Below are 288358 nucleotides of genomic sequence, written 5' to 3'. Positions count from 1 at the left end.
AATGGCCCCATCCAGTGTGAGCATTGATGAAAGACTATGGGACCCCATAGGGCAGAGACGCTGATTCCAGCGATGTGTCACTTAACTGGGCTGTGTGTTACTGTTTCAATAAAATCAGTGTTTTATCAGCAGGAGATTATCACTACAGGACTAGGTGTCTCCTAGTCCATCCCCGCCCCCACATCTGATTGGCAGCTTGCTCACAGTGTACACAGAAGTCACCAATCAGTGATGTGGGCGGGGTTATACACAGCTCAGCATTTGAGCTCTGCTAGATCTGCAACAGAGAAAATGGGGATTGTATCAAAATGACAGCAAGTAGCCCAGTAAGTTATACATCGTTGGAATCAGGGTCTCAGCACCTACAATATACTGCTCTCAGATTATATAGCATTTGTGGAACCTATAAATACAACCTAAGTGGAAGTGATTTTTTATTTATTTATTTTTTTAACTGTGGCAGCTGCTTTGTTTGTTTTTTAGAAGGATTTCATTTTATTCCTGTCGGTTTGATTTATTTTCTCGGTGTTTTGCACAGCATGATACTTATTGTTTCCTGTATAGTAAATCAATATTTTAAGCCCGAGCTTTCCATTTCATGCAGTGTACGTACTTTCAGCAGCTGTTCCTATGGAAACCCGGCATTTTTTTTTAACCATTAGAGAATGATGTCATTTGCTTTCCTTTTTTTCCTTCAATCTTATGGAGTGTGGAGAGAATACATCATGAGCGCCTCAGCAGTTTAAGTAGATTTAATGTAAAAACCAGGTATGGACCGAGTGTTGTAGATCCAGGTGAATGCATCCACGTGTGCTCCTGGAGGCCTACAGCAGATATCAACCCAGGTGAGATTATCCCTTTTTTTTCTGAATTCTTCTCATTTGAAAAAAAATATATCATGAATCTATATATATATATATATAACATTACATTGCAACTGAAATTAATAGCTACGAAAAAGAGAAAAAAGTCACTACGCAGGGGGACTAGGACTGACTGGTGTGTATACAGGATGTGGGGGTGTACTTTCTTTTGGCAAAATGCTTCACAGCTGCAAGATATAATTTTCCCTTCCTGGAATATAACATATTTAAAGTGTAACCGTCGTTCTAATTTTTATTTCAGAAATCAATAGTACTCGTGAAGATAAGCAACTTTGTAATATATCTTATCGGAGAAATCTGCTTCCTTCTCCTTCTGGACTGATCTTCCATTCTCAAAATTCTCAATTGACAGGTAAAATGTATATTCAGTGAAGACATTACATTACTGAGCTAGGAGATGGCAGTTGGTGCTCATAAGGCTCTATGTAGGAGGGAGGAGCTCTTCCTCTAGCTCCTCCCCTCTACATAGAGCCTTATGAGCACCAATTGTCATCTCCCCACTTTAGGTTGGCGTTTACATAAACTCCTCTCCCTTTCTGCTAAGGAGTCTTGGGAAATCAAGGACCACTGTCTATTGCTGCTGCTGCTGCTACTTTTTTCTGAATGCTTCTACGCTGACTTATAAGCACAACGTTTGGCTCAACTTTCATATCTCTCATGAACCTGTTCCGGGGAGCTCAGAAGAAGGAAATTAACTCTTCTCACAAGGAGCGCACTGACAAATTCTCACTTAACTCATTCAGCAACGGACAATGCAACATAAAAGAATGCGAACTGCGCAAAATTGTTAATAAATCCAAATTGCAAACAAATATTTTTAGCCAAAAAATACAGAAATTTAAAGGTCTATTCCCATCTCCAGGATACTATCCCAATATGTACTAATAATATTAGCAAATACCTCCAATTAGCAATGTAGTGTAGTCCTTCTGATAAGCTATGTTACTTACCCCATGTGCAGCACATTGCAGTAGCTTAGATCTCCATGGTTACTACCACTAACAACTAATAATTACTTTATGCGTAACCATGGATACCTAAGCTACTGCAATTCCCTGTACATGACGTCAGTGACATGGTGAATTAGAAGAACTACACTAATCTTTATTTTTTTTATATAGCGCTAACATATTCCGCAGCGCTTTACAGTATGCACACATTATCATCGCTGTCCCCATTGGGGCTCACAATATAAATTCCCTATCAGTATGTCTTTGGAATGTGGGAGGAAACCGGAGAACCCGGAGGAAACCCACGCAAACATGGAGAGAACATACAAACTCTTTGCAGATGTTGTCCTGGGTGGGATTAGAACCCAGGACTCCAGCGCTGCAAGGCTGCAGTGCTAATCACTGCTCCACCATGCTGCCCAACACTACATTTCTAATTGGAGGCATTTGCTAATATTATAAATGTAGTGTAGTTCTTCTAATTCACTATGTCACTTACCTCATGTCCAGGGCATTGCAGTAGCTTAGGTATCCATGGTTATGACCATTCATATAGTAACAGTTGTTAGTTGTTGTAACCATGGAGATCTAAGCTACTGCAACGCCGTGCACATGGGGTGAGTGACATAGCTTATTAGGAGGACTACCATACATTTCGAATTGGAGGTATTTGCTAATATTATTATAAATGTAGTGTAGTTCTTCTAATTCGCTATGTCACTTAACTCATGTCCAGGGCATTGCAGTAGCTTAGGTATTTATGGTTACGACCACTCATAGTGACCGTTGTTAGTGGTCGTAACCATGGAGATCTAAGCTACTGCAATGCCCTGCATGTGGAGTAAGTGACGTGGCTTATCAGAAGGACTACACTTCGAGATGGGAATACTCCTTTTAAATATAAAAAAAAAAAAAAAAAAACCATCCTGAAGGTTCCGTATCCCTATCGCTGTCACCATTAGAGCCCCTGTCCCCGATGAGACTCACACTCTGACCCTAACCCTTATCTCAGAGACACACAAGGGACAATTTCATAGGAAGCAAATTTATCAATGTTTTGGGAGTGTACGAGGAAACGCAGAGCCCCGGAGAGAGCAGATAGGATGTCATTCTCAGGGCTAATTCTTCTTACCACCATGCCTTGGATCATATAACCCTATGGTTTGCTGCATTTGTCCCGGCCTCGTATTGGACACTTAGAGTTTTCTTTCTGCTTTTTTTTTTGCATATAATTATTACGTTTTGCAGATGATAGTGCTAGTAAAAATGTATAAATTGTCTCTTTAGAGAGGAAGAGGACTAGAACTCTAGTATCATTGATGGTAAGCAGCGATCCTAAAAGTCAATATCGACTCTCTAACGAGCCTTGTCACATGACTTGGGATAAAAGCCAAAATCTCAAATTTCAGACACATGTTTTGGCGTATTGCCACTCATCAGTGCAAAGTGTGAGATCTGCTTTGGCTAGGTGAAAGGCGTCTGAATGGGATCCCAGGGGCAAAGTTTCTCCTTGTGACATACCGAGGTGAGGAGACTTTTAAACCGCAATGCTCCTCTGGGAAATATGCAAATTGTCTCTTCAGAGAGGAACAGGACTAGAACTCTAGCACCACCTATTGGAAGCAGAGATCCTACAAGTCAATATTGACTCTCCAATGAGTCCTTGGATCCCGATCAGACGCTTCTCAATCAGCCAAACCAGATCTCACGCCTTGCACTGACGAGGGGCAGTACCCCGAAACAGTGTCTGCAAATTGAGATTCTGGTTTTGTCTTTTATCCCAAGTCATGTGAGAAGGCTCGTTGGAGAGTTGATATGGACTTCTAAGATTGTTACTTCCTATAGGTGGCGCTAGAGTTCTAGCCCTCTTCCTCTCTGAAGAGACAATTTGTATATTTCCCAGAGGAGCATTGCGGCTTAAAAGTCTCCTCACCTTGGGATGTCAGGCTTGACATGTCACTCTCCGCAAGGAGAAACATTAACCCTTAAAAAAAAAGTGTGAACTGTAGTATATCGCTATAATCAGCGCTGGGACATTTTTCTCTTTTGTGTGACGGATCTAAAAATGAACAAAGAAAGAGGTTTCTGAAAGCTGTTCTGAGACTCCACGTGACTCGGCGGACAGCTTGTTACACATCATTGTGTATGCATTGCCCATGTAGCCTTAGGTGATGTCTGATGGGTGTGGTGTGTTTGCTTCATTTGTACGGGTGGATGTAACCATTTTTCTAAATATATGTCTGTATTCTAAATACACGTTTTCATCGCTATGATATAGTAATGACTTATACAGTAAGATTTACATGTCACTTAACTCTGGGGTGCTCCAGTGCTTTCCCCTTAAAGGGGCATTTCTGTTCATTGGATAGGGAATAACTTCCCAAATACAGGGGCTCCGACCACTGGGATCAACTGTGATCCCATGAACTGAGGCTCTGAAAGTGGAAAGACCGCACCGTCTGTGGGTTACTTTGAAGGAAACATTAGCCTGAAGACCCCTGAGAGGTTTAGCTTTACCTTCTAAAGACTATTTAAAGGAGTTGTCCAGAATTTAATTTTTAGTTACTGTACATAGCTAAAACAAAAAAACAGGCAATTTAGCTGTTCCACGTCAACAGAGCAGCTCTTCTTCTTCCAGGCTGCTCTGTTGATGGGATGTGATGCTGTTTGACCATTGGCTCCCTGCAATTAGGTAGTGGGGAGCCAACTGTCAGTCAGCCTGATTTCAGCAGTCACGCTCCATCAACTGAGAAGAGTGAAAGAGAAGCTGCTGCTCTGTTGATACGATGTCAGCCGAAGCCCCTGAGCAACTACCTTCGTGTTATTGTAAAAATAAAACATAGCCCCGAATTATGCCTTTAGGGTGTCCTGAAATGCGCACGCAAGTACACCGCCTTCATTGGACTGCAACCGGCAAGTTCTGTGCTTCATGTGAGAATTGTAGCCATCAGAGGTTTATTATGCCACTGCAATTTCAGCAAATAAAAAGTACCGTAAATGTGTGAATGAAGCGGCGGCCGATCATGCGCACTGCCCTCCTTTCCTTCTTAAGGGAGTGCTGAAGAGCAGTGCTCTGTTGTCTCCAGCGGTCCCTTTAAGAATGAATGGAGCAGAGGTGCGCATATAATCAAATCCTGCTCCATTATATCCGGATCAGTGGGAATCCCAGCAGTCGGACCCCCAGTGATTGGAAAGTTAGCCTCTAACCAGTGGATAGGGGATAACTTCCAAGTTTGAGAATTCCCCTTTAACTTAAAGAGGTATTCTCTAAAATTGGAAGTTATTCTCTGGAGCACCCCACAGTGAAGTGACATGTAAAACTTATTACTATACTAGATAAAATTGACTTAATTAAATTGCAGCGACGACAACAAAACCTTGATGGTTCCAATTCTCATATGAGGCATAGAACTTGGCTGTTGCAGTTCTCTGTAGGCCGCGTAAATGTCATATAAATGATACCTTATCTGTAGAGATCAGATGTGGCAGTCATGAGAAATCTAGAATAGAAGCCATATGCAAATTTAATGAGTGCACTGGGGGGGTGTCATGTTTCTCTGACTGTTTCTTCCAAGTGCATTGACACGCCCCCAGTGCACTTAGCGTATAATTTTCTTATGGATTCTACACCAAATTTCTCATGACTGGTACATCGGATCTTTACAAAAAAGGTCTCATTTGTATTGGTGGTCAAGACCCTATCCAGCCATACCATTCCTTCGATATGTAAAAACCTTCCCTTTAATAGACAATGTTTGTGCATATTAATGGAAACATTCTGATAGGCATGTTATATTAATAAATCCACCTAGCACTATCTGTAAATCCTCACGGACCATGCACAGTTGCACCATATCGGTGGCTATAGTAGAAGTAGGGGGTCTTGTTTGGTTTGGAGTTAATGACCTATATTGCCACTTTAAACTTTCTTCGCTTCTCCGATGACATCACCTTTTTCCAGCTGTTTGGACCCCACCTTTTCTTAAAGTGGCCCGCCCGACAAGTTTGTAATGCTTCTTTCAAGTTCAGACAGGAAAACCTGTGGTTTGCCGGAGATGATAACCGAAGCTCAGAATGTCCCCACCCAGAGGGCCTGCGTGTCAGTGACATCTCTTAGAATTCCACCTGGAAAAAAAAGTTGTCTAACTTTCTAAAAAGTTTTGAAAGTTAATGTAATTTGTACCTCTGGAAAATGGAACCTTTTAGGAAAAGTATCAAATATTATCATATTTTTATCATGGTATTTGGCGTGAAACCTCGAACACAGGGGCGGAGATACCATTGTTGCAACCGGGCCCTAAGTGGCAAGGGGCCCATTTTCACTTCTAAAACAGGTAGAATTACGTCTTATGATGAGAGCTCATATTTTGTTCTCGTCCATGTCCACCACTGCTCGAACATAATACATTAAGCCCTTTAAGGGGTTGTCCAGGCTTGGGGGTCAAGTCTGCAGTTGCTCTATGTGCAGTGTGTATGCTGCCAAGATTCTCCAGTGCCGTCGCTGTGCGTATGCGATTTGCATATATGCGGTCACCTGCAGACTAGACGTGCTCGGCTTGACTCAATGCATGTGGATTGAGCAAGGCTGGACATGTCTAGTCGGAATGTGGCCGGAAGTATGCAAATTAAGGTCACATGACTGCACTGAAGAATCCTGACAGCGCACTGAGATGATTTACCTCTTTGTGGTGCAGATCGATTGTATCGGTGTGATATCTCATCCATAGGACAATCAGTGGAAGTGTCTACAAAAAGTTTAGCAGGAAAGAACCATGGTGTGAATTTGAAGAGTGCGGGGAGGTCAGTTACAGAGGTAACTCGTCTTATGCCAGCTGCTTAGACCTCAATTACCCATTATCTCATGCTGCAGAATAATTATATTAATATTTGTACCATATTGCTGACACTGTGAGCTGCGCGAGTGCGGTGTAGAGCTGGGGCGGCGGCGGTGAGTGACGGTGACAGAATTAGTGTCACCTCTAGGAATATCTTGCAGCTGTCATTGCCTGTCACTTCTCCTTTCCTACATCATGACAATGACGGTGTGACAGCTGAGAGGAGATGGCACGGGGTGGGGAATATAAGAGCGTTTAACCCCTTGTGCTCTGTAAACCACGCCGAACACGTGTCCACTCCTAATAATCATCTGGACAAATGAGATTAAAACAGTACAAGCTATATTGAAAAGTTTTTTTCTTTTATTATTGTTTCAGGGTCAGATTTTATGTTTGATATTCTATTCCTGAGATTTAGCATCGCCCCTATGTATTTTTATTGACCATGCGTTGCATTCCCACACAAGTCCTTACACGGCGAGAGAATTGGAATTGGTCGAAAATTCATCCAAACTTTGTGCCCCAATTATTTGATGCCAAATTACATTGTTTTACTGCCTAACCTGAGAGCAGAGACCCTGATTCCAGCGATTTGTCACTTACTGGGCTGCTTGCTGTAGGTTTGATACTATCACTGTTTTCTCAGCAGGAGATTATCACAAGAGGACTACTAAACCTGCTGCCATGTAGTCCAACCACGCCCCCTAGCACTGATTGGCAGCTTTCTGTGCCCTTTGTGCCAATCAGTGGTGTGGGCGGGGTTATACAGAGCTCAGCACTGCTAGATCTACAGCAGATAAAACAGAATTTATCAAAACTACAGGACACAGCCCAGTAAGTGATACATCGTTGGAATCAGGGTCTCTGCCCCTACAAAATGCTGCTGTCATATTGGGTAGCAAAAAGATTGTGGCCAATTCCCTTTACATTTGTATACGCCTGGGAAAACTCCTGACATATGCTAGCACAGTGACCATTAGGGGAATACATCATATCTAAGACATATTTAAAAAACAAAACAAAAAACAAAAAAAAAAAAAACATTTCTCAGGTCTCTGTTCCACAATACATTTCAGGTAAATGTGCATCCAGGTGAAATAGTCACTGGCATCAGTGGGTTCTCCTCCTGCTGTGACCGTGATTCTTATTCCCCTGCACCTCTATATTTTTACTTAATTTTGGACCAAACTTGCTCAAAAATAGCCGCTAAAATCTGAATGTGGAATTTCGGCCTTAGGAAAGTAATAGCTGACCTCCGCCTCATTATCCTAATAAGCCTAATCCCACTAGGGCCACCTCGGAGTAGTAGCCACCCTCTAAGTCAGTGTTCCCCAACTCCGGTTCTCAAGAGCCACCAACAGGTCACGTTTTCAGGATTTCCTTAGTATTCCACAGGTGATACTTGCATCAGCTGGACGACCAAGAATCCTACACCTGTGTAATACTAAGGAAATCCTGAAAACATGACCTGTTGGTGGCTCTTGAGGACCGGAGTTGGGGAACACTGCTCTAAGTCAATGTCCAACTCTTTAACGAGCCATGCAACATGACCAGGGATCAATGCCAAGTCATTTGCAGACGACCAGTTTCTGGGTGATTGCTCCTCATCAGTGCCATGTCTGGCAGATTGCAATGTTTGTGAGGCACATAAGGGAAGTACTGGTTCTCCTTAAGGGACACCAGCTGAGTATGGAATCTTAAAGGTAATGCTCCATGAGATAAAAGTACGCAAAGTATTTATCTCATAAGTACCATCTAAGGGAGGTGATTACCCTTTAAATGTCTGACTCCTTAAAGGGAACCTATCACCCCGTTTTTTAAAGATTAGATAAAAATAGTGTGAAATAGGGGCAGAGCTGGGCTTTACATTACTGCCTTTTTGGTGCCTTTACACCCCCGTTAGGCTGCCGAAATACCTTTGTGAAGTGGCCGTTTTGTCCTGTCACTCAAGTTGGTCAGGTCGGATGGGCGTGGTCACAGCGCTGTTTCTCCCCCAGATCAGGCTCATCATTACGTTGGTGGCGTAGTGGTGTGCGCATGTCCAAAGAGAAGATCCACTGCCCAGGAGATTCAAAACAGCGCGGTCTTCGCTATTCGCCGTTTACCGGTGGGCGCGGCCATCTTTCCTGTGGCCGCGCGTGCGCAGATGAAGCGCTCTGCTGCCCGGGGCTTCAGGAAAATGGCCGCCGCGATCTCCATCTGCGCACGCGCGGAATCCCGCGGCCATTTTCCTGAAGCCCCGGGCAGCAGAGCGCTCCATCTGCGCACGCGCGGCCACAGGAAAGATGGCCGCGCCCACCGGTAAACGGCGAATAGCGAAGACCGCGCTGTTTTGAATCTCCTGGGCAGTGGATCTTCTCTTTGGACATGCGCACACCACTACGCCACCAACGTAATGATGAGCCTGATCTGGGGGAGAAACAGCGCTGTGACCACGCCCATCCGACCTGACCAACTTGAGTGACAGGACAAAACGGCCACTTCACAAAGGTATTTCGGCAGCCTAACGGGGGTGTAAAGGCACCAAAAAGGCAGTAATGTAAAGCCCAGCTCTGCCCCTATTTCACACTATTTTTATCTAATCTTTAAAAAACGGGGTGATAGGTTCCCTTTAATGAACCTCATAGCATGACCAGAGATAAATGCCCTGTGTTGCAAACATTTGTCGTTCATCCGGAATTACATATTTTTCAATGTAACCTGAAACCTTTTGGAAATGGCAACCCAAAATTGCACCGAAAAATCTTCTAAAACAAAAATCAAGTATGCATCATTCATGGTGGGGCTCAAAATCGGTCACGGGATATGTTGGGTTTTGGAGAGGTTTCCATGTATTGAAACCAAAGTGTGGCGCAAAAAACATTGTCAAAACCTGCAACATAAGGCCGGTTTCATCAGTGTACTGGATCCATTTTTGGTCCGTTTTCCAGTTTTTACAATCCTTGTTGCATCTGTTTGTCAAGTCTGAAAAAAAAAATCTGCCATGTATTAAGCAGAAAAATATGGACAGCATATTCTTTATCACGGGGCCATTGACTTGCATTGGCGATATAATATGTGTGTGTGTGTATGTGTATATATATATATATATATATATATATATATATATATATATATATATATATATATATATATATATATATATATATATATATATATATATATATATACACTCACCGGCCACTTTATTAGGTACACCTGTCCAACTTCTTGTTAACACTTAATTTCTAATCAGCCAATCACATGGCGGCAACTCAGTGCATTTAGGCATGTAGACATGGTCAAGACAATCTCCTGCAGTTCAAACCGAGCATTAGTATGGGGAAGAAACGTGATTTGAGTGCCTTTGAACGTGGCATGGTTGTTGGTGCCAGAAGGGCTGGTCTGAGTATTTCAGAAACTGCTGATCTACTGGGATTTTCACGCACAACCATCTCTAGGGTTTACAGAGAATGGTCCGAAAAAGAAAAAAAATCCAGTGAGCGGCAGTTCTGTGGGCGGAAATGCCTTGTTGATGCCAGAGGTCAGAGGAGAATGGGCAGACTGGTTCGAGCTGATAGAAAGGCAACAGTGACTCAAATCGCCACCCGTTACAACCAAGGTAGGCCTAAGAGCATCTCTGAACGCACAGTGCGTCGAACTTTGAGGCAGATGGGCTACAGCAGCAGAAGACCACACCGGGTACCACTCCTTTCAGCTAAGAACAGGAAACTGAGGCTACAATTTGTACAAGCTCATCGAAATTGGACAGTAGAAGATTGGAAAAACGTTGCTTGGTCTGATGAGTCTCGATTTCTGCTGCGACATTCGGATGGTAGGGTCAGAATTTGGCGTAAACAACATGAAAGCATGGATCCATCCTGCCTTGTATGGAGCATCTTTGGGATGTGCAGCCGACAAATCTGCGGCAACTGTGTGATGCCATCATGTCAATATGGACCAAAATCTCTGAGGAATGCTTCCAGCACCTTGTTGAATCTATGCCACGAAGAATTGAGGCAGTTCTGAAGGCAAAAGGGGGTCCAACCCGTTACTAGCATGGTGTACCTAATAAAGTGGCCGGTGAGTGTATATATCTACTGTATATATATAATTGTCTAAGGGTTTTTCTGTCTGTCCTGGAAATCCCGCGTCTCTGATTGGTCGAGGCCGCCAGATGTCATAAAGGTTGCCTCGACCAATCAGCGACGGGCACAGTCTGCCGCGAATTCTGGAATCATCATTGTCCATATACTACGGGGACATGCATATTCTAGAATACCCGATGCGTTAGAATCGGGCCACAATCTAGTATATATATATATATATATATATATATATATATATATATATATATATATATATATATATATATATATATATATATATATATACACATATATACACAGACGTTATATTATATAGAGATATATAGAGATTTTTCGAACAGTGCCAATACTTTTGTCCACCCCCTTTTTTATGTTTGGTGTGGAATTATATCCAATTTGGCTTTAGAACAATTCTTTTTGTGTTTTTTCATTTAAGACAAATTAAATGAAGATAATAATACCAAAGAATTTGTGATTGCAATCATTTTCAGGAAGAAACTGAGTATTGTCTGACAGAATTGCAGGGGTGTGAATACTTTTGGCCATGACTGTGTATATATATATATATATATATATATATATATATATATATATATATATATATATATATATATATATATATATACGTGTATATATACTGGGGGGCATGTCTGCACCTATCAGATTAAGTGTATTTTGGTTTTTTTGCATGCTTTTTTATCACGTTTTTGACGCTGCTATTTTTGTCTCTTGTTGGTGTGTCATGTTTTAAATAAAGCTGCTTTGTTTTTGTTACTTCCTGGTATTTGGCTTTGACAAAACTTTATTGATAAAGTGATGTGCTGTTTCTTTTGGCTGTGTATTTTCTGCAGTTAATAAGGAAATTTTGCACATTTTGATGTGTTTCCGCTTCGGAAATGCCCTAAAACCACATGTGCATTTTTTTACCTGTGGATTTTCCGCATGTAATGCAAGTCTATGGGGAAAATCGCAGAGTTCCAGTGAAGTGGATGGGATTTATAGAAATCTCATCCCCACTGTGATTTTTTTTTTTTTTTACTCAGCATAAACCGAGCTGAGGTGAGAGTTTCACACCCGCAACATGTCAATTTTTCTTGAGCTTTCTGTGCAGATTTTCCCTATAGACTTACATTAGATGCGGAATATCCACAGGTAAAAAAAATACACATGCGGTTTTAGGGCATTTTCGCAGCGGAAACACATCAAAAACGCCCCTAAATATATCAATAAAGCTTTGTTAAAGCCCAATACCAGGAGGTATCAAAAACAAAGCAGCTTTATTTAAAATACGACATACCAAAAAAAAGACAAAAAACGCAAAAAAAAAATACTCATAAACGCAAGTAATTTAATTTAAATAATACATGAAGAAATTCTGCAGCATCAAAAGCTCATCGTGGGAACGTAGCCCTAGATGCCGCGTTTTTTTTTGTCAAAAACGCACCGACATTGAGTGTAATGGCTCTGTGATCTATTTGGAAAAAATAAAGTCTTGCGCACGTACTAAAAACTGATGCCTAATGTTTGAAATTGGACTTTGGTTTCCTGGGAATTTTTTTTTTTTTTTTTAGAGGAGTTAATCCTGATGTTTTCCTGACGTAAAGCGACTTCTAAATGTGTCTGAACTTCATCTAATGATTTTCCATCCGGAGAAGTGAATTAAACAAAGAGTAGGAAATGATATAGTGATTTATTCAAGGCCTGTGGGGGACACATACCCAGACGGCCTTGTATATACACATACATATATACAGTCACAGGCACACCCTCTGCCCTCACTCCTCCTTCAAGTTTTACTTCTGCTTAGCTGAGGGGAACAGGCTGTCTCTTACTCACAGGGAATGAGGCAGCATTAAAAAAAAGCCACATAAAGACATAGAGAGCCAAGGAGACGGAGAAGAACCTGGACCAGAGAGCCAAGGAGACTGAGAAGAACCTAGACCACAGAGACCCAGGGGGTCAACGTGAAAGAGACCGTCCAGGACGGGGAAACTGTCATTTGCAAACAGGAAAGACAGAGGTAGACTGAAAGACACTTTTCGACAGTGAGCTGTCACTGACAGGCGAGGGTAAGAAGCACAGAGACTGTCCTTGTCCCTGACCAGGCAGAATCACAACTCCAAAATAAAAAGTAAGGAAAAGTTTCAATAGGATCTGCTCCTCCACGTAGGAAAGCGAAGACGAGAAAAGGATCAGCCATACAAATGTGGGATTTTTAAGAAAAATGACAACGAGCTCATAAACGACGAGACAGACTGAGAAAGCACACAGGAAGGGAGAGGCAACGAAGAGAGTCAACTGAGTCACCACCAGAAAGAAGAAGACCTAGAGGCGAGCCTTTCACCCATCACCATGCTGGAGACTGTCCGAGACCGTCACTGACAGGAGAGACAACCATGACTTCGGTATGGAAGAGACTGCAGCGGACTGGCAAGAGAGCATCCCGCTTCCAGTTCGTGGCTTCTTACCAGGAACTTATATTAGAGTGTACCCAGAAATGGTGAGACGTCACATTCTCCGAGATATATATCTATATATATATATATATATATATATATGGGAATATGATACATGTTACTGTTTGGAGTGAATGCATGCTCTGCTCCACTTACGGCGTAGGGTAGATGTCATTTTGGACATCATTTCCCCAGTATATACCGCGCTCTACGTAGCTTCTGCCATATTTACAGTATATGCCGGATCCTATAGATTTGTGACAGTAACGCGTGTCTTCATTCCCGGCGTACGAGCACAGGGACCTTATAGTGTCAGGGTGTCGTGATAAAACATTACTAAATGGCTCATAGATTAATGTTATATCAGGTTTATATCCATACTGCTCTTTTTACAGAGGGTCGCGGCTCCGAGTGACCTTTGTTGATGGTGCAACTTGCACAACACCGTTGGTGTCATATGTCTTTATGGGACGTGATTCCGGTGACTCAATGCGTTTGATTTTGATTTTTGTTTAGAAGGGATATTTTTCAGAAACTTAAGCTGAAAGTAAATTACTGGCACAATGTCTGGTATTAGAGCAGGTTGCAATATTTTATTCTTGCCAAAAAAAGGCCCAACATGGTGGTTAGGTCACCGCTTGTATGTACTTAAGTGTAAAAAGGGGCCATCTTTCGTCACGTGCATTCAGGTAAAATGCTGTGAAATAGTAATATAAGGGACCTATAGTCTTGAGAATATGTGATAGCTCAAGTCATCCAGTGATTATACCACCACTGGGGGCGCTGTTCCATTTGCTCTTGTTGTGCAGCCACATGGTATATATTTTATATATTGCATCGTAACACTTCCTTGGACATGACCGTCCATAGTAAGAGTACTGTATACACAACAAACACAAATAATAAGTGTCTATGAACTGATAGATGTCATGCTGTTAATACTGGAAATACAAAGGCAGCCATTCATGTTATATAGCTGTTGGCCGAACTATAGTTTGGCTAATCGCTCGGCTGCCAGCTATATCGGCCGTCTCTTCCATACACACTAGCGCTCGTTCGGTTGACAACCAACTCTCCCATGCTCGGTAGCGCTTGTTCATTTGACAGCTAACTCTCCCATACACAGGAGTGCTCGTTTGGTTGACAGCCAACTCTCACATACACAGGAGCGCTCATTTGGTTAGCAGCCAACTTTCCCATACACAGGAGCACTTCTTTGGCTTGCAGCTAACTCTCCCATACACAGGAGCACTTGTTTGGTTTGCAGCCAACTCTCCCATACACAGGAGCGCTCGTTTGGTTTGCAGCCAACTCTCCCATACACCGGAGCGCTCGTTTGGTGTGCAGCCATCTCTCCCATACACCGGAGCACTCGTTAGGTTTGCAGCCAACTCTCCCATACACAGGAGCGCTCGTTTGGTTGGCAGCTAACTCTCCTATACACAGGAGCGCTTGTTTGTTGACAGCCAACTCTCCCATACACAGGAGCGCTTGTTTGTTGACAGCCAACTCTCCCATACACAGGAGCGCTTGTTTGTTGACCGCCAACTCTCCCATACACCGGATCACTCGTTTGGTTAGCAGCCAACTTTCCCATACACAGGAGCGCTCTTTTGGTTGACAGGTAACTCTCCCATGCACAGGAGCGTTCGTTTGGTTGGCAGCTAACTCTCCCATACACCGGAGCGCTCGTTTGGTTAGCAGCCAACTCTCCCATACACCGGACCGCTCGTTTGGTTGGCAGCCAGCTCTCCCATACACAGGAGCACTCGTTTGATTGACAGCCAATTATTGACCTGTCTGCCAGTGGCATATCTCCAGGAGAACAAAGCAATCAGCAGTCTAAAATCAGATATGTCCAATCGGTAACTCTCCCAACAATAAGTTGTCCAGTGCCCCTATACACATTAGACTGTCGGCCAAGTAGTCGTTATCGGTGGATTCGGCCAAAACTAGTCTAATGTGTATTGAGGCCTTAAATATTATCATGTTACAGGAGAACTTTTATCGGCTGACTTTCTTATCTTCTGAGTCTTATTATATTGATTCCCAAGTGCTAGAAAAGAACAGGTTTTGGCGACCTTTGTGTCTTCCTTGTGGACACTTTCTGGCTGGGCCTTGGTGAGTAATCGCTGATGAAGCTGGAGATAAACAAGCTCTGGCTTGGTCTTTGCTGTAGTCACACTGTCTTCAGGAATGCAGTCCTTTTTTGGGGATTTTGAACTGTGAAAGTATTTAAGAATTTATTTTTTACTTTCCAGATTTGCAAAAATTACTAGATGTTTCTCCGAGCCTCTTAGCTCATAAATGACCATAAAATGGTCTCTTTGGAGTTTCATTAAACTATGTACCTGATCTTTCCACTAGCTAACCAACGGCACTAAACGACCACCAATCAGTTACTTGTTGCTGATCGGCAGTCGAATACTAGCCTGTTTACATAGGCTCACGCATCTTGTGATGCTCACTGAATGATCTCTACTAGATCGCTCAGTGCACATAGGCTGCCATTGTGCTGCCGAGAATGACGATAGTTTTGTGCAGACCAAAATACCAGCCAGAAAGTGTCCACAAGGAAGACACAAAGGTCGTCAAAACCTGTTCTCTTTTAGCACTTGGGAGTCAATATAGGACTTAGAAGATAAGAAAGTCAGCCGATAAAAGTTCTGCTGTAACATGATGATCCACTATTACTGTGAAATGAGGAGGACATGTTCACGCCAATCATCAGTGTAAAGGTCCCTCTAGTCTATAAGGGAACTGCTAAAAAAGCTTTGGGAGTTACTCCCAGTGGTAATATACTATCACAGTATTTAGTGGTGCCCTTACGCTGGCCATACACATGAGATATCTGGTGGCCAATCGTTCATTTGGCAGACAGCGATCTCTCTCTACTGCCCCCATACACATGAGCGGTCCCCTCGGCCAAGCTTTGATGCATCTCCCAACGAGATGAGAGGAGAAAGCTGCTGCCAGACACTTCTGGCCGCTGCTTATTTTCCGAGGACACAAAAGCATCGAGCATTGAAATTCCATCTTTACCCCAATAGATGACTAATCAAGAGGACCCCATACACATCAGATGGTCGTCCGATCCTGTGCAATTGTCAGGTTTGTCTAACTTTTATCTACTATGTATGGGGGTCTTTAGACTTGGTCACATAATAAAAGCTATCATTAAAGAGAAGGAAACTTTGCTTCCTCTACGTCAGGTTTCAGTCTTGAGATTTCTTAAGATCGGTGGTTCCTTATTTTTTCGGTTCTGCAGAAACATCTGAAAACTTTATTCTAACTTCTTCTCTTCGAGGCCTAGTTGCGCGCCAAGGCCTGGGAGGGGCTGAAGTCCTTGCACCCATTTTAGCCTCTCCACCACTCCGACATGTGGCTTAAATGACATTTGCAGATATTTTTGATAAGGCGAAGGGTGGTGCAGATCATCGTAACGAATGGCATGACTCCTTTCACTTTCTAAACTGCTGTAGTAAAATGATATCTCTGGTCTGATTCTGAACTTGCGTGCATGCATTGGCTGGCCTGCGTATTGGCGCTTATATGTGTGTGAACCCTGTCTTTTTTTGCGTAAGGCTGATTTTACATCACGTTTTACCCCAACACTCGAGACTCCGTCAGGGACTTCTGGCTGAGGCCCCAAAAATTAGGAAATGGACGGAACCCCCAACAGAGCCATTTACTATAATGATTCACTTTACTGGATATCACGGCGCAGCGAATGAAGAATCCTCGATGGTATAGAATTAAGGTTTTTATTCACACCATCTCGTTTTGGTGCCTTTTTCAAGGTAAAAAAAACAAACTCTTATTTCTCTTGATAAACCGAAAGATGGGGCAATTACTGTATGAGCTCAGCCATACGAAAACCACAGAAAACCCAAAAGAAGAATGGACACCAGAGCTAATAAAATGTAAAAAATATACATTTTATTGAGATACTCTAAAATAATTAATAGTTACAAGACAATAATAATAACTAGATATTAATGACGCAAAAAGAAAGAGAGGGACGACGACCTAGTACCACATGCAGGAAACAAGAAGGTAACAGGATTGCAACTTGCTAAATACACCTTATAATCTCATGTATAGATATAGTCACAAAACAGTACTAATCAAGGGTGTATAAGTACATGGTAGAAAATGCATATAATTAGATGATAAAATATAGCCAACCGGATCCTTCAATATCCACTGATGCAAATAAATATAACAAAAGTATATAAAGTGCCAATAGTGCAATGGGTAAAATGAATACCATATTCAAGTGCCAGTAGTGCACTAAATAAACCTAAGTAGGTACCGCATTAGCAACTGTAATAAACATATGCACAAGGTATAATTACCAAATATATAGAGAGAGAGAGAGAGAGAGAGAGAGAGAGAGAGAGAGAGAGAGAGAGAAAGTCCTACTGCTGTGGTAATCCTCTTTGAAATATATATGCGCTGCCGAATGGCAAAGTGCAGAGTATATAATAAAGAATTTGTGATGGTGATATCACATACAAGGTAATGAACTTAGAGGAGACCACAGCAGACAGTATTTAGACCCACTATACGAGGAAAGAAACTAAATGGTAGAAGGGAACCGTTATGATAAGCTAGACCAACCTGCTCCTAGATGTGGGATGAAAGACCCCAACGCGCGTTTCGCACCTTTGGCTTCTTCGGGGGGCGTGGGTACTCTACACTTCTATAGACAGAGGGTCTTAAAAGGGTTGTCTACTGCTTGGACAACCACTTCTTGAACTAAATTTTTCACCCTGATAAAATAAAAAATCTATACTCCCCTCCCGTGTTGGCACCATTACCGTGGTTTCGGTACTCACTCTCCCCGGGGCTCTCGTGTGGTTGTGACAAGTGACACCGGGGCCCAATAAGTGCCGTCGTCACTGTCTCCACCTACATACGTATTGAACAGGAAGAGGAAGTCCGGGCTGCACCTGATCTCTGACATCTTCTTCATAGGAGGGGACAATGACCCCAGCGCTGATTGATTGGGCTGCGGGGCCACATGTCACAACAACAGCACCAGAGAGAGCGAGGGCTGATACCGCAGAGATGAGTATAAGCTTTTTTATTTTATCGGGGCCAAAGATTTAGTTCAAGAACTGGTTGTCCTAATATTAGTGGACAACCCATTTAACAGAGTCTTAATGTGAACTTGTAATGTGAACACAGCCTAAGGGCTCGGGCAGGCAGCTGTAATAATCGGATGAGTGCTATCCATTGTTTTGCTGGATCCAACTTGACCCAATGTTAGTCTGTGGTGCCAATTTTTTTCCTTGGACAGAGTCGGTCCAAGGAAAACAAAATCGCTGCATGTCAGAGTTTGATCCGATATTCTGATCGTGCTTGGCCATGTAAGGCAATGAGTGCGTGTAAACCATTGGACTGCACTCGGATGACATACGAGCGCAGTCTGATTTTCACAGACTGACTGGGGAACATGGAGACATTTTTTATCTTCTCGTCATCTGAGAGAATCAGATCACACACTGATCAATCTGATCAGTGTGTGATTAGCGTAATTGATCCGATTTTCCCAGATTAAAAATATGCTGGTCTGCACCTTGCCTAACGCTGCAATGATTTTAGTAATACTAAGTAACTGAAATAATGGTGCAGAAGGTAGGACCCTGAGGCTACGTCCCAGGATGACTATTCGATGTTGCATATTTTCTGTGTTATTTCTGCACCTATTAAGTAAATTAGGTTACACACATTTTTTTCATTGCGTTTTTATATATTCCCCGGGGGATAATCTGTCCTAGGCCAAACTATACCCCTCCAGGCTACAATATACCCCTTCCCCGGGGGATAAACTGTCCTAGGCCAAATTATACCCCTCCAGGCTACAATATACCCCTCCCCCGGGGGATAAACTGTCCGTGGCCAAACTATACCCCTCCAGGCTACAATATACCCCTCCCCCGGGGGATAACCTGTCCTAGGCCAAACTATACCCCTCCAGGCTACAATATACCCCTCCCCTGGGGATAAACTGTCCTAGGCCAAACTATACACCTCCAGGCTACAATATACCCCTTCCCCGGGGGATAAACTGTCCTAGGCCAAACTATACCCCTCCCCCGGGGGATAACCTGTCCTAGGCCAAACTATACCCCTCCAGGCTACAATATACCCCTCCCCGGGGGATAAACTGTCTGTGGCCAAACTATACCCCTCCAGGCTACAATATACCCCTCCCCCGGGGGATAACCTGTCCTAGGCCAAACTATACCCCTCCAGGCTACAATATACCCCTCCCCCGGGGGATAAACTGTCCTAGGCCAAACTATACCCGGGGTGTAAAATAGTCTAGGCCTAACTATACCCCTCCTCTATATTATGAGCCATTGTAAATAAGATGATAGGTTTTGGATGCCATTTTTTAGTAACATAAAACTGACTTACCCGTAGCGGGAAGGTATTTGTGTTGTTAATCACATGATGAAGATTGATCTTACGGTACAATGTGACTGGGAAGTCTAACATCAGAGATATATCATGTTTCTTGTAATGACTCAGAAGTTAGAATTCCACCAAGATAAAAGATGACTTGCACAAACTTGATCCACCTCTAAGATGTTGAAAAATTAAGTAATTCTTGTGGTTATCACTTAACGCTGCTGATTTCAAAGGGGATGTATAATCTGGCATGATGGGGTATGAAACGGCCTATACCCGGGGTGTAATCAAGCCTAGGCCACTTTGACCCTGGGTATAGTCTGGCCTCGGGGTATACTATGGCCCGTTACACCGGCTCCAGAGGTGAAGACCGTCCTGGTCTGGCTGTCACAGAACTGGATGTTGCACCGGGGTAGTGCAAATCTTTTTTGCTCAGTTTTAGTCCTTATTGTTAAAGGAAATGTCCAAGTGATTTTACTCACCTGAATCTTGTGGTGCTTTAGCTTTAATGGTCTGTGGTCAGTGCCGATCTCCCCGAAGTGATGATGTGTGATGTCTGCTGTCAATCACTGGCATCATCAGTGATGCTAGAATGAACAGTATGGGTGCACTGAGGCAAGTGATTGGCTGCAGCAGTCACGTGGATGTACAGCTTGTCATCACACCAGGACAAAAAACATGGGAACCACTGACGCATTGGCACTGGATTGGGGAGAAGATTTGACAGGTGAATAATGAATATTTACTAACATAAGGGTTGAAAAAAACCACAAAGATTGAGCTTAACTTGAGTTGGTACACATGCAGAGGTTAAACGCATGTTCACATTGGCCACAAAACATTAAAACCTACAAGAGAAAAAAGTAAGTAAAAACCCTGATGTAACTAAGTAAAAAAGCAAAAGTGCATTTAAATAACAGAGTTTTTAGTAATACCGTTTTTTGATCAAAAATAGCACAAAAGCCATCCCACCTCGTCAAGGTAACTCTGATAGGGACAGTCCTACACTGTCTAATATTAAAACCTTACCATGTGTCAATGTTGACCTCAGTGTGAATAAGGGCAGACAAAAGGACTCGGCCCAACCAGTGAAACACTAGACTGGGGAAGCCTTATATATAGTCTCTAGCTCAGAAACAGGGAGGCCACACCACGGCTTGCACAGAATTCAACAATACAGCTAAAAATAAGATCGACCAAACAAGGCAAATCTTCATTGTTCAACCACCACAACCCCTTTGTATACCAGACCAATGCCCAAACCCCATAACCTCCCTCTCCAAGATCACTGAAGGGGGGCTTAATTGTCTCCTCTCCAAATCGTACCTCACCACCTGTTCGCTCGACCCCATCACATCCCACCTCCTCCCCAACCTCACCACCACACTTATCCCATCCCTAACCCACTTCTTCAACCTGTCACTAACTTCTGACACCTTCCCTTCTGCTTTGAAACATGCCACAATCACGCCTATCCTTAAAAAAAAGCCAACCCTCGATCCAACTGCTATGTCCAGCTATCGCCCAATATCGCTGCTCCCATTCGCTTCCAAACTCCTGGAGCAGCAGGTCCACTGTGAACTTTCCTCCCACCTCTCATCTAACTTGCTTTTTAACAATCTACAATCTGGTTTCCGCCCCCATCAATCAACTGAGACAGCCCTGACCAAAATCACTAACGACCTACTTACCGCCAAAGCTAATGGACAATACTCTGTACTCCTCCTTCTAGACCTGTCCTCTGCTTTTGACATAGTTGACCACTGCCTCCTACTACAGATCCTCTCCTCCTTTGGCATCAAAGACCTCATCCTATCCTGGATCTCCTCATACCTTTCCAACCGCACATTCAGCATCTTCCACTCCCACACTACCTCCTTATCCCACCCTCTCTCTCTGTTGGTGTCCACCAAGGCTCTGTTCTAGGACCCCTACTCTTCTCAATCTACACACTTGTCCTGGGACAACTCATAAAGTCCCATGGTTCCAGTACCACTTTTATGCTGATGACACTCAGATCTACCTTTCTGGCCCAGACGTCGCCTCTCTACTGTCCAGAATCCCGGAGTGTCCATCAGCCATATCCTGATCGCTGCCTCCTCACCACTACCGAAGCTACCGCCTCACCAACACCGGAGCTGCTGCAACCCTCAACCTATTGTCTCCTTCCCCATAATCCTATAGAATGTAAGCCCGCAAGGGCAGGGTCCTCGCCCCTCTGTATCGGTCTATAATTGTTAGTTTGCTTACTGTAAGTGATATTTGTATTTTGATGTAACCCCCTTCTCATGTACAGCACCATGGAATCAATGGTGCTATATAAATAAATAATAATAATTTATTTATTATTTTTTTTTTAAAAAACACTTACTTTTTAAAAAGTTTTCTTTAAGTCTCAGTTAAACCCTTTTAAGGACTTGTCAGCTTTGGGCAATTCCTACTTGTTAGAATAGGCGCTCTCTTTCTAAACCTCTCCCCCGGGGGCTAATATATGAGGGTTTAGACTAGGAGACCTCAATGTTCCTTACTAGGGGATATGAAGATTAGTTTTGTAGACCACCCTTTAATGTGGGCACCGCCCTTTGGCTTCCATTGTGCAGTGGGAATATAGGGTGCAGATGAGAAGTTGCCTGGCCCTGGGACTAAATATGATATGCCTCCTTGTGAAGGAAGATTACCAGGAGCCTTCACCTTTGCTCTCTGTTATCTCCCTGGGTGACTCCTTCTTGTCTCATTACATGCAGTGAATGTGTTTGTTCTTAGGATCCAGGATCTAGGTCATTGTTACAGATGAAAGGGTGAAATGAAGCAATGTGTACCATGACTTAAAGGAAGACAGGAGTCCTTCTGGGACCCTTTGTTTAACCCATCAGATTTCCCCCATATGTAACAAAGGCTCTGTTGTTGTGTGCAGGTCATATGTATGGCTTGTAGTAATATTATACATACGTACAGCCGTGCAGCTAGTCACCAGAAAATTACTGGAGAAGCGGAGTTGTCCTCCTGATCACTATGATTAACTTTAGCCCATAAAGACCCTCATACAGTTTTCTGCCGAGAGCTCCTGTGCTCTCCACTAGAAAGCCGCTGCCAGACTCCTCTGGCGGTGACCTAATGCATATGGAGCTGTAAGTAGGGGGCACCATACACAATAAATAGCTGGCCGACGAATGATGGATTGACTGATCGTTTGGTTGACATCTCTCTCTCCTGGCTCCTCCATATACAGGAAGGCTGTCTCTACCGAGAGCTCCTGTGCTCTCTACAAGAAAGCTGCTGCCAAACTCCTCTGTCGGTGACCTAATGCATATGGAGCTGTAAGTAGGGGGCGCCATACACAATAGCTGTCGGACGAGTGATGGATTGGCTGATCGTTTGGTTGACATCTATCCCTCCCGGCTCCTCCATATACAGGATAGCTCACTCTGCCAAGAGCTCCTCCTTTTTCTACAAGAAAGCTCTTGCCAAACTCCACTGGCGGTGACCTAATGTGTTTGGATCCATAATTAGAAGGCACTATACAGAACAGCTGTCGGCTGAACGATTGATTGGTTGACAGCTATCTCTTCTGGCTCCTCCATACACAAGAAAGCTCGCTCTACCGAGAGCTCATGTGCGCTCTACAAGAAAGCCACTACCAGACTCCTCTGATGGCGTCCTAAAGTGTATGGGGCCTTAAATAGCGGGCACCATACACAATAGATAACTGTTGGACAAATGATGGATTGGCTGATTGTTTGGTTGACAGCTATCTCTCCTTACTCCTCCATATACAGGAAAGCTCGCTTTGTTGAGCGCTCTTGAGCTTTCTACAAGAAAGCTGCTGCCAAACTCTTCTGGCGGTAACCTAATACTGTATGTATGGAGCCGTAAGCAGCGGGCACCATACACCATAGATAGCTGTCGGCCGAACAATAGTTTGGCTGATCATTTGGTCATCTCTCCTGGCTCCTCGATATACAGGAGCAACTCGCTCATCCAAAAGTTTCTGTGATATCTAAAAGAAAGCTGCTGTCAGAGAAGTCTGCCAGCGACCTATCTCTCTGAGAATAAAAGAATCTGGGAACCCACAGAGGGCATCGTGGAGCATACAACTGGTCCTAAGGTGGTTTCCACTCTTTATGTGTTGGTGACAGAGAGTGCTCATAGATTTATGATCAAAGGAACTGTCATCAAAAAAGACCAATTGTTAAAATCAGATTTATGTTTAAATGTTATTTTTACTTATCAAAATATTTTTTTTTAATAATTTTACACATTACTAACTTTATTTAAAAAAATCTGAAGTCTTGCAGTTTTCAAACTGGCCACTAGGCCTTATACTACACTAATATTTACTGTTCTGCACAAAATGCATTACAGCAGTCTCATTATCATCACAGACAGGATTACAATAACACCACTATATACACTAGATAACACAGGATCCACCATTCATAATAGGGGATGTCACAGCTCACCTCCTCCTCCTATACAATGACTGATAACGCCTCTATATACAGTAGATAACACTGGATCCACCATTCACAATAGGTGATGTCACAGCTCTCCTCCTCCTCCTGTACAATGACTGATAACACCTCTATATACAGCAGATAACACAGGATCCACTATTTACAACAGGTGATGTCACAGCTCACCTCCTCCTCCTGTACAATGAATGAGAACACCTCTATATACAGCAGATAACACAGGATCCATCATTTAAAATAGGTGATATCACAGCTCACCACCTCCTCCTCCTGTACAATGACTGATAACATCTCTATATACAGTAGATAACACTGGATCCACCATTCACAATAGGTGATGTCACAGCTCAACTCCTCCTCCTGTACAATGACTGATAACACCTCTATATACAGTAGATAACACAGGATCCACCATTCACAATAGGTGATGTCACAGCTCTCCTCCTCCTCCTGTACAATGACTGATAACACCTCTATATACAGCAGATAACACAGGATCCACCATTCACAATAGGTGATGTCACAGCTCACCTCCTCCTGTACAATGACTGATAACACCTATATATACAGTAGATAACACAGGATCCACCATTCACAATAGGTGATGTCACAGCTCACCTCCACCTCCTGTACAATGACTGATAACACCTCTATATACAGCAGATAACACAGGATCCACCATTTACAATAGGTGATGTCACAGCTCACCTCCTCCTGTACAATGACTGATAACACCTCTATATACAGTAGATAACACTGGATCCACCATTCACAATAGGTGATGTCACAGCTCACCTCCTCCTCCTGTACAATGACTGATAACACCTCTATATACAGCAGATAACACAGGATCCACCATTTACAATAGGTGATGTCACAGCTCACCTCCTCCTGTACAATGACTGATAACACCTCTATATACAGTAGATAACACTGGATCCACCATTCACAATAGGTGATGTCACAGCTCACCTCCTCCTCTTGTACAATGACTGATAACACCTCTATATACAGAAGGTAACACAGGATCCACCATTCACAATAGGTGATGTCACAGCTCACATCCTCCTCCTGTACAATGACTGATAACACCTCTATATACAGTAGATAACACAGGATCCACCATTCACAATAGGTGATGGTCACAGCTCACCTCCTCCTCCTCTGTTCACAATTGCAGATAATGATTCTATATAAGGGCCCCTTCACACTGTGCAATCAAAGTCTGAACGAGCGTTCGATTTGTGACGTTTATCCGTCCTCGTTCCGAGGTTGCAAAGTGTGACATGGCGTTACGATTTGCGACGCAGCCCAGCATCGTACGATGTGAAAGAAAGAGCAGAACTTTCTTTCGTCGTAAATGTCTCGCTGTGGCGGTCGAAATCGTAGTATGTGACGGCGGTCATACGAGCTCGTAATGCGACTACGTGGGTTGGGCTTCCGCATACCTGTCTCCTGATTGGGCGTGACGTTTTAGCACGCCCATGCTGGTAATACGTCACGCTCGGAGTCGTAGGACTATGGCGGTGTGAAGGGTAGCGTACGATTGCGACGCGTGACGTTCACATCGCAACTACGTCAGAAAAAGCGTTAACATCGTAGAGTGTGACCGCTGGCTACGAGCTCGTACTGCGATGTCGAATATGACGCAAATGCGTCGTAATCGTAGCAGAATCGACCAGTGTGAAGGTACCCTTAAACAAATAGGATCTGTATCAGTCCGTTGCTGCTAAAGTCCATGTGAACAACAGAATGTTGGATAACCTAGTCTAGCGGCCAGTGTAAAAACGGAAGAATTTTTTTTCTACAGTGATGTAAAAAATATAAAAACATAAAAAATACATTAAAAAAAAAAGGCATTTACTGTAAAAAAACAAACACCAAATTCCCTTTCTTTCATTCTCACTTTATACAGGAACTATTAGTAGGAGCAGAGTTCTTTTTCACAAGTATCAGATCCACTTTACCGCTTGTGGTGGGTTCTTTTATTTTTATTTTTTAGATGCCGAGGTCAGTCAGGCTGAATGCTATTTGGAGCCGCGTTCCATTCGTTGGCATTTCTGGACTAGGAGAAGACGGTAACTCTGGCATCTGTTGTCTTCTGAGACCTTTTATCAGAGAATCACATCTATGTGAAGAGACGGATGAATTTTTTTTGGCCAAAAATAAGACAGACGATGATTTTATTTATTGTGTTTGAGAATAATCTGCTTAGACAATGTAACAAATCCAGTAAGTGCAATGTATTAGAAAAGCAAAAAGTTGGCAAAAACTTTAAAGCCGAGAGACCCCACTCACTCCTACAGCTACAATTACCAGCTGTTTACTGATCCCAAGATCCATCACCGTTTTATTGCCGCTCTCATTTACCGCTTGTGTCCTTTACGGTTGGTTGATGCGGTTAAAGAAGCGCTCCTCCTCCACTATTATTATTTGGGGGCACTAAGAAGATCACTATTACTGTGTGTGAGTCGGTACTACTATGTGGGATACAAAACAAATATGTCTTCACTTAGGTCTTTGTGCAGTAAGAGGGAATAGGTGAGATGTGACATCACCTATTGTGAATGGTGGATCCTGTGTTATCTACTGTATATAGAGGTGATATCAGTCATTGTACAGGAGGAGGAGGTGAGCTGTGACATCATCTATTGTGAATAGTGGATCCTGTGTTATCTACTGTATATAGAGGTGATATCAGTCATTGTACAGGAGGAGGAGGTGAGCTGTGACATCATCTATTGTGAATAGTGGATCCTGTGTTATCTACTGTATATAGAGGTGTTGTCAGTCATTATACAGGAGGAGGTGAGCTGTGACATCATCTATTGTGAATGGTGGATCCTGTGTTATCTACTGTATATAGAGGTGTTATCAGTGATTATACAGGATGAGGAGGAGGTGAGCTGTTACATCACCTATTGTGAATGGTGGATCCTGTGTTATCTACTGTATATAGAGGTGTTATCAGTCATTGTACAGGAGGAGGTGAGCTGTGACATCATCTATTGTGAATGGTGGATCCTGTGTTATCTACTGTATATAGAGGTGTTATCAGTCATTGTACAGGAGGAGAAGGAGGTGAGCTGTGACATCACCTATTGTGAATGGTGGATCCAGTGTTATCTACTTTATATTGAAGTAGTTATCAGTCATTATACAGGAGGAGGAGGTGAGCTGTGACATCTACTGTATATAGAGGTGATATCAGTCATTGTACAGGAGGAGGAGGTGAGCTGTGACATCACCTATTGTGAATGGTGGTTCCTGTGTTATCTACTGTATATAGAGGTGTTATCAGTCATTGTACAGGAGGGGGGAGGGGGTGAGCTGTGACGTCATCTATTGTGAATGGTGGATCCTGTATTACCTACTGTTACATGTGTACTGTAGATGTGAGCTGTTCTTATAACCTTGCTTGTAACGATAATGAGCTTGCTGAAAAGTGAAGTCTTAGGCTATGTGCACACGTAGCAGATTTTTCGCTTTTTTTTCACGTTTTTTCGCTATAAAAACGCTATAAAACCGGGAAAAAAAAGGCTCACATTAAGCATCCTATTTAATAGAATGCAATCCGCATTTTTTGTGCACATGCTGCATTTTTTTCCTGAGCGGAATCGCATTCCGGAAAAATATGCAGCATGTTCATTAAATTTGCGGAATCGCGGGGATTCCGCACACCTAGGAATGCATTGATCTGCTTACTTCCCGCAGGGGGCTATGCCCACCATGCGGGAAGTAAGCAGATCATGTGCGGTTGGTACTCAGGGTGGAGGAGAGGAGACTTTCCTCCACGGACTGGGCACCATATAATTGTTAAAAAAAAAAAAATAATTAAAATAAAAAATCATGATATACTCACCTTCGATGGCCCCCGGAGTCCTCCCGCCTCTCAGCGGTGCACGCGGCCGCTTCCGTTCCTATAGATGGTGTGTGTGAAGGACCTGCGATGACGTCGCGGCCACATGACTGCGATGACGTCGCGATCACGTGACCGCGACGTCATCGAAGGTCCTGCACACACCATCTATAGGAATGGAAGCCGCTGAGGATATCGGCTGTTTGCGGAAGGTGAGGATAACCATTTTTTTTTATTTTTTTTAATTATTTTTAGCATTCTATCTTTTACTATTGATGCGACATAGGCTGCATCTATAGTAAAAAGTTGGTCACACTTGTCAAACACTATGTTTGACAAGTGTGACCAACCTGTCAATCAGTTTTCCAAGCGATGCTACAGATCGCTTGGAAAACGCTAGCATTCTGCAAGCTAATTATGCTTGCAAAACGCTAGTTTTCTGCTGGAATATGCATGCCAATTCCGCATGCGATATACCCGCGGCAGGAGCTGCAGAATTGCCGCGGAAATTTCCGCGGCAATTCTGAAACTTGTGCGCTTAGCCTTAAAAGCAAGACGTGTCACAGAGCGGTTTATTAACATAAATAGGGATATGGAAAATGAAAAGAAAAATCAACAAAAATTCTGAAGTAATATGTTTGTCATAGAAACGTAATTGAGACAATAAATCCCTCCCCGCCCGCCTCCTGAGCTATCTGTATGTGCTGTAGGTCTAATGCTTCAGCCTTTGTCTGTAACCAGCCCTGGAGTGATAGATCCTCAGATAACGCTTCATTGTGCCTCCTGTGTGTTCTTGCTCGCCTTTTACATGGTTCAAAGCAAATGTAACCTGATATTTGACATTGAGCGGCTTTATGTGCATTAATAAGACATAAGATTTGACAATTTGGACTAATTTCTGTGGTCTTAAAATTGTAAAGACTCACGGACGACTAGTTTTTAACGCTTAATGTTCAATTATACATGTGATTGCTGTGTAAATGCAATCGTTTGGTGGTCTTGCAAATAAAAAGGATGTTGCCATGCAAAACCATTTAGAACGATGCACCGTGACGACTGTTTAGGCCTAAAATGGGGTGACAAATTCCCTTTAAATACAATCAGTGTTTTATCAGCAGGATATTATCACTGCAGGACTAGGTGTCATTTGGAGACCAGTCAGGCTAATCTGCATAGCTCCAACTCCACCACTGATTGGAAGTTTGCCAACAGTGTACAGAGAAAGCTGCTAACCAAAACTGCGGCAAGCAGCCCAGTAAGTGATGCCTCTTACCCTATATTATGTTTATATATATATATATATATATATATATATATATATATATATATATATATATATATATATATATATATATATATATATATATATATATATATATATATATATATATATAACTGAGTTTAGTCTCTGGTAATGTTGCTTGGCTGCCAGAAGCCACCAATGATGGGTCAATATAATTTTTGATGTCTTATAGAGGAGTATGTTAGGTAATTCCTTATTTATTGTCTAATGAAGACTCAGATCCGGCCCTTGTGACTTCCTCACAATATTCCCTGTTGTCATGAAAACTTCCAGTATGGTGCTGGTCTTGAGGTCACAGCCTGACTTTATAGTGCACCCTTAGATTGTAGTGATGGTCCACTCTGTTCCCCGCATTATGTCTTCCTTGGTGCTTGGTGGCCGGATCTCCGCACCACCTCTCTGCTACTTCATCTCTGCACAGCACGAACTTGTGTATCTGCTAGTTACTCTTCCTTTTCTGACAGTATTCTTTTGAATAATGGTTCTGCCCCCTTGGGACTGCACACTGGTTGTTCCTCAACTTCACACTAAAGGCCCCGTCTCACATAGCGAGATCGCTAGCGAGATCGCTGCTGAGTCACTAGTTTTGTGACGCAGCAGCGACCTCAGTAGCGATCTCGCTATGTGTGACACGTACCGGCGATCAGGCCCCTGCTGCGAGATCGCTGGTCGTGTCGGAATGGCCTGGACCTTTTTTTGGTCGTTGAGGTCCCGCTGACATCGCTGAATCGGTGTGTGTGACACCGATCCAGCGATGTCTTCACTGGTAACCAGGGTAAACATCGGGTTACTAAGCGCAGGGCCGCGCTTAGTAACCCGATGTTTACCCTGGTTACCATCGTAAATGTAAAAAAAAAAAAAACACTACATACTCACATTCCGGTGTCCGTCAGGTCCCTTGCCGTCTGCTTCCCGCACTGACTGACTGCCAGTGCAGGAAGCGGACGCTGGGGGACAGACAGCGGAATGTAAGTATGTAGTGTTTGTTATTTTACATTTTACACTGGTAACCAGGGTAAACATCGGGTTACTAAGCGCGGCCCTGCACTTAGCAACCCGATGGTTACCCGGGGACTTCGGCATCGTTGGTCGCTGGAGAGCGGTCTGTGTGACAGCTCTCCAGCGACCACACAGCGACTAAACAGCGACGCTGCAGCGATCGGCATCATTGTCTGTATCGCTGCAGCATCGCTATGTGTGACGGGGCCTTAACTCTATTCAGGAAGTAATCTACCCCCTCCCGCTTTGGGTTATTCAAAAACATTAACTGTATGCTACGTGCACGCCGCTAGGTTCAGATAGGGGCAGGACAGGTCTGCTGAATTCTTTGGAACTCTGGGGGAACCGTTACTCAGAGTGACCATGCACTGCAGCTTCCTCAGGCACAAGATGGATCCACTTGCTCACACAGATACAATTGATAGAGTTGATAGAGTCTTCATGAGCAGATGAACAGTGTAGTTCAATATCACAGCACATTCAGTACAATTCAAGTCTCTTAAGCACAGGCATCATAAACAGTACAGCTGCTTCTTAAAGGCACATTAACTAACAGTCTCTTTTGATAGCACAGTTCAAGACTCTTTACAAAGGCACAGTAGTACACAGCATACCTTCTAGCACAGTGAGATAGAGGAGGGGAGGTTGCTGAGGGAGATGATCCCTGTGACACTATCCATTCCAGTCCTTATCTTCCTGCTCCTGATAGGCTTTCTCAACTAGCAGTACAGGGGTTAGCCCAGCTTCACTCTTTAATGGAATCCTGTGTCCCTATGGTTCACTTGTCTGAACTTTTGTGAGAGACAGATCACAGACCACTCATCCCTTCAGCTGCTGCCACAAGGAATAGTAAACAAGTTCCCCATAATCCTCTGAAGCTCTGCTAACCACTACCTGTCTCCTTCAACTGTGTTAACTCCTCTAGTTGCTGGATGCTTTTGAAGCAACCGCACTCAGCACTACTTCTGCATGTCACATGTATCACAACTCTCCCTGTCTCTGACAGCTACCTGTGGCTGGGCAGACTACAGCTTCATACTACTAACAACGTAAAACATCTCTATACACTAAGGCTATTAATTTATAATGCTTATCCTATACTATCACATTGTCACGCCAGGACAGTCTTCTGTAAGGAAGGGGGGCTTCAAACTTTCCCTGGAGCTGGGATTCTAACTATCTCTGTCCCGGGAGTACTCTTGAAGGTAGAAAGGCCTGAGTCTCCGACTTTGCTGTGCTCCCATTATACCCTAATCTGTTCCCTCACCCACTCCATGAGGCATGGGACAGAAATGTAAGTTAAACAAGACACAAAGACAAAACAGGGATAACCGAAAACCTCTGCCATACAAAAGCACAAACCAACAATAGGGAGGAGGATAGGGACAGGGAGGAATAAGCTAACTGGGACCAGGGACCAGGAGATAAACGCACACATACTACAGCAAACCATAGAACAACACTACAACAACTCCACTCCAACCACTTAGCTATAGCACAGGAAGACAAATCTTTCACCTGCAGGGATTAAACGCCTAGAGCCAGAATATATAGCTGGAGTGCGATTCATTACCCAATGTGACCGTCTAACTCCAGATCTCCCAGGGGATGTGACACCCTTTTGACACACATCCTGTACATTGCTTACATTACTACATACATTACATAGGCAAACATGCTACAATTTACATGACGCAATATCTACGCAAGACACAGGACATTAGTCAGATTACACATCACATTATACACAGCACTGATGTCATCAATGGGGAGCAGGACAATATGTCCATCTCCTTACATCCCTGCCACTCAGGTCCTGACCTGGCAGCTACTCCATGGACACAACCAAGGGGCCCCTGCCATGAATGTGAGATCCTTGAATAGTGGTGGAAGTGCAAAAACCAGAGAAACCCTGGAACTTACTAGGCAGAGTGGCTGGTTATGGAAGCTCTAATAAGAGTTGGTGGACTATTTAGCAGTATGTGGCAGGATATCTCTGCACCGCAGATAGAAAAAAAATTGTAGTGTGTGCCTACAGGATTCAAAAGATTTTCATGAAGAATAAAGAGGCATACCATAGTAATTAAGGGCTATATGAGTGATTTTAATACTTTTTTTTTTAATGTGTGGCAAAAAAGTGTACACCTCCATCCAGTCTCTGCTCTGCAGCAATTCCCCTGATTCTCCTGATTCTTTTTCGTTACCATATACTGTAACATAATAATTTCCATGATTCATCATCCGCCTTCCGCTCTTTTAACAATTGTGATTCTTTTAACCCTTTTGAAAGCGTGAAGGACCTCTCCTTACAGCTTCCTCCTGACGAGAATAACACATGGAAAATTCCATACTTTGCTAAACTTTTAGATGTGAATGGAAAGAAGGGGAAGGAAAGTCAGTAGGGATATTAGTAAAGATATGTCGCTCACAACTTTGCCCAAAAATTACCATACTTTCACCTTCCAAAAAACAGAGACAATTTACTAAAAGGAGGGGTTGAAAAATACACTGCTCAAAAAATAAAGGGAACACTAAAATCCCACATCCTAGATATCACTGAATGAAATGTTCCAGTTGTAAATCTTTATTCATTACATAGTGGAATGTGTTGAGAACAATGAAACCTAAAAATGATCAACGTAAATCATAACTAATATCCCACGGAGGTCTGAAGTTGGAATGATCCTCAAAATCAAAGTGGAAAAAGAAGTTACAGGCTAATCCAACTTCAGTGGAAGTGCCTCAAGACAAGGAAATGATGCTCAGTAGTGTGTGTGGCCTCCACGTGCCTGTATGATCACCCTACAGTGCCTGGGCATGCTCCTGATGAGGCGGCGGATGGTCTCCTGAGGTATCTCCTCCCAGACCTGGACTAAAGCATCCACCAACTCCTGGACAGTTTGTGGTGCAACGTGACGTTGGTGGATGGTGCGAGACATGATGTCCCAGATGTGCTCAATCGGATTCAGGTCTGGGGAACGGGCGGGCCAGTCCATAGCTTCAATGCCTTTGTCTTGCAGGAACTGCTAAAACACTCCACCACATGAGGCCTGGCATTGTCCTGCATTAGGAGAAACCCAGGGCCAACCGCACCAGCATATGGTCTCACAAGGGGTCTGAGGATCTCATCTCGGTACCTAATGGCAGTCAGGCCACCTCTGGCGAGCACATGGAGGGCTGTGCTGCCCTCCAGAGAAATGCCACCCCACACCATTACTGACCCACTGCTAAACCGGTCATGCTGAAGGATGTTGTAGGCAGCAGATCGCTCTCCACGGCGTCTCCAGACTCTGTCACGTCTGTCACATGTGCTCAGTGTGAGCCTGCTTTCATCTGTGAAGGGCACAGGGCGCCATTTGCAAATTTGCCAATCCTGGTGTTCTGTGGCAAATGCCAAGCGTCCTGCATGGTGTTGGGTTGTGAGCGCAACCCCCATCTGTGGAAGTCGGGCACTCAGACCATCCTTATGGAGTCGGTTTCTAACCGTTTGTGCAGACACATGCACATTTGTGGCCTGCTGGAGGTCATTTTGCAGGGCTCTGGCAGTGCTCCTCCTGTTCCTCCTTGCACAATGGCTGCGGTAGCGGTCCTGCTGCTGGGTTGTTGCCCTCCTACGGCCCCCTCTATGTCTCCTCGTGTTCTGACCTGTCTCTTGGTAGCGCCTCCAGCCTCTGGACACTACGCTGACAGACACAGCAAACCTTCTTGCCACAGCTCGCATTGATGTGCCATCCTGGTAGCACAACAACATTCAAAAGTGACCAAAACATTAGCCAGAAAGCATTGGTGCTGAGATGTGGTCTGTGGTCCCCACCTGCAGAACCACTCCTTTATTGAGGGTGTCTTGATAATTGTGCAGCGCCCCAGAGTCCTGGTCGTTGCAGTACTGATGCTCCGCCGCTAAGGGGGGCTATGGTACATCTGATGGCACTGAAGGACTTCACCTGACCAGGTATCACAGACACCAATGCACTTCACAGTCTGGCCTCCAGGGGGAGCTAAGGGCGCTATGTATTAGGCCACTCCTCACAGTCTGGTAAAACTGGGGGTTAGACAGGAAGTTAGAGAGAAGCTGACTGGGAATCGAACAGGCAACATCCTGTGGCAGAGGGTGTTGCGGGGAGAGACTCAGGGGGGTCCTTGTCAGGAGTGGGATCCTGGCAGAGACCTAGCGAACCAGAGAGAACGTAAAGGGACCGCGCCTGCACTTCCTTGCGGCGGTACCCCAAGAAAGGACAAGAAGCGAGGTTTATTGTGCTGAGTGAGAAACGAGATCAACGCAACAAGGAGAAACACCAGTAGGAGTCGTGCTGTAAGACGAGGCAACATCCTACTGAGGCGCGTAGCCGGTGGCCGGAACGCCGAGGAAGTATTGAGCTCCAGGCCTTACTTCAAACCTACGGCAGGACAGTCAGTTATAGGCGGGCTGTGTTATGACCCCAATGGCGAGGGTCTCAGAGGAACGTGGAAGTCTGCAGAATACAAAAATCCAGCTCATAGGGCAGTGGTAACTGGGTTGACCATATATCTACTCCTAACGCCAACACTAGAAGTAGCCGGGGATCATTCCTACGTTGATTCTAGATGACACGCGTCAGCCGGAGAATCTAGCTACCCCTAGTAGAGGAAAACAAAGACCTTTCTTGCCTCCAGAGAAGGGGACCCCAAAGCTGGATAGAAGCCCCCCACAAATAATGACGGTGAGGTAAGAGGAAATGACAAACACAGAAATGAACCAGGTTTAGCACAGAGAGGCCCGCTTACTGATAGCAGAATAAAGAAAGGTAACTTATATGGTCAACAAAAACCCTATCAAAATCCACACTGGAAATTCAAGAACCCCCGAACCGTCTAACGGTCCGGGGGGAGAACACCAGCCCCCTAGAGCTTACAGCAAAGGTCAGGATACAGATTTGGAACAAGCTGGACAAAAATACCAAACCAAAACAAATAGCAAAAAGCAAAAGGCAGACTTAGCTGATATAACTGGAACCAGGATCAGTAGACAAGAGCACAGCAGACTAGCTCTGATAACTACGTTGCCAGGCATTGAACTGAAGGTCCAGGGAGCTTATATAGCAACACCCCTAACTAACGACCCAGGTGCGGATAAAAGGAATGACAGAAAAACCAGAGTCAAAAAAACTAGTAACCACTAGAGGGAGCAAAAAGCAAATTCACAACAGTACCCCCCCCTTAGTGAGGGGTCACCGAACCCTCACCACGACCACCAGGGCGATCAGGATGAGCGGCATGAAAGGCACGAACTAAATCGGCCGCATGAACATCAGAGGCGACCACCCAGGAATTATCCTCCTGACCATAGCCCTTCCACTTGACCAGGTACTGAAGCCTCCGCCTGGAGAGGCGAGAATCCAAGATCTTCTCCACCACGTACTCCAACTCGCCCTCAACCAACACCGGAGCAGGAGGCTCAGCAGAAGGAACTACAGGCACAATGTACCGCCGCAACAAGGACCTATGAAATACATTGTGAATAGCAAACGACACAGGAAGATCCAGACGAAAAGATACAGGATTAAGGATTTCCAATATCTTGTAAGGCCCAATAAAACGAGGTTTAAATTTGGGAGAGGAGACCTTCATAGGAACAAAGCGGGAAGAAAGCCATACCAAATCCCCAACGCGTAGTCGGGGACCCACACCGCGGCGGCGGTTGGCAAAGCGCTGAGCCTTCTCCTGTGACAACTTCAAGTTGTCCACCACATGATTCCAGATCTGCTGCAACCTATCCACCACAGAATCCACCGCAGGACAGTCAGAAGGCTCCACATGACCCGAAGAAAAGCGAGGATGGAAACCAGAGTTGCAGAAAAAAGGCGAAACCAAGGTGGCGGAACTAGCCCGATTATTAAGGGCAAACTCAGCCAACGGCAAGAATGTCACCCAATCGTCCTGATCAGCAGAGACAAAACACCTCAAATAAGCCTCCAAAGTCTGATTGGTTCGCTCCGTCTGTCCATTAGTCTGAGGATGGAAAGCAGACGAAAACGACAAATCAATGCCCATCCTACTACAAAAGGATCGCCAGAACCTAGAAACGAACTGGGATCCTCTGTCTGACACAATATTCTCAGGGATGCCGTGCAAACGAACCACGTTCTGGAAAAACACAGGAACCAGATCGGAAGAGGAAGGCAGCTTAGGCAAAGGAACCAAATGGACCATCTTGGAGAAGCGATCACATATCACCCAGATAACGGACATGCCCTGAGATAGCGGAAGATCAGAAATGAAATCCATGGAGATATGTGTCCAAGGTCTCTTCGGGACAGGCAAGGGCAAGAGCAAACCGCTGGCACGAGAACAGCAAGGCTTAGCTCGAGCACAAGTCCCACAGGACTGCACAAATGACCGCACATCCCTTGACAAGGAAGGCCACCAAAAGGACCTGGCCACCAGATCTCTGGTGCCAAAAATTCCCGGGTGACCTGCCAACACCGAGGAATGAACCTCGGAAATGACTCTGCTGGTCCACTTATCCGGGACAAACAGTCTGTCAGGTGGACAAGACTCAGGCCTATCAGCCTGAAATCTCTGCAACACACGTCGCAGATCCGGAGAAATAGCTGACAAGATAACTCCATCTTTAAGAATACCAACAGGATCAGCGACTCCAGGAGCATCAGGCACAAAGCTCCTAGAAAGAGCATCGGCCTTCACATTCTTTGAACCTGGTAAATACGAGACAACAAAATCAAAGCGGGAGAAAAACAATGACCAGCGGGCCTGTCTCGGATTAAGGCATTTAGCAGACTCGAGATACATCAGATTTTTGTGATCAGTCAAGACCACCACACGATGCTTAGCACCCTCGAGCCAATGACGCCACTCCTCAAATGCCCATTTCATGGCCAACAACTCCCGATTGCCCACATCATAATTTCGCTCGGCAGGCGAAAACTTCCTAGAGAAAAAGGCACAAGGTTTCATAACAGAGCAACCAGGGCCTCTCTGCGACAAAACGGCCCCTGCCCCAATCTCCGAAGCATCCACCTCAACCTGAAAGGGAAGTGAGACGTCAGGCTGGCACAAAACAGGCGCCGAAGTAAACCGGCGTTTCAACTCCTGGAAAGCCTCCACGGCAGCAGGAGCCCAGTTAGCTACATCGGAGCCCTTCTTGGTCATATCCGTCAAAGGTTTCACAATGCTAGAAAAATTAGCGATAAAACGACGGTAGAAGTTAGCGAAGCCCAAGAACTTCTGAAGACTCTTAACTGACGAGGGCTGAGTCCAATCAAGAATAGCTCGGACCTTGACTGGGTCCATCTCCACAGCAGAAGGGGAAAAAATGAACCCCAAAAAGGGAACCTTCTGTACACCAAAGAGACACTTTGAGCCCTTGACAAACAAAGAATTTTCACGCAAAATTTTAAAGACCAACCTGACCTGCTCCACATGCGAATCCCAATTATCAGAAAAAACCAAAATATCATCCAGATAAACAATCAAAAATTTATCCAGATACTTCCGGAAAATGTCATGCATAAAGGACTGAAAAACTGAAGGCGCATTGGAGAGCCCAAAAGGCATCACCAAGTACTCAAAATGACCTTCGGGCGTATTGAATGCAGTTTTCCATTCATCACCTTGCTTAATGCGCACAAGGTTGTACGCACCACGAAGGTCTATCTTGGTGAACCACTTGGCACCCTTAATCCGGGCAAACAAGTCAGACAACAGCGGTAAAGGATACTGAAATTTGACAGTGATCTTATTTAAAAGCCGATAATCAATACAAGGTCTCAAAGATCCGTCCTTTTTTGCCACAAAAAAGAATCCCGCACCAAGAGGGGAAGAAGATGGACGAATATGTCCTTTCTCCAGAGACTCCTTGATATATGAACGCATAGCGGTATGTTCAGGTACCGACAGATTAAACAGTCTTCCCTTAGGAAATTTACTGCCTGGGATCAAATCTATAGCACAGTCACAGTCCCTATGAGGAGGCAGTGCACTGGACTCAGACTCACTGAAGACATCCTGATAATCAGACAAATACTCCGGAACTTCCGAAGGCGTAGAAGAAGCAATAGACACAGGCAGGGAATCCCCATGAATACCACGACAGCCCCAACTTGAGACTGACATAGCCTTCCAGTCCAGGACTGGATTATGGGTCTGTAACCATGGCAGCCCTAAAACAACCAAATCATGCATTTTATGTAAAACCAGGAAACGTATCACCTCGCGGTGTTCAGGAGTCATGCACATGGTAACCTGTGTCCAATACTGCGGTTTATTTGCTGCCAATGGTGTAGCATCAATACCCCTAAGAGGAATAGGATTTTCCAATGGTTCAAGAGTAAAACCACAGTGCTTAGCAAATGAGAGATCCATGAGACTCAGGGCAGCACCTGAATCTACAAACGCCATGACAGGATAAGATGACAGTGAGCAAATCAAAGTTACAGACAGAATAAATTTAGGTTGCAAATTACCAACGGTGACAGGACTAACAACCTTAGCTATACGTTTAGAGCATGCTGAGATAACATGTGTAGAATCACCACAGTAGTAGCACAAGCCATTCCGGCGTCTATGAATTTTCCGCTCATTTCTAGTCAGGATTCTATCACATTGCATTAAATCAGGTGTCTGTTCAGACAACACCATGAGGGAATTTGCGGTTTTTCTATCACATTGCACCGAATTAGGTGTCTGTTCAGACAACACCATGAGGGAATTTGCGGTTTTGCGCTCCCGCAACCGCCGGTCAATTTGAATAGCCAGTGCCATAGTATCATTCAGACCTGTGGGAATGGGAAAACCCACCATAACATTCTTAATGGCTTCAGAAAGGCCGTTTCTAAAATTAGCGGCCAGTGCACACTCGTTCCAATGTGTCAGCACGGACCATTTCCGAAATTTTTGGCAATACACTTCAGCCTCGTCCTGCCCCTGAGACATAGCCAGCAAGGCCTTTTCTGCCTGAATCTCAAGATTGGGTTCCTCATAAAGTAAACCGAGCGCCAGAAAAAACGCATCAAGATCAGCCAATGCCGGATCTCCTGACGCCAGCGAAAAAGCCCAATCCTGAGGGTCGCCCCGTAAGAACGAAATAACAATTTTTACTTGCTGAGCAGAATCTCCAGATGAACAGGGTCTCAGGGACAAAAACAATTTACAATTATTCACGAAATTCCTAAACTTAAACCTGTCTCCGGAAAACAGTTCAGGAATCGGTATTTTAGGTTCTGACCTAGGATTTCTGATAACATAGTCTTGTATGCCCTGCACACGAGTAGCCAGCTGGTCCACACTTGTAATCAAGGTCTGGACATTCATGTCTGCAGCAAGCATAGCCACTCTGAGGTAAAGGGGAAGAAGAAAAAAAAAACTCAGAATCTTCTTTCTTATAATCCCTCTTCTGCAATGCATTAAACATTTAATATTGGCCTGGCAAACTGTTATGACCCCAATGGCGAGGGTCTCAGAGGAACGTGGAAGTCTGCAGAATACAAAAATCCAGCTCATAGGGCAGTGGTAACTGGGTTGACCATATATCTACTCCTAACGCCAACACTAGAAGTAGCCGGGGATCATTCCTACGTTGATTCTAGATGACACGCGCCAGCCGGAGAATCTAGCTACCCCTAGTAGAGGAAAACAAAGACCTTTCTTGCCTCCAGAGAAGGGGACCCCAAAGCTGGATAGAAGCCCCCCACAAATAATGACGGTGAGGTAAGAGGAAATGACAAACACAGAAATGAACCAGGTTTAGCACAGAGAGGCCCGCTTACTGATAGCAGAATAAAGAAAGGTAACTTATATGGTCAACAAAAACCCTATCAAAATCCACACTGGAAATTCAAGAACCCCCGAACCGTCTAACGGTCCGGGGGGAGAACACCAGCCCCCTAGAGCTTACAGCAAAGGTCAGGATACAGATTTGGAACAAGCTGGACAAAAATACAAAACCAAAACAAATAGCAAAAAGCAAAAGGCAGACTTAGCTGATATAACTGGAACCAGGATCAGTAGACAAGAGCACAGCAGACTAGCTCTGATAACTACGTTGCCAGGCATTGAACTGAAGGTCCAGGGAGCTTATATAGCAACACCCCTAACTAACGACCCAGGTGCGGATAAAAGGAATGACAGAAAAACCAGAGTCAAAAAAACTAGTAACCACTAGAGGGAGCAAAAAGCAAATTCACAACAGGGCTGTCTCACTCAAATCACCTAAGAAGACATAGGGGGCAACAACTGGAGAGGGGCGACACTAGGGTCCCAGAAGAGCTCCGAGCCTACCCGTCATACGGGTGCGTCCTAGCCATATGATCTGGGGGACGAAGCAGAACATCATAATCGAGTTGTGAGGGAACTTCAGAAACAGACACAACAGTTGTGGGGACTATCCCGTAAACACAGCAGGGGAGGACCACAACACACAAGCGCTAGAAGGTAGGCACAGATTTCCACCTGCAAAGGGAACTCTGGAGGTGCCATCGGACCGGCCGGACTCCCACAGCCCGGTTAACCGTATTCCAGACTGAGAATCCTGAGCCTTCAGTAAAGAGGTAAAGAGACTGCAACCTGGTGTCCTCGTTAATTACTGCGACCGGCACTGCACCACATCATCACCCACACATCGAACTGTTATTCCTTTATTGGATCCCCCTTAACAGGGTCACAGGCCGGGGTCTAGCCACCGTGACATCGCCAGAGCCAGAAGGGAGACCCGGTACTTGGGACTCGGTGGCCCTGTGACAGGGGGCGCTCCAACTTGGCGTCACGAACAGGATCTACTTAAGCCTGAAGAATCAGGTCATGTGTGCCTTGGAACTGTGATTTATTGGACTTGAACTGTGACTTATTGCAAAGACTGTGCATTGCCACTTGCCGCCAAAAGTTCCCACCAAAACCGCCGCCATTACAGCGCTAAGGAGAGCGCATGAGAAGAAGAGGGGCGTGAAGTGGGCGTAAACAAGCTGAAGAGCGGGAAAGACAATGTCCGCCCAGTCTAAGTATTTCTGTCCCTTGAGGACGTGTCCGTCAGCAGCCGAGATCCGCCTCCTAATCCTTAATGGAGGGCGGAGGCAAAGGAAGCGAAACCGCCCACGAAGGAGAGAGCGGGAAAAAGACCAGGAAGAAGGAGTCAGCGACATGGAGGACGCCATGGCGAGCCACCCGGAGTCGGAGCGTGGGGTAGGAGCAGAGGACTCCCCCAGCTACCTGGAGGGGCACCGCAACCAGGCCTCCACCGCTGATGTTGACTTCCTGCAGGCCGGAGTGGATGAGCTCGGCGACCAACTCCGGCAGACGCAGCTGAGCACTGAGGCCGGGTGGAAGAAGACCTTCATCGGGAGCCTCATCAGACGTCTGTTGGCAGCCTCATCTGGTCCGGAGCAAGAAAGAAGTTCCAGCGCTTCGAAGCCAGAAAGCAAGGCCCTGCCGGAAAGCGAGGTGCTGCAAACGGGGATGACAACTCGGCAACGCGAGGCCCTGCAACTAGCGTTCCAGACCCCAGCGGAGACGGAGCAGATCGGCACCGGAGGGACCGCATCCGAAGCAGGTATGACGAACGACCCTGCCTCGCCAGCAGAGGAGTTGCTGGTAGGCCCCGTCGCGGTACCCCCTCTCCCTGGGACCTATAGACTCCGGCGCCTTACACCCTGGGATCGGGCCACGGGTATGGAGCACTTCTTAAAGGCCCCGATCTCGCCGATCACCTTGCCGAGCGAGGTCTATGCGGAGCTACGGCCGCCAGAGCGAGAGTAAACCTCGATGCCATGGATATGTAAATAGTTAACTGTTTGTTTCCCTGCTTTTTGCTGCTTTAAACCCGACTAGGGTTAACTCTTAAAGGGATCCCTTTGTTTACCCGGGATCCCTATTTTTGCCTTTTTGTTTTTGTTTCTCGTTCATCATTGTTGAAAAGAACTGGTGGATCATGAACACTGCATGATTACAAACTCACTATAAATAGTTTGCACCTTCTTAAAGGTGCCCTCTACTGGTTTTACAAAAGAAAGGACTCTTTGCGAAGAAACTGTTCCTGGAAACAGCACCAGAGTCCTTACTGCATACGGACTTGCAGCTTGAGAAGTTGCACTACCTCATAGAGACTTGGTCCCTTCTTAAAGGGGACGTTCATCGATAGCACTTAGAGAATGATGATACTTTAACAGAAGAAGTAATAATGCTGACATGTAGCAGTTATCTGTAGTTAGCTAGTTAATTGTAAGGAATGCTTAATAATGTGTTAGAGAATGAGGACAGGAAGTGAACCCATACGGGGTTAGTCGGTGAGTCCTCCTAGGAGCCATACAGAGATGGCTCGGTGATCCTGAACTGAGAGATGGATGATACGTTCTATACTGTGTATAGTAGCAGAAAGGCAGTAGGCCCGGGCGGAAAGGGGCGGTCCTGCAACAGAGCAAGAGGCAGCAGGCCTGGGGCAGATAGACAGGCGGTCCTGCAGATGTAAGGATGGAAAATGAAGGAAAAGTTGATTAGCCTTATAATGTTTTATAAGAAGGTCTTTAGTGGATTCAGTGTGTACGTCCTTAAAGGCAATGTTAAATTATTGTTCAAAAATTTGCACTTAGTAGAATACCCGGTTGGGTAAGAGAAGTTATTTATAGTCTGTTATTTAAAATATTTAACCATGTTTGTAACGTTCAAGTGTCCTCACCTCCCATAAAGGGAAGCCCTGTTCAAACTTGCTTATTGTTATTGCATTTCAAAATTGTATGTCTTTTTGCTGACCTGTATTGTTGTTTTCTTCCCAGTCCAGGAGTACTGGATTTAACCGGGGGGGGGAGTGCAGCGCCCCAGAGTCCTGGTCGTTGCAGTACTGATGCTCCGCCGCTAAGGGGGGCTATGGTACGTCTGATGGCACTGAAGGAGTTCACCTGACCAGGTATCACAGACACCAATGCACTTCACAGTCTGGCCTCCAGGGGGAGCTAAGGGCGCTATGTATTAGGCCACTCCTCACAGTCTGGTAAAACTGGGGGTTAGACAGGAAGTTAGAGAGAAGCTGACTGGGAATCGAACAGGCAACATCCTGTGGCAGAGGGTGTTGCGGGGAGAGACTCAGGGGGGTCCTTGTCAGGAGTGGGATCCTGGCAGAGACCTAGCGAACCAGAGAGAACGTAAAGGGACCGCGCCTGCACTTCCTTGCGGCGGTACCCCAAGAAAGGACAAGAAGCGAGGTTTATTGTGCTGAGTGAGAAACGAGATCAACGCAACAAGGAGAAACACCAGTAGAAGTCGTGCTGTAAGACGAGGCAACATCCTACTGATGCGCGTAGCCGGTGGCCGGAACGCCGAGGAAGTATTGAGCTCCAGGCCTTACTTCAAACCTACGGCAGGACAGTCAGTTATAGGCGGGCTGTCTCACTCAAATCACCTAAGAAGACATAGGGGGCAACAACTGGAGAGGGGCGACACTAGGGTTCCGGAAGAGCTCCGAGCCTACCCGTCATACGGGTGCGTCCTAGCCATATGATCTGGGGGACGAAGCAGAACATCATAATCGAGTTGTGAGGGAACTTCAGAAACAGACACAACAGTTGTGGGGACTATCCCGTAAGCACAGCAGGGGAGGACCACAACACACAAGCGCTAGAAGGTAGGCACAGATTTCCACCTGCAAAGGGAACTCTGGAGGTGCCATCGGACCGGCCGGACTCCCACAGCCCGGTTAACCGTATTCCAGACTGAGAATCCTGAGCCTTCAGTAAAGAGACTGCAACCTGGTGTCCTCGTTAATTACTGCGACCGGCACTGCACCACATCATCACCACCACCCACACATCGAACTGTTATTCCTTTATTGGATACCCCTTAACAGGGTCACAGGCCGGGGTCTAGCCACCGTGACATCGCCAGAGCCAGAAGGGAGACCCGGTACTTGGGACTCGGTGGCCCTGTGACAGGGGGCGCTCCAATTGCCAATAATTTCCATCTGTTGTCTATTCCATTTGCTCAACAGCATGTGAAATTGATTGTCAAACAGTGTTGCTTCCTAAAGGTACCGTCACACTAAGCGACGCTGCAGCGATACAGACAACGATGCCGATCGCTGCAGCGTCGCTGTTTGGTCACTGGAGAGCTGTCACACAGACCGCTCTCCAGCGACCAACGATGCCGAGGTCCATGGGAAACCAGGGTAAACATCGGGTTGCTAAGCGCAGGGCCGCGCTTAGTAACCCGATGTTTACCCTAGTTACCAGTGTAAAATGTTAAAAAACAAACAGTACATACTCACCTTCGCGTCCCCCGGCGTCCGCTTCCTGCACTGACTGAGTGCCGGCCCTAACAGCAGAGCGGTGACGTCACCGCTGTGCTGTGCTTTCACTTTACGGCCAGCGCTCAGTCAGTGCAGGAAGCGGACGGCGAGGGACGTGTGACAGACATCAGAGGGTGAGTATGTAGTGTTTGTTTTTTTTACATTTTACACTGGTAACCAGGGTAAACATCGGGTTACTAAGCGCGGCCCTGCGCTTAGTAACCCGATATTTACCCTGGTTACCATTGTAAAACATCGCTGGTATCGTTGCTTTTGCTGTCAAACACAACGAAACACGGCGATCTGACGACCAAATAAAGTTCTGAACTTTAATCAACGACCAGCGACATCACAGCAGGATCCAGATCGCTGCTGCGTGTCAAACACAACGATATCGCTATCCAGGACGCTGCAACGTCACGGATTGCTAGCGATATCGTTTAGTGTGACGGTACCTTAAGTGGACAGTTTGATTTCACATTAGTTTGATTTACTTGGAGTTATATTCTGTTGTTTGTGTTCCCTTTATTTTTTGAGCAGTGTATGTTTTAATCTTTTGTGCCTGTGAGATGTCATATACGCTGAGAACGTTGGCGTTGGTAGGAATGCTATTTCCCGCCCGGTTATTTCCCAGAATAAATGCTCATAATGCCTAAAAATTATCATTTTTGGCAGCACATGCCCTCATGTAAATGGGAGAGAGAGAGACTTTTTCCCGGCTTGAAAATCCTTCCAGACATGCTCAGAGGGAAAAAACGGGATGCGTCGCTGGATTCCTGTGTGTGATGGTCAGCGACGAATCCTGCGCCCATAAGCTTCCGTTATAGCCGACGACGGACAGCACAGGACCCGTCGCTGACCGATTTTCCGATGTGCAGAAAAAACATTCCTCTGAACGTTTTCTTTCCACTGACGGATCCAGTGCACGACAGATGAAACGGATGGCCATCTGTCACAATCCGTCGCTAATAAAAGTCTATGGAAAAAAACAGGATCCTGCAGAAAAATGTGCAGGATCTTGTTTTTTCAAAACTCGACGGATTTCGACGTGAGACAAAAGACAGAAGTGTGAAAGAGGCCTAAGATAGGAAAACTAGATTGTGACTATACAGGGCTGCAGAATATGTTGGCGCTATATAGGCAATATGAAGAGAAATAACTAATTAATAGTATAAATTTCTGGAGTTTACGACTAAGAAATGTTCACAGAAAGGGACAAATTTGAGTGGGTTTGTGATAGGAATGAGTGATCCTGTTGTGTGTCCCCTATGTCACCCCTTATAACACCCTTTTCTTACTATCCCATCAGTCATCCTTTTCTTTTCTTTCTTTTTCTATCCTTTTGTCTATCCCTTTTAAGGGCCTTTTAACCTTGGTGTTTACATACATGGAATTTCCTGTGTTAACATTGAGGACTGTGATGTTATCCAAGTGTGGTATGGCCTGGCTTTATGGCTTTCTTAACCTACACTACGTCTATGGTTACGTTAATGATGTAGTCATGCATCTTGTGAGCATTCGTAATTGTCATCTGGGAAGATGTAGCAGAGCTGTATTGGTTATTTAACTCTCTCTGGAGCAACATCATTTGTATATTGTGATAACTCTAGATTTAAAGGGACTTGTCATGTGCCATAAATATTTATTTGGTGTAAATGGCGCTGTTCTCCTGAATCCGGCGTCATTTTTCTTTTGTTCCTGCGCCTCTCCATTCCTGAGATATGACCCCTTCTTTCCAGTATATAAATCTAGTCTCTGTAGCCAAATGGGCGTGATCCTCAGGTCTACACTGATAATTTTTTTTTTTTTTAGATACCACACCCACTTGGCTAAAAAGGCTAGATTTATATGCAGGGTAAAAAGGGCCATATCTCAGGAACGGAGAGGCGCAGGAACAAAAGTAATACAACGCCGGATTCAGGAGAACAGCGGCTTTTACACTAGGCAATTTTTTTCCCGTATTGATAGTAAGTGACAGGTATAAGATGCATTAACTGCATTCTGTGTAAAATCACAAACCATAATAAAATAAAATAGGACTTTGTGCACTTATTTATCGTTGCTGTTCAGCACTTAGCTCCATATTTGTAGCTGGGATACTGATTAGAAAGTGTCAGGGCAATTTCAGATAACTGTCAGGAGAATAGTTAGACTGTGGACAAAGCAGCAGAAATAAGCCTGTCGCTCTATATGCAAATACACCTCGCTCTCTCGACTTTGAAGCTCGCACCATTTATCTTAATCACAGCGATACGTATAGGTTCAGATTTGCTCGTCTGGCAAACTCCCCTACTAGTTCATATTCATTTTAGCCCTGCTTGTCATGTCTGATTGCTGTCAGAACAAATCATTCTGCACCCATACTGTAACCATTCCAAGCTTTGCGTTTGGTCATTTGCTATATGATTTTGCACCAATGATAATTAGATTCTGAGAGTCGTCTATTTAAAGGGAACCTGCCAGCATATTTTTACATATGGCGTTAGTACTATGGTTGTATAGGCGCTTGTCCCCTAAAAAAAAATGACACCTTTTTTGTAAAGATCCGATGTGCCAGTCATGAGAAATCTAGTGTAGAAGCCGTAAGCAAATCAGACGAAGTGCACTGGGAGTGTTTCTTCTAAGTGCACTGACACGCCCCCAGTGCACTTCTAAGTCTGATTTGCATATGGCTTCTACACTAGATTTCTCATGAGTGCCACATCGGATCTTTACAAAAAAGGTGTCATTTTTATTGTTGGACAAGGAGCTATACAGCCAGAACACTGCTTCCTGCTGACAGGTTCCATTTAATCTAATATTTCAGTAAGTTCACATCTATGTAAAAGAATCATAGTGACACGAGTAGTATTGCTGTATTATTTATTATTATAGCGCCATTTATTCCATGGTGCTTTACATGTGAGGAGGGGTATACATAATAAAAACAAGTACCATAATCTTGAACAATACAAGTCACAACTGGTACAGGAGGAGAGAGGACCCTGCCCGCGAGGGCTCACAATCTACAAGGGATGGGTGAGGATACAGTAGGTGAGGGTAGAGCGGTTGTACAGCGGTTTGGTGCAACGAGGATTACTGCAGGTTGTAGGCTTGTCGGAAGAGTTAGGTTTTCAGGTTTTTTTTGAAGGTTTCGATGGTAGGCGAGAGTCTCATATGTTGTGGTAGAGGGTTCCAGAGTAGGGGTGATGCGCGAGAGAAATCTTGTATGCGATTGTGGGAAGAGGAGATAAGAGGGGAGTAGAGAAGGAGATCTTGTGAGGATCGGAGGTTGCGTGCAGGAAAGTACCAGGAGACAAGGTCACAGATGTATGGAGGAGACAGGTTGTGGATGGCTTTGTACGTCATGGTTAGGGTTTTGTACTGGAGGGTCTGGGTAATGGGGAGCCAGTGAAGGGATTGACAGAGGGGAGAGGCCGGGGAATAGCAGGGGGGACAGGTGGATTAGTCGGGCAGCAGAGTTTAGAATAGATTGGAGGGGTGCGAGAGTGTTAGAGGGGAGGCCACAGAGCAGGAGGTTACAGTAGTCGAGGCGGGAGATGATGAGGGCATGGACTAGGGTTTTTGCAGATTCTTGGTTTAGGAATATGCGGGTCCAGGAAATATTTTTGAGTTGAAGGCGGCAAGAAGTGGAAAGGGCTTGGATATGTGGTTTGAAGGAGAGATCAGCGTCAAGGATTACCCCGAGGTAGCGAGCTTGTGGGACTGGGGAGACTGGGCAGCCGTTTACTGTAAAGGATAGGCTCATTGGGGGGGGTCGCCTGAGATGGGGGAAAGACGATGAATTCTGTTTTGTCCATGTTAAGTTTCAGAAATCTAGCGAAGAAGGATGAAATAGCGGACAGACATTGAGGGATTCTGGTTAGTAGGGAGGTGATATCTGGTCCAGAGATGTAGATCTGTGTGTCATCAGCATAGAGATGATACTGAAAACCGTGAGATTCTATGAGCTGTCCCAGGCCAAAGGTGTAAAGGGAGAAGAGCAGGGGCGCTAGGACTGAACCTTGCAGGACTCCCGACAGATAGGGGGTAAGGTGAGGAGGTGGTGTGTGAGTGGGAGACGCTGAATGTCCGGCCTGTTAGGTATGACGAGATCCAGGATAGGGCCAAGTCTGTGATGCCAAGGGATGAGAGGGTCTGTAATAATAGGGAATGGTCCACTGTGTCAAAGGCAGAAGACAGGTCCAGAAGGAGGAGGACAGAGTAGTGTCGCTTGACCTTGGCAGTTATTGGGTCATTGGAGACCTTAGTTAGGGCAGCTTAAGTGAAGTGGTGCTGTCTGAGGCCAGATTGTAAGCTGTTAAAGAGGGAGCAGGAGGAGACGAGTTTTTATCTTGGCGCTATATGTACTAAAGTAAAAACCACCTAAAAATGATAAAAGTACAGAGAGCCATGGCCCCAATGACCTAATCCATTGTTAATAAACCCTTTATACGGGGGCGGAGGCTGGTTTGAGGCTTTTTAGTGCTGGTGGAGACTATTATTAACCTCTCACACATGTCTGCTGTCATTTAAAGGGCAAATGCATAGTATTTCTTAATGCGCTGACGAGGGATTCGAGAAATGTTTCTGGATCTATTCTGGACCGCTTGGATGGCTGAGCACAATGGTTCTGTTAGTTCCTGCATCTTGGTAAATTGCACTTTATGGTTATGTTTCCAGTCCTGTTGCAGAGACACTCACTACCTGCTTCAGCGTTGGGGCTTTTGTGATTATGACACTGACTCTTAACACTTTGTCATGTGCATCTAGTATCTCACATATCTCTGGGCAGTTGTCACCATCCGAAAACTATTCTGGGAAATACATATTAGGATTTCTCTCGGGTGAAGAGCATACCTTCTTACAAGACTTAAAGGGGTTATCCGCTTGACAATAAAACATGTATAATAAATACATCATTCATACATTAAACACCAGGTGCCTCCTTTTTATTTTATTCCGGCGCTGTTCCTTTAATTCCCAGTCTTATTTCCATCTATGTAAAATGGCTGTCAGCATCCTCTATGTACACTGTGCAGTGAAGGTCTGAGACACTCCCCCATTCCGTGGGCTGAACCATCTAAGATCAGCCGGGGAGGATTGCCTCAGAGTCTCTCCTGACTAGAACATGTAAAACACCCAAGAAAATACATATGGCTTTAAAAAAAATAACTTGAAAATCATGGCGTTTTTCTTTTTTTTTTCTTTTTATGCATAGGATTTAAAATGCAGAAAAAGTGTGTATTTAGGAAACTTAAGGAATTATCTGCACTTCACCCTTAAATGGGTATTCCCATCTCCAAGATCTGATCCCAGTATGTAGTAGGTGTAATAATAATAATATATTAGCAAATCCCTCCAATTAAAAATGTAGTATAGTTCTTCTTGTTCCCTATGTCACTTACGCAGGACATTGCAGTAGCTTAGGTATCCATGGTTACGACCACTAACAACAAACTAACTGTCACTATGAGTGGTCGTAACCATGGATGTCTAAGCTACTGCAATGCCCTGTACATGGGGTAAGTGACATAGCGAATCACAGGAACTGCCGTATACTACATTTTTAATCGTAAATTTTTGCTAATATTATTATTATTACACCTAGTACATATTTGGATAGGTTCTTGGAGATGGGAATACCCCTTTAAAGTGACAACGTGAAATACCATTTGAAATAGATGAAAAGAGACCTGAGAATTGGAGGAATGGTGCCAGAGAGAATTAATAGCAGGGCTCCTGGCATTTTATTTATGCACTATGTAGTCATTGGGAAATCTGTCTAGTTTATCACTTTTACTGTGAAGTGTAGCTACAGTTAGGTCCATATATATTTGGACAGAGACAACATTATTCTAATTTTGGTTCTAGACATTACCACAATAAATTTTAAACAAAACGATTCAGATGCAGTTGAAGTTCAGACTTTCAGCTTTCATTTGAGGGTATCCACATTAAAATTGGATGAAGGGTTTAGGAGTTTCAGCTCCTTAACATGTGCCACCCTGTTTTTAAAGGGACCAAAAGTAATTGGACAGATTAAATAATTGTAAATAAAATGTTCATTTCTAGTACTTGGTTGAAAATCCTTTGTTGGCAATGACTGCCTGAAGTCTTGAACTCATGGACATCACCAGACGCTGTGTTTCCTCCTTTTTGATGCTCTGGCAGGCCTTCACTGCGGTGGTTTTCAGTTGCTGTTTGTTTGTGGGCCTTTCTGTCTGAAGTTTAGTCTTTAACAAGTGAAATGCATGCTCAATTGGGTTCAGATCAGGTGACTGACTTGGCCATTCAAGAATATTCCACTTCTTTGCTTTAATAGACTCCTGGGTTGCTTTGGCTTCATGTTTTGGGTCATTGTCCATCTGTAGTATGAAACGACGACCAATCAGTTTGGCTGCATTTGGCTGGATCTGAGCACACAGTATGGCTCTGAATACCTCAGAATTCATTTGGCTGCTTCTGTCCTGTGTCACATCATCAATAAACACTAGTGACCCAGTGCCACTGGCAGCCATGCATGCCCAAGCCATCACACTGCCTCCGCCGTGTTTTACTGATGATGTGGTATGCTTTGGATCATGAGCTGTACCACGCCTTCGCCATACTTTTCTCTTTCCATCATTCTGGTAGAGGTTGATCTTGGTTTCATCTGTCCAAAGAATGTTCTTCCAGAACTGTGCTGGCTTTTTTAGACATTTTTTAGCAAAGTCCAGTCTAGCCTTTTTCTTCTTGATGCTTATGAGTGGCTTGCACCGTGCAGTGCAGTGAACCCTCTGTAGTTACTTTCATGCAGTCTTCTCTTTATGGTAGATTTGGATATTGATACGCCGACCTCCTGGAGAGTGTTGGTCACTTGGTTGGCTGTTGTGAAGGGGTTTCTCTTCATCATGGAGATTATTCTGCGATCATCCACCACTGTTGTCTTCTGTGGGCGCCCAGGTCTTTTTGCATTGATGAGTTCACCAGTGCTTTCTTTCTTTCTCAGGATGTACCAAACTGTAGATTTTGCCACTCCTAATATTGTAGCAATTTTTCAGATGGGTTTTTTTCTGTTTTCGCAGCTTAAGGATGGCTTGTTTCACCTGCATGGAGAGCTCCTTTGACCGCATGTTTACTTCACAGCAAAACCTTCCAAATGCAAGCACCACACCTCAAATCAACTCCAGGCCTTTTATCTGCTTAATTCAGAATGACATAATGAAGGGATTGCCCACAACTGTCCATGAAATAGCCTTGGAGTCAATTGTCCAATTACTTTTGGTCCCTTTAAAAACAGGGTGGCACATGTTAAGGAGCGGAAGCTCCTAAACCCTTCATCCGATTCTAATGTGGATACCCTCAAATGCAAGCTGAAAGTCTGAACTTCAACTGCATCTGAATTGTTTTGTTTAAAATTCATTGTGGTAATGTCTATAAGCAAAATTAGAAAAAGGTTGTCTCTGTCCAAATATATATGGACCTAACTGTACTTCCTTAAAGGAGTTTTCCACTACTCAGACAACCCTTTCTCAATCCTCTTGTTTCCCCTTTTTAAAATAACAACACTTTACTCCCCTCCGGTGCTGGGGCCGTCCATCGGTGTCGGCACCGTCTCACCCCAGAGATTACATAACAGTGTGACGTCATGCAAGCCCTGGGGCCAGTCACAAGGGCAGCGGCGCTCATCTCCTCCGGATGTAAGCGATTTGTCCGACTGTCCGCAGGGTTGATGCGACGTCACACTGTAACACGATCGCCGGTGCCGACACCGCTGGAGGTGAGTCTTAAGTGTTATTATAAAAGGGGGAACCTACAGATTGAGAAGGGGTTGTCCGAATAGTGCCTTCTTTTTTATCTTTTCATAGTCTTTTTTTATAGCGCTAATATCATTTTGCGTATGTGTTTCCTTGGTGTTTTTGATCACTATAGAAAAACACCAGAAAAAAAAACTCCAAATCTAGAAGACGCCAATTTGATAAATTTTCACTGACCCCCCAATTTCTACAAAAATGTCAAAAATCAATGTATGTAGGCATTCTCATATTTTACTATTTATCAAGCCAAATCCAATGGAAGCTCGGCAGACCCATCACTCGGACCCTAACTTTTGACTTTCCTCTTCATCCTTTCCAACCAGGGATTGACTAACATTTTATTCGAGACGTGTCGGGTCTTAAATGCGCCTTGAGCTCCGAATTAGACTTTTTTTCTCGCAAACACCATTGGTTTGTGACTCCTCGTTGCTTTTTTAGCCTACTTTTCCATTATGTTGTTCTTCTCATCACAGATATTGAGAAATAACACAGGAGTTTACAGTAGCAGATAGATGTGCGGCCTCTGCCACAGAGGTGTATTTGATCTTCTCGCTCTTCCCTCTGGTTCTCCGGTTCTCACGCTCTGCTTTATCCCCATGCTGCTTTCTATATATATATCACCTTGCCATCCAGCAACATGAGAACGTCAATAATAAAGATTTATGGGAATCTTAACATTCCCGTAAGAGCCGTGCTGTCCTATCAGCAGATGGCAACCTGTAGTCTGGATGTGGGCACCTGTCGATGGGTCTTCGAGGCGACATTAAAGGAATTCTGTGGTCGCAGTTCGGTTTCTACTTATTTTATCTTCTAAAGAAAATAAGAATAAGCGGAATGATAAAGGCACAATGCCCAGTATACAGTGCGTTCAAGTAGGGGCACAACACTAAGTCTGCCATATGCTACAACAACAGTTGATTTATTCATCCAATATAATATATAAGGGGTCAGGAGGGCTATCAAGCAAAGCGTCCACAAAGCCTATAGGATTATCTCTCCACCACCAAACTGTACAGCGGCACAAGGCAGGGGGAAACGTTCTCCGGAATCGCTAAACTCAGACTACTCCACCAGACAGAGAAGTGTCATCCATCACTGCACAGAACACATCTCCTCCAGAGTCCAGTGGTGGCGGCTTTACACCACTGCATCCGACGCTCGGCATTGTGCTTGGTGATGTACGGCTGCATGCAGCTGCTCGGCCATGAAGCTCCTGGCGAGGGCGCAGTGTTATACCAGAGGAGGTTAGGTCTCTGCAGTTTTGGAGTCAGTAGAGCGTTCATGATTTTTCTGCACTCTGCCCCCAGCTCTGTAATGTTACAGGGTCTCCACTTCGTGGCTGAGTTGCTGTGGTTCCCTCCACTTCTCAATAATATCACTCACAGGTGAAGGGGGAAGAAATGTTATGAATGGACTTGTTACCCCGGTGGCATCTGTTACAGGACCGCGCTGGTATCAGTGAGCTCTGCACCACCATTCGTTCTATCATGTTAGTAAAGGTAGACAGCATGGTGGGGGGCTGGATGTTATCCACCCGGAGGGGCAAAGGGGCCGGATGTTATATACCCGTAGCGAGTGGACGGATGTTATACACTGGGAGGAGAGGGGCCAGATGTTACACAGAAGAGGGGCAATCTGGCCGGATGTTATACATCGGGAGGAGAGGGGATAAATGTTATACAGAAGGGGGGCAATGGGGTTGAATGTTTTATATTTGGGGGGCGAGTGGCTGGATGTTAAATACTGGAAAGAGAGGAGCCAGATGTTATACACCAAGTGGGTGAGGGGCCGGGTGTTATATAACAGGGTGGCAATGGGGCCGGAAGTTTTATATTTAGGGGGTCGAGTAGCCAGACATTATGTACCGGGAGGAGAGGTGCTGAATGTTATACATCAAGGGGGCAAAGGGGCCAGATGTTATATATTTAGGGGGTCTAGTGGCCAGATGTTATATACCGGGAGGAGAGCAGCCGGATGTTATACACCAGGGGGCAATGGGGCTGGATCTTGTACAACAGGGAGGCAATCTGGCCAGATGTTATATACTAGGGAGGAGTGGACGGATGTTATACACCAGGAGGAGAGGAGCTGGATGTTATATATTTAGGGGGTTGAATGGCTGGATCTTGTATACCCTAAGGAGAGGAGCTGGATGTTACACATCAAGGGGCAATGGGGCCGGATGTTATACCACAGGGGTCAATCTGTCTGGATTTTATATACCAGGAGTGAGTAGATGGATGTTATACACCAGGAGGAGAGGGGCCGGATGTTATATACCGGGAAGGTGCGAGGGGATTTCAGAAAAAAACTGAATTCAATATTAAAGATATGTGCAAATATCAGTGGAGATCTCAGCTTGGTTACGACAAATCTGTCAGACGTCTGCATCCTTTTTTGCTACTATTGATCATTTTACATATGATCATATCATGGTGGTTTGGACTTCCATTGCTACACTATTAGTTCACCTGGCTGTAATGTCGGACAATGTTCTCTGCAATACCAGAAGACGTTATACATAACACCCGCCTGCTCCACTTCACCTATCGTAAAATTATACTGAGATGGAAAATTATAATTCAAAGTTCATGTTTGTGTAGTGAAGCGATCAGTGAGATTGTTGATCACTTTCCTATAGTGCGCGGTTCTCTGTATCAGTCTGCAGTGTGATTACAGTGTGAGGAGCCAGATAGTACAAGGGTAGAGATCACTGCTGGTATTTACTGGCTGATACACAAAAGCAAGATAAAAAAAAAAAAAAGGAAACTGATTGTTGCTAATACTTGGAACAATCAAATTATTATTTGATAAAAGTGTACAGAATGAAAGAAATACAATGACTTTTACTGTAATGAGTCTTAGGCCTCTTTCACACTAGCGTCGTTTGGTTGAAAAAACGCATCCTGCAAAAGTGCTTGCAGGATGCGTTTTTTCACCATTGATTTGCATTAGCGTCGCATTGCGACGCTTTGCCACACGTCGCATCCGTCGTGCGACGGTTGCGCCGTGTTGTGGCGGACCGTCGGCTGCAAAAAACGTTACATGTAACTTTGTTGCTGCTGACGGACCGCCATTTCCGACCGCGCATGCGCTGCCGGAACTCCGCCCCCACCTCCCCGCACCTCACAATGGGGCGGCGGATGCGCTTGAAAAATGCATCCGCTGCCCCTGTTGTGCAGCGCATTCACTGCTAGCGTCGGTACGTCGGCCCGACGCTCTGCAACGGGCCGAGTACGACCCTAGTGTGAAAGTAGCCTTATGGGGGAAGAAGGGTGCTGACTCATACTGAAGATATGGGGTCTGGGGACCCACCTACAGGCAATGTCCTATGGGGTAAAATAATCTGGTTTGGCTAATGTGAGATTTTCTTCACTTTGAGAGGAGAACTAATTTGCATAACTAAAGGACCAAGTTTTGATAGTCTTTCTAGGTTTGGAGAGACGTCATAATTGGTGGATGTCCAACTTCTGGATCCTCCACCAATCCTAAAAGGAAGGGAACTCAGCACTGGTAAAGTACCGTGTCCTGATAATAATCTAATAATAATAATAATTTTTATTTATATAGCGCCAACATATTCCGCAGCGCTTTACAACTTATAGAGGGGACTTGTACAGACAATAGACATTACAGCATAACAGAAATCACAGTTCAAAACAGATACCAGGAGGATTGAGGGCCCTGCTCGCAAGCTTACAAACTATGAGGAAAAGGGGAGACACGAGAGGTGGATGGTGACAATTGCTTTAGTTATTTGGACCAGCCATAGTGTAAGGCTCGGGTGTTCATGTAAAGCTGCATGAACCAGTTAACTGCCTAAGTATGTAGCAGTACAGACACAGAGGGCTATTAACTGCATAGAGTGTATGAGAACATGATGCGAGGAACCTCATTATGTTTTTTGTTGTTTTTTTTTGTTTTTTGTTTTTTAATAGGCCACACAGGGATAGTTAGGTTAATGTGTTGAGGCGGTAGGCCAGTCTGAACAAATGCGTTTTTAGGGCACGCTTAAAACTGTGGGGATTGGGCATTAATCGTATTAACCTGGGTAGTGCATTCCAAAGAATCGGCACAGCACGTGTAAAGTCCTGGAGACGGGAATGGGAGGTTCTGATTATTGAGGATGCTAACCTGAGGTCATTAGTGGAGCGGAGGGCACGGGTAGGGTGGTAGACTGAGACCAGAGAGGAGATGTAGGGTGGTGCTGAGCCATGGAGTGCTTTGTGGATGAGGGTAGTAGTTTTGTACTGGATTCTGGAATGGAAGGGTAGCCAGTGTAATGACTGGCACAAGGTAGAGGCATCGGTGTAAGGGTACCGTCTCACAGTGGCTCTTTGGTCGCTACGACGGCACGATCCGTGACGTTCCAGCGATATACTTACGATCTCGCTGTGTCTGACACGCTACTGCGATCAGGGACCCCGCTGAGAATCGTACGTCGTAGCAGATCGTTTGAAACTTTCTTTCGTCGTCAAGTGTCCCGCTGTGGCGGCATGATCGCATTGTGTAACAAAGGTGTGCACGATATTGTATACGATGTAATGGGTGGAGGAGCTTGATAAGTAGGAGCGCCAAATTCTCCACCTCCTGTGTGCTGATTGGGCGGTACAATACTGTGCGCTCATTCGACAGACGTGGTACTATTGTTCCCGGCCAATAAAACCGCGTCTCTCGAGCGCTGTATTCTTTTCTCTCCAACCAATGCGCGCACAGTAACCAACGGTCAATCAGCACATTACAGGTGTAGTTAGCTAGCAGCACAACACGCCCCTCGTGAACAACGTCACGCATAGTTTATGCAAAATGTGCTCTGAATTGTGAGAGCACCTCCTGTGTGACATGCCCGTACGACTTCTACATCGCAAATATGTCATGAAATTATCGCTCCAGCGCCGTGCATTGCGAAGTGTGACCGCAGTCTACGACGCTGGAGCGATAATGGAGCGACGCTGGAGTGTCACGGATCGTGCCGTCGTAGCGACCAAAGTGCCACTGTGAGACGGTACATTAACGGTTGGTGAGGAATATAATCCTGGCAGCAGCATTCAGGACAGATTTGAGCTGGAAGAGTTTGGTAAGAGGGAGACCGATTAGTAGAGAGTTACAATAGTCCAGACGAGAATGAATAAGTGAAACAGTAAGGCTAGGGTCACATTGCGTTAGGGCAATCTGTTTAGTGCTAAGCGCTAGCAGATTGCGCTAACGCAATTTCTTTTTCGGGGTCGCGTTAAACGTCCCCGCTAGCGCAGATCCCCGATCTGCGAGAGCGGGGAACGGACCTCGGGCGCGCCGCGGACGCTGCAAGCAGCGTCCGAGGCGCGCTACAAAAGACCGGCACATCGCTAGCGCGTGCCGAAAATGGCACGCGCTAGCAATGCGCTTTAACATTGCCGGCAATGGGAGCGCTAACGGACGCGTTGCACGGCGTTAATTTCCCCGTGCAACGCTGTCCGTTAGCGCTCAGCCATAAACGCAATGTGACCCTAGTCTGAGTTTTTGCAGAGTCGAAAGTAAGAAAAGGGCGAATTCTAGAAAGGCACATCAGGAGTCCCCTTTACAGGTGGGAATCAGTGTCTACCTTCTAGCGCTGGATGTTGTAGTTCTTCCCTGCTGAGCTCCCGGGATAGTCCTCACAACTGTTTCTGTCTGTCTCTGATGTTCGTTCTCTCCGTCCCCCAGATGATATGGTAGGACGCACCCGTATGACGGGGTAGGCCTGGAGTTCTTCCGGGACCCTAGAGTCGCCCCTCTCCCACAGCTGCCTCCATTGTCTGCTTAGGTGTTAAGTGAGACAGCCAACCTATAATTAGCTGTCCGGCCGTGGTTTGCAGTGTACTTAAAGTCTCTTACTTGCTCGGCGTTCCGGCCACCGACTGTTTGCGCCTCAGAAGGATGTTGCCTCGGTCTAACAGCACGACTCCTTCTGGTCCCAATACTTCTTTACTGTATTCCCGTTGTGCACTGGTTAGTTCTGTTCTGAGGAGTCTGCCAGGATCCCATCCCTGACAGGTCCTCTCACTAGCTCTTCCCAGCTACTTCTCCCTGTCTTCCTGTCCAACCCCCAGTTTTACCATAGTGTGAGGAGTGGCCTACTAGATAGGACCACCCCCCCTGGTGGCCGGAGTGTGAAGTGTAGTGAGGTGTTACCTGGTCAGAGAAACTCCTTTAGTGCAATCAGACGTACCATAGCTCCCCATAGTGGCGGAGCCACAGTACTGCAACAACCAGAACTCTGGGGTGCTGCACTCCCCCCCGGTTAAATCCAGTACTCCGGGACTGGGAAAACAAGAACAATAATACATGTTAACAGAAAACACACAAATTTTTGAAATAGCATAACAATTCAACATAACAATGCTTCCCTTTATGGGAGGTGAGGATTCTTGAACGTTGCAAAAGTTAGGTCATGCACAGTTTATGACTCTCAGTTCAGTGGTTGAAACAGCGGGGACCCCAGGTAAACAAAGGGGTCCCCCTTATGAAAGTTTTTGAGCAATTCACCGTCCATTACTCTAGTGTCCATTTAAAAACCTGTAACAAAAAGATATATATACAACCATTTACAATTAAATAGCAGCCCTTATTAATACCTCCAAGTTTTGTAGCGGAGGGGGGTTTGATTTTGAGTGCTGCGTGTGGACCTTCGCAGCGCAGGGGTTGCTATTGGCCTAACAGGGCCCGCTATGCTTGCTACCGCTGGTGTAGTGCGCTGTCTTCTAACTACACTTCTAGTGAGTCTGGGTAGCACTGGCAGGTTGGGGCTCTCAGAGCTGCAGTTATCAACAGTGGGTACAGCAGATTCACTGATAGCAGAGGGAGGACTTGCCGGTTCAACGGTTGGCAGGGCTTCATCAGGTAAGGCTTGTTGAGGTAGTGGAGCCAGATGATCTGGTACCACCATCGTTTCTGGCGGGTCCGGCTGTTGAAACATTACGACAGGTACCACAACGGCTTGGTTTATCTGAGTCCAGGACTGGGGAAAGTCTCCAAGGACAGTATGGAACATTTTCTCCTTTTCCACCGGCGGGGAGATTTCTGGGGCCGTGCCCCTCTCTTTCAACTTATCGGGGCAGACCTTAAGGTGATCCCTGGATACCGCTGTCGAGGTCTCCCCTCTGTCCTTGCTGATGAGACAGACCTTAGTGTTGTCGAAGTCGGATGGCAAGATGGTATACGGTTCCGCTTCCCATTGGTCATCGAGCTTGTGTAACCTCCTCTTTCGTTTAAGCACTTGCTCACCAGGTGACAGGGGAATCGCAGGAGCGTGTTGATTGTAGTCCCTTTCTTGTTTCTGCCTAGCCTGGGCGAGACTTCTCTCTACACACTCCTGTACTTCGCGGTATCTTCGCTGCCTTTCTGTATCCCAATCTGCCTCTGGCGAGGTATCTTCGGGTACTAGGACCCCCATGTCCAGATCAACGGGTAACCGACTAGACCTTCCTCGCATCAGGTACGCTGGAGTACAGTTGGTGGAACTTACTGGGATGTGGTTGTACATATCCACCAGGTCAGGCAACTTTGTCGGCCACAGGTTCCGTTCCTCCACAGGCAAGGTCTTCAATAAATCGATTACTACCTGGTTCATCTTCTCGCACATCCCGTTGGTTTGAGGGTGGTACGGGGTGGTTCTGATCTTACACCCGTACAGCTGGCAGAATTCTTGGAACACTTCTGCTTCGAATGCAGGCCCCTGATCGGTCAGTACTTTCTCTGGGTAGCCATGGGGCCTACAAAAGTGCTGCTGGAAGGCCCTGGCGGCAGTCCTAGCCGTTAGATCCTTGACAGGCACAACCACCAAAAACCTGGAGTAGTGGTCCACGATGGTAAGGGCGTAGATATAGCCCGATCGGCTAGGTGTCAGCTTCACATGATCCAGCGCGACCAATTCGAGCGGCCGTTTGGTGATGATAGGCCGCAGGGGAGCCCGTTGACTGTCACGGTCCTTCCTGCGCAGACTACATGGACCACACTCCCGACACCACTTCTCAATGGTTCTCTTCATGCCAATCCAATAGAACCTCCCTCGGAGCAGCTTCTCTAGCTTCCTCCATCCGAAGTGTCCAGCTCCATCATGGTAGGCTCCCAGAACCATGGGCGCATCTCGCCTTGGCACCACTATCTGCCACACCAATTCATGAGTACGTGGGTCGATGCTCCTCCTGCACAACTTGCCATCATGGATAAACAGTTTGCTTCTCCCCTTCCACAGCTGTTGGGTTTCTTGTGGATCATCTGGGCCAGGGTGCAACCCAGCCTGCGTCAAGAGCTCCTTCACCTGACGGACCGCGGGGTCACTATCCTGGGTTTCTGCCCATCCGTGGTGGGGCAGGGGATTGAGCGTGGCATCCGGTTGGTTCTTGTGCCTATTCTTCACCTGATGAGAGTTTTGGGTGGCTTTGGGGTGATGGAATGCAGGCAGCTCCACCTCTTCAAGTGCCTCCGGGTCTTCTCCCACTTCTGGTAAATTGGGCATTCGGGACAGAGCATCAGCATTGGCATTCTGGTGTCCTGCCCGATATTTGATGGTGAAATCATAGTTGGACAGCCGGGCCATCCACCGCTGTTCCAAAGCCCCGAGTTTGGCAGTACCCAGATGCGTTAGCGGATTGTTGTCCGTAAAGACGGTGAATTTCGCGGAGGCCAGGTAGTGCTTAAACCTCTCTGTCACTGCCCAGACAAGGGCAAGGAATTCCAGTTTGAAGGAACTGTAGTTGTCAGGGTTCCTTTCCGTGGGACGGAGTTTCCTGCTGGCGTAAGCGATCACTCTTTCCTTGCCTTTCTGGACTTGAGACAGCACGGCTCCTAGTCCCACATTACTGGCATCTGTGTACAGCACAAACGGTTGGTCGTATTCGGGGTAAGCCAGTACCTCTTCTCCCGTCAGTGCCGACTTCAAACAGGTGAAGGATTCCTCCAGCTCTTCGTTCCAATCAAAGGGGGTGTTCCTCCCCTTGGTCTTCTTTGGTTGGCCCACCAACAGGTTTTGCAAGGGTGCGGCCTTCTTGGTGAAGTCCTTAATGAACCTCCGGTAATAGCCTACCAGCCCGAGGAACTGCCGGACTTCGTGGAGGTCACTGGGCTTTGGCCAGTCCTTAATCACTGTGACCTTGTCGGGGTCTGGGGCCACTCCTTCAGCGCTCACCACATGGCCCAGGTACTGCACTTTAGGTTTCAGCAGATGACACTTGGACGGTTTCACCTTTAAGCCAAAGTTGGATAGGGCTTCAAACACCTCGGCCAGGTGCTTCAGGTGGTCTTCGTAGGTCTTAGAGAAGACAATGACATCATCCAAATATAGCAGCACGGTTTCAAAGTTCAGGTGTCCCAGGCAGCACTCCATCATCCTCTGGAACGTTCCGGGAGCATTGCACAATCCGAAGGGCATGTAGTTGAACTCACAGAGACCCATTGGCGTCGTGAAGGCCGTCTTCTCTTTGTCCGCCTCCGCTACAGGAACCTGCCAGTACCCACTGGTGAGATCTAAGGTAGAGAAGTAGTTAGCAGATTTTAAGGCAGCCAGAGACTCCTCTATCCTAGGCAGTGGGTATGCGTCCTTATGTGTAATGCGATTCAACTGCCTGTAATCAACACACATCCTCATTGTACCATCTTTCTTTTTAACAAGGACTAACGGAGGTGCCCAGGGGCTACAGCTGTCTCTCACCACCCCAGCCTCCTTCATTTCCCGCAACATGTCCTTGGCACACTGGTAATGAGCTGGGGGTACAGGGCGATATCTCTCTTTTATGGGTCGGTGATCTCCCGTGGGGATGTGATGTTGGATCCCTTTCACCTGCCCAAAATCTGAGGGGTGTTTGCTGAATATCTGCTCGTACTCGTGTACCACCCTGTAGGCCCCCTGTTTTTGATGGGATGGGGTAGAGTCAGTGCCCACATGCAATTCCCAACACCAGTCCTTCGAGGGCTCTGCAGAACCTTTGTTCTCCGCCAAGTTTGACGGGACCAAGGGTTCAGGTGTCTGTATCACATTATTATTGACAGTGAACAATTTGGCGAGCGTGGTATACTTGGTGAGGTGAACCTCTTCCTCCCCACAATTGAGGACACGTACGGGCACTCTCCCCTGACGGACGTCGACCACCCCCCGGGCTGTCAGAACAGTAGGCCTATTGTCTGAATATACGGGTTCTACCAAGGCCTGGTAGTCCTTACCCCTGAGGCCTATGGCTGCTCGACACCATATTAACATTTCACTCTTGGGGGGTATCGCGATGGGGTTTGAATCACTCACAGTGACACGACCAATCTCACCAACAGTCAGCTCTACCTGCTGTCTCTGCATCAGAGCTCTGATTTCCTTCTGCAGGGCACGTTGCTCACTGTGGCCAGCGGTTTCTGCCACCTGTTGCAACAAAACAATCACTTCTGCAAGACAATTTTCTATAACATTAGTACCAAGAGTCATCATGGGATTACATTCTCGACGATCAATATCAACAATCACAATCCCTTGGGCTTTCAATTCCACCCGCCCCACTTTGATGGTGACCTCCTTATACCCCACTTGTGGCAACGGCTGACCATTACTGGCGATTATGGTGAAATCATCGTCAGGGCCACGAGTAATATCAGCGTCCTCCCAATACCGTTTGTAGAGCACGTAAGGTATAGTCGTCACCTGAGAACCGGTGTCCAGCAAAGCATTCAAGGGGATTCCATCAATCACTACAGGGAGAACTGGTCGTCCTCCAATATACTTGGTTCTCCAATGCTGCGGGCCTGACTGTCCTACTCCTGGGGGTTGGCCCTTTGCCCCAGGGGTTGCTCGTTTAAAGGACAGTACCTTGCAAGATGGCCCACCTGGTGACATCGGCGGCAGATGGGTCGTCCGTCCTGATGGAAACGATCGCTGTCCCGGCCTCTGGTCGGTGGGGTCCTCTTCTGTCGCGTCCAGGGAACATCCTCTGGTCCGGAGGCTAGCTGGATCTTTTTCTTGGGGGCCTCCTGTAGGGACTGCACCGTCCGGGCTAGGGCAGCAACGTTCTTGGTCAGCTCCTGCATCTGAAGACGGAGTCCTGCAGGGGAGTCGTCCTCGAAGCTCTGGGCGTCGGCCTCCGCGGCAACTGGAGTATCCGATGCCACCTCCTGGTGGTATGTGAGAGCGGGGCGCCTGGGTGGTATTGCGCGGCTGGGCTGTCGCTCCTGCAATGCCTGGATAGCTTTATCTTTGAACTGCGCAAAAGTCAAGTCTGGATTTTGCATGGCCAGGAAGTGCAATTGGCCCCGCTGGTGACTGCACAGGAGCCCCTCAATGAACCGCTCCTTCAGAAGTTTATCCTCATCCTGCATGCTGCCGGGGTCACTCTGCTTAATGGCCCGCATAGCCTCCTGGAGATTAAGGGCATAGTCCCGTAAGCTATCCTGTGGCCTCTGTTTGCATCCATAAAAAGTCAGTTTAATTTCCGTAGCAGTGCGAGTATCAAAGGTGGCTTTAAGCTTGGCAAAAATCTGTTGTGCAGTTCCTTTATCCTCAGCGGGCCAGGATTTCAATTCTCTCAGAGCCGCCCCAAAGAGTTGGCCAGTTATCATATGAACCTTCTGGGGCTCTGTCAGGGGATAGAACTCGAGCAGGCTGCAGAGCCCTTCCTTAAAGTCAGTGAATGTATGCGACTCCCCAGAGTATCGTGGGAGCCAGGCCGCTCCGGGCAGGTACGGCATAGAAAAGGGCATTATGGCTTTTGTGTTAGCGGCAGTGTCCGGCTGGCTGAGGGGAACAGCGGGTTCTGCGGCAACCGGTGGTGGTATTAGGGCCGCGGCTTCGCCCGCTGCGTGGACCGGAGCTGCCCCTACGTCCGCGGCTGCGACCGCCACCTCCTCTCCTCCCGACTCAGACATGGCTGTCCCTTCCTCCCACTAACCTGCTGGAGGTCGGGGTTCCTCTTCCAGGATTGGCGCCTTACCGCGCTTTCCGTTCCGCGCTTCTTTTGGCTGGTTCCGCCCGCGTAGCTAGGGCTCCTCCCTCCGTGCGCGGCAATGGCGAATTTTGGCGGTAAATGGCACAGCACACAGTCTTTTCAATAAAGTACAGTCCAAGCACAATAAATCACAGTTCCAAGGCACACACGACCTGATTCTTCAGGCTTAAGTAGATCCTGTTCGTGACGCCAAGTTGGAGCGTCCCCACACCGCCGCAGGGCCGAGGGGTACCCGGAGCCGGGCCTCTGAGTCTCAGTTCTGGGGTTGTCACGGTGGCTAGACCCGGTCCATGGCCCTGTCTGTCAGTGGGGGACGTCCGGTGCAATAAGTGATGATGATGGTGCAGTTGTGGGGTGCAAGTCGCGGTAAATAACGAAGACACCAGGTTGCAGTCTCTTTACCTCTTTACTGAAGGTTTTGGAGACCTCAGTCCAGAGCGCTGTTAACTGGGTTGTCAGAGACCGGCTGGTCCAAAGGCACATCAGGAGTCCCCTTTACAGGTGGGAATCAGTGTCTACCTTCTAGCGCTGGATGTTGTAGTTCTTCCCTGCTGAGCTCCCGGGATAGTCCTCACAACTGTTTCTGTCTGTCTCTGATGTTCGTTCTCTCCGTCCCCCAGATGATATGGTAGGACGCACCCGTATGACGGGGTAGGCCTGGAGTTCTTCCGGGACCCTAGAGTCGCCCCTCTCCCACAGCTGCCTCCGTTGTCTGCTTAGGTGTTAAGTGAGACAGCCAACCTGTAATTGGCTGTCCTGCCGTGGTTTGCAGTGTACTTAAAGTCTCTTACTTGCTCGGCGTTCCGGCCACCGACTGTTTGCGCCTCAGAAGGATGTTGCCTCGGTCTAACAGCGCGACTCCTTCTGGTCCCAATACTTCTTTACTGTATTCCCGTTGTGCACTGGTTAGTTCTGTTCTGAGGAGTCTGCCAGGATCCCATCCCTGACAGGTCCTCTCACTAGCTCTTCCCAGCTACTTCTCCCTGTCTTCCTGTCCAACCCCCAGTTTTACCAGAGTTGTGAGGAGTGGCCTACTAGATAGGACCACCCCCCCTGGTGGCCGGAGTGTGAAGTGTAGTGAGGTGTTACCTGGTCAGAGAAACTCCTTTAGTGCAATCAGACGTACCATAGCTCCCCATAGTGGCGGAGCCACAGTACTGCAACAACCAGGACTCTGGGGTGCTGCATGTTTCTCCTGCACGGTGTCTCTTATGAACGTGGTCTGCAGGTTTTTGGTGTCCTATTTGGACTAATAGGTGAGCGGACTTGTACCCATACTATGCTGATCCACAGGTATCCCAAGAACGGGGCTCTGAAACGACAACAAAGCCCCATTTTGAATGGCGCAAAGATGAACATGTTTGGCCTGTACTCCATTAATTGTCTATGGGACTTCTGGAGAAAGTCAAGAACAGGGCTCCGCAGGGGCGGAGTCACAGACAGAAGTGGGCACCTTCACAAGAACAGTATATGGGCCCTTTGCAGTCCAATATCTTGTCATACTACAGTCCTTTATATATCTGTGAGGCCTCATTTACTCTTGGCCACTGGTTGCACCAATGATATGTCCGACCCTGGTGTTCTGCTATTCTCAGCAGCCCCATAGACGATGAATGGCGCAGAGGGTATGCATGTGTCCCTCTATTTGATTCAAGAACGGGTTCAGAGCCCCGTTTTCGGGATCGTTAGGGGTCCGTACAGTCGATCCTCCAGCGATAAACAAGTTATCGGCAGTCGTATTACTAGGGGAAGCTCGCTATTTTGGGAAAAACACTTTAATCACTTTGCAAATATTTGCTATAAATATCTATTTGACTACTGTGTATCATGCAGCCCCTTAGGGAACAAGTCAGTGACTGTAGTTGCACCCAGTAAATCTTTCTTTTAGGACATCTTGTAGATGCTGTGCGGTGTCTGTGCGGCTGATAGACACTAATTATTCTGCTGGAGAATTTGTGAATGTGCAGTCACAACAGCATAGTCTAAGATCCAGGCTGGTTTACAATAGCAGGGTTACGCGGGATCAGCTGAGACTGGTACATTTAGAAAAGCTAATTTTAATCTAATAAAGTCATCTCTGAGGTATGAGGACGGCAGGATAAGACTTCGCTGGAAAATCACAGACGAAAGAAAAATCTTTGCTGCTTTAGAAAGTTCTCTGATGTAATTCTGCACAGTAGGATTCTTCAGCCTAGGCTCCAATGGTTCTGTGGATTTAGGCTGAGATATGGGACTGTGGTAAGACGGATATTTACTGTATGTATATATATATATATATATATATATATATATATATATATATATATATATATATATATATATATATATATATATATACTATATTAAAAAAGATATATATATATATTATAGTGTATTATTTATATATTTATGTTAAACAGAATTTCCTGCAATGAGTCTCACATGTCGTAAATTATAAACTTCTGCTTTATTATAAAAGAAAATAATCCATTTTATCCCACATTTCCTTGGAGCACTTCTAACTGACTCTAAAGGGAACCTGACAGCTGCCCGGTCAAAATAGTCAAAAATAGAAAAGTGACTTAAAGGGAATCTGTCACAAGGTCTTTGCTATGTCATCTTAGATCAGCATTGCATAGTGTCAGAGACTCTGATTCCAACAATGTGTCACTTACCATGCTGCTTGCTGTAGTTTTGATAGAATTCCTGTTTTCTCTGCTGAAGATGTAGCAGTGCTGAGCTGTATATAACCCCACCCACATCCCTGATTGGCAGCTTCCTGTATACACTATGAGCAAGCTGCCAATCAGTGATCAGGGCGGGATTACATAGATTAGCTGGACTGGTTTGCACGTGAGACCTAGTCCTGACAAATAATCTCCTGCTTATAAAATACTGATTGTATTGAAGCTACAGCACACAGCCTAATAAGTTACACATCCCTGGAGTCTGGATCTCTTGCCCTATATTATGCTCTCAGATTAAATAACAATAAGCTGCTGACAGATTCTATTTAAAAATAACAAAACAAAGACATAGATGATAAATTAGGTCCAAAGAGTTTCTTCCTGTCTTTCGGTGCCTTGTACTTCTTCCCTTGATCACTATTTTCCCACATATACTTAATCCCAATTATATATTTTTTTACTATCTAATATGAGGAAAGTCCAATTCTCCATATGTGCTAGGACTGAGTGTATTCGCTGTGCGGCGATGCAGTCGCTATGTCAGGCCTAGTAACATGGAAACCTGTTGGGACCTGTCTTGATTTCTGCTATGTTGAAGTTACAGGTGAGCGTTCTGGGACTCTGCCTGCGGCATTTTCACATTTCCGCACTTCTGATATCTTCAGCACCTGATAACCTTGGCGGGACCCTGTGTTACCCGCGTACGACAATATTCAGTAATGGGACACCTATCAAACCTGTTTAAATACGAAGGCTTGACTTTGTTGCCCATAGCAACCAATCACAGCACAGCTTTCATTTTACAAGAGCAGTTTAAAAATTGAAAGCTGCGCTCTGATTGGTTGCTATGGGCAACAAATACTGTTTGTTTGTTTTTTAAAGATAAATGGACGACTCTCCACTCGGCCACTAAATGATGACTTTACATTTATCATGTATAGTCGCTGTACCGGCTTCCTTCCGCTTGCCTTCTGCGGGCTGTCCATTGTAAACAGGAATTCTAGTCCTGCATCCAAGATCTCCGCACTGACACCTAAGAAACCAGGTGCTCTCATACGTCTGCACTGACACTCGGCTCCTGCAGCATTCCGGAGATGCTCAACAAGCCCTGTCAATCATTGATGCAAGCTGGGCAGCCAGATAGGGGCCCAAAGGTTAAAGGGGCCCCGTCCACCTACAAAGCGGCTTCAGTCACAGACACATTATTGAACTGAAAAGGGCCCATTTACTGTTTTTCACAAGGGCCCTCTACTGCCTGTGTCCGTCCCTGAGGGGTCCGTGATATTTTGATTGATGGCGTGGAACGGTGCACCGAGGAGCCTTCATTTACATATGAAATGACGCTGTTTTTCTGCCCAAGTAAAGAAGGGAAATATATACTCCATATAAAAGTTTTAAATGGACTTTGACCCCTGTAGGACTGTATAAGTAGTTTCAATCACGATATTCTCTTCATTCTAAATTGATAAAGTTGCAACATCCTTGTAAAGGCAAATACTTGGCAAATAAAAATCCAGAAATGGAAGGATTTTTAATTATTATTTACTGCTAGTTGCCTAGGTTACCAGCCACCTTTGCAGTCTATCAATAATAGCCAGTCACCTGGGCAAGGAGTGCAGCGCTTACAAGCTTTTTGTAGTAGAGGAGAGGTTGGGAAGAGCACAGTTCAGGGCAGCAGTGTGACCATACCACTGCTCCAAAAAGTAAATTATCAGGAGCACTGGTCCAAAAAGTCAATCATCTGGAGCACTGGTCCAAAAAAGTAATTCATCAGGAGCACCAGTCCAAAAAAAGTCAATCAGCAGGAGCACTGGTCCAAACAGTCATTCATCAGGAGCATATTGCTCCCTGGCAAATAGGAAGCCGGGAGGCAGGGGAGCGGTCTTCTCCTAAAAACAAATTATGAGGATAAGCCTTTAATCCAAAGGGTGACATGTCTGGCATATCCAAAGCAGCTTTTGTGCGATTTTCACGGACTGAGAAGATGGAGGAATTTTATTTTCCATCTTCTTCTTGTCCAAGAAAATCGGATCACACTTTGATCAAACTCAGAGTCTGATTAGTGTGTGATTAGCATAATCGGCCTGATACTGTCGTATGACCCTAGCCTCATGGCAACATGGTTGATGTCTTGACCCTACCAGGCTCTTTATCCAAAGGTCATGGAGTAGTGAGGACTGCACTGTATGGAAGGAGACAACTTTTGTAATTATCTTAATTTAACTTTAAAAAGATCAGTTCCCTTCATAGCAAGTGACCACAAGGTCCCCACCAACCTTTAGAACAATCAGGCCACGATGTATCTTCAGAGCAGATCCCGATGCTTCTCCCTGGCTGGAAAGTTGCATCAGTCTCATACTTATATTTTCGAGGGTCCAAGAAGATAGATCCTCATTGTTTCACAAAAATGTCTACTATCAAAATAATTTGCTGCATGATGACTTGTGGACACATTTCGATATTTGACCATTGTTTAGCTCTTACTCAGGCTGCAAAAATCTGATGTGTGAACCTAGACCAAGGCCCAACACTAAGTAAGAGTGAAGCAGCTTCCTCGCTGCAGCTAAGTTACACCCCACCCTTGGTGCTTTATGTATCAGTACCTTAAAAAAAAGCAGAAATGTATTTGCAGAGCAGGAAAAAGGGAAATGAATGATGTATCGCACAAACCACTATTTCCAAATTCTGAGTTTGGAGCTTGCATGACTTCTTCTAAACCCTTAATTATGAATGATAGACAAATCTATTACTTGGTACTGACCAATGCACTCACAAGACCACGTACTCTCTCGGCAAGTGCCAACAGCAGAGATCTGGACGCTATAAGCCCTTAGACTCCAAGATCAAAGGCAACCCAGGCATCTAAGGTGTTTAACAGAGGGACAGGGCCTTCATTTGTCTAAACATCGACCCCTCGCAATATTTGCAGGTTTTCAATTGGCTCTCATGGCAGCTAGAGGCTTAACAATGGTCCCCAAGTTTGCCAGATGGTCCCCGTGACCGATCAACGTACCATGGAAAGGCAATAATGCAAATATATCCTGTTTATCAGCATTTTTCTTCCTTCAAGTACAGTCCTCATTGCCTTATTTTTGCAGGAAAGTAATAGTCAACACAGAAACTTTGGCTGCGACACAGACCATGCAGCCAAACATCGCTGTTACATTGCAGCATAGTGCAAGAGCATGGGGTTATATTGAGACCGGAAAGGTGCCACAACCATTAGCAAAGAGTAAGAACCAGTTAGGCTTTTTTGCAACTTGCTCATCATGAGGGTCCCCATTCATGGGCGCTATGCTGCGATCATCACACAATGATCTTTGGCTGGTGTTGCATCCAAAGTCGCCAGTAAAACCCAACACAAAAGGAAACACATGGCTGCTGTCCTCAAAAGACAGCGCCACATCTGTCTATGGTTTGTATCTTATACCGTAGCTATCTGTATCTTTGCTAGAAAATTTGCTCCATGTGGTGACTTAATCAGTTGAGTAGGACCACGTCACCGTTGCCAATTTTACGGGGTGCACAATGACCGATTTAGATTAATTTCCAATGTTAACATTTTTCGTTAATCTACAGATGAAATCCCTGCCTGTGCCTATGCTAAGCCCTGTGTATTTACTTACGGCTTTTTCATTTTATTTTCTAGGCAACCAGACAAAATAGTGATCGTATGGACTCGCAGGAACAGAAGAGTCTGCTCCAAGGTAGCCATTTTTTGCCAGCAGTAACTGTTATTGATCTGCCTTTCGTCCCCTGGTGACAATTTATTTAGACCGTTGTTTTATGTACCAGAAGCCGGCGGCTGAATGATGAAGGCCTGAATTTATTAAGGGGTTATTTACTAGCTGATGTAGATTTCCATTATAACGTTCAAAAATATTGGTCGCAAATTATTGGAAATCTGGTAAGTCATGGCTGATCCCGTCCCCTTTTCTTAGAAACAGACCAAAAATGTGGCTTTTTCCCCCCAATAGCTTAACAAAGCCCCTTCCAAGTTTCCTGTTAAGTTTCCCTATGGACATCTTATACTTCTGGAAAGCCATCCCTGGTGCTCAGTGGTGTACCACCAATGGAGGTAGCTACATGACCGATTATGAGTTGGGAGGAACCTGCTGCCGAGTTGTCATGCTACTGCTTGTCATGTGTTTGGAACAAACCAGTATAAGTTGTATTGAACGGGCTCCTGTGTTGACCCCACTCCATAACTGATGAGTGTTCACTATTTTTCACAGCAGACACCCCCTTTGGCAACTGATGGCAGCAGTTTAACCCGTTAGATTCTGTGGTGAACATGGACAGATGTGGCGCTCCCTTTATCACCCCGTTTGGGTTCCCGCAACACAATTGCGGGAACCTGATCAGTTGATGTCATAGCAGATGAGGATTTATGAGGACTGGGGCCTGATTCGGACCATTGCTATGGGACATTAGGATTTTTATTTGCGCCCCTGCCTGTACTCTTTCCATTAGGGTAATTGCTCAACTTATTTCATCATGTTTTGCCCTCCTCTTATGCTCGTTGATGGCATGTTTCCTTTGATTTGTAATGCTACTTTAGATTATTGAAATATAATCCCGTAGACTCGGATTTGCCAGTTGTGTATGTTTATTTGGAAGTGAAGAGGGGCAGAATACGGTTGCCAGATGCCACTGACCCTGACATCTTGAAACCAACACCTCAATCCGTCTTTCCCTTGACAGTAGACATTGGGGACAGTCGGGACGCTCCCATGCATATTACACTTTCATCTGTTCCTTTCATAATCGTCAGGTTCAGATTGTTGCCAAAAAATGCATGAAGCACAGATTAACGAGGTGCATGCAAAACTTGTATCCATGGGTCATCTCCTTATGGTGCAGATCATCTGAGGCTGAGGGGGACTCCATTTCTCAGATCTTGCTTGCTGAAGGTTTATCTGTCTTGAACTTGGCGACTATTGAATTCTATAACTGTGACCTAGACAAACTGTCATGTACATTGCCTTGTATTATGTAAAAGCACTGACGGCTTCCATTTCCTATAACAATTTTGTCAATTATCTCAATATTATCGTCACAATCTGAGAAGATTTATGAAAAAGAAGATTTTCTAACTGTTACCATATAAATGTCCCAATGTGCACTGTAAATTGCAGCCTGATGCATCTACTTACACCTAAATGGTCCAGTTTTTGTAGTAATAAAGCTTTTGCTCTGTTAGTTTAGACGTTCTTATTCTTATAACTAAATTATTGGTACTTAGCAGCCCATGACCTCTCCTTCATGTTTACTAGTGAACACATTGATGCAGTCCAGTAATGCTGTATTGTGAGCTGCAAAACATGGACATCTGAGCAATGACATGGTCATATAGATGGCTAATAGTGTTTAAGATCCCGCCCTTCACCCCCGATGTATAACATCTGACCCCTCACTCCCCCCATGTATAGCATCTGGTCCTTTACCCCCCCCAGTGTATAACATCCGGCCCCTCACCCCCATTGTATAATATACGGCCCCTTACAGCACCCCCATATATAACATCCGCCCAACCCCCCCTCTCGCGTATAACATCCGGCCCCTCACCCCCCAGTGCATAACATCCGGACCCTCACACACCCCCATACATAACATCTAGTTCCTCTAGTTCCATAACATCTAGTTGTAATAATTATAGGGGATAACTCAGGAGACTCTTTGCGTGGAACAAGACAACTACAGGACACAGTTTTATAAGTGGTAAAGTCTATATTATCACACGGTTATTCAAACAGGTGCAGAGAGAAACTCAAGTCCACAACACTTGGTGCAAATAATAAACGCAGCTTAGCAGTCTATAGGAAACTTCAGAGCAAAATGCAATCAAGCAGAAAGTCTAAGAAGCACAATTATTCTTGAGGATACTTGACACGAATAAATCCCTGTCTTAGTCCAGGCACAGATATATATGCTTATTAGGCAGTTCAAATCATATCTTAGCTCAACCAGGGAGGCCTGGTTAATAGTCTCAGGTAATTGCAAAGCAGCAACAGCTTACATGACCAGCAAATGCAGATGGAAGAAAACACGAGCAGCAGATGAAGGAGGATTACTGGAACTGGTGTATGCAGCAGGAACTCAGAGCAGAGTAGCAGGATAACCCCACAGGTTCACAGGAGCAGGTGTATAGCCAGGGAGTAATCAGAGGTCAGGAGCTGGATGCAAGGCAGAATACTCTAGCACAGACTGAAGGCTGGGGTGGAGTTTTATAGCAGGAGACACAGTGCACATGAGACCAAAGACGCCATCTTGAAAAAGGGCAGTAATGCACAAAAGGTAAAAAATGTTCAGAGTCCTGACACTAGTATAACATCCCGCACCTTGCCCCTTAATGAATAACATCCGGCCTCTCACACCCCTCGGTGTATAACATCTGGTCCCTTGCCCCCAGTGTATAATATCCAGCCCTTTGCCCCAGTGTATAATATCCGGCCCCTTGCCCCCAGTGTATAATATCCAGCCCCTCACCCCCGGTGTATAACATCCGGCCCCTCGCCCCCGGTGTATAACATCCGGCACCTCGCCCCCAGTGTATAACATCTGGCCCCTCACCCCTGGTGTATAACATCTGGCCCCTCACCCCGGTGTATAACATCCGACCCCTCACCCCGGTGTATAACATCCGACCCCTCACCCCCGGTGTATAACATCCAACCCCTCGCCCCCCAGTGTATAGCATCTGGCCCCACGCCCCCGATGTATAACATCCAGCCGCTCGCCCACCAGTGTTTAACATCCGGCCCCCCTGCCCTGCTGTCTACCTTTACTAAGAAGTGATAGAGCGGCCGGTGGTGCAGAGCTCACTGATACCTGCGCTGTCCTATAATAGGAGCCGCCGGGGTAACAAGTCCGTTCATGACATTTCTTCTTCCTGAATCTTCCTCCATCACCTGTGAGTGATATTACTGAGAAATGGAAGAAACTGCAACAACTCCGCCATGAAGTGGAGACCACGTAATGTTACTGACCCCATAACTGCAGAGTCCAGATCTCCTCTGGTATTAACATCAGCGCAAACACAAGTTCCATTGAAGGGAAACCTTAAGGGTATGTGCACACGAAATCTGCAGTTAAAAAGCACTGCGTTTTACCGCGGATTTTATGTGTTTTTTGTGTGGATTCTACCTGCGGTTTTACACCTGCGGATTCCTATAATGGAGCAGGTGTAAACGGAATCCGCACAAAGAATTGACATGCTGCGGAATAAACAATGCTACGTTTCTGCACGCTTTTTTCCGCAGCATGGGTACTGCGGATTTTGTTTTCCATAGGTTTACATAGTACTGTAAACTCATGGAAAACAGCTGCGAATCCGCAATGTGTGCACATAGCCTAAAGGGGTTTTCCCATCTCCAAGACCCTATCCCAATATGTAGTAGGTGTAATAATAATAATATTAGCATATACCTCCGATTAGAAATGAAGTACAGTTCTTCTGACTCGCTATGTCTCTTTCCTCACGTGCAGGCATTGCAGGACCTCCATATCCATAACACCTAGATATTATATTGAGCTGTAAGCACAGAAGCTTTAACAAATAGTTCTTCAAGATCTAAAATTCTTGCACGTGACATCCGTGTAAACTCCATGTAAACACAGCCACGTCTCTATGTGTCTGCACCTGAGAAACCCCCTTAGGCTCCATATCTCTTCCCCGTCCACAGAAGAACGTTTTGTTTTGCGTGACAAGGAGCTGAGCTTCCACATTTCTGTTAAGAAAAAAGTATTTACAGACCATAAACGGTGATTGTTTTGTTTTCAATGGGTTCCATTGTATTCTATCATTGCATTGTATAGCTTTATAGCCTTCATCAGGATTCAGCCTAGACTTCGCACTTACATATCTATGTAAAATTGATTTTTTTACCACTTTTTGTCTATAATATTATGTTTTGTATGAAGTTGGTGCTCATTTCTGGCCATTTCCTCCCTTTTTTTTCTTGCCTTTTCTGTCTCTTCTGATGTTCGTCCAGTCCTCACTTTCCCCTTTGTGATGTTCTTCATTTTCTGATTGTAATTACTATGTTTTCACTACTGTTTTGTCCAGGCTCATAGCTGGCAGCCGGGCATCAAGGACCCCTTCCGTGGATCGGTTGTCTGGGCTGTTCCTGAAAATGTGGACATCACAGCAACACTATACAGAGTAAGTGATTAGGAGAATGAAAGAACCTCCAGGAGAAGAACTCATAACTCATATCTGCATCAACATGGCTGCTAGAAAAGGTGGAGAAATGCAGCGACCATGTGTCACTTATTCCTGAAAGGTCACATACAACTACATTCGCTTGTTACAATGGGGTCTGCATTAGCTTTGTTGACCATAAAAAAAGGACCACTGTTGGAGAAGCCACAAACCACCAGTCAAATAATATTAAAATAACAATTTATAAAAAATAAAAAAAATAACAATTTATTTGAAAGTATTAAAAATGCAAACACACTATATACATAAAGGCCTTGAAAGGTGAAAATGGTGTAAAATCATCAATATCCAATAGTATATACAGGTCCGGCATAAACCACATCAAAATCGTTTTTTGTATTAATACAAGGAGTAAATACCAGGGAAATCCATGGACATGGAACAATCATTGCAATATTGTATCAAGGTACCCATATCCTGAAATAAGCCTGAGAGTGGTAAATACAACTTATTGTTAAATGTGTGCTTACCAATGATGAGGAAGTATAGATGGATGCACCACACTTCCCCGACGCGTGTTTCGCGTAATATTACGTTCTCAAGGAAAAAGGTTTTTTAAATGTATTTATTAGTTTTGTTGATAAGAATACCATAGCATGCTGTGCTAATTGTGGATGAAAACCTAGTCAGAACCCTAGAAGGGACCACAATTATTACTGTCCATATATATCCAGCGTTAGATTGGTCCAGGAAAAAAAAAATGAAATTAATAAATTAGAGGTGCTTTTTTTGCTATTTGCGTTGTTCTCTGTTCATTCTGTATTAATAATGTCCCTTTCTGATAACAGTAAGTAGTACGAGAAGTACAGTAGTACGGCTCCGCTCCATACACCTCATACACATTCAGCTCCGCTCCATACACCTTTTGCCTTTTGAAAATATTTTTTATAATTTTTTCTATTTTTTCTCTGGCGCCCCCTTAGGGTCGGCGCCCTAGGCGGCCGCCTAGTTCGCCTATACGTTCGGGCCAGCCCTGACTGTGATATTACTATTGGCTCTAGGTCACCAGGGATGTATCTATACTTTTCATCTGTGCCATAGGTTACCAGCGATGTTCCCATCCATCCCTTCAGTGCTCTTAAGCACCAGAGAAGTTCTCATTAATGCATTCACATCACTAAGCTAGATCACTAACAGCTTTATGGATGTCGTAGAAGGGTTTCCATAACTCTGGGGATCCTACTTCGGAGAAAACTACCACAAGGAGCATCTCTGGAGATGCTGAATGGAGCTCACACGTTGTACTAGATGTTTAGATGTGTCCTCTCCTGCATTACCCCATAAGCTATGATATATATTATACATTTTTGTATCATTGTGGAGACCTTTCCTAAAGGTGGACAATAGAAAGAAAACCAGAAAAATAATGGAGCCGACAGATGACCTGCCATTTAATTATTCTTTCTTGCAGGACCCACACTCTGACCACTTTGAAGAGAAAGAATGGACATTTCAGGTTGAGGGGGTAAGTGTAAGCCAGATGTTGTAATTTGATCATTCCAGTTCCAGTCCGTGTCCATTTTTCTTTACAAGCCTCGAGGCTTTGTTAGTAGAAAAAATTGGAGTCCGCCTCAACAGGACTGGATTTTCCTTTTCTTTTCTTTTTCAAAAGAAAATATGGTGCATACAAAAGTCATGAGTAAGACTGTTTAACGCAGTCGAAACGCGTCGACTGGGTCATGTCGACGATGAAAATTTTTCTTTTGTATGCACTATATTTTCTTTTGAAAAATAAAAGAAAAGGAAAATCCAGTCCTGTTCAGCCGGACTCCAATTTTTTCTATTCTCTTTGATGTGAGGCCAGGGCGAGGTCGGTGTCTGAGCCCCAGGTGGATGAGCATAGAGCAACTGGGTGAGCTGGAATCAAGTCCTCATGGCTTTGTTGTCAGTGTTCGCTATCAGTGATGCCTCCTAATTCCATGCGGTTGTGTAACTTGGATGTTCAGCAATGTAATTACAACTAGGGGCAGACTTTATAATTATACTGCCTAAGGCAGAGCGAAAAGCCAGGACAGAAGCCCGTGAGAATAACATGGCGTGCTTGAGAAATATAATGCCGCTGTATTCACAGTAAACCACAATGTACGGATAAGTGGACGGCAGGTTAGTCATTTGTCTGTAAACCCTTTTTCTTGAGGCATCTGCCCTATCTTGCTTCATCACTCCAGAATGGCAGCAGCAGTACAGTGCTGGTCATGCACACCCTAGTATTACACGTGTTGTCTATATGTAATACGTATTGAAGGTGGCAGAAAACATCTTTTATATTACTTAAAGGAGTTTTCTAGAATTAGAAAAATTTGGAAGCTTTCATTCAGAAACAGCGCCACCCTTGACCATGGGTTATGCGTGTTGTTACAGCTCAGTTCTCTTCAGTGGGGCTGATTTGCAAACCAGACACAATTCCTTTAAAAAAAAACCTTGTAACCAGGATAAAATTGGCCAGTTTTTGTTTCCTATTTTATTCCCATTGCTCCCCTGAATATTTCGCTTTTTTGTTTTTTAAAATCTGCCATACGGTTTCAGAGATACAGGTTTTTTATTTAGTGATAATTTTAATGGTCTTTACAAGGGAGGAGCCAAAAGCCACGCCCCAGAGGATCATGTGAGCCATGCCCCCTTCTAAAGACCAATTAAAAATTAGTACTGAATACACGGGCCCATATCTCTAGAACCGTATGGTGGATTTAAAAAAAGAAAAAATTCACAATACTCAGGGGAACAGCGGAAATAAAATCAGAGAAATAACTGTTCATTTTTTATTTGTTGACAGGTTCCCTTTAAAGAAGTCTCATTGACTCTAATTCTGATGGATTTGAGCAGTGTTTGTACTGCCTTTGATTTTTTTTTAATATGGACTCCCAGCAATCATCTGTCCACAGCTTTTTTTGATGGACTATTTAGATTTTTTTTTTCCATTGACGTCAAGGGTGAAATTGACAGTCCACCAAGCTTTGCCAGGAACTTTTTTCTTTTGTATTTTTCTACAGTTTAGCATTGTGAGAAAAATTAATGACAGCATATGCAGTCAGACACTAAGGGCCGGATTCATTAATGCATTTGCGCTTTTTTTTTGTCTAGTTTTTGGTGTTTTTTCTTACCTGTTTTTCATTTTCACCTAATTCTTCTTTTAATTTGCCTTCTTTAAAGTCTAATTTATAAGTGTTCGCCTGTTTCTTATGTCCGTCATTGTAGATGCGGCTTTGAGTTTTGTCTGATTTATGAATTGCAACTCTTTAAAATGTTGCAAAACTTTCCCCTCTTTGAGCGACTCTACGTATATTTTGCAAATTTTGAGGCATTTTAGCAGGGCATTCAATTTTTTGCTCATAAAAGGTGCAAAAAAGAGAAAATATAAAATAAAAAACATTTTTGATTGTAATCAAAATCCCTGAAGAATATGAGCCATTTTGATGAATTTGATGTGAAAAAATGTCAACAACTAGCTCAAGAAAAAAATAGGAAAAGTGACTCAAAATAAAATGCAAATTGTGAATTTGGTCACCACCAGTCTTCAGGTGGAAAATACAGTAGTCATATTGGACCAACTGAATCCAATGTATCTATAGAAAATTGTCCTGGACCTCTTCTCTCGGCCCCAGCCCTCACCTCTCCTATTTATCAATGTACGCTGGGGTTGCCTGGTTGGTCTGGCGTGGTAGACAGGTGCAAACACAGTGAAGGAGGCTCCAGGGTGTACAAAGGGCAGCTCATAGAGTTGATGGTAGCCCATCTTGACCTTCAAGAGCAATAGCATGGAACGAGCAGTTTGAGAACCAGTGGTTCCGAAAAGCCCCAGGAGTGGAGACTCTGGAGCGCCTGAACTCACTGGGAGTGGGACCCCACTTAAGTGATGGCACATTTTGACTCCACTTTCATTATTTTAAGCTCCTGCCTCGGATTCGGGTCTTCTAGCTAGGAAGAGGACCTTTTTAATTCTTGGCTGAAGGTCTGCTCATTGTTCACTGTGAACACCTTCTTCTTTCTTTTTTTTATAATTGTGTGCCATTTTTTTCTAATGTGTCTTGCGTTTTCTCCATCCACTGGGCATATTCCCGTGTACTGAAGTGCTCTGGCCGACAGCTGCGTTTTGGCGGCTGCTGGTTCTTTAATTTCTTATTACTCTGCAACCATCACCGTGTCTCCAGCAATGTGTATGCCCCAGCCCCGGTGTCTCCTGTCATGTGTATACTTTAGCACCATTGTCTCCTGTCATGTCTATGCCCCAGCCCCAAAGTCTCCTACGTCATGTCTATACTCCAATCCTGGTGTCATCTGTGTGGTGTATATGTTCCAGCCCTGATGTCTCCTGTGTGATGTATATGCTCCAGACCAGGTGTATCTTATGCGATGTATATACAACAGTCTCAGTGTCTCCTATGTGTTGTCTATACAGCAGTCTCTGCATCTCCTATGTGATGTATATGACAAATCTCCCACTGCTTAAGGTCTATAAATGAAACCTGAGCAGTGATGGATTTCCCACTATAACTAGACCTGCAGTGTAATGTATATCTGTGTTTGGTATGACTTACTTCCGCAAATTTTTTTCAAAACTTCTAATCGCAAAGAGTCTCCTGCACTCCTGACTGACGCAAATCTGGAAAAGCCGTTGCAAGTAGCAGCATCATCCATACCACTTAACATCATACACGCCAATAAGAAGCAGCTCCGGCCATCACATTAGTTACTTACATGTTTGACCAAATATATCAGGGTGATTTTGAAGTTTATAATTTTGTACAGGCCCCGAAGGATGGTAGAAATATCCAAATTTCCCCTGGCGGAAAAAAGGTTCCTCACCCCTGGTCTAAGGGTTCATTCAGACGTCAGTATTCTCATGTACGAGAAAAATGGACCGAGTATTCTGATCAGACTTTGATCAAAATCTGATATAGAAAAATCAGCCGCACTCTTATGGTATATCTTTGCAAAAATGTGATGTATTTATTCACATGTGTTGAGACAAAAATGTATATATATATCTACACACACACAGCAGGGAGTATAAACGGAGTAGTAACGTTTCGACCCTGCCTCGGGTCTTTCTCAAACTGCGTTTTCTAGATAGTGTACAAAATAAGAAATGTGGTCCCTTTAAGGGCTCCTATTGTTGTGGTGTCAGGGCGTCCTGCTTCTGGGGGCGCCCCCAGAAGCAGGACGCCCTGACACCACAACAATAGGAGCCCTTAAAGGGACCACATTTCTTATTTTGTACACTATCTAGAAAACGCAGTTTGAGAAAGACCCGAGGCAGGGTCGAAACGTTACTACTCCGTTTATACTCCCTGCTGTGTGTGTGTAGATATATATATACATTTTTGTCTCAACACATGTGAATAAATACATCACATTTTTGCAAAGATATACCATAAGAGTGCGGCTGATTTTTCTATATTGGACTTATTGTTGGGTTTTTCCCGAGTACAGCCAGCACCAACTTAAGATAGCTGAGTGCGCTCCTTTTTTCTTAATATTTGATCAAAATCTGAACACAGTTTGGTCCTAGTGGCATCAGTTTTTCTCGTACGTGATGAAGGAAAAAAATTTTCTCCATCTTTATGGTAGACGGTAAAAATCGGACCTCACTCAGATGTCATCCTCTGATTTATTTCTGTGACCCTTTGGCCGCCGTCACACATGCGAGTTTTACGGACGTAAGAGCGCAGAAACTACGTGCGTAAAACTCGCATAACATACGGCACAATGCTTCTCAATGGGTCTCGTCCTATCAGCCGTATATTACGGATCTGTAATATACGGCGTTCTACGGCCGTACAAAATCGCAGCATGCTGCGTTTGTCAGCGTATTGCGCAAATAATACGCCAATGAAAGTCTATGGGGGCGAGAAAAATACAGATTCCACACGGACCAGCAGTGTGACTTGCGAGAAATACGCAGCGGTGTTAGTGAAAAGTCGGTAATTCAATTGCCGGCTTTTCATTTCTCCTTCCTAAACCCGACATGATATGAGACATGGTTTACATACAGTAAACCATCTCATATCCCCTTTTTTTTGCATATTCCACACTACTAATGTTAGTAGTGTGTGTATGCAAAATTTGGGCGCTGTAGCTGCTAAAATAAAGGGTTAAATGGCGGAAAAAATTGGCGTGGGCTCCCGCGCAATTTTCTCCGCCAGAGTGGTAAAGCCAGTGACTGAGGGCAGATATTAATAGCCTGGAGAGGGTCCATGGTTATTGGCCCCCCCGTGGCTAAAAACATCTGCCCCCAGCCACCCCAGAAAAGGCACATCTGGAAGATGCGCCTATTCTGGCACTTGGCCACTCTCTTCCCACTCCCGTGTAGCGGTGGGATATGGGGTAATGAAGGGTTAATGCCACCTTGCTATTGTAAGGTGACATTAAGCCAGATTAATAATGGAGAGGCGTCAATTATGACACCTATCCATTATTAATCCAATTGTTTGAAAGGGTTAAAAAACACACACACACATGATTTAAAAGTATTTTAATGAAATAAACACAGCGGTTGTTTTAATATTTTATTGCTCTCTCAATCCATTTGCAGACCCTCGCTTGGCAAAACAATAAACCCACAATATACATACCTTCTGCTGACCCGTCACGTCCCACGAGGTAATCCATCTGAAGGGGTTAAAATAATTTACAAGCAGGAGCCCTGCAAATGCAGCTGTGCTCGTGCTTGTAATTCCCCGGCGAATGAAGGAAATGTAGGTCATTGACCTACATTTCCTTCAGTCGCGGTGATGCGCCCTCTGCTGGATGTTCTCATGAACTGCAGCCTGGGAACTTTTTCCCATGCTACAGGTCATATGAGGACATCCACCAGGGGGTTTTGCAAGCCTGCGAGAAAATCTCGCAGTACGGATGCCATACGGATTACATACGGAGGATGCCATGCGCAAAATACGCTGACACACCCTGACTACGGATCACTATTTTTGGAACATTTCTCCGTATTACGGCCGTAAAATACGGACCGTATTGTCTTACGCCGAGTGTGACGCCGGCCTTTGAGTTGCATTGCCAATATTGATCCGACACTTGGAATCAAAATCAGATATGTCGCCGATATTTTTCTCCGACCACTCAGCCTGAGGAAATAATCACAACCCCATAGAATACGTATGTACGAGTGTTATCCGTGAAAACCAAGGATAGCACTTGTACGAGAAAATCCGGTGGGAATGAGCTCAAAGAGTTTTGTATGTGGCCATCAGCTTCCACATCCCGGAGTAATTTCAGATGATGTTATAGAGAGTAATATTCAGATGAGGATTCTCATAATAACTGGATAAAATATCAAATTCCAGGAATTGATATCCTGAAATGATCCTTGTAGACTTGTTTCACTGCACAATCCCGATGTAGGCGCTGTATGATTAATCACACGTAAAGTGCAGAACTCCTCTTATTATTACAGCTCTTGTATCAGACGTTTGTATGTGGCCAAAGAGTAACACTTAAGATTAGAGTGAACTGATTCCCTGCGGCTCGGATCACAACCTGCACACGGTCACTGCAGGAAATGTGCTGTACATACAACTAGACCACCAGGGATCATATGAAACAATTATGAAAGAAGGTTATCTGGTGAAATTAAGTTATCACCTATCCAGGGAAAATCGGTGAGTGTCCGACAGCTGGGACTCACACAATTGGCTTAAAGAAATGTGCCACTGTTATAATGGGACAGTCCCAGTGGATTTAGGACAGTTAGGAGTGTGTGATCTTTGTATGTGCGATGCACGATGCAGAAGCCAATAATTATGATTCCCTGCCACTGCCGCCCTTGTGCGCTGACATATCTCTTCTGTTTATGTTCACACCTCTTGAGTGAGATATTCCGTTCTTGCATTGTGTTGTCACTATCTTAACATTTCAGTAATGGTGTTTGTCAATTAGGTGTTTCTGTTGAAGCGTTTCCTTCTCACGCTTTTTTTTTTTTTTTATTAACAGTTTTCAAGTGCTGTGTTTTCAAAAAATGCCCCTTCTAATCAGTGAATAAAGACAGATATTACCATTTCACCCATGAATAGCTAAGATGGAAAGATCACTTTAAAGTACATCTTCACACATTATTTATTTTTATTGTTTATTAGATGAATTCTTTGACAAAAATGTTATAGATCCATCAGATCTCTTACTGATTCTCTGCTGTCTCCAACATTCCTCCATAGTAAGAGAGAAAACAACAGGGAGGACATTGTACACAAATTTCAAAAGTGGAGAGGGAAGAAAGTAATTTCAGTCTCGGGGAGGGCAGAGAAAAAGTGTACAAATAAGGAAGAAAGAACATTCGGACAGTATAGAAGCTGTGCTGATATATAAACTAATGAAAAAAAGCAGTACTCTGTATTCACATAGACTTCACTTGCAGCCTATATTACTGGGAGAGACACTCCTACAAGAAAGCACATAAAGAGGAAATAAGGGCAGGATAGATGATGTGCTAACAAATAAGCTAATTATAAATCCATCAGATCTCATACTTCTAATTGTACGAACATTGTACACAAATCTCAAAATTGGAGAGGGAAGAAAGTATTTTCAGTCTCTGGAAGGGCAGAGAAAAATGTACGAATAGGGACGAAAGCACATAAAGATGAAATGAGGCAGGATAGAAGCTGTGCTGATAAATAAGTTAATTATAAATCCATCAGATCTCATAATCCTAACTCTTACTGATTCTCTGCTGTCTCCCACCTTTCTCCCTAGTAAGGGAGACAGCAGCAGGAAGGACATTGTGCACAAATCTCAAAGGTGGAAAGGGAAGAAAGTATTTTCAGTCTCGGGGAGAGCAGAGAAAAATGTACAAATAGGGATGAAAGCACATAAAGATGAAATGAGGCAGGATAGAAGCTGTGCTGATAAATAAGTTAATTATAAATCCATCAGATCTCATAATCCTAATTCTTACTGATTCTCTGCTGTCTCCCACCTTTCTCCCTAGTAAGGGAGATAGCAGCAGGGAGGACATTGTACAGAAATCTCAAAGGTGGAGAGGGAGGAAAGTATTTTCAGTCTCAGGGAGGTCAAAGAAAAAGTTGACATATAAGGAAGAAAGCACATTCGGATAGTATAGAAGCTGTGCTGATATATAAACTAATGAAAAATAGCAGTACTCTGTATACACATAGACTTCACATGCAGCCTATATTACTGGGAGAGACACTCCTATAAGAGACAAATCTTAAAAAGCAAGTTGATGTTGTTCGGTGTTTCTTCAGCAGGTGTAAGCAGAAGTCTTACTGGACAGGACAATATACTTTTCCATCCTCATTTAGAAGTTAAATTATTTTCTTGCCAGATAACCTCAATTTAAAGTGATAGCTTATAAATTAATTATGTTATGTTATTGTATCAAACCTTTCTAGGTATTTTTCTTTTAATTATGCTTTTTTCTATTCCCGTCAGGAATCTCGAGGACACAAAAAGCTCCTGGCCGTGGCTCCGATTGACCTACGTAAATTTGCAGCCATTAATTCTGCTCCTCGAGAAGTGAGATTACCACTTACACCACGGTCTGTAAAGGTCGTGTCTGCCGCCCTCACCGTCAGTATTACCTGCACTTTATTGCGAGAAGGCAAAGCTACGTGAGTCAGATGCACATTTATAACATATCAGCACTTTTTTTCCTGGGGTTGATTCAACTATGGTGGATAAGGCGTCACTGCAGAATCGCTATAATCACCATAACCTTTCCTGATAATGTTGTAATTCAGCTTGAGAGGAAGGCGAATATGATAATGATTGTAATGCTAAGAAGCTACCGCAATGGTGTGACACTGTGGAGCCCTAAACTCAGATTTTTTGTATTGAAATTGTCCCAGTTAGAGGGAATCTATCAGCAGTGGCATACCGCCAATGGCAGCGGGTCACGCCACTGTTATGGGGCCCGGTGCTAGTACTGGCACAGGGCCTCCCGCCCATCATTGCACGTTCAACTGTTTCGGTATCCTGGATGCTGATACAGTTGAAAGTAGTGATGAAGGAAGGAGCGTGAGCTGACGCTCTCTCCTCCATCATTCTTCCTCAGCAACTGACATCTCAGTGCAGTGGATGTGATGGCATCACTATATGGTGCCCGCTGTGCTGATATGTGCGGTGCCTCAGAACGCTCGTTACAGAGACCGGGGCAGCGGGGGGAAGAAAGAGGAGAGGTGAGTATTGTTATTTTTATTTTTTAAATCAGTGAGTACATTGTGGTGGCCATAAAACTGTATGGAGCACTATGAGGTGCATTATACTATATGTAGGACTATGGGGAGTACATTATTCTATATGGAGGACTATGGGGAGTGCACTATTCTATATGGAGGACTATGGAGAGTGCATTATACTATATGAAGGACTATGGGGAGTGCATTATCCTATATGGGGGACTGTAGAATGTATTATACTAGATGGAGGACTATGGGGAGTGTATTATACTATATGGGGGACAATGGGGTGCGTTACACTATATGGAAGACTTTGGAGTGCATTATGCTATATAGAGGACTATGGGGAATGCATTAAACTATATGGAGGACTATTGAGGTGCATTATACTACATGGAGGACTATGAGGGTGCATTATACTATATGGAGAACTATAAGGAGTGCATTGTAATATATGGAGCACTATGGAATGTGCATTATATTATATGGATGACTATGGGGAGTACATTATGTTGTATGGATGACTATGGGGTACATTATATTATATGGAGAACTATGGGTGTGCATTATACTATATGGAGGACTACAAAGAGTGCATTATACTATATTGAGGATTATGGGGAGTGCATTATACTATATGGAGGATTATGTGAAGTGCACTATACTATATGGAGGACTATGTGGGGCTATTATAATATTTGGAAGGCTATGTGGGGGCCATTATAATATTTTGAAGGCTACTGTAAATAGACAGTGTACATACAGAGCCATGTGTGGGTGGTGTCAGCTTTTCAGCTCTGCTACATTGCTAAATCTAAAAACTCTGATTGTATCGGAACTGCTGCACCTAGCAATCTAAGTGATATCATTCTGGAATCAGGGTCTCTTTGCCTACATTATGCTGCTCTCTGGTGAGGTAGAAAAAAACTGCTGATAGATTCCCTTAAAACTGTGAAATCAAAATAGGAAAAAGTATTTTTAGCTTGTGTCCCAAAATTGCATCTCCCAGAAAAAATAATACATCAGCAGCATGCCATAAAGTGTAGGATGTTATATAATCTAGCACATATGAGATACTGTGTATGTACAATATGTATGTGTATACTGTATATATACAGTATACACATACATATACATTATTGCTTTCATTTTTTCCTTCTGCACAGGAGATTTATTCTAGTACCGTAACAATACTACTGTTCACAGTACATCTTACAGTATGTATTGGAGATACTTTAATAAGTGTAATATATACAGTATACATATATGAACTAGAAGCAAACGGCGTTAAAACAATACAATAAAAAAGTAACGATACAATAGGGATTTCCTCACGTCCATTGAACACAAAGCTTTATTTTATATAATGATCTTTTATGAATATTTTATTACCAGTGCATGCAGAAAATAAAGGTAACAGAGGATGTGGTGCAGACAGTAGCCTCTATATTACTGCAGTAATAACACTGACCGGGCCCGTAGAATAATCCGTGGAATAATCAGGAGGTGCCGTTCTATAGACAGTGAATGTCGACTTGTGGCCTTACTTAACATTCAGCCACCATTTAACAAGTAATATTCCGTCATGGAGTAATTGTCTTTTTGGCTGCACCCCAGGGACGATGACATGCAGAGTATTGCCAGTCTCTTGAGTCTGAAACCATCAGACATCGCAGACCTTGATGACTTCAATGACGAGGAAGAGGAGGACAAATTGCAAAGACAGAATCGCAGTTCTGTGGGTTCAGCGCCTCGAGGTGACATTTGGATTCAGATCACTTTGTTTTTCTCTCTCGTCCATGTTTTCCTGAAACTTTATTTTCCAGAAATTACATTTTTAACTGGAAAAGAATGCGATACATCGACCCTACATTTAGAGATGTCCACTTTGGGACGCTAAAGCCCAAACCAGTAGCTTTGTCCCATCTTTTCTGAAAGAGAACAATCCCTTTAATATGTTAGTAGATGTATTCGGTTGGCTTTAAACACTAGATGGCCTTTCTCCCAATTCTAACATAGACATGTAGCACATGCACATTGATATCAGAAGTTAGAGGAGACCTACCACTGACACACCCATTGGGCATCTTGAAGTTCCTAATGCTTAATCCATCTTTCCCCGAACATCTTTCTTGGGGGAGAGCCAGTAGGCCCCAAAAATACACCACGGTTTACTGGTCCTGATGAGATTGGTGTTTTTAGCTCAGAGGCATACCTTAAAATGGACCAGTCACTTGCTATAAATATGTAAATTTTTTAACCGGTGAAAATGCTGCTGTTCTCCTGAATCCAACATTGTTTTTCCTTTTTTCCTACTCCCCTCCATTCCTGAGATATGGCCACCAGGATTTGGATGAGATTGTACCTCCTCTAGGTTTTATCTCACACATATAACCTTCGTTAGACACCTTCATCTGTACACAACATTACAAAACTATTTCGGATTAAAGTGATTACGCAGCCTTTTCAGATTGGTGGCTTATGCTGGCTTCACACAGTTTACAGTCCATGTATTGACCACGATTTCCATAGTGGCCCATGAGGCTGTTGCGTTCGATCAAGAGACCCACAACGGGTCTGGAAGTCGCAGAGTTAGAATTTTGTTTTTTTTTAAATTTTATCAGTTATCACATTGATGTGTTTCCTGTAACGGCCCGATACTCAGATATCACATTTGTAGTGATCTCCACCATGGGAAGGACATAGCGTTACAGATAAATGACACAGAATATTCTAAAATTTAGTGAGGTATTTATATGTATATTAAATAAATATATATATATATATATATATATATATATATATATTTATAATCTCAGACATTCTCATGGTGTGCGGTGTCGTTATTTATATCGTTATTTGGCTTTACATTAGTTATTATTAGACTTGATTCGAATCGATTCACCGGATCCCATCCATCATAATCTGTGACTGCTGGATGGGAAGGCCTGAGAACCGCTTGTTTCCCTTGGCCATCGATGGCTTCTTTTTTGATTATCTAACTCTACAAGACGTTGCATTGGTCTGGTTAATCAAAAGAAGTGGTGGAAGTTCTCAGGTCTCCCGTCCAGTGTTCACAAATGACTGACCTGGCCATGGACCGGATTCACAGCAGCTCTACTCATAATGGCTCCATTGTGTTTTCCTTCTTTTTCTCCACTCTTTGTTATACTCTTTCTCTCCTTACTTTCTACTTCAGGTTATCTTAAAAACATTTTGTCTGACTACTTGTCAGGTAAACCTTGTTTTCTTGTAGCCTACAATCTTCTCCTCATGTGTTGTGTTTTACGCAACTAATTGTCTGTGAATTTTTATAGAGCCGTTGCGGGAGCTCAGTACTCTTGCTGAGGAAGACGATGAAACGTCTCTTTCTACAAGTAGGTCTCCTTGGATCTAGTTTACTTCTACATCTCATTCCTAACTTTTCTCTCACTTTCTGTCTTTTGCCTTTTCCTTCTTTCAGAGAAAACTCCTTCTCTCCGTGATACTTCCAAGCCTTCTCTTACTAGTCCTCCTCCTGTGCCACCATTTTATCCAAGGATAAATAAGAAAGTGAAATCTGATAAGACTTCTCTCCCTACAGCCAAGAAAGAAAGCGCTAAACTTTTAACTGATGACAAACATAGCCACCATAGCAATGAAAGGGCCAAGCGCTTGTCTAGAAGATCTCTGGAATCAGAGGCAAGGATGACTGCAGTCCCAAGCCAAGACCAGAGGTCAGTAAGATGTAACAACCATTCAGTTCTGTAATCTCTACCACCTTGAGATGCCAAATATCGACAGGTGTTCCATCTCTACCATGAATGGCTATGATGGGAATACCCGGTTATTTTTACTAACTGGGGCTGTTGTGTGGCCAACCAACTTATGAATATGGCATCCAATAGCAATTTTTTTTTTATTACTGCCAGTTTTTTTTACAAAATACGTAAGAATAAACTCTGTTTGTATAGATAAGAAAAATTCCCAAAATTTGATTTAGGCTGCATTCAAATTCAGCAGATTTGAGTTGGTCCTAATCGAAAGAGCCCCAATTGTCGAGAAAAGGTGTTTATGATGCTCTGAAGTCTCTCCAGGTTCCAAAGAGTAATAAACAGAGAAAAATACTCACTTGTCCTAGGCTGTCACCTCTGCCACCGGTCCTTCGCATAGGTCTCTTCAGTTTTTCCATCGCTGAGCCTGAGGCCAACATGGTCAAGTAGGGAGCAACGTGTATTGCCCCCATTTGATCGCGTAGACCTCAGTATTGGAAGAACTGAAGTGACCATTGTGGAGGACCGAGGAGATATGGAGGTGGCAGAGGTGATGTAAGGAGTCAGGTGAGGATCATGTGTATTTTTTTTTACATTTTAACTACTTCATGGACCTTACAAGAATTCAGCAACATTGATATTTTTCTCCATTATATTGCTGAGTTAGTGAGAATTTAATCCTGAAAATTTTGGATTCTGGCAAATTCAAAATAATTTGGTAAATTCGTAACAAATTTGATTTTTACCGATCTCTATCTGCCTCGTATGAAATCTATGGATGAACTATTATACCTCCAGGTAGCTCAAAGGTTGCATGAAAAAGCATATGAAGAATCTCTTTGCAATTACTATTCTTCATGGATTACTCTACACCCTAGCTTTTTAATCTGGTGCACAAATATACCTTAGTGGACTCTACACTACCCCCAAGCTTTGATTTTCATAAGTGCAGTATACAGTGTATATATATATATAGTGTATATATGCAGTATAGACATAGCGCTATCCATTTTGCAGTGGTCATTCTTGGTATTGCAGCTCAATTCCATTCACTTGAATGGGAATGAGCAGCAAGTAGCTGCAATACCAACAACAGCCACTATGAAATAAGTGGCACTGTACATAGTAATCATTGAGCACTGGGACCCCTTCAATCAGTTGATCAGAAATCAATATCGAGGTTCTGGAAAACACTTTAGGCCATGTGCACACGTTAAGTATTTTTCGCGTTTTTTTCGCGTTTTTTCGCTATAAAAACGTGATAAAAACGTGAAAAAAACGCTTACATATGCCTCCTATTATTTTAAGTGTATTCCGCATTTTTTGTGCAAATGTTGCGATTTTTTCCGCGAAAAAATCGCATAGCGGAAAAAAAAGCAACATGTTCATTAAAAATGCGGAATTGCAGGGATTCCGCACACCTAGGAGTCCATTGATCTGCTTACTTCCCGCACGGGGCTGTGCACACCATGCGGGAAGTAAGCAGATTATGTGCGGTTGGTACCCAGGGTGGAGGAGAGGAGACTCTCCTCCACGGACTGGGCACCATATAATTGGTAAAAAAATAAGAATTAAAATAAAAAATAGTGATATACTCACCCTCGATGTCTTCCCGCCTCCACTGCATGCTGCCGCTTCGGTTCCTGTAGCTGGTGTGCGGCGAAAGACCTGCCGATGACGTCACTGTCCTGTGATTGGTCGTGAGCGGTCATGTGACCGCTCACGTGACCGTGACGTCACGGAAGGTCCTGTGCGCACAGACCAGCTATAGGAAGAGGAACGGACGCCGCTGATGAGATGTCTGGGTGAGTATAAGCATTTTTTTATTTTTTTTATTATTTTTAAACGTTCTATCTTTTACTATAGATGCTGCAAAAGCAGCATCTATAGTAAAAAGTTGGTCACACTTGTCAAACGCTATGTTTGACAAGTGTGACCAACCTGTCAGTCAGTTTTCCAAGCGATGCTACAGATCGCTTGGAAAACTTTAGCATTCTGCAAGCTAATTACGCTTGCAGAATGCTAAAAAAACGCGAAAAAAAAAAACGGAAAAAAAACCGCAAAAAAAAAAATGCGGATTTCTTGCAGAAAATTTCCGGTTTTCTTCAGGAAATTTCTGCAAGAAATCCGCAACGTGTGCACATACCCTTATACTTGACTTGCTTTTCTTGGGTAAAACAAAAGGTAATGTAATGGATTTTATTGCAGTCATGTATCTGGGTATTTCTTAAAAAGTGACATATTGTTAAATATTATTAGAAATACAGAAAAGCTAATAATGATATAGGAAAATAAATATTTAATACATACTTTTATACATTTTAAACACTTCACTGCTTATTCCCTGCATTTCCTTTTTTTTTATATCTGTTTCCTTAGGCTCAACGAGGTATGGAAGATCCGAGAAGTCACCCCTGACAATAAGCCGCTTCTCAGCGACAGAGCCATGGAACAGCCAGAGTCAGCCCCTAGGGATGGGTGTAGGGAGACTAGGGAGAGCTTGGAAGAGATGGTGTCAGAGCCTTCAGTCCTTCCTGGGGAAGCAGCAATAAAGAAAAGAGGTCACACAGTAATAGTCACAGGAGATGACACAGAGGTCAAGATACCTCCAATGCCAAGTATCCCAAAGAGAGCAAAAGTGGAGAGAGAACAAGTCGCAAACAAACCGGTAGAAATAGCTCCAGAACCTGCTCCGTTTTCTTATGTGCCACAAAGAACATCTGTTAGCCAAGATGTAACTTTTCCCGAAAAAATACTTTATGCAGAAATGACCCCAGATAAAACATCCGAGATTCTAGAGATTAAAGTCAGGTCTGCAGAAAAGGATGTAAGAATGACAACGCCGTCAGGGGTCAGCGCAAAAGCAATAGGTGATGGGCAGAAGTCCCCGAAAGCAAATGCACAAAACGCTGATAGAGAAGATCTTGTGACAGTAGTAGACCGAGGCGCACTAACACAACCAGCAAGTGCTGGAGCTGAGAACTTTCCAAGTTCAGATAGTAACATAAATCAGATGCTAGAAAATGTGCAAGATGAGACATACAACAAAGTTCAGGGAAGCAGTAATGATGACCAAGGACGAGGAGATCTAAGGGAACATAGATTGGTGGAGAGGGAGGGTGGAGAGGAGATAAATATACAGGAAGGAGAAGAAAGGGAGGGAAATCTAGAAAACCAGTTTGTATTACAGACAACAAAGGATGAAAGGAAAATTAGTGACTCCCCAGAGGCCATAGTCCACAGAGAGCAAGAAACTAAGGCTGAGGTTTTGGAAAAAATACATGAAACTGTAAAAGAAAGAGAAGTGATAGTCAGTGAACCTGAAAGCATACTGTCGATAGGAGAGATACTGAAGGGTACGATGTACGTTAAAGACACAGTACCGGAAGACACATTCTGTACTGTGCATACAAGTCTGCAAGACACAAGAGAGGGTGACACAGATGTACAAAAAGACAGTAATATGAATAACACTATTTTAGAAAATTTACAAGACAATCAGGAGAGAATAGATGGTAGCGAGTTTGAAAAAGAAGTCGTTTCACTTCTAGTTTCTGAGATTGAGCATACGCAAAATTGTTTAGGTGAGGTTGAGCATACGCAAGATACTTTAGGTGAGGCTGAGCGTTCACAAGATACTTTAGATGAGACTAAGCATAAGCAAGATACTTTAGTTGAAACTAAACATACGCAAGATACTTTCGGTGAGACGGAGCATACGCAAGATACTCTAGATGAGACTAAGCATACGCCAGATACTTTAGGTGAGATGGAGCATGTGCAAGATACTTTAGGTGGGATAGAGCATACGCAAGATACTCTAGATGAGACTAAGCATATGCCAGATACTTTAAGTGAGATGGAGCATGTGCAAGATACTTTAGGTGAGACAGAGCATACGCAAGGTACTGTAGATGAGACTAAGCATACGCTATATACTTTAGATAAGACTAAGCATACGCAAGATACTTTAGGTGAGACAGAGAATACGCAAGGTACTGTAAATGAAACTAAGCATACGCAAGATACTTTAGGTGACCAACTGAGCACACAACAGCAGTTACTCTAGCAGAGAAAACAATGCGTAACATGCCAGTGCAAAAATACAATAAGGACCAAGTCCAAGAAAATAATGAGAAAAGGCAAAATGGGGCTGTGACTACCATGGACATTGAGAAGGAGACACGGATCAAAGAGTCTACGAACAGAAGTGAAAATAGAGTGAGTGAACCTGAAAGGGTGGAGGAAAAAATAACACAACTAGATGAGAGACTGTATCAAGTGACTGATAAAGACAAAGCTCTGCAGGACATGACAGTGACAACAGGAGAAATAGGACCGGGCAGTTATATTACACATTGCTTAATACAGTGTACACAAAGGGAAATAGGTAGGGACAATCAGGATGGCGCAGATAAAACAGAGGACACGATGCATAGGGCTGAATATGAAATTGTGGTTGAGTCTGAGGGTATACAAACATTTGATAAAAAGGCAGCAGAGAAGTTCACTATAGATGTGGTAGAAAGTGGACCACAAGAGAAGGAAAAAGATTTGATCACTAAATCACAGTATGTGATAATATTGGAGTCACCTGAAATGGCAGTCAAAGCTAAGAAACTAGATCTGGAAGAAGTACGTATTCAAGGGGACTTTATTTTAGGGGAAAATAAAGTTAGTGAAATGGAAATAGCCCAAGAACTTAATGTTGACAGAATTACATGTGAACAAATTCGAAATCCATCAGAAGAAATTCTGATGTCTGAGAAACATCAGTATCCAGATGATACTTTGGAAATAAGATCAGCAAATGATCAAAATAAAGTTAGAGAAACACATATGTTGACCAATGAGAGACTTGAAGAGGAAACACTTAATGATAAAAAGGAAAATCAGCTTCTACTTGAGAACATCAGTAGATCTGAAGAAGCAGTAAATCTAATAAGCAGGAAAGAGTTGTATATTCAGTCATGTGGATGGTTAGAGGAAGAAGCATCCAGTGCCAGAAAGTCAATAAGTCAAGAAGATAGCTTGGATATAGAAATAATTAATCTTCCCAGAGAGGGAGAAGGATATACAGAGACAGAAGGTCATGATAATTTGTTGGAGAAATATTGTTTGACAAGCAGTAGTCTACATGGAGATAGAACTGGTAAAGAGACAGATATAAAAGTTAACGAAGAAGATTTAAATCTCAGGGCAGTGAAGATTGAGAAAATGGACAGTGTTGAGAAAGTGTTGGATGAAAAGAAGAAGAAAGATCCATGGTCTTGGACAAAGATTAGGTCAGATGTAGAAGAAGCAACAGAAGTGAAGGCTGTGAATCAAGGCAATGAGTTTTATAACACTGAAGAGGAAGCAAGTGGATCAAAAGATGTTGCATATCAAGAAGATTTAAATACTTACCTTTTGATAGATGGAAGTCTAAATGTGGAGGAGGTATACCTTGGGACAACCAAGAATGAGCCAACAGACATAGTTAAACAAGTATTTGATCGTGAGAAAGAGAAGGATTCATTTCTTTGGACAAACAATAGCCAAGATTTGAAAGCATCAAACGAGAGAATGGTCCAAAAAGATGATGTTCAAAATACAAGTATTTGGGGAATAGAGAAATTAGAAGATGAAACGGATACATCAAATGAGCTCCCTGATCAAGAAAATTTGAGTACTTGTCTTTTGATAGATGAGAGTCTAAATGTAGAAGAAATATACCTGGGGACAACCGAGATTGGAAAAACAGATTTTTCGGAGGAAGTTGTAGCTCAAGAGAAGCAGGAATATTTGTGTCTTCAGCCAAATGATAGGCTGGAGTTTTTAGCATTGACAAATGAGGAGACCGTGGATAGAAAAGATGAGGTTCCTACTACAAGCATTTGGGGAATAGAGAAATTGGAAGAAAAAATGGATACATCAAAAGAAGTACATGGCCAAGAAGATTTAAATACTTGCCTTTTGGTAGATCGGAATCTAAATATAGAAGAGGTCTACCTTGGGGCAACCATAATTGAGAAAACAGACATAGCTGAGCAAGTACTGGATAAGAATATTGATGATTCATGTCTTTGGGAAAATACTAGTTTGGCAGTGGAAGCTCCATCAAATAAGGAGAGTATGGATATAAAAGATAAGATTTATAATAAAGGTATCCTTACATCAGAAAGATTAATTGAGGAAGCCAATGGATTAATAGAGGTACCTGATCGAGAAGATTTAAATACTTGCTCTTTGATAGATGGAAGCCTGAATATGGAAGTGGTGGATCTTGGGACACCTGAGATTGAGAAAACAGGTTTAGTTATGCAAGAATTAGATCAAGAGAAAGAGCCATGCTTTAGGACAGATATTAGACTAGTGGTGGAAGCAGCAACTAATGTGAACCACATGAATCAAAAATACGAGGGTCGTAATACAGGTATCCAAAAAATAAAGACATTAGAAGACAAAGCAAAAGAGATAGATGATCAGGAAGATTTAAAAACTGGCTTTTCCATAGATGGGAGCCTAAAAGTGGAACCAGTCATAATTGAAAGTACACCGAGCCAAGACGATGAAGCTGAAGAAACATGGTTCTGGGCAAATGAGGAGCTACCTAAGGAGACAGCTAATAGTGGATTGGCAATGGATGAAAACTATACGGTAGAAAAAGAAATGGAACAATGTTTGCTTGGAAAACACAACCTCCATGAAGCTGGGGAAAATGACAGAGGCATTGAAAACAACAGTGATGAGCAGAAATGTGTGCAGCAGGAAAGTAAAGATGGAAATATAGAGGTAAGAGATGGGATAGATGACAGTGTATTTGTGGTGACACATGATGGAAAGCTACAGGATACTGAGAATAGCTTAGAAGAACAGATTAAAAAAACTACTATAGAAAGCAGGATAAATACTGCGAACACGGTAGAACAAGGAATAATATCTGTGCAGAACTCATCTTTTAAAGAACTCGAAGCAGAAAAGAAAGTAAATGAGGAAGCGACAACGAAGACCAATGAGAACATAATTAAGACTTCTGAACTGCCATTAGATATGAAGGGAGAAGAAGGAACTGTCCTAGAGGAAGTGTCTACTGAAGGCAAAAAGGAAGAAGAATCAACAAGTGTTCAAGACACTTCAGCCGTGATGCAACACAAAGTACTGGAAATAACCAATGCCAAAAATAAAATATCTGTGGAACAGGTTGGTTTTGAGGTTGATGAACAAACGTCCTCACTTAGATCAGGTAATGTCGAATTAGATATTAAGGATTTAGAGAAAACCGAAAAAGTACAAGGGAGTACAGCTACATCAGAAGATAGGACATTCAATGACGATGTATCACGAGAAGCCTTTAAGGAACCCGTATCACAAGAGACCCATCATTTTAGAACTGAGAAGGTGGTAGAAATTTCATCATCTTCTAAAGATTTTATACAGAACCATGCAAAAACCTTGCAGGAATGTGACTTCCCACAGGAAATAAAAGTGGAAGGTCAGAAACAGGTAGACCTGGGAGGTCAAGACATCGAGAATGTGGTAGAGGACAATAATGAACTTTCTAGAAAAGATATAGAATCTTTAAACCAGGAGTTTCACCCTACTTTTGCCCCCAGTGAGACCTATTCTATAGATAATAGTTCACGAGGGGCTGAGGAAAGCAAAACTCACCTGTTGTCAGAGTGCGCACTTCCCATATCACCTCCTCAAACCCTTGGACAACAGTGGAGCAAAGAAAAGAAGAGACTGAGCCAGAGCGCAGGGCAAGTAGGGGAGGTAGGTGACAGTCTGTGACCGAGAAGAGGAGGAGACACTGCATGGGTTGTTGTTGTTAATTCTGAGCTCCTCCGAAGAAGGAGGGAGAGTGATGTTCTATGGGGAGGATGAAATTCAACGAAGCACTGAGCAATACACGTACCTGTGATGGCACTCTGCAGTTATCACCTAGAGCAGGAGAAGAGAAGAAAAACACTTAAAAATGGTGGAAAAGTCATCATCAAAATACATTTTAGCTCAAATTCATGGTCAACACTTTAATGTCATTTCATTCTATGTTTTGTTGTCTTTTCTTACAATAGTGCCAGAAATATCTAAACTAAGATGTCTTCCACTTTAAAATAAGGAATCGACATAATAGCCATAAAGATGTAATTCCATTGGCACTGGGCTCCTGCTATACGGCTCTGCTTCCAGCATCGGAGAGGGCACAGTCTGAACTGTCAATCAATCAGGAGTACACCGCCCCTTGGCAAGTAGGAAGTCAGGAGGCAGGGGAGCGGCGCACTCCTGAAGAATGAAATGAGACAAAGCCTTTAAAGCTGATCTGTCACCATATTTCACAATGCAAACTACATCCTTTTATATATTTATCTTTTAGACCAGGTGAGGCTGGAATATTTGTGTTGAAAAATCCATGTCAGAACCGCTGTGTAATCTTTGTTGAAAATTTTGATAGAAATGGACTCATTTTAATATCATGGGAAAATTAAAAAAAACGAAAAAAAAAAAAACAATTATACAGACATTCATTTTTTAAAGTAAATTCACCAGCCTCATCAGGTCTAAAAGATCTATCTAATTTGCAGCTTGTATTATAAAACCTGGTGAAGGATCCAGTTACTGGCAGAAGTGGAGAGAAAAAAAAATGTCTCTCCCCATTCTGCTTCCTGACAGTCCTTTACAATTTGGACAGCACTTGGATGCCATCCGAATGCGTTCTGATTTTTTCAAGGACTCGTAAACTTGCATTGTTGATTTTGATCCAACGCTCAGATCCAAATTGGACATGTTTCTGATATTTTCTGCAGACCGCTCAGTCGCAAAAAAAAAAAAATCAGCCGTGTGCACAACCCCATAGAATATCATAGGTATGAGTGCTATGTGTGAGAACCACGGGTAGCACTCGTACGAAAAAAAACGGAGGTGTGAATGAGCCCTAAGGATGCCTATCATTTATACCTATCCGTAAGGTGACAAGTGTAATTGGTTTTATAACTCTCGAAAAAAAAAAAAAGCTGGAGAAAAAACATAACAGATGTCCCTTTTGCAGAATCTATTGGAATTCTACTAGAAATTATTGATACATTTGATATAAAAGCTTCTAATATTTGGATGATTTTCCCATAATTGTGCCCACATCCATTGTATAACTGCAGAGTGTCCATCATTGCTGAAACGCCAATAACAAGTCCACCTTTCATGCTTCCCACAATTTTCTCTTTCGTCCACCCCATGGAGCCTTCTGTTGGCTGCGGAGCTTTATCTCTTATGCTACGTCTTGCTTGCGTTACATAATGCACCTAACTAGTAGCTGCTCTACAGCCACAATTTATTGTTTATCGCTTCAGCTCTCCTCTTGGTCTGTGTCATTAATGGATCTGGTACATGTACTGCAATTAATCTTTCCCAAAAATGGCTGCTTTGTAGTACACATGTCTCAGTCTAATATCCCCGGTGTAATGGCATTTTACTTGTTAGTAATATGTTCGTTGACCATTAAATCCTGTAAGTTTCAAAGTTATCGATCAGCAGTGTTATTTCTGCCATCTCCTTGGTTGGAAGAAAATTGCTGTCTTCTTTCTTCAGGCTTGCAGTGTGCTAATGATGCTGTCCTACTTCCTGCTTGATATCACATAGTAACTGCTCCTGCCATGACCACCGCTACTTATTCTTTAGCTTGATGCTTCCATAACCCTAAAGAAATACTTTAGAGCTGTATTTGTCACCTGTACTGTTGCCCTTAAAGGGGATTGTCACTTGCCATAAATATGTAATTTGTTTTTACCACGTCTAATTGCCGCTGTTCTCCTGAATCCAGTGTTGTTGTTCCTTTGTTCCTGCGCCTCTCCGTTCTTGAGATATGGTCCCTTTTTTATTGTGTGTAGTTATACTCTGGTTAACTAAGTGGGCGTGGTCCTCACCTCTAATCTGTGGGTGTGGTTTTCAAAACCACGCACACTTAGAAAAATGACTAGATGTAAATAGGGCCATATCTTGGGAACGGAGAGTCATAGGAACAAAATGAAAACAATGCCAAATTCAGGAGAACAGCGGCATTTACACAAGGTATAAAACAAATAAAAATTAGTGGCAAGTTATAGGTCCACTTTAATTTAGTTTGTGTGAAACCTTTTCTGCTGCCGCCACATGGTAATGGTCTGAATATCATCTCTCTCTGTGTTATTTAGTTTGCAAAATGTCATTCCTCCGTCATGCCGTTTGACATAGAAAATAACACTACAAGTTCAGAAAGAAACTTAGTATACTGATTCTTACTGACAAGAATGTAGGATGATTCTCTCCTGCTGCAAACCTGAATAATAATCTGACTACCCTAAGTATACTACTTGCATGTAGGAATGGAGCTATCTGTGGCTGTCCTGGCAATTGCTAAGCTGCTGGTCTTGTGTTGGGGTCCTTTCGTTTATAAAACTATCACCCGTGAATGTTAATTAGTTCGTTGGTACTAATAATTTACTCTGGGCAGTTTCTGCTATTGTAATCTGAAGCCTACATGCATTCTTTCACACATATCCATTTATCTGGCTTATATTTACCAGTTTATACTGAATTTTGTCTTTACAGGAAGCACCAAGCACAGACTCTCTTCTGCGCTGGTGTCAGGAGGTGACATCAGGGTATCGCGGCGTACGTGTAAATAATTTCACCACATCATGGAGAAATGGTCTTGCTTTTTGCGCTATACTGCATCACTTCCATCCAGAAAACATGTAAGATGGCAATAATGCTTGCGTAAGAGTATTATGGGATAACAAAGTAAAACATTAGGGTCTAAAATATATAAAAAACTTAAAAAGGACAGACAGCAAGAAAAAAGCAAGTTTGCAATTGACTTGCTTTTTCTATCTGTTGTGATTCTACAACAATAAGAGCTTTTATCTTACACAGTGTACAGCTTGTTTCCAAAGAGCTCAGCCAGTAGAGCCTGGTCGAGTGTATGCAGTAGTTACACTTCACAAAGAGTTAACTCCTAACATCCCAGTCAGATTTCTCTAGCCCATTAATTTCTTTACAGCAGCTAGCTGCTCACTTCCCTCCACTTCTCTTTCATCTCCCAGCTCTTGATCAGTTCCACATAATCAGAATTTTAGACTCATGTTGTTACAAGACAGGGTAAAGGCCCCCATACACATTGGACTAATGTAGGTTGAATCCGTCGATATCGAGGAATTCGACCAATGTTCTAATGTGTATGGGGGCGCCGGCTGCCTGATGGTCAGGAAAGATGTCGATTAGACTTGTCCAATTTTGGACTGCCAATCACGTTGTTGTCCCTGACATAAGCCACCAAAGTGACAAAGTGAGCATAGGAGCGCACGGCAGAGTATGCGGCTATCAGATGAGATGGCTGTCGCCCGAATGAAAGGCTACAGCTTTGTTCAGAAATAAAAATGTATATTATTAAGGAGATTTATTTTTCTCAGATATTATAGACCCTTACATATATCCATGAATTTTTAATACATTAATAAAATGTAATATTTTAGGATATTTATATCTTGTGGCACGTAGATACAAGAGAAGAGCTTGGGAAAACTATTTTTAGGACTATTTTTAGGACTAGTTGTTAATAAGTAAATATTAAAAGAGTTGTGTGACTTCCCCAAGAATTCTCAATCACCAGATGTAAATACAAAGTAATACAATGAGGCATACTCATTTACTCTCACGCCCATCTTTCTGGCTTCTTGAGTGATCTCCGCCAGGAGTGGAAAAGATGATGTTCTGTTGGCTGCAGTGGTCAAGACACTGGAACATGACATCTCCCAAAACAAGTCTGATGATGTCCTGGCTGTTCTTCATTCACGTGACCAATGAGGTTTGTGATTGGCTGCAGTGGTCAGGAGACTGGAACACGACATCACCCAAAACACGTCTGATGATGTCCTGTTCTTTCGTCATCTGTCAAGTGTGGTCGTTGATTGGTTACAGTGGTACAAGATATTATCTTCTGAGGGACATCTGATCATATCTCACTCCAGTAACTCTACCGCTGCAGCCACTCACAAGTCACAGCAGTCAGGTGACCAAAGAATAGGACTTTTCCACTTCATACCCTAGCAGAGATCACCTGAGTGGCAATGACTATAATCTCTATTAAAGGGTAATCATGGTAAATGTACCCAATAATGTATATTTCTCTTCCTTTCAGTAACTACGACATTTTGGATCCTTTAAATGTAAAGGAAAATAACAAAAAGGTAAATTTTTGGTATTCTTGCTTTAAATATTTTGGGAATAATTTATGGTACATGAGTCTTATGTTTGTAATTGTTCTTATAGGCCTATGATGGTTTTGCTGCTCTTGGCATACCACCACTTCTTTCTCCATCAGACATGTTGCTTCGTGCTGTCCCAGACAAACTTATCATCCTTACGTACATTTGCCAAATACAATCTCACTTTACAAGAAAAAAGGATCCTGATAATCTACCTACTTCCTCTAAGACTGTTATGGAAGTGGAGAAATCAGATACTGTCCCTGAAATACCCAAGGAGTTGAACTCTACTTCAAAGCAACAAAATGTCGTGTCCTTGGAAAAAAGCACTAAAAGATCCACCTCTGAGGAACATATTGATTCACAATCTTCTACTAGTGACAAGTTCCTCTTAAATGTTGAGTCTGTGAAACAAAAATTTTCGAGCATAGTCTCTGATGAGCATTCAGAGAAAAAGCCAGTTCTTGAAAGTCAGACTGGAGAAGAACACAAGAAGAAAGTAAAGGTCACAAATGATTCACAAAGTCCGGAGACTTCTTCAGGAAACCAGGATTTGCCAATATATTCTCCGGTGGAAAGTGTACCAAGATACCCCACTGAGGAAAAGAGGACAATGGGGTCTCAACTACAGGAAATGGCAAATACTGAGAAGGGGCAGAATATTTCTGGGGTAGTTCCACCACCTCGCGTTAAAAAGAGACTAAGTGTCAATGGGGGTTTATTAGATATGAGCCTGGATGAGGGAGAATCTTCAGCATCGGCTCCAGTTGCTCCTCCACGAAAGGCTGGTGGTCTAGGTCATCTGCGTGATGCTGACCTAGTCAAGAAACGACGTTCTCTTATTCGATCACAGTCACTTTCTCAAGATGAGGTGAGCTCAGTAGAGGATACAGTAATTTTATACATTCTTTTTCTTAGTTCTTTGGTTGGGTTTATGATCATGTTGTCTTATCTTCCTCTACAGGAGACAGATCTCACAGGAAAAAGTAATGAAACAAGTTCAAGGCCTTCTTCCCAAATTATCAATGGTTAGTATCATAAGAAATAACCTGATTAATTTCTTGAGCTTTGTAATTCGAGAAAAGTACTATCACTACTATTCAAGAGTCTCTTATTCACACACTCCTTCATGGTATCTGATATCTCACGCACTTTTAGCCTCTTAACGTCTAGTTTGGGTCTCGATAAGGTCTCTTTTGAGATGTATGGGATATGTTGAATCTCTTTGATGAGTTTTTTGTGCAGAAACTCTCCTAAAGGTATATTCACACTGAGTTATTTAGAAGCTTTTGTAGCAGTGGAAACTCTCCTAATCCTCTTCAAATACCTCAAAACTCCTCAAAAACTTGGAGTTTCTGCTGAAAAATCTCAGCGAAAAAAATTAGTGTGAACACACACAAATTCTCCAATCATAATTCATAGTTTTTGAACTCCTCATGGATTTTGGAGTGTTTCTGCTCCAAAAACTCAGCAAAGAATAAAAAACATAAGAACGCAGCTTATGTTTTTGTCTTCCAAGTTCACATTCCTAAAGCCATGCATTTTTAAATTTTTTTTTGTGTGTGGCACCATTTTACATAAATGTATGTAATCCCCCCCTCTCCATACTGTATCTCCTCATTGTACAGTGCCACATAGCCCTTTAAGCAGGGATTCTAAAATATTATAACACACAATGCCAACCTAATATGGAAGACGTGACCCCGACAAGCATCATTTTATGGGTCATTTTACACTGAGCCCATCAGTTTATACCCGACTTGAATTTATAAAAGAGGAAGCGATGTCCCGACATGTCCACACATTGGGTATGAGTGTTTGGAATGGACTCAGGTAGCTGATCCTGCTCCATACCAGGCAGGTGCCAGCTAACTGCAGTGACCAGAGCTTCACTCAGATTGCTGCTGTTTAACCATGCTGCTTTCATTCTCTGCCAGACAGACAGGTATTTAAGAGGGGCATTTACATTGCACAATTATTTGAGCTGGGCTACATAGGAGATCTGTAATTTTATTAAATACTGCAACACCGTATTAATGCAGAATATAATACAAGTGATCAAATAAGTTCAAGTCCGTTAGGAAAAAATAAAAAATAAAAATAAAAATGAATACAAAAAATATTAAACATATGAATAAATATATCTACAAAAATTTGAATCTTCCCTATATTTCCAATACCAAATTAAAGACATAAAAAAAAATGAAATGCATAAAAATAACATATTTGGTATCACCATGTCGAAAAAATATAAAATTATTTAACTTTTATGATACAGTATTATTTATTTTGTCACCGCACCTACTGAGAAAAATTCAATTAAAACTTATCAAAATATTATATGTTACCCAAAATGGTACAGCTCTCCGTACAACATATAATCCATCACACAGACCATTGATGAAAAAGTAAAAAAGTTGTGAGCATCAGAAAATGATACCATTTAAAAAAATAAAAAATAAAGTTCAGAATTTTTTTTCGCAACTTGAATAAACTATACAAGCTTAGTATCTCCATAATTGTACTGACCTAACGAATCATGTTACCAAGTGAACGGTGTAAAAACTAAACCTAAAAAAAATAATCAAAAATGGCGAATTTGATTTTTTTTTTTCACTATTTCTCCTCACTTGGATTTTCTTCCCCATTTCCAGCACATTATATGGTAAAACGAATGGTGTCATTACTAAAATTGGCCCACAAAAAGAACAACAAACGTGGAAAAATAACCAAGTTATGGCTCTTGGAAGAAAGTAAGGGAAAGAAGAAAAGTTGTAAAAATGTAAAATTAGCTTGGTCTTCAAGGGACCAATGCAGTAATATGCTATATACGCATGATGAAAGCATTTTTTTTTTATCTTGAAAATGTGTTTTTTTTTTTCTTTTACAGAACCTTATCCTTCAACCTCCACATTGTCTTCTTCCACTGTGGTTCCAACACCAGAAGCACCAGGAAAAGAGGAAGAAACGATGGTATTTGTAAACACTGTTGTGGTTATTATTATTATTATTATCTTTTTTTTATATGTGTTTATAAATGTTATCATTCTTTCTAAATGTATCCATCACATCATTTTTTGACAGGGTCCCAGTATCATGGGTGAGACCAGTTATTTCCAGAATTAAACAGATTTCAGGCTTAGATCAAGTCCTTTTTGCAATTTTTGTTGCTTTTGTTTGTATTTTATATCTTATTATTCTATTATGCCGACATACTATATTTATAGACAAAATGTGAAATGCAAATCCTGATGTGTTGGTTCAGCATGCGGCCACTATACAGTCAACGGAGCAGTTCCGGCAAAAGGGTGCTGGGTTTATGTAAGCCTCACCAAAAAGTGGGTGTTTTATGTCGGACTGGAGGCGTCACTGAGAGGGACCGCTATGGGGTTGACCTTAACCCTTCTGCCAATTATGCAACAGATGTTTAGAACTCTTGTTCACTAATAGAAGTGAATTCCCCAGATGTCTCCATAGTTATCTATGAAAAGTTAAAAAAAAAAATTCTACTGTCATGAATACTCCTCTCAAGTCACCACCTGTCCTGTGCCTTCATTTTGTTCTCAGGTTCTTAAAGACACCAGCCAGTATGTCACTTCTGAGCTTGAAGCCCTGGAACATCAGCAGGATGAAATTGACTCTAGGGCCGCCATAGTTGAAAAGGACCTTCGACTTATGATGGAAAATGGTATAAACTGTTCTAATATTTATATTTGTTACATAATCTGCTTTTGCTTTGTGCTAGTAAAAAAATATAGTCAAGTCATATATAAAACAACATAAATCACCCGTCCAAAGATCATTTTAACTAGACCCAAAGACGTAAATTTTTTTGCTCCATAAGGGGGCAGCAGAACCTCATTCTTTCTCCGTAAACACATATATTGAATTATAAACCTCTCCATATTCACTTCCCAGGTAATGACAAAGAAGCCGAGGAGGCTTTAATCCAGGAATGGTTTATACTGGTGAATAAGAAAAATGCGTTAATCCGAAGACAGGATGAATTACAGTTGATGTGAGTAATGGAGAGTAAAGAAGTGATGGCACCTTTATAATGCTGCATCCTGGGTGTGAAAATGTCTGGACCATCAAACTATGGTCAGCGGCCCCTGTTCTCAGTAGCAGCCAGTGCATGCTGCATAATTATTGCATTATTGTGATGAAATCCGTCTTGTGGTTGTTGTTTAACCTTTATTTTCAGTTTCGAGTTAATGATATGCCCGTGCTCCGGTGCGACCTGTGGGGTCTTCATGTGGTGCTCTGATTAGCTATTCATAATGCAGCCTGCTGACAGGTCACTGATCCCTCACTGACCTGCCCCCTAGTTTACCTAATGAATATTATGATATATATATTTTTTAAAAATCATCTTCAGCAGGCAGGCGCCAGTGCCTGCCCTGCAGCATTATCGCATTTATAATATGTATTTATTTTTTTTATGGTATATATTAATTAATAAAAAAACTCAGAAAATGGCGCTGCTGCGCATGCGCAGTGGCAGCTATTTTTGACTGCCAATAGCTGCTATTGCGCAGGCGCCAGCGGTGCCATCTTGGAGGAGGAAATTTTTTTCTCTAGCTACTGTAGATGGCCCGCATTACATTGCTTAATAACCCATTTAATTATACACTAAATAGGTGCTTGATGTTCTTCTTTAAGGGCCGAGGAGCAAGACTTGGAAAGGCGTTTTGAACTCTTGAGCAGAGACCTGCGAGCATTGCTGTGCACAGATGGTGAGACCACTAACCAGAGTATGGGAATACATCTGGATGACAAACAAGAGATTCTCGCATTGCACTCGCAAGTGTGACCCCGGCCTTAAAAGGGTTGTCCAATGAAAATAAATTATCATCTGACCGCTGCTCTATTCATTTGCTATGGGAAAAAGCTGGGCACCCCATAGGAATGAATGACGCAAGGGTCACATAGGCGCACTGCTGTTCCATTCTAATGGGAATAAAAGTGCCCCGCTCTGCTGATCAGTGGTGGTCCCAGCAGTCAGACCCCCACCAATCAACAAGCTATTACCTATCATTTGAATAGGTAATAGCATGTTTTCACCGGACAGCCCTTTTAAGTAAAGTACCAGTACATTTTAAGGGTCAAATCTCTTTATGGGCTATAATTTAAAATTAAGAATCAATTTTTATCAACACACCCAGAAAAAATAAAATGATGTGATTATTCTCAGTAATGCTACACATTTACAGGTGTCAGTGAATATTTTTAATAAATTGTTAAAGGCATTGTACTTTTAAAGATTAATGGCGTAGCCCATCAAAATGATTGACATGGATCTGATTGCACCCTCGAGTGCAACTTAGGACCATTACAAATCACAAGAGGTCACATCCAAAATTTACCAATAGCAATGGGTGTTAATAACAGCTCATCTCCTTCTCACTCTCTGCACAGTGACCTCTGCACAGATTAAAAAAAAAAGTATGTATATATATTTTATTTTTTTTTTTTAATTAAAGCTGTATTTAACTTTTAATAGAAATATTGAAAATCGATTTATACAATCACTCCTACCCCCGGAGGAATAAATATCTTGCTGTATAAATAAATAAAATAAAAAAAAAATAAATTATATATATATATATATATATATATATATATATATCTATCTATCATGGGTCCACATGTGGCAGAATTATTCTTACATGGATCCTGCTGGAAATCTACACTGTTGATGAATGAGTATATGTTTTACATTTTTTTATATTATTTTTTGTACAGAATGCCTAAAGAGTGAAGCTCAGAAGCGAAGGGAAAAACTCTTACTCGAAGAGCTCGTATCTCTTGTAGACCAACGAGATGGTCTGGTCAGAGATCTGCATATCAAGGAGAGAAAGTATGTATCTGTACCGTTAAAATATTATCTCACCAATCTCATAACGCAACTATTTAAATCCTGGTGACGTTGGGTTTCGTAATATTTTTTTTCCCCAGGGCTGTAGAGGAAGATGAACTCATAGAAAGAAGTCTAGAGCAGAGAAGGAGGAAGCTGAGCAAAAAGGAGAAGTGTAAGATCAGTTGAAGTGATGGGGCCAAGATAATCTGGACAGCCTGCCGTTCTTCCAATGCTTATCACAAACTCTTCAGTGTTATAGAAAACTTCACTCCGGACACATATGGACATAAATATGTGTATATATTCGATGCATGTCAACAGGCTCAAGAAGGAACCATGGCTCAAGACGCTGAGATCCCTTCCAAGCACTCTCCACCTTCCTTGTTCCTGTATATTTCTATTTGCTGCTAGAGATCTATAGAGAATGATATTTAACTGTGTGGAAAGATTTTATATTCGCTGTCCTACATTAGCGTTAATAATTAATAGGAGTAGCTGTGAGGTGACTATTGTTTTTGTGTGTAAAATTATCTAGGGTAATGATGGGGGACAACGTGGACATATTGTTAGAACAGTTGAGTTCCATCAAGAGGACGAAAGTCCACTCAAGAGCTAAGGATCCATGGAACATTAACAATGGATTTGGACTGAAACTCATAATCCAGATTTTCGCATGGTCTTACTTGGTCAGGTTTCTATGGAGCTCTGCAGATTAAATCCCAATTATCTTCATGATAGGTGTTCGTCAACACAAGGGCTCCTCTACTGACTTTCATGAAGTGCCTTAAGGAATAACGAAGACTTTACACACCCTCTCAAGGAGTATTGAGACTGTAACTTATGGAAAGTTTGGTTTACAATTTACAAGCTCAGGATAATGCCTGCGTAACAGTGACTTACCGGAAGAGTTTGGCCTATAGGAAAACATCAAAATGGCCTCTTGATTATAGTGAAGACTTTTGACACCAAGGGAAGAAATGCCTGGTCTATGTTTTACCATCCACAGTTTTTCAGTAGCCATCTGGTTAATTCCTTCATACAGAACCTTTTTTTCAATTTAATCTCATTACCTCCTCCAATTGCGGAATGCTCCACTGATTCTGGAACAGTTTTTCTTTTTTTTCGGTGCCTCTCCTTTCCAAACTTATGCCCCCTGAGAATAATGGTGCAAATTATCCCTTCAGCTAACTGGGCGGGTACCACAGAACTTCTGTGTGAGCGTTTACTTATTTTCTTCTCACACTGGCCAATGAAAATATGGCCACGCCAACAGAGAAACTCTGTGGTGTACGCCTAGTTGGTTGAAGTTAAAAAAAAAAATGCTTTATTATTACCGGGGGGCATAACTTTGCAATGGAGGGGCACAGAAGAGAAAGAAAAACTGTTCCAGAATCAGTGAAGCACTGCCAATTGGAGAAAGTCCTCAGATTAAATGAAAAATATACAATGAAAGGTTTTCTATAAACCTTTACTAACTTAATCTCTTTTGGATAGAATAGTCCTTTATGGACTTTCTCTACTGGTAGAAAAGGCATATGTTCAAGAAGGCCATGCCCATTCTCTCTAAAAGTTCCAACATAGCCATATCTTCTGCCTCACTGGTATGTACTTCCTCGAGGGCTCGTTAAACTTGTGGACGACTGCCTCTGAGATACCGTAAATAATTCAGTGATTATGCCAAAAAATTAAAAACTTTTCACCTGTGGACATGTACAAAGTATTTTTGAAAGCTGACCCATTGCCACGATTCTTATTTTTGTATCTCTGTTCCACCCTAGATACATTTGCTCTCTTACTTTGAAGATATTTATTTCTCAGTTGGATAATTTCCACCTTCTACTGCTTTCTTCTTGATATTTGTGCTTTCCGATAAATTTAGTTACTTAATACAAATAGCGCACACATATGCCAATCACAAAACCTCCAAATTGAATTCCTTGCTTATAAATCAGCTGTAAACAACCCATAATTATCGATTACATTTAATACTTCTGATATAACTTCACATCTATTCTGCCGCCTTAAACACTTGAAAAAACAAAATAATTAAATATACAGGCCATATCCTCGGATTATTTATTTTTTCATGACTTGCATAAAAGCACAGATGGAAATTTTTTAAATGAACTTTTTTTTATCAGTATTATATAACGAGTGTATCTTACGTTACCCATAACATGAAAATATGTACCAACTAGAGATGACGCAAATCGTTTTGTCAGTAGTCCTACGAAGATACCTGCCAACGTCCGTGGCTCTTCTTTTGATTAGCTGGCCTGGTACCACGTTATTTTTGGCATTGTGACGCACCTGTGACTTGGCCACTCCTTTTGGAGTCCATGAGACCTTTGCTTTCTCATGTAGCCTCTAGAACTTTACAAAGAGTTGGAAAATATGGTGTAATAGCAGATGTGTCAGAAGTAGGCACAAAGATATATATGTTATTTCAGAGGATCATTACTTAAAGGGGTATTCTCAAGTTCGGAAGTTATTCTTTATCTTTTATCTTCTTGATCACTGATGGCCTGACCTCTAGGACCTCCACCATTCTCGAGAAGTGTGACTCCGAAGAGCGCCATGAGAATGAAGTCACTGTCGATCATGTGCACCGCCACGCCATACATTCCTAATGGGATGACCATATTATCTTCTATATCACTGATAGTCTGACCTCTAGGACCTCCACCAATCCCGAGAAGTGTGACTCTGAAGAGCGCCATGTGAATGAAGCCGTGGTCAATCATGTGCACCTCAACGCCATTCATTCTTAATGGGATGACCATATTATCTTCTATATCACTGATAGTCTGACCTCTAGGACCTCCACCAATCCCGAGAAGTGTGACTCTGAATAGCGCCATGTGAATGAAGCCGTGGTCAATCATGTGCGCCGCCGAACTACTCATTCTTGATCGGCTACTCATTCTTAATGGGACCGCCATAGATCTGGTCTTCTACACTCCCATAAGAATGAGTCGAGACTGCTCCACTCACATAGGGCTCTCCAGAGCTCCAGGTTCTCGGGATCAGTGACGGTCACAGCGGTGAGACCCCCAGCGATTGGAAAGTTATCCAAACTTGAGAATACCCTTTTAAAACATGGCTAATGTATTAGTCAATCAAATCAGGGATTATTTAGCAAGATATATCTATATTATAAGAAAAGTAATCGCTGATCACCTATGAGACGGATATCATTAATACCCGACAGTGCCACATTATAATTGTACAGATACGACCTGGTTGTTGGTGTATAAACTGTCATTACAAATGATGCTGGCGGGTCATTTCCTACCACATTTTCTTCTCTTTTATCGGCACAGCTTTGCACCGCATTCAGTGGTAAATGGTATTGTCACGGTACGATGGAATACTGAAAGTCTTCTTCAGATTTCTGCGTTGTTTGATGTGTTAAATAAATGCAATAAAAAGATTTTAATGTTTATATTCCATCTTGTAATTGATGGTAAGAACTGCCCAGAAGAAAGTGGCATCTCCTAATTTCCCGTGGTATACTCACGGAGGTAAAAGCTGCAGAGGTGGAATAGACACAATGTGGTTCTAGAATGAGAGCATATTGCTCTTTCTCTCGGAGAGGGACGTTGGCTGCCTGGGATCGTGCATTTTTAATGGGTGGTTCTTGACTATAGGAAGGACTTCCTTCCTGTTGGTGGTTGAAAGTTTAATATTTCTTGTTGCTTACATAACACCAACAAATTCTGCAGAAATGTGCACAATATTTTTAATTTGTCATGATTGATCCTAGGCAGATGCTTCCCTGGGACTCTCTGCAGGGAAACATGTTTGTGTGGATTTCCTCCAGGTGTTCCACACTTCAAAAACACACTGATAGATTCATTGACTATTGCGTATGAGCGTAAGGTAGAGGATTTCAGGACTTTAGCTGATGTGATATGCTCAAGAATTTTTGCTTTCTTGTGGGAAGATGGAACGTTGCAGATCTATTCATACATGTGCAAAATAACCATGGCCATAAGGTAACATTACAGAGGCCAAAATAAGTATATCCCCCCAATCTTGTCTGCTCTAGTTGACATTAATAACTATGTATGGGCAGTTAAATCAAAGGCGCTTTCCCGGACAGTGCAGAGCTGTGAAGTGAAGGGATGATACATTGGACACATCATACTGTGTGATAGGAGCTGTGGGGCCATCATACTGTGTGGGGAGTATATTACTGTGCGAGGGGAGTGTACCAAGCTGTGTTGGGCGAGCAGTTGGGGCATTATACTTTGTGTAGGGAGCTATTTTAACACCCCAGGGTCCTGGTTGTTACAGTGGCATTCCTTTCCTCACAGGGAGAGTGATGTTACGCTTGGAAGCGAGGAAGGATCTCTTTTATCAGGTACATACAAGCATGCAACATGTTTATACTCCAGGCCAGAAGGGGGAGCTCTGATCTAGTTTGTGGGTGGCTCCCCAATATATATTCTGGCTTGGAGGGAAAGTTAGACAGTCTGTCAGAGGGACAGAGCAGAGAGGAAGCAGACGGTGAGAGTCTGAGAGAGAAGGAGGGGGCCGTGTAGCCACAAAAGGTGCTGCAGCTCCTAGAAAGTACGAGAACAGAACAGTTTGTAGAAATAGTGAAGGAGGAAAGAAGCATAGGAGAGTTGAGAGCTAGGGGGTTAGCTGCGACTGGGCTACCTCCCTGCTGAGCGTAGATACCCGTAGCTGGAAGACCGAGGTTGTGAAGTACTCTATGTCTGACAGCAAAAACTGGCGGGACAGCTGGATTGCAAGTCATCTGTCCACCCTTACACCTGAAGACAGTGGCACAGAGAGCCCGAGTCATGATAGAGATCCTGTAAAAAGGCTCAAGCCACCTGTCATACGGGTTAGTGTCCTACCTGCAAGGAGGACAGAGAAAACACGTAAGGACATTGGGAGAGGCCTAAGGCAGCAAGGGACTACACCACAGCGCTAGAGGGAAGGCTTCCAACCCCACCTGGTAAGGGGGATTTCCAACTCGCTTCCAAGCCGGCCGGACCACATCTGCACCTATGATCTGATACCCTGGACTGTGGCTGCCTGAATTCGACAGTTAAAAGGTAAAGAGACTGCAATCCTGTGTCCTCCGTTTCTTGCTACACCATCTACCATCTTTATCTATACACCGGGAGCCCTGGGGACCCAGCTTCACCTGTGGGAAGCCATACCATCCCTGCTGCCACAACATCACCAGAGGGGACCCCTTTTAGCAGCGTCAGTCATCCCTGACCGAATACCACAGGTGGCGTCAAGAACACAAACTTTAATCCTCATTTCAAATCCCCTTTTACTTGGGCGCCCAGGGCCACGGACCGGGTCGCCGCCGCCGTGACACATCCCTTTAAGTACCAGACCCGGTACCAAGTACCACACGGCCCTAGCGGGCGTTCCACTATGAGGGCATCGTATTGTGTGGAAGGTCTGTGAGAGCATCATACTGTGTGGGGGGGGGGTTGTCACAGCATCATACTGTGTGTGAAGGGCTGAGCATCATATTATGTTGGGTTGCTGTATTAGAACAACACAAAATAGCGGAGAAAAAAAGGCAAAATTGTACATCATTTCACACAAACCCTCAAAATGGGCCGGACAAAACTGTTGGCATCCTCAACTTAATATTTGGTTGCACACCCTTTGGAATAAATAACTGCAATCAATCGCTTCCTATAACCATCAACAAGCTTCTTACAACTCTCAGCTGGCATTTTGGAGCACTCTTCTTTTGCACAATGCTCCAGGTCGCTCATATTTGATAGTGCCTTCTCCCAACACTTTGTTTCCATCCATTTCTGGGGGCTTCTTGAAGTATGTCTTGGGTCATTGTCCTGCTGGAAGACCCATGACCTAGGATGCAAACCCAGCTTTCTGACACTGGGCCCTACATTGTGCCCCAAAATCTTTTGGCAATGTTCAGATTTTATGACGTTTTGCACACAGTCAAGGCACCCAGTGCCAGAGGCAGCAAAACAACCCCAAAACATCTTTTAACCTCCATATTTGACTGTAGGTATTGTGTTATTTTCTTTGTAATAATAATAATAATAATAATAATTTTTATTTATATAGCGCCAACATATTCCGCAGCGCTTTACAACTTATAGAGGGGACTTGTACAGACAATAGACATTACAGCATAATAGAAATCACAGTTCAAAATAGATACCAGGAGGAATGAGGGCCCTGCTCGCAAGCTTACAAACTATGAGGAAAAGGAGAGACACGAGAGGTGGATGGTAACAATTGCTTTAGTTATTTGGACCAGCCATAGTGTAAGGTGTTCATGTAAAGCTGCATGAACCAGTTAACAGCCTAAGTATGTAGCAGTACAGACACAGAGGGCTATTAACTGCGTAAAGTGTATGAGAACACGATGCAAGGAACCTGATTATGTGTTTTGTTTTTTTTCTATTTTTAATAGGCCACACAGGGATAGTTAGGTTAATGCGATGAGGCGGTAGGCCAATCTGAACAAATGCGTTTTTAGGGCACGCTTAAAACTGTGGGGATTGGGGATTAATCGTATTAACCTAGGTAGTGCATTCCAAAGAATCGGCGCAGCACGTGTAAAGTCTTGGAGACGGGAGTGGGAGGTTCTGATTTTTGAGGATGCTAACCTGAGGTCATTAGCGGAGCGGAGGGCACGGGTAGGGTGGTAGACTGAGACCAGAGAGGAGATGTAGGGTGGTGCTGAGCCATGGAGTGCTTTGTGGATGAGGGTAGTAGTTTTATACTGGTTTCTGGAGTGGATGGGTAGCCAGTGTAATGACTGGCACAAGGTAGAGGCATCGGTGTAACGGTTGGTGAGGAATATGATCCTGGCAGCAGCATTCAGGACAGATTGGAGCGGGGAGAGTTTGGTAAGAGGGAGGCCGATTAGTAGAGAGTTACAATAGTACAGACGGGAATGAATAAGAGAAACAGTAAGAGTTTTTGCAGTCGAAAGTAAGAAAAGGGCGAATTCTAGAAATGTTTTTGAGATGCAGATAAGAAGGCCTCATTCCATTTTCAGTAAGCAGTAGAATGGTGTGTTTTAGTAAAAAAGTTCTGTCTTGGTCTCATCTGTTTACAAGACGCATTCCCAGAAGGATTTTGGGTTACTCACATACATTTTGGCAAACTGCAGTCTAGCTTTTTTATGTCTCTGTGTCAGCAGTAGGGTCCGCCTGGGTCTCCTGCCATAGCGTTTCATTTTATTGAAATGTCGACTGATAGCTTGTGCTGACACTGATGCACCCTGAGCCTGCAAGATAGAATGAATTTTTTGGGAAATTGATTTAACTGCTTATCCACTATCCAGACTAACCTTTCATCAATTGTTCTCTACCATCCACGTCCAGGAGATTAGCTACAGTGCCATAGATTGTAAACTTCTTGATTAGGAACATCAAGATCTCTGGAGATGGACTTGTAACCTTGAGATTATTGATATTGTTCAGCAATTTTGGTTCTGAAGTCCTGAGATATTTCTCTTCTCCTTTCCTGTTCTCCGTACTTGGTGTGGCACACACAAACACACAATGCAAAGATTGAGTCAACTTCTCCATCTTTTTATCTGGTTTCAGGTGTGATTTTCATATTGCCCACACCTGTTACTTGCCACAGGTGAGTTGGATCGGGCACCACGTGCTTGAAACAAAGTTGTTTACCCATAATTTTGAAAAGGTGTCAACAATTTTGTCTGGCCCATTTTTGGGTTTAGTGTGAAATGACGTCCAACTTGCTTTTTTTATACAAAGAAAGTAAACATGTGTATAACAAAACATGTGTAATTGAGATAATTTTCGGGAACAATTTCAAGGGTGCCAACACTTTCGGCCATGACTGTAAATCAATGGAGTGCCATGTTAGCATCGATTTCAATGTGGAAAGGGATTGGAACAGAGCTCGGCCAATCAGCCTTTCTGTTGGCATGATAGGTTTTTCATTCCAAGGTAAAAGGAAATTGCTGATTGGTTGTTGTATTTAGGTTACAAATTTTCTGCAAATATTGAGGAGTCTCAGCATTTAATGGAAGACAGTAGGCATAGTCTGCCATCTTGTGGAAACATCAGATATCTACTGTGCGTCTCACAAAAGGCAAAATTTATAATTATATATATACAGGCATTGTGAAACATAACCACAAAATAATAAAGTTTATTTGATTACATTGGGATATGGCTGCATTTTTTTAAAAAACGTGTACTTCCATAGGTTCAGAGCTTTGTTTGTTACGATCGTTCAATTCTCTGTTCCACCAGACCTACAAATATAAATATTTCTAAGCAGCCCACCGTAAAGGGGTACCTATTATTTAATTGTTTTTTTATGACTACCTGACATGTCCTGCAGATCGGTGGGGGTCCAAGTTCTGAGACCCTCGCTGATTGCTCTGAAACATGGAGTTTGTCAGGCAGCTGCCCTTCGACTTCCTCCGGATCAGGGTGAAGCCATCGCTGAACGGTGCAGGGATCGCGTGACATTACTCCAGGAGAGTCATTGGGGGGGAAACATAGGAATTCAGAAGGGGTTGTCCAAGTAACTGTCCAAAAGTATACGTTCGGAGGACAAAAATCTGTCTATTCTGATGTGCCGCTCAACTTTTACTCTTTCCACCTTTAAAAGCTAAAAAACTTTTGCTAGTAACAATAATAATAACAATAATAAATATTTACAGAATTGTTTTATTTGCATGCTTATTGGTTACCAACAATAGTAGATAATTCTAAGCGAGCGAAGCTTTGAGAATACAGACTGATGTGAGCTACGAGCTCCTGGTATCTTATTTGCATTAATCCTTACAAATCTCTTTGGAACCAAATGTTTCTGTGTGTTTAGATGTTACTAATTCCCAGATTTAATGTAAAGTAATCCTCTCAGGTAGTCTAAAGCTAAAATGCAGCTGAATATCCACTGCACGACGGCTAAGTAACATGTTTGCATCAGTATATGTGGTTTACGCTTTTGGAGTTTACTTACACTAGCGTTGTCCCTTTAAAGGGAAGCTGTCAGGTCAGGTCCTGACGGGGTCCCTTTAAACAGCTCTCCAAGATGGAGATGGATGGAAAACGTCTGGAAACAGCTACAAGTTTTCCCCATCAACATTTAACAATGCTCTATGACGATCAGATAAATTCTATATTTGCCAACTGTCCAAGCAGTGTCATATCTGCAGCATGTCCATTCTTTCAGCGTTTTTGCAGCATATTTTTAACTAATGACTGGGGGAAAAAGAGGCATAAAAAATGCAACGTATTTCCAAAAATCTAAAATCCAACGTGATCAAAAACGTGCACGTACCTAAAAAAGGTGCCAACACTACAGCTTGTCTCGCAAAAAAAACACAAAAACCCTCATACAGCTCCATTAGAAGAATAATAAAAGAATATGATGGGTCTTGGCATATGTCAGTGCCCAGAAAAAGACTAAGGCTATGTTCACACGTTGCGCTTTTGCTGTATTTTTTATGCCAAGTTTGAGCTGCTTACAAAAAGCAGGTTTTGCTTAATTTTCGTTGCGTTTTTTGTTTAGTTTTCACTGCATTTTGTGTACATTTGTCTCTTGTTCATGCTGATAAAGTTTAATGCATAAAATAAAAATTGATTCAATTTCATCAGGTTTTAGAACCAAAACGCAGCAAAACCTGATATCTGCTCTTTTTGCGTAGTTTTGCGGGGTTTTTTCACCATCCGTTTCTTTCAATGAGTGAAAAACGCTGAAAGAAGTGACATGCTGCATTTTTGCAAAAAAACGAGCTCTTATGACAAAACAGGAAAAAAATAAGATGTGTCATGAGATTTCTGAAATCTCATTGACTTTGCTGATACTGTGAAATGCAACTGAAAATTTGCATAAAAAAAGCATCTAAAAAACACAAAGTGGGAACATAACCTAAGTGTTTAATGTGCATGAATGTTAAGACATAAATACATAAAAAATGTTGGCACTGAGCCGCAGAAAAAATGTCATACTAATGCCTAACTGTGAACGCTTAAAAAAAAAAATTAACCTAGAACAATGCCACAATTTCTGTTCCTTGTCCCAAGGTTATGGTTCTCAGAATATCCAGTCTACAAAACAATTTAAATAAACAAATATCTTGCAGGGAAAAAAATAAATAAAATAATTAGTAATTAAATTTGGTATAGTCACGATTACATTGACCCTTGGAAGAAGTGTTCATCACCTACAGATACAAATGACATATCATTGTGAAATTCACAATAGAATTATCAGACTCTTTTTGTTAAGCTATGACATAGGTCTCCAAATCCGATGAGGCTGGTGTACTTACTTTGAAAGCACATTCAAGAATGGCGGTATAGTCCTCTGTGAAAGTTTTATCCTATTACTTTTTCTTGTGTACTTCCGGTATTTTTCCCTCCTCATTTAAGCATGCCATCATACATCCATTACTTAAAAAACCATCCCTCGACCAAAATTGTGCCGCTAATTATAGACCTGTCTCTAATCTTCCCTTCATCTCTAAACTCCTGGAACGCCTGGTCCACTCCCGTCTTACCCGCTATCTCTCAGATAACTCTCTTCTTGACCCTCTTCAATCTGGTTTCCGCTCTTTACACTCTACTGAAACTGCCCTCACTAAAGTCTCTAATGACCTACTAACAACTAAATCTAATGGACACTACTCCATGCTAGTTCTCTTGGATCTCTCCGCAGCATTCAACACTGTGGATCATCAGCTCCTCCTCACTATGCTCTGCTCCATTGGCCTCAAGGACACCGTTCTCTCCTGGTTCTCCTATCTCTATGACCGATCCTTCACTGTATGTTTTGCTGGTTCCTCCTCCTCTCACCTTGCCTGTTGGGGTTCCTCAAGGATCAGTCCTAGGCCCCCTCCTCTTCTTTGTATACCGCCCCTATTGGTCAAACAATCAGTAGATTTGGTTTCCAGTACCATCTCTATGCTGACGACACCCAATTATACACTTCTGCTCCTGTTATCACGCCGACCTTCTTAGAAAACCCCAGTGACCAGACCTCTATCTGAAACTGAACCTGTCAAAAACTGAACTCCTCGTGTTCTCTCCCTCTACTAACCTACCTTTGCCTGACATTGCCATCTCCGTGTGTGGTTCCACCATTACTCCAAAGCAACATGCCCGCTGTCTTGGGGTCATCCTTGATTCCGAGCTTTCATTCACCCCCCACATCCGATCACTGGCTCGCTCTCCTTATCTGCATCTCAAAAACATTTCTAGATTTCGCCCTTTTCTTACTTTCAACTCTTAAACTCTTACTGTTTCACTTATTCATTCTCATCTGGACTATTGTAACTCTCTACTAATCGGCCTCCCTCTTACCAAACTCTCCCCGCTCCAATCTGTCCTGAATGCTGCTGCCAGGATCATATTCCTCACCAACCATTACACCGATGCCTCTACCTTGTGCCAGTCATTACACTGGCTACCCATCCATTCCAGAATCCAGCACAAAACTATTACCCTCATCCACAAAGCACTCCATGGCTCAGCACCACCCTACATCTCCTCTCTGGTCTCAGTCTACCACCCTACCCGTGCCCTCCGCTCCGCTAATGACCTCAGGTTAGCATCCTCAATAATCAGAACCTCCCACTCCCGTCTCCAAGACTTTACATGTGCTGCGCCGATTCTTTGGAATGCACTACCCAGGTTAATACGATTAATGCCCAATCCCCACAGTTTTAAGCGTGCCCTAAAAACTCATTTGTTCAGACTGGCCTACCGCCTCAACGCATTAACCTAACCATCCCTGTGTGGCCTATTAAAAAAAAAAACAAACAAAAAAAAAACATAATCAGGTTCCTCGTACCATGTTCTCATACACTTTATGCAGTTAATAGCCTCTGTGTCTGTACTGCTACATACTTAGGCAGTTAACTGGTTCATGCAGCTTTACATGAACACCCGAGCCTTACACTATGGCTGGTCCAAATAACTAAAGCAATTGTTACCATCCACCTCTCGTGTCTCCCCTTTCCCTCATAGGTTGTAAGCTTGCGAGCAGGGCCCTCATTCCTCCTGGTATCTGTTTTGAACTGTGATTTCTGTTATGCTGTAATGTCTATTGTCTGTACAAGTCCCCTCTATAAGTTGTAAAGCGCTGCGGAATATGTTGGCGCTATATAAATAAAAATTATTATTATATTATTATTATTGTGCCTTGGACTAATTTCTGTTAGATTATGGTGAGCTGACCGTATTCCTCCTACATATTGCGCATGTATTTTTTCACATTCATTGAAGAAAGTTCCGGTCATCTTTTCACTTGCTAAAATAAAGAATGTTTAGATGTAATAGAATGTTCAGTAATACAGAAAAGGCGACAAGAATTCACAGTTTGGGTTGGATGGCTGGGAGACTCCTCTTGCTCTTGGTATCATCACGAATATCTTCTTGATGGCTTTGCTCACTAAGCTCTAAAGCCAAATACTCCTGCCAGTTTTCGGGTATTATTATTATTATTATTATTATTTATTGTTATAGCGCCATTTATTCCATGGCGCTTTACAAGTGAGGAGGGGTATACATAATAAAAACAAGTACAATAGTCTTGAACAATACAAGTCATAACTGGTACAGGAGGAGTGAGGACCCTGCCCGCGAGGGCTCACAATCTACAAGGGATGGGTGAGAATACAGTAGGTGAGGATAGAGCTGATCGTGCAGCGGTTGGTTGATCGGTGGTTACTGCAGGTTGTAGGCTTGTCGGAAGAGGTGGGTCTTCAGATTATCACCAACGCTGTTCCAATGCCAATAGCCGAGATCCCCATCAACTTCCCAGTAGATTGAACTTCCCACTGATGATCCATAGCTGAGAAAAGAAAGGAATAAAACCATGTTTGTGTATAAATACATATATAATGGGTGTCAAATACAACCTCCTGAATTAAGGAGTTAACAAAAAATAAGAAGGCAAAAAACAAATGAAGCGAAGGAAAGATGGAAGAGGGTGGCACACCAATTTTCAACCATTTCACATTGGACAAGCTGCAAGAGGAATCTTCATTGGTGGAGGAGGTTTAGTCCCATCATTAATAAAGGCTCCTTTCATTTAGGTAACCTATAGGATGTTCTTTTGCATATAGACGGTAATGATTTGTACTGTATAGATTGCCGTGATGATTTATGTGATAACACCTGTTTTGGGTAATGTTTTTGTGATGCTGAGTCACTTCTCATGGAGAAGCCGTGACATGGGATAGTCAAGAAGTCCGAGTTCAATAGCCAGGAGGGTACGATATAAACAGAGGGAAGAGACAAAGGTATAGTCAGGTAATGGCCCGAGGTCAAAATACCGGGAGGATAGCAGATCAGAGCAAAAGGATTAGACAAACGGATGGCCAGAACAAGGTCCAAGTGTAGGCAGCAATAGATCAATAAGCAAAGTACTAGGCACAGGGAAAACAATCACATCTACAGCTACAGCTGCCAGTTAACTGGGACTGCCAGCTCAGTTGGGAACAGGGAGCACCTGGAGAGAAGTCAGCACCTATCAGTGTCAGTTTGGATAGCCAAGCTGTCAATAAAGACTCAGACAGCTCAGCATGCCCCTACACCAGACTGGACGACTGAGCTGTCAATCACTGCATCCTAAGACACACTGAATAGTGGAATCATTACAGTTTTGACTAATTTGTGTTGCCTACTTAAGCCATATGAATCTGGCAGAGTTTGGCAAATATTCCAGGTACATCTTGGTGGGGAAAGTTGCACTCATTAACATGCACCCATAGTTATATAGGGTAAGGTCCCAATACATGGGATGCGCAATAGTTGGATATTTCCTACATGTAATAAAATACAGTATTATTTTGAGCAGAGCAGTCTATAGGAGAGTTAGACCAGGCAAAGCCAAATATTACCTTAATTCAGTGTGTGTGCACCAGCCATCAGAAACAGGCCATAGCGAGGGGTAGCAGAGTGTGATACAGCATTTAGTGGCTAGCTTAAGTGGACACTCTAGACTGTAGGCAGTTACTTAGGAGGTTAACTTTGCGTGCTGAAATTGCCATCCGTTTCCAAAGGGCGAACTGTAAACTGCCCAATTTGCCTCGGGTTCAAAACCATATACTGTATTAGAGAGCAGCAAGTAGGCTATGGTTCATGTGGTTCTGGTCTGGTGGCCAACATGGACACTGTGCCATGGTCCCTTGTATCTTTTTGCTGAACTCTAGTGGGAAGTTTACATTTATCCTACATTAACTACAGACAGCCCAATGTTTATATTCATCGAGGACTGTTAAAGTTCCAATCTGGAATGTTGAAGTTCTCCGCACCACTGAGTGCAATTTTCAACTACTAAGTGAAACAGAGCCACCCAAAATGAACTGTAACCGCCAAGCCTGTGGTGCCTCTTGTGTAATCTGCAACCGTCAAGTGTGGTGTGCCCTGTTGTGGAAAGAAAAGTCTTCTGCTGGCCAGCAACAAGAGGAACTTTCAACCATCCGGTGCCATCTAAATAGATGTTGCTAAAATCCAGTCGGGTGGTGAAACATTTTTTTTTCAGTCTCAGAAACTTCTGAAGCCAATTTGCCATGTATGAATGTACCCTTATGAAACTCTGAAGATTTAAAGAAACAAAAGGGCCATACAAAGATAAGTGAGAGGAAATGTAATAATGTATAACCGTTACAAGAAATAAATAACCTACCTGCTATAACTGCCACACTGAGATAGACTCCTAGAGAAACTCCAGATGTGGGTAAGACTTGACTTCCTATTTTCTGTACGAATTGAAATACTGGAGACAAGAAAATACACGAGAATTCAACACTCTCGGTTGGAAGCTTTTCGGTCAACTAAACTTTTACAAACTTATTTTGATTGGCGCTAGAGTCCTCAATAACATCAGCCTGGAGTTTATATGTTCTCCGAAAACTTGTATGGGTTTCTGCCAGATATTTTTGTTTTTCCCAGAAACATTCTGATACTACAAGTTTTTGTCTTTTGTATTTTTTTTGTGCTATTAATGTATTTGTATCTAACTTTCTGGCTATTTCCTCACAAATAGTATGTGATTATTTGTTTTTTAATAAGAAATTAATATGTCAAAAGAAATCGTGTAATAAAATTATTATCATTATTAGGTTTTTAATACTCTATGATGAGTTTTAGCCGAGAGAGGCGGTGCGATGACGTCACACAGCATCGAGCGGCGCAAGCCTACTCCATTCATCATGAGGATGGGGCTTCGCGAGTATGTTTTAGGCCCAACCTGGGTGACATTATACTGTGTGAGGGGCACTGAAGTGGCATCATACTGTGTTAGAAACATTGTGGTGGTATCATAATGTATGAGGGGCACAGTGCGGCATCATACTATGTGGATGGGCATCATGGAGGTGTTAGACTGCGAGGGAAGGCTTCATTCTGCATGGGGGTCACAAGAGGGATATCATAGTGGATGGGAATGCTAAGGGGCTTTACTAGGGTCACAATTTCTGCGTTGGGTGCACAAAATGGGTTACAGGTGTGTGCCTCCTGAAGAACGGTCAGTAGTGATGAGCGCAAGTGCTCGTTACTTGAGTTTGCCCAGGGTGATCGGGTATGCACCGAGTATCATGAGTGCTCAAGTGACATGTTCGAGTCCCAACGGCCATATGTTTCATGGCTTTTAGAGAGTCACAAAACACGCTGGGATTGCCTGACATACACGGGCAATTCCAGCATGTTTTGTGGCTGTCTAACAGCTGCGAATCATGCGGCCGCTTGGGATTCGAACATATCACTCAAGCATTCGTGATACTCGGTGCATACCTGAGCACCCTGGGCAAACTCGAGTAACGAGCACTTGTGTTCATCAAAAATGGTCAAGACACACATAGTAAGACATAACACTTACGGATAGGTACTTACAAAAGAACACGATTACTGTCACACACAGATATTCCATGGATGGTCCTGCTGACCCCTCAGGGACCTCCTCCACTTTTTGCTGAAGATATACTAGTAGAGGAATCCACCACAGGAAAAGACAGCTGCAAACACTACACAGCCCCAAAAACGTAGCAGCATCCTGGTAGTTCAGTCTACCAATAAGGAGGCGAAGCAGGACCTGTGACCATAAGGAGATTTCCCATTATGTTTGTTTACCATCCTACCAAAGTAGGAAATAACTGTTTTTTATAGGTAATGAAGAAGTTTAATTTGATCCTACCAGGTATTTTATATAATTTACCTACTGAAGTAACATAGGTTTGGAGTATCACTTATATTTGTGGAGGAAACAAGCTTGGACTGGACCACAGTGGGAACAGGGAAATCTGCTGGTGGGCTGCCAGGATTATCACAATCCACTTAATTCACTATGCACAGTCAAAGGCAGCATCTCATCATTCATTTCACAAACTAATCAGTTTAGTATTATATAGAAGTAAAGGTAAATTTGCGAATGAGGGTAATGTAATATCTTCATGTAGCTGAAGAGTGTGCCCCCGGAGTCAATATTACTGGTGGGTCATTTGCAGTCGAACACTGATAGGAAACATATGTATTATATGGTGAAAAGTAAAGGAAATATGTCTAAGTAATTGAATTCCAGTTTATCATTCAATTTGATTGCACCTCGATGTATAACCTCTAGTCTTATCGTCCTCCAATTTATAACCTCCGGCCCTAGAGCCCCCTGGTGTGTAACCTCCAGCCCATAGTATATAACACTAGATGGTGGCCCGATTCTAACACATCGGATATTCTAGAATATGTATGTATGTATGTATATAGCAGCCACATACTACGTGGCCTGTGCTATATACTATATAGGAGCCACGTAGTATATAGCAGCCACGCAGTATATAACACAGCCGCGTAGTATATAACACAGCCCACATAATGTATAGCACAGGCCACGCAGTATATAACACAGCCCATGCAGTATATAACACAGCCCACGTAATATATAACACAGCCCACGCAGTATATAACACAGCCCACGCAGTATATAACACAGGCCACGCAGTATATTACACAGCCCACGCAGTATATAACACAGGCCACACAGTATATAACACAGGTCACGCAGTATATAACACAGGCCACGTAGTATATAACACAGTCTTCTGGATAATTTCGAAATGCGTCTTTGGGAACGGACGCTGGCGGCAGCCACACGCGCATCGGCGGACGACGGAAGGTGAGAATAGCAGGTTTTTTGTTTTTTTATTATTTTTAACATTAGATGTTTTTACTATTGATGCTGCATAGGCAGCATCAATAGTAAAAAGTTGGTCACACAGGGTTAATAGCAGTGTTAACGGACTGCGTTACACCGCGGCATAACGCGGTCCGTTAACGCTGCCATTAACCCTATGTGAGTGCTGTTTGGAGGGGAGTATGGAGTGGGCGCCGGGACTGGACGGAAGTAGGGAGGGACTAATTCTCAGCCGGGCTGTGCCAGTCGCCTGGCGGCCGCGACCAATCAGTGACGCGGGATTTCCATGACAGACAGACAAACAGACAGAGGTGCCCCTTAGACGATTATATATATAGATGCGGCTTCTAACCCCTGGTGTATATCTTCCGGTTGTACTCACTGATACCTGCCTGGTCCTATAATAGGAGCCATTGGGGTAACAAGTCCGTTCATGATAATTCTTAACCCATAAGTCTTCCCCCATCACCTGTGAGTGATATTATTGAGAATTGAAAGGAACCGCAGCAACTCAGCCAAGAAGCCGAGACCCCGCAACATTACAGAGCAGGGGGCCAAGTCTTGAGGAGTAGAGGGCAGAAAAGTCAGCAACGCTCTGCTCCCCCCATAACTCCAGAGTCCAGACCTCTTCTAGTATTAACATCAGCACAAACACTGCGCCCCCTCTGGGAGTTTCTCGGCCAAGCAGCTGCATGCAGCCGTACATCACCAATCGCAATGCCAAGCCTCGGATGGAGTGGTGTAAAGCCGCCACCACTGGACTCTGGAGGAAACATGTTCTGTACAGTGACGGATCACACTTCTCTATCTGCGTCTGATGGACGACTCTGGATTTGGTGACTGCATTGTGGATTTGGTGACTGCATTGTGCCGGCTGTACAGTTGAAGAGGAGGGATAAAGCCCTGGGTGCAGGTGGGCTGTTATTAACTGTAGGTGTAATGTGTAGGTGCCCCCCATACGTTTGTGAATATAGTAATATATCACTGACTGCAGAGGTCGCCCATCACAGACCAGCACATGATCAAAAAATGGAAAAATCAACCCTGAACAGATATGTAGTGAGGAGGGCATGTTATATTCCTGCAGATGATTCTCGCCATTTTGCAGCCATATAAGACTCATACTGTAAATAATCTCATCATTTATGAGTAACTTTGCTATCTGTAATGTGGGTTGGACTGACATCTACCTCTTGTTGTGTAGACTCCTGTTGTAATCAGTTCTCACTTCATTTTTATGCTGCTATCATGAGAATAGATTTGTCCTATCGGGCATGCAATGTAAAGTCATGTCAGTCCCTCGTTAGCATCCAGCAGACGTAGCAGCGGCGACAAGTAGATGTTTTGCTGCAGAACATTTGGCTAAAGGTTAAACAATTCAAAAGTAAAGTCCGTAATAATGGCCGTTCACAGGTATATTACTTCATTTGATGCAGTCACAGCCGCTGCAGAGATTGCCAGAATGTGACCTCTTTGTGCCTCCTCTTCGGGGCTCTCAGCGTAGGACATCATCACCACCCCGGCCATACAACAAATCATAGCGATAACCTGCGAGTGGGAACATTCAGGTAAGCGAGGGCAAAGAGAATGCAGGGATGCAAGTTAATACAGACCATTCAAAAACAAAGCGCCCCACTCAGGTATGGACTGAGGCTGAAATTCAGTTCTGGCATTTGAAATCACACAGGCCCATGTTGTTCCCGGCCCCATGAACCAGATGGGATATATTACTAATATTACCCTGGATGGAGGAAAGGAAGATTTTCTACAAGACCAATATTTCTAATGATACCGGTGTGCTGCTGGGGTAAGTGACGGAGTCAGCGACTTTGTGCTCCATCACAACTCTTAACAGTGTGGGTGTCTGGAGAACATAGATTCTGTTAACAATGAAGCAGACAAGGCGGCCCATGACCAGACAGGCCCTTCTGGCATTTGCCAGATGGCCAGTCCGGCCCTGTTTTCCACCTCACTTTAGAAATTGAAATCAATGAACAGATTGGTTAGATGTGTTGGGCAGCTATGTCTATTTTTCCTGACCTTCCCATAGGTGCCGGGAGTCATATTGATGACTTACCCAGAGGTTAGCACTCAGGCAGCATAATGGCCCAGTGGTTAGCGCTGCTGCTGTCCAATGCTGGTGCCCTGGGTTCAACTCTGACTGAGGACAATGAGATTCCTCCACTCAGATGTAATTTGAAATTGTAATCAGTGACTGCAAATGGGACCTGCTCTAGTTTTTTTCCTGACCTTTCCGCAAGTGCTGGGATTCATATTGATGACGGTGGGATTTGAACCCTGGACTCCCATGCTACAAAGCACCAGTGCTTTCCACTGAGCCACCGTGCAGCTTGGAAAATAAACTTTGCAAAATCGCAGCACCAATGGAAAGATCTGGAAAAACTAGAGCAGGCCCATTTGCAATTTCTAAAGTACAACTGAGAGGTAGAATTACTGAGACCTCAGTCAGAACTGAACTAAGGACCCAAGCATTGAAAGGTAATGGAGCTAACCACTGAGCCACCGTGCTGCCTGAGCATTACCTGATGTCTAGGTCATCAATATGTCTATTAGTGCCCACCGACAAGTCATGAAAAACTAGAGCAGGTCCATTTGCAATTTCTAAAGTACAACTGAGAGGTAGAATTACTCCAACCTTAGCCACAATTGAACTAAGGACCCAAGCGTTGAAAAGTAATTGAGCTAACCACTGAGCCACCATAGAATTACCTGACGGCTAAGTCATCAATATGTCTATCAGTCTCCACCGGCAGGTCATGAAAAGGAAGAGCAGGTTCCCTTGTGGTCACTGATTTCATTTTCTGAGATGTGTCTGAGAGGAGGAATCTAATTGTTCTTGGTCAGAGCTGAACTAATGAAAACAGCAAAAAGAAAAAGAAAGCAACAGTGTTACCATGCTGCCCCATGGGTGCTTAACCACCAGCAACAGCAGGCTGTGCACCGATCTATGAGATGGGAACAAAAGACTTTTAGTCTGTGTGTTCTCAGGCAAGAGACCGGTGAGGGCGGCCGTTCACTGTGGGACATTTCTAACACGTCCACGTACTAGAAAACATCACGTAATAATCTCCATGACACGGTCTCCAGAGCTCGATGCACAAGGGTCCTAGATCCATCCCATTCTTGAATGGAGCAGAGGAGTGCGGGCTTATCCTCCACTGCATTCATTGTCTATGGGACTGTCTGGAAATAATGGAGATCTGCTTTCCCAGATGGTCCCATAAACAATGAATGGAGCAGAGGTGCACAGGCTTATCCTCCACTGCATTCATTGTCTATGGAACTGTCTGGAAATAATGGAGATCTGCTTTCCCAGATGGTCCCATAAACAATGAATGGAACAGAGGTGCACAGGCTTATCCTCTACTATATTCATTGTCTACGGGACTGTCTGGAAATAAAGGAGCTTTGCGTTCTCAGGCGGTCCTATAAACAATTTATGGAGCAGAGTATGAGCAGCTCCACTTCCAAAGACATACTGATAGGATGTGAGTCCTGACAGGGCAATGATGTCTGCAAAATGAGACTGTTCTTATGAAGAATAATAAATGATCATATTGATTGTACAGCACTTCACAGACATCACTGCACCCATCAGGGGTCATACAGTATTTCCTACAGGCCTGTCTTCAGAACATGGGAGGAAACCAACACAATCACACAAAATCAGGGCTGTGGATGAATAGGAAAGAGGTGTGGATTAGCTTCAACAAGATCATGTCCATCAGTCATGTTCATGCCGAGCGGAGCCAAGAGAAGCAAAGAGAAACTGGTATAATTGTATGTGGTAGAAAGAGGGATGAAATGGCCCTGAGAGACGACAGTCAGGTCCTCAACAGCCGCACTGTGCTCTGTAAGATGGATGGCTGATAGGTGATGTAGATGGGTGATGGAAGCATTATGGATAGATAGGATTGAAGCAGAGATTATTATTATTATATAAGAAAGCTACAGAACTTTTGATATCACAATAATTAAATTATTAAATGGGTATTCCTTCCCAGTTTACCATTTTTTTGCCATATTTATGTCAAGCAATCCAGTCCTGCAAATGCATTTGTATGATGCGATATACAAAGCGCTGTGCCCTGAGGCCACCTGTCACGATATGTAGAGACCCCACAGGGGGTAGCTCGGTGGACGGCATGAAACACACACAATGGAATGGAAATGGGGAGAGAAAGGCCCTACTGATAAGGAAATGAGGGGTGGACACCTCCTGCTCAAACCTAAGACTGACACTGTACTCCCCTAACACCCTAAGTGGGTCCTTCCCCCCACCACCATCAGTAACCTCGTCCCTTGCTGTTACCTACCACTGCCCTGGCTAGTGCACTGGCCAGCAAGGGCGCTAGCCTCATCACTGCAGATGGAACAACACAAGGGACAGTGGACAGTAACAAACACAAGACAGACAAGGACAATAATCCCAAACTTAGTTTAATGGCCTTCTCTACTGCAAAGCACTGCACAAGAAGAAAGGCACCCAGACCACAAAACCAGCTGAAACACCACAGCAGCCAGAGAGCTCCTTCCCCCAGGCTTGGTCGATATAGATTGCTCTATTACCGACAGTCAGCTGATGCATCAGGTGACTATTTAAAGGATGGTGGGAGTGGTCACCACCCACATCAGCTGACCTAGCCACTCTGCAGATGCAGTAGGGTTCCAGCAAGGGAACTGACATTAACCCCCAAAGGTCCTGAAAGGAAAAAAAGCTCAATTTATATCAAAGTGGAAGCAGAGCTGCCACGAATCCAACAATGGATCGTGACATTGCTTTATACTTACACTGGGTCAGAGGACGGTTCACCACCGTGCCCAGCCGGTCCCATATATTTATTCTACAGTGCAGGTTTTGCATGTGAGCTGCTGTTATATACTACATATTGTTATAGTAGATAATTTTCTGGACTGCAGGACAGTATAGAACTCGACCTCGTATAAATATCACACCTATATATTGTTTACATTTAGATTGTTGATCACATCATCTGCATGACCGGCTCCAGGATGAGCATAAACTACAGAGAAGAAAAATCAGAAGATTCACTATGTTCAAACCAGTATGGGGAGGTACAAACAACAAGATACAAATGCCATGCCCACCAGGGCCGTGAAGTACTCTGAACTGGGTCGGACAGTTCTTTGGGGATGTCATGGGGCCGTGACCCGACTCCGTGGCCCTGGCTGTGCCGTAAAATGGGGAATATGTATATGGGATTTAACGTGACCCCACCTGTGCTGTTCGGCAACGGAGCTGCTAAAGGAGACCGCTGGGGCTGATGGTGACACAGCTGGAATGGTTCTGCTCTCCACAGGTGGAGCGGGGCCCCATGGCTACCGGTCCTGTTTATGTCAGGCTTCGTGTACCTTGTGGTGCAGAACTCAGGGTGCAAGAGATCACTGAATGACACAAGGGCTGTAGTTTTCTTTTCCTTTACTTTATGGTTCATAGTACAGACTGGGGTACTGGTAACAGATTGTAATGGAGAGCCGGGCAGCCTGGAAGCAATTTTTGGCTACACCTGGCCAGGTAGGTACAGAGGCCTTCCTTCTGCGCTGTCCTCCCTTTTTCCTTGCTGCATAACAGCTCACCCTCCTGCTGCTAACTGTCTCTCTCTGTTTTTAAAAACTATCTGTTGATCGCATGACAGGCAGCTCGAGCCTATCACAGGTGCCGCTCCTTTGTGTCGGCTCTAGGCTCTGGTATGTTGCTGTGCCGCCGGGTATTAGATTGGGCCAGGAGACCTGTAGTCCCCTGCCCTTCGGATTTAGCTGCCGGGACTTCAGTACCCACGCAATCACGGACTCCGGTATCCGGTTCCTAGCGCTCAGCTCTGGGGCAAACTTAATCACAGCTCCACTCCCCAGGTTCTGCTCTACTTCTCTCCTACTGACACCAGGCAAGGGGACCCCTCCTTGCTTCCAGGCATGACATTACTCCCTGTGAGAGTGGCAATGCCACTGTGGCAACCAGACTCCTGGGGTGCCACACAATGTAGTGTCATTCTTCACTCAGGGTTATTGTCACTAATGGATGATAACTAGATGAACATCCAGCCAGAACGAGGAGACCCCCAAGTTTCAGTGTCATTATCATATCTCCCAAGAATCAGTGTGTAATTATTCTGTTCATTAATCCCTATTCAAGGTGTCAGTGTCATTACCCTGTACCCAAAGTGTGTCATTATGCTGTAACCCAAGTGTCAGTGTCATTATGTACTGTTTGGAGGAGGGAAAATGAAGCATACACTGAAAGGAACACCCTGCCTACAGTGAAGCATGTCAGGGAGCTTGGGGATGTCTACAGTGAAGCATAGTGGGACCTTATTGATTCCTACAGTGATGCATGGTGGTGGTTTAGTGATGCTTATAGTGTAGCACAGTGGCAGTTGCCGGGTAATACAGTGGCTGTTGCCAGCTAGTACAGTGACTCAGTTGTTAGCACTGGAGTGATTGGTTCAACTCTCACCAAACAATAATAAGATTTCACCTCGCAGGTACACTTCAAAATTTAAAATCAATTAACTGATTTGATGCCATGGGCATCTGCTTTCTCTTTCATGATCTTGCCATTGCTGCTGGTAGTCATATTGATAACCTACCTATAAATAATCTCCTGGGCAGCATGGTGGCTCAGTGGTTAGTAATGTTGTTGAAGTCATGGGTTGAACTCGGACAGAGCACGCTGACATTTCACCTGTCAGACACACTTTAAAAATTAATAGCACCAAAATATGTCCGCAAATACCATGACAAGATATGGCACTTCATCAATACTATACACACTGGAGGACTTACAGCATTGTAGCCCAAAAAGAAGCGAACCATCAATGTAAAAACAAATAGCTTTTTTGAGAATAAAAAGAAAAATAATAAGGATCTAAGTAATGCAAACAGGAGAGTCCAGTAGGAGGGGCCCTAAGTACGGCATAAAAGGACTTGGTGTTACACATATTTATTATCTTACTGACTAATGTGGAGCTGTATTACATTTTACTGAGTCCTTTTATGCCGTACTTAGGGCCCCTCCTACTGGACTCTCCTGTTTGTATTACTTAGATCCTTATTATTTTTCTTTTTATTCTCAATAAAGCTATTTATTTTTACATTGATGGTTCGCTTCTTTTTGGGCTACAATGCTGTAAGTCCCCCTGTGTGTACACTTTAAAAATTGAAGTGAGTGGCTGCAATGGGAACTAGTTTCTCTTTTCACAACCTTCTCATAGGTGTTGGAACTCATTTTCATGACTTAGCCAGTAAACCGCTCTTGGACAACACAGTGGCTGGGTGCTTATTTTGGCAGTGGATTAATCTGTGTACAGTCCAGCCGTTCAACTTTGAAGATATATTTATTCATGAACAAAGATAACGCAGCTTACAACTGGTATTTCTTACAGCTCGGGATCTTAGCATCTCTTCTGCCAGCTTGTAAAAAAATAGACAGGACGAACACAGCTCTTTCCCACGGGTTACCTTTTCTTTTCAGCCACTGTAGTCCAGCAATCAAAATCGAGGGTCACCGCTGTGATGCAACAGGGATAACTTTATTTCATGCTTTACAATAATGATGAAGAAGGAACAGGTAGTAGAAAAGAAGATACAATGCTGGCTTCCTGCTCTTTCCCTGACACTATCCATGGCCATACCCACAACCCACAACGGTCATGGTAGCCGAGATCAGGCAATCAGTCCTCTCGCTGGAATCTGGACACTTATAGCCCCTTCAGCTGGGAACCATCCAAAGTCTTGGGGCCCGTGTTGTGGTCCTTTAGTCCTTAGTCCGGGGCAACAGATTTCCTCCCTCCTGGGAGTCTGGCAATGCCCCGGCTGCAGCCACACATCTGCTCAGTGCTCACGTGCCCAAGCTTCTGACTGGGAGCAGCAGCTTCCTGCCGCCTTTTCTGCTGCTGGCCCAGCCCACTATTTAACTTTTGACTGTCCCTAACTCTACAACAGTATGTATAACACAGTGCACAGCAAGTACATATAGGGACATTACTGACACAGCACAACATCACAGGGTAAACACAGCCCTGCATATTACAATAGGAAATCAACACAATAGAACCACATGACATATGCAGTGCAATAAAGATATAGAACACAATAGGATAACATATACAATGTGCAAACAGGGCCACATGGGCTCCGCGTAGGGGAGGGGCAAACGAGGTTCTCCACCACCTCCTTACAATAACACTATTGTTGGAGACAGAGACTCATGCATCAATAAACAGTAGTGCATAGTAGTTGTAATATGCGCAATAATAAACATTAAACCGACAGGTTAGCATTGTAGGTTTCCAGTGCTCGGGATATTGGTTCAAATCTAACCAAGGACAATCATTCCTCCATTCATTAGGAGGCGTTTACCCTGTTGGGCGCTACCACCAGAAATGTGTTGAAGATTTTTTCTGGCGCGTTGGGACATATCCCTTCCTGCCCAAGCTTCACCTGCTTTTCAAAAAGTTGTCTGGCACTGTTGTAAAAGCATCAGAAATCACAAAATTTTGGACAAACAATTTACGACATTTCAAGCAGTTTTATACATCCTCATAGGGGCTGAGGGGGCATCATGAAGCAAGGGGCCCTCATACATTGGGGTTCTCATACATTGTTGGGGCATCATAAAGTATGGGGGCCCTTCATATAGTAGGGAGGGGTTCCTCAAACATACATTTTAGGGGCTACTATGGGGGTCCTCAGAGCATAGGGATCTTTATACAGCTTGGAACTAATGTGGGGGTCTTCATACACTGTGAGAGCTAATGTGGGGGCCATTATACAGTTTGGGGACTACCGTGGGGGTAGTCATAAAGTGTTGAGACTACTGTTGGAGGCCATTGTTGTGGGCTCGTCATTCTGTGTAATAGAGGAACAGTGGGCCTATTATACTGCATATAGGGGAGCAGTGAGCCCATCAGACTGTGTATGGGGCAGTTGTTTTCCCACCATACTATCTATAGGGGAGCTGTTGTCCCATTATACTATGTAAAAGGAAGTTATGGGCATATTATACTGTGTATAATAGCTGTGTTCCCGTCATACTGTTTATAGGGGAGCTGTGGGCCCAAAATACTGTGTATAGAGGAGCTGTGGGCTCAAAATACTGTGTATAGAGGTGCTGTGTTCCAACCATACTGAGCATAGGGGAGCTGTGGGCCTATTATACTGTGTATAGGGAGCTGTGTTCCCATCATACTGTGTATAGGGAGCTGTGTTCCCACAATACTATGTATAGGGGAGCTCTTGGCCCAAAATACTGAGCATAGGGGAGCTGTGGAGGACATTATATTGTGTATAGGGGAGCTGTTGGCCTATTATATATATGCACTGAGCACTTAAGCATTATTGTTATAGAGGCACTCACAGTACTGTGACCGTGTACATGGACATGGTGCATTATTACTTTCTAGGGGAAAAATGTGGACACTGTTTTCTAAAGCACAGGGGCCCAAGTGGTTTGGGGGCCCATTTCCACTTACAAGGCAGGTACAATTGTGCATTATGATGAGCTATTGGGCTGCAAAGGGCCCAGATATCGTTCTTATACAGAGGTCCACTTCTCTCTGTGTCTGCCTTTCAGCCAATCATTGGCCACTGATTCTCTGCAGTGGTCATGTGATGTCCCCAGGAAGAGGAAGTCAGGTGACCTGCCGTAAAAGCAGGTGGCAGAACAGCAAGAGACCAGTAGGAAATTATCAGATCTTTTTTTGTTTTAATAACCCTATAGAACCATATTTATTATAAAAAGTAGTGGACAATCCCTTTAAGACATTGAAACACACTTCTTATATTGCACTTTTGGTAGATTTGTATGACACGATTATATTGCATTACTTACTCTCGTCCCCATAAATTGGTCCCTTAGTATGGTCCACGAGAGAAGATAACAGATAGCCGTGTTGCAGGAATAAAGAACAGCTACTTCCGAGGTGCGCAGGCTGCGTAAAGCAAGAAAGTAAAGGGAGTGGGCGAGGAGAGACAGACTACAGATGGGAAGGATTCTCTTTATCACCAGCATGGTGGTAACAGAGTGAGGACCAAGTTTCCAGCTACGGGAATTTGGGGTTAGGGGCAAAAAAAGGGACAGAAGAAAGAAGATAGGTAAGACAGTGACATCTATACAGTGCACCCTTATGTACACGAGGACCCTAATAAGACGCTGTAAAGTCAGAGCTGTCAATCAAGAAGGAGGTGGGTTGCGATAGATGCAAATGAAACAACTGGGAATGTGCTTTTTTCATTAAACCTTTCTCACCCTCCCCAGGTCCAGCACTGGGTCCCCTCCGCAGCTGCTCCTGGTGTCTGTTATCGTCTGCATTGCTTATATTAGGTCAACAACGCTGCAGCCAATCACTGCCAACCTGAGTTGACAACAAGAGCCACTGAGCTCACTGATTGGATGCCACAATGCTGATGTGATGTCAGACAATAACAGACACTGAAAATACTTAATGGAAAGCATGGCAGTCAATAATAGAACATAAACCCCCCTGAGGAAGGTATTAGCCGAAACGCGCGTCGGGGTGGACGGGAGCGGGGTGCCTACGGCCTCTTGAGATTTTGCCTATTGGTATGTATACTTAAACGCATGTCTATGTAAATGGGGTACATCAAATATCAGTGCTGTTGGCTATGATTGTTGTCTAATTCTCTGTTCTATACTCCTTATTAATGGATAGCATTGCTTTTTGATTGATATGGCCTTATGAACCTGCACCTGTCCCATGTTGTGTGTTGAGTTCGGCACGGGGGATCTCCCATTTGCCATTTTATGCCTGTTAATACTAATAAAGTTGTTTTGTATTTTCATATAATTCGGCCTTATGACTGCTTTCTCTTGAGTGGATATTCCTAATAACATACACTGGCAGTATCAACAGAGACTCATCATTGGACCTGGGGTGGATGAACAAGGCGCTTTTTTTTTTTTTTTTTTTTTTTTTTTTTTTTTTAACTCGTTTAAAATCCAATCACAGGTAAATAGATTCTCTAAGATTTTGAAATGAAAAAAAAAATTACCCGTTTTTTGGCTCACCGTGTCCCCATTTAATGACGCGGCAAAGAATAGTGGCCAAAACGGAGGTCACGCTGCAAATCCAAGCCAGGAAAGCAGGATCCCAGCCATTCTCCACAGCAAGAGAGGCGGTATGGTTTCCGACACCCCACAACGGGCCAGAGATGAGAACTGAAAGTAGGAAGCGTCTGCAGCCTCGCCACTGAATTACTGGCTGTCCTGGAGAAAGGAGACAGAATAAAAGAAACTTAAAATACAAAGAATATCAGAGAAACTTTACGCCTATTTTTCGTCTATCACCAAATGTTTCTTTTAAGTTGTGCTTATTTGGAAGTGAATTTACTACTTTCTGTCTGTTCACCATGGCGGGGTATCTGTAATCCAGGTGGTTTTGGCCAATTCATTATTTTCAGCTTTTAAAAAAAAAAAGGCAAATTTTTTGTTGTCCAGTCCTCCCATGGAGTGATATTTTGGTTTATAAGAATTTTTGTCCAAAACTGTCAGAGGCGCGTGCAACACTTTAAAAGTGTTAAAAGCGTTTCGCCGAAAAGCCTTAGTCAAGGTCTCAAGTTGCACAATAATTCTTGAGCATTTAGCTTGTTAAACCTCCATTGTTTTATAGCTCGAATCATCTTTCATCCGACTATCAGACAGAAGTTTCGAACACGGGCGACTTAATTCCAGAGAACGACGGTCTGTCACTGATTGGCTAAAATTAACATTTGTGATAAATTCCACCCAATGAACTTTGATTGTGGTTGAAAATTTCAATTTTTAGTCTAGTGTGCATGGGTCGATGGGTTGATTTATGAGCAGAGATAACATTAAAGTTGAGCTGAACTTTTATGTGATTGTAAAGAAAAGTTCAGTAAAAAGCTGATAAAAGACTTACAAACTCCCAGTCGGATTAAGTTCACTGAAGGATGCTTAGTTCACTCAAGCGAGCACGGAGGCTATGGAAGACGAACGGTGTAACATTTTTAACAAGAGCCAATTTAAAAATTTTTTTTTAGCCCAAAATACATGCATTCTTTAAATCAGTACATAGTGTACCAATGTGTTATATGCTGTGTATGGGGGTCTGGTGGTACCATTGTGATAATGTAATGTAATAAGGCAGCCACATCTATAATGGCGGCTAACATTGCTTTACAATAAAATATCTACAACCAACCACTGTATGTAGAAAAATGTGAAATAACAGGGCAGGTGGTTCCAAGGTTGCGTGGCGGGTCTCACCCTGTGTGCGGGTATATGGAGAGACCTGCCACTCAAGGGAAGAGGGCGGGGAGAAGCTGTTAGGGACCCGCCTTTATGACTATTCTCCCATCCGGCTCGGTTCCCCTCGATTTCTTTAGAGTTTTTTTGCTGTTTTTTCCTTGCAAAAAATATTCTGGAAAAAGACGCAGGGTGAACACTCCCTAAAGTAGGTCAGCCACTCTGTCCTGGAGATTAGGGGCAATTCATGGGCTCAGTATTACTTTGTACAAAGCTGAAATGATGCAGCCTAAGAGTAAGACGTAGAGGACAACATATTAATTGTAGTAATTACAGCAGCGCCTTGATGTTCCGCGCAGACAATGAGGCAGTATAAGGGTTCGCAGAAAGCGAGATCATGAGATAGACTGCGGGGAGAAGACAACGTGACCCTGCTGTGAATGAAGCGATCTGCAGAGAGAGAAGGATTCATTCTGCGATAATTCAGACAAACTGGAAAGTCACGTGCACACCGACACCGCCACTGACAAGGAGATCATCCACATCCCTAGCCAAGAAAAAATTGCGAGAAAGTAACAGGTGAATGTCTTAGCAATCCTGTGTTTACAAGCTTTGGCCACTTTTCTGGAGTCATTTCCTCCTTTTTCTAGTGGCTTTAGCGTTTATGCCTTATTCTCTATGGGTTTTGCACCACTTTTTATGTTGCCTTTTTATTTTATTCTATTTTTTTTTTTCCTCAACCACTTTGCTTATCCAGATACTTTTTCCAAATGTGTCTGCCCGGAGTAAGGTTTCTGGATGAGTTTTCAATTTGGTGCATTTTGGCGACTTTTCTAAGGATTTGCAACTTTTGGTGCTGAAACAGTTAAAGACGAAACTAAAGAACATTTTTTGATTTTGTGCCAAATTCATGAACCCCGTGCGCCATTTTGAGAAATGTTGCCCAAAAAATGTCACTGAATACGACGCAACAAAGAAAGGAAAGTGACTGTAATAAATCATAAAGAATGTATCGGTTCCTGCAGTGTTCGTCACATTTCATACAGCAGTGTCCAACTCCAAATTCTAAGCACGGGACAGGAAATCCAAGCACTGCTAATAAATGACTGTCACACAGCGGCTGGCATAGTGCGCAGCTCACCCCTCCATGGAAACCAGCCGTGGACATGTTTGTTCACATTATTATAAATATAGATTATTTCTTACTCTCTTTCCTGCTTTCTTTCTCTCTCTCCTTTGTTCTTCCTTCCTTTCGTTCTCTTTCCTGCTTTCTCTCTTTTCTTCTTTTTCTCTTTCCTGCTTTCTTTCTCTCCACTTTTACCTTCTTTCTTTTTCTCCTTTCTTTTTCTTTCGTGTCTTCTTTCTCTCTTAACTTCTCTCATTCCTTCTTTGTCTCTCTCCTTTTTCCTTCTTTTCTTTCTTTCCTTCTCTCTTTCTTGCTTTCTTTCTTTTCTGCTTTCTTTTTCTTTGTTTCCCTCATTCTCTCTTTCTTTCTCTCTTTCCTGCTTTCTTTATCTCCTTTTTCCTTCTTTCTCTGCTTCTTTATTTCTCTATTTTTCCTGCTTTCTTTCTCTCACTTTCCAGCTTTCTCTTTCCAGTTTCCTTCTTTCTTTCTTTCTTTCTTTCTTTCTTTCTTTCTTTCTTTCTTTCTTTCTTTCTTTCTTTCTTTCTTTCTTTCTTTCTTTCTCTCTCTTTCCTTCTGTCTCCCTTTTCCTTCTTTTCTCTTTCTTTCTTTGTTTCTTTATTTCTTTCTCTCTTTCCTTCTGTCTCCCTTTTCCTTCTTTTCTCTTTCTTTTCTTTCTTTCTTTCTTTCTTTCTTTCTTTCTTTCTTTCTTTCTTTCTTTCTTTCTTTCTTTCTTTCTTTTTCTCTCTTTACCCACTAAAAGCACTTTCATTACTCTTCCCATTTATTTAATGGAAAATCCACTCAATATTCATACAGTGATTTTTTTTTCCCCAATGAGTGTCTGACAACCTTACTGTTGATAAAAAGAAGTGACGTCACTTCTTTGAGGTGGATCCATGCAAACCACCATGTGAAAAAAAGCAAAAACTACAAAACCAAGAAAAAATGTTGCATTTTCTGGAGTGGAATCCTTTTGAAAAACCTGTCAGATTACTGTGTGAACTTAGCCTTAGATGCCTTGGTAGTGCTACCACTCACCTGTGTCTTCATTCTCATCGATATGAGGAGACGCAGCAGTTGCTGGTGTCACCTTTGCTGACACTACCTTCACACTCTCTCTTGCCATACTTTATATGATAACAATTCTCCCCTTTCTTCCTCAGCTGTGCTTGTGCATCAGTGACCAAAACTTCATGACGATTCCTTTCTGTATTCTGCTGCTGCTTTCCATTAATAGCGAAGGATCAGTTACAGATTAGTGGATTAATTCAAAGATCTTCTCAACAAACAAGTGGATTCTCTAAGCTGCAGGTAAGGGTGAGCAGCACGGGCCGCAGGCGATGATACAACAGAATTGGACTTGTGAGACGTCACGTGGAACAGCGAGGCCCATGTAGTATTCATATGGTATGGCATTTTACAATCTGGATTGTGCCTTCACTTTTGTGATTTGCACCCCACGTTACCACTGTCTATATGGCAGATTTATTTCAGTACATGTGTGGCGGGGTTCATCACTCCATGTTGTTGATTCTGTCTCATCATCCACGGTGACCTTGTTTTCAATCTACATTTATGTCATGCTGTGATTAATGAGGATTTATAAACCTTTTAAATATTGGTGCTTTTGACTCTATTTACAGGTGATACCTCAATACTCAGGCAGCGTAGAGATACCCAAGCCTGACTTAAAAAAAGGCGATCATGGAGGATGATATCAGAAGTGTTTGCCTGGTAACTGTAGTAATCTGGTGCTGACTTGGGAGCAAAACCTGGCACTGGAGCTGGGACAGGTGAGTTACACTGGTTTTTACCAACTTATATATTATCTACAATAAAATAGAAGGCGAGATAACAGAATAACACCAAAATGCGACAAATCAGTGAGTGGCATCATACTTTGAGGGTGGAGTTTTGGGGCATCATATCATGTACATTGGCTGTGGGGACAGCACTCTGCGGGGGGCATCACACTGTATGGGAGAATCATGCTTTATGGGGGCTGTGAGGTCATCATAGTCTATGTGAAGAGCTGTGGGAACATTATACTATGTGGGGCATTATAACGTGTGGTTGTTTCGGGGAGAACTGTGTGGGCATCATACTGCGAGGGTGGCTTTAGGGGCATCATACTATGTGGGGGAACTTTGGAGGCATCATATAATATGTGGGAAAACATGCGATAGGGACAATATACTGTGTTTGAGGTTGTAGAGGGATCATACTGTGTGCGGACTAGAGGTGGGTTGTGGAGGGACAGTACTGTTGTGAGGGACTATAGAAGCATTATACCATGTGAGGATCTATAGGGGCACCACACTTTATCAGAGGCATCATATCTTGTGGAAGGCTATGGGGCATCCTACAGTGTGTGGGGGCATCATACTGTGTTGGGGGGCTGTAGAGACATCATGCTGTTTGGGGGCTATGGATGGATTGTGGAGGCATCATACTGTGTGTGGGAATTGTGGGGGAATCATACTGTATGGTGAGCTATGTTGGCATCATACTGTATGAGCTATGAGGGGCTCCCCAGCTTAAAAGTTGCGGGACACAACTGTCCTGTCCTGGCTCCCAGCCCTTACTTACTCCAGGAAGCTCCCCAACTACTCCCAGTTGGCCCCTCCTAACTCACTAAATCCTATTGGTCTAACCTACTCCTATCTTACTCTATTATGCCCCCCCATGGGCTAAATCTAAAATCTACACTTTCCCTATGTCTGTTTAACGCAGGAATATATATATTTATACAATACATGGCGTACATGACAATATTATAAGACATATAAAATATACCAGCTTCTCAGGAACGTAATCAAGGAGTGTGAGGCACGAACTAGCCTCCATACCCCCTTACAGCTATATGGGTGTCATACTGTGTGGGGAGCTGTGTGAGGCATCATACTGTGTATTAGAGGGGGCTTTGGGGCCCCATACTGTGTGGGACAACTGTGAGGAACTTCATACTGCAATGGGGGGAAATCTAGGGGGAATTATATTAGTCTGTGGGTGGCTGTACGGCTGTCATACTGTGTGTGTTGAGCTGTGGGGGCATCATACTGTGTGTAGGATGCTAGGAGCATTGTGTATGGGAGGTCTTGGAGGCATCATAATATGTGAGGGAATGTGGGGGCATCATATTATATGTAGGTGAACATACTGCAGTGGAATTATACTGTGTTTGGGGCATCATACCTTGTAGTGGGACAGTAGGAACGTTATACTGTGTGCAGGGCTATAGTGGTATCATTCTAGGTAGGGTGGCTGTGGAGCCATCATACTTTGTGGAAGAATCTGTGGTTGCTATACTGTGAGCTGTGGGGTATTTTACTGTGTGGGGGCATCATACCATTTTGGGGTTGTGGGGAGAATTGAGCGGGGCATCATATTATGAGGGTGACTGTGAGGGCATCATACTGTTTGGTTGTGGGAACATCATACTGTGTGCAGACTATAGTGTTATTATAGTGTGTATAGGGCTGTAGGGGCATTATTCTGTGTAGGCGTCTATAGGATCATTATACTGTGTGGAGGGCTATAAGGGCATCATACCATGCTGGGGGGCTGTGGGGGGAATCACATTATTTGGGGAGCTGTGGCACTTTTATACTGTGTGTATGATATTAGGATCATCCTACCTACAATGTGGGGACATTGGGGGCATCATGCTGTGGGGGAATGTACTGTGGAGGACTGTGGGGGCATCATACTGTGTGAGTGTGACTGAGGAGGACTTTGGAGTGCATTTTACTGTTTGTGTCAGAACTGTGGGGGCATCATACTTTGTGTTGGGGAGTAAAGTGGAGGGGCATCATCCTGTGTGTGGGGGGAGGTATGATATAATATTGCAGACCTGACAGTGCCAGTTTGGTTGGTATACTACCAACGTGTCAAATTTCCCACCAAAATATCAGTAAATGTTTGAAATGTGATGATTTTATATTTATTCATTTTGACATTGTGTCTCTCTTCCATTTTTTAATTAAATATGTCCCTGACCACCAGGAAGGTCTTTGTTATAGAGCGTTTTAATAAAAGTGTCTGCCCTGGTAACAGATTATTTTTATAAATCAAGTGGTGCCATCAGGATGATGGACTGCTTCCATCTTGTGGTCTGGTGCCTAATTACAACAGAACTGAAATGGAGGAGAAAAAGAAAGCTTGTATGTAGCATGCTGTACAGCAGGGGTCCCCAACCTGTAGCTCGGGAGCCACATGTGGCTCGCGGGCCCGTGATGTGTGGCTCGTGGCTGTCTGCCAGCTTGGTGCATTAGCACCAGGTGTAAAGAACTATTAAGAGCAGTTGTCTAAATGGTGACTTTTGTGTGTGGCCCTGTACAGAAGAGCAGATCTGAATGGGGGTGAGATAGGAAACCGTGGAGCTTGGCACACTGCATTGGTGTGATTTCAGTGGAAAAGCTTTGGTTATCACTACTGTGAGTGGGGAAGGAGCTGGTTGTGGCTCGTGACCCTCTCTCTCAGAGCTGAATGTGGCTCGCGACCCTCTTTCGTAGCTGGATGTGGCTCTAAAGGTTAGAAAGGTTGGGGACCTCTGCTGTACAGCGAGGGCTAAAAAAGGGCTGAATGCAATAAATATACAAATAACATACAATTATATACCGGAAACAATAGGATTATAGAGCTGTTATCCATATGTGGATGGTGTAAATTGTATAGATGTTTGGTAGGGGTGGATTTAAAGGGGTTGTTCCAACCGGACACCGATGGTCCATATGTCTGGGACAAATGCCTGGTAGCCCGTTCAGTGAAACACGTCCCAGGCAGTACTGCGGTATTCCAAAGAAAAAAAAAAGAGATGTTCCAGCTTCCAATAAAAAATAAACTTTAATCCAATACATTAAAATCAGGAAAACTCCCGGAACAGCACCATAACACCGTGGAGGCAGGCTACGCGTTTCGACCGAAGTCTTTATCACAGCTGATCTACTTAGTTACATGCCCAGTATAAAAGGAATCAAATACCAATGAAATAGTGAGAAAATGTCACATGACCAGAAGGTCCTAGACAATAAAAAAAGGTAACTGGTACATATAACAAAACCAATGCAAACATAACACAAATTAATAATAACATAATAACACATGAAATTATACAAAAAATGAAAAATACAAATAAAACTGCATCAAGATAAATTAATAATGAAACGTAAGCTCGTTCCTTTTATTCAGGCCATCCGGAAACCTGGTGCCGAGATTGAATATCCAAAAGGCCTCCCGTGTGAGCAAGACTCTATGCATATCACCTCCACGTAAGGTTTTTTTTTATCTTTTCAATGCCAGTAACCCTTAAAGAATCTATGTTTCGTGAGTGATATTCAATAAAAAGTTTGGCTGCAAAAGAGATGTTGCGGCTGCTATTAGTAGTACAAGAAATATCATACAAATGTTCCGATATACGGTTTTTCAGTTTTTTTATGGTGCATCCAACATATGTTTTCGATTTTATATACCACATACCGAGTGTTACAATTAATAAAGTCTTGTATCTTGTATAAATTATTATTAAAACCATCACCAAAAGACCTTGTAACAATTAAATGCCTGCATGTGGTACAATTGGTCACATTGCACTTGTAACTACCAGTGCACTTTAGCCAGGTATCCCTACAATGATGGGAAGAAAAAATATTAGGAGACAATATATTACCTAGCGTGGGCGCTCTTCTAGCCACAATATTGCAACCATCATGTAAAATTTTCGCAAGGGTAGAATCTTCATACAAAATTGGAATTGCCTTATTAATAATAGTTTTAATCATGTTGAACTGTGGACTAAATTGTAAACATACATAAGGTCTGTCCTCAATATTCTTTTTATTGCCTTGCTTCACATAATGTCTTTTGCGCTCCCTGCTGTTGCACGCTTGTGGAGAGATAGGGCCAACTTGATCCTTGTTTTCTATTATATTCAATGCTCTATTGAGTGTCCAGTTGGGATAGCCACGTTTATGGAATTTTCTACATGATTTCATTAAATCATCTCTGAGGGCACCATTATTATTGCAATTACGCTTTAACCTGGTAAACTCACCTACAGGAATTGATTTAATAGTGTGCTTTGGGTGACTACTGTTGGCATGGAGAATGGTATTCCCCGCTGTTGGTTTTACATATGTCTGTGTAGAAATTAATTGATCAGGGATGCCAGTTAATTCTAAGTCCAAAAAAGAGATTTTAGATTCCGCATGAACATAAGTAAATTTAAAATTATAGTCATTATCGTTGATGTATTCCACAAACTCCCGTATGGCAGATACATCACCCTTCCAGATAATCAACGTATCGTCGATGTATCTGCCATACCAGGAGATAAAAGAAAATCTATTAGATGTTGAAAAAAGAAACTGATACTCCCAATAAGACATAACCAAATTTGCCAATGATGGTGAAAACTTGGCCCCCATTGCCACACCCGTGCACTGTAAATAATATTCAGAGTCAAAAGAAAAAAAATTGTGAGTTAATAAGAAAAAAGTGACTTGTAAAATGAACCCAATGAGATCATTAGAGTATGAACTATACCTGTCCAAATGAAATTGCAATGCTGACAACGCAACATTATGTGGAATACAGGTGTATAGAGACACTATATCACAGCTCAGCCACGTGTAATCTGACTGCCACTTTTTGTGTGTCAAAATGTCCAAAACATCTTTCGTGTCTTTTAAATGTCCTGGTGTCCTTAGAACTAGTGGCTGAAGCAGGGTATCTAACCACTGACCCAAATGTTCGTTAATAGACCCTATACTTGAGACTATGGGTCTCATTGGAGGAAATTGAGCTTGTTTGTGGATTATGGGTAACCCGTACAGAATAGGCATGACAGGGTCTGAAATTTCCAAAAATTCCGCCTGCTTCCTGGATAATACTCCCAAAGACACACCCTCCTCTATAACTTTGTCAATTTTTTGTTTAAACCCCGCAGTGGGATCAGAAGATAATTTTTTGTATACTTTTACATCAGATATTAATTTCATAATTTAATTTTTGTAGTCTAGAGAATTCATAATGACAATCATGCCCTTGTTTTTATTATTATTATTATTATTATTATTATTATTATTATTCATTTTTATAGCGCCATTTATTCCATGGCGCTTTACATGTGAAATACGGGCAAATATAGACAAATACATTAAACATGAGCAAAAACAAGGCACACGGGTACATAAGGAGGGAGGACCCTGCCCGCGAGGGCTCACAGTCTGCAGGGGATGGGTGATGATACACTAGGAGAGGGTAGATCTGGTTATGTGGCGGTTCAGTAGGTTGAGGATCACTGCAGGCTGTAGGCTTGTCGGAAGAGGTGGGTCTTCAGGTTCTTTTTGAAAGTTTCTATGGTAGGCGAGAGTCTGATGTGTTTAGGTAGAGAGTTTCAGAGTATGGGGGAAGCACGGGAGAAGTCTTGGATGCGGTTGTGGGAAGAAGAGATGAGAGGGGAGTAGAGAAGGAGGTCTTGAGAGGATCGGAGGTTGCGTGTTGGTAGGTACCGGGAGATCATGTCACAGATGTATGGAGGAGATAGGTTGTGGATGGCTTTGTAGGTCATTGTGAGGGTTTTGAACTGGAGTCTCTGGGCGATATGAAGCCAGTGAAGGGCTTGGCATAGGGGAGAGGCTGGGGAATAGCGGGGAGACAGGTAGATTAGTCGAGCAGCAGAGTGTAGTGGAGTGGTGCCAGAGTGCTAGAGGGGAGTTCAGAGAGTAGGAGGTTGCAGTAGTCGAGGTGGGAGATGATAAGGGCATGCACTAGTGTTTTTGTGGTGTCACGGTCAAGGAATGCGCAGATCCGGGAAATGTTTTTGAGTTTGAGGCGGCAGGAGGAGGCAAGGGCTTGGATATGTGACTTGAAAGAGAGGGCAGAGTCGAGGATCACCCCGAGGCACCGGGCGTGTGGGACTGGGGAAAGTGAGCAGCCATTGACATTGATGGATAGGTCTGGTGGAGGGGTAGAGTGAGTTGGGGGAAAGATGATGAATTCTGTTTTGTCCATGTTTAGTTGTAGAAAGCTAGCAGAAAAGAAGGCTGATATAGCAGACATACAGTGCGGGATTTTGATAAGTAAGGAGGTGAGGTCAGGTCCGGATAGGTAGATCTGCGTGTCATCAGCATAGAGATGGTACTGCATAACGTGGGATTCTATGAGCTGTCCCAGACCGAAGGTGTAGATGGAGAAGAGTAGGGGTCCTAGAACAGCCTTGAGGAACACCGACTGACAAGGGGCGAGGTGAGGAGGTGGTGTGGCGGAGGGAGACACTGAATGTCCGATCTGTCAGATATGATGAGATCCAGGAAAGGGCCAAGTCTGTGATGCCAAGAGTTTTTATAGTTATATCCTTCATATCTTTAATATCCTGAATGGCTTTCTTATGTTTTTTAGATATATTATTATTATTAATGGAATTGTCGGATAAACTATTATTCTTCAAGGATTTGAAGTACTGCGGTATAGCAGCTCACGGCCCGGGCATTTTCCTCATGGCAGATTGTGTATTTGTCTAAATAGGCAGATTTTTGGTATATATATATATGGAGCGCCCCCACTGCCGCAGGGCCGAGGGGTACTCGGTACTGGGTTGTCACGGTGGCTAGACCCGGCCCGTGACCCTGCTGAGGGGCGTCCAATGAAGGTGGAGAGTGATGCTGTTGTGGTGTGGTGTCGGTTGCAGTAAATAACAAGGACACCAGGTTGTAGTCTCTTTACCTCTTTACTGAAGGCTTCCGGATCCTCAGTCCGAAATATGGTTAACCGGGCTGCATGAGTCCAGCCGGTCCGATGGCACCTCCAGAGTTCCCTTTGCAGGTGGAAATCTGTGCCTACCTTCTAGCGCTTGTGTGTTGTAGTCCTTCCCTGCTGTGCTTACGGGATAGTCCTCACAACTGTTGTGTCTGTTTCTGAAGTTCCCTCACAACTCGATTATGATGTTCTGTTTCATCCTTCAGATGATATGGCTAGGACGCACCCGTATGACGGGTAGGCTCGGAGGTCTTCCGGGACCCTAGAGTCGCCCCTCTCCAGATGTTGCCCCCTGTGTCTGCTTAGGTGATTTTGGGTGAGACAGCCCGCCTATAACTGACTGTCCTGCCGTAGGTTTGAAGTAAGGCCTGGAGCTCAATACTTCCTCGGCGTTCCGGCCACCGGCTACGCGCCTCAGTAGGATGTTGCCTCGTCTTACGGCACGACTCCTACTGGTGTTTCTCCTTGTTGCGTTGATCTCGTTTCTCACTCAGCACAATAAACCTCGCTTCTTGTCCTTTCTTGGGGTACCGCTGCAATGTAGTGCAGGCGCGGTCCCGTAACATTCTTTCTGTTCGCTAGGCCGCTGTCAGGATCCCACCCCTGACAGGGACCCCCCTGAATCTTCCCCTGCAACACCCTCTGCCACAGGATGTTGCCTGGTTCCAACCCAGTCAGCTTCTCCCTAACTTCCTCTCTAACCCCCAGTTTTACCAGATTGTGAGGAGTGGCCTAATACATAGCACCCTTAGCTCCCCCTGGAGGCCAGACTGTGAAGTGTATTGGTGTCTGTGATACCTGGTCAGGTGAACTCCTTCAGTGCCATCAGACGTACCATAGCCCCCCTTAGCGGCGGAGCATCAGTACTGCAACGACCAGGACTCTGGGGCGCTGCACTCCCCCCCGGTTAAACCCAGTACTCCTGGACTGGGAAGAAAACAACAATACATGTCAGCAAAAAGACATACAATTTTGAAATGCAATAACAAGTAAACTTTAACAAGGCTTCCCTTTATGGGAGGTGAGGACACTTGAACGTTACAAACATGGTTAAATATTTTAAATAACATACTATAAATAACTTCTCTTACCCAACCGGATATTCTACTTAGTGCAATTTCTGAACAATAATTTAACGTTGCCTTTAAGGACGTACACACTGAATCCACTAAAGACCTTCTTATAAAACACTATAAGGCTAATCAACTTTTCTTTATTTTCCACCTTTACATCTGCAGGACCGCCTGTCTATCTGCCCCAGGCCTACTGCCTCTCGCTCTGTTGCAGGACCGCCCCATCTCTCATCCGGGCCTACTGCCTTTCTGCTACTATACACAGTATAGAACTTATCATCCTTCTCTCAGTTCAAGATCGCTGAGCCATCTCGGTATGGCTCCTAGGAGGACGCACCGACTAACCCCATATGGGTTCACTTCCTGTCCTCATTCTCTAACACATTATTAAGCATTTCTTACAATTTAACTAGCTTTCTACATATAACTTTGACATGTAAGCATTATTCGACTTTAAATGCTATTGGTGAACGTCCCATTTAAGAAGGGACCAAGTCTCTCGGAGGTAGTGCAACTTCTCAAGCTGCAAGTTCGTATACAGCAAGGACTCCGGTGCTGTTTCCAAGAACAGTTTCTTCGCAAAGAGTCCTTTTCTTTGTAAAACCAGTAGAGGGCACCTTTAAGAAGGTGCAAACTATTTACAATAAGTTTGTAATCATGCAGTGTTCATGATCCAGCAGTTCTTTTCAACAATGATGAATGAGAAACAAAAGCAAAAAGACAAAAGTAAGCATCCCGGGTAAACTAATGGATCCCTTTAAGAGTTAACCCTAGTCGGGTTGTAGCAGCAGAGAAAAACACAAAAAGGACAGACAGTTAACTATATACATTTGATGAAGCATTCTTGCTTACTCAGTTTCTGGCTGAGCAGGAGGCGGCCTCCTTCTCCCAGACAGGGGTCTGGGTGGCCACCGTTTTGGTTTCAACGCCAGCTGGGGCACCAGTTACCACTGTGGCCAAGCTCCCAGCCACTACAGCGGCAGTGGTAGTAACAGTGCAGGTTGTGGTCTTTACCACGGTGCAAGTTGGAGTAACCACCGTGGTCTTTGTAGTGACGGTGGATCGGTCACAGGAGGGCATCTTCACCACAGGGGGCTTTTTTACGGGCACCTTGGTTTGGGGTTTCGTAGGCTTTTTCTTATGGACGTTTAAAGCGAACCACCCCTTCTCCCCAAAGTGCCGGGTGTAGGTGACTTCGTTCCCTGGGTAGAGGTCCCGGTCCTGATGACCCTCCCTCAAGTGAGACTCGACATCCCTCCGGTTGACGAACACTTCCGCGTACAGGCCCGGCTCTTTAATGAAGCCCCAACCTCCGCGGAGCTTGAAGGCGACGACGGTGCCCTGCCTGCGCAGGGCCTGGTGAGCGGTGGGGTCCTTGCGGGCTCGGTCCTTGACCGTCAAGTCTTTTTGATGGTAGGCCTCCAGCCCGGCCTGGTATGCCTCCTCCTTCTTTTCCCACTGCTGTTCTAGCTGGGCCTGGTATTCCTCCCAGCTAAGGGCCTGCACCATCTCACCATCCTGGGTCGCCACCCCGGGGAACCCCATAAAGTTGGCCCCGGGGTTCACCCAGTGGCAGACTGTGCGCTCCGCATAGACCGCGCCCGGCAGGGTGACTGGCGAGATCGGGGGCTTCAGGAGGTGCTCCATGCCCGTGGCCTGGTCCCAGGGAAGGAGGCGCTGGAGTCGGTGGGTCCCAGGGGGAGGTGGCACCGCAACTGGGCCTAGCAGCAGGTCCTCTGCTGACGGGGCAGGGTCGGCGGGCTTACCGGCTGGTGCAACGTCCTCCCTCACGGCTGGTCCCACTGGCGGTGACATCGGTGGAGACGTGGGCAGCAATTCGAGCAGCGATGCAGGGACCGAGGTCGGGGGATCCTTCGCTGGCGTTTCCTGGGAGGAAATCTTGGCTTCCACCCGCAGCTGGAGAAGTTGTTCAATCAGGTCCTCCATTTCGAGTTGCAGGAGACCCACATCAGCCGTGGAGACGGGGCCGCTACGCTCCTCCGGGTAGTTGGGGGAGTTCTCCACTTCAACCCCACATTCTGGGTCTGAGCGATCAGCCATCTCATCCTCCACGTGGGCCGCTTCCTGGTCCTTTTCCCGCTCTCTCCTTCATGGGCGGTATCATTTTCTCTGTCTACGCCCACCATTGAGAATCAGGAGGCGGATCTCGGCTGCTGACGGACACGTCCTCAAGGTACAGAAATATTTAGATTGGGCGGCCATTGTCTTTCGCGCTCTTCAGCTTGTCTACGCCCACTTCCACGCCCTTCTTCTTCTCCTGCGCTCCCCTTAGCGCTGTAATGGCGGCGGTTCTTGGCGGGAACTTTTGGCGGCAAGTGGCAATACACAGTCTTTGCAATAAGTCACAGTCCAAGTATAATAAATCACAGTTCCAAGGCACACATGACCTGATTCTTCAGGCTTAAGTAGATCCTGTTCGTGACGCCAAGTTGGAGCGCCCCCACTGCCGCAGGGCCGAGGGGTACCCGGTACCGGGCCTCTCTGTCTCAGTTCTGGGGTTGTCACGGTGGCTAGACCCGGCCCGTGACCCTGCTGAGGGGCGTCCAATGAAGGTGGAGAGTGATGCTGTTGTGGTGTGGTGTCGGGTGCAGTAAATAACAGGGACACCAGGTTGCAGTCTCTTTACCTCTTTACTGAAGGCTTCCGGATCCTCAGTCCGAAATACGGTTAACCGGGCTGCGTGAGTCCAGCCGGTCCGATGGCACCTCCAGAGTTCCCTTTTCAGGTGGAAATCTGTGCCTACCTTCTAGCGCTTGTGTGTTGTAGTCCTTCCCTGCTGTGCTTACGGGATAGTCCTCACAACTGTTGTGTCTGTTTCTGAAGTTCCCTCACAACTCGATTATGATGTTCTGTTTCGTCCCCCAGATAATATGGCTAGGACGCACCCATATGACAGGTAGGCTCGGAGGTCTTCCGGGACCCTAGAGTCGCCCCTCTCCAGATGTTGCCCCCTGTGTCTGCTTAGGTGATTTTGGGTGAGACAGCCCGCCTATAACTGACTGTCCTGCCGTAGGTTTGAAGTAAGACCTGGAGCTCAATACTTCCTCGGCGTTCCGGCCACCGGCTACGCGCCTCAGTAGGATGTTGCCTCGTCTTACAGCATGACTCCTACTGGTGTTTCTCCTTGTTGCATTGATCTCGTTTCTCACTCAGCACAATAAACCTCGCTTCTTGTCCTTTCTTGGGGTACCACCGCGATGAAGTGCAGGCGCGGTCCCGTAACGTTCTTTCTGTTCGCTAGGCCGCTGTCAGGATCCCACCCCTGACAGGGACCCCCCTGAATCTTCCCCTGCAACACCCTCTGCCACAGGATGTTGCCTGGTTCCAACCCAGTCAGCTTCTCCCTAACTTCCTCTCTAACCCCCAGTTTTACCAGATTGTGAGGAGTGGCCTAATACATAGCACCCTTAGCTCCCCCTGGAGGCCAGACTGTGAAGTGTATTGGTGTCTGTGATACCTGGTCAGGTGAACTCCTTCAGTGCCATCAGACGTACCATAGCCCCCCTTAGCGGCGGAGCATCAGTACTGCAACGACCAGGACTTTGGGGCGCTGCATATATATATATATATATATATATATATATATATATATATATATATATGTGTGTGTGTGTGTGTGTGTGTGTGTATAAAGGCTTGACATACAGGGAAATATTAAATAGTCCATGGTCAGACCCACTTCATAGGAGGAAAGCAGAAAAAAAGTCCTTGAAGTGGGAGCATGAAAATGATCAAAAAAGTGGAGAAGAATATAGTTTTTGTTTGAGATGTTATCGAGGGAGGAGATGAAAGGACGGGATCAAACTCGAGTGATATCAGAATTAACAAATGGAATAATTTTCTTAACCGCATTGTGAGAAAGCAAATGATTCTCATGTAAATACAATAATTCTGTACGTTACTGTATGTACAAATCATCACTCTCCTTCTACAACGTGTTCCGGGCTGTGGAATAGGCAAGAACGCTGCCTGGGTGCCAGGGTGGCGCCATGCAAAACGTGTCCACTCAGGTACCCGGTTGAGTAGATTCTGTTGGTTTCCCACCATTTACTGTAAGTTGTGTACCTGGTGTCACGGGAGACCTAGGTAGGATAGAGCTAATAACCCGGGCCCCTGCGATTTCCCTCAGACTAGGGAAACCCTGACTGACCCTCTACCCACAGTTTACACTGATGGTGTGCATGTCTGAGCCTCCACCCTCGCCCTATCTCCTGTTTCAACCCTAGGCTGAAACCACAACCCACCACCCAGTGAAGAGTCCACACTCCAATACCCACAGTTAGCACAGACAAGGATAACGGAAAAATAAGCACCACGCCGCAGTCACTCAGGAATACACTAAAAATGCAAAGGGCAAAACAAATACAAATATAGGAAGGAGCAAATAAGACAAAGGGAAATACACCACCAGCAACCATACTCCAACTATTAGCTCACCACTCCAGACCGAGATAACATGCACAAGACAGAAGCTATAATCGGCGACGCCCAATGTTCAGGAGAACTATTTAAAGGCAGTGGGCATGGCCCAGCTTCCAATCCGAGCACCTGGTAATTTAACCCTGGACCAGCTAGATAAAATCTAGCCGACGCCAATGAGCGCATAGTGGTCAAAAGCGGAATTACCGCTGTCTGTCGAACGACCTGGTCTGAACAGCGTCCGACATGACAGTACCCCGCCGTCTACGAGGGACCCCAGGGCCCTCAAGGCTTATAGGACCCGGCTTGTCCGGATGGCGGCGGTGAAAAAACCTGACCAGCCGATCCGCATGAACGTCCGAGGCTGATACCCAGGACCTCTCCTCAGGCCCATAACCACGCCAGTGAACCAAGTACTGTAAAGTGCGGCGCACTACACGAGAGTCAACCACCTTGGAGACTTCAAATTCCAAATTACCATCCACCAAGACTGGAGATGGCATGGGCGCCGCGTCCACGGAACCCACCACCTTCTTTAATAACGATCTGTGGAACACGTTGTGTATTTTATACACCGTAGGAAGCTCCAACCGGTACGCTACTGGGTTAATGACAGCGGCGACCCTAAATGGACCAATAAACCGTGGACCCAATTTAAGGGATGGTATTTTGAGTCTTATGTTTTTTGTGGATAACCACACCCAGTCATCCACACTCAGGTCCGGACCTGGCACACGCCTACTGTCAGCCACACGTTTGTACCTAGCACCCACACTCAACAGGCGCTGTTTAACTCTCCTCCAGACTGATGATAATTGTGCTCCTAACTGGTCTTCCTCCGGGGGGACGCCGGAAGAGCCCCCCTGACTCAAAGTACAAAATTGAGGATGAAGCCCGTAAACACAAAAAAACGGAGACTCCCCAGACGACTCCTGGCGGTAATTATTGATGGCAAACTCAGCCAAAGGAAGAAACTTTGACCACTCCTCCTGGTTATCTGAAACAAAGCAGCGTAAGTACTGTTCCAAATTTTGGTTCATACGCTCGGTCTGACCATTTGACTGAGGATGAAACGCCGAAGAATGAGACAACTTGATCCCTAGCCGTGAACAAAATGCTTTCCAAAATTTTGCCACAAACTAAGACCCCCTATCAGAAACGATGTCAGACGGAACCCCATGAAGTCTGACCACCTCCTGCACAAATACCTGAGCCAGAGTCTTAGCGTTAGGCAACGAAGGCAAAGACACAAAATGCGACATTTTTGAGAATCGATCAACAATCACCAAGATGACCGTGTTCCCATCTGAGGAGGGCAAGTCAGTGATAAAATCCATGGAGATTTCCGTCCATGGCTTACTAGGTACCTCGAGAGGAAGTAGTGTGCCAACAGGACGGGAGCGGGGCGTCTTAGTCCTAGCGCATGTGGTGCAAGCCGACACGTATGAGACCACGTCCTGTCGGATCTTGGGCCACCAAAACCGACATGACACCAACTACAAAGTACCCCTAACCCCTGGATGGCCAGCCAGGATGGTATCATGATGCTCCGCCAAAACCTTTAAGCGGAGATGAAGCGTTACAAACGTTTTGTTGATGGGAAGCTCAGATGGTACCTCCTTCTGGGCCTCGGCAATCTCAGCCTCAACCTCGGTAGTGAGAGCCGAAACCACAACACCCTTTTGGAGGATGGGTACTGGATCTTCCCGGGGCTCTCCCCCCGGAAAACACCTGGACAGGGCATCCGCCTTAGTGTTTTTAGAACCAGGTCTGTAAGCGACAACAAAGTTGAACCGCGTGAAAAACAATGCCCAGCGAGCCTGCCTGGGAGACAGACGCTTGGCAGACTCCAAATAAAGCAAATTCTTATGGTCAGTAATAACAGTAACCTGATGAATCGACCCCTCCAAGAAGTGTCGCCATTCCTCAAAGGCCAATTTGATTGCCAACGACTCTCTGTTGCCGATATCGTAGTTACGTTCGGCGGGCGACAGTTTCTTGGAAAAGTAGGCGCATGGACGCAAACCGCTCAAGGATGAGCCTTGTGACATCACCGCCCCCACACCAACCTCAGACGCATCGACTTCCACCACAAAAGGTCTTGATACATCTGGCTGCACAAGAATGGGGGCCGAAACAAACCTGTTCTTAAGAGATTCGAATGCGCACACAGCAGCCTCAGGCCAAACGGAGAAATTGGTACCCTTTTTAGTCATGTCAGTTAGCGGTTTAGCAATGATGGAAAAATCCTTGATAAATTTCCTATAGTAGATAGAAAACCCAAGGAACCGCTGAAGTGCTTTCAGGTTATCAGGCCGTTCCCAATGCAACACCGCTTGCACCTTAGCGGCGTCCATTTTAAAACCAGAAGCAGACACAATATAGCCCAAGAAAGGCAACCCCTGTACCGAAAACACACATTTCTCCAGTTTTGCATATAGCTTATTCTCTCTGAGAAGCTGTAACACCTGCCTGACATGATCTAAATGAGTATCACGGTCGCAAGAATATATGAGGATGTCATCTAGGTACACAATAACGAATTTCCCCAACACATGCGAGAACACATCATTTATGAAATGCTGAAACACTGCAGGTGCGTTTGTCAACCCAAATGGCATCACCAAATTTTCAAAATGACCCTCAGGGGTATTAAAAGCCGTCTTCCACTCATCACCTTGATGGACTCTTATGAGGTTGTACGCCCCCCTGAGGTCAAGCTTGGTAAACCACTTAGCACCTGCCACCTGGTTGAACAAATCCGGTATCAATGACATAGGGTATGGATTACGAACCGTAATCTGGTTTAACTCCCTGAAATCCAGACACGGCCGTAGTCCACCATCTTTCTTCTTAACGAAGAAGAACCCTGCTGCCACCGGCGAGGATGACGGCCTGATGTGCCCTTTGCTCAAACTTTCAGCAATGTAATCCTTTAGCGCTTGTCTCTCCGGACCGGAGATGTTAAACATCCTTGCTTTAGGCAATTTAGCCCCTGGTTTAAACCTGATAGTACAGTCATAGGAGTGATGTTGTGGCAACTCTGAACAACCCTTCTTAGAGAACACATCCACAAAATCCAGAAGTGACTCAGGAACGCTTGAAGTCACAGCAGCTACACATGTGGCCAAGCAATTCTCCTAACAGAAATCACTCCACTGAATTATGTCCTGAGTTTTCCAGTCAATCACCGGGTTGTGTGTAGACAACCATGGAAAACCCAGAACCAATTGTGCCGGAAGACTCTTGAGCACCTTACATGTAACCTGCTCGAAATGAAGAACCCCAATGTGGAGTTTAACCTCAGCCACAAACTCAGTAATCTCCCCCTGTGGGAGAGGAGCAGAATTGATGGTGACCACGCGGATAGGATGAGGCAGTTTTTCGATCCTAAAACCAGCAGTGCGCGCAAACTCCTCATCAATGAGATTTGTGGCAGAACCACTATCCACAAAAGCAGTGATTGGCAGCTCTCTGCCAGCGACAACTTTGGCAGGGAGCATGCACTGAGAAATCATCATGGAGGATATACATAAGCTCAGATTGGACTCCTCCACACCCTCTGAGCTTAGAAGTTTTTCCGCCGTTGCGTTTTTCTTTGACAGCAGAGGACAGATATTAATAAAATGACCAGTTTTACCGCAGAAAAAACAGGCTCCCTGCTTCCTGAGTACAGGAGCACGATGCTTAACATGTGATACCCCTGCGCTTTGCATAGGTTCCGTGGGCTCACCTGCAGCAACCTCACGTGAACCTAAACCTCCTCCCACAGGCTGCGTCTTATGCTCCCTGAGACGAAAACGGCGATCAATGCGGACAACAAGACTCATAGCGGAATCTAGTGAAGTAGGAGTCTCGTACATCAGGAGGGCTTTTTAACCCTATCAGAAACTCCATGAATAAAGTGACTCCGGAGCGGGGAATCATTCCACTGAGTGTCGACCGCCCAGTGGCGAAATTCAGAACAGTAATCTTCTGCAATTCGCTCCCCCTGGCGAATAGTGCGTATCTTAGATTCTGCTAGAGCCATTCTGTCAGGCTCATCGTAAATATTTCCAAGAAAGGAAAAAACTCTCCACAGAGTCAAATGCAGCAGAATCAGATGACAAAGAAAACGCCCATGCTTGGGGATCCCCGCTTAATAATGACAACACCAGGCCCACACGCTGAGCCTCATTACCGGAGGAGATCGGACGCATCCGAAAATATAGTTTGCAAGCTTCCCCAGCAAATTTTTCAGGCAAAGGAAACTTAGGCTCAGCAACTTTATCTGTAACGCCGGCTTGCACATTAGATACTGCTAGTCCCTGTTGCTGCACTGCCCCCCTCAACTCAGTGACCTGTAGGAACAGCGCCCTCAACTGGTGGTTTATGGAAATCATGGGATCCATGGAAATAATGTTGGCTGATTATAATGTCACGGGAGACCTAGGTAGGATAGAGCTAATAACCCGGGCCCCTGCGATTTCCCTCAGACTAGGGAAACCCTGACTGACCCTCTACCCACAGTTTACACTGATGGTGTGCATGTCTGAGCCTCCACCCTCGCACTATGTCCTGTTTCAACCCTAGGCTGAAACCACAACCCACCACCCAGTGAAGAGTCCACACTCCAATACCCACAGTTAGCACAGACAAGGATAACGGAAAAATAAGCACCACGCCGCAGTCACTCAGGAATACACTAAAAATGCAAAGGGCAAAACAAATACAAATATAGGAAGGAGCAAATAAGACAAAGGGAAATACACCACCAGCAACGATACTCCAACTATTAGCTCACCACTCCAGACCGAGATAACATGCACAAGACAGAAGCTATAATCGGCGACGCCCAATAGAACTATTTAAAGGCAGTGGGCATGGCCCAGCTTCCAATCCGAGCACCAGGTAATTTAACCCTGGACCAGCTAGATAAAATCTAGCCGACGCCAATGAGCGCATAGTGGTCAAAAGCGGAATTACCGCTGTCTGTCGAACGACCTGGTCTGAACAGCGTCCGACATGACACCTGGTACTCTTTGTACAACACTATGACATGTGGCATAGGTACAATTGTGCTGAAACGTTGACATACCCTGGAAGAATTTTTGCATTCTTGGCCTTTTTCCAGAGAATATGAATGATAACGCCAAAACTTTTTCTCCACTCATGGTTAGTGGTTGCGTGAAGCCATTTGTTGTCAAACTATTGTGTTTTCTCTCTTTAAATCATAATGACAACCCAAAACATCCAAATGACCCTGATCCAAAGTTCACATACCCCATTTCTTAATACCGTGTATTGCCCCCTCTAACATCAATGACAGCCTTTTGTGTTAGTTGTGGATGAGGTTCTTTATTTTCTCAGATGGTAAAGCTGCCCACTCTCCTTGGCAAAAAGCCTCCAGTTCCTGTAAATTCCTGGGCTGTTTAGCATGAACTGAGATCTCCCCAGAGTGGCTCAATGATATTAAGGTCAGGAGACTGAGATGGCCACTCCAGAACCTTCACTTTGTTCTGCTGTAGCCCATGGCTTTCAGGGGTCTTCCCCGTGCTGCTCTCCTTTGATTCAGCACGTTTCCCATCCATTAGTACATTTCCACTGCCCCCAGACCTCCTTGAAGGGTCTGCTGGAAAAATGCTCAGCTTTCCCATTAACTCCCATTATTACTCCAAATCAGCATGCAAGCATTAGGAATTGCTCGGTTTGAGCAATGAGCGCCTGAGCATTTTAGTTCTTGCTCGTCCCTAGTAATGATGTAATGTCACAGATGCTTCTACAACAAAACAGGAAATGAGTGAAGGACACTAATTTTGGATAATAACATTCCATACATATCGGTACATAAGCAATTTGGTGCAGCACCCGGTCTCAAGGACAGTTTAAAAGTGGGGTAGTTTATTTTTTTCCCACTGCTTCCCTGACTAGCCTGTTTTTATGGGCCTAATAATTCTAAATAATAATAATAATTATTATTATTATTATTATTATTAATAACCATACATATTTATAATAATAAATAATAATAATACACACTGTGGTAGTGCGGCTCACTTGGCGGCACATGGAGGTAGTCATGGGTACACTGTAGCTTTAAGAACTTCTTTTGGTTTATTGTAGGCAGCATAAACCAATGTGTAGTAAAGAAAATACAGCCCTCTGGGCAAAACAAAGTAAAATGGTGGCAGAACAAACACAGTCCTTCTGTGAGCGAGGTTGCTCCTGCTCACGGCTGGCAGAACACACAATGTTCAGGTTTACAAGTCCCAGCCATACTTTTCTGGAGTGTTCCCTCTCCACACACATACTGAACACCGAAAGCTCTGGCCTTCAGCCATTTAAGCCCAGACCTTGTGACTCTTCTGTCACGTAACTGATCACATGATCTTGACATCACACCGGTCCTGTCAGGACTCTGCATGTATAGATACAGTGGACCCCCTCCCACCCGCTCTATGGAGAGCCACTAAAACCAGCCAATAACATAACTCTCATTTCATCCTCTCAACATGCAGTATGCTGGAGGAAACTACTCTGGTCTTGTATCACTGACACCATCATGCGCAGTATCTCCCTTCTATCACTTCACCAGTGACTCTGTCACAATATTTACAATAATAAATAATAATACACAATATATACTAATAAATATTGAAAATAATAAACAATGCTTGTAAATAATAATAATAATAATACATAAAGATAATATTAAATAATAATATATAATAATAAATAATACATAAACAATAACAATAAATAATGCTTATAATAAACTATAATACATATAAAATAAATAATAATGATAAAAATAAGAAATAAATAATACAAAATAATTATAGTATATAATGTGTATAATACATAAATAATAATAATAATAATAATAATAAATAATGATAATAATAACAAATATATAACAAATAAATCAAATTGCTAATATTTAAGATCTTTACAAGGAGGCGATGGCTAGAGAAAGTTTTACAGATAAATAATATAGAAATTAATATGATTGTGTAACTTATGTGACGTCACTTTTTGAAAGTTTCTTAAAGGAGTTGGTCACTTTAATTTGGCTTGTTACTGATATAAAATTCTGTTCTCAGTCAGTCAGTTTTTAAAAATAAAAATAACAATAAAAAAATCCTTCTTACTTGTGTACTGAGCAGGTTCTTTGCAGACATAGTTGCATCAATGATGAGAAATCTGCAACATGACTGGACTCAGTGGTCATGCTAAAATAAACAGCACAAGACTACTAAGCTTAGTGATTGGTCGCAGCGGTCACGTGATGTAGTCACGGCAGCAGCCATGTGAACAAAGACTGGTGCGGAATAAGCAATGGAATCTTTGGAGCAATTTTCTCCAGCTTTTGGTTTTGAAAGGAAAGCGCATGTCACTTCTGTAAAGGAGCTCTTCACGGAGAACACTCCAAACTAGACAGTATTCATTCAAAAGGCTGAAAATAATGAATCAGGAAAAAAACCTATCCAAAAATTCTTGAAAACCCCTTCAAGACAGCGTCAGGATATAATAAACTCCTCCAAACCCTCCCCATAGAAAGAGAGTTTCCTGCAGCTGTTTCTACTAACATCCTCATCATTTTTGATCGTCTCCATGGAACACTTGTTTTGTAACATGACATCATTGCTTTAAAGGGTTTTTTCATCTTTCACTTCTAATTAACGTATAGCACTAGCGAGGTATGAAAAATAAAAATTAGCACCAATTCCCTGCCGCTCCTCAGTCCTGTTGGCCAGGTCCGGGCGAACCAAGCAGGGTGAGAAGGAGAGGATACCAGTGGGGAACCCAGCCAGGAAAAGGGAGAAGTGGAGGAAGATCCATGGATAAGGTTTTTGTAACTAAACTTGGGCTATACGTTAATCAAAAGAAAGGGGAGGAAAAACCCTGTAAGGTATGTACACATGGAATCCACCTGAAAAAACGCCACTAAAGTGTCCCATAAAATGAACATAATGCACAGCGATGTCAAAATCATAATGCTGTGCACTTGTTTGGAATCCATAAAGCAGTTAACAGAAGTAAGATGACCATTCTTTTGGCGGCTTCCATTGGTAAGCTGACCATGCTTTTTACTGAGAGTCTAGCACGAAAGACGCTGGTGGCGGAGCCACTGCAGGAACGATGGCTAAGCCGCCGCCAATGCTGCTTCTGGAAAACAACTGCCAGAATTAAAGTAAAGCGACTTTACCTGGAAAAACTTGACAGCTGCTCCAGTGTCCAAATGACGCCATGTGCACATTCTTTATGGCCTTTAGCTCAATCTTGAGCCATGGTGACTTCATGGATGAAGATTGATCTTGGGCAAGCGTAGATTGGTCCACCAGGGTCTTCTCCGCTGATATCTTGATACTATCAAGCCATCGGGTTGCCGGTCTTCCTCTTCGCCTTGTTCCTTCTATTCTTCCGATCATGATGTCCTCATCCAGTGATTGTTCTCTTCGTATGATGTGTCCAAAAAAGACAAGTTGCAGGTTGGTGATCCTTACTTCGGGTGACATATCTGGCTTGATTTGTTCCAAAATGGATTCATCTGTTCTTCTTGCCATCCATGGTATCGGTAACGTCCTTCTCCAGGGCCACGTTTCAAAGGCGTTAATTCTTCTTCTGTCTTGTTTCTTTATCATCCAGGTTTCGTATCCATATGTTATCAAAGAAAACACCTGACTTAAGGTACCTTCACACTAAGCGACTTTGCAAAGATAACGATAGCGATCCGTGACGTTGCAGCGTCCTGGATAGCGATATCGTTGTGTTTGACACGCAGCAGCGATCTGGATCCAAAATGATATCGCTGGTCGTTGCTGAAAGTCCAGAACTTTATTTGGTCGTCAGATCGGCGTGTATCGTCGTGTTTGACACCAAAAGCAACGATGCCAGCAATGTTTTACAATGGTAGCCAGGGTAAATATCGGGTTACTAAGCGCAGGGCCGCGCTTAGTAACCCGATATTTACCCTGGTTACCATTGTAAAAGTAAAAAAAACAAACAGTACATACTCACCTTCTGCTGTCTGTCACACGTCCCCCGCCTTCCGCTTCCCGCACTGACTGTGAGTGCCGGCCCTGCGCTTAGTAACCCGATGTTTACCCTGGTTACCCGGGGACCTCGGCATCGTTGGTCGCTGGAGAGCTGTCTGTGTGACAGCTCTCCAGCGACCACACAGCGACGCTGCAGCGATCGGCATCGTTGTCGATATCGCTGCAGCGTCGCTTAGTGTGAAGGTACCTTAAGTAGGAGCCGTGTCTTCGTCACCAGTGAAATGTTCTTCTCATGCACATACACCGGCGATTAGACAGAAATGCAATATTTTGCATTTATGAGCAACGAGAGAGATTTTGCATGAAACATACTTTATTATCACATCTATTTACAATACTCACATTTTGACTTTTCGATTAGTGTAAAAAGAAAAAAAAAAAAACAAGTCTACGTTTCACTAGTAGAGCTTAAGGAAACTTTTCTCCAGTAAAAAAAAAAAATTTACCCTATCATTCTTTCCTTGAACAATCCATAAACACTGGTTGACAATACGGCACTGTTCAGGACTATTTACAGCTTGTTACATTGTTGCAGTGCTCGGGAATCGGGATCTCACTTGTGCAACTTTACAAAGTATTTTCTGCTGTGTTCCTTCCTATAGATTTGTCTTCCTGCATAAAAAGCTTTTTGAAAAGGTCCCAAGTGATGTCTGTGTTCCTCTGGGCATGCTCTTTACCCCTTCCTCGCCGATGGGGTATTGTTTAGGGGTTATTGTTCATGATTGTCATTTACAAAGCTGTCCTTGTTTTCAAACTATTTCCAGTATTAGCATAAAATTGTGCTGGGCCGTGAAACAGCTGACCCAAGTGCTTCCATGCGTCAATGTCACCATTCAATCTGCTGTTTTGTCACCTAATTGTTTGAAATTGTAATAATGTAATATGAATAATGAGATAATGATGTTGCAGATTGAAGGCTTGCCTGCTACTAGTGCAGAAAATATGCATGAAAAAAGCTACCTGCTAAAACACCAGCATTTATTCCACAGGGTATTGAGTGCATATTGTCAGCTCAATACTATCAAAGGATTATTAAAAACACTTTTGTTGTGGTTAGAACATAGGCTGATGTCCCTGTATTGTTACCCTACCTGATCTGCAATGAAGGTGTGGCGCCCCCTGGTGACAGGAGATGGGCAAGAAGAAAATGCAGGTATAGCTGTTTGTAGAGTAGCTCAAAGCAAATCTGCAGTGACATAGGCTTTCCACTTCAGACAAATTATCCATATGCCCACCCCAGTGGGGGTCTGACCACTGGGAGCTTTACTGATGAAGCTTCATGAACAAACAAGGCTTCTTTATTTGTGAATAAATACAAAGTCCACAATAATGGTTAAAAGGTCTGATAAATAGCATAGCTAACAAAGAGGCAATCCTTGCATGTGTTGCGAACATGCAGCCGCGGTGACTCGGGCATTTTCTTTCGAGCACGCGGAAAATACTGGTTTAGGACACGAGCATGCTCAGATAACACCTCATTCAAGTGCGCACGCTCATCACTAAAGTACAGTACCACTCCAATCATTCCCTATGGGACTGCCGGAGATAGCCAAGCGCAGTGCTCACATATTTTAAGCAGAGATTAAAAAATGATCTAGATAATCTACAAATATATCTAGTGGCTAGAACATAACCATACTATGGAACCAACAAATGGTTACTAATAGTACTGTCAGTGGAGAGATGGTCGTAGCTTGAGATAATGCTTATCTGGCTCGATGAAGCAGTTATTATTAAACCACCATAGAGCAATGTTTCCCTTGGGAGCATCCACTGGGAATTGCGCTGCTGGGAAGAAAGCTCCATTTGGCGCAGCATTAATAATGGTGGTGGTGGGGGGGTCGTATTGGGGAGCATGGTAACGGCAGGATGTTTGTGCCGCAGACACACGGTGCTGCTGCTCCCCTCCTTTCTCATTGTTTCACGCTTCCTGACACTCTCAGGATGTCATTGTTGCCGGCGCACGGGGTGGGCTGCCGGTAAGAAATAGAGGAAGCTGTGGTCACTAACAGCGCAAGGCCATGTGAGAGAGACATGCAAGTGGTGACGAGACCAGACAGAATCAGGGTCTTCAGAAAGGTAAATTTGTCGACTGGGTTTTTTTAACTTAAAATTTACGAAAAACTCAGCTTCGGTCACAGTTGCTGCCTTCTGCGTCACCGGCGTAACCAGAGGATGAGCTTGTGGCTTCCTGCTGTTCATTTCATTCTGCGGGTGAAAAATTAGCTTCCATTTGTGTAGTTTTTGAAGCACAGATGGTCAAGCATCTTTCTCCCTGCGCGCGTGACCGCGTCATCGATGCTCAATTATCTCGGTGTCACCTTGCGAGGAGAGAGCGGCCACTGCGCGACATCGTCTTCTATTTGTCACTGTTGTTAACTCTGGAACAGAACGAATCCAAAGGCTTTTCTTTCTTTCCTTTTTTTTTTCTCCTGACATTGTGTAATTCTCAAAGGGGAAGCACGAGCTCACAGCGTAGGTTCTTTGTCCCATCTTGTCACACTAATGGGTAAGAGAGAGACTGATGGCTTCATCGTTAATTATTGCCAGCAGTAAATCCTGGAAGACAGGGATTCTGGACAACAGAAAAGTTTAAGGAGAGCGACAAGCCCTTAATTATTGATCACGGTGCTTCATCTTCTCTCTCATTAGGCGATGCTTTTAGGTATCTACATACAATGTTCTTTCATAGAGGGGCTGAAGTCACAGCCAAAAGCTCAAAAAAGGGATTGTCCACGACTAACCGCATCTCAATTACTGTAAAACAGTCTTCATTCGCGTCTGGTGCTACCACCATTCCAGCAATGTTAATGCTGGGTCTACTGTGCCGTTGGTATGTCATGTCACCCCTAGACTGCAGGAAGTGAGCGTGAAGCTGCCCATTAGTGGTCTCTAATTGACTGCAGGGTTCATGTGGCATAAGAGCATCATGTGAGCCCCAGTAGACCAGGCGCTGACAACCCTGATGAGTATCGTTGTTTTTATTTCACATAAGGGAATATAATAATTGAGAAGCGGTTGTTCAAGTAGTGCGATTATTCTCATCATATTAAATTGGAAAAATTGCAAAGTCCTTGTAAAAACAAGCACGTTTGCCATTTACTTCCGGTAGATTATTGTTCATTGCCAAGTAGAGCAGCACTTACAAGCTTTATTGGAAATAGCTTGTAAGCACTGCACTGCATGTTTAGGAAACTACCAGATTGCAGGGGTGGATGCTTTCCAAGGCAAGGAGTGTATTGATTACTAGTAGTGATGAGCGAATATACTCGTTGCTCGGGTTTTCCCGAGCACGCTCGGGTGGTCTCCGAGAATTTGTGACTGATCGGAGATTTAGTTTTTGTTGACTCAACTGCATGATTTACGGCTGCTAGCCAGGCTGACTACATGTTGGGGTTGCCTGGTTGCTAGGGAATCCCCATATGTAATCAAGCTGCCTAGTAGCCGCAAATCATGCAGGTGAGTCAAAAAAACTAAATCTCCAAGCAGTCACAAATACTCAGAGACCACCTGGGCAACGAGTATATTCTCTCATCACTAATTGCAAGCTCTTTCCAATGTAGATTGGAAGTGCTGCTCTGACGTTAACAAGGTCTCCTGTGGTTCTGGCCGCTATGCTCGATGATGGAGAGGAAAACTTGCCTTTGCTGGCAGCACCAGTAAGTGCACAGTGTGGGCAAGCTCAATAGTGTCAAAATAAAGATGAATATCATGCAAAGAGGCAATGCAATAAAACAATGATATAAATCAGATCCTAGTAATCAGGCAATGATCACAAACTCCCCAAGAAAAATTAGCTTGTACAGAAGATATCAGGGTATGTGCACATGTTGCGGATTCGTGTGCGGATTTTTCAGCGCAGATTTAGAAAAATCTGCGTTTTTTGTGCGGATTTCACCTGCCTTTCTACACCTGCGGATTCCTATTAAGGAATAGATGTAAAATGCTGCGGAATCCGCACAAAGAATTGACATGCTGCAGGAAATAAATCTCAGCAATTCTGCGCGGAATTTTCCGCAGCATGTGCACAGCGGATTTGGTTTTCCATAGGTTTAAGTGGTACTGTAAACTGCATGGAAAACAGCTGCAAATCTGCAGCGTCAAATCCGCTGCGGATCCCCAGCCAACTCCGCAACGTGTGCACATACCCTAAGGGTATGTTTCCACGTTCAGGAAACGCTGCTTGTTTGACGCTGCGCAGCGCTGCAGCGTCAAACAAGCAGCGTCCAGATGTTCCTGCATAGTGGAGGGGATTTGATGAAATCCTGTCTCCACTATGCGTGGAAACCCGCACGCGGCGGCCCTGCGACTACGGACATGCTGCGCATCTTTTCAGATCTCAGCATGTCCGTACACCTTGCGGGGACGCAGCGTCCCCGCAAGGCATATCACAGGGCCCTATGGGAGCGAGCGATCATCTCGGATGTGAAGAGTTAACACATCCGGCATGATCGCGTCCCAGAAAGGGGGCGGGGCTTAGCGCCGAGCGGCTTCGCCGCTGCGGCGTTACCGCCGCCCATCCGTACCGTGGAGACATACCCTAAAAGTACTGAACTCATGAGTGATCAGATAGCGGTAGTAAAAAAAGTTGCCCGACATATGTTGCCACACACAGTGGCTTCCTCAGGGTCCTGTAATGTGGCTGAATGTGCTGATATATATATATATATATATTTAACCAATTTTCCAGAAACATCATTGTGACCCCCATATGTCACAAAAAACCATAAACATCCTCCTTATAGATCATAGTTAATAGAAGAGAACAAAGGAAGCTTTCTCAAATATATAAAAGCGATAAATTTATTATTTACAAAAAACACTCATACAAAAAAGACCAATAAAATAGACATGATACAAAAACACATGAACACGTTATCTGTAAATACCCGTGTACAGAACACAAGAGTGTAAAGAAAGACACCAGGATTAATAGAGGAGCGTACCACATAAACCATTAGCTGTACATGTTCTTAATGTGGACCATAACTAAGGTGCTACCAAGCCAAAATCTCCATGTGTAACTGGGTGCGTGCGGGGTGCGTGCTGGAGCGTCCGCATACCAGGTGAGACCAGCCTCCCATGTGTTCAATATGATAACCGTTTTTTCAGGACCACTAGCGTTTCCAGGGTCCACAAGGTTTTTGTGTCTAGGACCTTAGGGTGCACATAACGCATGGTCTATAGCTCTTTCACCACTCGTGTCCATATGGCATAGGACACACAGAGGGTGATAGACATAGTATTTTATTCATAGTTACACATGGAGATTTTGGCTTGGTAGCACCTTAGTTATGGTCCACATTAAGAACATGTACAGCTAATGGTTTATGTGGTACGCTCCTCTATTAATCCTGGTGTCTTTCTTTACACTCTTGTGTTCTGTACACGGGTATTTACAGATAACGTGTTCATGTGTTTTTGTATCATGTCTATTTTATTGGTCTTTTTTGTATGAGTGTTTTTTGTAACTAATAAATTTATCGCTTTTATATATTTGAGAAAGCTTCCTTTGTTCTCTTCTATTAAATATATATATATATATATATATATATATATATATATATATATATATATATATACAGGTCCTTCTCAAAAAATTAGCATATAGTGTTAAATTTCATTATTTACCATAATGTAATGATTACAATTAAACTTTCATATATTATAGATTCATTATCCACCAACTGAAATTTGTCAGGTCTTTTATTGTTTTAATACTGATGATTTTGGCATACAACTCCTGATAACCCAAAAAACCTGTCTCAATAAATTAGCATATTTCACCCGTCCAATCAAATAAAAGTGTTTTTTAATACCAAACAAAAAACCCATCAAATAATAATGTTCAGTTATGCACTCAATACTTGGTCGGGAATCCTTTGGCAGAAATGACTGCTTCAATGCGGCGTGGCATGGAGGCAATCAGCCTGTGACACTGCTGAGATGTTATGGAGGCCCAGGATGCTTCAATAGCGGCCTTAAGCTCATCCAGAGTGTTGGGTCTTGCGTCTCTCAACTTTCTCTTCACAATATCCCACAGATTCTCTATGGGGTTCAGGTCAGGAGAGTTGGCAGGCCAATTGAGCACAGTAATACCATGGTCAGTAAACCATTTACCAGTGGTTTTGGCACTGTGAGCAGGTGCCAGGTCGTGCTGAAAAATGAAATCTTCATCTCCATAAAGCATTTCAGCCGATGGAAGCATGAAGTGCTCCAAAATCTCCTGATAGCTAGCTGCATTGACCCTGCCCTTGATGAAACACAGTGGACCAACACCAGCAGCTGACATGGCACCCCACACCATCACTGACTGTGGGTACTTGACACTGGACTTCAGGCATTTTGGCATTTCCTTCTCCCCAGTCTTCCTCCAGACTCTGGCACCTTGATTTCCGAATGACATGCAAAATTTGCTTTCATCAGAAAAAAGTACTTGGGACCACTTAGCAACAGTCCAGTGCTGCTTCTCTGTAGCCCAGGTCAGGCGCTTCTGCCGCTGTTTATGGTTCAAAAGTGGCTTTACCTGGGGAATGCGGCACCTGTAGCCCATTTCCTGCACACGCCTGTGCACGGTGGCTCTGGATGTTTCCACACCAGACTCAGTCCACTGCTTCCTCAGGTTCCCCAAGGTCTGGAATCGGTCCTTCTCCACAATCTTCCTCAAGGTCCGGTCACCTCTTCTCGTTGTACAGCGTTTTCTGCCACATTGTTTCCTTCCAACAGACTTACCATTGAGGTGCCTTGATACAGCACTCTGGGAACAGCCTATTTGTTGAGAAATTTCTTTCTGGGTCTTACCCTCTTGCTTGAGGGTGTCAATGATGGCCTTCTTGACATCTGTCAGGTCGCTAGTCTTACCCATGATGGGGGTTTTGAGTAAAGGCCCCGTCTCACATAGCGAGATCGCTAGCGAGATCGCTGCTGAGTCACAAGTTTTGTGACGCAACAGCGACCTCCATAGCGATCTCGCTATGTGTGACACGTACCAGCGACCAGGCCCCTGCTGCGAGATCGCTGGTCGTGTCGGAATGGCCTGGACCTTTTTTTGGTCGTTGAGGCCCCGCTGACATTGCTGAATCGGTGTGTGTGACACCGATCCAGCGATGTCTTCACTGGTAACCAGGGTAAACATCGGGTTACTAAGCGCAGGGCCGCGCTTAGTAACCCGATGTTTACCCTGGTTACCAGCGTAAATGTAAAAAAAAACAAACAGTACATACTCGCCTTCTGATGTCCGTCAGGTCCCTTGGCGTCTGCTTCCTGCTCTCACTGACTGCCGGCCGTACAGTGAGACGTGAGAGCGCAGCAGTGACGTCACCGCTGCGCTCTGCTCTCGCTGTACGGCGGCTCAGTGAGAGCAGGAAGCAGACGGCAAGGGACCTGGACACCGAAAGGCGAGTATGTACTGTTTGTTTTTTTTGGTAACCAGGGTAAATATCGGGTTACTAAGCGCGGCCCTGCGCTTAGTAACCCGATGTTTACCCTGGTTACCCGGGTGCTGCAGGGGGACTTCGGCATCGTTGAAGACAGTTTCAACGATGCCGAAGTCGTTCCCCTGATCGTTGGTCGCTGGGGAGAGCGGTCTGTGTGACAGCTCCCCAGCGACCACACAGCGACTTACCAACGATCACGGCCAGGTCGTATCGCTGGTCGTGATCGTTGGTAAATCGCTTAGTGAGACGGGGCCTTTATGAACCAGGCAGGGAGTTTTTAAAAGCCTCAGGTATCTTTTGCATGTGTTTAGAGTTCATTAGTTGATTCAGAAGATTAGGGTAATAGGTCGTTTACAGAACCTTTTCTTGATATGCTAATTTATTGAGACAGGTTTTTTGGGTTATCAGGAGTTGTATGCCAAAATCATCAGTATTAAAACAATAAAAGACCTGACAAATTTCTGTTGGTGGATAATGAATCTATAATATATGAAAGTTTAATTGTAATCATTACATTATGGTAAATAATGAAATTTAACACTATATGCTAATTTTTTGAGAAGGACCTGTATATATATATATATATATATATAAATCATCAATGATAATACAAAACTATTATGGAGCTTGCAGAGATCGACTCCAGCGGCTGCAGCGCAGAAATGCGCATGCGTCCTCTGGTGTGTCGAACAGCTAAGACTAGCTGTGCATTGCACATGTGTGGCGGCAACTCTATTTTGGTTGAGCTTTATATGTCATGCTTGACTTTTAAAACACTTTTTAAGGCTAATTGTATTTAAATAAAGCATTGTTTATTTTCACTGTGATCTCTGTTTCCATGGTGTTTCTTTTTCTTTATTGTCACAGTTTGGGCAAGTGGCACGACAATGCTGCTAATCCAACCTGTCAATCAATCAGGAGTGAAAGAGTAGGAAATTTGTAGTCATCATCAAAGATGGAGATTATTTACTGTACGAGCAGTGAAACTAGGGATTCTTTACTGTAAGAGCAGTGTGAGTATGAATTCTTCACAGTAAGAGAAGTGAGACTATGGATTCTTTACTGTACGAGCAGTGAGACTATGGATGTTTTACTTTACGAGCAATGAGACTATGGATATTTTAGTTTACAAGCAGAGCGACCGTTGATTATTTATTGTAAGAGCAGTGAGACTATAAGTTCTTTGCTGGTGGTGCAGAGTAAAAGCGTGTAGTGTTCAGCTGCTGCAGATCCACAGGTTGACACTGCGACCTTTCAGAACCGTTATAATAGATAAATGTGGATAAAATCTGCGCTGCTGTGACAAATGATGGATCCCGATATAGTTATAAAATACTTTTGTGCTTTATTCGTTTTTTTATAACTATATCTGGATCCATCATTTGTCACAGCAGCGCAGATTTTATCCACATTTTTCTATTATAACGGTTCTGAAAGGTCGCAGTGTCAACCTGTGGATCTGCAGCAGCTGAACACTACACGCTTTTACTCTGCACCACCAGGTGAGCAGTTCTCTTACAATTGATTGGAAACAATCCTGGGGATAAGACCCTATGTGCTCTTTTTTGTCTCTTACCTTTCTCTACTTATTGTAATAGCAGTGAGATTGGATTCTTCACAGTAAGAGAAATAAGACTATGGATTATTTACTGTATAAGCAGTAAGACTATGGATTCTTTACTGTACAAGCAGTGAAACTATTAATTCTTTAATATGTGACCAGTGAGACTATAGATTCTTTATGTTACAAACAGTGAGACTATGGATTCTTTACGTTACGAGCAGTGAGACTATGGATTTTTTATTATAAGAGCAGTGAGACTATAGATTTTTTTACTGTACAAGCAGTAAGACTTCAGATTCTTTATTCTAATAGCAGTGAGACTATGGATTCTTTACTGTCAGAGAAGTGAAACTATGGATTATTTACTGTAAGAGTTGTGAATCTGTGAATCTATGAATTATTTATAGTATGAGCAGTGAGACTATGGATTCTTTACTGTACAAGCAGTAAGACTTCAGATTCTCTATTCTAATAGCAGTGAGTGGCAGCGTTTCTTCCTGATATATGGGTCACAATTTGGCACTGAATGGGTCACAGGAGTCACTTCTGACAGTTCAAAGGACCTGATAGGGGTGTAGCTACAGAAGGTGTTGAGGTTGCAGTTAGCGAATTTTCTCCTTAGCTATTGCTCCAATACAAATCTAAATTTGAATAATAATCTCCAGAAAAAGGAAATATTGGATACGTACTGTGCCAGAATAGACAGGTGGGGTTGGATGGGGCTCAGGTGTTTCACTAGAGCTTCTCCCTCCGTATGGCTTGTAGTAGGATGCCATGTGGGTCCTGTGTGCTCAGTGTTCTCCCAACTGCAGCTCATATAATTTTATCACCATATTGGGGCGGTAGACATTTTTTTATTGGGGCGGCTTTCAAGTAAATAACTTCTGATGAACTAGAGTTTCATTGGCATCTTTTCCTCTAAGAGATGTTTTAGGACTCTGCCATGATAATGATAGACGTCCAGTTCTGACCGATTTTCCTGCCTTCTTACAAAATACAAAAACTTTATTTTAGTCATTGCTTTGCCATATTTCACAATGTCCTTGTGCGCGCCACCAGTGTAGACTACAGTTATGATTTATATGTATCATTAGATTTCAACAATTTAATAATTACGAAGATACATGAGAATAAAGCAGGACAAATTGAGGAAGGTACATGGTGTCCTGATGATAATGTATAAAAAAAAGGATAAAAGAGACATGGCAGTGCTGTTAGATGATCTTTAGTATCTAAAGTGATGGGAAAAGTTTTAGGCAGGTGTGGAAAATGCTTAAAAAATGCTTTATAAAATATAAATGTTAATAGTTTATTTTGTATCAATTAATAAAATCAAATCGAAAGAACAAAAGAGAAATCGAAATCACATCAATATTTGGTCATTTCCCTTTACCTTCATCTGTTCTTCTAGGTTCTTGTACTTGTACCCAGATTTTGAAGGAATTCGGCAGAAGATTGTTCTAAACATCTTGGAGAACTGACCACTAATCTTCCGTGAATGTCGCCTGTACAGATCTTCCCATAATCCCAGACATGGATGATGTGAGATTAGGGCTCTGCGGGGGCCGGATCATCACTTCCAGGACTCCTTGTTCTTCTTTACACTGAAATCGTTCTTGATAACATTGGCTGGATGTTTGGGGTCTTTGTTCTGCTGCAGAATAAATTTGAAGCCAATCAGACGCCTCCCTGATGATATTACATGATGGATAACCCGCCTGCATTTCTCAGCATTGAGGACACCATTGATCCTGAATGAATATCCAACTCCAGTTGCCCCAAACATCAGAACCCTCCACCATGCTTCACTGTTTCTGCAGACTCTCATAATTGTGTCAATCTCCAGCTCTTCAGGAGCAAACTGCCTGATGTTACAGCTTAGGCTACTTTCACACTAGCGTCGGGCTCGGCCCGTCGCAGTGCGTCGGGCCGAGGTCACCGACGCTAGCGTTGTCTCCGCCGCACAACGGGGGCAGCGGATGCAATGCGTCGCTAATGTTAGTCAATGGAGAAAAAACACATCCTGCAAGCACTTTTGCAGGATGCGTTTTTTCTGCAAAACGACGCATTGTGACGGATTGCAGTTAACGCTAGTGTGAAAGTAGCCTTAATATTTATGCATACTGCCTCTTCAGAGAGAAAGAGGACTAGCATTCTAGTGCCACCTTTTGGAAATCGCAATCCTAAAAGTCAATATTGACCTTTTAACTTGTCACATGACTTAGGATAAAAGCCAAACTAGTATCTCAATTTGCAGACACTGTGTTTCAGGGTGTTGCCCCTCATCATTGCAAAGTATGAGAACTGATATGGCTAGGTGAGAGGCTTAAGACTGGGATCTAAGGAGTTTCTCCTTGTGGGGAATGACAAGTCAAGACTGGCATCTCAGAGTGAGGAGACTTAAATGCCGTGCATGCTCCTCTGGCTTGATAAAGGGTCTATAGTGACTTTTAGTATTGCTCTTCAAATAGGTGGCACTAGAGTTCTAGTGATCTTTCTTTCTGAAGAGACAATTTACATAGTTACTTTCCAAGAGGAGCATGCATCACGTTTAAGTCTCCTCACTCTGAAATTCCAGGCCTGGCTTGTCTCTCTCCACAAGGAGAAATATTATCACTTAGATCCCAACAAAATATTTTACATTGTGATTAATCAGTCCAGAGCACCTGCTACCATTTTTCTGCCCCCAGTTCCCATCTTTTCCTGCATAGTTGAGTCACTTGTCTTTGTTTCCATGTGGAAGGTTTGGCTTTTAGCTGCAATTCTTCCTTGAAGACTACTTTTGACAAGACATCTCTGAACAGTAGATGGGTGTAGCTGGGTCCCACTAGTTGCTGCTAGTTCTAAGCTGATGGCACTGCTGGACATCTTCCAACTTCAAAGGAATGTAAGCCTGATGTGTCATTCATCTGCTGCACTAAGTTTACTTCACCTACCAATGTGTCTATGATTCTCGACGCTGCCCATTTCGTATTGTCTTCAAGGCTGAGACAGGCAGATACTTTTCCATCTTGTAATACAAGGACCCCAAACATGCAGCCAATGTGATTAAAAAATATTTCAGTGTTAAAAAGAACAAGAAGTTTTGAATTTGACGATGCCTCCTGCACAGAGCCCTGATCTCACATCATCCAGTCTGTCTGGGGTAATGTGAAGAGACAGAAGGATCTGCACAGAAGCGACATCCACAGAAGATCTGTGGTCAGTTCTCCAGGATGTTTGGAGCAGCCTCCTGCCGAGTTCAAACTGTAGGAGAACAAGTAATGAGAAGAAGTGATGAAGGCAAAGGGCGGCCACCAAATATTGATCTAGAGTTCTCTTTTGTTCCTACATTTTGAATTTTTTTCAATTGAAAAAAATAAACTATTTCCACTTCTATTGTTAAATGCTTTCTTACTCTGCAGTTTTTTTCCACACTTGCCTAAAACTGTGGCACAACACTCTATATGCAAATAGAAATGAAAGGGAACCACTTTTTACATATGGAAGTCATGTTTTTGTATTTAAAAAGATACCTTTTATGTAGTGATTTGATGCGTCAGTCATGAGACATCTAGAGTAGAAGGCCTATGCAAATCAAACTGGAAGTGCACAGGGTGTGTGTCAGTGCACTTAGACTGCTTGCTCCAGGTGGACACACCCCTGTGCACTTCCAGTCTGATTTCTATAGGCCTTCTACACTAGATTTATGTCTTTATGTCTTTCCACAGGGTGTCACTCACATCGATAAGCCCCTCACTGCAATATGTCCTTCAAGCGTTTTCAATTACTATACTGGCACTAACAGAAGTCACCAATATTTCCTGCTAGGCTGAAAGTCCTTGATAGCGAGTCACTTAGTACTCTATGTGTGCTTCTGGAGCGCCCCCACTGCCGCAGGGAGGGCCGAGGGGCACCCGGTACCGGGCCTCTGAGTCTCTGTTCTGGGGTTGTCACGGTGGCTAGACCCGTTCCGTGACCCTGCTGAGGGGCGTCCAATGAAGGGTGTGGATGGTGATGATGTTGTGGTGATGCGGTGCAGGTCGCAGTAAATAACGAGGACACCCGGTTGCAGTCTCTTTACCTCTTTACTGAAGGCTTCAGGATCCTCAGTCCGGAATACGGTTGACCGGGCTGCGCAAGTCCGGCCGGTCTGATGGCACCTCCAGGGTTCCCTTTGCAGGTGGAAATCTGTGCCTACCTTCTAGCGCTTGTGTGTTGTGGTCCTCCCCTGCTGTGCTTACGGGATAGTCCCCACAACTGTTGCGTCTGTTTCTGAAGTTCCCTCACAACTCGATTATGATGTTCTGCTTCGTCCCCCAGATGATATGGCTAGGACGCACCCGTATGACGTGTAGGCTCGGAGGTCTTCCGGGACCCTAGAGTCGCTCCTCTCCAAATGTTGCCCCCTATGTCTTCTTAGGTGATTTGAGTGAGACAGCCCGCCTATAACTGTCTGTCCTGCCGTAGGTTTGAAGTAAGGCCTGGAGCTTAATACTTCCCCGGCATTCCGGCCACCGGCTGCGCGCCTCAGTAGGATGTTGCCTCGACTTACAGCATGACTCCTACTGGTGTTTCTCCTTGTTGCGTTGATCTCGTTTCTCACTCAGCACAATAAACCTTGCTTCTTGTCCTTTCTTGGGGTACCGCCGCAACGAAGTGCAGGCGCGGTCCCGTAACGTTCTTTCTGTTCGCTAGGCCTCTGTCAGGATCCCACCCCTGACAGGGACCCCCCTGAAACCTCCCCTGCAACACCCTCTGCCACAGGATGTTGCCTGGTTCCAACCCAGTCAGCTTCTAACTAACTTCCTACCTAACCCCCAGTTTTACCAGATTGTGAGGAGTGGCCTAATACATAGTGCCCTTAGCTCCCCCTGGAGGCCAGACTGTGAAGTGTATTGGTGTCTGTGATACCTGGTCAGGTGAACTCCTTCAGTGCCATCAGACGTACCATAGCCCCCCCTTAGCGGCGGAGCATCAGTACTGCAATGACCAGGACTCTGGGGCGCTGCACTCCCCCCCGGTTAAACCCAGTACTCCTGGACTGGGAAGAAAACAACAATACATGTCAGCAAAAAGACATACAATTTTTACAATTTTGAAATGCAATAACAAGTAAACTTGAACAGAGCTTCCCTTTATGGGAGGTGAGGACACTTGAACGTTACAAACATGGTTAAATACTTTAAATAACATACTATAAATAACTTTTTCTTACCCAACCGGGTATTCTACTAAGTGCAAATTTTTGAACAATAATTTAACGTTGCCTTTAAGGACATACACACTGAATCCACTAAAGACCTTCTTATAAAACACTATAAGGCTAATCAACTTTTCTTCATTTTCCACCTTTACATCTGCAGGACCGCCTGTCTATCTGCCCCAGGCCTACTGCCTCTCGTTCTGTTGCAGGACCGCCCCTTTCCGCCCGGGCCTACTGCCTTTCTGCTACTATACACAGTATAGAACTTATCAACCTTCTCTCAGTTCAAGATCACTGAGCCATCTCTGTATGGCTCCTAGGAGGACTCACCGACTAACCCCATACGGGTTCACTTCCTGTCCTCATTCTTCTAGCAACACCATTAAACATTTCTCACAATTAACTAGCTCACTACATATAACTTTTATATGTAAGCATTATTAGTACTTCCTTTTAAAGCATCATCATTCTTTAAGTGCTATTGATGAACGTTCCCTTTAAGAAGGGACCAAGTCTCTATGAGGTAGTGCAACTTCTCAAGCTGCAAGTCCATATGCAGCAAGGACTCCGGTACTGCTTCCAGGAACAGTTTCTTCGCAAAGAGTCCTTTTCTTTGTAAAACCAGTAGAGGGCACCTTTAAGAAGGTGCAAACTATTTACAATAAGTTTGTAATCATGCAGTGTTCATGATCCGGTAGTCTCTGTAACATTGTGGAACAAAAGCAAAAATGAAAATAAAAGCAAAAACATAAAGCAATAGGGATCCCGGGTAAACGAAGGGATCCCTTTAAGAATAACCCTAGTCGGGTATTAGCAGCAAAACAGCAGGGAACAAACAGTTAACTATTTACAATCTTCGGTTCTCCGAGGTTTAGTTGGATGGCTTCCAGGGCTGCACCTGGCACTTAACCCTTCTTGGCCTGGGAAAAGTGAGGTCCAGGGTTACACAAAGTGCTGGACACACGCCGTTAATCCGTCTTTCATGTACGGTTAAATCATGCGCAGTGATAGAGGTCCGCGCAGCTTGAGTATGGGCATTTGCTGCAGCAGAGGTAGCGGCTGCTGCAAGATCAGTCACTGGAACGGAGTCAGCAGCTGTGGCACTAGCAGTCACTGGAGTGGTGTCGGTCGTCAGGGCAGGGTCGTCCTTCATACCTGCTTCAGATGCGGTCCCTCCGGTGCCGATCTGCTCCGTCCCCACTGGGATCTGGGACGCTGGTTGCAGGGCCTTGCGCTGCGGCGTTGTCATCTCCGTTTGCGGCATCTCGCTTTCCGGCAGGGCCTTGCTTCCTGGCTTCGGAGCGCTGGAACTTCTTTCCTGCTCCGGACCACACGAGGCTGCCGACAGACGTCTGGTGAGGCTCCCGATGAAGGTCTTCTCCCACCCGGCCTCAGTGCTCAGCTGCGTCCGCCGGAGTTGGTCGCTGAGCTCATCCACTCCGGCCTGCAAGAAGTCAATATCAGCGGTGGAGGCCTGGTTGCGGTGCCCCTCCGGGTAGCTGGGGGAGTCCTCTGCGCCTACCCCACGCTCCGACTCCGGGTGGCTGGCCATGGCGTCCTCCATGTCGCTGACTTCTTCTTCCTGGTCCTTTTCCCGCTCTCTCCTTCGTGGGCGGTTTCGCTTTCTTTGTCTCTGCCCACCATTGAGGATCAGGAGGTGGATCTCGGCTGCTGACGGACACGTCCTCAAAGGGCCAAAATATTTAGACTGGGCGGCCATTGTCTTTCGCGCTCTTCAGCTTGTCTACGCCCATTCCACGCCCCTCTTCTTCTCCTGCGCTCTCCTCAGCGCTGTAATGGCGGCGGTTTTGGCGGGAACTTTTGGCGGCAAGTGGCAATACACAGTCTTTGCAATAAGTCACAGTCCAAGCACAATAAATCACAGTTCCAAGGCACACATGACCTGATTCTTCAGGCTTAAGTAGATCCTGTTCGTGACGCCAAGTTGGAGCGCCCCCACTGCCGCAGGGCCGAGGGGTACCCGGTACCGGGCCTCTGAGTCTCTGTTCTGGGGTTGTCACGGTGGCTAGACCCGGTCCGTGACCCTGCTGAGGGGCGTCCAATGAAGGGTGTGGATGGTGATGATGTTGTGGTGATGCGGTGCAGGTCGCAGTAAATAACGAGGACACCCGGTTGCAGTCTCTTTACCTCTTTACTGAAGGCTTCAGGATCCTCAGTCCGGAATATGGTTGACCGGGCTGCGCAAGTCCGGCCGGTCCGATGGCACCTCCAGGGTTCCCTTTGCAGGTGGAAATCTGTGCCTACCTTCTAGCACTTGTGTGCTGTGGTCCTCCCCTGCTGTGCTTACGGGATAGTCCCCACAACTGTTGTGTCTGTTTCTGAAGTTCCCTCACAACTCGATTATGATGTTCTGCTTCGTCTCCCAGATGATATGGCTAGGACGCACCAGTATGACGGGTAGGCTCGGAGGTCTTCCGGGACCCTAGAGTTGCCCCTCTCCAAATGTTGCCCCCTATATCTTCTTAAGTGATTTGAGTGAGACAGCCCGCCTATAACTGACTGTCCTGCCGTAGGTTTGAAGTAAGGCCTGGAGCTTAATACTTTCTCGGCGTTCCGGCCACCAGCTGCGCGCCTCAGTAGGATGTTGCCTCGACTTACAGCACGACTCCTACTGGTGTTTCTCCTTCTTGCGTTGATCTCGTTTCTCACTCATTACAATAAACCTCGCTTCTTGTCCTTTCTTGGGGTACCACCGCAACGAAGTGCAGGCGCGGTCCCGTAACGTTCTTTCTGTTCGCTAGGCCTCTGTCAGGATCCCACCCCTGACAGGGACCCCCCTGAATCTTCCCCTGCAACACCCTCTGCCACAGGATGTTGCCTGGTTCCAACCCAGTCAGCTTCTAACTAACTTCCTACCTAACCCCCAGTTTTACCAGATTGTGAGGAGTGGCCTAATACATAGTGCCCTTAGCTCCCCCTGGAGGCCAGACTGTGAAGTGTATTGGTATCTGTGATACCTGGTCAGGTGAACTCCTTCAGTGCCATCAGACATACCATAGCCCCCCTTAGCGGCGGAGCATCAGTACTGCAACGACCAGGACTCTGGGGCGCTGCACTTCTCATACTAGTCGGCCCCAACCCCTTCTGCAGCACAGTCCCGACCCACACCCTGTACCATACATCTACGCAGGAAGTAACGGCCGGGTTCTCCTGGTCACCATGGCAGACCTCCAGCCTCATACAATGCTCTGTGTTCAGCTTTCAGTACTTGACTTCCGACATTTGGATATTGGGTCTCGACTGGTGAAGTCTGGACTTCAGGTCCTGACCAACGGAGTCTGGATACCGGGTCTCGACAGATGTAGTCTGGGCATCAATGCTTGACCCACAATATCCCACCTGTCTTAATCTCCAGCCAGGTCGCTCTGCCTCTGCATTCCCACTCCGCTCACATGTCCTCCTTGTTTCTCTTCTTGATGCCAACTGACTTCTATTCTTGTCGCTCCAGCCTTTTATATTTGTTAACCGCGACACAGCTACCGCCTCACCCGGTGCTCCCTTCAAACCCATCACTCCGGAAGCGATTCCTCCATCTTCTGGTTCCACCTTACTCTGTTCGCTCAGCAAATGGCGACATTTGGTCACAAGTGCCATAGAACCACATCTTCGACTCCCCACCCCTCTACACTTGTATAACTTTTTTTTCAGCATCATAATAAGGGCTTGTTCACACTATCCTTTTTTTCCTGCGGATTTTTCAGGTCCTGATTTGGAAAACCCGCAGTGCAAAACCGCGGTGGATTTCCCTGCGGTTTTTTGTGCGGTTTCTTCTGCGGATTCCACTGCGGTTTTCCAACTGCACTTTCCTATTGGTGCAGGTGGAAAACAGTTGCGGAATCCGCAGAAAGAAGTGACATGCTACTTCTTTTTTTCCGCAGAAAATCAGCGCGGATTTTCCAGCGGAAAAAAGGAACGTGGGAACAGCGGATTTGGTTTTCCATAGGGTAACATTGTACTGTACCCTGCATGGAAAACGTCTGCGGATCCGCAGCTGCAAATCCGCTGCGGATCCGCAGCAAAAACCGCAGCATGTGAACATAGCCTAAAAGAACAGTTACATTTTTCTGTGTCAGTTCAGTAACAATTGCCTCTGTATATTTCTCTATTGTTCTACGACTTTATCTACCCTTCTACTAATGATATCGGTAGTTTGATTTGTGCTTTTTTAACCCCTTTCTGACCTTGGAGGGGATAGTACGTCTGAGGTCAGATCCCCTGCTTTAATTTGGGCTCCGGCGCTGAGCCCCCATCAAAGCCGGAACATGTCAGCTGTTTTGAACAGCTGACATGTGCCCGCAATAGCAGCGAGTGGAATCACGATTTACCAGCCGCTATTAACTAGTTAAATGCCGCTGTCAAACGCTGACAGCGGCATCTAACTAGCACTTCCGGCCATCGGCCTGGAAATGCGAGCATCGCTGACCCCCGTCACGTGATCGGGGGTCAGCGATGCGTCGGCATGACAACCAGAGGTCTATTAAAGACGTGAAGCGTGGCAAAAGTAACAAAAAAGTTTTTTAAAAAATGAAAAATGAAAAAAAAATAAAAGTTTAAATCACCCCCCTTTCGCCCCATTTAAAATAAAATAAAAAAATAAAAAAAATACACATATTTGGTATCGCCAATAAAAAAAGGATTAACCTGATCGCTAAACGGCATAGCGAGAAAAAAATTAAAAATGCCAGAATTACATTTTTTTGGTCACTGCGACATTGCATTAAAATGCAATAACGGGCCATCAAAAGAACGTATCTGCACAAAAGTGGTATCATTAAAAAAGTTAGCTTAGTGCACTAAAAATAAGCAATCACCCAACCCCAGATCACAAAAAATGGAGACGCTACGGGTATCGGAAAATTGCGCATTTTTTTTTTTTTTTAGCAAAGTTTGGAATTTTTTTTCACCACTTAGATAAAAGAGACCTTAGACATGCTTGGTGTCTATGAACTCGTAATGACCTGAAGAATCATAATGGCAGGTCAGTTTTAGTATTTAGTGAATCTAGCAAGAAAGCCAAACAAAAAACAAGTGTGGGATTGCACTTTTTTGCAATTTCACCGCACTTGGAATTTTTTTCCCATTTTCTAGTACATGATATGGTAAAACCAATGATGTTGTTCAAAAGTGCAACTCATCCCGCAAAACAGAAGCCCCACACGGCCTTATTGACGGAAAAATAAAAAAGTTATGGCTCTGGGAAGGAGGGGAGCGAAAAACGAAAATACCCCGGGTCATGAAGGGGTTAATCATGTAGAAATGAAGATGTCTGCTGTTGTGCAAAGGAGAGTAATAAACAGGCCCCACAATGGAAAAGTGATGTCCAAGAAATACAGATTCCTCCTTTCTGCCCTTTTATTTTTGTTTTCTTTAATTTTGGGTTATGTGTTTAGCTTAATTTGGACTAATGTCTTTCCCAGATAGGCATAGAATCATTACCTGATGTTGATCTTTCCACCACCCTAGCTGGATGTTTCTTTCAAGGCACTGATGTTCTTCACCGTCTGTATATTATTCCATCCGTCAGCTTATTTAATGGTTTCACTTACATTTTTCTTCCCCTTTTTCCCCCTCAAGGCTATATATATTACATTTCTCAGGTCTTTCCTGATATACCTTAGGGGGTGTTCTCAGCAGCTTTTTCAGGCACATTCCTCCTGGAACACACCTGAAAAACAGCTCAAAAAATGATAAAAATAATGAATTTTTGTAACTTCTTTTAACCACTTCATGGTTTGAAAGCCGTAAAGCGGCTAAAATAAGTGACCTGTCCATTCTATTACTTATAAAATCAAATAAAAGAATAAAAATAAGAAAAAAGGATGATAAAGAAGACGTTTCAAGAAAAACACTGTCATTTTCAGCTTCAAAAACTATCGTCCAGACCTTTAACGATTCTTGTTGTCCATCTTTGTTGTGAGCAAAAATAGAGAATTGAGTCATCCTGAGTGATTGTCTACCTTATTTTTTATTTATTTTTAAATAGTTTGAGTCTGTCTTTTTATTGTTTCTTTGCAAAATCACTTAAAGTGTAACTGTCGTTTTTATTTTCTTCATAAATAGGAAACTATTTAATATATATGATCAGATACATTTGCTTCTTTCTCCTCCTGGACTGATCTTTCACTCTCAAAATTCTCTATTTCCCGGGTAAAATCTGTATTCAGTGAAGACAAATTCTCCAATAATTAAGATAAGAGATGACAGTTGGTGCTCATAAAAGTTTATGTAGAAGAGCATGGGAGGAGCTAGAGTCAGAGCTCCTCCCTTTTCCTCCCCCTGCCTTCTATTTAGAATCTTATAAAAAAACAATTGTCATCTCCTTCCTCAGCAACTACCGGAGATCTGGCTATCAATCAGCATGACGTCGGCAGTCACGCCTGGTCGACAGAGCAGCGGAAGAAGAAGAGCTGCCATGTTGACGTGGTGCAGCTAAATCGCCGGCAGGAGCAGTCGGTGACCACTTTGAGTATTGAAAAAAAAACATTGTCATCTCCTTCCTCAGCAACTACCGGGAATCTGGCTATCATTCAGCATGACGTCGGCAGTCACACCTCGTCGACAGCAGCCCGGAAGAAGAAGAGCTGCCATGTTGACGTGGTGCAGCTAAATCGCTGGCAGGAGCAGTCAGTGACCACTTTGACCAGTAGACCAGGCAGGTAGATGCTTCTGTTAGCAACTACCTGCCTGTTAGTTTTTAGGCCCGGAGAAAAAAAAAACTAGTCCTGGACAATCCTTTTAAGTACTGTGGTAGAAAAACCTTTCCTAACCATGTTCTGCATGAATTCTGTTCTTATGCAACCAGCACATGATCAAGAAGGGGGGAGTTTTAGCCTCTTGACAACATCAATGATGAAATTGACAAGTGAATATGTGTAATTCTATTTTGCGGAAATTGTGTGAAAAATGTTTTAAAAACCACAAACTGCACAATATAGTCGGTACGTAGACATATACATAAATCCTTTATACAACATCTCACTTGTGTCGCTTCATTTTATTTAAATTTTCCAAAAGAATTTTGGAAAGTTTTAAAGGTGCTGGCAAATTTGTGGTTGAGTTTCCGCAGAGCAGGGAGCTGAACGTGTGTTCCATTATCAGGAAATGATATCCTCACCTCTGCAATCTCCTGCTGCTCCCGGCTGATGATTGATTACACCGCTGCTGCAATTACATGTCATCCCGAAGTGTAACTTATCTCTGGTCTCAGTGCAGATGTCCATAAGGGAGAGGCATCACTTCTGCCCCAGTAATTGGATTTCATGGCCTTGTGATGGCGCACCACGTAATTGCGGAGGTGGGGGAAGGTTCAGTGCGAGTAGATCGATTATTGTTATTTTTTTAGACATTTACGCCCCGATTCTTCATTCTCTTTGGAGTAAAAGTTTGGTGTTTAAGCATTTTTATTTTTGGGAAAAAAATTCATAACAGCTTTGCTTCATTTTTTTTTACACTCGTTCACACATCCAATTTTCAGGGCTTGTTCAAAAGTCTGATTTTCCCGTATGAGCGATATCCATAGTTTTTACAGATAGCACTAGTATCTATTACATTCTATGGGGCTATGCACATGTCCGAGTGGTCAAGTACGAGTGGTCCATGGAAAAATTGGAGAGGTTCAGTTTTAGCCTTAGTTCACATCTACGTGTAAATCGGACGAGAGCAATCCTATAAAAAAATCGGAGTGCACTTGTACCAATGTTATTCAATGAGACAGCGCTGATCTGATTTTTCTCACATGTGGAATCTGGATGAGAAAAAAATTGCATCATACTACAATATCTCAATGGGTGTGAGAAGAAAACAAACGGCACTCGGATCATGTATATGTAGCGGGGTTTTTTCTCACACAAATTTCAAAGGAACCAGGAAATTTCATAAGCCAAGTATAGTAAAGTCATATCCAGAACCCTGGATAGATAGATAGATAGATAGATAGATAGATAGATAGATAGATAGATAGATAGATAGATAGATAGATAGATAAATGATAGATAGATAGATAGATAGATAGATAAATGATAGATAGATAGATAATAGATAGATAAATGATAGATAGATAGATAGATAGATAGATAGATAATAGATAGATGATAGATAATAGATAAATAGATAATAGATTGATGGATAGATACGTAGATACATAGATAGATAGATAATAGATGGATAGATACATAGATAGATAGATAGATAGATAGATAGATAGATAGATGATAGATAGACAGATAATAGATAGACAGATAGATGATAGATAGATAGATAGATAGATAGATAGATAGATAGATAGATAGAAAGATAGAAGGATGGATAGATAGATAGATAATAGATAGATATTAGATATATGATAGATAGATAATAGATAGATGATAGATATGAGATAGATAGATAATAGATATATATGAGATAGATAGATAATAGATAGATGATTGATAGATAGATGATAAATAATAGCTATATAAATAATAGATAGATATGAGATGGATAGAATAGATAAATAGACACAGAGATAGATGATAGATAGGTGTCCTGTAGAAATATGTCACAAGCCCCCTACATATAATAAACTAGCACTCTTTAGTACCTTTCATGTGGCACTAAAGGATGCTTAGCTTTATTTAACCTATTAAATAAATAATTAATTTGAAAAAAAAAAATGATGTGGAGTTCTCCCTATTTTTGAAAACCAGTCAAGGTAAAGCAGACAGCTGGGAGCTGATATTATCAGGCTGGGAAGGTCTATAGTTATTTGGCTCTTTCCAGCCTAAAAATACCAGCCCACAAGATTTTGCACATCACATTAGATTGGCCAATTCTGGCATTTTGCCCGCTTTTTCCCGATTGCCCTGGTGTGGTGGCAATCGGGGTAATGGTTTGTGGGGTTGATGTCAGCTGTGTAAACTCCACTGGCATCAACCCCTGGGGTTAGTAATGAAGAGGTGACTACCAGAAACCTCCATTAATAACCCTCTAAGTTAAAAGAAAACACACACACACACATATTTTAATTTCAAATAACATCCCCTAACCGTAGCTATTTTTCACCAATTTATTAAATAAAAAATTATAATAAAGAAAAACCCATGAAGATCCAAAGTAGTCTTGGGAATCCGAAATAGTCCACAAATGGGAACCTGAGAGATATAAAAAGAGAGAACTAAATAAATAAAGACAAGAGACAGTCCTTCATTCACCATTTTATTTTATTAAAAAATAATCCCAGCAGGTGTGACGTAATCTATGGTGTTGCCATGAACGTCCACCGGTTCTGTACTGCAACCTATGGAGCGCCGTCATGGGAATAACGCTTCATCTGTCACTCCCGGTCATGTCTCACGCTGAACCATGTCAGTAGCGTTCGCCATTTTTATCAATTTGCCAACAGTGTAAAGCAGAAAGACATACCGTTTTTTTTTTTTAATTATAAGATTTTTCACTTTTTATTTAAAAATTGCTAAAAAAAATACAAAAGAAAAGCAAATGGTGAACCAGGACGGTTGTGTATCTATTTATTTTGCCGAGTGAATTTGGCCAAACTGCAATACTACAAATAACCCAAAGACAAGAGTGGCGCTGTTTTGGGAAAATAAAGCCGACTAAAATCACACATCCCTGTTAGGGCTGTCCCACACGTCCAGATAATTCTGGTACCGGAAACAATCGGTACCAGAATTATCCGTGTCCGTGTGCCCCTGCGTTTCTGGTGAACATCAGTGTGGCACACGAGCGGCACACTTGTGCCGCCCGTGTGCCCACTGGGTACCACACGCACCGTGCTGGGTACCACACGTACCAGCATCTGGTGCTGAATCTGCGATTCACATCTTCTCTGCAGCAGCGTTTGCTGCAGAGAAAATATGAATAATAGTGTTTAAAATAAAGATCTATCTGTCCGCCGCCCTCCCACCCCCTGTGCGCCCCCCCCCCCGCTGTTCTGAAAATACTCACCCGCTCCCTCGTTGGCTGTCGCTGCTTCCTGGTCTGGCCCCATCTTCTTCTGTATGCGGTCACGTGGGGCCGCTCATTTACAGTCATGAATAGGCGGCTCCACCCCTATGGGAGGTGGAGCCACCTATTCATGACTCTAATCGGCGGCCCCATGTGACCGCATACAGTAGAAGGGGTGGCCAGCACAGAACACTGTGAGGGAGGCGGGTGAGTATTTTCAGAAGAGCGGGGGGGCGCACAGGGGGTGGGAGGGCGGCGGACACATAGATCTTTCTTTTAAACACTATTATTCATATCTTCTATGCAGCAAATGCTGCTGCAGGGAAGATATGAATCGCGGCTTCAGCACCATGTGGGGGGGACAGCGCTTACTGTAGCGCTGTCTCCTGCACGCCACCCGGACTGCACAAGGAGAAGGTCCGTGTGTGGTCCGTGTTTTACACGGACCCATTGACTTTAATGGGTCCGTGTAATACATGCGCTCCCACGAACACTGACATGTCTCCGTGTTTGGCACACGGAGACACGGTCCGCAAAAAATCAATGACATCTGCACAGATGCATTGATTTTAATGGGTCTACGTGTGTCAGTGGCTCCGGTACGTGAGGAAACTGTCACCTCACGTACCGGAGCCACTGACGTGTGAAACCGGCCTTAAATATGATGTCCAGACAGATGAAAAGGTTTTTACCACTCCGGGACACCTTCTGAGATTGGCTTGGCGGTCTGTGCTCCCTAAGTTGCCCTCATCGGCACAACTTAGGGTCCAATTTATCATTTGCATTTTTTTTTTAAGTAACTTTTCTTTTTTGACTTGTGGTTTTCGCTGCTATCTTTCGCGCCAAATTCATCCACATGGTGTACGCGATTCATAAATTTTGTGCAAAGCCCAAAATTGCCTTTAACTGGTTTTGCGACTTTTTAGCTCAAATTTTGCAAAATGATGCAAATAATTCAACAAAATAACTGATTTACATAAAATCGCTCCAGGAGAGGTAGTAGAGTTGCGCCAAATGTAGCAACTTTGCAGCCGATTTTTCTGCACCAAAAAACATAATGTTGGCAGGAGAAACGCTATTTTTTTATGCGTTTTATTTGCATTTTCGCTGAATTTTTCATCTCTATTTTTATGGGTGAAAAATGCTGGAAAAATTGAAAAAAATTGCGTTAATGATTCAAATCTGCAGGGGGAAAACAATAAGCAGCATGTGCAGGAGATTTCAGAAATATCATTCACTTTGCTGGTACTAAGATAGCAAAAAAAGCAGCGTGTGAACAAGCTCTTAGTCTACAGCTACATTTTATATTTTTGGACTTGAGAGTTAACATAAAATAGCGAATAAATTGCTAAAACAAGCCGTCGTGACATGTGGGTGTTTATTCTTTAACTTTTTTTCTTTTGCAACGTTTTGTATTTTGTGATCCGTGACGACTTGTTTGTTTTGTCACAATCGGTTGTCAGATTTTCTGTTACGTTGTCACATCTGTGAGAAGCAAATGACTTTTATTTACCCGTTCAGGGTCTTTTGTCCTGCAGCTGGCATTGTGCAGACAGAAAATGGCTTTTTCAGATCAAGAAGGTTTATTGGTCTTCAAGTGACTCCAAAATGGTCTACGGCACCATCTGCACTGGCTTGGATTCTGCAGCTGATCTGAAGGGGTAAAAAAAAAAAAAAAAGGGGGATAAAAAAAAGAAAGAGTGGTGTCCCTCTCAGCAGCCGGTGTGAGGAAGGAGAGGTTCATGGCTCCCTATTCACTGTGACACCCATCAGGGGGAGGATGGGTGGAAGGGAGCGAGGAAGTGGAAGGGGGGTGGAGGAAGAGAGAGGTCAGAGGAGGAGATGCTGATGGGAGGAAACTGACAGAGTGGAGCAGCAGCAGCCTGCAGCTGTTTGAGAGAAAGAAGGGATTGGGGGGAGTGGAGAGAAAGAAAGCAGAGGCACAGATCAGAGAGGAAAGCAGATGAAGGAGGTAGGTGACAGTGAGCGCACACAGTCACGTCTGACATATATGTCTGTGTGCATGCATGTAATGAGTGCTGGACATGTGTGTGCATGGTGGACGACCATCACATCTGCCCACAATCTGTCATGATGCTTGTCCACGCAGGCCCTGGAAGATGCAGAGAGTGAGCAGTGACAGGAGTTGTTGTTTTTTGGTTTGTTTGACCTTTTTTTGCACATTGTTACATCTGTGTTATTACACATGCAATATGTCACCTTTCCCGGCAGTGATTGTATCTTCCATACGTGATGAATCTTTTCCACAATCCACGTGTTACATTACATGACTCCGAAGAGCAGTTCGCCAGTCTCGTAATCCCCGGACGTAAATTCATTAAGTGTTGCGGTCGTGATGTAGTTTGTTTTTTTGTCCTTTTTTTACCATTTATAAAAGTCTTTTTTTGTTGTTTTTGTCTCTCTGATTTCCGTTCCGATGACAGAGAAAAAAGGGCATGTGGAGCAGAAACAGACAGAGGAAGTGACAGACATAGACAGGGGGGTGGAAGGATGTGGGGAGAGAGAGAGACAGCGAGAAAGAGAAAGAAAGAGGAGGGACGGACGTGTGTTATACATGAATGGGAGCTGTCATTTATAGGGGACGTTATTGCACTAGAATCCGTTACGTTGCATCATGTCCATTCAATGACCCGTTCGGGGTTTGCAATGCATTGTGGTCTTTGTAGTCCCGAAACCTAATCTGGACCCTGGAGTCCCTAAATAAATCTTCCATGGCAGTTCGTGTATTTTCATGGTGGTGATTTCTTGGAATGACTTCACGTTAGTATTCCATTTTCTGCCCTTACCCAGGAAGGTATCCGTGCAATGCGGCGTGGTGTACATTGCATCGTGGCGGTGGTGTAAACATGTCTTACGTGAGCTCGCACTCGGGCGTTTATTGCTTTTCGGTGTTATTTATATGTGGCTATTTCAATATACAGTACAGGCCGGTTTCCAGGGCCGGATAGTATAGCCCGGTATGTCATGCTAGGAGGCGGTTTCAGGCTACAGAGGGGCCTCTGTTCACTGCTCAATACCAATCATTGTTAACACTTATCTCCCCCCAGTGTATTCCTCTGCTCGCTCTCCTCCATTTCTCTTTCTTCCGTCCTGTAGTATAATCATTTATTCATAAGGTGTACATATGTTCTTGCTCACAATGAACTGGAGACAATGGAATAGCTCAGCGTGGCCACTTGCCCGACTGGGGACGGTGTGGAAACAGAACTGTGAAGGAGACCATGTTCCTTACATTATTCATTTTGTCTCAGGGCCATATATTACATCTCCAGTTCGCGCTCGTGCCGCGAAGCTTTCTCATTTTTATCCTTGAAAAAAACAATAATAACGCATTATGCTGTAGTGTGCCGTCGGGGACGAGATGACTTGGTGGATGGTGCTGCCCAAAAGATCGATGTGTCCACAGATGTTATCAGAAAGAAATAATCTCGGCATAAATGAAAAGGTTTGCATCAGAAAGTATAAAAATGGGGGCTTTGGTTCTGGGTTGCACCAACATCCCGAATTCTACAGTCTGGTCAGGGCCGGCACCAGATTATAGTGGCCCTTGGGTGATGAAGTCTGAATGGGCACCTCTTTACTTTGGATTTTTCCTCCTCGCCTTCAAGGAGCTATAACTTTTTTATTTTTTTGTAGATAGCATTGTATCAGAGCTTGTTGTTTGAAGAAAATTGTAAGGAGAGGTTCATGGCTCCCTATTCACTGTGACACCATTTTTTTATAGTGATTTTGGGGTCTTTACGACATTTGGATCTTTTCTTATTCCATTTTTCATGTGAGGCAAAGTGACCAAAAAACAGCAATTCTGTCTTTTCGATTAATTTTTTTTGGTCTCGGCGTTCATTGAATAGTATAAATATTAAATTAGTCTGAACTGTTACATTGCAGAAAAGGCCCAATTCTTAGCAATACCTGGTCACAATACCAATATACTGCAGGGTGTAAACATGCCCCCATGATAAAAGGCAGAGGGGGCTGTTTGCATCCAGTTGTATACTAGTACCGTGACTAGGTATTGGTAACTCTGGCAGACAGAGACAGAAGATGGTCCCGGTGCAAGAACAATATATGAGCCCTTTGTAACCCAGTAGGCCATCAATTCCACTTCTTTGGAGGTGGTATGGCTCCCTTACCTCTTGGACCCCTGGTTGCACAAGTGATATTTCTGAATATGGCCTTTTATTCTGGGATGTTTTTTGGGATTTGATATCCTTTTTGGTGAATTATAGTTACACATTCACTGATACCAAACGTGGTAATTATTTAGATTTTTTAGAATTTATTTACGCTCCAGGAAAAAGGGGGATGATTGAACTTTAATGTTATTTTTTTAAACACTCTTCATTGCATTTTACATTCTCTATTGGACCGATCGCTCGTTCAGAACACTACAATACTGACGGACAGCAGCATTCACAATGACAAGTCATCCTCATACAGGAAAGTTACACTACAACATAATGCAATTTGTTACATTTGACCTCCATTTTGTTCCTGCAAGGATAAAAATGAGACAAGTGACATGAGCATGGTCTGGAGGTGTAACATATGACCCCAAGTTAATGTGTAATGTAAGGAACAAGGTCTCCTTTACAGTTCTGCCTCCACACATCCCCAGTCGAGCAGGTGTCCACGCTGAGCTTTTCCATTGTCTCCAGTTCATATTGGAATTGAAGCCCATTCAAAGGCTGGGCTTCGCGTGTGCAAACATGGCAAAATCAGTGGCCTTTATTCGGTCCCTGGCTGCCATACCTGTGCCATCGACAATGTTGGAATCGATTTCCATCCAGTTAAATGCTGCAGAATGCAACTAATCACAGCAGTAAGACTCAGGTACTGGCAGTAAAACACAGCTGGCACTCGCACTATAGCCTGTGCCTATTTCATAGCAGTGCCCAAATACACCATAAATGTATAGAAGATGTCACCAATGGAAATCTGGGCCCCCCAGGAGCAATGAGCTCCATCACTTGCTTGGGTTTGGCAGGTGATGATACCGGCACTGAGCCTGGTGCTTCTTTACTCATCTACACCATGTACCAGTAAAACTTGGATGCTGGCAGTAAAACACAGCTGGCACCTGCTTGAAACCAGGGCCGCTCAATACATGCGGTGCACAAATCCGCCATAAATGTACAGCACGTCACCAATAGAAATCTGCCACCCCCAAGGAACATTGAGCCCCAACACTTGCTTGAATTTTCCAGACACTGATGCCAGCTCTCAGCCTTGTTCTTCTTCACTCCTCATCTAAACTATGTACCAGTAAAACTCAGGGGCTGGCAGTATAACACAGCTGGCACCTGCCCGAATCCGGGCCGCTCTAGACATACAGTGCACAAATCTGCCATAAATGTACAGCTGATGTCACCAATGAAATCTGGGGCCCACAGGAACATTGAGACCCAACTCTTCATTGGGTTTTCCAGATTCTGATACCCAACATGATCACTGGTCCTTCTTTGCTCCTCGCCTACTCCATGTACAAATGAAGGATGTCACTCCTATTGTCTTTTTGTTGTAAACGTGGTGCTTTGGGTACTAATGGGGCCAAGCCGAGCTGGACCGTTTCTTTCTCAGCCCAATGTCATGGTGGTTTTTGTGGGTGCAGAGTAAACAGGAAGATATCTGAATATTTGTAGATTATAGAGAAATATAGGTAAAATGTTTGATTGTGTGACAGCAGGATGTCACGGCACAGATGCGAGAAAAAGGCCAATTTGGGCCAGAGTGGCACTTGACCATTGGGAGGTTTCACATTTAGGGCACTCATTACCATTCCTTATTTCAGGCATAGAAGTATTAGTAGATGATGCTCCCATGGCCGGAATACTGAGCTACACGCAGTATATACATTCCTTATAGAGATTACATATATATAGTACTAGTAGAATTACTCAGCTTCGTAGGAGTCTACTTTGTGTAACTGTTTCTTGTTTGTGTGGTTATAAACTTTGTTTGCTTGTGATATGAAGCCACATATCTCAGCATGGAAATTGCATGTACTGAGTTGTTATGTTCAGAATTTTGACGTCTCGCTAGTGGTGTTCCGAAAATATTTTTTTGCAAATATGTTAAGAACAGTAGACCCTATGGAGCTAAGACCTGGTGTAAAAACTTCCAAATCGCCTGGTTTACCTATGTGTCAAATTTGGAGTAAATTAATATTTCCTTTTGCGTTACATCTTTTTGCAAATATCTTGAGAACATGGGTCTAATAGAGCTGAATATTTGCCAAATTTGGGGTACATTGGTCCAGGCGTTGGGCTGTAAATTAATATTTGCTTTTGTATTTCCATTTTTGCAAATATTTTGAGAACGACAGGCCCTTGAGAGCTGAAATCTACTGTAAACCGTTCCGAAGCATCTGATTTACCTATGTGCCAAATTTGGAGCAAATTAATATTTGCTTTGTGTTCCATCTTGTGCGAATATCTTGAGAACATAGATCTTATAGAGCTGATTATTATTAACGGCATTGAGCTCCAACTCGAGCCATGGCGACTTGATGGGTGAACGCTCTGTAGGAAGATCGATCTTGTGTGAGCCTAGACAGGTCCACCAGGGTCTTCTCCACCATTACCTTGATAGCATCAAGCCACCAGATTGCTGGTCTTCCTTTTCGCCTTGTTCCTTCTATTCTTTCGATCATGATGTCCTTCTCCAGTGATCGCTCTCTCCATATGATGTGTCCAAAGTAGGCAAGTCGTAGCTTGGTGATCCTTGATTCGAGTGACATGTCTGGCTTGATTTGCTCCTAAATTGATTTGTTTGTCCTTCTTGCCCTCCAAGGATAGCATCTTTCTCCAGTATCACATTTTGAAGGTCTTGATTCTTCTGGCAATCTACTTCCGTATTAAGCCAAGAAAACTTGGTGGAGAGTACAACTTATGGAATTCAATATAGAGCTGAAACCTGGTGTAAAACCTTCCGAAATGCCTGATTTATCCATGTGCCAAATTTGGGTCAAATTAATATTTGCTTTTGGTTTTTTTTGCAAATATGTGGCGAACTGAAGTGCTGAAAACCAATGTGCCACTTTCGGAAGTGTCTGATCTAGCTACCTGACAATTTTTGGTGCAGACTGGTCCAGTCGATTGGCCGTGCATAAAGAAGAGACATCGGAAAATATTTTTTTTTTATAGATATACATTTACAGGGATAGTCTTACTCTTTCAATGACAATACTCACATACCGAGTCTCTATATTATTATTTAAGCTAAAACTTGCATTTCTTCAGTAGTGAACACTAAATATCAAATTTAAAGGGTTTTTTTAACCTCCCAAATATATTTACATTGGCCATAAAGTGTTTAAGACATTTCACAGCTACTTAACTGTGTACACCTTGGTGTGAACAAGCCCTCGCTATCTGAGGCTCCATTATAGTGAGCAAATACCCGCACTGAATGGCCTCTTTGCTATGGAGGAAGTAAGAACAAAAATATAGACTAAGGTCCATTTAGAGCCACAATCGACTATATAAGTCAGTTGGAGCTCGTTTCCAGGACTGTCCACAATGGCTAATGTAGTGTCAGTGCCGCTGCAATATCCAGCGTTGTTGTGTCACCTGACCGCTGCAGCCAATCACTGGCTTCATTTAGTCTTTACTATTTCATCAGTGTGGACTTCTGTTTTGATAGAATATTGATGAGCTGCAGCCAATCAGCTGGTTGTTTGCTGATTGTATGCAGTGGTCATGTAACCCACCAGGGACAGCAAGAATAGCGCCACTTTTGGAAGTGAGTACACACTATTTTTATTTTCCATGGGCATTGAATTGATAAATTGTAGAGAACCCATTTTAATGTCCTATTGTTTATACATTTCTTCTAAACCAAAGAAGATATGGTGACATAAAGTCCTTCATAAGACAAGACCTCACCTTACAGTATTCCAGACAATATTCTCCCCAATGGGCAATTAATGGTCTATGAAGTTCTACCAAAAGACCAAAAGTGAAGAAGTCCCATTTTTTAGTCAGCTGACTGCAGAGGCCTGTTATTGGATGCAGCTGTCAGGTGACCAAGTCGGCTGTGCATCTGATGTCATCCCGATCCAGTCACCTGACCTCTGCAGCCAATCACATGCCTTAGCGGTCAGGTGAACGAAGAACCTGATGATCCCACAGACTGTCACGTCGTAAATATATTCAACATATAATAAAATCACCTAATCATTAAAAAAATGGTGCAAAGACAGAACAAAAGAAAGTGAAATAACTGGTCGATAACTAATGTCCACATCCAGGCTGATAATAATGGACGCTGACATTCGGGAACGCTCAGAGACTGCGGGCTGTGAACTCGAGCTTACACCAGTTCTCTTATTACAAGGGCTCCTTCTGTCGCACACATTCCTGGCACAGTTTAAGATTGGGAAACATAAAGCTTCCCGGCGCCGAGCGAGGGCTATTTCACTTGAAATAAAACAAATATAATTCTTTTATCTGGCATTTTTTCTCTTTACGAAGTAGGAAAAGGCGTCATATTCACCTCTAGTGAAGCTCCACTTACATACTAGATCAGTAATCATTAATGGTCAGATTATGCAAAAAAAAATCCATTTCCTATAACGGAATGATATGGAATGAATATATTTAATATCTGAATGACTGTCTTTGCACAAAGATTCGTAAAAACCTTGCACCATGCCTGGTGATATGGGAGTGACCTGTCAATCACCTGCAGCCATGCTGGGAGTAGCCCACCGGTTCTAGGTACATCTCCACCTCTGGTACCAGGCTGGATCTTTCAACTTAAGGTACCGTCACACTAGGCGATATCGCCAGCAATCCGTGACGTTGCAGCGACCTGGATGGCGATATCGCTGTATTTGACACGCAGCAGCGATCTGGATCCCGCTGTGAAATTGCTGGTCGCTGCTAGAAGGTCTGCACATTATTTGGTCGCTAGGTCGCCGTGTATCGCCGTGTTTGACAGCAAAAGCAACGATACCAGCGATATTTTACACTGGTAACCAGGGTAAACATCGGGTTACTAAGCGCAGGGCCGCGCTTAGTAACCCGATGTTTACCCTGGTTACCAGCGTAAAAGTTAAAAAAACAAACAGTACATACTCACCTGCGCGTCCCCCAGCCTCTGCTTCCTGACACTAAAGCGCCGGCCCTAAACTGAAAGTGAAAGCAACAGCGGTGACGTCACCGCTCTGCTGTTAGGGCCGGAGCTCAGTCAGTGTCAGGATGCAGAGGCTGGGGGACGCGCAGGTGAGCATGTACTGTTTGTTTTTTTAACTTTTACGCTGGTAACCAGGGTAAACATCGGGTTACTAAGCGCGGCCCTGCGCTTAGCAACCCGATGTTTACCCTGGTTACCCGGGGACCTCGGCATCGCTGGTCGCTGGAGAGCGGTCTGTGTGACAGCTCTCCAGCGACCACACAGCGACGCTGCAGCGATCGGCATTGCTGTCGCTATCGCTGCAGCGTCGCTTAGTGTGACGGTACCTTTATCTTCTCAGAAATGCTGGACCATAACTGGCTGCAATCGTGCAACCTGGCACTGATTACTGATTGTGGTTTGGCCAGCATGAGTGAAGTGACAGGTTCCCATTAATGCCGATTTCTGGTCCTAAACCGGTGACGATCAACTATGTGCAAGTCGAACAATGCTCGTTTAATGGCTCATTCATGAGCCATCCATGTTGATAGATCCATGTTGATAGATCCATGTTTATACTTTTCTACCAACGATGATGACTTAATGGCCAACAGGAACGGACCAAACAGTAGAAAAACCAAAACAAATGCTTTGCTTGATCATTGGCAAGTTTGAAAGGGCCGATGATTATGAACGTGAATTCTCCTGAATGCTCGTTTGTCAATTGTCAGCCGGCGTAAATGGGTCTTTTATATTTCATTGTAACACTCAAAGTCATTAGTCCAGGTTCAGACCAGCATGTTAAAAATAATCCCCTTTTCATTCGGAAAAAAAAAGAAAAATAAATATTTTTTCATCTGTATGTTTTCATCTGACGTTCGTGTTAAGCTGGACCTATACGGCAACCTTGGCCTCGGTACAGGTCGCGCGGTCAAACATTACAGTGCAGCGTAATTCAGTGAATGGAGCCAAATTGCAAACCTTAGCTCTCATACACATGACCGTAAAAATCAGACAAGTGATATCTGTCGTTTTGACTTTTAGAGATGGAGGTTCCATGTCAAGCAAGATGCAAAAAATTGGAACCAGAAAAAAAAAATTGAAAAAAAGAGTAAAAACATCAGAATGATCCCATTGACTTTCACTGGTTTTGGCACACGGACAACAGACAAAAAATACTCTCATCTGCACGAGCCCTTACACACAGGTGTTTTCTAAGGATATGTTTTATTCTACGTGGCATTTGGCGTGGAAATTAACCAAAATCAACATAAAAAAGGACTCAAATCTCTTTGCAACAAGCTTCCCATTCATTAAAATGTGCCTATAGTGCATGTCCAGGTTTTTTTTTAGCACGTTAAAAGAAAAAGAAAGCAAAAGATTGATTTTTTTAATCCCATTTTTTTCATGAGGATTTTTGCAGTGGAAATGCTGCATACTCTTTACCATTTTGATACTCTCTGTATTATAATTAAAAATGCATAAAAAACACATAAAAGCTGTGCCAAGAACCTCGTCTTCTTACAAAACTTGCACCATAAGCCAGATGTCTTTTACGCGCTGTTTTTAGATTTGGATTTTTCAGCCAAAAAAATCCACTTAAAAATAAAAAACTCCATGTGAACATATCCTAATAATAGTATGAGGGAGCCGTGCCGGACTGGGAAGCCAAGGGCCCACCAGTAACCAATTCCAGGGCCCCACTTTCAGCTACATGCAAATGTGACATTATCCTCAATCACCAATTTATATAACAATGAACTGGAGAGATTGCTAAATGAGTAAGATGCCGCCATTGTCTGTACAAAGTGATACAAGTATATAGTGCCAAGTACTGCTCCTATACGAGGGTGGTGGCCCACCGGAGGATTCTCCTGTTGGCCAGTCCAAGCTTGCTTGGTAGCTCACAATGGATGGCGAATGGCGCTGTTGTGGTTGCTTAGATGGATGCAGGAATTGTTAGACCATTAAGTAAGGCTGGTTTCACACTTGCGTTATTGTCTGCAGCGTTTTTTGCACAAAAAACGCATGCGTTTTTTCTCCTATATTTAACATTGAAAACGCATGCGTTTTTTGCACATGCGTTTGGTCGCGTTTTCAAACGCATGCGTTTTTTGTCTGCATGCGTTCATTTTCAAAAATGCTACCTGCAGTATTTTCTTGCGCGTTTTTTTGCCGCGAAAAAACGCATGCGTTTTTTCGCGGAAAAAAAAATACATTGCTGTCTATGTAAACGCATGCGTTTTTAAGCACATGCGTTTGTTTGCGCTAAAAACGCATGCGTTTTTATAGAAAAAAAACATAAAACACACTGAAAAGCCACCCACCACCATCAAGGTGATAAAGGGATCCAAACCCTAACCCTAACTCTACCCCTAACCTCACCCCTAACCGTTTAATGAACATTTTCTGACAGTCACATTGCCACGTATTTAAGTGCCACGTATCACGTATTTCAGTGCCACGTATGCCACGTGCCACGTATTTAAGTGCCACGTGCCACGTATTTAAGTGCCACGTGCCACGTATTTAAGTGCCACGTGCCACGTATTTAAGTGCCACGTATTTAAGTGCCACGTGCCACCTATTTAAGTGCCACGTGCCACGTATTTAAGTGCCACGTGCCACGTATTTAAGTGCCACGTGCCACGTATTTAAGTGCCACGTATTTAAGTACCACGTATTTAAGTTGCACGTATTTCAGTGCCACGTATTTCAGTGCCACGTATTTCAGTGCCACGTATTTCAGTCACGTTTAGGGTTAGGGTTAGGGGTAGGGTTAGGGTTTTCTTGTGTTTTCTTGTGTTTTCTTGTGTTTTTCTATAAAAACGCATGCGTCTAAAAAACGCATGCGTTTTACCGCGTTTACATGCGTTTTTCACACATGCGTTTTTTTTAAAAACGCATGCAGATAAAAACGCAAGTGTGAAACCAGCCTAAATGCGTAATCTGCCGGCTGAAAAATCTAATAAATGCCATCCCTATTAAAACATATCTGAGTGATAAAACTATAGCCCAAGTAGGAGATGCGCAGTCCTCCTTCCTGGCAGCTGTTGTGTAGCCCTATTACCAGTCCTTCTCTCTCTATATAACGTCCTGCAGGGACATAACCATTTATTCTTAGCGTTTTTTTCTTTTTTATGTTCTGTAGCTCTGAAGTGCTCTGCAAACAAAGCAGTCACGCATTTCGGTCCGTGCACCAGTGGAGAAGGCACGCTCATCTCCACATCAAAAGTGCAGATCTACTACCAATTAGACCAGAACCACTTGACCTTTCCAGTAGGTTTTTTTTTTTTTTTTTTTTTATTGGGGAAGGGGGGAGAAACCTAGAACATGGAGGAACCATCTAAAAAATAAGGGAACAGGATTATTTATTGTGCACCAAAGCAAAAGAGAATTATTAATGCTGAACGTCCTTATACTATGACAGAACATTTTACTGGCAGGGCGGTGAAACTGGCTTCTGCGGTATAATATGGCGTACATAACACGCACACATCCCCTGCAGCGGCCATGAGATCTAAGGATGGGCACATCACGTCTTTTTGCTGAGTTTTTGGAGCGGAAACTGAATGCAAACTCTCCAAATCCTCCTAAAAAATTTGGAGTTGCGCTGATTGGTTTTGTGCAAGTAGTATCTTTAATCCGACGGCGGATGCACCGGAGTTTTCAATCGCAAATCCGCTTCTGGAAAAGGTGGACAGCCCCTTTTATGATCGTACCACTCCCAGCACCTAATATCCTATACACAGTTGATTATCTTAAAGCAATTGTCCAGGATTGCAGTTCAATTTCTGCGGTTACTCTGTGACTGCAGTCTTGTGAATCCGCACAGTGCGTGCTGTCAGGATTTTCCAATGTCGGGTATGCGCATGACATCAAGTATGCGATTTGCACACATGCGGTCACATGCCGACTAAACGTGCATGCCCTCTCTCAATATAAGTGATTTGATGAGGCCAGACATGTCTAGTCAGAATGTGGCGGAAGCATATGCAAATTACATAATTGCGGTCACATGAGCGCCTGATCCTGGCACTGGAGAAACCTGACAACGCATAGAATGCGCAAGGTGAGGATTCACAAGTCTGTAGTCATAGAGAGGGACTGCAGACTGGACAGCCCCTTTAAAGCCATTCTGCTTAGAAATAAACATTTGTAGTAGTTTCCGGGAGATAGCTATCTTGTGTGGCAGTTCTATGCAGCAATATTTAGCACCACATTAAGGAAGAAGCAGGTGTGCAATCTAGGATTGAGACATTGTGGTTCGTACTCAAACAGTGAATTTTGTACCCGTAATGCTGACATCAGCTGTGGGTCTCCTGACACAAACTTATATATATATATATATATATATATATATATATATATATATATATATATATTACATATAGGGGCTCAGAGGCTAGCACTATTGTTTTGGGGTCCTGGGTTCAAATCCCACCATGAACATCATCTGCATGAAGTTCTTCCGTGTTTGCGTGGATTTCTTCTGAGTTCTCCGGTTTCCTCCCACACTCATACTGATAGGGAACTTTAATTGTGAGCCCCAATGGGGACAGTGTTGATAATATACCTATAAAGTTCTGTGGATATTGATGGCACTATATAATCAAGCATAATAGCTGCTGGTTTGTTTCTACTCTGTAATCCAAAATATTATTTGTGGTCCATAACATGTATGTAGCGCCCCCACCGCCGCAGGGCCGAGGGGTACCCGGTACCGGGCCTCTGAGTCTCTGCTCGGGGGTTGTCACGGTGGCTAGGCCCCGGTCCGTGACCCTGCCGTGGGGCGCACGGTAAATAGGGTATGAAGTGGTGGTGATGGTGGTGCAGTTGTGGGGTGCAGGTCGCGGTAAATAACGAGGACACCAGGTTGCAGTCTCTTTACCTCTTTACTGAAGATCTCTGGGTCCTCAGTCCAGAATACGGTTCACCAGGCTGCGCAAGTCCGGCCGGTCCAATGGCACCTCCAGAGTTCTCTTCACAGGTGGAAATCTGTGCCTTCCTTCTAGCGCTATGTGTTGTGGTCCTTCCCTGCTGTGCTTACGGAAAGTCCCCACAACTGTTGTGTCTGTTTCTTAAGTTCCCTCACAACTCGATTAGATGATGTTCTGCTAATCCTCCGTCCCTCCCTGATGTTCTGGTTGGAACGGCACCCATTTGACGGGTAGGCTCGGAGCTCTTCCGGGACCCTAGAGTCGCCCCTCTCCACAAGTTGCCCCCCAAGACTGCATAGGTGATTTAGGTGAGACAGCCCGCCTTAGACTGACTGTCCTGACGCTGTTTAGAGTATTGCTTGAAGCTGAATGTTATAATACTCTCTCGGCGTTCCGGCCACCGGTTGTGCGCCTCAGTAGGATGTTGCCTCGGTCTTACCGCACGACTCCTACTGGTATCCTCCTATCGCTTTGATCTCGTTTCTCACTCAGCACAATCTATCTCGCTTCTCATCCTTCCTTGGGCACCGCCGCTATGCTGAGCAGGCACGGTCCCGTTACGTTCTTTCAAGTTGCCAAGCCTCTGTCAGGATCCCACCCCTGACAGAGACCCTACTGTATCTTCCCCTACAACACCCTCTGCCACCAGGTGTTGTCTGGTCCAACCCAGTCAGCTTTCTCATCTAACTTCCTGCCTGACCCCCAGTTTACCCACTATGGTGGGGAGTGGCCTAGTGAATAGAACCCTTAGCTCCCCCCGGAGGCCCGACTGTGAAATGTATTGGTGTCTGTGATACCTGATCAGATGAACTCCTTCAGTGCCATCAGACGCACCATAGCTCCCCTTAGCGGCGGAGCCACAGTACTGCAACGACCAGGACTCTGGGGCGCTGCATGTACAGTAATACAAAAAAATCTAAAATTACGTCAGACAGCAAATGTGGTCAAACAAGGTACTGTCACAGGTGTGGCAGAGGCTGCAGACCGTCGTTTTGCATCTGAATGCAGAAGGTCTCAGCAGTTTGCTTTGCAGACTTCTTCCTGGTCCTTTTGACTCTAGGACCCAGTGGCAGCCTTCCCTCGGCTCTAGTTGACACACCTGGAATGGGGTGTTTATAACTCCCAGCTTGCTGCTGGGAGTTGTGGGTGATATTTCCATTAACCTTTTGAAGCTTGGAGCTATAGCAGTCGGCTATCTTCCTCTTTAGTGTTTGGAGGATGTCTGTGTTTCTCTCTGTGTCAACTAAAGCTAAGTATACCCCTTGTTTGTGTATCGCATCTGTCTTTAGTGGTAGTGGGTATTGACTAGTGTTATCCTGTCCTCCCTAGGCAGGGCTTACTGCTAGGGTCAGACAGGGATTAGGTATCCTGTTCTGCGATAGGTGCAGAACCTATGCAGTGGAGGAAATAAGTATTTGATCCCTTGCTGATTTTGGGATCAAATATTTATTTCTCACTGCAAAATGCAAATAAATGTATATAATTTATATAATGTGATTTTCTGGATTTTATTTTTGATATTCTGTCTCTCAATGTTAAAATTAACCTACCTTTAATATTATAGACTGTTCATGTCTTTGTCAGTGGGCAAAACTTACAAAATTAGCAAGGGATCAAATACTTATTTCCCCCACTGTATAGGGAAGTTAGGCCAGACAGGGTGACGTTAGATCTGCCTAGGGGTCTCCACTCCCCCCTTCCCTAATGTTGGGCTCTCTTCCCCTTATACCTTCGTGTTGCACTTAGTCTTTCCTACACTCTGTGTGACAGGTATGTTGCATTTTCAGCCATTATGCATGAAGGCTGTGACAAATAGGGTCCAATATTGTTTGTAGTAACGAGCTATATTGGACCCTATATGGCATTTGCAGTAAGCCTCCGCACCATATGTATTGAACCCCATATTGGACCACAGCTGTATTGGACCCTATGTGGCCTCCGCACAGTAGACTTTCATGTTTGGAGGTATTTTACCCCTATAAGCCATTCTTCAATTGCAGAGTACATACAACCTCCAGTGGAGCTCGTAGCTATTTTTTTTCTTTCTGGTCTTGGCATCATTTAGGAGAAAAAAAACCTCACTATATAATCAGAGGCATTCAGAACTACTGTAAAGGCCCCTTACACTTTTATGGATGTCCTATTTTGGATGCATAGAAAACAAAGCAGTGATACAGCTGTGTGCATGATTGCAGCTCTTTCATATATTTTAATTATATGCATTTTTTTTCCTATTGAATCCAAAGGAGAAAAAAAGCAAAAAAAGACAGGATAAGGATAGCAAACTTATTCTTCGAATACCCAAGCAAACCTTCATTTACTGTGAAATTGTAGGATGAAAAGTTAAACATCTCATATATTAATGTCTGGCTGCTGTGGTCTTCTCGTCATTGAAAGTTTCTAGTAAGAAATACCGGATAATCAATTGTACAAGTTCTGAGAACATTTGCTACAATCTGTGTTTTTTGCCTTTTGAGTCGCCGGTTATGTACCAGGAAATTCATTGCATGTTTTTCTCTTTTGAGCAACTGCTGAGAAACTTCCTGATTGGAGGTTATTGTCTCCGGTTTGTATTTTTGTAGAAAAAGTACAATACTTGCTATGTCAAACTTTTATTAATGTAGGTAAAATGATGTAGCATATTGCACATTGGATTACACTCAAAATTCAGCGGCTTTGGCCACTCGACTAATTTTCATGAGGGCTTCCCGACTCTCTACGAATGGCATCTTTTTTTTTTTTTTTACACTGACTGGTTGCTTGGAGAAGTTTGGAAAATCTCCATCAGTTTGGGTTTTTTTGCTCGCAAGAAAAACAGACAAAATATTGTTGCAAAAATCAGAGACTTGGATCAAAATCAGCTATAAAATGAATCCAGTACAATGATGAAAATGTCAAAAAATGACTGACGTGAATAAGGAGAAAGGTGTATGGCCACCATAACACTCCATTGACATCGCACTTGCATGAAGTTGACATCTGATAGGTAAAAGTTAAAACTATACAACTTTAGATACAGAAAGCTATGAATATGTGTCGGCCAAACACCAATATGATGATCTTGATTTTCTCCAAAAAATGAATTCAAGGGAAGATCAGAGGTCCACATAGATATTAGATTGTTTAAAGTGCAATGATGATGTAATATACAACGGCAGCTTTTCCGCATGTATTGTAAGATTAAAGGGAATCTGTCAGTAGGATCAACCCTCCTAAGCCGACTATATGGGCATGTAGGTCATAAAAAGCTGAAAAAAATGATACCTTGATATCTGCGATCTGACATCTTATTCCAGAGAAATACACATTTTTGTTAATATGTAAATGAGCTATTAAGATCTAAGTATTCAGACCCTTTGCTCAGTATTTGAGCTAGTACAGCCATGAGTCTTCTTGGGAATGATGCAACAAGTTTTTCACCCCTGGATTTGGGGATCCTCTGCCATTCTTCCTTGCAGATCCTCTCCAGTTCCATCAGGTTGGATAGTGAACGTTGGTGGACAGCCATTTTCAGGTCTCTCCAGAGATGCTCAATTGGGTTTAGGTCAGGGCTCCGGCTGGGCCAGTCAAGAATGGTCACAGAGTTGTTCTGAAGCCACTCCTTTGTTTTTTTAGCTGTGTGCTTAGGGTCATTGTCTTGTTGGAAGGTGAACCCTTCAGCCACGTTTGAGATCCAGGGCACTCTGGAAGAGGTTTTCATCCAGGATATCTCTGCACTTGGCCGCATTCATGTTTCCTTCAATGACAACCAGTCATCCTGTCCCTGCAGCTGAAAAACACCCCCATAGCATGATGCTGCCACTACCATCTTTCACTGTTGGGATTGTATTGGGCAGGTGATGAGCAGTGCCTGGTTTTCTCCACACATACCGCTTAGAAGTATCACCAAAAAGGTCTCATCAGACCAGAGAATCTTATTTCTCATAGTCTGGGAGTCCTTCATGTGTTTTTAGCAAACTCTATGCGGGCTTTCATATGTCTTGCAATGAGGACAGGGCCACTCTGCCACTGACTGGTGGAGGGCTGCAGTGATAGTTGACTTTGTGGAACTTTCTCCCATCTCCATACTGCATCTCTGGAGCTCAGCCACAGTGATCTTCGGGTTCTTCTTTATCTCTCTCACCAAGGCTTTTCTCCCACGATTGCTCAGTTTGGCTGGAGGGCGAGGTCTAAAGGTACCGTTACACTAAACGATTTACCAACGATCACGACCAGCGATACGACCTGGCCGTGATCGTTGGTAAGTCGTTGTGTGGTCACTGGAGAGCTGTCACACAGACAGCTCTCCAGCGACCAACGATGCCTAAGTCCCCGGGTAACCAGGGTAAACATCGGGTTACTAAGCGCAGGGCCGCGCTTAGTAACCCGATGTTTACCCTGGTTACCATTGTAAATGTAAAAAAAAAACAAAAACAGTACATACTTACATTCCGGTGTCTGTCACGACCCTCGCCGTCAGCTTCCCGCACTGACTGTGAGCGCCGGCCGTAAAGCAGAGCACAGCAGTGACGTCACCGCTGTGCTCTGCTTTTACTTTACGGCCAGCGCTCACAGTCAGTGCGGGAAGCTGACGGCGAGGGACGTGACAGACATCAGAAGGTGAGTATGTAGTGGTTTTTTTTTTACATTTACAATGGTAACCAGGGTAAATATCGGGTTACTAAGCGTGGCCCTGTGCTTAGTAACCCGATGTTTACCCTGGTTACAAGAGAACACATCGCTGGATCGGCGTCACACACGCCGATCCAGCGACGAAATAAAGTTCCAGACTTCTAGCTCCGACCAGCGATGTCACAGCCGGATCCTGATCGCTGCTGCGTGTCAAACACAACGAGATCGCTATCCAGGACGCTGCAACGTCACGGATCGCTGTCGTTCTCGTTGGAAAGTTGCTCAGTGTGACGGTACCTTAAGACTTCTGGTGATAACAAACTTCTTCCATTTAGGAATAATAGAGGCCACTGTGCTCTTAGGAACCTTGAGTACTGCAGAAATTCTGTTGTAACCTTGGCCAGATTTGTGACTTGCCACAATTCTGTCTCTGTGCTCCTTGGTCAGTTCCTTTTGACCTCATGATTCTTATCATCCCGCACACTGGGTGAATCCCGACGCCTAACATGTGAGCTGTGCGGTCTTAAGGTACCGTTACACTAAACGACTTACCAACGATCACGACCAGCGATACGACCTGGCCGTGATCGTTGGTAAGTCGTTGTGTGGTCGCTGGGGAGCTGTCACACAGACAGCTCTCTCCAGCGACCAACGATCAGGGGAACGACTTCGGCATCGTTGAAACTGTCTTCAACGATGCCGAAGTCCCCCTGCAGCACCCGGGTAACCAGGGTAAACATCGGGTTACTAAGTGCAGGGCCGCGCTTAGTAACCCGATATTTACCCTGATTACCATTGTAAAAGTAAAAAAAAAAACCACTACACTCACATTCCGATGTCTGTCACGTCCCCCGCCGTTTCAGCTTCCCGCACTGACTGTGTCAGCGCCGGCCGTAAAGCAGAGCACATCGGTGACGTCACCGCTGTGCTCTTCTTTACGGCCGGCACTGACAGTCAGTGCGGGAAGCTGACGGCGGGGGACGTGACAGACATCGGAATGTGTGTATGTAGTGTTTTGTTTTTTTTTTAACTTTTACAATGGTATCCAGGGTAAATATCGGGTTACTAAGCGCGGCCCTGCGCTTAGTAACCCGATATTTACTCTGGTTACAAATGAACACATCGCTGGATCGGCGTCACACACGCCGATCCAGCGATGACAGCGGGTGATCAGCGACCAAAAAAAGGTCCTGATCATTCCCTACGACCAACGATCTCCCAGCAGGGGCCTGATCGTTGGTCGCTGTCACACATAACGAGATCGTTAGCGGGATCGTTGCTACGTCACAAAAAAGCGTGACGTTGCAAGGATATCGTTAACGAAATCGTTATGTGTGAAGGTACCTTTATAGACAGGTGAGTGAGTTTCCAAATCAAGTCCTATCAGCTTAATTAAACAATCATTTCATTATCATTTTAATCAGCTTCCTATGACCTGCATGTCCATATAGTGGGATTGATCCTACTGTCAGATTCCCTTTAATGAAAGTTATTACAAAATAATCTATAGATTAAAAAATGAAATGTTCAATCATTTAGGTTAGAATACACTTTTGGCTGGTTTTGTTATTTGATGATGTGGAAAGAGGAATCACAGTAGTCACACTTAATACTTGTTCCATCAAATCTTGGCAGACGCTAAATAAAATTATTCAGAAGTTCATCATATTAGTACCCAGAAGGACTGTATTGTAAACCTCTTGCTTGCTACTCTTTACAATTGATTTATCTATTTTAATAAGCGTGTTTTAGCACAGTTGATTCCAGATTTCCTTACTGTGAAGGATTAGTATATGGGGCATAGTAGGTACTATCCAACCTCTTGTTGCTTCATCTTTGTAATGATAATATTCTGGCCAGTTTATAGTAAGCTGGCACATTGGGGGGTCTTCATCGTTCATCACCTCTCTGTAGTGCACAATCATATACCCAACTATCTAACTAGCACATACGGTCAGACACAAAAGGAGACAAAATCAATACTTGAGTACAAAATGGTTGTGAAAACATAAATGGTTCCATGCTCAGGGACACTAGTATGTCTTGGTTAGAATAGTAGAGGAAGGACTTTGACATGTTTCAGATGGTCATCATGTAGCCATAAATGTTGGTTATTTTGCCTTCAACTGTGGTGGTAAGTGTAAGTGGGACTGTAAAGCCCTCTAAACAATTTATACAGCTAGGAGGCAGCTATCTCTCTTGACTCTCTCATACACAGGGGAGGGAGCTCATTCTGCCGAGTGCTCTCCTGTGTTGTCTTCGAGAGAGCAACTGACAGACTTGACAGGCAGTAGCTTATCTCGTATCGATCAAAAGTATCGGCATTCCTAAATTATACATGCCAGATTCTTATCACCCTCAACCTCATATATTGAGGAACAGTCGGAACTTAGGAGGCCCCCATAGACATTAAACTATGTCACCATTCAGCCACATTCTTAAGGTCCTTGTAAAGATTAGTCTAAAATCGGTGATATTGACGGGTTTGGCTGATGATAGTCTATTCTTTATGAGGACCTTAAGAATATGGCTGAATGGTGGCATAAGGTCAGAAAGGTGCAAGAAAGTGCAGTTTACACCAAGCATGTATGTAACAAGTTGACGGGTGTAACAAGTGGAATATACTTTCGATAGTTTCTACAGTAATATCACAGTACATCAACTATCTTGGCAATAATGACTAGGAAAAGTCTTTCTGTGTAATAGTAACAGTACTCAGTCTCCAATTCAACCTATCACAATGGTGAAATGACTTAATGGGTTTAAGTAATATTCACAAAGCGGTCACTTGTGCAGGACACCATGTGTTAGGGGTCGAGTTCCCGCCTCTGCACAGGGGGAATCTCGGGCCATCTCCGCTGCGGTCTCCCATTCTTCTCCTGCCGTAGTGGAGCCTGCTCAGCGGAGACGTCAGTCCCAGCGTCGACGTCGGTCCCAGCGTCTCGCTCAGTCTGACTCTGTACAGAGAGTTACTGCTGCTTTTCCAGCTTCTGCCATTGACGTCAGTGCTGGGCAGCGGCGAGCAGACGCTTCTGGGACTAAGTCCTGCTTTTCTCATTCTGAGCATACCCAGAGTAAGATCTCTCAGTGGAGATCGAGGGTCACATGATCAGACACTGCAGCTAAGGCCATTGGTCCTTCAGGAAGGTCCTGTAGGTGCTCACTCTCTGTGGCAGCCTCTCATTGGTCCTTCTAGGAAGGTCCTGTACGTGCTGCAACTATTTAAGGCTCGCATGGCCGCACGGCCATGCGCTAGTATTGTTCTATGTTGTACTTTGCGCCAGTGTGGTCACGTATGATTGTGTTCAGGGACCCTGCTGAAATAAGCCCCTAGAATGCTGGCACCTCCAGCGAGGAGTTTGTGTGTTTGAGTATTCAGGGACCTGGCTGAAATAAGGCCATAGCATGCTGGCACCTCCGGCGAGGAGTTTTGTGTGGGTGCATGACCACTGACTGCTCTCGTTTGGGTAGTTAGCCTGTGCCACTGTGAAGTTTAACAGGGCACAGTGCTTTGAGTTCATGGCTACTCTGTGAAGTAACAGAGGTAGCTCATACCACCATTTAGTTCTGCCATTTGCTAGCAGCAGGTTCTCCTGCACGGTGGACCCCGGGCTGCGAACGCATATATTATAATAAAGTCTCTATATCCATTTGGTGCGTTCCGCTAGCCCTAACACCAGGTGCACTTGTTCTTGCTATTGGCAGGTGCTGCAGTGTTCTTCACATGGTTTCGGATTCTGAACATCCCATACCATACAAACAATAATGACGACCCTCTATTCTATGCCTCTTGGTGCTGCGACCATATCAATGTTGCTGAACCTGGTCAATCTTGGCCTCTGACATTAGCAGGGAATCTCCCATGATCACTTTTCTCCCGCTCGCAATTTTAACATTTCTCTTGACATTTCGTGAGCGTCTTGCTCAAGTCACTTGCAGAGACACACTGCCTGACCAGTTCCTGTCCTACTTTGACCCATATTCCAAACTTCTTCGGGACAATGATTCCACACCTCTGGATCAAGATATGTCTCCTCTTCAAGTGCAACAATATCTCTGCATAGCATAGACAGTACAGGTACTCAAGACTTGTATCAGGAATTCCATGCAGTGCAGATGCAACAGAATCAAGGAGAGGAGTATTGTGGTCTCATGAATGGACCCAAATGCTTGTAGACCCTGCTGTTAAATTAAGAAGATCATCCAGCAACACGGTCAATGTTGCTCGTTTGGAAATTATATAATGTGCACATCTGGTAGAGTCATACTTGTTGTTCCCAAGGGTTATTGGTATTGCATGAATAGATGAGTCATTGGTTGGGAAGCTTAAAAACCACATACAAAAATTGTCTGAATCCACCGATTTTGGTTGGACAAGCAATCTATCCAATACAGATAATGGTGGCGAGTGAGAAGTTGAAATTTCAGCACCTGATAATTCTGTTTTCAGGAGAGAAATGGATATGACACTTCTGGCAATGGCCATCTCCCCACTGAAAACATATGAATGCTTGGCTAAGCCGAATGCTCATGTGTATGGGGAAGTTCGGAAAAATAGTTGACTGCCGTATGACAGCTATCTCGTGTATGGCCAGTTTTATAATGAAAAAATCAACTTTTTTCATTAGACTTAGTAATGTTCTGTAGTGAATCTGGATGACTTGTTTACTTTCTAGATCGCTCTCTGACCCGGCCCCCTACTCCCTGAGGTGTGCTCATTTGGGGTATTGAATGATGAACAATAATAATATTATGATCATTTTCTCGAGAGAGAAATTCAATTCTTGGCAAGGAATAAAACAATTTTATGATTGGATGAGGACAATCTCATTGCAAGAGCAGATGTACTACATTGTGTCATATGAAACAATTGTACACAGAACTCACGGGAGTCATGAAAATGTCTGTGAGCACCGATGTACTTTGCTTTGATAGGACCAGAGAAGAGTTATAGAAGAGTTACGTCATTGCATCTGATGATGGTCGACTACTTATATATACTACTACAAAAAGGGTAAATAATATCCATTAGCCCTGTTAAAAAGATTTTAGCTGAGGTGGTGTAAACCAATGTGATTGTCATGATGAATATATTGATCTATTGAGAAGAGTTGACTTGGAGCATTATGCTCTTGCATTCATAACATAGCTTCCAATGGTAATTTATCAAAATGAACACAAACATTTGAATAGTAGAGACATGGCATGTAGCCTTAAGACTCGGAAGGCAAGCATTTTCCTGGTATGAAATATTTATGAATCTGCATTATCTTTTTACCAAGTGAATTCATAGACCTTGTTATCTTTAATATTGGCTTAGCCCACAAATAGCCGCTTTCACTAAAATGTAATGAAATATCAATAGCAAGGTAAAAACACAACATACAGAGCCCTGCTCACATTTCCGCTAGGATCCTTCATCATTTATGGCAGGAAGAAAAGCTCCACATGCAAAGCCATTAGTCAAATTAGAAAGACAACACTACGTCTACGGGGGAACCCAACGGACCCGATGAAAAGTCAGTGGGATCGATAGGACAGCATCATGATCCATCAATGACAAATCCGGCACTCTGTTATTTATTCCTATGATGAAACAGAAAAACTAAAAGGTTGACAAAAGTGTGAACAGATCACACGTCTGTGACTCTTCTTCTGCATCGTTGAATATATGTAGCGAATGCGTCAGGGCTTTGTATACAAGTCATTGACAATAGCAGCTTGTGGTTAAAACTTGCCAGGTACGAAAAGTAAATGATTATACTTGGTTTACTGTAAATTATTCAATGTTGAAACCTATCTCTTTGCACTATTGAAAGATTTTCCAGGAATAATTTCTGCCTCCCCTTTGGTTTCTGTCGTAATTCCCGCTGTTTTTTGGGGGGCATGGCAATGCTCCATCCTTCCTGATCTCTGCCCATTTTTTTAAAAAGTTTTCAGATCTGGCCAGGATAAGCATAAAAATTCTAAAAGTTGCAAAAATTTTCAACGTTTCAATCAGTCTCATGCCCTTTTGTCTATAATTTTCAGTTGTCTCTGAGCTAGTAGGTAGAGACCAACTGTAATGATGACACTGAGACATTAGGGATTCTGGCTCTTTAGTCTCCAGTACTTATCCCATGTTGCGTAGTTTCAGCGAGGTAGCGAGCAGTGTAATTGTAAATCCAGCACATTTGGGAGAGATAAAACACTTACTAGAATGCAACATTATAGTGTCTGCTTCTCTTTTTTCATTGCACTCCTCCCCTCTTCATACACTCCAACAGACAGCTGTAATCTGATTTGATAAGTTGCCTGTTGGTCTTATTTTAAGAATGGATTTTAGCAGTAAGTAGCCAGTTTGTCTTATTTTAAGAATGGATTTTAGCAGTAAGTCGCCTGTTTGTCTTACTGCTAAAATCCATGCTTATAATAAGACAAACAGGCGACTTACTGCTAAAATCCATTCTTAAAATAAGACAAACTGGTGACTTACTGCTAAAATCCATGCTTATAATAAGACAAACTGGTGATTTACTGCTATAATCCATGCTTATAATAAGACAAACTGGCTACTTGCTGCTAAAATCTGTGCTTATAATAAGACAAACTGGTGACTTACTGCTAAAATCCATGCTTATAATAAGACAAACAGGCGACTTACTGCTAAAATCCGTTCTTAAAATAAGACAAACTGGCTACTTACTGCTAAAATCCATGCTTAAAATAAGACCAACAGGCAACTTACTGCTAAAATCCATGCTTATAATAAGACAAAGTCACCAGTTTGTCTTATTATAAGCATGGATTTTAGCAGTAAGTAGCCAGTTTGTCTTATTTTAAGAACGGATTTTAGCAGTAAGTCGACCGTTTGTCTTATTATAAGCATGGATTTTAGCAGTAAGTCACCAGTTTGTCTTATTATAAGCACAGATTTTAGCAGCAAGTAGCCAGTTTGTCTTATTATAAGCATGGATTATAGCAGTAAATCACCAGTTTGTCTTATTATAAGCATGGATTTTAGCAGTATGTCTCCAGTTTTTCTTTTAGGCATGGATTTTAGTAGTTAATTGCCAGTTTGTCTTATTATAAGCACAGATTTTAACTGTGCCTTGAAATGGTAAGTTCAGGAGGCAGGGTGAAGTGGCTCATAAGTGGAGAAAAAAGCACATTTATTTGCTAAAATATACAATAAAGTTTCTTACATTTGCTTCTATTATTAATTTACGTGAAGATTCTTCAAACCACAGAGACCATTTAACCCTGCTGTTCTGTTCGCATTTACTATACACTAGTTCTGTTCGGGTCACTATGACCCGGCTTATTAAACCTTGATTTTAGACACTCTAACTCATTTTATTTTATAACTTTTTGCTTACTAGACTGTTTGTGAACATGTTTGGTAGTAAAAAAAAGAAAAATGAAACAGAAATCTTTTTTTTTTGTTTTTATTCTGAAAAAACAGATCAATGAGCAAAACGAAAATAGAAAAATACACATTTTTGTAAAAAAAAAAAAAAATCAAAACAATCAAATCAAACATTTTGAAAACTTCTGAAAACAAGCAGATAAGCCAGGAAGACAGACTTACTTAGCCAAAAAAATTATTTGCAAGACTTTACAGCTCAGATTTACAAACAAAAACCGTCTTAGACAGCGCGTTCTGAGCAGTCCGTTCTGCGCAAAATATACATGTGTAGTGCACACCTAGTGATCTCTCCGGATGCACTCTACATTTTAGAATAGCCTGCGCACCAAAAATAATCAATATAAAGCCATTTTTATGGTGCGCAGATCTCAATGCATACCCCCGGTAGAGCGCGCGTACGACCCCATAGAAATAATTTAGGAAAAAAATCAATTGATATACAATAGTAGATGCAATAAATAGACCCAACTGAGGTTATAAGTCCTTTATTTCACTGAAAATATGGCCTCACAGCTGTAAAAAACGATGCCGGGTCACTATGACCCGAACAGAACTAGTGTAACTTTTTTCGTGTAGCAAAAAGTAAACGAAAAAAAAAATATATATATATACTCATATGTAGGTCCCCCCAAATGAGGAAAAGTCAAGGAGTCTCAAGTTTTAGAGACTTACAGAAAAAAATCTACAGGGCCGCAAAAAGTCTGTTCGGGTCACTATGACCCGAACAGAACAGCAGGGTTAAGATAGAAAAAAAGCTTATCAAAAAGTCTGCAAATCTGATTCACATACAGCATTGTGTATGTGCACAGAATTCCAGACAGAAATATTTTTCCTTTTGTGCTTCACAATGAAAGGGAAGGATCAGGACAAAGGTATAATGTGGACGACATGAAAGATTTATGCGGGAGAGGACCTTATTTGATGATGGACTTGTAATTTCTGTTATGTAAAGGCTAATAAAGTTTTAGCACTTCTCTATGGTGCTCCTTAAGATTTCTTTTAATGTATTCTCAGATCTTGCTTAATCATCAAAAGCAAGATGTTGCATGTTGGGTGCACAAAACACATGTTGTCGTAAAATATAATGTATTTCAGCAATTTCAGCACTGCACACAGAAAATAAATGGCACATTGTCCTTACTCTGCCTTTTTGCTAATCAAGATTTATCTGGTGTTATCTTCAGCATTGGTCACACTTTACTTTTAACACTTTTTTTGTTCATTCTATAGCCCGGAGTGCTACTACGCTACTATTAACTGTTAGGTGACTAATTGTGGTATAATTTGTTCTTCTGTATGTTCCAGTGTTTAACAGTGGTTTGCCTATATAACGTTGTATACAGAGCTTCCGCTTTAGCATGTATATGAATCATGGTGTAATTTAGCCGAAAGAGGAAAAGGAAGTAAAAGAGGTAACAGAATGCAGGTTTTATCTCGGGGTTGACGTTGCTGTAAATAATTCACACTGGATAAATGAAGTACAGCATGGGAACGAGAGCCTAAGAAAAGATTTAGGCTTCACTCAGAAGTCGGTAATTTATTTTTCATGGACTTGTATGGGTAATTTTGATCCATGACTCTGATAAAAAACTAACACGTCTCCGTGTGATTTTTTGCCATGCTCAGACTGGCCCACAGGAGAACAGGTAAATCCCCCGGTAGGCCCCACTGCACTGCATAAAAGCAATAGTTGTTACAATTAACCTGATTTACTATGTACAGACAATGACAGCATATCGTCATTAATTTAATATTCTGCACAATTTATTGTTATATAGAAGCAAAGGCAAATTTGTGAATGAGGGTAAGGTAGTATTTGCATGTAGTAGAACAGCAGGCCTCCAGAGTTACTGTTATTGGTGGGCCCTTGGCACCCCAGTCCGACACTGCACACGTCCACAAACATACATGGACTTTGTCACGATACGTATTGCGACGCAACTTGTAGTCGGTCAGCGGACAGTGCAACACACACACAACAGGATAGTATTGGGGAAAGGAAGGCCCTACAGATAGGGTAATGGGGATGGTCACCACCTGAGCCTGTCCCTGCATTCCCCTAACACCTTAAGTGGGTCCTTCCCCCCGCCACCGTCACGAACCTAAGTCCCTCACTGTAACCTAATACTGCCCTGGCTAGTGCACTGGCCGGCAAGGAGCACTAGCCTCACCACTGCAGATAATAAAGCACGGGACAGTGACAAACACCAAAGGGACAAGGTGAAAATATAGCACTTAGCTTCCAGACACCTCTGCCAAGCGCCACACCGCAGATAGCACAGCAACAGGACTCCAAACACCAGAAGTGGCGACACCGGAGAGCTGCTCCTGCTAGGCTGGTCTCCAAAGATAAACTCTTATAACCAACAGTCAGCTGATGCATAAGGTGACCATTTAAAGGATAGTGGGAGTGGTCACCACCACATCAGCTGACCCAGCAACACTGGAATTACCCCCAGTAATGCACATACACAACACATTCCACAGGTCCTAACAGCTAAGTAGCAAGTGCAAGACTGACTAGACACTAAAGTTGCTCAAACACCTCCCTATTATGCAGCATATCTGTCACCCTGGTTGGTGTGGACCCACTGCGTCACAGACCTGGCCTACTATGGAGGGTGTAACTAAACGGCTACCTGGTAGTGACTAGAGCCTCTGAAGGAGTGGTTACCCTGAGCTGTAGGTAGCCGCCAGATATCACTCCAGGGTTGTTCCAGTAGTGCAGCAGCTTACCCCAAAGGTCACAGATGCAGGTATGGACTCAGAGTCCAAGGAAGAATGGGATTGGAGTCCCAGTACAGACTCTTGGTACAGGGACGTAGATAAAGACTTTCGAATCCAAGGCAGGACCGGAACAGAATAACTAATGGCATAGACACTGGTACAGATTCAGGTTGAGGCGGATTCAGGTTCAGACATGGACAGGATGGAATCAGGAACAGGGACCGAACAACTAAGTAGCAAGTGCAAGACTGACAAGACACTAAAGTTGCTCAGGCAACCCTCAAGGAAGGGTGCCTTAAATACATGATGTTTCCCAGCTATAGGCTGGGGACACATTATGGCGTGCGTGCACTGCACCATTAAGAAGTGTGGAGTGCACACGTCCTAAGTGTGTTGCCGGTTGACTCTGGGCATGGGAGCTGCCGTGGGAGTCAGATTAGGAGGCACAGCCATGCGGCTGTGGCAGTAAACATATTACCGTCCCTACTGGGGTAGCAGGAGGCACCATGCAGGGACATCGGCATTACAATATGGGTTCTGGAAGCGTCAAGCACGGCAGAACCTAAGGTGACCCATATCTGGAATATTGCCATGAGGCACAACGTTAATTTCCAGCTAAGTTTTATGACTCTACTTAAGCAAGCTTCATTATTTTGGTTCCTTTTTTTATTTGTCTCTAAAATTTCAGTTCCGCTATACCGCTCATAAACCACAAGCTTTTGGTGTTTTCTTCCATCACACGCACTCACACTTTAGAGTGTCTCTGTCTCACATACAAGACTGAACTTCTATTTCAAGGTACTTTAGTATTTTTCCTTTTTGCTTTTCTATCCTGATACGACATCTTTCCTTACCTTCTGATCAATATTATCAGATTTAGCGCATTGAGGGAAAATACTATGTTTGTTCTACTATGTTTCTTTTCCTTTTTTTGCCATTTTTGTCACTTCTATGCATGTCACATCTCATCTCAGGTTATATGTTAGTTTTATGTGCATTATTTTTTAAGGGATGTATGAGGTGTATGTAACTCCAATACTGCAAATACTTATGGCAACTTTTTATTTCTTGGTTTGCAAATATAACTTTCAAATCATAAGAAATTACTGACAAAAATCAAATTAACAATTGGGGTTCAAATCTAAAAGTTGCAGATTGATTGATAAACTTGGCTACATGAATCTTTCTTAAAGATAAGCTTTCATTACAAATTTATAGGAAAGATATATTTTTAGTGTTTTCAGTTTGTTTTGTCCCTTTAAACATTAGGCTTTGTTCACGTCTAGTAGTAGTTCCAGATTTTTTTTTATCTGTTTTTGTATCATAAAACAGGAAATAAAACGTTCCATTACAAGAACCCGTTCACTCCGTTTTGCAATGGATCCGTTGTTTTCATGCTGAATCCTTAACAAATGGATGACAACTGAACATGTGAATAGAGCCTAACAGTTCCCAGACATACATTTGTTATTTTCATACTGCATATGTAATTAAAGCAGAACCTAATATTGTGCTCTAACAGAAAACGGCAGGAAATATGTCATCACACTGTTTATCACAATGGAGATGAAAATGTTCCAGAAATGGAACTTTGTATTCCTCTTTATTTGAGATGCCAACCTAGACTATGTCGACATTATTTCTCTTTGTTATACTGTTCTGGAGAAAGAACCAACTTAAAACATAAAATTTATGATCGGGGGAGATCCACTTGCTTATATAATCATTCATAGATTTTATCTTATATATAAAGAGCTGTTAGGGGAAAACCAAAGATAGCGGGGCAACAACACACATACACACTGAGTAAAGAAATCTTATATGGACAAAACTGTCTCTAATTTATTAATGGTGGATTTAAAGTACGATAGTTGTCTATGTCTAACCCCATGATGTAAAAAAAAAAGTTTACAATAATAAAAAATAGGAAAAGGTGTCATACCTTATCAATCCATGTAAATTCCGCCCCAAAGTGGGTCTTCCAGGTTGAGTGGGAGATGCCTATACTAGGTGGGGGTTAGGGCTTCCCTTAAACATCATCAGAAATGTTGATAACTATTGATAAGCAATACCGAAAGGGTGTTCGTTCTGTGGCACTCAGCTAAAAAAAAAGAATTGTCTAAGCAAAGGTGACTATGATAAATTTTGAGGATTGTTGTGTAGTCAGTCTGATCATCATTATAGGACAGAAGAGCAAGAATCGCTAGTGCCACTAGCACTTGTGCTTCTGCACTCTTATAATGGTGCAATAAAAAGTCTGAAAAGTTCAGAAAGTCTTCATTACTTCACCTGCCTTACTAAACGTATACCTATATACACATTTCTTTAAGAAGGCAATTACACAATTGAATGACAACTCCTGAGACCTCCAGCGATCATGAGAACAGGAGACACAATGTCGTAGTGAGCATGTGCGACCACCACTTCTATGGACAGTGAATAGACCAGTGGTCGCACATGTGCACTACTATACTCGCACAGGAGGTTTTGGACTCCCTATTATTGGGATTGGTGGGGTTCTTAGCAGTTGGACCACCAGTGATCATACATTTATCACCAATTCTGGGAATAAATGTTATATAATGTTTATGTGACCGCACTTTTAAGTTTCTCTATCATTTACTGCATAAAATTTCTGTAAAAAATAATGTTATCAATATAAACTTTAAAAGAACTCTTCCACTCACTGCAGTTTAATGTTCTCTATTTTCTTCCTTTAGGCCTGAACTGCTTTTGTGGACTTTTAACCTAGATTAAATATAAAAAGCACATGGGGAGGAAATGTTTAATAAAGCAACAAAACAAAGAGGATGAAAGAAGAAAGCAGTACGAGGAACCAAGAGGAACAAAGTAGAGTAAATCCAGGTAGAACAGTATGTGAAAATAGACGAGAAGGAACTAGGACCAAGACAAAAGAAACAAGTACATAAAGTTTGACTTCCTACAGAAACATAATGAGAAACAACAATCAAACTGTGACGTACAAGAAAAGTAAAATAATGAAAGAGACAAGTTAAAAATAAATAAGAAAATACAGCACATACTAAGAAATCTAAGTAAAAAGCACACAAAAAAATATATAAATATATATAGAGAGGAACGGGTTATTATAGTTTATGAAGTTCTAAATAGTTGAAGACCTGGAACCTTTTAAAATTCATAAATGAGTTTCTTATGAGATGCAGTCCGATGACCTCTTTGTGCGTAAGCTCCGCCAACCTCCATCTCGATCTTCCCCTCACAAGAGTCCTCGCGAGTCTAAGTCCTTGATAGCCCCAGGGAACAGCAAGCACAACGGCGGAGCACGCTCTCTTTCAGAGTCAGAGTTCGATCCTCGTGATAAAGGTTCTGGAAGCCCTTCTGCCCCACGATTTAAAGATCCATTCATACTGCTTGGGCTGGCTGGAAACAGCCAAGGGCCATCGGCCCATGAGATAAAGGAAAAACCTCCTGAAGGGGATCCTGTAGCCCCGAGACCAAAAAGTTTTGCTCACCATGACATCCAGAGTATACTATTTGACCCTTTTCGAAGAAGGGAATCAGAAGTTAGAAAAAATGTGAGAAGTGGGGCATCTGCTGCCTCTCAGATAAGGACTAATTCTTCACCTAGAAGATCTTTGTCATCCCCAGAAGATCCAGGTGACCCTGGAGATGGAAAAGACAATGAACTCTTGCTCAGCTGTCCATATTTTCGCAATGAAGTAGGAGGAGAAGAAGCAGAAGGCCAAAAAGATCAAGGATGGGATTTTTGTTCTGTTTCGTTTCTCCATACACCACTTATCAGTTTTCCAGTTCGGGGGCCAAATGCTTCTGTGTCAGTATTAGAGGAAGCTAGAGAGAGGATCAGAGACAGCAGCTATTTTGTGGAATATCAAGACCTGGGTGCACTATATTACCGAAAGTATTTTTATGGAAAAGGTCAGTAACTTAATTTATTTATTATTCGCTTTAGTGTTTTATTAACAAGTTACATAATTTTGTATTTTTTTTTCCAGAACATCAGAATTTTTTTGGAGTTGATGAAAGACTGGGACCCGTGGCAATAAGCATACGGAGGGATGAGAGAGAAGGTGCCAATGGTGTCCAGTATAACTATAGATTAATATTCCGAACAACTGAGGTAAAAGATTACCTCTGTTATACAAGTCCTATAATTCAGCCATCATTACCTTCCTTTCTATATGATATACAAAAATTCTTCTTCTCCCTTGGGTCATGTCATGTCAACCTCTCCCCCTTTGGAATTGTATGACTTTATGTTCTCTGGAGAGCATCACCATCTCAGTCACCAGAACTACCTGCATGAAAAAGTTACATGCAGTGTACCACTGAGGGGCAGAAACTCCTATCACAGTTATTGATTATAACTAGACAGTTCCTGTCACACAGTTGTTATGTAGATGATGACAGCTCATCCTCCCTGACAGTATACTAATAATATGTTATCTCATAAGACAATATAAATCTACATGAAATACATAAAAAAAATTATTTTATTTTCCTAAGCCATAGTAATACAGTCTATACATTAATGGGGTAATTCCAGGTAAGGAATCTGTTATTACTTTCATGCTGCCCAAACTACAGGCAGTATGAATCAGACTCTGGCTGTGCGATTGTAGCCAGGTATGATTTACTCTGAAACACTGTCGCATTTCACAGAAAACATAGTTTGAAAAGCTGGTTGTGGGAGATAGAGGTTAACAATTGTAGTTCTTCAGCTCATCATATGAACACTCATTCATCAATTATTGGCTGGTGTAAAGAAGTTATTTAACCATGTGCTAAATTTTCTGCTTAAAGTTAAAGACTCTTCGAGGGTCCATCCTAGAGGAAGCCTTTCCGTCATCTATAAGACCCAATTCTTCCCGAGCCATTTCACCTAAAAAGCTTCTTGAATACATTGTACCAGAAGTTAATCTGCAGTGTCTACGGCTTGCATCTAACTCTCCGAAAGTACCGGAGACTCTCCTCAAGTTGGATGAGCAAGGGGTGAGTGTACATTACACTTTTCATTAAATTACTTATAAGTCATGAACTGTTTCTCTTATTAAATATTACGTAGGGTATCTTCTATTGTGTTGGCAAAGAAATAGAGAGCAGATTGATTATCCTTGCACTTTCTAATCCTCTATGTACACAGTGCCAAAATACTCGACAGAATTATTCAGCCTGATCTTTATTCAAGCACATCTGTTCCTAACACAGTGAAGCTTTCAGGAAGCTCATTAACCTGCCCGAGAGGAAGCCAGATCATCCAGCGGAAATTCACATAGACTGAAGGGGAAATACAAAATATACAGAACTTGCATTTTAGCAAGAACCAAGCCAAGTGCTTCAAATTTTGAAGATGGCTAGCCATGTCTCCGTATGGCTCTCATTTACAGAGGCATACATTCTGTATGATTTTAATAGAAAATTAATTGTGTGTGCCACTGTACGGGCTCTTTGCAACAACCTTAAAGGGGTGTTCCCATCTGAATGTATCTTTGGCATATTGATACAATGTATGGCAAATGTGTGATAGATGTCGGTCACACCACTGGGACCTACATCTGCCTCGTAGAGAGCTGCTGGCAAAGTAGTATAGCAGCAGTACACCAAAAGAAAACAAAGGAGTGTCCTCCTGGAGAACAAAAGGCACGGCTACTGAAAATCCAACAGGCAAGACCTTCTTCTGGAAGAGTTGGAAGGTCTCTGTACTCATTAGACTGTCAGGATCATCCGACTTTTGTTTAATGTCTATGGGGCATTTAACCATTTTGCATGAATTATAACTTTGCTCTGTTAACAGCAGTTTAGAGATACGATTTACAGCAGCCACATGGATATAAGAAACTGTAGATGTTTCATTGGAATAGATTGATGAAACGGTCTAAATCTGGAAATACAGAGCAATTTCAGGCATGCCAAAGATCTATATTGCAGCATAATGCAAGGGAATTGGGTCTCCTTACAGTATGTTGACGCAAGAAGCAAATCACAGTCAGAACCAGTTGGATTTTTGGCAACTCGCTTGTCGCTGTCGCAATACCTTGCGAGTCGCAATGCAACCCCATTTAACCGCAACATATAGAGAAGTCATGGCTGCCCATATAATCAGAAAAATGATAAAAGTTGCACCATGATTTACCAGCAATGATTAATCTAGAACATTGAAGATGCATTACTGCCATAGAAAATGGGGGAAAAAGCGCTATATAATGTTTAATATATGAAATATTCATCTGTAAAAATTGGTATGAAAAATACAGTGGAAAAGAAGGTGCTTGGTGCATAAATTGGCCAATATATGTGTGCCCAACTGCCACGTCAAGGCATCCTTCGAAAGTTGGGTCCTTGTCCTGTTTTGTCACCTCTCCTTGGCAAAAAAGCCTACAATTTATGGGTCAGGAGTGGACCAGCTAACTACTTAAAATCACCTGTGGCTGATGGGCGTGCACTTATAAACCAATTACAAAGAAGACTCAGTTTCTAATTCTGCTTTTGATAAACATGCCAAAATGGGCAACAGAGACTCTTTTTTCACAATTTGCATGAATCCACCCCAATAACTTCCATTGGAGAGTTTAGCAGGCATGCTCTGTGATCTGTGCAGAGGTCATTGTGCAGGGAAATAGTGGCGCAAGCTGAAGGCATGCTCTGTGATCAGTACAGAGGTAATTGTGCAGGGAAAGTGAGTAGCAAAGCTGCAGGCATGCTCTGTGATCTGTACAGAAGTAATTGTGCAGGGAAAGAGAGTAGCAAAGCTGCAGGCATGCTCTGCGATCTGTACAGAGGTAATTGTGCAGGGAAAGAGAGAAGCCAAGACACAGGCATGCTTTGTGATCTGTACAGAGGTAATTGTGCAGGGAAAGAAAGGAGCAAAGCTGCAGGCATGCTCTGTGATCTGTGCAGAATTCATTGTGCAGAGAGGGGCAGGAGATAGGCTGCAGGTATCCTTTGTAATCTGTGCAGGAGTCAGGAGGTGGAGGTGAGCTGTGTCATCACCTAAATGGTGGATCCTAGGTTATTTACTGTATATATAGGTGTTATCTATCATGTGTATGGGAGAGTTGGAAAGAATATCTTCCCAAATAAGCTTACATCTTAAATCTTAGGTTTACTGTGCAGACTGCAACAATTACCACTCTCTACTAGTAAAGGGCCCTCCAGTTTGGGTATAGGTGGCCCCCTCATTCAGCCACAATTTTTTTTTCAACAATGGATTTTTATTGAAGAATTATTCACATAACAAACAGGTATAGTGCAGTGATAAAAACAAAACATTTAGATGGGTGGAGTACAAGGGGAGGGGCTACTGTCACTGATGGGAAGGAGGAAAGGGTAAAGGAGGGGGGAAAAGGAGCCTGAGGGAGGGGTTAGTCGAAACTAAATTTAATATATCGAATTAGGATGAGTCTGGGGAGTCAGGAGCATGTAAATGAAGTGAGGGTGTGGCGAAGGGAGTGTGGTCTGTGTATTCCAACCAGGAAAGCAACATTTTATTAAATGTACAGACTTTATCCATAAGTATGGCAGATAATTTTTCATTGATCATATACGAAGAAAGGCGTGTCTTGACTTCTGACAGATCTAGACCTGATTTTCTCCAGGCCAAGGCTATAGCTTGCTAGGAATATATAAATGAGATTATTATTATTATTCATTTTTATAGAGCCATTTATTCCATGGCGCTTTACATGTGACAAGACAATACAGACAAGTACAATAAACATGAGTAAAACAAGGCACACACAAGTACAGGAGGAGAGAGGACCCTGCCCGCGATGGCTCACAGTCTACAGGGGATGGATGAGGATACACTAGGAGAGGGTAGAGATGAGAATTTGGGTGTGTTTAGGGATTGTAGGGATATGTTTGTTAAGTAAGGTTTCCCAAGGATTTTTTTTAAGTTTAGTATTTGTGACTGAGATAGTAAAGTGATATACCCTAGTCCAAAATCTGCGCACCACCGGGCCCAACCACCAAATATGGTACATATCCCAGTCAGAAACACAACCTCTAAAACACTTGAGAGAGTAGCCGGGAACTGCCTTGGCAACTCTAGTTGGGGTTAAGTACCATCTAGTCAACACCTTATAGTTTGTCTATACCATTAAGGAATTGAGAATTCCGCCGGTTGAAGAGGACCAAATCTGAGACCATTCTGACTCAGTAAGGGCAGAGCCGATATCAGACTCCTGCGTGAGATGTCTTTGATATGTGATTCAGCCACAATTTTTAATACGTAATATATTACTATGTCTCTTCTTCCAGCTCAGTTTTCAGCGAAAGATTGGTATTCTGTATTGCCGTAGTGGACAGTCATCAGAGGAGGAGATGTATAATAATGAGACAGCAGGACCGGCTTTCAAGGAGTTCCTGAGCTTACTGGGAGACGAAGTCAAACTAAAAGGGTTTGACAAGTACAGAGCGCAGTTGGACAACAAAAGTAAGCTATTTTAGACATTTTTCACCAGCACAGTTTATCTTCTCCCACTATAAATCCATTTGTCTTCTTCGCAGCTGACAGTACAGGCACACACTCGCTCTACACCCGCTACCAGGACTACGAGATCATGTTCCACGTTTCAACAATGCTTCCATTCACAGCAAGCAACAGTCAGCAGGTAGTCGGAAATAATTGACAGCTTTTCTGAAAACTTTGTTTTGGAATTCATTAGATCTTCATCATTTTCTTTGCTCGTAATAATAGAAGGAATTTAGCTACCATTTCTGGGTAATATTCTTTAATCTAAAGGGATTGTCCACTTTAATTTTAAAAATGTACATGTCTTTGTGGAACTTACCAATATATAAGTATCACACAGGTTCTCCCCCTTCTTCCTCCCAGATTGCACAGTTCTCCTCTTCTCACAATGGCTGCTGATGGAGGAACATGTGACCAGATCTGTCCATCAGCCTCCTCCAATAGAAAAGCAGCATTCCCATGTGTGGTGATCTTTTATGGGCGGGGTCTGATGGACAGGCGGGGTCTGATGGACAGGTCGGGTCACTTGTCCCTCCATCAACAACAATAATGAGAACAAGAAACACCAGTGCACACTTCATCAAGACTGGCATGCAAAATAATAAATCAGCATCATATTTTATAAGTCTGGAGTTTTTACTTCTTTGCAGTGTCTGATAGGCTGCTGTGTATTACACCAATCTTATACTGATGGCCTATCCTATTATATAAGCCCTAATAAACCCCTTTAATTTAGCTATTCCATTGAGTAAAATATGAATATTAAATGGAAAAATAAAGGAATTTTGCCATATTCTTTTTTTTAATTATCCTATTTTTTTTTCAGTTACTTCGTAAAAGACATATTGGCAATGACATTGTGACGATTGTCTTCCAAGAACCGGGTGCTCTTCCCTTTACTCCACAGACTATTCGTTCCCATTTCCAACATGTATTCATTGTGGTTCGTGTTCACAATCCATGTGCCAATCACACCAGTTACAGTGTTGCCGTTACCCGCACAGCCGACACTCCACCCTTTGGGCCCACTCTGCCCACTAATTTATTACGACGCTCTCCTGAACTTAGAGACTTTTTGCTTTCCAAAGCTGTAAATGGTGAGAATGCAGCTGAACGTGGAGGCAAATTTCTAGCCATGGCTACCAGAACCAGGGAAGAGTACTTAAGGGATTTGGCTAGAGATCATGTTACTACCACCACTCTGGATTCATGCTCCTCTAAACTAGCCATATTGGGTCTTTCCAAGAAAAGGGATCGAGCAGGAAGCACAGGAACTGGGGACAAAGGGGGAAAAGGAACCCGTTGGGCGTACAGTGTTCCTCCAGAATTCCATAGTTCTGGTTCCTTAGCCTGGACGGTTAAGGCTGTCAACGTCTCCATTCCAGAAAGTATTTACATGCTGGGGATATCTTCTGAAATGTTGGTATTAGTTGACCCGAAAAAAGAGCGTGAAGGAGCGGTCAGCTTTCACTGTTCATGTAGGGATGTACTTGGCTGGACTTATTCTTCTAAAGGAGGATTGGATCTTTACTATGGTCGGGCCGGAAGACTAGCTTTGTGCCCAATTGCAAGCAATGAGACAGAAGTGGAAAACGAAATAAACCACATTGTCAAGAGGCTGCAGGTAAGCACAGATGGCTTTAATAGTTCTATGGAACCATATTGTACATCCGAGTGCAACTGATTTTATATTTAGACACACAGTTATATTGACAAATGTAAGGAATTGATACACAAAATATATTATAAAATTGCATAACTTGTCATTATATAGTGTGAGCAGCCTCATCTTACCTTAGCACCTCTGGTATTCTCCAGTATTAGATCAGATAGACATAGTGGACAGCAGTGTGAGCAGCCTCTTCTTAACACTGCTCTACCTGTATTTCCAGCATTAGATCAAATACACGGGGTGGACAGCAGTGTGAGCAGCCTCTTCTTACCTCAGTACTCCTGGTATCTCCAGTATTAGATCAGATAGACAGGGTGGACAGCAGTGTGAGCAGCCTCTTCTTACCTCAGTGCTCCTGGTATCCCCAGTACTAGATCAGATAGACATAGTGGAAAGCAGTGTGAGTGTCCTTTTCTTGCCCCAGCACCTCTAGCATCTACAGTATTAGATCAAATAGACAGGGTAGACAGCAGTGTGAGCAGCCTCTTCTTACCTCAGCACCTCTAGTATCTCCAGTAATAGAACAGATAGGCAGGGTGGACAGCAGTGTGAGCAGCCTCTTCTTTCCTCAGCACCCCTGGAATCTCCATTATTAGGTCAGATAGACAGGATGGACAGCAGTGTGTTATGGACCTGGTGGTTAGGAGCACCCGGAATGACCTGATGAGTAAACTCAAAATCGGGACTAGCTCTGGGGAAGTGGGAACTCTGCTGACCGCAAACCCTACTCCTATCACACACACAGCCTAAGAGCTAACTACACCTAAAGATAGAAATAGAAGCCTTACCTTGCCTCAGAGAAATTCCCCAAAGGTAAAGGCAGACCCCCACATATATTGACTGTGAGTTAAGAGGAAAGTCACAAACACAGGAATGAAACAGGTTTTAGCAAAGGAGGCCAGATTTCACTAAATAGTCAGAGGATAGAAAAGGGAACTATGCGGTCAGCACAAAAGACTACAAAAAACCACGCAGAGTAAGCAAAAAGACTCCCCACACCGACTCACGGTGTGGAGGTGCCACTCTGCACCCCCAGAGCTTCCAGCTAGCAAAGGCATATCATGATAGCAAGCCGGACTAGAAATAGCAGAACTAAAAAATATATTCAGGAAGCAGTTACAACAAATGAACTAGCAAAGACTTAGCTTCTGCTGGAGTAGACAGGTCCTCAGAGAAGTCCAAGAGAGATCTGAACCAATACTGAAACATTGACAGCTGGCATGAAGTAACGATCTGAGTGGAGTTAAATAGGAAGCCAGCATAGAAGTAAACGAGAGCAGCTGATAAAGCCAACCTCAGTGACCAGCAGTTCTGCTCGAAGCCACCAGAGGGAGTCCAAGAGCAGAACTAACCAAAGTACCATTCATGACCACAGGAGGGAGTCCGAGAACGGAATTCACAACAGTACCTCCCCCTTGAGGAGGGGTCACCGAACCCTCACCAGGGCCCCCAGGCCGATCAGGACGAGCCAAATGAAAGGCACGAACTAAATCGGCAGCATGGACATCGGAGGCAACAACCCAGGAATTATCCTCCTGACCATAGCCCTTCCACTTAACCAGGTACTGAAGCTTCCGTCTCGAAATACGAGAATCCAAATTTTTTTCCACCACATACTCCAACTCCCCCTCAACCAACACCGGAGCAGGAGGACCAACGGAGGGAACCATAGGCGCCATGTACCTCCGCAACAACGACCTATGGAACACATTATGGATGGCAAAAGAAGCTGGAAGGACCAAACGAAATGACACAGGGTTGAGAATTTCAGAAATCTTATAAGGACCAATGAAACGAGGCTTAAACTTAGGAGAAGAAACCTTCATAGGAACATAACGAGAAGACAACCAAACCAAATCCCCAACACGAAGTCGGGGACCAACACAATGATGGCGGTTAGCGAAACGTTGAGCCTTCTCCTGGGACAACGTCAGATTGTCCACTACGTGAGTCCAAATTTGCTGCAACCTGTCCACCACAGAATCCACACCAGGACAGTCAGAAGGCTCAACCTGCCCCGAAGAAAAACGAGGATGAAAACCAGAATTGCAAAAAAAAGGCGAAACCAAAGTAGCCGAACTAGCCCGATTAGTAAGGGCGAACTCAGCCAATGGCAAGAAGGTCACCCAATCATCCTGATCAGTAGAAACAAAGCATCTCAGATAGGTTTCCAAAGTCTGGTTGGTTCGTTCGGTTTGGCCATTTGTTTGAGGATGGAAAGCCGAAGAAAAAGACAAATCAATGCCCATCTTAACACAAAAGGACCGCCAAAACCTAGAGACAAACTGGGAACCTCTGTCTGACACAATGTTCTCCGGAATGCCATGCAAACGAACCACATGTTGAAAAAATGGCACCAAATCAGAGGAAGAAGGTAATTTAGGCAAGGGTACCAAATGGACCATCTTAGAAAAGCGATCACAAACCACCCAGATGACAGACATCCTTTGAGAGACAGGAAGATCTGAAATAAAATCCATGGAAACATGCGTCCAAGGCCTTTTCGGGAATGGCAAGGGCAAAAGCAACCCACTGGCACGAGAAAAGCAGGGCTTAGCCCGAGCACAAGTCCCACAGGACTGCACAAAAGAACGCACATCCCGTGACAAGGAAGGCCACCAAAAGGACCTAGCCACCAAATCTCTGGTACCAAAAATCCCAGGATGACCAGCCAACACCGAGCAATGAACCTCAGAAATAACTCTGCTAGTCCATCTATCAGGGACAAACAGTTTCTCCGCTAGACAACGGTCAGGTCTATCAGCCTGAAACTCCTGCAGCACCCGCCGCAAATCAGGGGAGATGGCAGACAGAATTACCCCCTCTTTGAGAATACCAGCCGGCACAGGGACTCCCGGAGAATCAGGCACAAAACTCCTAGAAAGGGCATCTGCCTTCACATTCTTAGAACCTGGAAGGTATGAGACCACAAAATCGAAACGGGAGAAAAACAGCGACCACCGAGCCTGTCTAGGATTCAACCGCTTGGCAGACTCGAGATAAGTCAGATTTTTGTGATCCGTCAAGACCACCACGCGGTGCTTGGCTCCCTCAAGCCAATGTCGCCACTCCTCGAATGCCCACTTCATAGCTAGCAGCTCCCGATTGCCAACATCATAATTACGCTCAGCAGGCGAAAACTTTCTAGAAAAGAAGGCACATGGCTTCATCACAGAGCCATCAGAACTTCTTTGAGACAAAACAGCCCCTGCTCCAATCTCAGAAGCATCAACCTCGACCTGAAAAGGGAGCGAAACATCTGGCTGACGCAACACAGGGGCCGAAGAAAAACGACGTTTCAGCTCCTGAAAAACCTCAACGGCCGCAGAGGACCAATTCACCACATCAGCACCTTTCTGTTGTGATTTTGCTTTTTGCTCCCTCTAGTGGTCATTAGTGATTTGACTCTGGAGCTTCTGTCTTTTCCTATATCCTCACCTGGGCCGTTAGTTCAGGGGCGTTGCTATATAAGCTCCCTGGACCTTCAGTTCAATGCCTGGCATCGTTGAATTCAGAGCTAATCTGTTGTGCTCTTGTCCTATGATCCTGGTTCCTGTATTTCAAGCTAAGTCTGCTTCCTTGCTTTTTGCTTTTGTTTTGTTTGGTATTTTTGTCCAGCTTGTTCCAATCTGTATCCTGACCTTTGCTGGAAGCTCTAGGGGGCTGGTGTTCTCCCCCCGGACCGTTAGACGGTTCGGGGGTTCTTGAATCTCCAGCGTGGATTTTTATAGGGTTTTTGTTGACCAGATAAGTTATCTTGCTATATTCTGCTATTAGTAAGCTGGCCTCTCTTTGCTGAACCTGGTTCATTTCTGTGTTTGTCATTTCCTCTTACCTCACCGTTATTATTTGTGGGGGGCTTGTATCTTGCTTTGGGGTCCCTTTCTCTGGAGGCAAGAGAGGTCTTTGTTTTCTTCTCCTAGGGGTAGTTAGATTCTCCAGCTGGCGCGAGTCATCTAGCGATCACCGTAGGCATGATCCCCGGCTACTTCTAGTGTTGGCGTTAGGAGTAGCTATTTGGTCAACCCAGTTACCACAGCCCTATGAGCTGGATTTTTGAATCTCGCAGACTTACACGTTCCTCTGAGACCCTGTCCACTGGGGTCATAACAGTATGCCAGGCCAGTATTAAATGTTTAATGCATTGCAGAAGTGGGATTATAAGAAAGAAAATTTTGAGTTTTTTTTTTCCCTCTCTCATTTTTTTTTTCTTTTCCCCTTTACCTCAGAGTGGCTTAAGCTTGCTGCAGACATGAATGTCCAGACCTTGATTACAAGTGTGGACCAGCTTGCCGCTCGTGTGCAGGGTATACAAGATTATGTTACCAGAAATCCTAGGTCTGAACCCAAGATTCCGATTCCTGAACTGTTTTCAGGAGACCGATTTAAGTTTAGGAATTTCAGGAATAATTGTAAATTGTTTTTGTCCCTGAAACCTTGTTCGTCTGGAGACTCTGCTCAACAAGTAAAAATTGTTATTTCATTCTTACGGGGTGACCCTCAAGATTGGGCTTTTTCGTTGGCGCCAGGAGATCCGGCATTGGCTGATATTGATGCGTTTTTTCTGGCGCTCGGTTTACTTTATGAGGAACCCAATCTTGAGATTCAGGCAGAGAAAGCCTTGCTGGCTATGTCTCAGGGCCAGGACGAGGCTGAGGTGTATTGCCAAAAATTTCGGAAATGGTCCGTGCTGACACATTGGAACGAGTGTGCACTGGCCGCTAATTTTAGAAATGGCCTTTCTGAGGCCATTAAGAATGTTATGGTGGGTTTTCCCATTCCCACAGGTCTGAATGATACCATGTCCCTGGCTATTCAAATTGACCGGCGGTTGCGGGAGCGCAAAACCGCAAATTCCCTCATGTTGTTGTCTGAACAGACACCTGATGTGATGCAATGTGATAGAAAAACCGCAAATTCCCTCATGGTGTTGTCTGAACGGACACCTGATTTGATGCAATGTGATAGAATCTTGACTAGAAATGAGAGGAAAATTCATAGACGCCGGAATGGCTTGTGCTACTACTGTGGTGATTCTACACATGTTATCTCAGCATGCTCTAAACGTATATCTAAGGTTGTTAGTCCTGTCACCGTTGGTAATTTGCATCCTAAGTTTATTCTGTCTGTAACTTTGATTTGCTCACTGTCATCTTATCCTGTCATGGCGTTTGTAGATTCAGGTGCTGCCCTGAGTCTTATGGATCTCTCATTTGCTAAGCGCTGTGGTTTTATTCTTGAACCATTAGAAAATCCTATCCCTCTTAGGGGTATTGATGCTACGCCATTAGCAGAAAATAAACCGCAGTATTGGACACAGGTTACCATGTGCATGACTCCTGAACACCGCGAGGTGATACGTTTTCTCGTTCTACATAAAATGCATGATTTGGTTGTTTTGGGGCTGCCATGGTTACAGACCCATAATCCAGTCCTTGACTGGAAGGCTATGTCAGTGTCTAGTTGGGGCTGTCGTGGTATTCATGAGGATTCCCTGCCTGTGTCTATTGCTTCTTCTACGCCTTCGGAAGTTCCGGAGTATTTGTCTGATTATCAGGATGTCTTTAGCGAGTCCAGGTCCAGTGCATTGCCTCCTCATAGGGAATGTGACTGTGCAATAGATTTGATTCCAGGCAGTAAATTTCCTAAGGGAAGACTTTTTAATCTGTCGATACCTGAACATACCGCTATGCGTTCATATATCAAGGAGTCTCTGGAGAAAGGACACATCCGTCCGTCTTCTTCCCCTCTTGGTGCGGGATTCTTTTTTGTGGCTAAAAAGGACGGATCTTTGAGGCCTTGTATTGACTATCGGCTTTTAAATAAGATCACTGTCAAATTTCAGTATCCTTTGCCGCTGTTGTCTGACTTGTTTGCCCGGATTAAAGGTGCCAAGTGGTTTACCAAGATAGACCTTCGTGGTGCGTACAACCTTGTGCGCATTAAGCAAGGGGATGAATGGAAAACCGCATTCAATACGCCCGAAGGTCATTTTGAGTACTTGGTGATGCCTTTTGGGCTCTCTAATGCCCCTTCAGTTTTTCAGTCCTTTATGCATGACATTTTCCGGAACTATCTGGATAAATTTTTGATCGTTTATCTGGATGATATTCTGGTTTTTTCTGATAATTGGGACTCGCATGTGGAGCAGGTCAGGATGGTCTTTAAAATTTTGCGTGAAAATTCTTTGTTTGTCAAGAGCTCAAAGTGTCTTTTTGGTGTACAGAAGGTTCCCTTTTTGGGGTTCATTTTTTCCCCTTCTGCTGTGGAGATGGACCCAGTCAAGGTCCGAGCTATTCTTGATTGGACTCAGCCCTCGTCAGTTAAGAGTCTTCAGAAGTTCTTGGGTTTCGCTAACTTCTACCGTCGTTTTATCGCTAACTTTTCTAGCATTGTGAAACCTTTGACGGATATGACCAAGAAGGGCTCCGATGTGGTTAATTGGGCTCCTGCTGCCGTGGAGGCTTTCCAGGAGTTGAAACGTCGGTTTACTTCGGCGCCTGTTTTGTGCCAGCCTGATGTCTCGCTTCCCTTTCAGGTTGAGGTGGATGCTTCAGAGATTGGAGCAGGGGCCGTTTTGTCGCAGAGAGGCCCTGGTTGCTCTGTTATGAGACCTTGCGCCTTTTTCTCTAGGAAGTTTTCGCCTGCGGAGCGAAATTATGATGTGGGCAATCGGGAGTTGTTGGCCATGAAATGGGCATTTGAGGAGTGGCGTCATTGGCTCGAGGGTGCTAAGCATCGTGTGGTGGTCTTGACTGATCACAAAAATCTGATGTATCTCGAGTCTGCTAAACGCCTGAATCCTAGACAGGCCCGCTGGTCATTGTTTTTCTCCCGTTTTGACTTTGTTGTCTCGTATTTGCTAGGTTCAAAAAATGTGAAGGCCGATGCTCTTTCCAGGAGCTTTGTGCCTGATGCTCCTGGAGTCGCTGAACCTGTTGGTATTCTTAAGGATGGTATTATCTTGTCAGCTATTTCTCCTGATCTGCGACGTGTGTTGCAGAGATTTCAGGCTGATAGGCCTGATTCTTGTCCACCTGACAGACTGTTTGTGCCTGATAAGTGGACCAGCAGAGTCATTTCCGAGGTTCATTCCTCGGTGTTGGCAGGTCACCCAGGAATTTTTGGCACCAGAGATCTGGTGGCCAGATCCTTTTGGTGGCCTTCCTTGTCTAGGGATGTGCGGTCATTTGTACAGTCCTGTGGGACTTGTGCTCGAGCTAAGCCTTGCTGTTCTCGTGCCAGCGGGTTGCTCTTGCCCTTGCCTGTCCCTAAGAGACCTTGGACACATATCTCCATGGATTTCATTTCTGATCTTCCGGTGTCTCAAGGCATGTCTGTTATCTGGGTGATATGTGATCGCTTCTCTAAGATGGTCCATTTGGTTCCTTTGCCTAAGCTGCCTTCCTCTTCCGATCTGGTTCCTGTGTTTTTCCAGAACGTGGTTCGTTTGCACGGCATCCCTGAGAATATTGTGTCAGACAGAGGATCCCAGTTCGTTTCCAGATTCTGGCGATCCTTTTGTAGTAGGATGGGCATTGACTTGTCGTTTTCGTCTGCTTTCCATCCTCAGACTAATGGACAGACGGAGCGAACTAATCAGACTTTGGAGGCTTATTTGAGGTGTTTTGTCTCTGCTGATCAGGACGATTGGGTGACCTTCTTGCCGTTGGCTGAGTTTGCCCTTAATAATCGGGCTAGTTCCGCCACCTTGGTTTCGCCGTTTTTCTGCAACTCTGGTTTCCACCCTCGTTTTTCTTCGGGTCATGTGGAACCTTCTGACTGCCCTGGGGTGGATTCTGTGGTGGATAGGTTGCAGCGGATCTGGAATCTTGTGGTGGACAACTTGAAGTTGTCACAGGAGAGGGCTCAGCGCTTTGCCAACCGCCGCCGCGGTGTGGGTCCCCGACTACGTGTTGGGGATTTGGTGTGGCTTTCTTCCCGCTTTGTTCCTATGAAGGTTTCCTCTCCCAAATTTAAACCTCGTTTTATTGGTCCTTACAAGATATTGGAAATCCTTAATCCTGTATCCTTTCGCCTGGATCTTCCTGTGTCATTTGCTATCCACAACGTGTTTCATAGGTCCTTGTTGCGGCGGTACGTTGTGCCTGTGGTTCCTTCTGCTGAGCCTCCTGCTCCGGTGTTGGTTGAGGGCGAGTTGGAGTACGTGGTGGAGAAGATCTTGGATTCTCGTCTCTCCAGGCGGAGGCTTCAGTACCTGGTCAAGTGGAAGGGCTATGGTCAGGAAGATAATTCCTGGGTGGTCGCCTCTGATGTTCATGCGACCGATTTAGTTCGTGCCTTTCACGCCGCTCGTCCTGATCGCCCTGGTGGTCGTGGTGAGGGTTCGGTGACCCCTCACTAAGGGGGGGGTACTGTTGTGATTTTGCTTTTTGCTCCCTCTAGTGGTCATTAGTGATTTGACTCTGGAGCTTCTGTCTTTTCCTATATCCTCACCTGGGCCGTTAGTTCAGGGGCGTTGCTATATAAGCTCCCTGGACCTTCAGTTCAATGCCTGGCATCGTTGAAATCAGAGCTAATCTGTTGTGCTCTTGTCCTATGATCCTGGTTCCTGTATTTCAAGCTAAGTCTGCTTCCTTGCTTTTTGCTTTTGTTTTGTTTGGTATTTTTGTCCAGCTTGTTCCAATCTGTATCCTGACCTTTGCTGGAAGCTCTAGGGGGCTGGTGTTCTCCCCCCGGACCGTTAGACGGTTCGGGGGTTCTTGAATCTCCAGCGTGGATTTTTATAGGGTTTTTGTTGACCAGATAAGTTATCTTGCTATATTCTGCTATTAGTAAGCTGGCCTCTCTTTGCTGAACCTGGTTCATTTCTGTGTTTGTCATTTCCTCTTACCTCACCGTTATTATTTGTGGGGGGCTTGTATCTTGCTTTGGGGTCCCTTTCTCTGGAGGCAAGAGAGGTCTTTGTTTTCTTCTCCTAGGGGTAGTTAGATTCTCCGGCTGGCGCGAGTCATCTAGCGATCACCGTAGGCATGATCCCCGGCTACTTCTAGTGTTGGCGTTAGGAGTAGCTATTTGGTCAACCCAGTTACCACAGCCCTATGAGCTGGATTTTTGAATCTCGCAGACTTACACGTTCCTCTGAGACCCTGTCCACTGGGGTCATAACACCTTTCTTTGTCAAATCAGTCAAAGGTTTAACCACACTAGAAAAATTAGCGATGAAGCGACGGTAAAAATTAGCAAAGCCCAGGAATTTCTGGAGGCTCTTCACAGATGTAGGTTGAGTCCAATCATAAATGGCCTGAACTTTAACAGGATCCATCTCGATAGAAGGGGAAAAAATGAAGCCCAAAAAGGAAACCTTCTGAACTCCGAAGAGACATTTAGACCCCTTCACAAACAAGGAATTAGCACGAAGGACCTGGAATACCATTCTGACCTGTTTCACATGAGACTCCCAATCATCTGAAAAGACCAAAATATCATCCAAATATACAATCATGAATCTATCCAGATACTTTCGGAAGATGTCATGCATAAAGGACTGAAACACAGATGGAGCATTTGAAAGCCCGAATGGCATTACCAGGTACTCAAAATGGCCCTCGGGCGTATTAAATGCTGTTTTCCATTCATCGCCCTGTTTAATACGCACAAGGTTATACGCCCCTCGAAGATCTATCTTGGTGAACCAACTAGCCCCCTTAATCCGAGCAAACAAATCAGACAGCAGAGGCAAAGGGTGCTGAAATTTGACCGTGATTTTATTGAGAAGGCGGTAATCTATACAGGGTCTCAGAGAACCATCCTTCTTGGCCTGTTGTGAATTTACTTTTTGCTCCCTCTAGTGGTTACTAGTTTTTTGACTCTGGTTTTTCTGTCATTCCTTTTATCCGCACCTGGGTCGTTAGTTAAGGGTGTTGCTATTTAAGCTCCCTGGACCTTCAGTTCAATGCCTGGCAACGTAGTTATCAGAGCTAGTCTGCTGTGCTCTTGTCTACTATCCTGGTTCCAGTTATATCAGCTAAGTCCGCTTTTTGCTTTTTGCTATTTTGTTTTGGTTTTGTATTTTTGTCCAGCTTGTTCCAAATATATATCCTGACCTTTGCTGGAAGCTCTAGGGGGCTGGTGTTCTCCCCCCGGACCGTTAGACGGTTCGGGGGTTCTTGAATTTCCAGTGTGGATTTTGATAGGGTTTTTGTTGACCATATAAGTTACCTTTCTTTATTCTGCTATCAGTAAGCGGGCCTCTCTGTGCTAAACCTGGTTCATTTCTGTGTTTGTCATTTCCTCTTACCTCACCGTTATTATTTGTGGGGGGCTTCTATCCAGCTTTGGGGTCCCCTTCTCTGGAGGCAAGAAAGGTCTTTTGTTTTCCTCTACTAGGGGTAGCTAGATTCTCCGGCTGGAGCGTGTCATCTAGAATCAACGTAGGAATGATCCCCGGCTACTTCTAGTGTTGGCGTTAGGAGTAGATATATGGTCAACCCAGCTACCACTGCCCTATGAGCTGGATTTTTGTATTCTGCAGACTTCCACGTTCCTCTGAGACCCTCGCCATTGGGGTCATAACAGTTTGCCAGGCCAGTATTAAATGTTTAATGCATTGCAGAAGAGGGATTATAAGAAAGAAGATTCTGAGTTTTTTTTTTTTTTCTTCTTCCCCTTTACCTCAGAGTGGCTATGCTTGCTGCAGACATGAATGTCCAGACCTTGATTACAAGTGTGGACCAGCTGGCTACTCGTGTGCAGGGCATACAAGACTATGTTATCAGTAATCCTAGGTCAGAACCTAAAATACCGATTCCTGAACTGTTTTCCGGAGACAGGTTTAAGTTTAGGAATTTTGTGAATAATTGTAAATTGTTTTTGTCCCTGAGACCCTGTTCATCTGGAGACTCTGCTCAGCAAGTAAAAATTGTTATTTCGTTCTTACGGGGCGACCCTCAGGATTGGGCTTTTTCGCTGGCGCCAGGAGATCCGGCATTGGCTGATATTAATGCGTTTTTTCTGGCGCTCGGTTTACTTTATGAGGAACCCAATCTTGAGATTCAGGCAGAAAAGGCCTTGCTGGCTATGTCTCAGGGGCAGGACGAGGCTGAAGTGTACTGCCAAAAATTTCGGAAATGGTCCGTGCTGACACATTGGAACGAGTGTGCACTGGCCGCTAATTTTAGAAATGGCCTTTCTGAAGCCATTAAGAATGTTATGGTGGGTTTTCCCATTCCCACAGGTCTGAATGATACTATGGCACTGGCTATTCAAATTGACCGGCGGTTGCGGGAGCGCAAAACCGCAAATTCCCTCATGGTGTTGTCTGAACAGACACCTAATTCGGTGCAATGTGATAGAAAAATCGCAAATTCCCTCATGGTGTTGTCTGAACAGACACCTGATTTAATGCAATGTGATAGAATCCTGACTAGAAATGAGCGGAAAATTCATAGACGCCGGAATGGCTTGTGCTACTACTGTGGTGATTCTACACATATTATCTCAGCATGCTCTAAACGTATAGCTAAGGTTGTTAGTCCTGTCACCGTTGGTAATTTGCAACCTAAATTTATTCTGTCTGTAACTTTGATTTGCTCACTGTCGTCTTTTCCTGTCATGGCGTTTGTAGATTCAGGTGCTGCCCTGAGTCTTATGGATCTGTCATTTGCTAAGCACTGTGGTTTTACTCTTGAACCATTAGAAAATCCTATTCCTCTTAGGGGTATTGATGCTACGCCATTGGCAGCAAATAAACCGCAGTATTGGACACAGGTTACCATGTGCATGACTCCTGAACACCGCGAGGTGATACGTTTCCTGGTTTTACATAAAATGCATGATTTGGTTGTTTTAGGGCTGCCATGGTTACAGACCCATAATCCAGTCCTGGACTGGAAGGCTATGTCAGTCTCAAGTTGGGGCTGTCGTGGTATTCATGGGGATTCCCTGCCTGTGTCTATTGCTTCTTCTACGCCTTCGGAAGTTCCGGAATATTTGTCTGATTATCAGGATGTCTTCAGTGAGTCTGAGTCCAGTGCACTGCCTCCTCATAGGGACTGTGACTGTGCTATAGATTTGATCCCAGGCAGTAAATTTCCTAAGGGAAGACTGTTTAATCTGTCGGTACCTGAACATACCGCTATGCGTTCATATATCAAGGAGTCTCTAGAGAAAGGACATATTCGTCCGTCTTCTTCCCCTCTTGGTGCGGGATTCTTTTTTGTGGCAAAAAAGGACGGATCTTTGAGACCTTGTATTGATTATCGGCTTTTAAATAAGATCACTGTCAAATTTCAGTATCCTTTACCGCTGTTGTCTGACTTGTTTGCCCGGATTAAAGGTGCCAAGTGGTTCACCAAGATAGATCTTCGTGGTGCGTACAACCTTGTGCGCATTAAGCAAGGTGATGAATGGAAAACCGCATTCAATACGCCCGAAGGTCATTTTGAGTACTTGGTGATGCCTTTTGGGCTCTCCAATGCGCCTTCAGTTTTTCAGTCCTTTATGCATGACATTTTCCGGAAGTATCTGGATAAATTTTTGATTGTTTATCTGGATGATATTTTGGTTTTTTCTGATAATTGGGATTCGCATGTGGAGCAGGTCAGGTTGGTCTTTAAAATTTTGCGTGAAAATTCTTTGTTTGTCAAGGGCTCAAAGTGTCTCTTTGGTGTACAGAAGGTTCCCTTTTTGGGGTTCATTTTTTCCCCTTCTGCTGTGGAGATGGACCCAGTCAAGGTCCGAGCTATTCTTGATTGGACTCAGCCCTCGTCAGTTAAGAGTCTACAGAAGTTCTTGGGTTTCGCTAACTTCTACCGTCGTTTTATCGCTAATTTTTCTAGCATTGTGAAACCTTTGACGGATATGACCAAGAAGGGCTCCGATGTAGCTAACTGGGCTCCTGCTGCCGTGGAGGCTTTCCAGGAGTTGAAACGCCGGTTTACTTCGGCGCCTGTTTTGTGCCAGCCCGATGTCTCACTTCCCTTTCAGGTTGAGGTGGATGCTTCAGAGATTGGAGCAGGGGCCGTTTTGTCGCAGAGAGGCCCTGGTTGCTCTGTTATGAAACCTTGTGCCTTTTTCTCTAGGAAGTTTTCGCCTGCCGAGCGAAATTATGATGTGGGCAATCGGGAGTTGTTGGCCATGAAATGGGCATTTGAGGAGTGGCGTCATTGGCTCGAGGGTGCTAAGCATCGTGTGGTGGTCTTGACTGATCACAAAAATCTGATGTATCTCGAGTCTGCTAAACGCCTTAATCCGAGACAGGCCCGCTGGTCATTGTTTTTCTCCCGCTTTGATTTTGTTGTCTCGTATTTACCAGGTTCAAAGAATGTGAAGGCCGATGCTCTTTCTAGGAGCTTTGTGCCTGATGCTCCTGGAGTCGCTGATCCTGTTGGTATTCTTAAAGATGGAGTTATCTTGTCAGCTATTTCTCCGGATCTGCGACGTGTGTTGCAGAGATTTCAGGCTGATAGGCCTGAGTCTTGTCCACCTGACAGACTGTTTGTCCCGGATAAGTGGACCAGCAGAGTCATTTCCGAGGTTCATTCCTCGGTGTTGGCAGGTCACCCGGGAATTTTTGGCACCAGAGATCTGGTGGCCAGGTCCTTTTGGTGGCCTTCCTTGTCAAGGGATGTGCGGTCATTTGTGCAGTCCTGTGGGACTTGTGCTCGAGCTAAGCCTTGCTGTTCTCGTGCCAGCGGTTTGCTCTTGCCCTTGCCTGTCCCGAAGAGACCTTGGACACATATCTCCATGGATTTCATTTCTGATCTTCCGCTATCCCAGGGCATGTCCGTTATCTGGGTGATATGTGATCGCTTCTCAAAGATGGTCCATTTGGTTCCTTTGCCTAAGCTGCCTTCCTCTTCCGATCTGGTTCCTGTGTTTTTCCAGAACGTGGTTCGTTTGCACGGCATCCCTGAGAATATTGTGTCAGACAGAGGATCCCAGTTCGTTTCCAGATTCTGGCGATCCTTTTGTAGTAGGATGGGCATTGATTTGTCGTTTTCGTCTGCTTTCCATCCTCAGACTAATGGACAGACGGAGCGAACCAATCAGACTTTGGAGGCTTATTTGAGGTGTTTTGTCTCTGCTGATCAGGACGATTGGGTGACATTCTTGCCGTTGGCTGAGTTTGCCCTTAATAATCGGGCTAGTTCCGCCACCTTGGTTTCGCCTTTTTTCTGCAACTCTGGTTTCCATCCTCGCTTTTCTTCGGGTCATGTGGAGCCTTCTGACTGTCCTGGGGTGGATTCTGTGGTGGATAGGTTGCAGCGGATCTGGAATCATGTGGTGGACAACTTGAAGTTGTCACAGGAGAGGGCTCAACGCTTTGCCAACCGCCGCCGCGGTGTGGGTCCCCGACTACGCGTTGGGGATTTGGTATGGCTTTCTTCCCGCTTTGTTCCTATGAAGGTCTCCTCTCCCAAATTTAAACCTCGTTTTATTGGGCCTTACAAGATATTGGAAATCCTTAATCCTGTATCTTTTCGTCTGGATCTTCCTGTGTCGTTTGCTATTCACAATGTATTTCATAGGTCCTTGTTGCGGCGGTACATTGTGCCTATAGTTCCTTCTGCTGAGCCTCCTGCTCCGGTGTTGGTTGAGGGCGAGTTGGAGTACGTGGTGGAGAAGATCTTGGATTCTCGCCTCTCCAGGCGGAGGCTTCAGTACCTGGTCAAGTGGAAGGGCTATGGTCAGGAGGATAATTCCTGGGTGGTCGCCTCTGATGTTCATGCGGCCGATTTAGTTCGTGCCTTTCATGCCGCTCATCCTGATCGCCCTGGTGGTCGTGGTGAGGGTTCGGTGACCCCTCACTAAGGGGGGGGTACTGTTGTGAATTTACTTTTTGCTCCCTCTAGTGGTTACTAGTTTTTTGACTCTGGTTTTTCTGTCATTCCTTTTATCCGCACCTGGGTCGTTAGTTAAGGGTGTTGCTATTTAAGCTCCCTGGACCTTCAGTTCAATGCCTGGCAACGTAGTTATCAGAGCTAGTCTGCTGTGCTCTTGTCTACTATCCTGGTTCCAGTTATATCAGCTAAGTCCGCTTTTTGCTTTTTGCTATTTTGTTTTGGTTTTGTATTTTTGTCCAGCTTGTTCCAAATATATATCCTGACCTTTGCTGGAAGCTCTAGGGGGCTGGTGTTCTCCCCCCGGACCGTTAGACGGTTCGGGGGTTCTTGAATTTCCAGTGTGGATTTTGATAGGGTTTTTGTTGACCATATAAGTTACCTTTCTTTATTCTGCTATCAGTAAGCGGGCCTCTCTGTGCTAAACCTGGTTCATTTCTGTGTTTGTCATTTCCTCTTACCTCACCGTTATTATTTGTGGGGGGCTTCTATCCAGCTTTGGGGTCCCCTTCTCTGGAGGCAAGAAAGGTCTTTTGTTTTCCTCTACTAGGGGTAGCTAGATTCTCCGGCTGGAGCGTGTCATCTAGAATCAACGTAGGAATGATCCCCGGCTACTTCTAGTGTTGGCGTTAGGAGTAGATATATGGTCAACCCAGCTACCACTGCCCTATGAGCTGGATTTTTGTATTCTGCAGACTTCCACGTTCCTCTGAGACCCTCGCCATTGGGGTCATAACATTGGCCACAAAAAAGAACCCTGCTCCCAACGGTGATGAAGACGGGCGAATATGCCCTTTCTCCAAGGACTCCTTTATATAACTCCGCATAGCGGCGTGCTCTGGCACAGATAAATTAAAAAGTCGGCCCTTAGGAAACTTACTACCAGGAATCAAATTTATAGCACAATCACAATCCCTATGAGGGGGTAGGACACTGGATTTGGGCTCATCAAATACATCCTGGTAATCCGACAGAAACTCAGGGACTTCAGAAGGAGTGGAAGCAGAAATTTACACCAACGGAACATCGCCATGTACCCCTTGACAACCCCAACTAGACACAGACATTGATTTCCAATCCAATACTGGATTATGAACCTGTAGCCATGGCAAACCCAACACGACCACATCATGCAAATTATGCAACACCAAAAAGCGAATATCTTCCTGATGTGCAGGAGCCATGCACATGGTCAACTGAGTCCAGTACTGAGGTTTATTCTTGGCCAACGGCGTGGCATCAATTCCCCTTAATGGAATAGGATACTGCAAAGGCTCCAAGAAAAAACCACAGCGCCTGGCAAACTCCAAGTCCATCAAATTCAAAGCAGCGCCTAAATCCACAAATGCCATAACCGAGTAGGATGACAAAGAGCAAATCAGAGTAACAGACAAAAGAAATTTAGGCTGTACAGTACCAATGGCGACAGACCTAGCGAACCGCTTAGTGCGCTTAGGACAATCAGAGATAGCATGAGTGGGGTCACCACAGTAAAAACGCAGCCTATTCTGACGTCTGTGTTCTTGCCGTTCAGTTCTGGTCAAAGTTCTATCACATTGCATAGGCTCAGGCCTCTGCTCAGAGGACACCGCCAAATGGTGCACAATTTTGCGCTCGCGCAAACGCCGATCAATTTGGATGGCCAAGGACATTGATTCATTCAGACCAGCAGGCGTGGGGAATCCCACCATAACATCCTTAAGGGCTTCAGAAAGACCCTTTCTAAAAATTGCTGCCAGGGCACACTCATTCCATTGAGTAAGCACAGACCATTTTCTAAACTTCTAACAATATATCTCCGCTTCATCCTGACCCTGACACAAAGCTAGCAAGATTTTCTCTGCCTGATCCACTGAATTCGGTTCGTCATAAAGCAATCCAAGCGCCAGAAAAAACGCATCTACATTAAGCAATGCAGGATCTCCTGGCGCAAGGGAGAATGCCCAGTCTTGAGGGTCGCCACGCAACAAAGAAATAATAATTTTTACTTGCTGAATGGGGTCACCAGAGGAGCGGGGTTTCAAAGCAAGAAACAGTTTACAATTATTTTTGAAATTCAGAAACTTAGATCTATCCCCAGAAAACAAATCAGGAATTGGAATTCTAGGCTCTAACATCGGATTCTGAACTACATAATCTTGAATGCTTTGTACCCTTGCAGTGAGATGATCCACACAAGAGGACAGACCTTGAATATCCATATCTACACCTGAGTCCTGAACCACCCAGAGGTTAAGGGGAAAAGAGAGACAAAACACACTGCAAAGAAAAAAAAATGGGTTCAGAACGTCTCTTATCCCTCTTTTGAGATGCATTAACACTTTATGGGCCAGCTGTACTGTTATGGACCTGGTGGTTAGGAGCACCCGGAATGACCTGATGAGTAAACTCAAAATTGGGACTAGCTCTGGGGAAGTGGGAACTCTGCTGACCGCAAACCCTACTCCTATCACACACACTAGAAATAGCCGTGGAGCGTACCTAACTCTCCCTAGACGCCTCTTCACAGCCTAAGAGCTAACTACACCTAAAGATAGAAATAGAAGCCTTACCTTGCCTCAGAGAAATTCCCCAAAGGTAAAGGCAGACCCCCACATATATTGACTGAGAGTTAAGAGGAAAGTCACAAACACAGGAATGAAACAGGTTTTAGCAAAGGAGGCCAGATTTCACTAAGTAGTCAGAGGATAGAAAAGGGAACTATGCGGTCAGCACAAAAGACTACAAAAAACCACGCAGAGTAAGCAAAAAGACTCCCCACACCGACTCACGGTGTGGAGGTGCCACTCTGCACCCCCAGAGCTTCCAGCTAGCAAAGGCATATCATGATAGCAAGCTGGACTAGAAATAGCAGAACTAAGAAATATATTCAGGAAGCAGTTACAACAAATGAACTAGCAAAGACTTAGCTTCTGCTGGAGTAGACAGGTCCTCAGAGAAGTCCAAGAGAGATCTGAACCAATACTGAAACATTGACAGCTGGCATGAAGTAACGATCTGAGTGGAGTTAAATAGGAAGCCAGCATAGAAATAAACGAGAGCAGCTGATAAAGCCAACCTCAGTGACCAGCAGTTCCGCTCGAAGCCACCAGAGGGAGTCCAAGAGCAGAACTAACCAAAGTACCATTCATGACCACATGAGGGAGTCTGAGAACGGAATTCACAACAGCAGTGTGAGCAGCCTCTTCTTACCTCTGCTCTACTGGTATCTCCAGTATTAGATCAGCTATACAGGGTGGACAGCAGTGTGAGCAGCCTCTTCTTACCTCAGTACTCCTGGTATCTCCAGTACTAGATCAGATAGGCAGGGTGGACAGCAGTGTGAGCAGCCTCTTCTTACCTCAGCACTCCTGGTATCTCCAGTACTAGATCAGATAGACAGGGTGGACAGCAGTGTGAGCAGCCTCTTCTTACCTCAGTACTCCTGGTATCCCTAGTATTAGATCAGATAGACAGGGTGGACAGCAGTGTGAGCAGCCTCTTCTTACCTCAGCACCTCTAGTATCTCCAGTACTAGATCAGAGAGACAGGGTGGACAGAAGTGTGAGCAGCCTCTTCTTACCTCAGCACTCCTGGTATCTCCAGTATTAGATCAGATAGGCAGGGTGGACAGAAGTGTGAGCAGCCTCTTCTTACCTCAGCACTCCTGGTATCCCCAGTACTAGATCAGATAGATAGGGTGGACAGCAGTGTGAGCAGCCTTTTCTTACTTCAGTACTCCTGGTATCTCCAGTACTAGATCAGATAGATAGGGTGGACAGCAGTGTGAGCAGCCTCTTCTTACCTCTGTACACTGGTGTCTCCAGTACTAGATCAGATACACAGGGTGGACAGCAGTGTGAGCAGCCTCTTCTTACCTCAGCACTCCTGGTATCCCCAGTACTAGATCAGATAGATAGGGTGGACAGCAGTGTGAGCAGCCTCTTCTTACTTCAGTACTCCTGGTATCTCCAGTACTAGATCAGATAGACAGGGTGGACAGCAGTGTGAGCAGCCTCTTCTTATTTCTGTACCCTGGTGTCTCCAGTACTAGATCAGATACACAGGGTGGACAGCAGTGTGAGCAGACTCATCTTAGCAAAATGGTGAAAATTTATTAATGAATCCCAATTGTAAAAATGATTTTTAGCACTAAATACATGTTTATAAGTTAAAAAAAAATTTCCTGAAGGATGGACAACTCATGTGGAATACCTCGAATGCAAAATTTGTATATTTAAAAAAACATTCAGTCACAAATTCAGGATTACATTTCCTATTTATTTGTTACTTTGATTTGGATTGCCGCAAACTGCATTCCTCTCTGCGGCATCTACATTGCATTTCCACACTACTGTGTTTTCATTATGGGAAAGGATCAGCTATTTTTTATTTCTAGGAAACAACTCCTTTACGAATGTAGAAATCAGGAAACTTGTATGATAAAAAACAGGAAATGGATTTCAGGAAGCGAGCTTATTATAATGCAGGATAGTCATTGTTAAAGGGACATATTGTTAAATCAAATCAGTTGTAAAAAGTGCAGCGGTAATCAATCCTGACATTCTGCTGTAGCGCAAGCGGTTATGCCGTTGGTTATATCAGAAATGTGTCAGAATGCAAAACATGGCTTCCTCTTCGTTAATAGACTTTATTGCAAGGACAGCATTTATAAGGTCATAGTGTAGTCATATCTGCAAGAATTGATGGCACCAAGGACACAAAAGGATTCAGGATGCAGGCGACAGCACATTACGTTTATTATTCTAAGCGGACCACAATGGCTCAGTCCGGTATTTCCGTGCATCGAGTACAAGATTAATCTGCAGCCTTGATTATATGACCAATCAGAATAGAAACGCCATACCCAACCAGTTATAAATCACATGCATTTGCAAGGAGAGGATCAGTCAGGGGCAAAATACGATTTAAAGGGGTTGTCCAATACTTTAATAATGATGGCCTATCCTTAGGATAGGCGATCAATATCAGATAAGTGTCGGTGCAACACCCAGCATCCATTAGCTGTTCCCGGTGCCAGACAGATGTGCTTTGTTGCAGTGTGGAAAAAGCTCAGCTCCATCAACTGCATAGTGGTCACAGGGAGGTACTGCAGATTCACACCTATTCATTTCAATAGAGGTGGACTTGCAGTACCAGTCCACGACCACTATGCAGGTGATGGAGCTGTTCTGTTCAGCTCTGCAAACTAAGCGGGGTATAGCACTCCCACCGATCTGGTATTGATGACCTATCCTAAGGATAAGCCATTAATAATAACGTACCGGACAGCTCCTTTAAGCACAGTTCTGAGAATCAAAATTCTATACTGATTATTTCATAAAACATTTTTTATGCTTTTTTTTTAATGAACAATCATTTAGATTGATATAAATTAAAAGATATAATTTTAGCCACCACTAGAGGGAGATAAACAGTTCACGTTATACTGTGCTATTATTGAGTTTAACCTATTCAATACTGGGCCATTTACCCCCCCTGTATCTGACCAGGGACATTTTTGTTTTTTTTTCGTGTGTTGCTATTTAAACAACTGTAAAAAATGTTCTCATTCAGATATTCAAATAATGGTGTAATTTTTTTTCATGATCTGTGCAACCTAATATTTATGTTATTTTCATACTCTCTTTTCTTATTTTTTTTGCCAATATCAGTCGATATCAGTGGGAAAACAAAGTAAATGTTTTTCAGATTTTTTTTTTTTATAATGAAAAAGAACCGCTGAAATACATTTTAAAAATTGTTCTGCTTTTAATTAACATTTTTTTTAAATATCGGACACATTTTTTTTTTACGAGTGCGGGGATGTTAATGATATTTATGGGCATTGTCTTTTTTTAATTAGTTTATTTTTTAACATTTTATTTATTTATTTATGTATACATTTTTCATATATTTCACATATTGTCCACGCCCATAAGGTCATAAAATACTTTTAGGAGGTCATTTCAACATTAAAATGATTTTTTTTAAAATCTGATTTCACCTGTAACTGGGTAGGTGTATTAGACCCAGTTACAGAGAAAATTTAGCCTTCTGCAGAGCTCCATCCCTTAACCCAGCGAGCACATGACCACTGGGTCTGGAGGAGGAAGCACTGCAAGTGCTTCCTATATACTTTGTTCACAGCACTTGTTCAGCTCTGTGCATACAACGATCAAGAAGGCAGATACGGTAAAAAAAACATCATTGCCTTCTCATTGGTCAGCTCTGCAATGTCTGACAGCCAGCTCCCAGCTACCACAGCTGCTCGATCAAGTTCAGCTGCTCTATTAAGTAGTTATTGCCTGGCTGTTTATCGTCTATGTGCAGTCCGGAAGTAGTTAAAGGTGGGGAGGTAATTTTTTTTTTCTTACTTAAATGCATTTGTTTTTGGCTACAAATCATTTTTGTAATTGTGGTTTGTAAAAAATGTTGCACCTTTTGCCTTCTATAGCCTCTGTGCTGCATGGTCTATTACTGGCTGTACAATGGGTTAACTGATAATCTATCAGTGAGCTCATTCTGAAGGTTCAATGAGATTATTTATTATTATTATTATTATGAGAGTTTCTGACTCTTTTATCTGTCTTTTTCGGAGCTCCACTCAGCTGATATATGACCTCAGACCACATCAAAGTTGAATGTGACGGGAAAAAACCCTGTAAAAGCAAAGTGGTGCAACATTTTTAAAGACAATGAATTGCAAAAATTATTTTTAAACCCAAACATATGCATTTAAGCAATAAACAATATTATCCCTAGAGGTGGACAATCTGGACTTCTATCTTTATAGAAAGCTGTTTTTTTCCTAAAACTAGGGCAGGTCCCGGGTATAATGAAAAACTGAACAATAATAATCAGTAATGGTCTCTTGTGTCCTCTTGGGGCCATATTATATATCAAATATAAATATGTATAAAAAAAAACCTGTAACAAAAATATATAAGAAATGTAAAATGTCTCCCCGGTGAGTATAAAAGAAATCAATTATTTGGTGAAACAACAATTTTTTTGACATAAAAATAAAAGTACTATATGTACTAAGCATTCACATGACCATAATAACCTGACGAGTTAAATCAACAAATTTTTTTGCGTGCGAGACATAAAAACTATAAAACACAAAAGACAACAATGTCAAACAAAACGAAACTCTGTTTTCTATATTCTTATCAAAATAGAAAATTCTACAAACTACACAGCAATTTATATGAACCAAAAGCGTTGAAAATAGTAAAACATTTTCTGGATAAAACAAGGCCTTATACAGCGACCAGGATGAGAAAAGAGGAAAAAAAATAGCTCCAACAGTTGAAATGCAGAAGATGCAATAATGCCGCTGGCTACTAGATAAGGGCCGTGAGAATATTCTTTTACTTGATGGCATGTGATGCTGTTTTGATCAGATGACCTGGCGCGACATCACGTGTTTCACGCTACAACGATAAGGTCGGGCTGGCTAATCAAAAGAATAGCTGCGTATGTCGACAGATAAGAGGCTGTTTTCATGGCTCCCGGCCAGTGACCACAGATCACGGATGTGGCCGATGGACTGGATTCTGTGAATCCATTCACACCAACTCTAGTATTGTTGGATAGTGCTTGTACATATAAACAATTTTGCAATTTACTGCTTCCTAAAATTTGTAGCCGTTCTTGAGATATTAACACTTTTCTTTCCATTTGCTTACAACACGTTGCCTTGGAGACCGACCACTGTAAACAAAGAAAAGTGTTGATATTTTAAGAACGGCTGAGAATTTTAATAAGCAGCAAATTTTACTTTTTATTTTACTTTTTTCCCCCAGTTCAAAATGTTTGTTAGATTTAATATTATTTGGGAGATTTTTACAATATCAAATTGGGAAAAAGAAGGTGAATTATAGGGTCAGAATGTGAAAAGACAAAACGTGTTTAAAAAGTAATAGACAGAATCACATAAAAACCAATATCTCTATCTCATAAATTGTTTTATGCACGGTTTGTATCCCCATTGTCTCTGTAGGTCGTCTCCGGTGGCTGTGAGACCCGTGAGATCCCTCTACTGAGGAACGGTCTTGGGCAGCTCGGCTTTAATGCCGATTCTGGTGGCTTTGTGATAGATGTGGAAAGATTCAGCATGGCAGAGACTGTAGGATTGTGTCCAGGGGCCAGGCTTGTCGCCATCTGTGGTCAACCTTTCTGTTCATTGACCCCTGACGATGTCCGCAGCCTTTTCCTTCGTGCAAAAAAAGTAACAGTAACCACTCTGCCTCCTGATGAAGCCGGGAAGCCCCGCAGGTAAGAAAAGTACAAGTATAGACGGAGGAGCCAAGCCGTGTTTACAAGTGTCGTGTGAGTCCTAACCTTTGCTGTACATGGTCCTTAGGAGCTTCTCCGAGCTATATGTAAAGTCATTGCAAGAACAGAGAATTATGAGACGCTCAGAAGGAGACATAGAGAAGGAGGACGTGATTGCGAGAAAAGCAGAAACCGCTCCAGAGACTAAGAGCATCCTACGCACCTTATCTGTTCAGGAGGAGAGGACGGAGTTCAGGTAGCATAATATCATAAATAAAAAATAAAAGAAATGAAATTCACTCATTGGCAATGCTACAATGTACTAATAAGAACTTTGTAAAGGCAACTTCAAGTTTTTAAGCTGGTCGAGATAACAGTTAGCCAAATGTTCCTTCGACAGACAGCTATCTCTCCCGATTCCCCCATATACGATAGCTCAGCTCGGCCAAGCGTTCTATGTCTCCATGGGTAGAGAGGAGAAAGCTTCTGCCACACACTTCTGGCATTGGCTTATATTCCTTGAAAAGGAAAGAATCAGGAGTCAAAAATTCAGAGTGCCAGATCCTTCTCTTTGGGAGAGGCCTCCATAAACATCTGATGGTCCAGCATCCACCAGAAATCTGCAGGTTCAGTGGACTTCAAAAATAAGCCTTTTTCCAAGATGGAAAGTTATAAAACTTTGCAAATCACTTTACTGGGGGATTTGTCTTAACCTCTGTGAAGAAAAAAAAAATATTGCATGTAAATGACCTCCAAACCCCGGCTTTACCCCAGTCGAATCACCTGCCTTCAGCTGCAATGAACATAGCCATTTGGAGTACCATTTTTGATCCGATTTGCAGCTCAAATTCGGCAATAAATAGGTCAGTGAAAAATAAAAAGGTCAGCATTGAAGAGAAATACCAGAACACCACAAGACAGTTATCCCTTTATAATCAAGTGGTGCTCAGCAAGTATATAGACGGTCCAGCTATATAGACAATGTAGAGAAAATAAACTGCGCACTCAACCGATTAAAAATGTAAAGAGATTTTATTCCAAAGTGTACAGCACGGTAGCCAGTGGAATACTAAAAGGTACAAACAACAGCCGTTTCGCTGTTTGGTACCAGGAAGAAGCGCTTGTTGTGAGCGAAACTTCTCGACATTCCATATAGTGAAAAAAACATGTTGGAAATGTTTGGGGTTTGTTTTGCCTATGAGAAAAACAAATAAAACACTGACGGTAAAAATTGACACATGGTCTAAAAATGGATGAAAACTGGATCCAGCACAGAACGGTTAGTTTTTCATTATGTGCTAAAAAAAAAAAGACACAAATGAAACTTTAAAGTGTAAACTAACTCTACTGATTTGACAATTTTAATACTGGTACAGTAAGGAAATGACTGAAATGTCAAGTTATTAAAAAGTAATCAGATTTGCCCTAGGATCCTAACAGCCAATTGTAACCCATCTGCTTCAGTGTCTGTGTACTGCCATCATGTTGAGATATAATGATCAAAATGTAGATTTTTTTTTTATAAAGTGGGTGATTTTAATTATTTTATTTTTTTAAGGTTCAACAAAGCGGATTTGGCTCCACCCGACATTATTCCTCAACCAGATCCATCAAGAGATGAAGTGGTGAGATTCATTTCATGCAAGAATTTACTCTTTAAAGAATTATTTTTTAAAATTGATTAGATATCCTTAGGAAAGGCTAGCAGTATTAGATTTCTGGGGGTCTGACTGTTAAAGGGTTATTCTTATCATCATAAAAAGTAAAACGGCAAAGGGCTTGTTCAAAACAGTAACTGTGCAATTTATTTGTTATTAAAATCCTCTCAGTTCTCAAGAATAAAGGCTTTTTTTTATTCTATTGTTTACTAATTTTTGCCTAGGCTACATCACCTCTTTCTGATTGAGCTTGTAAGCGCTGCTCTGAACATGGCCAGTGGAGTGCACTGCCAGGATCTCTGGAGTGCACTGTTAGCGCCTGATTCTAACCAACTTCTGTTCCAGTCCATTCCTCATATAGTAGCATCAGAGAGCACACAGTTTGGGTCTGAACTGTCAATCGAAGCTGTCAATTAAACAGAAAAGAACTGCCTAACAAAAGGCAAAAAGCCAAGTGGCAGGGGAACAGTGCGCTCCTGCAGAAGAAGATGATACAATCCCTCTAAGTGATTGGAAAAAAAAAACATGCAATATCAAGACCAGCTATTACTAAGGTTAAATAGAACCTGTCACCAGGCTTTTGCTACATCATCTAAAAGCAGTATAACGTAGCAAAAGAGACCCCGATTCCAACGATGTGTCACTTAGTTTACTGGGTGCAGCAGTTGTGACACAATGAGTTCTTAGATATAGCAGATATAAGAAAATCAGGCTCTGTATGTACATTGTCTATGGACAGTGAGCTGCTTATCAGAGGAGGGGGTGTGGTTGGACCACTTGGCACGAGGCAGCCAGTCTGGGCAGTGATAATGTCCTAGTGATAAAGCCTTCATTGTAAGTAAACAACAGCTCACAGCCTGATAAGTGACACATCACTGAAATCGTGTTTCAGCCCCTATCTTCTGCTCTCTTCAGATTACGTAGCAAAAACCTGAAGACAGATTCCCTTTAAATTCCCACTATGAGTTTTTGACACTGGGTATTTTCGCTGCACAAAAAAATGCAGCGTCTTACTGTTCCAGCAAAGTGGATGTGATTTATAGAGCTCTCATACCCGTTTTGCTTTTCTTATTTGTACGAGGCATGAAGTGTCCCGCGGTGCATTTTTGAAATCCACAACATGTCAATTTTTCTTCGCTGCACTCTTAGTGTTATGTGCAGATTTCTCCCCTGAAATCGCATTAGATGCAGAAAATCTGGGGGTAAAAAACACGTGCTGCAGAAACGCAGTATAAAAGCATGTAATCCCCACATGACTGTATTAAGAAGGTTTTGTCAAATCCAAATACCAGGAAATATGAAAAACAAAGCAGCATGACATTCCAACAAGAGCCAAAACCACCGTGATCAAAAAACTAATTTGAAATAATAAAATCTAAGATAGAAGCAAAACGAGCCAATACCCTGCTGTAATTCAAAAGTAATAGATCGTACTGTATAAATAACATACGAGTACATAGTAAACACTGTTTTTGATTGAAAAAAAGCATAAAAGTCATCCCACCATGAGGTGTATCTACTTTTTTTTTGTTTCTTTTAATTTACATAATAAGTGCAGAAAATTTGCAACATCAAAAACTTACCAAATACTCAGAGTGGGAACGTAGCCGAAAAAAATACATTGTGGTGCAATGAGGATCGGTGTTGGCAATAAAGGGGCCGCATAGCCCCTTCAGACAGTTGAATGGTAGGGCTGCCATGAGTTGGATCGTGGAAATCATGCACCAAGGGTGTTGTTCCAGATACAGCGGAGTCACAGACGGGAAAAGAACCAATTTTACACAGTCCACTTTCTGTAACTATTTTACTTAGCGATGAAGTTATTCCTACTCGGTTTTGATAACTACACCAAGAGAACACATCAAACAAATATTTCGCCAGAAGGCTATATCCTCTGTGCTGATCAGCTCGGCACCCAAGATAACTGTTCCTGTTATATTCTCTACGTAAATTTACCTGTTGGCGTGCCCGTGTGAACCGGCCGCCGTTACCTTATTACACCCTGAGAGAAGCTGGTTTAATTAAAGGAGTGTAAAGCACGGGCTCGCCTGCGGTTCAGCACAGTGATTCACAATCCTAAGAATATATACTTCTATATCTATTTCCCAATCAAATATTTCCCACCCGTTCCGGTTTAATCTCAAGAAAACTAGAGGAAAAGTCCGTCCTCGACTATATTAAGAATGTTCCAAAGTTAACCATATTTACATACATGTCAGCAAAGGTGTCGTGGACAAAGTCTGTTGGAGCTGAACCATTGCTCCGTTTTAGATTGTTCCACAAAGACTCCTCTTCCAGCAGACAAATAGGAAACACAAGTCTTGTCTGGGGGTTCGCTGCATGCTAGGCCAGCACCAGCGTAGCATAGAATATTCAGTCACTGAACCGCAAAAGAACGTGGTCCGTAAAGTCAATATACCTAACTATAGGCCTTGTATCTCTTGGCGCTAAAAATATATTGTGATGCGTGCACGTTTACTTACTGCGGTGTCGCAGTGGGCTTTAGAGTCCTTTCGCCGGGTCTGCTCCGAACAAAATAATCAGCACGCGCAGGCAGAGCTCCTCCAGCCGGTAAGCAATACCGAGGATGCTTGTGGCGTGACTCTCTCACGGGGCGTAGCACCTCTCTCTCCAGGTCCCAAACCCTTGTTCCTTAACAGCTTGTACGACAGGAATTCCCTCGCATCAGGACAGGTTCTGATCCCGGACCAGCTCAGATCCAATCTGCTGCCGCTTCTAACTCGGAGGGGTGCTGTCACGAGAGGATATAATCGGATCCTTCTCCAGCACAGCTTCACTCACCCCTCATTTCTGCAGACCCTGCACAACATGGCCGTGCTTCCTTTCATTTTATATAACCCTCCTAAAACAGTCTCTTAACCATGTTCAACAATAGCGACATCTTGCAGCCAGTTAACAAAATTAACTATAAAGAAACAAATACAGCTCTGGAAAAAATTAAGAGACCACCACATCAAAACCCTTTCATGGGCAGCCCAATCTCCAGACCTGAACCCTGTTGAAAACATCTGGAATGTAATCAAGAGGATGATGGATAGTCACAAGCCATCAAACAAAGAAGAACTGCTTAATTTCTTGGGCCAGAAGCAGTGTGAAAGACTGGTGGAAAGCATGCCAAGACGCTTGAAAGCTGTGATTAAAAATCATGGTTATTCCACACAATATTGATTTCTGAAGTCTTCCTGAGTTAAAACATTAGTATTGTTGTTTCTAAATGATTATGAACTTGTTTTCTTTGCATTATTTGAGGTCTGAAAGCACTGTTTTTTTGTTAACCATTTTTCATTGTCAGAAAAAAAAATAAAAAATGTATTGCTTGGAACTTCGGAGACATGTTGTCAGAAGTTTATAGAATAAAAGAACAATTTACATTTTACTTAAAAATATACCTATAAAGAGACAAATCAGACAAACTGAACATTTTGCAGTTGTCTCTTAATTTTTTCCAGAGCTGTATCTTTACAGCAAGTACAGGGATTATTCAGGCGTGTGTACAGGAATCCTCAATTATACCACCCTGGTGGGCTGACACACATCTCACAATCGCACCGATCTAACATTTATTGTAAAGATGGCCGTCACTGAATAATCCTTTTACACCACAGCCTTGGTTTGTATAATTATGACTGTAGTGCTGGAAATAATTCAATAAATGACGTTCATTTTTAAACTGAGAACAATGCAGAATTCGTTACTATTGATGAGCGAACATGGTCGGATAAGGTGTTATTGGAGCAAGCTTGTGTGCTAACCGAGTGTCTTCGGCATGCTTGAAAAATATGTTCAAGTCCTCACGGCTGCTGTCTCGTGGCTGTTCGACAGAAGCAACACATGCAGGGATTTCCCAACAAACAGGAAATCCCTACATGTGGTGCAGTGGTCAAACAGCCACAAGACATGCAGCCATGGGGACTTGAAAATAATTTTCGAGCACACCGAAGACACTCAGTTAGCACCCAACCTTATCCCAGCACGTTCGCGCTCCACTATTCGTTACATAAAATCCCCAATGTCATTGTATTAAGCAGAGAAGCAATTTCTATTTCTTAGATGATGGATGACACTTTTGAGGAGCCTCAGGCGGAAATGACTGATTCCGATGTTGTTGCCCAGGAAGAGACCTTGTCTCCTGCACCCTCTGCTCAGGAACGTGCCAAAAACAGTAAGCACAATTCCCATTACACAGTCTTCATCATTTCATGTGTATGTTTATATCAGCAAAGAATTTTACTATTACATGTTATATCTTATCATTTAGTCATTATTTTCTCTTTTTTTCTGACATACATACAAAATTATAGTATACAGGAATAAAAAAAATTGCTCACATTAGTATAAAACCTGGATTTTAATTACGGTCATAATGTATTGTCTATTATTGCATTTCTGCCTTTTTTCAGTCTAGTTTTTGGTGTTTTTCATTTGCACCCTATTCTTTTAAAAGTCTATTTTCTATGTTTCTATATTTTTTTTTACATTCACTGTTGTGGACAGGGTTTTGGGCTTCCAGATGTTTTTGGCTTATTCATCAATTGAATTTTTGTGCAATTGTAGCTTCCCCCCTCCTGCACCCTGGAGTGATTTTATGTAAAGCAGATATTTTCATTTTTTGACTTTTTGTGCTAAGAAGATGCAAAACTGAATAAAGACTAAAAGAACATTTTTGATTTTGCTTAAAATTTATGAAGTGCTTGAGGAGACATTTTGGAGAATGTGGAGCGAAAAAATGTGATTGAATGCCACAAGAAAAAAAAAAGGAAAAAAAGAAAAGTAACTCAAAGAAAGCCTAAAAATTATTAACTTGGGCTTATAACGGGATAGTCAGGTTACTGATCATCTAAAAGAAACTGAGCGTAAGGGCACAGACGGACGGACACAATTCTCGTGCGAGGAGGGCATCGCAATCCTCGGACTGACGGTCGGCTCTCCTGACCTTAGCGTGACAGCTGCATAGAAATAGATCACACTGTAGCGCTCACGTCAGGAGATGTGAGGGGCTAGTCCGGGCACTGCGATGTGCATCCGTAAATCGGATCGCACTTGGCCATGCAAGTCAATGGGTCCATCAAAAAAATCGGATCGCACTCTGATGATATCTGAGTGCGGTTCGATTTTCACAGACTTACACAGAATGGAGAAGATGGAAACATTTTTTTTATCTTCTGTTCCGAGAAAATCTGATCACACTATGTTCAAACTCTTATCAAAAACTTTGATCTACTAATTTAAAAGGGAACCTGAAAAGTTGTTTCTTCAAATAGTACAATTTCAGTAAACTACATAAAATACTAGATCAGATAAAAAAAAAAATCTGTACCGAAACAGCTGTTGAGGACGATTACGAGACCTGCCCGATTCCCTTTAAAGTCCTATCTAACTTTAATAAAAATAAATCTTTTTAAACCCTATGGGCCGAGTTCATTATTTGCTTTTTTTTTCCAAGTCACTTTTCTTTTTTTTTGTCTTGAGGTTTTCATTGTCATTTTTTGCACCAATTCCTTCAACAGGGTGCATGCTGGTTGGCGAATCTTGCACAAAATCGAAAATTCTTTTAATTTTACCTTTTTTTTTTTGCATTATTTTATAATAAAAAGTAGCACAAAACGTTAAAACGTCACAAGAGTTTTTTGCAAAAATTTCAGGCGTACATAAAATCGCTCACGCTTTTGCAATTTTTTATTTAAAAAAACTACAACATGCAATTGATGAATCAGGCTGAAATATCTGGAAAAGAAAAAACAACCACAATGACAAACATAAAAAAAACCAGGCGATCACCTATAACATGGACTTAAAATAGACGCAAATTAAAAGAAGAATTAGGCGCAAATGAAGAACAGGAGAAAAACATCAAAAATTAGACAATGAGAAAACGCAAGTGTAACAATGAATTGAGCCCTTCATCTCAGAAACCTTGTCCTAATTGCATATAAAGGTATCAGTATAATATTGTTAGGGAGATTGCGCATAGCCTGACCTGGCAGAATCATTCTTATCTCCAGAAAACATAGACGTTTCAATGCTTCTTTTGTGCTCCCTGAATTGGTCGTGAATGCTTCTATTTGGAGGGATAGATAACTTTTGGTTGAGCAAATTAATTTATTTTGTGACTGTATCAAGAAATACTTATGATGCAGTTTCCTACCCTGAAGGAAAGGTCATGAATTTTGCCCTTTTGTGTACCTGGAATACATTTTTGTCAAAAACAGGAAAAATGTCAGGTCACCCAACCAAAGGTCCATTGCATGAAAAATTCAAAGGTAAATTGTAGTACAATAAGTATCCAGCACAAGGATCCTTTGTTAAAATCACTTTTATTCGCCAGCACAAATGCATTTCAGACTTAGTCCTTAATCATGGTACAAATATTAAAGACTCAGAAATGATTTTCCATTAGATGGTGATTAGCTATTGTACATTTTTAAATTTTTGTACAACAATTAAGGGCTCAGTCTAAAATGCGTTAGTGCTTCATGATTGTTGATGGTTACCATGTATTTTTACATTTTTGGACAATGATTAAGGACGGTTTGAAATGTTTTTGTGCTTTATGATTGTTGATGGCTACCATGTATTTTTAGATTGTTTGACAATGATTAACGGTTCAGTCTGAAACGCGTTAGTGCTTTATGATTGTTGATGGCTACCGTGTATTTTTTAAATTTTTCTACAACGATTAAGGACTTAGTCTGAAATTCATTTGTACTTTTTAACTGATATTGACTGCCATGTATTTTTTACATTTTCTTATACAAAAGTTATTTTAGCAGAGGATCTGTTTCTTGGATGTTTACTTTTCTGAAATTAATTTTATTATAGTAGAGATAGCATTTAATAAACCATATGGAAAAAAAGATCTCCTGGTTGTAGAGACAGAAATAACTGACACAGAGTGACTATAAAATAAAATGATTACTAATTTGTTGTTAATTGAGAGAAGACAGTTGTTATCAAAACTGCAACAAGCATCCCATTAAGTGATACATTGCTGGAAACAGGGTCTTTTCCACTACATTATCCTGGTCTCAGATGGGGTAGGAGAACCTGCTGACAGATTCCCTTTAATTTTTGAAATCCTGGCCACCTTTTTCCAGCCCATTCATTTCTACAGAGCAGTAATTTACTCACCTCCTCTTTGGCTCCTGTACTGTTATCAGTCCTGCAAAATTACAAGTCAAGTCTCCTATCTGTTATTGCTTTCAGGGCAATTATCCTAATCACTGCTCTCACTTTCCTGAACTGTGTGCTTGTTCAAAGGCCCTGTTATCTCTATATGCAAATATACTGATAACAGTGTAGGCATCTCATTGTAGCATAAGTTCAACAGTAGGAAGAAGTTACTGAACAGGACCTGTCACTCAAGGAAAAGTGTCCACCCCCTCAGCAACAATGAAGTGAAAGGCTGTACAGCAGTGTGCTGCTGAACACACAATTTGAGAATAACACTTTATGTTTTGGTTGGGAGTGTCACATGGTTAAATAAGGATGGGAAGAGGACAGTGGTAGGTTAGACAGATAGGTTAGGGCTGGTATGAAGACATGGGTAAGGGTACGGGTGGGTAGGGTTTGGATTAGGTGTACAAGTGGTTAGGTGAGGTTTACAGACAGAAATAATGGTGAAGCTAATTATGTGAAACAGCAATGAGTCATTATGTAGAGGGGTTTACATGAGCTGAGGGTTGAAGCTTATTCTAATGTTGTTGACCTTGTGATTGAAATTTATGGCAAAGTCTTGAGTTGAGAGAAGAGATATGGTGGTGGAGGGCACCAGGAAAAAAAATCAATAAAAATGGAAATTCGACAAAACGTAGATTGATCAATTAGTTGTTAGTTCCAGATTTTCATAAGAAAAAGGAATAAGTCATAAATGCTTGTGTTACCTTTTCTTCTATTTTCGACAAGTGGTATAGCGATAGAAAACACTCATAAAACAGCGTTATCAGCCTTGATCCATTTAGCGTCTCGCTTATTTTGTTTCTGCAGCACTCTCACCACCTCCGCAGTCACTTGAAGATGAATGGCAAAGTATCTCTGACCTTACCCTCGCCTGTAACAGCATACTGGAAGCCATGTCTAAAGAGGGTAAGCTGCCAGTGTTTCTGCAGAAATGAAATCATGGGGAAAAAATGGAATGGGGCTTTACTCCGCCATAAAATGAATATTATCTTCTTTATTTGCTCTCTTTCTTCATGTTACAGTGTTCACTGCTTCTCCAGTCTTTCACTTTTGTTGCTTTCTGATTTTTATGTGCAAGTTGCATTAACACTTAGATATCTGCCTACCCCTCACCTCCTTTAACAGTGAAGGTGGGTCCTCCGGCTGCTGGGTTCCATAACATCTGCTTTGCTTGCTACCCTTGTAGTTATGCTTTCAATATGTGAATTCCACCATATGAATTAAGCAGTAGACTAGAAGTATTATTATCATCTTATAAAGTATAGCATTTACACATTTATACATATTTTTATACATAGTTTTTCATATACACTGCTGTGGAAAAGTATTTACTCCCTCCGCATGACGCCTATTGATGCCAAAAAACTGATGCACAAAAGAAATTATAAGTTGCATCGCAATTAAAGATGACCTATCACCTCCTGGAATACATTGAAGGGAAAAGAGACCAAAACACAAAACGTTTCTCAAATATATATAATTAGAAATTAAAGCTTTTGCCCTTGAAGAAAGAAAGAGGGCTATAACTCTAGCGCCACCTATTGGAAGTAGCAATCCTACAAGTCAATATTGACCCTTTAACGAGCCTTGACCATATGTCTTAGGATGAAATCCAAACGAGAATCTCAATTTGTAGACACAGTGTTTTGAGATTTTGCCTCTCTTCAGTGCAAAGTATGAGATCTGATTTGGTTACGTCAGAGGTGATTTGCATATTTAATTTCCCAGAGAAGCATGCATGGCGTATAAGTCTCCTTACTCTGACACGCAAGGCCTGGCTTTGTCAGTCTCCACAAGGAGAAACATCACCCCTTAGACCACAGTCCAGAGCCTCTCACCTAGCCAACTCAGATCTCATACTTTGCACTGACGAGTGGCAATACCCAGAAACACCATGTTTGCAAATTTAGATTCTGGTTTGGCTTTTATAGTAAGTCATATTTTCCAAGGCTCGTTCGCTCATCACTACAAATAATCACACTGCCACTCTACAGGGCATTTCATATGTATATATGTCCGCTCCATACCAGTGTGATGCTACATAATAAGATACTTCCAGCAATGCTGATGCCTGTGTTAGTGTGTGACAAGGAGACTATTACTTTTTCTTACACTTTGTGTGTTCTTACAGAACAGGTACAAGCTTTTAAAAATGATTTGGGAGCTCAAAGCTCTCTCCCAGCAGCATCAGGGTAAGCGGCAAACACCTTAATTGTCAGGTCCACGCATTTCACACCATAGGATTTCGAAGTGACATTTACTGTATTAATAAAATGTCATCTCTTTACTAGAAATCTTAATGACAAAGTTACAGAGCTGGAAATGAAGCTGAAGAAACTTCAGGAAGACCTTAAAAGGGTAAGAAAAAAAATCTAATTATTGGTGGTAAAATATTTTCTTGACATAGCACATATATAAAAACGTACATAGAAGATCAGCAGCACAGCCAGCAGTGTATCCATTAATTAGGCAAAGGATGCACGGTGCTGCCTGTCTCAGGTCCATATACAGCGGCACGTAAAAGTTTGGGCACCCCTGGTCAAAATTTGTTATTGTGAACAGTTAAGCAAGTTGAAGATGAAATGATCTCTAAAAGGGCTAAAGTTAAAGATGACACATTTCCTTTGTATTTTAGGCAGAAAAAAATTGCTTTTTTTTTACATTTTAAAATTTACAAATATGAAAATGGGCCGATGCCAAGGTTTGGGCACTCTCGGAGATTTGTGTGCTCAGATAACTTTGACCAAGTTTGCAGACCTTAGTTAGCCTGTTCGGGTTATGGCTTGTTCACTATCATCGATAGGAAAGGCCAGGTAATGAAAATTTCCAGCTTTATAAAAACCCAGCCTCCTCTAACCTTGTGCCAAAAACCAGCAGCCATGGGTTCTTCTGAGCAGCTGCCTGGCACTCTGAAATTGGTGGAGGCCCGCAAAGCATGAGAAGGCTGTAAAAAGATAGCAAAGCATTATCAAGTTGCCCTTTCCTCAGTTTGAAACATCAGTTTTCCATAAGCCCACAGGACATCCGGAATATCTTAGATGGAACAGCTTTCATCCAAGACACAAAAAAGTCCATCATCTACAGTCAAGCTCTGAGGTCCATCCGTATCTGTTCAGACAGTAAAGACAGAAACCTACAGCTGTGATCACTGAGGAATACATTCCTACAACAAGGATACCATCCACTGGTAATAGATGAACAAATCCACAGGGCTACAAGGAGGATCCCAAGAAGCAACCTCCAGGATTATAGACTGCAGGAGAACAACAACAGGGCGCCTATTGTGGTCACATACAACCCCCACATGAGCATCCGAAGGAAAATTGGTGCTGATCTCCAACCCGTATTCCACAGAGACCATAATCTGAAATAAATATTAGAAAAAGAAATACCAGCTCACCCACGCCCAAGGCGGTTGGAGGCACGAGATCCATAGGACAAGATGTAATCACATGTGGACGAAAAGAGGGGTTGATCCAGCTTCCAGAATTTTTTGCAACATATATTAGAAAGGAAAAGGTGCAAAAAATATGTATAAAAATCAGTAAAAGGACAGCATAGCAGCAACGCGTTTCAAGCGCACATGGCGTTCTTTGCCAGAGCTCTGACAAAGAACGCCATGTGCCCAAACTTTTGCATCGGACCATTTTCATTTTTGTAATTTTTTAAATAAATGTAAAAGATAAATATAAATATATATATATATATATATATATATATATATATATATATATATATTTGCCTAAAATACAAAGGAAATGTGTCATATTTAACGTTTAACTTTAGGCCTTTTTGAGATCAGTTTATCGTCAACTTGGTAACTGTTCACAATAACAGTAATTTTGCCCAGGGGTGCCCAGACTTTTACATGCCACTGTACAGCCTCACAGTAAAGAAAAGAGAGACCGCAGCACTCCGAAACTGTAAACCATGGCGACACTTAATTTTCCCAATGACCTGATTCAACGTTTCGACCCAGAAAGGGCCTTTTTCAGGCTTGAGAAAGACCCATTAATTGTTTATTCGTTGCCAACGATGTCAACCATCTCTATAGAGCACTGTAATCTTTATTTTCTATGAATAAAAATATATTCCTTAAAGGGGTTCTACAAAAATGTTAACCCTATCTTTCAAGCTTGAAAAAGACCCATTAAGAGTCGAAACGTTGCACCCTTTCACTGGGGAAGTAAACCATCACCACAGTTTATATTTCCAGAGAGAAATTTTGTGCTCCCATGTACAAGTTTTAATAAAACTGTAAAGCCTTCAGCTCTGTAAGATGGGTGTTGTAATGCTCAGGTTCGGATGGCCATATTTCATAGTCCGTATCTGGACTGCAATACCTGTACTGAACCCAGTGTCCTGACCTGAACTTAAAGGGAATCTGTCAGCAGGGTTTTGCTATGTAATCTGAGGACAACATGACATAAGGGGTGAGATTTCACGGATGTACCACTTATTAGGCTGTGTGCTATCGTTTCAATACCATGAATATTTTATCACCAGGATATTATCACTACCTGGACTACAGCTGGAATGAGTCCTGGTCCAACCACACCCCCTCCTGTGATAAGCAGCTTACTGTCAATAGACAATGTACACAGAAAGCTGCAGTGTGGGCGGGGGGCAGCTTTATGAGCTCTGCTTCATGCTACATCTAAAAACTCTGATTGTTTCACAACTGCTGCACGCAGTAAACTAAGTGATACATCATTAAAATCAGGGTTTCTTTTCCTGCATCACGCTGCTCTAAGATGAGGTAACAGACACCTGGTGTCCGATTGCCTTTAAAGCCTCTCATATGCCTATGAGGCTTTAATAAGTTTAAATTAGGAGGAGACCAGAGGTCAATCAAGGCACTATGGTCTGTATATGAATCATGAAATACAGCCATTTGAACCAGTCTTTACATAGTATATTCTGTGGAAGCAATTAGAAATGGAGAATTAACGTATGGTCAAAATTCACAGATTGCCTATATATACAGTACAGACCAAACGTTTGGACACACCTTTTCATTTAAAGATTTTTCTGTATTTTCATGATTATGAAAATTGTACATTCACACTGAAGGCATCAAAACTATGAATTAACAATTTAACACATGTGGAATTATATACTTAACAAAAAGTGTGAAACAACTGAAATTATGTCTTATATTCTATGTTATGGTTCTCAATGGCAAGAGAACATAGCCCAGCAAACATACGAACTAGCTCTTGGAAGGATGGAAACTAAACTGACCATGAACTAAACCTGCCGCACAACTAACAGTAGCCGGGTAGCGTAGCCTGCGTTTTATCCCTAGACGCCCAGCGCCGGCCGGAGGACTAACTAATCCTGGCAGAGGAAAATATAGTCCTGGCTCACCTCTAGAGAAATTTCCCCGAAAGGCAGACAGAGGCCCCCACAAATATTGGCGGTGATTTTAGATGAAATGACAAACGTAGTATGAAAATAGGTTTAGCAAAATTGAGGTCCGCTTACTAGATAGCAGGAAGACAGAAAGGGCACTTTCATGGTCAGCTGAAAACCCTATCAAAATACCATCCTGAAATTACTTTACGACTCTAGTATTAACTCATAACATCAGAGTGGCAATTTCAGATCACAAGAGCTTTCCAGACACAGAAACGAAACTACAGCTGTGAACTGGAACAAAATGCAAAAACAAACAAGGACTAAGTCCAACTTAGCTGGGAGTTGTCTAGCAGCAGGAACATGCACAGAAAGGCTTCTGATTACAATGTTGACCGGCATGGAAGTGACAGAGGAGCAAGGCTAAATAGCGACTCCCACATCCTGATGGAAACAGGTGAACAGAGAGGATGATGCACACCAGTTCAATTCCACCAGTGGCCACCGGGGGAGCCCAAAATCCAATTTCACAACAGTACCCCCCCCTCAAGGAGGGGGCACCGAACCCTCACCAGAACCACCAGGGCGATCAGGATGAGCCCTATGAAAGGCACGGACCAAATCGGAGGCATGAACATCAGAGGCAGTCACCCAAGAATTATCCTCCTGACCGTATCCCTTCCATTTGACCAGATACTGGAGTTTCCGTCTGGAAACACGGGAGTCCAAGATTTTTTCCACAACGTACTCCAACTCGCCCTCAACCAACACCGGAGCAGGAGGCTCAACGGAAGGCACAACCGGTACCTCATACCTGCGCAATAATGACCGATGAAAAACATTATGAATAGAAAAAGATGCAGGGAGGTCCAAACGGAAGGACACAGGGTTAAGAATCTCCAATATCTTGTACGGGCCGATGAACCGAGGCTTAAACTTGGGAGAAGCAACCCTCATAGGGACAAAACGAGAAGACAACCACACCAAGTCCCCAACACAAAGCCGAGGACCAACCCGACGCCGGCGGTTGGCAAAAAGCTGAGTCTTCTCCTGGGACAACTTCAAATTGTCCACTACCTGCCCCCAAATCTGATGCAACCTCTCCACCACAGCATCCACTCCAGGACAATCCGAAGATTCCACCTGACCAGAAGAAAATCGAGGATGAAACCCCGAATTACAGAAAAAGGGAGACACCAAGGTGGCAGAACTGGCCCGATTATTGAGGGCAAACTCCGCTAAAGGCAAAAAAGCAACCCAATCATCCTGATCTGCAGACACAAAACACCTCAAATATGTCTCCAAGGTCTGATTCGTCCGCTCGGTCTGGCCATTAGTCTGAGGATGGAAAGCAGACGAGAAAGACAAATCTATGCCCATCCTAGCACAGAATGCTCGCCAAAATCTAGACACGAATTGGGTACCTCTGTCAGAAACGATATTCTCCGGAATACCATGCAAACGGACCACATTTTGAAAAAACAGAGGAACCAACTCGGAAGAAGAAGGCAACTTAGGCAGGGGAACCAAATGGACCATCTTAGAGAAACGATCACACACCACCCAGATGACAGACATCTTCTGAGAAACAGGAAGATCCGAAATAAAATCCATCGAGATGTGCGTCCAGGGCCTCTTCGGGATAGGCAAGGGCAACAACAATCCACTAGCCCGAGAACAACAAGGCTTGGCCCGAGCACAAACGTCACAAGACTGCACGAAGCCTCGCACATCTCGAGACAGGGAAGGCCACCAGAAGGACCTTGCCACCAAATCCCTGGTACCAAAGATTCCAGGATGACCTGCCAACGCAGAAGAATGAACCTCAGAAATGACTTTACTGGTCCAATCATCAGGAACAAACAGTCTACCAGGTGGGCAACGATCAGGTCTATCCGCCTGAAACTCCTGCAAGGCCCGCCGCAGGTCTGGAGAAACGGCAGACAATATCACTCCATCCTTAAGGATACCTGTAGGTTCAGAATTACCAGGGGAGTCAGGCTCAAAACTCCTAGAAAGGGCATCCGCCTTAACATTCTTAGAACCCGGCAGGTAGGACACCACAAAATTAAACCGAGAGAAAAACAACGACCAGCGCGCCTGTCTAGGATTCAGGCGTCTGGCGGACTCAAGATAAATTAGATTTTTGTGGTCAGTCAATACCACCACCTGATGTCTAGCCCCCTCAAGCCAATGACGCCACTCCTCAAAAGCCCACTTCATGGCCAAAAGCTCCCGATTCCCAACATCATAATTCCGCTCGGCGGGCGAAAATTTACGCGAGAAAAAAGCACAAGGTCTCATCACGGAGCAATCGGAACTTCTCTGCGACAAAACCGCCCCAGCTCCGATTTCAGAAGCGTCGACCTCAACCTGAAAAGGAAGAGCAACATCAGGCTGACGCAACACAGGGGCGGAAGAAAAGCGGCGCTTAAGCTCCCGAAAGGCCTCCACAGCAGCAGGGGACCAATCAGCAACATCAGCACCCTTCTTAGTCAAATCAGTCAATGGTTTAACAACATCAGAAAAACCAGCAATAAATCGACGATAAAAGTTAGCAAAGCCCAAAAATTTCTGAAGACTCTTAAGAGAAGAGGGTTGCGTCCAATCACAAATAGCCTGAACCTTGACAGGATCCATCTCGATGGAAGAGGGGGAAAAAATATATCCCAAAAAGGAAATCTTTTGAACCCCAAAAACGCACTTAGAACCCTTCACACACAAGGAATTAGACCGCAAAACCTGAAAAACCCTCCTGACCTGCTGGACATGAGAGTCCCAGTCATCCGAAAAAATCAAAATATCATCCAGATACACAATCATAAATTTATCCAAATAATCACGGAAAATGTCATGCATAAAGGACTGAAAGACTGAAGGGGCATTTGAAAGACCAAAAGGCATCACCAAATACTCAAAGTGGCCCTCGGGCGTATTAAATGCGGTTTTCCACTCATCCCCCTGCTTAATTCGCACCAAATTATACGCCCCACGAAGATCTATCTTAGAGAACCACTTGGCCCCCTTTTATGCGAGCAAACAAATCAGTCAGCAGTGGCAACGGATATTGATATTTAACCGTGATTTTATTCAAAAGCCGATAATCAATGCACGGCCTCAAAGAGCCATCTTTCTTAGCCACAAAGAAAAAACCGGCTCCTAAGGGAGATGACGAAGGACGAATATGTCCCTTTTCCAAGGACTCCTTTATATATTCTCGCATAGCAGCATGTTCAGGCACAGACAGATTAAATAAACGACCCTTAGGGTATTTACTACCCGGAATCAAATCTATGGCACAATCGCACTCCCGGTGCGGAGGTAATGAACCAAGCTTAGGTTCTTCAAAAACGTCACGATATTCAGTCAAGAATTCAGGAATCTCAGAGGGAATAGATGATGAAATGGAAACCACAGGTACGTCCCCATGCGTCCCCTTACATCCCCAGCTTAACACAGACATAGCTTTCCAGTCAAGGACTGGGTTATGAGATTGCAGCCATGGCAATCCAAGCACCAACACATCATGTAGGTTATACAGCACAAGAAAGCGAATAATCTCCTGGTGATCCGGATTAATCCGCATAGTTACTTGTGTCCAGTATTGTGGTTTATTGCTAGCCAATGGGGTGGAGTCAATCCCCTTCAGGGGTATAGGAGTTTCAAGAGGCTCCAAATCATACCCACAGCGTTTGGCAAAGGACCAATCCATAAGACTCAAAGCGGCGCCAGAGTCGACATAGGCATCCGCGGTAATAGATGATAAAGAACAAATCAGGGTCACAGATAGAATAAACTTAGACTGTAAAGTGCCAATTGAAACAGACTTATCAAGCTTCTTAGTACGCTTAGAGCATGCTGATATAACATGAGTTGAATCACCGCAATAGAAGCACAACCCATTTTTTCGTCTAAAATTCTGCCGTTCACTTCTGGACAGAATTCTATCACATTGCATATTCTCTGGCGTCTTCTCAGTAGACACCGCCAAATGGTGCACAGGTTTGCGCTCCCGCAGACGCCTATCGATCTGGATAGCCATTGTCATGGACTCATTCAGACCCGCAGGCACAGGGAACCCCACCATAACATCCTTAATGGCATCAGAGAGACCCTCTCTGAAATTCGCCGCCAGGGCGCACTCATTCCACTGAGTAAGAACAGCCCATTTACGGAATTTCTGGCAGTATATTTCAGCTTCGTCTTGCCCCTGAGATAGGGACATCAAGGCCTTTTCCGCCTGAAGTTCTAACTGAGGTTCCTCATAAAGCAACCCCAAGGCCAGAAAAAACGCATCCACATTGAGCAACGCAGGATCCCCTGGAGCCAATGCAAAAGCCCAATCCTGAGGGTCGCCCCGGAGCAAAGAAATCACAATCCTGACCTGCTGAGCAGGATCTCCAGCAGAGCGAGATTTCAGGGACAAAAACAACTTGCAATTATTTTTGAAATTTTGAAAGCAAGATCTATTCCCCGAGAAAAATTCAGGCAAAGGAATTCTAGGTTCAGATATAGGAACATGAACAACAAAATCTTGTAAGTTTTGAACTTTCGTGGTGAGATTATTCAAACCTGCAGCTAAACTCTGAATATCCATTTTAAACAGGTGAACACAGAGCCATTCCAGGATTAGAAGGAGAGAGAGAGAGAGAAAGGCTGCAATATAGGCAGACTTGCAAGAGATTTAATTACAAGCACACTCAGAACTGAGAAAAAAAAAAAAAAAAATCTTCAGCAGACTTCTCTTTTCTCTCCTTTCTCTGTCAATTAATTTAACCCTTTAGGCCGGTCAAACTGTTATGGTTCTCAATGGCAAGAGAACATAGCCCAGCAAACATACGAACTAGCTCTTGGAAGGATGGAAACTAAACTGACCATGAACTAAACCTGCCGCACAACTAACAGTAGCCGGGTAGCGTAGCCTGCGTTTTATCCCTAGACGCCCAGCGCCGGCCGGAGGACTAACTAATCCTGGCAGAGGAAAATATAGTCCTGGCTCACCTCTAGAGAAATTTCCCCGAAAGGCAGACAGAGGCCCCCACAAATATTGGCGGTGATTTTAGATGAAATGACAAACGTAGTATGAAAATAGGTTTAGCAAAATTGAGGTCCGCTTACTAGATAGCAGGAAGACAGAAAGGGCACTTTCATGGTCAGCTGAAAACCCTATCAAAATACCATCCTGAAATTACTTTAAGACTCTAGTATTAACTCATAACATCAGAGTGGCAATTTCAGATCACAAGAGCTTTCCAGACACAGAAACGAAACTACAGCTGTGAACTGGAACAAAATGCAAAAACAAACAAGGACTAAGTCCAACTTAGCTGGGAGTTGTCTAGCAGCAGGAACATGCACAGAAAGGCTTCTGATTACAATGTTGACCGGCATGGAAGTGACAGAGGAGCAAGGCTAAATAGCGACTCCCACATCCTGATGGAAACAGGTGAACAGAGAGGATGATGCACACCAGTTCAATTCCACCAGTGGCCACCGGGGGAGCCCAAAATCCAATTTCACAACAATTCTAGGTTCTTCAAAGTAGCCACCTTTTGCTTTGATGACTGCTTTGCACACTATTGGCATTCTCTTGATGAGCTTCAAGAGGTAGTCACCGGGAATGGTCTTCCAACAATCTTGAAGGAGTTCCCAAAGATGCTTAGCACTTGTGGGCCCTTTTGCCTTCACTCTGCGGTCCAGCTCACCCCAAAATATCTCGATTGGGTTCAGGTCTGGTGACTGTTGAGGCCAGGTCATCTGGAGTAGTACCCAATCACTCTCCTTCTTGGTCAAATAGCCCTTACACAGCCTGGAGGTGTGTTTGGGGTCATTGTCCTGTTGAAAAATAAATGATGGTCCAACTAAACGCAAACCGGATGGAATAGCATGCCGCTGCAAGATGCTGTGGTAGCCATGCTGGTTCAGTATGCCTTCAATTTTGAATAAATCCCCAACAGTGTCACCAGCAAAGCACCCCCACACCATCACACCTCCTCCTCCATGCTTCACGGTGGGAACCAGGCATGTAGAGTCCATCCGTTCACCTTTTCTGCGTCGCACAAAGACACGGTGGTTGGAACCAAAGATCTCAAATTTGTACTCATCAGACCAAAGCACAGATTTCCACTGGTCTAATGTTCATTCCTTGTGCTATTTAGCCCAAACAAGTCTCTTCTGCTTGTTGCCTGTCCTTAGCAGTGGTTTCCTAGCAGCTATTTTACCATGAAGGTCTGCTGCACAAAGTCTCCTCTTAAAGGGACTCTGTCACCTGAATTTGGAGGGAACAATTTTCAGCCATAGAGGCGGGGTTTTCGGGTGTTTGATTCACCCTTTCCTTACCCGCTGGCTGCATACTGGCTGCAATATTGGATTGAAGTTCATTCTCTGTCCTCCGTAGTACATGCCTGCACAAGGCAATCTTGCCTTGCGCAGGCGTGTACTATGGAGGACAGAGAATGAACTTCAATCCAATATTGCAGCCAGCATGCAGCCAGCGGGTAAGGAAAGGGTGAATCAAACACCCGAAAACCCCGCCTCTATGGCTGAAAATTGTTCCCTCCAAATTCAGGTGACAGAGTCCCTTTAACAGTTGTTGTAGATGTGTCTGCTGCTAGAACTCTGTGTGGCATTGACCTGGTCTCTAATCTGAGCTGCTGTTAACCTGCGATTTCTGAGGCTGGTGACTCGGATAAACTTATCCTCAGAAGCAGTGGTGACTCTTGGTCTTCCTTCCTCATGTGAGTCAGTTTCTTTGTAGCGCTTGATGGTTTTTGCCACTGCCCTTGGGGACACTTTCAAAGTTTTCCCAATTTTTCGGACTGACTGACCTTCATTTCTAAAAGTAATGATGGCCACTTGTTTTTCTTTACTTAGCTGCTTTTTTCTTGCCATAATACAAATTCTAACAGTCTATTCAGTAGGACTATCTGCTGTGTATCCACCAGACTTCTGCACAACACAACTGATGGTCCCAACACCATTTATAAGGCAAGAAATCCCACTTATTAAACCTGACAGGGCACACCTGTGAAGCGAAAACCATTCCCGGTGACTACCTCTTGAAGCTCATCAAGAGAATGCCAAGAGTGTGCAAAGCAGTCATCAAAGCAAAAGGTGGCTACTTTGAAGAACCTAGAATATAAGACATAATTTCAGTTGTTTCACACTTTTTTGTTAAGTATGTAACGGGGCCAGGGTGGTAGCCGTACCTAGGGATTGCTGCTGCTTCCTCATCACACCCTGACGCTCCGCTACAGAAATATCATGTCCATTTTGTGGTGTGCTGTGTGTGTCAAGTAGTTCACCCACCTGTGGGTCAGAATCCTTCACAGCATGCATGGCTCCTACCCGTTGCAGACACACACAAATGTTATCAAAGTCCCAATTTATTTTCAATAAAACTACTCAATTCGTGCATCTTCATAACAGACTTAATCCAACAATCTGCAAAAGACATAAGAACTTCTCCTCCTGCACTTTCCCTGGTCTTTTCCTTCAGATTATCTTCTAGCACCATGGCTTCCATACCTGCAGTCCCCTGGGAATTCCAGCTTTCTGATACTAGGTGCTCCCCGTCCACTTTCCCCATCCTGGGCGAAAAATCAGGTTGCCTCTGCAATTCCTGTTTGGACCGTAAGTCCCGGACGTCACGGGAGGTAACCCACAGACAAGCCACCGACCCTTCCAGACTGCCTCGCTTTTCACGTGCTTTAAGATCTAACATCTCCAGACCTGCTTCCCTCAGTGCTTCTTCTGTCTCTTTCAACTGTTTCTCTGTAACTCACCACACAACTACCCTGCCAAAAGCCCTTACCAATGCTGACCTTCCACTGCCACTGACTGTCCCTATTCCTGTCCCTAACACACAGATATCAGAACAGTGTCAGCCATTATCATATTAAACAGTGTCAAGCTATCATAAACTACACAGGACACACAGCAAACAGAAAAAGTACCCAGTTTCATTAGGTAGGCATGCACAGGAATGCAGGGCTCAAACCAGTGTTCTGCACACCCCCTTACAAGTATATAATTCCACATGTGTTAATTCATAGTTTTGATGCCTTCAGTGTGAATGTACAATTTTCATAGTCATAAAAATACAGAAAAATCTTGAAATGAGAAGGTGTGTCCAAACTTTTGGTCTGTACTGTATATATATTAATTCTGCAAAAAAACAGTGTAAATTGGACATAAGCATTCTATAAAGAAAATTAAGTACACCACATAAAAATGTAATATAACCTATGACAAATTACCACAGTGGCCTAGGCACCCAAAATCCATATTTGTGACTATACCCAGATCTTTACATACTGAAGCATGTACTTTTCTAGCACTCAAATACAGCTAAACCTATGTGAAGTCCAATCAAAATCAGTTGTACAAAACTCTTGTCATGTCGTCTTTCCTCGTTTCACATATGAACAAACGCAATTTTGAAAAATCATTGAAAGTACCAATAAATACCAATAAAATCTTCACTATATTTTGCTTAGGAGCAAGAAGGAAGAGCACAACTTCAAGCTGAGGTTCTGAGTCTGAAAAGGACCCAAGAAGAAGCGTTCACTGGAACTTTGCCCCGAGAAAGCGGTGCCAAGATCCTCAGGGGTGGAGCCAGCAACTGTGAAGGAACGGCTAATGACTAAATTATGAAGAAGTATTCATTAAGAACTTTTGTAGAAAAAGTTTGGGATCAGGGAATCATTTCATGATAAATCAATGATATGATCAAATTGAAAGACAATGCAAGGTAATACCGGTCGATAATTTAATAAGAGTTCTATGGAAATATCGGGAGAGATGGTTTCTGGAGCATAAAATGAGTCAAACACTGAATTATTAGGTGTTCGGGTATAATTATTTCAGACAACCACTAACGAATATTCCAGGGGATTGAATCAATGAAGAAAATAAAAACCATACAGATCAGACAAAAAACAAACTGAGGGAAGAGAATCCTTTCCGTAGTGGCCGGAAGATCTGGATCCACTGTGACTTCAGGTATGGCTTACAAATACTGTGAATGCTGATGGGACAGTGAGAGCTTTACTAGGACGCATACCGCTGGAACATTGCGAAGGAAGGATGGCCTGTATCGAGCGTCTTTGTACATAGAGTATTAATGTCTTCCAGTGATTATCTTTAAAGTTCCTGCCATAATGAATGTACATTTGGGACAATAAAGGGTAATATTATCTGAATTCTTCCTTCTGAGTGATTAATTTTATCCACCAAAGGTATTTATTTCTGTAGTAACAGGACACGCTAAGCAAGAAGGACATTACATACATCTTCAGTAGGGTTGAGGGAGCGTGATCGCCACTTGAGGGAGCATCAGGGTGCTTGGGTATCGCGGGTGCTCTACCGCCATGCTCGAGTCCCCGCCCCACATGTTTCGCAGCTGATGGACAATCAAAAAACATACAGGCATTATTTGCCATACACAGGTAATCCCTGCGTGTTTAATGGTTGTCTAAGAGCCGCAAAACATTCGGGGTGGGGACTCGAGCTTGGCGCTTGATGAGTCCTCGAGCACCTAGAAGCTCACTCCAATCTTCAGGAATGTCGACCCTGGAATATTATTTTGTTTATTTATATAAATAGATCAGAAGTCCTTCACTGTTTATTTATCTTACCTTTATATCAGTGGAAGGTCCACTTTCCTGTTAGAGAGCTCTAAATTCACTGGATAACTATCACAATCCACTGAATTTACAGACATCATCATCACTGTTCACATTCTAAATTCCCTATCAGTACGTCTTTGGAGTGTGGGAGGAAACCAAAGATCCCGGCGGAAACCCACACAAACACGGGGAGAACATACAGTACAAACTCCTTGCAGATGTTGTCCTTGTTGGGGTTTAGACCCTGGACTCCAGCGCTGCAAGGCTGCAGTGCTAACCACTGAGCCACCATACAGTGCCAACCACTGATACAATCATCAATTAGTTGACACAAATTCTTAAACCTAAAAATATACATTGTGATAAAATGCACTAAAATGAGATTTTTTTTTTTTTTTTAAGATTTGTCCACCTATGAAAACCATTCGAAAGATATCGAATTACTTAATCTGCAGTGGTGGCTTAACATTTTGAGTCTGACATAAATTTTGGTTTACACAATCGTTGCTGCTTCAGTGTTTTTTGATGTTATAGTCGGATGTTTCTCTGGTTACTGCAGTACAATTATCAGCATTTCATACGTTTTTCATCTTTTATTGACAAATACATAAAGTTTATGTAAAGACTCAATATTTACATTGTTGTCTCTTACTTTTCAAGACTTCTGTCCTTCTCCCGGCAGCAGGATATCAACTTCTTGGCCAGATCCTAACCGATCACAATCTATTCTTGTCTTAACCCCTTCACGACATGCGCCGTACTATTACTGCGCATGTCGTGTCTCCCCCTTTGATGTGGGCTTCGGCGGTGAGCCCACATCAAAGTCGCGACATGTCCACTGTTTTGTACAGCTGACATGTGCGCGCAATAGCGGCGGGTGAAATCGCGATTCACCCGCCGCTATTAACCTGTTAAATGCCGCTGTCAAACGCAGACAGCGGCGTTTAACCGGCGCTTCCGGCCGGGCGGCCGGAAATGACCTCATCGCTGACCCCCGTCACATGATCGGGGGTCGGCGATGCATCAGGATGGTAACCATAGAGGTCCTTGAGACCTCTATGGTTACTAATGCCGGCCTGCTGTGAGCGCCCCCCTGTGGTCGGCGCTCACAGCACACCTGCATTTCTGCTACATAGCAGCGAACATCAGATCGCTGCAATGTAGCAGAGCCGATCGAGTGGTGCCAGCTTCTAGCCTCCCATGGAGGCTATTGAAGCATGGCAAAAGTAAAAAAAAAATGTTTTTAAAAATATGAAAAAAATTTTAAAAAATGAAAGTTTAAATCACCCCCCTTTCGCCCCATCCAAAATAAAACAATAAAAAAAATCAAATCTACACATATTTGGTATTGCCGCGTTCAGAATCGCCCGATCTATCAATAAAAAAAAGCATTAACCTGATCGCTAAACAGCGTAGCGAGAAACAAATTTGAAACGCCAGAATTAAGTTTTTTTGGTCGCTGCGACATTGCATTAAAATGCAATAACGGGCGATCAAAAGAAAGTATCTGCACAAAAGTGGTATCATTAAAAACGCCAGCTCGGCACGCAAAAAATAAGCCCTCACTCGACCCCAGATCACGAAAAATGGAGACGCTACGGGTATCAGAAAATGGCGCAATTTTTTTTTTTGTTTAGCAAAGTTTGGAATTTTTTTTCACCACTTAGATAAAAAATAACCTAGTCATGTTTGGTGTCTATGAACTTGTAATGACCTGGAGAATCATAATGGCAGGTCAGTTTTAGCATTTAGTGAACCTAGCAAAAAAGCCAAACAAAAAACAAGTGTGGGATTGCACTTTTTTTTGCAATTTCACCACACATTTTTTTCCCATTTTCTAGTACAAGACATGCTAAAACCAATGATGACTTTCAAAAGTACAACTCGTCCCGCAAAAAACAAGCCCTCACATGGCCAAATTTACGGAACAATAAAAAAGTTATGGCTCTGGGAAGGAGGGGAGCGAAAAACGAAAACACAAAAACGAAAAAGGGCCGCGGCATGAAGTGCTTGGAGTTTACCACGATTTCTGTGTTTTTTTGTTTGTTCTCCTGCTTTTCGAGGATTGACCACAGGTTTTCACTGAGATTGAGATCTGGGGAGTTTCCTGACCATGGACTAAAAAATGCCAAAGATTTGTTCACCAGGCCACTTTGTTATAACTTTTTTAAAAATTCTACCATTTTGCTGTTGCGGAATTTCTGTAAGCAGGGATGGGATTCAGCCGATTCTCACCAGCTACCCAGCACCAGTTACTAAGATGACAGCCAGTTTGGCATACTGGCATAATTCTCGATGCCAATCCAGTTCCCAGCTTTCTGCATTCAATTGTTATTGCATCATTAAAGGAAATCTATAAACAGTTTTTTGCTATACAGTATAATCTGAGATCAGCATAATATAGGGCAAGAAAGTCTGATTCCAGCGATGTGTCACTTACTGGGCTGCTTGGTGCAGTTTTGATAGAATCCCTGTTTTGCTAATGTAGCTATAGCACAGCTAAGACTTATGAGCTGTTTATAAGCCCGCCCACACCCCTGATTGGCAGATTCCTGTGTACAATGTGAGCAAGCTGCCAATCAGTTGTGGGGGCCGGGTTACACAGATTAGCTTGACTGCCGTAAACGTGACACATAGTCCTGCAGTGATAATCTCCTGCTGATAAAACACTGATTGTATTGAAACTACAATACACAGCCTAGTAAGTGATACATCACTGGGATCAGTGTCTCTTATACTATATTATGCTGCTCTCAGATTAAATAGCACAAACCTGCTGACAGATTCTCTTTAACACGTGATTACATTTGAAGAAATGAGCACGCCAACACTGCGGAGGCAGAGGAGAAGTAATCAGCTCCCTACAGCTATGTGCAGCAGCGAGATGAGGTTCCTTACATACATACATGAAAAGTACCATAATATGTTTTCAATTCAGATTAAATCGGAGGCTCTTTTTAATTTAAAAAAAGACTTTTAAAACTCCTGTGCAAAGACCCCCAGACGTGGTTCACCGAAAAACTACATTATATCAATATTATTCAATACATTTTTATTGGATTTTAAAGCAGATTGAAAAAAATATGGAGACAGAAGTGGTATGATAATCATGATGAGGATTTATCATTGCCAAGATCTTCCAAATATGCTAATTAGTTTACTCGGTGCACCCTTGGTATCGTCCAGATGTTCGGGGCTCCTTTTGTGCCCACTAATTCTGCATGCCTCATCTCCCTCAATGGTGACTGACCGCACTGGTTTGCCTGAGCTTTCTCTGCAAACAGTGTTCCCACCATACAAGCCACTGCTGTCAATCACCAGAGAGGGAGGAGGGACAGGCAAAACCAGTGGGTAGAAGGGTGCACTGAGCTTCATTGCCATACCTAGGGTGCAATGAGCATCCTAATTAGCAGTGACTAGAACACTGAAGGTGCAATTGTTATATGGAATATGCTATGTGCTTAGTTTGGGCTGACAAACTCCCTTTAAAATATAATAAAAGAAAAACATATGAGATCATAGGAGAATAAAAATACACACTTACAGTTAGATGAAATTACATTGTTCAAATAAATAGCAAATTAGTGACAAATTAGGTCTGAGAATGTGTTAGGCCGGCGTCACACTAGCGAGTTTTACGGACGTATGAGCACATAAACTACGTCCGTAAAATACGCATAACATACGGCCCAATGATTCCCTATGTCCCAGCCCCTATCAGCCGTATTTTATCGATCCGTATTATACGGTCTTCTACGGCCGTACAAAATCGCAGCATGCTGCGTTTGTCACCGTAATGCGCCAAAAAAATCGCCAATGAAAGTCTATGGGGGCGAGAAAAATACGGATTACATACGGACCATGCGTGTGACTTGCGAGAAATACGCACCGGTGTTAGAGAAAAGCCGGTAATTCAATTGCCGGCTTTTCATTTCTCCTTCACAAACCCGACAGGATATGAGACATGGTTTACATACAGTAAACCATCTCATATCCCTTTTTTTTTGCATATTCCACACTACTAATGTTAGTAGTGTGTATGTGCAAAATGTGGGCACTCTAGCTTGTAAAATAAAGGGTTAAATGGCGGAAAAAATTGGCGTGGGCTCCCGCGCAATTTTCTCCGCCAGAGTGGTAAAGCCAGTGACTGAGGGCAGATATTAATAGCCTAGAGAGGGTCCATGGTTATTGGCCCCCCCTGGCTATAAACATCTGCCCCCAGCCACCCCAGAAAAGGCACATCTGGAAGATGCGCCTATTCTGGCACTTGGCCACTCTCTTCCCACTCCCGTGTAGCGGTGGGATATGGGGTAATGAAGGGTTAATGTCACCTTGCTATTGTAAGGTGACATTAAGCCAGATTAATAATGGAGAGGCGTCAATTATTACACCTATCCATTATTAATTCAATAGTACGAAATGGTTAATAAAACACACACACATTTTTAAAAAGTATTTTAATGAAATAAAGACACAGGTTGTTGTAATATTTTATTATACTGGTAATCCACCTGAAGACCCTCGTTCTGTAACAAAGGAAAAATTAAAAAACAACAATATCTCATACCTTCCGACGCTCAGGTCAAGTCCCACGAAGTAAATCCATCTGAAGGAGTTAAATCATTTTACAGCCAGGAGCTCTGCTAAAGCAGTGCTCTTGGCTGTAAAACCCCCGGGAATGAATGGATTGCAGGGGAATGACCTGTAGTTACCTTGAGTTGCGGTGAGGCGCCCTCTGCTGGATGTCCTCATGAACTGGAGCCTGGTAAAAGTTCCCACGCTCCAGTTCATGAGGACATCCAGCAGAGGGTGCCTCACCGCAACTCAAGGTAACTACAGGTCATTCCCCTGCAATCCATTCATTCCCTGGACCCGTAGAAGCGCCTTTGCGCGAAACGGCCGTCGTCTCGTCTCTGCACTCTCCCGCTCCCCTGCACATTCCTGTCGATGCCGCACCATGTCTGTATTAGCTTGTGATGCTAAATAAAGGACATTAATATTGGTGAAGACTTCGGGTGAGTGCCGCATTCTTTCTTCTTATCATATATTGGATTCATGTATCACATATGCAGAGCACCGCCCTAATCTCTTTGGAAACTAAGTCCGTCCAGCTTGAGAAGATCACTATTGCAATAGAGTCATTAATTGCAGCTGGTTCAGTGCCGGTTATTTTCTTTTTTCTTTTTGGAAGTGGATTTACCCTCTCTTAAAGCTGAACCAATGCTGTCAGCGCACATACAGCTTGGGGCTTATTATATACTGTATCTCTAAGGGTATGTGCACACGTTCAGGAATTTTCGCGTTTTTTTCGTGATAAAAAGGCTATAAAAACGCATAAAAAAACGCATACATACGCATCCTATCATTTAGAATGCATTCCGCAATTTTTGTGCACATGATGCGTTTTTTTCCGTGAAAAAAACGCATTGCGGTAAAAAAATGAACATGTTCATTAATTTTGCGGATTTTTCGTGCTTTTCCCGCTATTTAATGCATTAGGAAAAAATGCAAAAAAACGCACAAAAAAGGGCAAAAAACGCATGTGGATTTCTGGCAGAAATGTCTGGTTTTTGTCAGGAAATTTCTGCAAGAAATCCTGACGTGTGCACATAGCCTGACTGTTGGGCCAACAACTTGTTCAGTTGAGAGGTCACTGGATGACAGAAGTCATATTATTATCCCAGTGTCAAATTCCTGCAGAGGAAGAGGAGTAGAGCACTGTCTCCTCACCAACTGTGTTACATGAGCACATTAATGGCGTCCAGTACAGAAGCAGCAGCCGCAACAGCAGCAAAATGCAAGGATGATGATGATGATGAGGAGGATGAAGCATCATCCATTGACCAAGTTACCCGAACTGAACTGTTGATGTCCATGTGGAACAAGGAGATGGGTGGTAGATATTGGGTTACTAATAGTAATGAGCGAACGTGCTTGAATAAAGTGTTATCCGAGCATGCTCGTGTACTAACCGTGCTCGATAAATATGGTCGAGTCCCATTGCCTGCACGTCTCGTGACTCTTCGACAGCCGTAACACATGCAGGAATTTCCTGGTTGTTAGGCAATCTCTGCATGTGTTACGGCTGTCGAACAGCCGGGAGACATGCAGGTGCGGGGACTCGAACATATTTTTTCAAGCACACCGAAGACATTTGGTTAGCACCCGGGCATGGTTGGATAACACCTTATTCAAGCATGTTCACACATCACTAGTTACTAATTGTTATCATTGCTTCACTCATAACTCCTCTTTCTTATCAAAGCTCTCAAGACCCGTCCATCACCATCGCCGTCATATTGCAACCCATCTCGGACTCAAATAAATAAATAGGCCAACCTTTATATGGGTGAAATGACTTGGACTGCACTCAGCTCCCATCTCCTGTAATGGATCAAAACTATGTGTCTATGTGATAAAATTGAGAAAATGGGGTGTTTGTCCTTGTGGGGTGTACTTACATAGGTGCTGGACATCTGCTTGATCTAGTAATATGAAAGCAAGGAAAACACAACAAGCAGTTATTAGATCATCTAATCATGATATCTTATAATTATTATATATATAATAATTATATAGGGAATCATAAGCCTGTAAATGGAATAGTGTGGAACACACCAATGCTTGCATAAAGCAAAACCACTGAAAAAAAGGTGCAATGATCGAAAGAAATAATCATAAACAAGTTTATTAAATATAAATACATTAACAACAAGCCACAGGCAAAAGCGGGATAAAACTGCCGACAAGCAACATGGAACACAAGGAGTGAAACAACAATCCCCATAGCATACAGTAAGTACATAGACTCTGGGAAAAAAAAAAATATACCGGTATATAGTTTTTAATCCATGCGCGTTCCACAACAGTGGCAGTGCATCATTATGAGGTATTAAGCCGGGAACGCATGGGCAGAAAATATGTACCCCAGTGTGAGGCAAAAACAGACTAAATAATATACATACCAGTGATGCAGCAAAGGGGACGTGCCAGCTCCAACCCACCCCGACGCGCGTTTCGGAGTAATCCTTCTTGATCTAGTAATATGGACATGACCAACAGGACAGGCGTTTATTTTGTTCTTGTAATGCTATTAATTTATTTACAAGAAAAAAAGAGATGAAAATAAACTGTTAGAACGTTGGACAAATCAATGCCGTCCCGTACCCATCACATAGACTGAGGTGGAATTCCTCAGCACCCAACAGGTTGTAGATACGAGTAGCCATCATGTTGGACGTGATCAAACATGGCCACATACAGTATTTAAAAGCACTGCCGAGTGCTATCCATTGTTTTATCAGATAGCACTCGGCCCAGTGTTATACTATGGGGCAGTGCAGATCTGCTGTTTCGGGATCACAAGCATCCATATAATTCCATGGGTGCTTGTGAAACATCGGACATCTGTGGAATCAGACAATGGAGGAGATGGAGAAATTAAGTTCTGCATCTTCTCCGCACTTGTGCTCCGATTCTCTCATGCGAGAGAATCAGATAATACTAAGGTGACACTTGGATCAAACTTTTACAGCGTTTGATCCGAGTGCCATCAGCATAGTCATGCCAATATTTGCGCGTGAGAGGATCCCCCCTCACATGACCCCCAGCCTATAAATCTTTACCCTCCTTAAAAGTGACAGTAAAAATGTTTGATATTTGCATTTATACTAATGGGTTTTGCAACATTAATATTGTATGTTCTGGGCATGCGAGCGATCAGTATCTGAATATGTAGATAATCGGCCTGATATTACACGTTTTATGGTGAAATGTATGGTGGGCAGCACGGTGGCTCAGTGGTTAGCATTGCAGTGCTGGGATCCTGGGTTTAAATCCCACCAAGGACAACATCTGCAAGGAGTTTATATGTTCTCCCTGTGTTTGCGTGGGTTTCCTCCAGGTTCTCCGGTTTCCTCCCACATTCCAAAGATAGGAAATTTAGATTGTGAGCCCCATCAGGGGACAGTGCCAATAATGTCTGTAAAGCGCTGTGGAATTAATGGCGCTATATAAATGAGTAAAATAAATAAATAAAAAATGTCTTACCAGCTGAGAACCCTACCATGTTATCGCCTGTGTTTCCTGTTGATTACTCTCTGCGCTCTTCCTCTTGCAGGCAGATTCAGCACCCATTTCCCATGTCTTCCCACACCACCTGTGGTTCAGTCACATCACACCTCCATACCTTGCAATTACTATAGAGAAAAACAAAAATAAAATGAATTTCAACCAGAATGATGCGAGAAGAATGGAGCAAGATTTAATTCTATTGTGTACTGCTTGTAGTCCAGGTTATCGGCCACTGGTGCAATCTGAGAGATGGCCGGAATCCTATTCAAAGAACAGGCGCTTGCAAGTTCTATGCTTTAGAGCCTGTAAGTGCTGCTCTGCAGATGGCTGAATTGCTGGATCCAGCTCCCTTCAGACCCCTGTCATAGTCCTAAAGTGTAGAGGAAAATCTGCCTCACATAGTAGCATTGAGGAACACAAAGTTTGGACCAGCAACACGATCAGTGGTCCAGAAAAGTCACTCCTCAGGAGCACACCACCCCGGGAAGCAGGAAGAAAGAAGCTCCTGAATAGAGAACATGATGCAACTCCTTAAAGGGAATCTGTCATCAGGTTTTTCCCATAGAGTCTCTTTTACAGCATACAAAAATGGTGTAAACAAAGTATTATTATTATTATTTATTTATATAGCACCATTGATTCCATGGTGCTGTACATGAGAAGGGGTTACATACAAGTTACAGATATCACTTACAGTCCCCAATCCCCTATACAGATCCTCCAAAAACCCTTTTATTATAATCACATACGGCACTGTCCGGTCCGATGGGCTCCTCTGGTCTTGATCCAGCACCTCCTTTCCCTTTACAATCGCCATTCTTCTGCCCTGCTTAATGTGGATTTAGTGTCCTACGTCATCCAGTGACCCATCGTGCTCCTGCGCAGACATAACTCTCTCTGCCCTGCCGAAGGCAGAACAAAGCACTGTAATGTGCCTGTGTCGGGAAAGGCCAAAAGAGACGATGATCTGGTAGTAAAACTGGCGCATGTGCATTACAGGGCAGAAAGAAGTGCGCCAGCGTAGGAGTGTGATGGGGGACTCTGTATGGATTAAGTACAGTGGCTTGCGGAAGTATTCCCCTCCATGGGATTTTTCATGTTTTTGATTTCTCACAATCTGGAATTTCACTAGATTTTTGGAGGGTATGCATCAGTTCATGTAAAGAACATGCCTACAACTGTGAACATTTGGTTTTCTTTGCTTTTCTTTTTATTGTGAAGCACACAACAAATAGGACAAAATATCTGAAAACTTCAGTGTGCATCACTATTCACCCCCCATAAGACTAATGCTTTGCAGAGCCTCCTTTGTGGCAATTACAGCTGAAAATCCCTTTGGATAAGTCTCTGAGTTTTCCATATCTTGCCACTGGGATTTTTGCCCATTCCTCAAGGCAAAACTGCTTCAAGTTAGATCGTTTCCTCTGGTGACCAGCAATCTTCAAGTCTGACCACAGATTCTCAATTGGATTAAGGTCTACGCTTTGACTAGGCCACTCCAAAACACTTAACACCATAGGAGGAAAAACCTCCACTAACTTCTAGAAAAAAAAAAAACAGTACACAGGTAAAGGTGCTTACCTGTCGCGGCCTCCAAACAAATGCACTATCAAGGTGCAGCGGACCCAAGATAAAATGGCAACTACACAGGTGCAATAATACCGATGAGGCAGCCAGCCTACAATCAGGGATTGGCCACTTGGCACACCAGTGCAGACAAATAAACTGTATGTGGCATGTTCACACAGAAATGCAGAGCATCTGACTCAAAGCCTATTAGTGACGCCATATGGCGGGCTTAATCAGTGCTGACTAATGCATCCTGTGTGAACAGCGGCCACAGTATACAGAGCCAACTAGGGTCCAACTGCACCGCTGTTTGGCTCTGTATACTGTGACCGCTGTTCACACAGGATGCATTAGTCAGCACTGATTAAGCCCGCCATATGGCGTCACTAATAGGCTTTGAGTCAGATGCTCTGCATTTCTGTGTAAACATGCCACATACAGTTTATTTGTCTGCTCTGGTGTGCCAAGTGGCCAATCCCTGATTGTAGGCTGGCTGCCTCATCGGTATTATTGCACCTGTGTAGTTGCCATTTTAACTTGGGTCCACTGCACCTTGATAGTGCATTTGTTTGGAGGCCGCGACAGGTAAGCACCTTTACCTGTGTACTGTTTTTTTTTGCTCCAAAACACTTGCATGTTTCCCCTTAAACCACTCGAGTGTTGCTTTAGTAGTGTGCTTTGGGTCATTGTCTTGTTGGAAGGTGAACCTCCGTCCCAGTCCCAAATCACCGACAAACAGGTTTTGCTCTAGAATTTCCCTGCATTTTGCACCATGCATCTTACCCTCTATTTGGACCATTTTCCCTGTCCTTGCTGCTGGAAAACATCCCCACAGCATTATGCTGTGACCACCAGGTTTCACTGTGGGGATGGTGTTCTTGGGGTGATGAGCTCTGTTAGTTTGACACCAGATATAGTGATTACCTTGGTGGGCAAACCTGTTATGACCTGGTGGTTACGGAGAAGCACTGATATGACCTGGTGGGTAAAATGAATCATGGACAAGCTCTGAGGAGGTGGTAGCTTTACTGACCGCAGTTCCTAATCCTAACACCAACACTAGAAATAGCCGTGGAGTGTTCCTGACTCTCCCTAGACACCTCGTCACAGCCTAAGAACTAACTACCCCTAAGGATGGAAATAGAAAACTATCTTGCCTCAGAGAAATTCCCAAAAGGAAAGATAGCCCCCCACAAATATTAACTGTGAGTAGAGAGAGAAATGACATACACAGAGATGAAAACAGATTTTAGCAAAGGAGGCCAATTTCTAATCTAGATAGACAGAAATAGAAAAGGATACTGTGCGGTCAGTATTAAAAACTACAAATCCACGCAGAGTTTACAAAAATGATCTCCACACCGACTCACGGTGTGGAGGGGCAATCTGCTTCCCCAGAGCTTCCAGCTAGCCTGAATACTTCATAATGACAAGCTGGACAAAAAGAAACATAACTTAAACTGAGCAGTAAAGTCCAAAGCAAATGGACAACCAAAGAACTAGCAAGAACTTATCTTATGCTGAAATGGACAGGCCATCAGAGAAATCCAAGGAGAGATCTGAATCCAACCCAGAGAACATTGACAGCTGGCATGGACTACAGACCAGAGCCAAGTTAAATAGCAAGGCCAGGGGAGACGATTAGTGAAAGCAGCTGCTGTGGCTAAACTCCAGGAGCAGCAGTACCACTCGAAACCACCAGAGGGAGCCCAAGGACAGAACTCACAAAAGTACCATTCATAACCACAGGAGGGAGCCCAAGAACGGAATTCACAACAGTACCCCCCCTTGAGGAGGGGTCACCGAACCCTCACCAGAGCCCCCAGGCCAATCAGGACAAGCCAAATGAAAAGCACGAACCAAATCGGCAGCATGGACATCGGAGGCAAAAACCCAAGAATTATCCTCCTGGCCATAACCCTTCCACTTGACCAGATACTGAAGCTTCCGCCTCGAAAGACAAGAATCCAAAATCTTCTCCACCACATATTCCAACTCCCCCTCAACCAACACCGGAGCAGGAGGGTCAACGGAGGGGACCATGGGCACCACATATCTCCGTAACAAAGATCTATGGAACACATTATGAATGGAAAAAGAAGCTGGAAGGGCCAAACGAAAAGACACCGGATTGATAATTTCAGAAATCTTATAAGAACCAATAAAGCGAGGCTTGAACTTAGGGGAAGAAACCTTCATAGGAACATTACGAGAAGACAACCAAACCAAATCCTCAACACAAAGCCGGGGACCAACGCACCGACGACGGTTAGCAAAACGTTGAGCCTTTTCCTGAGACAACGTTAAATTGTCCACCACATGAGTCCAAATCCGCTGCAACCTGTCCACCACAGAATCCACACCAGGACAGTCCGAAGGCTCAACCTGCCCCGAAGAAAAACAAGGATGAAAACCGAAGTTACAAAAGAAAGGCGAAACCAAGGTAGCCGAACTAGCCCGATTATTAAGGGCAAACTCGGCCAACGGCAAGAAGGTCACCCAATCATCCTGATTAGCAGACACAAAGCATCTCAAATAGGTTTCCAAGGTCTGATTGGTTCGCTCCGTTTGGCCATTTGTCTGAGGATGAAATGCTGACGAAAAAGACAAATCAATGCCCATTCTAGCACAAAAGGACCGCCAAAACCTAGAAACAAACTGGGAACCTCTGTCAGACACAATATTCTCCGGAATGCCATGCAAACGAACCACATGCTGAAAGAATAATGGAACCAAATCAGAGGAGGAAGGCAACTTAGGCAAAGGTACCAAATGGACCATCTTAGAAAACTGGTCACAAACCACCCAGATGACAGACATCTTCTGAGAAACAGGAAGATCAGAAATAAAATCCATGGAAATATGCGTCCAGGGCCTCCCAGGGACCGGCAAAGGCAAAAGCAACCCACTAGCACGGGAACAGCAGGGCTTAGCCCGGGCACAGGTCCCACAGGACTGCACGAAAGAACGCACATCCCGCGACAAGGAAGGCCACCAAAAGGACCTGGCAACCAAATCTCTGGTACCAAAAATCCCAGGATGACCAGCCAATACAGAACAATGAATCTCAGAAATTACCTTATTAGTCCATCTATCAGGAACAAACAGTTTCCCCACTGGACAGCGGTCAGGTTTATCAGCCTGAAACTCCTGAAGCACCCGCCACAAATCAGGGGAGATGGCAGAAAGAATCACCCCCTCCTTGAGAATACCAGCCGGCTCAAGGACTCCTGGAGAATCAGGCAAAAAACTCCTAGAAAGGGCATAAGCCTTCACATTCTTAGATCCCGGAAGATACGAGACCACAAAATCAAAACGGGAGAAAAACAGAGACCATCGAGCTTGTCTAGGATTCAACCGCTTGGCAGACTCGAGGTAAATCAGATTCTTATGGTCGGTCAAGACCACAACGCGATGCTTAGCTCCCTCAAGCCAATGTCGCCACTCCTCAAATGCCCACTTCATAGCCAACAATTCCCGATTGCCGACATCATAATTATGCTCAGCAGGCGAAAACTCACTGGAGAAGAAAGCACATGGTTTCATCAAAGAGCCATCAGAACTTCTCTGAGACAAAACGGCCCCTGCCCCAATCTCAGAAGCATCAACCTCAACCTGAAAAGGGAGAGAAACATCTGGCTGACGCAGCACAGGGGCAGAAGTAAAACGACATTTAAGCTCTTGAAAGGCCTCCACAGCCGCAGAGGACCAATTCACCACATCAGCACCTTTCTTCGTCAAATCGGTCAGAGGTTTAACCACACTAGAAAAATTAGCAATGAAGCGGCGATAAAAATTAGCAAAGCCCAAAAATTTCTGAAGGCTCTTCACAGATGTGGGTTGAGTCCAATCATGAATGGCCTGGACCTTAACAGGGTCCATTTCAATAGCCGAGGGAGAAAAAATGAAACCCAAAAAAGAAACCTTCTGAACTCTAAAAAGGCACTTAGACCCCTTCACAAACAATGCATTAGCACGAAGGATCTGAAATACCATCCTGACCTGCTTCACATGAGACTCCCAATCATCGGAAAAAAACAAAATATCATCCAAATATACAATCATGAATTTATCCAGATAATCCCGGAAAATATCATGCATAAAGGACTGAAACACAGATGGAGCATTAGAGAGCCCGAAAGGCATCACAAGATATTCAAAATGGCCTTCGGGCGTATTAAATGCTGTTTTCCATTCATCACCCTGTTTAATACGAACAAGATTATACGCCCCTCGAAGGTCGATCTTGGTAAACCAGCTAGCCCCCTTAATCCGAGCAAACAAATCAGAAAGCAAAGGTAAAGGGTACTGGAATTTGACTGTGATCTTATTGAGAAGGCGATAATCTATACAGGGCCTCAAGGAGCCATCCTTCTTGGCAACAAAAAAGAACCCCGCTCCCAACGGTGACGAAGACGGGCGAATATGCCCCTTCTCTAAGGACTCCTTTACATAACTCCACATAGCGGCATGCTCTGGCACAGACAGATTGAAGAGTCGACCCTTAGGGAACTTACAGCCAGGAATCAAGTTAATAGCACAATCACAGTCCCTATGAGGAGGTAGGGAACTGGACTTGGGCTCATCAAATATATCCTGGAAATCCGACAAAAACTCAGGAACTTCAGAAGATGGGGAAGAGGAAATTGACATCAAAGGAATATCACAATGCATCCCTTGGCAACCCCAACTAGTCACAGACATAGATTTCCAATCCAGCACCGGATTATGTAGCTGTAACCATGGAAAACCCAGCACAACAACATCATGCAAATTATGCAACACCAAAAAGCGAATATTTTCCTGATGTGCTGGAGCCATGTACATGGTCAACTGTGTCCAGTGCTGAGGTTTATTCTTGGCCAATGGCGTAGCATCTATCCCCCTCAAGGGAATAGGGCTCTGCAAAGGCTCCAAGGAAAAACCACAGCGTTTGGCAAATTCTAAGTCCATTAAGTTCAGGGCAACGCCAGAATCCACAAATGCCATTACAGAAAAGGACGACAATGAGCAAATCAGGGTAACAGACAAGAGAAATTTAGGCTGTACAGTACTAATGGTAACAGGCCTAGCGACCCTCTTAGTACGCTTCGGGCAATCAGAAATAGCATGAGTAGAGTCACCACAGTAAAAACACAGCCCATTCTGACGTCTGAATTCCTGCCGTTCTGCTCTAGTCAAAATCCTATCACATTGCATAGGCTCAGGACTCAGCCCAGAGGACACCGCCATATGGTGCACCACCTTACGCTCGCGCAGGCGCCGATCAATCTGAATGGCCAGAGACATCGATTCGTTCAAACCAGCAGGTGTGGGGAACCCCACCATAACATCCTTAAGGGCTTCAGAAAGACCCTTTCTGAAAATAGCTGCTAGGGCATCCTCATTCCATTTTGTGAGCACAGACCACTTTCTAAATTTCTGGCAGTATACTTCTGCTGCTTCCTGACCCTGACACAGAGCCAGCAAGATTTTTTCTGCCTGATCCACAGAATTAGGTTCGTCATACAGCAGTCCGAGTGCTTGAAAAAATGCGTCCACATTGAGCAATGCAGGATTCCCTGGCTCAAGGGAGAATGCCCAATCCTGCGGGTCTCCACGCAGCAGAGAAATGACAATCTTCACCTACTGAATGGGGTCACCAGAGGAACAGGGTTTCAGAGCAAAAAACAATCTGCAATTATTTTTAAAGTTCAGAAATTTAGATCTATCCCCAGAAAACAAATCAGGAATAGGAATTCTAGGCTCAGAAACAGGAGTCTGAACGACATAATCTTGGATACTCTGTACCCTTGCAGCAAGATGATCGACACGCGAGGACAGACCCTGAACCTCCATATCAGCACCAGAATCCTGAACCACCCAAAGATTAAGGGGAAAAAAAAGACAAAACAAGCTGCAAAGGAAAAAAAAATGGCTCAGAATTTTCTTTTCCCTCTTTTGAGATGCATTCAACACATTGTGGGCCAGCTGTACTGTTATGACCTGGTGGTTACGGAGAAGCACTGATATGACCTGGTGGGTAAAATGAATCATGGACAAGCTCTGAGGAGATGGTAGCTTTACTGACTGCAGTTCCTAATCCTAACACCAACACTAGAAATAGCCCTGGAGTGTTCCTGACTCTCCCTAGACACCTCGTCACAGCCTAAGAACTAACTACCCCTAAAGATGGAAATAGAAAACTATCTTGCCTCAGAGAAATTCCCAAAAGGAAAGATAGCCCCCCACAAATATTAACTGTGAGTAGAGAGGGAAATGACATACACAGAGATGAAAACAGATTTTAGCAAAGGAGGCCAATTTCTAATCTAGATAGACAGAAATAGAAAAGGATACTGTGCGGCCAGTATTAAAAACTAAAAATCCACGCAGAGTTTACAAAAATGATCTCCACACTGACTCACGGTGTGGAGGGGCAATCTGCTTCCCCAGAGCTTCCAGCTAGCCTGAATACTTCATAATGACAAGCTGGACAAAAAGAAACATAACTTAAACTGAGCAGTAAAGTCCAAAGCAAATGGACAACCAAAGAACTAGCAAGAACTTATCTTATGCTGAAATGGACAGGCCATCAGAGAAATCCAAGGAGAGATCTGAATCCAACCCAGAGAACATTGACAGCTGGCATGGACTACAGACCAGAGCCAAGTTAAATAGCAAGGCCAGGGGAGCCGATTAGTGAAAGCAGCTGCTGTGGCTAAACTCCAGGAGCAGCAGTACCACTCGAAACCACCAGAGGGAGCCCAAGGGCAGAACTCACAAAAGTACCATTCATAACCACAGGAGGGAGCCCAAGAACGGAATTCACAACACAAACCGTTCAATTTTGGTCTCATCCAACCACAGCTCCATACATTTGGGGAGTCTCCCACATGTCTTTTGGCAAACTCAAAATGAGCCTTACAATTTTTGTGTGTAAGTAAAGACTTTTCTGCCCATTCTTCCATAAAGGCCACCTCTTTGCCCGGGCTGAGAGTTTTGGTGGGTGGCCCTGTCTTGGTAGGTTTGTTGTGGTACCATGTTCTTTCTGTTTGATGATAAATAATTTTATGGTGCTGAGGGGAATCATCAGAGTTTGGGATACTGTTTATAACCCACCCCTAACTTGTTTGGAGATCTCCTTGGTCTTCATGGTGGTATTTTGGAGTTCTTTTTAGTCTTCATGGTGTTTGGTTAGTTATGCCTCTTGTTAATGGTGTTGCATCCTCTGTAGCCTTTCAGAAAAGGTAAAGTGTATATACTGACAGACATGTGACACTTAGATTGTACACAGGTGGACATCCTGTCACTAAGCATGTGACTTATGAAGGGAATTTCTTTTATCAGAAATTTTTAGGGGCTTCATAGCAAAAGGCGTGAATACATATGCCAATTTTTATTCATTTTATCTCGTAAATTAAACTTTCTCCTATATTTTTCCCACTTCACCAATTTAGACTATTTAGTGCTGACACATCACACACAAATCAGATTACAAAAATATTTAAACACAGGTTGTAATGTAACAGAATAGGTGAAAAGCCAAGGGGGAGAAAACGTTTGCAAGCCACTGTAGGACACATCATCAACATGAAGCAGGGAAGGGGACAGTGATCGCAGAAAGAGAGAGGAGGCGCCGGATCAAGACCAGAGTCACCCATGAGACCGGACCGGTTATAATAAAAGGTCTTTTTTGGGATCTGCCGAGGGGACTGAGGACTTTTTTACAACATTATAGAATGATGTAAAAG

The 288358-nt window shown here is 43.5% G+C and overlaps 3 protein-coding genes and 1 long non-coding RNA gene across 9 annotated transcripts; 3 read left to right on the top strand and 1 right to left on the bottom strand.

The window, feature by feature from the left end:
- The first annotated feature begins 13019 nt into the window (after nt 1–13019).
- LOC143806613 (uncharacterized) lies at nt 13020–110561 on the top strand. Its single transcript, XM_077287353.1, is given in 20 exon segments — nt 13020–13257; nt 70565–70622; nt 74984–75079; nt 76551–76604; nt 84542–84720; nt 86905–87044; nt 88605–88664; nt 88751–89003; nt 91419–93106; nt 93109–96794; nt 99603–99748; nt 101191–101239; nt 101322–102128; nt 102222–102285; nt 104148–104230; nt 104825–104945; nt 105176–105275; nt 105920–105993; nt 107003–107117; nt 107216–110561. Coding segments are annotated over 20 exon segments (7965 nt in total). The 5' UTR covers nt 13020–13153; the 3' UTR covers nt 107304–110561.
- A 6713-nt stretch (nt 110562–117274) lies between these two features.
- Nucleotides 117275–180650, bottom strand: LOC143806604 (solute carrier family 35 member F3-like). 2 transcript variants are annotated; one of them, XM_077287338.1, is made up of 6 exons: nt 180601–180650; nt 135312–135525; nt 125682–125807; nt 122966–123164; nt 121761–121850; nt 117275–119921 (listed from the first exon to the last, which is right to left on the bottom strand). In XM_077287338.1, exons 3-6 carry the CDS (start codon nt 125796–125798, stop codon nt 119833–119835), a joined length of 495 nt encoding a protein of 164 aa, XP_077143453.1. In that variant the 5' UTR covers nt 125799–125807; nt 135312–135525; nt 180601–180650; the 3' UTR covers nt 117275–119832. The 2 variants fall into 2 exon arrangements, with proteins under 2 accessions (XP_077143453.1, XP_077143454.1); XM_077287339.1 differs by lacking the exons at nt 135312–135525; nt 180601–180650 and having other exon boundaries at nt 125682–125928.
- On the top strand, nt 136708–139634 carry LOC143806605 (uncharacterized). The gene is made up of 3 exons (XR_013221519.1): nt 136708–137103; nt 138814–138961; nt 139294–139634. It is a non-coding gene; the product is annotated as an uncharacterized LOC143806605 (long non-coding RNA).
- On the top strand, nt 162884–270551 carry SIPA1 (signal-induced proliferation-associated 1). Of its 5 annotated transcripts, none has more exons than XM_077287333.1 (15): nt 162884–163037; nt 216651–217848; nt 217926–218050; nt 218734–218922; nt 222190–222364; nt 222439–222542; nt 223230–224027; nt 246867–247141; nt 247230–247397; nt 248700–248766; nt 252871–252982; nt 256804–256902; nt 258128–258188; nt 258288–258354; nt 269853–270551. In XM_077287333.1, the coding sequence occupies exons 2-15, from the start codon at nt 217110–217112 to the stop codon at nt 270000–270002; spliced, it is 3129 nt and encodes a 1042-aa protein (XP_077143448.1). In that variant the 5' UTR covers nt 162884–163037; nt 216651–217109; the 3' UTR covers nt 270003–270551. The 5 variants fall into 5 exon arrangements, with proteins under 5 accessions (XP_077143448.1, XP_077143452.1, XP_077143447.1 ...); XM_077287332.1 differs by lacking the exon at nt 162884–163037 and adding an exon at nt 186923–187078; XM_077287334.1 differs by lacking the exon at nt 162884–163037 and adding an exon at nt 214674–214728.
- The last annotated feature ends 17807 nt before the right edge of the window (nt 270552–288358 follow it).

The sequence above is a fragment of the Ranitomeya variabilis genome, chromosome 2, assembly GCF_051348905.1.
Source record: "Ranitomeya variabilis isolate aRanVar5 chromosome 2, aRanVar5.hap1, whole genome shotgun sequence".
NCBI lineage: Eukaryota > Metazoa > Chordata > Amphibia > Anura > Dendrobatidae > Ranitomeya > Ranitomeya variabilis.
This window is presented reverse-complemented; position numbering and strand designations above follow the sequence as displayed.

What these genes read in the sequence shown, in the direction of transcription:
- LOC143806604 (XM_077287338.1), bottom strand. Translation starts at nt 125,798, where the DNA reads ATGATTTGTTGTATGGCCGGGGTGGTGATGATGTCCTACGCTGAGAGC. An exon ending in GACAGTAATCGTGTTCTTTT is followed by an intron (nt 121,851 to 122,965) that starts GTAAGTACCTAT and finishes TCTTGTCTCCAG; the next exon opens with TATTTCAATTCGTACAGAAA. An exon ending in CAGTGTGGCAGTTATAGCAG is followed by an intron (nt 119,922 to 121,760) that starts GTAGGTTATTTA and finishes TTCTTTTCTCAG; the next exon opens with CTATGGATCATCAGTGGGAA.
- SIPA1 (XM_077287333.1), top strand. Translation starts at nt 217,110, where the DNA reads ATGCAGTCCGATGACCTCTTTGTGCGTAAGCTCCGCCAACCTCCATCT. An exon ending in ATCCATCAAGAGATGAAGTG is followed by an intron (nt 248,767 to 252,870) that starts GTGAGATTCATT and finishes TCTATTTCTTAG; the next exon opens with ATGATGGATGACACTTTTGA. An exon ending in TCTCTCCCAGCAGCATCAGG is followed by an intron (nt 258,189 to 258,287) that starts GTAAGCGGCAAA and finishes TCTCTTTACTAG; the next exon opens with AAATCTTAATGACAAAGTTA.